Here is a 288,358-nt window from a genome sequence, read left to right as displayed (position 1 = left end):
ACAAGACAATAATAACAACAACAACATTCGATTTATATACCGCCCTTCAGGACAACTTAATGCCCACTCAGAGCGGTTTACAAAGTGTGTTATTATTATCCTCACAACAATAATCACCCTGCGAGGTGGGTGGGGCTGAGAGAGCTCTGAGAGAGCTGTGACTGACCCAAGGTCACCCAGCTGGCTTCAAGCGGAGGAGTGGGGAATCAAACCCGGCTCTCCAGATTAGAGTCCTGCGCTCTTAACCACTACACCAAACTGGCTCACCAAACTTCGGGAGCGATCAGCGTGGCTACATCCATGCTACGTCAAGTGTGGTGGCGCTACTAGATCACTCCACATCACATCATTTCTCGGACCATTGTGAGAGTGGAGGTGGCAAATTGAAATTCACACTCTCCAGTTAGGGCCAAGCTACACATGACGAATGACACTTGAAGGGCAAGTGGATTGAGTGGAGGGCAAGTGAACAGGGAGAAATACACTTGCTGTTCAAGTGTCATTCGTCATGTGTAGCTTGGCCCTTAGTTTCTAAAGGACTCAAACCATGGAACCCTGACATGGATCACCCAGGAGAGCCTGAGCTTGTCAAACCTCAGAAGCTAAGCAGGGTTGGCCTTGGTTAGTAATTGGATGGGAGACCTCCAACGAAGACCAGGGCTGCAGAAGCAGGCATTTTTTAAAATCGTATTTATATTCCACCCTCCCCGCAAGCAGGCTCAGGGTGGATAATGGTAAACCACCTCTGTTAGTCCCTTGCCACTAGGGGTCGCCATAAGTCAACTATGACCTGAGAGCAGTATTTAATTTTTTCACACCATGGGAAAGTTGTCTGCCTGCCAATATCATCCTTGTTGAATTTTAATTGCATTTCTTTTGGTTATTCCGTGTTTTATTCTTATAATATACCACTATTATCAATAGAGGTCATATATGCAATCTCCCCTTTTGCTTGCAAAACAGGAATAGGGTACTCACTCCCATTCTTACTCTTAAGTTCGCACAGCAGGAAAAGGTGTGTTCAAAACAACGACCATTTATTTGCAAAAAGAGATGGGAGCAACTAGTGTCAAATACTGGCAGCATCTGCCATACTCATGCCTGAGGGCTGGGCCTGGATGTCATGTTTATCTGTTGCAGTTATGCTGTGCTGTACGCTGTTTTTTCACTCTCACGGGGTATGGACCTGTTTGTTCCTGAAGTTCTCTCTCCTAGACTATGCTTGTTTCTAGCCTCTGAAAAAGGAGCCCACATAACCTTGAAACCTTGTGTGTCATCCCCTGTGTAGATGTTTTCCAGTAAAATTAGCCAGCCTCTAGGGAAGGGGGGGAGTGCTAGCCTATGAATGATATATGTTCTTGATACTTGCTTGTACTGTGATTCCTGACAAAGAATCCAGTCAGATCTTGATACTAGCAACTTTTCAATAAAGCTTTTACTAACCATAGTGGAGTCTTTTGGGAAGTCACTTGGCTGCTCCTTACAACTGGTTGGGACAAGGGAACTCATGCAGTCTACAATTCTGCCAAACTACAAGTGACAAATGACACAGGCTGGACACTTGTCAGCTTCCCTCAAGTTTTGATGGGAAATGTAGGCAGCTTGGCGGAATGTTGGACAAGTGACAGTTGAAAAGTCCATTGGACAGCAGTCAGAGAGTGAAGCTGTGAGACCAGGAGGCCTACATTTCCCATCAAAACATGAGGGAAGCTGACAAGTGTCCAACCTGTGTCATTCGTCACTTGTAGCTTGGCCCTATCAAAAAGAACCAACTGAACAGGGACTCCACCCCATGAGACTAAACCAATGCATGGAAATATCAGAGGGGGAACCAGACTGTTCCATTGTATTGTATACAATAAACGCACCCAAATACAGTCGCTTTGTTCGGAAAGCCAGGGCAGATGCACTTGCGGTACGCAATGCTTGCACATGGGCCCATCCCATAGTTTATAATGACAGTCAGTGAGGAGCAGGCAAGACATTATCATGCCAATAGCAACAGCGAGCAAGATTCTTCATGTCTCCCTCATAATATCACAGAAATGGTGTGATATATCATGTTTTACTTACTTACTTACTTACTTACTTACTTACTTACTTACTTACTTACTTACTTACTTACTTACTTACTTACTTACTTACTTACTTACTTACTTACTTACTTGTACCCTAAAATACTAAAGAGTCCAGTAGCATCTTTAAGACTAACCAAGTTTACTGTAGCATAAGCTTTTGAGAAACACAGTTCTTTTCATCCAATGCATCTGACAAAGAGAACTGGGTTTCTCGAAAGCTTATGCTACAATAAAGTTGGTTAGTCTTAAAGGTGCTACTGGACTCTTTACTATTTTGCTACTACAGACTAACATGACTAATTCCTCTGGATCTTACTTATACCTGCTGTCACTCTCTTCCCCAAACCTTGCCCTCCCCAGACTCCACCCCCATATCTCCAGGAATTTCCCACCTCAGAGTTGGCAGCCCTACCATGTATTGGTATCATGGATATGTACAGTTTTCAGACAATGATGTAGAGTAAAGGTAGGAAAACTGAAGGTCTAGCAGGGCTCCTGCTATGGTTTAATCATAGAGTTCAGAGTGAATCCTAGAGCCCCGTGATGACATCACTTCTGGTTTCATGCCAGAACTGATGCTATGTGTTGGCATGGCAACATAGTACTCGTCCCCATCCTCTGTAATCTCCTGTCAGGAGTTGGCAACACTGAGTTTGTATCCCCAGAAAATGGGCTGGCGTCACAATATAGCTAAATGTAACTAACAATCCTAGCACAGGTGATGAATACAACAGCAGGCTATGTTTGGCTTCTACATCTTGCCTGAGGAAGAGCTCTGTGTAACTCAAAACTCTCACAGCTTACTGTGGATTTGGATTGGGCCGAGGGATTTTCGCTTTATTCCTGCTTGGAATTTTATTTTTCAGATGGACCGGGCTGGATGCATCTGACTGTAGAATTGTCTCAAAATATGCTATTGTACATCATGGTGAGAGTGGGGTTGCCAGAGGACTGGGGGAGGTGGGGGGCACATGCATTGGTTTTTTAAGGGCAAAATGGAAGATACGTGAATGATATGGAACACACTTCCTCAGGAGATGGTGGGCTCTCCTTCCTTGGAGATATTTAAGAAGAGGCTAGACAACCTGAAAGCAATGATGATTCTCTGTCCTAATACGAATGGACACATATCGGGAGAGAGAGGACATGAGAGGACGAGCCAGTACTCAGCTCTCGTGGCCCTCTCTTATATTTCCAGGTCCAGGATAATACCGATCGCCACTTTGGGGTCAGGAACGCATTTTCCCCTGGAGCAGATTGGCCAGGGATCCCGGAGGTTTTTTGACTTCTTCTGGAAAGGTTCACTGAGGATGGGGGGTGGGGAATAGCCATGAATTTCCTGCACTGTGCAGGAGGTTGGGAGCCAGTCTTGTGTAGTGGTTAAGAGCGCAGGACTCTAATCTGGAGAACCGGGTTTGATTCCCCGCTCCTCCACTTGAAGCCAGCTGGGTGACCTTGGGTCAGTCACAGCTCTCTCAGAGCTCTCTCAGCCCCACCCACCTCACAGGGTGTTTTGTTGTGGGGATAATAATGACATACTTTGTAAACTGCTCTGAGTGGGCATTAAGTTGTCCTGAAGGGCGGTATATAAATCGAATGTTGTTGTTGTTGTTGTTAGATGACCCAGGGTTCCTTTCCAGCACTATGTTTCTAGGTATACTCTCCCTTGGGAAAGGACAAGATTAACAAAAATTAATAGATAGGAGGAAGTTGCTGCTGTCTAAAAAAGATAGTTTCAGGTAAGTGGGAAGCGTTGACTCTTGTAGGCTCACACCCTGGACGTCTAGTTGGTTTCTAAGGTGTTACTGGACCCGAATCCTGCCTAAAGAAATGACATCCAGTTTGCTTTCTGGAGGAAAAGACACAGTCTTTACCAAATAAGGGGTGTCCCAAAATAAGAGACATCTGGTAATCTTACCTTTAGGAGACGGGGGCGGGGGGAGTGGGAGCATTCTTGCTTGTTTTCAATAGCCTTTCTTGTGGCTTCTATGCAAGCAGTAAACCATTTTGTGATTCACTGTTTGGCTTCTTCAAGTGCTTCAAAACAAACTGCAAGCTAGCAAACCAAGAGAATGCAAAAAAGAACTAGGCTGGGAGTGAATTTTCTCTAAGTTTGTTGCTTGAGATTTTAGATGGATGGAAAGGAACTGCCGAGCATCCCAGTGCAGCATCCTTCCACATTAGAGCTTCTTCTCCTGCCATTATTTGCAGGTTTTAAATATTCCCTGCCACCCAATAACCATTCACATTGTCAGATACACCCCTGCATATCTGCCACGATTATCTGTATGTCTAATGTTCTGAACCTCTGAAAATGTGTAAGGGGAACATAGAGCCAAACCACACAATACGGATTACACACAAATGAATCGAAAACTTACTTACACGTGTTCCAACATTGTTTTCAACTACACACACCAGGACTGCAGGACCTCCATCGAACCCGTGTTCGCGGTGGCACGGGTTTTCTCCGCGTACCTCCAAGATCCGTGTACCTCCCATCATGCATCTCCACTTTGCACAGATAGGAAGTGGAAGATATAGGAAATAAGGATGCTCTGCATTGCCTACTTACTGATTGTGACCACGTACACGCGCCATCGCAGCTACACTGGAGCAGAAAATTTTGAATGCGTGCCTGGACCAGGACACGGGCGCATCGATAGAATGCTGGACACGGGCATTTGGGGTAAGACAGGACTCCTGACGCTTGCTCGGTCTCGTGTAATTTGTATCATGTGGTTCGACTCATAGTTACCACTTGGCTGTTAGTGGCTTAACTTGCAGGTGTTTTGCTTTCATTTTCCCGGCCAGCTTGAGAACGTGGCCTTGGCGTACCAGCCCGGAGCCTGTCCTCCCTGTGATGAGCTCATCCTCCTCTTCTCCCAACTCTCCTGGGCTCTGGACACTTCGCGCCAAAACCCTAATGGTCTCCCTTTCCCAGGGGTGGGAACGTCCCCCCTATAACTAACATTGCTCGCCCCCCTTGATCACTTCTGCCAATGCTCCTGTCTAAGTATCTTGATACTGATATGTCTCTTCAATCAAGTTACTTTAACTCATACATCTGAGTGTCTGCAGTGAAGTGCCTGGGGATTTATCTGGCAAGCCCTGACACACATGCTCACAGAGTGCACAGTAGCTAGGGATGAGTGTCATCTACGTTGAAAACAAAAATAAAAATCCTGCTCTGCAGTAATCCAAAGAATTCTACATTCAAAAAGAATGCAAATGACACAAGCTCTGTATCATCATCAATTTTCTTTCTCCGATATAAGGAAGAATCAGGAGCTTGAGTTTGCTTTAGTGCAGACTTAAAAGGTAAATCCAATGATGTTGGTCTGTTTTTCCATCTCTTACCTAGTCCACGAAGAGCTATGGGCATCCTATGTGCTGTTAAAAAAAAAAAAACCAACCCAAACTGGTTTTGGATTTGCAAACATATATTGATATTTGATGCCAGGCAAGCAGCCAAATAGAACTGTCATGCATAAGGCTACAGAAACGGCGTAAGGTGACGAATGCAAGGAGAGAGACCAACATTTAAGATGAATGCTGATGGGTGAAAAAGAGATGCTTATGGGTCACGGAGTCAGTGTATGGGGCCACCTCATGTTCTGGCATGGTTAAAGACAGCTAGGAATAATGAGGAGTTTCTGGTAAGTGGTGAGGAGAGACGTGCGTGAGAAAGAACAGCCCTGACTCAGGGGTGGCGCATCTGCTTTGCATACAGAAGAACCTATGTTCAATATCTGGCATCTCTGAGTAAAAGGCTCAGGTGATGCAAAAACCCTGTGCATGGCAATAGTGACCTTGATAGACTAACAGTGAAATCCTAAGCAGAGTTACTGCAATCTGAGTCCATTGATTTCAATGGGCTTAGACTGGGGTAACTCTGTTTAGGATAGATCGAGATGGGTAGCTGTGTTAGTTTGTCTGTAGTGGTAGGAAAGAGCAAGAGTCCAGTAGCACCGATAAGACTAACAAAATTTGTGGTAAGGTATGAGCATTCATGAGTCACACCACAGATATCTGACGAAGTGAGCTGTGACTCACGAAATCTCATACCCTACCACAAATTTTGTTAGTCGTATAGGTGCTACTGGACTCTCGCTCTTTTCTGTTTAGGATTTCACTATGATAGTCGCACTCAGTAACCCTGGGCAGACACCTGTCCGCACGTTAGATCACTATCTCTCGCCACCCACACCATCACTAAGTCATCTGCATAGTACAAACACATGAAGGGAAGGGAGCTCTGACTCTCAAAAGTTCATACCCTGGAAATCTGGTTGGTCTTTAAGGTGCTACTGGACCTAAATCTTGCCCCTCACCATATCCATCATCCTGCATTCTGAATGTTGATTGTGGGAAGTGGGTGTGCGGGTAGGCAGGCACTTCCTACACACATTTGCTTTGTGAAGACAATTTGGTGAATCCACGGAAGCAGGGAATGTGGCCAACACATGTATGTCTGCTCTACCTCCCCACACAGTGAGTCAACATGTGGACAGATGTTTGCACAGGGCTAATATAAGTTAGCGGGGCTGTTTTTCTGGGAAAAGAGGTGGTGGAACTCAGTGGGTTGCCCTCAGAGAAAATGGTCACATGGCTGGTGGCCCCGCCCCCTGATCTCAGTGGCACGGAGGACAATCTAAACTCCCCTCTGTCTGGAGATCAGGGGGCGGGGCCACCAGACGTGTGACCATTCTCAAGAGGTTCCGGAACTCCGTTCCACTGCATTCCTGCTGAAAAAAAGCCCTGTAATTTAGTGTCACGTGTTCCTAGGAGATGAGGTTGGTAAAGCATGCAGAGGGGGGAAGAAGGGAAGGATCAGTCCCTGGAGTCCCCAGTTAAATGGCTCAGGTAGGAGGTGATGTGAAAGACCTTGACCCTAGAGATGCTGTCAGACTATGGAATCCCAGTTATCTAGAGTTCGTCTCCCCCCTTCTGCAAGAAGCGCAAAGTTTCTTGATTCCAAAAGGTTTATTGAAAGACAATGCTCAGGATACAGCGTCCATATTCCAAGGACTTGAAAGGCCTTGACTGAACGAAAGCTTTGTTGAGAATGATACACAAAATGAAAGTAACAACACTTCAAACACCCATTCCCAGCCTCCCCCCTTAGTCCTGTCTAGAGAGCCTGGGAAGGCGAGGACGTCAAGGTTGGCCGGAACGGTTTGATAAGAATTCTTCACTCCCATGGCTTGGGCAGCACCTGGGCCTAGAGGGAGAGAACTAAACAACTACAGATTATAACACAAGAACATGGCGTAGCCCTGGCTTGAGAACGGACTGGCAAACTGACATTCTGACAGATGCATTGCCAGTTAAAGTAGCCGAACAAGAGAAAATCCCACTGTAACTAACTGCAATAATTCAAGACAATGTAATCTACAAAATGATAATTATATATAATCCAAGATTCTAGGGGGGGGGGGATCACCATTGAACAACACAACCAACATCAGCAGAAATTTACAAAATAATGTTACAAAGGACCTCCAATGAATCCCGTAAAATGACAAAGTGCAAATATGAATCGATGTACAGTCAAAGAATAATTAATACACATCGCATTGACCTAAGCAATATAGGTCCAGTAATTCTCAGGTAAACAAGGCTTTGAAAGACCAGAGGTCTGGGTCAGTAGAAGTAGGATTGCCAACCTCAAGGTGGGGCCTGGAGATCTCCCAGAATGACAACTGATTTCCAGCCTACAGAGATCAGTTCCCTTGAAGAACATGGCACATTTGGAGGGCAGTCTGTATAATATATCATAGATTCTATGGTGAAATCCTTCCCCAATCTCCCCTTCCACAGGTGCCATCACCAAATCTCCAGGAATCTCCTGGGCCAGAGTTGGCAACCTTAAATAGAAGGCAGCTTCATGTTTGCTGTGTAGTTGGCCAAGGCTTTCCAGAGAAGGAAACCTCCAGGAATGGGATTATGCAGGGTTTGGGGGTATAAAAGTTAAGCCCACAATCACTTCCCTCCACACAAAAAATCCACTCTAATTTCCTTCCCACTTCATTCCAGCACCAAAGATATCTTTGTTAAGAGAGAGAGACAGAGAGAGAGAAAAACTTACCAGCAAAAGGAAGAAGGCAGTTTTCATTATAATGATTTATCAATAAATTAACTTTGGCTGACTCTTCTGGCCCTGGAGAAGGAACTAGCCTGTAGTAAAAGCATCTAATTTGCATTTAACATTGATGCTTTAGAATGACAAAGTTGGGGGGGGGGTCAGCAAATTACTTTAGATGGATACATTTTATTCCACCCTTTTTGCATGTCTCCGTAAGAAAGTATACAGATGACCGATGAACAAGTCTACTTGGCTGACATCACTGTAACCCACAAGGCATCAAAATCCAGACGCTTGTGCATACAAACAAGCACAAACCACTTTAGGAGACAGCGTCTCTGTGATGTCTTTTTGTTGGCTTCACCTTTTGCCAGTTTAGGAACAGGTAGCCCAAAGGATGCCCCCCAAGTCACATGAATTTGTATGATGATTCTATGGTTGCCAAGCCGCACTGACATAGCAATGTTGTTTCTGGCTGAAAAACCAGGACTGGCATCAGCATCTCACATGATACTCTACAAATCTCTCCCCTATCATTTTTACCATAGAGATCGCGGGGGGCTGTTCCTAGAGTGTCGTGCAATGTTTAGGAGGGTAGCCATGTTGCTCTGCAGTAGGACATCAGGATTTGAGTCCAGCGGCACCGTAGAGACCCACAAGGTTTTCAGAGTGTAAGCTTTTGTTTGTTTGTTTGTTTGTTTGTTTGTTTGTTTGTTTGTTTGTTTGTTTTCTTCAATTGGGCTCAGGGCGGATCACAACAGACTTAAAATACAACACACAACTAATCAACATTACCATTAAAAGCATAAATAATACATATCATTCAGTTTAAAATATACACTACAGCTATATAAATACAAATGTAAAAACAGAAAAACATGGCAGCACGTGAGCATTTTACAGCAACTATGTGAAGGACAGGAGGTGACATTGGGCGGGAGGGCATAAAATTTACCCCCCCCCGAGGGGGGGTACCGCCTAGCATCAACCATATGCCTGGCAGAACAGCTCCGTCTTGCAGGCCCGGCAAAATGCCAACAACTCCTGCTGGGCCCTGGTCTTGCAAGACAGAGCATTCCACCAGGCTGGGGCCAGGGCCGAAAAAGCTTTTAAGAGTCAGAGCTCCCTTCTTCAGATACAAGTAGAAACGGAGATTCCATTCCTACTGTGTCTGAAGAAGGGAGCTCTGAGTCTTGAAAACTTACACTCTGAAAATCTTGTGGGTCTCTAAGGTGCCACTGGACTCAAATCCTACTGTGCAACGTGGTGTCATCACTTCCATGGGGGGGGGGCTGCAAAAGACATTGCAGCATCATGCAATGCTGTTTCCCCCTTCCTGTTTGTGGGGGGGTCAGGGGATGAAGGACAGGAGCCCTAGACGACTGTTAGGTGATTACTGCTAATTTGACCCTTACAATAGAACTCAGAACATACCCATGTCTAGTTTGGCCCTTTATCATAGAGATTGGGGAAATTCCTAGAATGTCACCATAAATGCTATCCCCACCCATTTTTCTCTTGAGCCTATAATCATGCCATCTTACCACCTGAAAACATCAAGAAAAGTTAAGAATATAGTTTAGCAATAATAAACGGAGGAAATAGTCTCCCCCCCCACACACACACACATTTCACAGCCCTCCTTCAGCCCTCCCATTGGATATGTAGCTTCCAAGTAGATATGTACATGTACATTTATGGGTGTGTGTGTGTGTAAAGTGCCATCAAGTCACAACTGACTTATGGCAATCCTTGCTGGGGCTTTCAAGGCCAGTGAGAAGCAGAGGTGGTTTGCCAGTGCCTTCCTCTGCAGTCTTCCTTGGTGGTCTCCCATCCAAGTACTGACCCAGCTTAGCTTCCAAGATCTAACGAGATCAAGCTATACCGTGCCACCTTTCATCCATTTTTACGGTACCTTCCAGTAAATATGTAGCTTCCAAGACAGAATCCTGTAATGTGGTCTACCACAATTTCTACCAGCTTTCGAGTCCAATTTTCTAGACATATACAGAGACAGCCTTGTGTAGTGGTTAAAGTGTTATACTAGAGCTTGAGAGACCCAGGTTTGAATCCATGCTCTGCCACGGAAGCTCACTCGGTGACCTTGGGCCAGTCACATAATCTTAGCCTAACCTACCTCACAGGGTTCTTGGGAGGATAAAATGGGGGAGAAGATAATAACGCAGGCTGTTGTCATTCCCAAGATCTCCTACTGAAATCTTCAACCAGATATGCCGGGGATCGAACCTAGGACTTTCCGCATGCAAAGCAGATGCTCTTCCACTGAGCCACAGCCCTTCCTCCACTTTTTCTCCTTTGTCTGCCTACATCCCAGGGGAGAGTGAACCCGTGCTGGGACCCCTGCCGGGAGCTTGAGCAAGCAGAAGCGGGGCACGGCTTGTTCCAGATTAGCTTCTCTTCTGATTCTGAGTAGGTGTCGGTAATTTAATCAGATCTTGTGGAGAGAAGGAATGTAGTGCCTTTCATGCAGAAATCCCTCCCCGGCAGCCGACGGCTCCTCTTGGGCCCCACTCTTGGACTCGAAAATGCTTCGTTGGTGCACCTGTTTGTAGCAGCCACGGCTGAGGTCAGGCCTGCCAGAAAACCTGAACCAAAGCGGAGGAGAAGGTAGAGTCTTTGCTATCTGACTCTTTCTGCCTTTGGCCCCTTCCGCACTCTTGGCACTTACACAATGTTTAGTGGAAAAAGTCTTCTTGTGGCTTTAATTAAAGTGATTCCAGAATGCCAGGAATGTAGCGATGTATTTCTACTGACTCCGAGACATGCTCGCCGGAACCTCCCCTCCGGCTGGGAAGAATCAGGATCATAGAATCTGGAATTGGAAGGATCTCTGGGACCCATAAGGTCTGACCTCTGATTTAAAGGAGATTAGGATCCACTAGTTGATTAGGAGGAGGGCCTTATAAAGAGCCATTGTGCTAGCAGTTGGAGCGTTAGGCTAAATGTGGACATTCAAAATGCCTCTCTGCTGTGGCTTCATTAGCTTGGGTCCATCGCTGTCTCTTGGCCTAACCTAACTCACAAGATCGTGAGGATTAATTGGATAGACCTATCATTTGCCTATTACCAAGTAATTTCCTCTGTTGCTCACCACAGGAAAAAATAAATAAAAATATGACTCTAGCCTAGTTGCTGGTAAGTCACTTCTGTGGTGCAACCCAGAGGTGATAATAGTAGCTCTAGGAATTGCCAGAAATCCTACGGTCAAAAAAACAAACACAAATACACTTTTACCATAGAGTTCTGCAATTTCTAGAGCTACCCGTTGTCACTTCCGGGTTGTACCCTTGAAGTGATGTGTCAGTGACTAGGTTTGAGCCTTATTTTAATTTATTCTCCAGCCTACTCCCCACGCCCATCCCTCACACTGGTTGCCAGGTTTGGTTTGGCAGCATTATCGATGGAGGAAGGGGGAGCCGTGGAAGTCAATCTGAGCTATCGCTGCCGACTGCCTGGTGGGGGCAGGAAATGCCCCATCCCCAGCTTCCATTTCCCAGTGGGAGAAAAATAAACAAAAAATGGGCAACAGCATGATGCCACCTACAGGGAAAACACAGATGTGACATTAGTAGTCTCTAGGAAAAGCCAGAAACTCTATGGTTTTATCATGGAGTTTCTGGCAATTCCAAAAGAGGACTGATGTCAATTCTGGGTTTTCCCAGAAGTGACGTCACAACATCACCAATGGTTCCCCCCACTCCATGTCTCTGACCCCCTGTCTCCCAATGAACCCCTTGGAGGAAGGGCAGGGACAAATGCAATAGATAAAAGCTTCAAATGCCCAATGACTTAGTCAGTCATGGTTTGCATTGAGTTGGTGAGAATGAATGTGGCTTGCTATGTTTGGGGTAATCCCTGGTGGCACCGCTCAGAGGAGGGAGAGAGCACTCAGCTGGCTTCTGCCCTTGAAACATCCAAAGGAGGGGAGCCAGCTAGTTGGTGGTGACGCATCTTTGCTGCACACTACTCCCGTGCATGATCGCAGGGCTCCAATCAGCATGCAAGCTGGCAGAGAGGTCTTGTCCATCACATACAACTTGTTCCTTTTAGCTGAAGATGCCGTGGATCGAACCGGGGAACTCCTGCATACTAAACAGTTGCTCTACCACTGAGCCACGGCCCCTCCCCTACAAAGGCCAGAGTTCTTCAAGGACCCGTTTGTCTCTTTGGTTTCTATTATTAGTCATTTGCGCTCAGCTACATTGACTTGGGAAACAGAATGTCACTCTTTCCTGGAAGAGAAAAACAATGCTGAGTTTCCCCCCCCCCCAAAAAAAAATTCTGCACCAGTAGGTTGCTTGATATTTGAAACGGAAATGGGAAGGAGGCCAACCTTCCCATTGTAAAACCTGCACAGGTGTGATACACCTTCGCGAGGGTGGAATGTTCACAATGCTGAGCACAAGCAACATGGGCAGTGGGATTGATGAATAGCACAAGAGAACAGCTTCCCTGTACCTTATAGCTGTGCAAAAATAGAAATCTCTGCAGCCATACCTTCTCTCAGATGTTCCAAGGTGCACATGCCAAAGTCTCCTCTTTCATAATACTATTCGAGGCACTGGAGCTCTGACCTCCTTTACATCTGATTACCCTAAAGGGAGCTTGTTTTACATGAATAAGAGTTACGGTATGTGACCAAGAATTTCCACAAACTGCTGTAGCATAGTGGTTAAGTGGTTGGGTTGCAAATCAGCACTCTGCTGGTTCGAATCCTGCTACTGCTATGAGCTCAAGCAGGTGGCCTTGGATAAGCCACTCCTCTCAGCCCCAGGTAAGCCCCAGATAAGCCCCACTCCTCTCAGCTGTATTGTGGGAATAGTGACAACGCTGACCTTGTTTCAGCCCTGAGTGGGGCACTAATCTGTCTAGAACAGCTGCCGTAGCACAGTGGTAAAGTGGTTGGGATGCGAAACAGCATTCTGCTAGTTCGACTCCCTTATCTGCCATATGCTCAGCAGGTGACCTTGGGCAAGCCACTTCTCTCAGCCCCAGCTTCCCAATTGTATAGTGGGGATAACAACGACATTGACTTTGTTCACCACTGTGAGTGAGCACTAATCTGTCCAGAAGGGCAGTATATAAGCACACTGTTGCTATCATTATCGTTGTCGTTTCCGTTGTCATTTTCGTCATTGTTGTCATCGTTGTTGTTATACATGAGAACTAGCAGCTTGGGTTTTCAAACGGGAAAAAAATTCTGGATTATCAAGATTTTTAAAACTGGTCATGTGCTGCACAAACAAGCTGAGGCCAAGGATGGGACACAGTAACACAGGATTCCAGTATCTCTGCCACCACCATAAAGGAGCAAATACCAGTATGGGCACTTGTAATAGCACCATCTAGTGGAACACCCAAATGCCACCTCACTCTTTCCAATGTCCCTGAACTTGCAACAGCCTTCTGAAAAGAGGAGGGAGGCAGGAAACATAATCAGGTTTGCTCACTGTTGGCCCTGGCTGGAAATTTGCTCAGATCAAACATTTCAGAACATTACTATTTAAATTTCAGCCACGTTATTCAAATATTAACTGAATCACAAATATTTATAGACTGCATCTTGAAAGCTGTTTTACAACCAGAGCAGTACTGCGTGTGGAGTAATTGCTTGTGACTCCTGACTTTTGTTTCATTCCAGCAATGGGTTGTGTGGCCAGAGGTACTGCAAAGTCTCCCTAATGAACTCGGTGGCAATCTGTTTCCTGGGTCCATCCCTGGATTCATTTTCATGCCTTCGGGGCTACCCCAAGCAGGTAAAAATTAATTCTCCTGCCTCTGACATGCAGCATGTGGCAAGGTTCTTATGTGTACATATTGCCTTCTTTAGTGATCGCCTCCCAATTTCTACCCCTTCAAGCACTGGGCATGTTCGCCCAGGGGTATGTTCTTGACTTGGATTTGAGAAGGCCTCAGTTCAATTCACAAGCAGCCTCATGCTGGAGGGGAAGCAGGGACTGCACTGTAATATTTCCAGGCCCCGAATGGGAAATGGCTTAAAACAACATTGATAAGAAGAGCAACTAACACATCTTTTATTGTGGTCCCTAAGCCTTGTTCTAGAAAAAGGCCATGTGAACGTAGGGCAAGTTCTCAAACTACCAGTTCACTGTTAAATATAAGGGGATGTCTCTAAACGTTAAGTTCTGTCACTACGTGCTCCTTTAGAAACACAGGGAAGAACTGTGGCTCAATGTAGAGCAGAAAATCCCAAGTTCAATTCCCAACAACTCTCTAGTTAAAAGGATCAGGGTCGATCATGTGGAAGACCTCCATCTGAGGGCCTAGAGGGATGCTGCTGGTCAGATTAGACACCAGTTGTCTCTCAGCGGAAGATGGCTTTATGTTTCTGTTCTCCTGCTCCAAGAGCGAATGGAGGGAAAGAGGCTGCATTTGGGTAAACTGTGGGACATGCCATTCCCTTGCCTCATATCTTGCTGTTCTTGGGTGGACAGACTTCTGCCCTCTTCTTGATCGAGTGGTCTATCACTCCTTGGACGTGGACTCCTTGGATACCACTCCTTTGGCGCTTGTTGGGATGGATTGACCACGATCAGGTAAAGTTGATTGAACACAACGTCAGAAAAGAAGCAGCAAAAGAAAACGGCCCCCTGGCTTCTCAAGAAAGAGAAACAGTCACCCTTTTCAGGCATCAACTTCCACATGCTTACATCTAGAAACCTGGTTATTTTTTTTTAATGTTCATGCAATGAATTGGTATTTTTAACACATCCTCGAATGATTCTAAATGACTCTATTGAGATGACTACAGTTTGCTGAAATGTTGGCGGAAGCCCTGCAGACGGTTAAGGACGGTGGAAATGTTTGTACTACAATTGCCATGGAACTTTACCCAAGGCGAAATTTGGAGGTGGATTTTAAAGATTCCACCTTAAACAAAACATCCAAGAAATTCAGAGGGAAGCAGAAAGTTTTGATAATACTCAGGAAATTTCTCAGGGAAATGGTTTCACACAATATATGCCACAAGTCTTATTAGTTAAGCTGCGCAGTGAGGCTACATAGAAGTGAGAAAATGGTTGCCATTGCATTCTTTATATGTTTGTTTAGATTTTTTTGTTAATTCCAATTCTGGTTATTTTTTTTCCTGTGGGTTTTATAGATTTATCATACAGGTTTTATACAGTGTGTCTAGTGTGCCATTTATAATTTCTGTCATGTATAATGCTGATTCATTGATGCAGAGATAAAGTTGGAAAATATATACAGTTTATGGGGAAAATTCAGGGGGAGGAAACAGAAAATGGGGAGAAATGTGCATGAATTCACAGGAAGGAAATGGGCTCACAATTGGGAATTTGATGTCAAAATAGCCAGGATGAGAAATTCAAATCTGCTCTATTTCACACATCAAGACTTGGAACATATGGAAAATTTGAATAGCAAGTTGTGTTAATCAAGCATTGGCATCTTCGCCACCTCTTTCTCGTGCTTAAACTTCTGTTGGAGATTCTGGGGCTGATAAACTCCTTACATAGAGAGTCAAGTCAATAAGACTCAAGGCCAGAAGTGGCTGCGGAATTTTGCCTTCAGCGAAATTTCGAGCAGTGGAGGCATTGCTAAGGAAATCCCAAAATTTTTCAATAGGTTTAGTGAAATTTCTTTGGGAAGTTCAACAGAGTGTAACTTTGCACCAAGATCGATCCTCTGAGAACATCAGCATTCTCTCCAGCTCACATGGTCATTTCCATGGGGGTGAACATTAGAACACAAGAAGAGCTGTACTGGATCAGCCAGTGGTCCATTGAATCCAACACATGTTTTCACACTGCTACCAACTAACTGCCCTTGAGGGCAAGTGAACATAGCACAGAAATCAAGGTTGCCTCCTAGCTGTGGTGTTCAGAAGTTACTTGCCACTGAATATTTATTTATTTATTTATTTATTTATTTATTTGATGTCATTTATAGTCCACCTTTCTCACTGAGACTCAAGGTGGATTACACAGTATGAGATTAGTACGATCAGTATCAAGTACATTTCAATATAGTATCAAGAACATTTCATAAACAATGTCATAGGGTAAAGAGATACAAGTTTATGAGACATAGTATTAGCAAGAATCCAATACAGAGTAGGAAAAATACTGAAGCAGAACATAATCAATTCTAGGACCAACATTAGACAACATTGAGCTCAGGTGGTACATAGGAGTACATATTTAAAGCAGCAGATAACATGTACAGCAATATGGAGATTTTCTTTAGTTAGCATGGCTAGGAGCCGTTGGCGGATCTCTCCTCCATGCATCTGTCTCTAAGGATGAATCTTCTGCATGTTCTTATTTCATGCTTACCATCATACTAGTTAGCTATTCTTAGAAACAGAATAAACACTAGACTCAGTTAACCCTTAGTCTGATCCGGCAGGGCTCTTCTTAAATTCTTAAGCCATGGCGACTCAAATGCATTACACCACCTGAGGATACGTGATAGAAGCTGCCTTTGAGAATGGGGATACATTCGCATTAAGATTGAATTTATATATTTAGTAAATATAACATTAATACAAAAGAATTATCAACTAGAGATGGTCACGAATTGGAAAAAAACTGAACCATGTGGTTCGTGGTTTGTCAAATTTCACGAACCACAAACTTTCACGAACCTGCCCCTGGTTCGCAAACCGGCTCATTTGGTTCATGAAAACATCACATCCGGGTCAGAAAATCATCACTTCCGGGTCAGAAGAAGGTCACTTCCGGGCCAGAAGAAGGTCACTTCCAGGTCAGCAGAAGGTCTGCAGGAAGTCTATCCCCCGTTGCCTAGGAAACTGATTGATTGGCACCAGGCTGTCTACAGTCACGAACCAAAAAATGAACCAAATGAACCAGCCTAAAATTCGTGGCAGTTTGTCAGAAACGGGATCTGACAAACCGTGGTTCGCAAACCATGAACTGGCCTGGTTCGTGCTTAATTTTGTTTCATATTTCGGTTCGTGCCCATTTCTATTATCAAGTAAATAATGAGTCTGACAAGTTTGTAAAAAGTGTATTAATTGGTACGTCTTCCTCCTCGTTCCTCCCCTTTCCTTTTTATATTTGTATTTTATGTTCGTGTTGTGCTGTTGTAACAAAACAATTTAAAAAATTGACAGGAGGGAGCTCCTGTCTACTGAAGAACAGAAGTGATGATGGAACCTTCAGGTTCAGAAGCAGTGTATCTCAGAGGGTGAGGGACCAAGAGTGTGGATGTCTATCTCCACCATGCCCTGCTTGTGAGTTTCCAAGAGGCATTTGGTTTGCCGAGCTCAGAAATAAGCTGCCCTTTGTTCCTATATTCTGCTCCAAAGCTATACTCAATTGACTTTTTCAAGCACCCCGAGGAAAGGACTGCTGCATCTTCCTGCAAGAATTCAAAAGCAACTAGATATTTGTTAAGAGGCAACCCCTGAAGATTCAAGGGCACATTTTTATAAGATTTTTCCAGCAGCAGATAAATGAGAGATCATATCCCATGGGATCCTTTTCAATCGTACTGGGGCATTCTTCTGGAGAAAGGAGCCTTCCCATGACAGAAGAATGCCTTACATCAGAATGCCTCTGCTAGTGAAATAGATCCATAAGATCCAAATCCAAATTTTCCATCTTGCCATTTTCTCACTACGGATGGGCTTCCACCGCCCACCACATTCAGTTGGACAGCAGGAAGAAATAACCAGTGAAATGAGGGCTTGTGATTGGTGTCCCCAGGACAATGACATCACTAGAGATGGGCACAAACCAGGAAAATTCTGAACCGTGCGGTTCATGGTTCATCGCATTTCACGAACCATGAACGTTCATGATCTTGCCCTGGTTAGTGAACCGGTTCATTTGGTTCATGAAAACATTACTTCCAGGGCAGCAGAAGGTCTGCAGAAAGCCCATCCCCCCCATTGCCTAGGAAACTGATCGATCAGTGCCAGGCTGTCTGCAGGCCGTCTGCAGTGACAAACCAAGTTCTGCATGTTCTTATTTCATGCTTACCATCATACAGCTATTCTTAGAAACAGAATAAACACTAGACTCAGTTAACCATTAGTCTGATCCTGCAGGGCTCTTCTTAAGTTCTTAAGCCATGGCAACTCAAATGCATTACACCACATGAGGATACGTGAGAGAAGCTGCCTTATTTAGTAAAGATAAGGGTAATACGAAAGAACTATCAACTAAAGTTGGGCACGAACTGGGGAAAAAATTTCACAAACCACGAACTTTCATGAACCTGCCCCTGATTCGCAAACCGGCTTGTTTGGTTTGTGAAAACATCATATCCGGGTCAGAAAATCATCACTTCCGGGTCAGCAGAAGGTCACTTCCGGGCCAGAAGAAGGTCACTTCTGGGTCAGTAGAAGGTGTGCAGGAAGTCCATTCCCTGTTGCCTAGGAAACGGATTGATTGGCACCAGGCTGTCTGCAGTCACGAACCAAAAATTGAACCAAATGAACCAGCCTAAAGTTCGTGGCAGTTCGTCAGAAATAGGCTCTGACGAACTGCCAGTTCGTGAACCACAAACTGACCCAGCTCGTGACAAACTTTGGGTTGTATTTCGGTTCGTGTCCATCTCTAGACATCTCTTCTGTTGGGACCCAGAAGTGATATCGTACTGGGTGGCATTCTACTAGAGCATTACTCCCATGCTGAAGACCTTAATTCCAGATCGCAGCAGAAGTGACATCATTGTGCCAGAGATCTCAGCCCCTCAGTAATCTCTGTCCCCCATCCCCTGCCAATTACCAGGCCATACCTGGCAACCCTAGATGGCAGAGCAGACCAGCCATCAAATGAGAGTTAAGATTACAAAACCGCAGGGGAGGATCACTGACAATCGTTTTGATTGTGAGGCCACATATTATTTATCAGGGAAAGAGGCGAAACAAGGAGAATGCATTTATTCATTTTGATTGTTTGTTTAATACAAATTATATCCTGCAGCTCCAAGCCTTGGTTTTAAACCCAGCTTCCATAGTAACAGCAGAACAATCTAAAATTGAAAAAAAAATATCAAAGAACAGTATCAATCAATTTTAAATCTGTTATCAAAAATGTTACAAAATGCTGGCACAGTGATTCTTAAAGGGGACCATGCAGCGCCCCCCCACCCCCAAACCATACAGCTCCCTTTCCAGAGATTATTTACATGTCTTGGAGAACATTCAGAACTTTGGAGACAAATAGTGGACATTTGGGATTTCCAGTGGGATTTCTTCCCATTTGCAGTGACTTCTGACAGCCAGCCAAGGTGTGTTGTTTTAGAATGCCTGCCCTGATCAGAGAACCTAATCGCAGACCCCAAATTTATCCCCCAGGCACTTAAAAAAAGCAGAACACAGCCAAAATGAATCAATGTCTTCTTCTCAAAGGCTGTTCCACAGACATGGGGCAGTGTCTGAAAAAGCCTGAGCCCAGACTGTTGCAGAACATAGGTTAAGTAAAAGGGGCATCCCAGGTGTACCTTGCTGTGAAGCAGGATGCAGTCATATGAGAACATGCAAGAAGAGGTCATCCTTCAGATATTTGGGTCATCTAGGGGTGCCAATTATGGCTGGAACATTCCTGGAGCTGGAGAGGGGAGTATAAGACTGCAGAGGACAGGGTTTTAGGATGAGAGGGACCTCAGCAGGGTATAATACCCCTGAGTCCACCGTCCGGAGAAGTCATTTTCTCCAAGAGAAATCACCTCTGTAGTCTGAAAATCAGTTGGAATTTCAGGAGACCTCCAGGCCCCACCTGAAAGTTGGCAAGCCTAACTGGCCATCTGTCATGAAGGTCTTGATAGGTAAAGACCTTCAACTGGACCTGGAAACTAATAGACAGATAGTGGGAGAACCTCAGAATGGAAGCAATATGATCCGGCTAGCTAGTCCCTTGCTAACTAGGGTTGCCAGGTGACCGGTTTTCCCCAGGACACTCCGTTTTTTTGTTGGACTTTCCAGAGGAAACAGAGTTAAAATATTGGACACCTTTATGTCAGGCCAGCCAGCCTGCTCACCCACCTGGCCTCCTGTGCATCAGTGATGATATCACTTCCGGAAGTGACATCATCATGCAAAGACCAGGACAGAGCACTAAAGAAAGATAAGCATCAGGCCCCCATCCTGCTTTTTTGGGGAAGCCATCGAGCAACCCTACTGTAACCAATGGGCTGCTGCGTTAAGAAGAGCTGCTTAAGAAGGCGGAAGGTTCTTTAAGTTGGAGGAAGGCTTCAGACTTCGCTGAGCCAGAGTGGGAGGATACAGGCCATTGCCATAGGGAGTGACCCTCCACAGGCACCCGGGATTCAACAGGCCAGAGGAGTTCGTCCTGGTCATCGTCTGACTCCAAACTCTCTCTCTGCTGCGGTTGCCGGAAACCTCCTGGTCTGATTCCACTTCTGCCGGAATCCGGCCAACATCATTTAATCTGTTTTCATTCCTATTTCATGAGAAGTGAATAATTAATGAGAAACAGAGAAAGAGGAAGATCTGTTGGCTTTTTTAAAAAAAAAAAAGCGAGAGTGTAGAAACGAATTCACGGAGAAGGAGAAAAGAAACTTTAGTTCGACAGAGGGTCATCAGACATAGATTGGCGGAGGGGGGGGGCGGGGAGAAGCGTTGCCATAGCTGTGAAACCATAGCGAAAGCAGAGGTGTCGCTGGGGAGAGCCAGACGCCCAATTAGCAAACTGCCAAGCCATCGTTTTCCCGGATCGCCTGCCTCCTGGAGACACAGGACTGAACTCCGGAGATGAAAACTACTACAGTTTAGAAGGCGGTCTCCTTCTTTTTCATGATTCTTTGCATTAAATTCACCGCCATTCTTCTTTCACTTTCCCAAATGCTAACCTTAACTCCTGCACGTCCACACCTGGTTAGCTTTCCCCTCCTGCTTAAGCAAATCTACTCCAACGGGGTGCTGGCATGTGAGTTGCAGGCAGTCTTCCTACAGCAGTTGTTCTAAGGGCAGGATCATTTCCCTGAGCACCTCTGGAGCAATTGTGCAATCAGGTTGCCAACTCCAGCCCAGGAAATTCTTGGCAATTTGGAGGCAGTGCCTGGGGAGGGGGGAGTTTGGGGAGGGGAGAGAGCTGAGAGAGGCTGTGATGCCTCAGAGTCTGTCCTCTGAGGCATTTTTGGGGCTACAGTACCCACCAAATGAAGTGAGGAAACAAATCAACAGGGCCAGACTAGTTTGCAGAAACAGCCTGCTCCAGGACAAACCTAAAGGAACTAACAACAGAACACCACTGGTTGTCACCTATAGCTCCCAGCTCAAACCCATCCAACGTATCATCAGTGAGCTACAACCCATCCTGGAAAATGATACCTCTCTCTCAGAAGTCCTGGGTGGAAGACCTTTCCTTGCCTACAGACAGCCCCCCAACCTTAAACGACTTCTCACTCACAATCATGAATCGGCCAGCAGAGTCACCAGCACAGGTACCAGGCCCTGCAACAGACCCAGATGCCAGCTCTGCCCCTATATCTACCCAGGGAATACAATTACAGGACCCAATGGCATCAACTACACTGTCTCTGGCTCTTACAGCTGCTCATCCTCCAATCTGATATATGCCCTCATGTGCCAACAATGTCCTTCTGCATAAGCAAAACTTCAACAGGAAAGAAGAAACCTTAAGAATGAACAGAGCATGGTTTCCAGTTCTGAAAAACACCAGGCTAACAAAACATTCTATTCCCGACAATAGCCCTGCAGAGAAGATTAGCACATCAAGTACCAATCCATATGCAAAAGAACCTCCTCAGGATACAGTGAAGCCTCCCGCCATTAGCATTCCACACCCTGGGAAACTCTTACAGGATGACTCAGCTCAACCCCACCCCTCCTGAGTAGATACAAATGACCTACATCTTTTCCACACTGTGACACTGAGAGATCTCTGTCTTTTGGTGCTACACCTCTGAAGATGCCAGCCACAGCTGCTGGCGAAACGTCAGGAACTACAATGCCAAGACCACGGCAATACAGCCCGGAAAACCCACAACAGCCAAAGTTCTTCTGCTCTGTACATTGGACAAACCAGCCAACCTCTACGCAAAAGAATAAATGGACACAAATCTGACATTAGAAATGGCAACGTCCAGAAACCAGTGGGAGAACACTTGAATCTACCAGGACATTCCATCAAAGACTTAAAGGTCACTATAGTTCAACAGAAACCTTTCAAAAACAAAATCCAACGGGAAGCTGCTGAATTGGAATTCATATGTAAATTTGACTCTGTCAAGCTGGGACTGAATAGGGACTATGAATGGTTATCTCATTATCAGAGGTATCTGATTTCCTTAACAGAAGCAAGCTGATCTCCATATCAGAAGGAGCTGTTTGCATCTCCATATCAGAAGGAGCTGTTTGCATCTACTCCGCCCTCCCCTCTCCTGCTCTATATCTGACCAGTTTCTTTTTGCCCTCCATGCATCTGATGAAGAGAACTGTGATTCTCGAAATCTTATGCTACAATAAAATTGGTTAGTCTTAAAGGTGCTACTGGACTCTTTTTGATTTTGTCGTCTGAAGCTGCATTTCCACCAGGGGAACTGATCTCTGTAGTCTGAAGATTGATTGTAATTCTGGGAATTGTAATTCTGGGGAAAATCCAGTTCTTGACTAGAGGCTATTTGCCTATTGTGCAAAAAATATACCCAGTGTTGTTCTGGAGGTGCTTTTCTGATGCCACCACTGGTGTGGGGTCTGCATGGCATTAGGGTTGCCGTTCCCCCGGTGGGGATCCTCTGCTCTCACCTTCGATCCCCCACTCATGTGGCCACTCACGTGGGGGAACAGACCTCCCAGGCGCACTCCCAGGGTGGCACAACAATATCATTCCTGGGAGTAAAATAGAAAAGAGTCCAGAAGCACCTTTAAGACTAACCAACTTTACCAACAGTAAAGTTGGTTAGTCTTAAAGGTGCTACTGGACTCTTTTCTATTTTGCTACTACAGACTAACACGGCTAACTCTTCTGGATCTATTCCTGGGAGTGACATCATCACGCCACCCCAAGAGAACTCCTGCGCTTTGCAGAGGTCCAATTTGGGCCCCAAATAGGCTGAATCGGGCCTGTTTGGGGCCCAAATTGGCCCGATGCGAAGTGTGCGTGAAGAAGAATGGAAAGGTGAGTGCCAGATCCCCTCTCCCGCCAGGAAGGTAAGGGGGCCTGGCAACCCTACTTGGTATACAGAAGGTCCCAGGTCCAATCCCTGGCATCTGCCGGAGACCCTGGAAAGCCATTGCCAGTCTGAGTAGATAATGCTGACCTTGAGGGACAGATGACCTGATTCAGTATAAGGCAGTTTCATGTGTGTTCATGTTTGATGTTTGTGATGAGTTCAGAAAGGCATCTTATGTCAATCTGTCCCTATGAACGGATGGCAGCAATTGGGCATGGGGTCGAGGCCACAGTTCTCTTTGCTCCTTCGGTAGGCCCCATGTTCTCCAAGCTCCCCAAGCAATTGCCAGTTGGGTTGACGGAGTGCAATATGAGGGCAACTTTGGTCCTCTGGGTGCAGAACTAGCGAGCTGGCTGGAGACTTCTTACTCTCCTGGAATCCTATTGTTCGGACATGCCCATTTAAAACAAAAGCCTTTAGCATCCTGCTAAAGGGACTCCTCTGACTTCACAGGAAGCAGCAATCTGAGGCCTCCAGTGGAAGATTTTCTCCACCCAACTACTTGAGCTCTCTTAATTTAATTGGCAGTGCTGGGAATTGAACCGTCGACCTTGTACTTCCAAGGCGTGTGCTCAACCGCTAAGTCATGAACCCTCCACAGAACCAGCAGAGAAATCGCACCGAAAAAGCAATCCTCATAGCCTGGGAGAGGGGAAGGCCCATCAAGCAATCGGCTGCCCACCCAAGGAGGTAAGCACTAGTTGATCTTGTAACATCAGTTCCCCCCAGAGGTCCTTCTGCCCCTTACGTCCCTGCTTGTTGTCCTTGATGGATGAGCCCCCCCCTACAGCTTGCTAATCCCCCTCCCCATTTTATCATGCTCCCACACACCTGGAACTGACACAACCAGCTCACATCGGGATGAGCGGGGGAGGTAGGAGCTTGTCAGCTACAATGTCAGCTGTCGCTTGCGCAGCTGCAGCCAGAGACCCTTGGGATGTGGGATGCATCCAGGCAAGGGCAACCTCTGTCCCAGAACAGAAGAGCCTCCGTCTCCATTGTGCTCTGGGAGGAGGTTTCTCTCCAGTTTGGCTCCAGTTCTGGCTCTGTCCGGAGTGATTTAAGAGGAGGAACACAGAGGAATCTATTGTTCAGGAAAACGGAGAAGAGGCAGGAGGAGAGGAAGAAAAGAGAAGGAGGAGGATTGAATTAGCCAAGGCTCCCTGCCCTGGGAATTCAATGTGCAGGTCGAACGTGGAGAATCAGAGAACCATAAAGCACTGGAAAAGAGAAGGATCTATCTAGAGGTCATCTTGTCCAACCCCTTCGTCGCCAATGTTTCATACAAACGTTTCTAACAGATGAGTCCATACAGTAAAAGATTAATCAAATCTATGGCCAGGATCCATATAGTTTCTTTAGGATTGTCTTGGGGCGGGGGGCGCGGAGCTGCCACTTTTCTTCCAGATCATTGCAAGACACCCTACATTTCTGATCCCACTATGGGAGTCTCATGAAAAGACAAAAGCAGGTCTATTGGTGTCTGATGAAAGGAGCTTTGACTCTCGAAAGCTTATACCCTGGAAATCTTGTTAATCTTTAAGATGCTTCTGATCTCAAATATTGCTTTCCTACTACAGACTAAGACGGCTACCCACCTGAAACAAAAGTAGGTCATTATTAGGGCTGCTGGGGTGCACGCCGTCTCTATTATGCCCTGTTTGCCAGTTGCGAATAGGGAGCAGATTTTTCAACTGACAGTTTGTCAATTTGTTGACCTATCTGTGGCTTTTGCTTCCCCATATACCTTCCTAATAGTACGGTACAAAGCAATTGGCTTTTCTCATACAGTCAGATGGAGTCATTTTTGCAACACTGCTCCACTCTGCAGGGTATTGTTTTATTAGGCAGCTAAATCAATCACAAATAGTATAAATCAGTCATCAATGCTAATTTCGAAGCCCCTGGATTACAGACTGCCAAATTCTTTCCCGTGAGCAGGCAGTGGTTACATATCGCAAGACATAAATTTGTCCTTACAATCTGCCCCCCTCCTATGATTTGCTCCGCAGGACCCAGCCATGGAGGCACATGCATTTCATCCACTCATGCTCCCTTTCAGACAGTAATTCACAGAAGCTAGAGAGAGCCACTAAGGACCAGTTGGGCCCCTTATATGTGCCCCTTCATCTAGATAAGCCCTGACCTGAGTTACCTTTCTTGGTCATCTTAACTTTCTTATACATCCACATGGGTTATTTTCAAACATAGGCTCCTGCACACAGGATTACAGCCTCAAAGAGAGCTATCCGATCAGGTAACCCAACTTTGTTATGTACACCACCGTAGGCTAATCTTATTAGATAAGCAAGTACTAATAGTTAATAATGAATAAGAAAGTCGTAAGTCAAATGTACCAACTGAGATGGAAACAAAGATAATAAAGCTTTAAATAATCTCTTGTCTGCCATTTAACTGTGCTGGCAGAAGAGTGGGCTGGTTGCATTTCAGCATGGCTCTCTGGACTCTGCAGCTGTTGCGTGGTTACCAATCCCCAGAGGCTACTAGATTGCTCCCCACCAAGTAAGATGGCCCGAGAAAATATGAGAATGTCTGAAGCGTTGTATAGTACTTAGAATGTCAGACTAGAATGTGAGGAATCAGGTTCAAATCCCGATTTGGCTACAAAACTTGCTGAGTGACCTTTGACCGGTCACTCATTTTTAGCCTAACCTACCTCTCAGGGTGGTTTTGAGGGGGAAAATGGGAAAGGGATAATCATGTATTGTCGAAGGCTTTCACGGCTGGAGAATGATGGTTGTTGTGGATTTTCCGGGCTGTATAGCCGTGGTCTTGGCATTGTAGTTCCTGACGTTTCACCAGCAGCTGTGACTGGCATCTTCAGAGGTGTAGCACCAAAAGACAGAGATCTCACAGTGTGGAAAAGAAGTTGGCAGGTCATTTATATCTACTCAGGAAGGTGGGGTTGGACTGAGTCATCCTGTAAGAGTTTCCCAGGGTGTGGAATGCTAATGGAGGGAGGCTTCACTGTATCCTGAAGAGGTTCTTTGGCATATGGATTGGTGCTTGATATGCTAATCTTCTCTGCAGGGCTATTGTCGGGTATAGAGTATTTTGTTAGCCTGGTATTTTTCAGGACTGGAAACCATGCTCTATTCATTCATAATCATGTAATCTGAGCTCCCTAGAAGTGCGGGATAAAACTAAGATAGATAGATGTCTACCTGGTAGAGAAAATACACATCATACATTATATATTATATGATGATCTTTTACAGAGACTATGGCTGCCTTCACACATAGTGGATAATGTACTTTCAATGTCCCTTAGCAATCATTTGCAAGTAAACTTTCCTGTTTCACATAGGAAAATCCAGTTGTAAACTTTCCCTTCCCAATGGAGCCCTTCACGCTCTTGTAAAGCTACTCCAGAGAGCCGAAGGCTTTTCAACATGGTGCAAGCAGTGATTATAAGTGCCTTCTGCCTGTGCAAAATGCTAATAATGTCAATAGCCCCTTTCAGACATTAGATTTTGTTGCTCCAACTGTACATAATGGGAGTATGTGCTGCATGCACTTCCCCCCATATATACAGGTGCCATTTTGTGTGAATGTGTGTATTTTCCGTGACTGCACATGTTGGGAGAATCTTGTGTAGTGCATGCTGTCATAATGTGTGCTTGGAGTGCATCTGAAAAGGTCTAACACAGCCAGTGTTGCATATTCTCTATAGTTCTATTGTCACAATGCTGTAGGATTTTACTCATCTGTAGAGACTTGTACATGACCCCAAATTCAGCATCTTGAGAATCTCATCCCTTCATCTTCATTTAATGAAATCTTGAGGACATAAGAGCCTGTTGGATCAGACCGGGGTCCATCAACTCCAGCATCTAGTTTTGCATAGAGACCAAGGTCCTCCCTTGCTGCTACCTCCCAGCTCTGGTATTCAGCTCTGCCTCTATAAATGGAGGCTTCCATCAGTCACCATGGCTAGTAGTCACTGATGGACCCCCCTCCTCTATGAATCTGTCTAGAGATGGGCACAAATCAAAATACAAACAAAAATTAAGCACGAACCAGGCCAGTTCGTGGTTCGTGAACCACGGTTCATCAGATCCTATTTCTGATGAACCGCCATGAACTTTTAGGCTGGTTCATTTGGTTCGTTTTTTGGTTCGTCACTGCAGACAGTCTAGTGCCAATCAATCAGTTTCCTAGGCAACAGGGAATGGACCCTGCACACCTTCTGCTGACCCGGAAGTGACCTTCTGCTGGCTCAGAAGTGACCTTCTGCTGACCCGGAAGTGATTATTTTCTGACCTGGGTGTGGTGTTTTCACGAATCAAACGAACCGGTTCACAAACCAGGGGCAAGTTCATGAAAGTTTGTGGTTCGTGGTTCATGAAATTTGACGAACCATGAACCACATGGTTCAGTTTTTTTCTGGTTCGTGCCCATCTCTAGTCTAATCCCCTTTAAAAGCTATCTATGTGTCGTGGGCTAGTCTGGGTTCAGTGAGAGTGGGGACTCCTCCGGAGGACAGGACCCTCGTGTAGACAGCCATGACTCCTCAGGAGAAGAAGACCTCCATGTAGCCAACCCTAGCCATGACTCAGCAGAAGGCAGGGATCAGGTTTGTGGTTCCCTTATGACATTGTTCTGTGAATAGCTTGATGGAGTCATGAGTGTTTAAACAAATTATGGTGACCATCCAGATAGACATTATTGCCTGATGAAGTAACACTTTACAAAACGGGTACTGAAAATTGCTGGCTAAAACCCGTAAATCTATTGGGCTCCAGCACACACGTTGTCTTCTGGATTTGGAGGCCACCTTTGGGCCATTGTGCAATATACTTGAATATTAATTCTCATGGACTCATCTATCTTTGTGCTTGAGGACTTGGCTACAGTTGTTCATTAAATGTTATAGAAATTATTTGTATAGCACTGAGCACTATTGCACCTTGAATTAATATAAATACCAAAAAATTTATTCAAAATCATTTATTGAAAATTGTGACCGTGTATAATAACATTAATAACATTCGATTCATATACCGCCCTTCAGGACAACTTAATGCCCACTCAGAGCAGTTTACAAAGTATTATTATTACCCCACAACAATCACCCTGTGAGGTGGGTGGGGCTGAGAGAGCTCCAGAGAACTTTGACTCGCCCAAGGTCACCCAGCTGGCTTCAAGTGGAGGAGTGGGGAATCAAAGCCGGCTCTCCAGATTAGAGTCCCGTGCTCTTACCCACTGGCTCTCTGTACAGCCAAACTGTAGTTCCTATACACCGACGTTTTTGGTTGTGTCTACAGTCTTGTTACCGGTGTGCCCTGTATTGCAGTTTGGCTAATCAGAGTTAATAGCCAGCAGCTGAGACAGGGCCACCGGCACTCTCCAGCCCCAATACCACAGGGGAAGCCCAGCCAGGGGATTCCACCTCCCCAGGTTTGCCCACACCTAAAGAGCACCACAGACATAAGCAGAGCTGCACGAGAGATGGTGCAGTGCTCACCTTCTGAGCTGACACCAGCTGCTGGAGAGCGATGATGAGTAGCATCAGGATGGAGCCCCAGCAGCTGGCTGCAAACCACGCCTGGCTATAAAAGCCAGTCTGGAGGAATTGCCAGGCATGGAAGCAATGTGTTGAATGCCTGCAACCACAGCCGTGAACCTTGTACCCTACCCTTGCCTGCACCTAGACCTGACACTGTTGGAAACTGACCTTGGACTGGACTGGACTTGGCTTTTTGGACTCTGCAGATGCACCTGGTATTGCATTCACACTCTGATTTCAGACTGGACTGGGCTTTTGGATTCTGAACTCTCCCCTGTCTTTGAACTAGTGTTTTTATTGTGGACTGGACTTGGGCTACTCTGCTTGGGCTAGCCTAGCCCACGGCACCATGCTTGTGGCCAGCACTACCTCTGCTGGCAGTGAATGCCACTGTGTAATTACTCATTGAGTAAAGAAGTAGTTCTTTTTGTCCATTCTGAATGTGTGTGTGTGTGTGTGTTATTTGCCATCAAGTCACCTCCGATGTATGGTGACCCTATGAATGAAGGACCTCCAAAACGTCCTATCATTAACAGACTTGCTCAGATCCTTCAAACTGGAAGATGTGACTTCTTTTATTGAGTCCAGTCATCTCGTTTTAGGTCTTCCTCTTTTCCAGCTGCCTTCAACTTTTCCTAGAATTATTGACTTTTCCAGAGAATCTTGTCTTTTCATGATGTGACTAAAGTATAATAGCCTCAGGGTTTTTTTATTTTCATTTTAGCTTCCAGGGAGAATTCAGGCCTGATCCAATCTAGAACCCACTTATTTATCTTTTTGGCTGTCTATGGCATCCGCAAAACTCTCCTCCAGCACCACATTTCAATTCAATTTTCTTCCTATCGGCTTTCTTCAGTGTCCAACTTTTGCATCCATACATAGTGGTGAGGAATACCATAGTTTGGATTATCTTGATCTTGGTCCCAAAACAGACATCATTATCTTTAGGATCTTTTCTAGTTCCCTCACTGCTGCTCTTCCGAGTCTCAGTCTTCTTCTGATTTCTTCATTGCAGTCTCCTTTATGGTCGATGACTGAGCCAGGCAATAGAAAATCTTGAACAATTTCAATTTCCTCATTGTCAGCTTTAAGATTGTGTGATTCCTCAATAGTCATTACTTTTGTCTTCTTGATGTTCAGCTGTAATCCTGCTTTGGCATTTTCTCCTTTAATCTTCATCAGTAGTCATTTCAGGACTTATTTCCCAACAATTTCATCAACGCCCGTGACTTCTAGTATCATGGGAAAGGAAGAAATAACTCCCTCTCTCCAGTTTCTTCACTCCATGCATAATTTTATAAGCCTTGAACCTGTTTCCTCTTAGCCATTGTTTTCTAAATTGAAAAGCCCCAAACTCTTCAGCCTTTCCTTATCCCCCTAATCATCTTAGTTGCCCTCTTTTGCACTTTTTCTGGCTCTGCAACATCCTTTTTGAGATACCAGAGCATAGAACTGTACCCAGTTTTCCAAATAAGGCCACACCATAGTGATATACAAGGACATTACAATATTGCATGTTCTTCTAGTCCATACAGTAGGAAGGATAGAAATGAAAGTGTGGGTCAAATGCTTTGTGAAATCTCCAGAACCAAAGAGGGGCTGAACAACGTTCCCAGAGGCCTCAGGTGTCCGGCGCAGTCCCTGGCTCTTCTACACAGCTGGCAGCAGCCAAATCAGTTTATTCAAATGAGTGAATGGATGCAATTTTCCATAACTGATTTCCTTAAGTGGCAGAATTTCGTTTTGCTTAATGCAAATTGGGCGGTAATTTGGTGCAGGGTTTTGATGCCAGCCTTCTGCAAATGACCGAACTCTAGATATGGAGCATGGGTGTGCTGGCAGGCCCCTCCCTATATTCCATCAAAGACTTAAAGGTCACTGTAGTTCAACAGAAACCTTTCAAAAACAAAATCCAACGGGAAGCTGCTGAATTGGAATTCATATGTAAATTTAACTCAGGCTGGGATTGAATAGAGACTATGAATGGTTATCTCATTATCAGAAGTAACTGACTTCCTTAACAGAAGCAAACTGATCTCCATTTCAGAAGCTACTGTTTGCATCTACTCCTCCCTCCCCTCTCCTCCTCTATATCTGACCAGTTTCTTCTTGTCCTCCATGCATCTGACGAAGAGAACTGTGATTCTCGAAAGCTTATGCTACAATAAAGTTGGTTAGTCTTAAAGATGCTACTGGACTCTTTTTGATTTTGCTACTACAGACTAACACGGCTAACCCCTCTGCATCTATGTCCCTATATCAGAGTGATGCTTTCCCAATTTTCCTTGTCTGAGTCCCTCTCCAGATTTTGGAGTTCCAAATGGCCTGGTCTCACTTCTAAAGCAGAACTGGCTTATTAAGAATCCTCCTTGGGTCTGTTTTCTGTTCCCCAATTTTGTATAGATAAGAGAGTGCAAAAAAAAACACCTGATAATCAAGATTTATGGTTGTTGGGGGTTTTCCGGGCTGTCTTGCCGTGGTCTTGGCATTGTAGTTCCTGACGTTTCGCCAGCAGCTGTGGCTGGCATCTTCAGAGGTGTAGCACCAAAAGACAGAGATCTCTCAGTGTCACAGTGTGGAAAAGATGTAGGTCATTTGTATCTACTCAGGAGGGGTGGGGTTGAGCTGAGTCATTCTGTAAGAGTTTCCCAGGGTGTGGAATGCTAATGGCGGGAGGCTTCACTGTATCCTGAGGCGGTTCTTTTGCATATGGATTGGTGCTTGATGTGCTAATCTTCTCTGCAGGGCTATTGTCGGGTGTGGAGTGTTTTGTTGGCCTGGTGTTTTTCAGAACTGGAGCCCATGCTCTGTTCATTCTTAAGGTTTCTTCTTTCCTGTTGAAGTTTTGCTTATGCTTGTGAATTTCAATGGCTTCCCTGTGCAGTCTGACAAAGTAGTTGGAAGTGTTGTCCAGTATTTTGGTGTCCTGGAATAAGATACTGTGCCCTGTTTGAGTTAGGCTATGTTCAGCCACTGCTGATTTTTCAGGCTGTCCAAGTCTGCAGTGTCTTTCATGTTCTTTTATTCTTGTCTGGATGCTACGCTTTGTGGTCCCGATGTAAACTTGTCCACAGCTGCAGGGTATACGGTATACTCCTGCAGAGGTGAGGGGATCTCTGCTGTCTTTGCTGATCGTAGCATCTGTTGTATTTTTCGGGTGGGTCTGAATACTGCTTGAAGGTTATGCTTTTTCATAAGCTTTCCCATCTGATCAGTAATTCCTTTGATATATGGCAAAAACACTTTTCCTGTGGGAGACTGTTTTTCTTTGGTTGTTTGATTCATCCTGGGTTTGATTGCTCTTCGGATTTCATTTCTGGAGTAGCCATTTGCCTGAAGTGCGTGGTTTAGATGATTAATTTCCTCATTGAGAAAGCGCGGCTCACATATCCGTCTTGCACGATCCACTAATGTTTTCATTATGCCTCTTTTCTGTCGGGGGTGGTGATTGGAGTTTTTGTGTAAGTACCGATCAGTGTGAGTTGGTTTCCTGTAGACCTTGTGACCTAACTGAAAGTTTGCTTTGCGGATGACCAAGGTATCCAGGAATGAGAGTTTTCCCTCACTTTCTTTCTCCATTGTGAATTGTATGTTCAGGTGGATGTTGTTGAGATGATTCAAAAACTCCATCAATTCTTCCTCCCCATGGCTCCAAATGATGAATGTATCATCCACAAACCGGAACCATACACTGGGTTTGTGGGGTGCTGATTCTAGAGCTGTTTTTTCAAAATGTTCCATGTAGAAGTTTGCTATAACTGGGCTGAGTGGGCTCCCCATGGCCACCCCATCCATCTGTTCATAGAATTCGTTGTCCCATTGGAAGTAACTGGTTGTCAGACAATGATGGAATAAGGCTGTTACATCCTCTGGGAAAATCTGATTAATCAGTGCAATAGTGTCTTTTACTGGAACCTTGGTAAACAGGGATACAACATCAAAACTGACAAGTATGTCTTGTGGATTGAGTTTCAGAGAACTGATTTTGTTGATGAAATCTGCTGAATCTTTGATGTAAGACGAGGTTTTCCCGATGTGGTCCTGCAGGAGATCTGCCAGATGTCTAGCTAATTCATATGTCGGTGAACCAATGGCACTCACAATGGGTCGGAGTGGGACTGAATCTTTATGTATTTTGGGGAGTCCATATAGTCTAGGTGGCTGTGCTTCTGTCTTGCATAGTTTGCTGTGCGTGTCGGGATAGTTATAGCAAACTTCTACATGGAACATTTTGAAAAAACAGCTCTAGAATCAGCACCCCACAAACCCAGTGTATGGTTCCGGTTTGTGGATGATACATTCATCATTTGGAGCCATGGGGAGGAAGAATTGATGGAGTTTTTGAATCATCTCAACAACATCCACCTGAACATACAATTCACAATGGAGAAAGAAAGTGAGGGAAAACTCTCATTCCTGGATACCTTGGTCATCCGCAAAGCAAACTTTCAGTTAGGTCACAAGGTCTACAGGAAACCAACTCACACTGATCGGTACTTACACAAAAACTCCAATCACCACCCCCGACAGAAAAGAGGCATAATGAAAACATTAGTGGATCGTGCAAGACGGATATGTGAGCCGCGCTTTCTCAATGAGGAAATTAATCATCTAAACCACGCACTTCAGGCAAATGGCTACTCCAGAAATGAAATCCGAAGAGCAATCAAACCCAGGATGAATCAAACAACCAAAGAAAAACAGTCTCCCACAGGAAAAGTGTTTTTGCCATATATCAAAGGAATTACTGATCAGATGGGAAAGCTTATGAAAAAGCATAACCTTCAAGCAGTATTCAGACCCACCCGAAAAATACAACAGATGCTACGATCAGCAAAAGACAGCAGAGATCCCCTCACCTCTGCAGGAGTATACCGTATACCCTGCAGCTGTGGACAAGTTTACATCGGGACCACAAAGCGTAGCATCCAGACAAGAATAAAAGAACATGAAAGACACTGCAGACTTGGACAGCCTGAAAAATCAGCAGTGGCTGAACATAGCCTAACTCAAACAGGGCACAGTATCTTATTCCAGGACACCAAAATACTGGACAACACTTCCAACTACTTTGTCAGACTGCACAGGGAAGCCATTGAAATTCACAAGCATAAGCAAAACTTCAACAGGAAAGAAGAAACCTTAAGAATGAACAGAGCATGGGCTCCAGTTCTGAAAAACACCAGGCCAACAAAACACTCCACACCCGACAATAGCCCTGCAGAGAAGATTAGCACATCAAGCACCAATCCATATGCAAAAGAACCGCCTCAGGATACAGTGAAGCCTCCCGCCATTAGCATTCCACACCCTGGGAAACTCTTACAGAATGACTCAGCTCAACCCCACCCCTCCTGAGTAGATACAAATGACCTACATCTTTTCCACACTGTGACACTGAGAGATCTCTGTCTTTTGGTGCTACACCTCTGAAGATGCCAGCCACAGCTGCTGGCGAAACGTCAGGAACTACAATGCCAAGACCACGGCAAGACAGCCCGGAAAACCCCCAACAACCATCGTTCTCCGGCCGTGAAAGCCTTCGACAATACAATCAAGATTTAGTTACCAAGCTTCTTTTCCCATGGAGGGACTGTGGCTCAGTGGAAGAACCTCTACTTTGCATGCAGAAGGTCGTAGGTCCAATCATCTCCATTTTAAAAGGACCAGGTAGTAGGTAGGGTAAAGGTAGTCCCCTGTGCAAGCACCGACCCATGGCAGGACGTTGCATCACGATGCTTTCTTGGCAGATTTTTTGTCATAGGATGGTTCACCATTGCCTTCCCCAGTCATTTACACTTTACCCCCTGGAAACTGGGTACTCATTTTTCCGACCTCAGAAGGATGGAAGGCTGAGAGAACTTTGAGCCAGATACCTGAACCTGGCTTCCACCAGGATCGAACTCAGGTTGTGAACAGAGCTTGGGCTGCAGTACTGCAGCTTACCACTCTGCGCCACGGGGCTCTTTCACATCAGCTACCAGGCAGTAGCTGATGCGAAAGACCTCTGCTTGAGACCCTGGAGAGCTGCTGCCAGTCTGTGTAGACAATACTGACCTTGATGGGCAGATGGCCTCATTCAGTATAAGGCAGTTTCATTGTTTTCATGTTCAGTTGGGTGCATTGAGAAAATATTGCAAATAGGCAACGTTCCTGAGAATATGTCTGGGATGCATGATCCAGATTTTCCATTCAGGATTCATGCAGAGTTTTGCCAGAGTGCTCCCCCTCAAGTTACTGATGTACTCCTCTGCATTGATACAGCATTGTTAAAAAATCATCTTGATGAGATAGGAGTTTGCATCGGGGTCCTTTTCCTGACGTGGTATGTACTCTTCTGCACACTGGCAGTACAACAGACATAAAGAACCTTGACATAACCTTGATACTATTGCTATCTAGGTGACAGCTAGGGGGAGAGCCTTTTCGGTGGTGGCCTCCCATCTTTGGAACAGCTTCCCTGCTGCAGACCACCTGACACTTAACCTGCCATCTTTTCAGCACCAAGTTAACACATTTGTCTTTATGTTTGTGTTATGTGCCGTCAAGTCATCTCCGACCTATGGCGACCCTATGAATGAAAGACCTCCAAAAAGTTCTATCTTTAACAGACCTGCTCAGATGGTCCTGCAAACTGGAGGACGTGGCTTCTATTATTGAGTCAAGACATCTCGTTTTAGGTCTTCCTCTTTTCCTGCTGCCTTCCACTTTTCCTAGCATTATTGACTTCTCCAGATAATCTTGTCTTCTCATGATGTGACCAAAGTACGATAGCTTTAGCCTTGTCATTTTAGCTTCTAAGGAGAATTCTGGCTTGATTTGATCTAGTACCCCCTTATTTGTCTTTTTGGCTGTCCATGGTATCTGCAAAACTCTCCTCCAGCACCACATTTCAAATGAATCGAAGTTCTTCCTGTCAGCTTTCTTTACCGTCCAACTTTCACATGCATACATGGCGATTGTCTTTATAGAGGCCTTTAAAAACCTTCTTGGTTGTTCAAGGGTCTGTTGATTAGCCTGGTGCCTTTATCAATTGTTCTTTACTGTTTTAATGTTCTTATATTATCTTGTATTCATTTCTATGTCTATTTACTGTATTTATTGCATTTTATTGTTTTGTATTTGTTATAAACCGCCCAGAGAGCTTTGGCTATGGGTGGTATAGAAATGGAATAAATAGAGATTTGGGGGGATGGAGCTTGAAAAGGACAGGGTTTGGGGAGAGGAGAGATTTTAGCAAGATATAATGCCAGAGTGTCCACCTTCCAAAGCAGCCATTTTCTCCAGAATTGATCTCTGTGACTTGGAGATCAGTTGTAATTCCAGGAGATCTCCAGCCACCACCTGGAGGCTGGCAACCTTGGGCCTAAGGAGACCTGGGTTCAAATCTCTGCTTGCCGTGAAATTTGCTGCATGACCCTAATCCTAATCTACCTCACGGGGTTGTTGGGAGCATAAAATAGAAGAAGAGAAAGAACCTTGAGTTTTGTTGTGGGAGGAAAATGAGCTAAGTCAAAAAAAGACATAACAGGAATGGGACGGTGGGAGCAAATGTTCTCCTGCTTGCTTCATGCTTTGACTGTGTCCTGTAGGCTGTGTGCGCATGATGGGATCGTGCGCAGTTTGGGGCATTACAATCCTACCCCCTGCCCCCATGCATTGATTGCTCCTAAATTTTATTCATCTGCAGAAGCCTAACGTTTTTGGTATTGCATTAGCCCCAAATGGTTTGCATGATATGCCACTAATTGAATGTAGTAATGAGGACAAAGATGTATAATGCTACGAGGGATATTGAGTTGCATCTGCCCGCAACTCTGCAATCAAGGCCAGCTTCCCTCAGAACTGCTGTAATGTGACTTAAACGGTTTCTAATGTATTCTTGAAAAATGCCAGAGTACGCTCTGCCTGCCTTCTTGAGAATCAGTGTCTGAATGAGCTGCCATCTTCTGATTTTGACCTTTCGAAAGCCTGAAGGGCAGAAGTAACATTATTGTTTGAAAACATCGTGCCCGTAATCCCTCCACTGTTCACTTGAAGATTAAATAAGTTGTGACAACATTTTGGTGGTGATCGGCACTCCGTTTCGGAAAAGGGAGATGCCAGAACTCAAGCTTGCCTGGCAGAGGATGCGGTTACCGGATGGTGAAGGGAAGGCACTCGGCATATGCTCAAAAGCTCTGTTTTTTATTATCACCACACATATTTGGCTCCAGAACCAATAAGAGATGTCTGGCCACATTGCTGGCAGAGAGCTACAGTCTAAGAGGGGCTGTCAGTGCCCACAATATCTGGAGTGTTTTCCCTTGGCAGTGCCAAGGTAGAGAGCTCTCCTCCCACCTCTATACTTATTTATTTAAGACATTTATAAACACACCTTTTCTCCTGACAACTCAGAATCCAAAGTGGGTATCAACAGGAACTATAAAATGCATTAAACTATGTCCATTAAAAGAGAAAATGCTTTAAAAACAATAACGTTGGATACATTTTAAAAGGCATTAAGAAAAAAAGGATGCCGGCACCCTGCAAAACATGTTCTTTGTCGCCAACAGTCAGATGACCCCAAAGTTCTCTGCAATAATTCCACTTTACATTCTTGTAGGAAAGCCAGGAGAGTAGGATCTACTCTAACCTCTTACGGGAGGCTGCCTCAGAACGGGGCAACCTCTGATAAGCCTCGAGCTCAGGCCATTATAGAACATGCCCTAGAAAAAGGAGTCCCAGACCGTATATCTTAGTGGAGGGAGGGGGGAAGCAAAGTTGCTACATGGGAACAAGCAGGAAGAGTAAGGTTGCCAGCTCTGGGTTAGGGAATTCCTGGAGATTTGGGGGATGGAGCCTGGGGAGGACGGAGTTGGATGAGGGGAGGGACCTCAGTGAGGTACAATGTCATAGAGTCCACCCTCCACAGCAGCAATTTTCTCCAGGGGAACTGATCTCAGTGGCCTGGAGGTCAGTTATGATTCCAGGAGATCTCCAGCTACCACCTGGAGGTGCTGGCAGCCCTAAGAGAGGCAGCTCTTAAGGTCTGTGGGCCCAGATCATGAAGAGCTTTCAAGGTGAGCATCAGCACCTCAGACTGGACTCACAAATGAATATGCAGCCAGTGAAGAGACCTCAAAATAAGCGTAACTTATGCACTGCTTACATTTGTATGTCATCCTTCATCCCAGGAGGTCAGGATGGCCTTGGGGAGGGAGTTATCCCATGTAGGTTTGTCAACCTCTAGGTGGGACCAAGTGATCTCCCAGAATTACAACTGATCTCCAGACTACAGAGATCATTTCTCCTGGAGAAAATGGCTGCTTTGAAGGGTGGACTATGTGACACAATACTGGGTAAGTTGGTGGAAACCGTTATTAAAAAAAGAATCAGTAGGCACATTGATGAACAAAAGCTACTGAGGAAGACTTAGCATGGGTTCTATAAGGTAAGATCTTGTCTCACAAACCTGTTAGAGTTCTTTGAGGGAATGAACAAACGTGGACAAGGGGGAACCAATAGATGTTGTCTACCTGGACTTCTAGAAAGCTTTTGATAAGTTCCTCATCAAAGACTGCTAAGTAAGCTCAATAGTCATGGGGTAAAAGGACAAGTCCTCTCGTGGATCAAAAACTGGCTAATGAATAGGAAACAGAGAGTGAGTCTAAATGGGCAATATTCACAGTGGAGGGTGGGTAAGCAGTGGGGTACTGCAGGGCTCAGTATTGGGTCTGGTGCTTTTTAACTCGTTCATTAATGATTTGGAGTTGGGAGTACAGATGGGCATAAACAGAAAAAAACCCCGAACATGATGTTCATTGTTCATTGCCATCAACAAACAGGGACTCATGAACAACCACGAACATGGCCCTGTTCATGAACATGTTCATGGTTGGCTGTTCGTGGGGGCCAGCAGGCTCTCCTCCAGCCATCATCCAAGTCAAGATCCCTACTGCACCACTCCCAGAAACCTGACCTGAACAGGCAGCAGGAAAGGTACCAATAATAAATAATAGCTTGGCCCCAGAGCCTGACAGCAGCCCTGGAACTTGAAGGGGTAGATCCCTATCCCACCACACACAAAGAAAATTCAAGCTCCAATGCACTCTCTCTATCAAAATGCCAACAGCAACTCTCTCCCTCTCCACTGTCTGCAAACTAAGCCAGAGCTGGGAGGCCCCCTCTCCTTTTCTCTTTGCTCCCATCTAACAAATTTGGAGCTCCACACTTGAAAGGAAGACCTGCCTATCAAGCTAAATTGGGCTTAGATTGGGGTTTCCAGGGCAACAGCAGGAGTTCAGACAATCCCTGCCTAAGTTGCCAAGGGAATTGATTGCAGGTGCCAGACTGTCTGGGAACAGCAACGAACAAGGCTTGCAACAACCACCTGTTCATTTAGAATGGGGCCTCATGAACAGCTCGTTCACGAACAGCAGATTGGGCTGTTTGTGGGGTTTTTTTGTTCATATTGCTGTTCATGCCCATCTCTAGTTGGGAGTAAGCTGTGAAGTGGCTAAGTTTGCTGATGACACTAAATTGTTCAGGGTGGTGAGAACCAGGGAGGATTGCGAGGCACTCCAAAGGGATCTGTCGAGGCTGGGCGAGTGGGCGTCAACATAGCAAATGAGGTTCAACATGGCCAAGTGCAAAGTAATGCACATTGGGCCCAAAAATCCCAAATATAAATACACAATGATGGGGTCCAAACTGGCGGAGACTGACCAAGAGAGAGCTCTTGGAGTCGTGGGTAGATCGCTACCGCACCACACCCAGAAACCTTACTGAAAACTCACTGGAAATGTCAATACAGTGTGCGACGGCAATATAAAAGGCCAACGCTATGCTGGGGATTATTAGGAAAGGAATTGAAAATAAATCAGTTAGTATCATAATGCCTCTGTATGAATCAATGGTACGGCCTCATTTGGAATACTTTGCGTCAGGAGGTGGTGGCAGCTTCAAGCATAGACTGCTTCAAGAGGGGATTGGTTAAACATATGGAGCAGAGGTCCATCAGTGGCTATTAGCCAAAAGGTATAGCTGGAACTCTCTGTCTAGGGCAGTGATGCTCTGTATTCTTGGTGTTTGGGGGGGGCAATCAGTGGGAGAGCTTCTAGTGTCCCTTCCCCACTGGCAGACCTCCTGAGGACACCTGGTTTTTTGGCCACTGTGTGACACAAGAGTGTTGGACTGGATGGGCCATTGGCCTGATCCAACATGGCTACTCTTATGTTCTTATGTACTCACACTACACTGAGGTCCCTCCCCTCCACAAACCCTGTCCTCCCCAGGCTCCACCCCCAAACCTCTAGGGATGTCCCAACTAAGAACTGGTGACCGTAATCCCGTGTCATTCTCCCAACATTCGTAGGCCACAAGCCTCTGGGGTTGAAAGACAGCAGCTTACTGGGGAAAGTAGCCACTATTTCACCACAGCTGTGCTCCTGTGCTTTCAAGAGCAACTTAATCTGCAGACATTAGCAGGTGGTATTGCCAGTCTCTCCAAGCTGCAAAATGCCATACCAGCTTGTTCCTACTTGACCTTTAACGTTTTAGAAAACAAAGGATGGTTTGGGGACCCCCTTAACTGTTTCCCCAAATGTCCAGCCCTTTCTCTATCTGCCTCAGCTGCCACCGAAGAGTTTCTTTAGCACCACTGTTCAATATTGTTTCTTCTTGCTAGTGGCATGGTCCACCCAGTCAGGGATCACATTGCTGGTATGATGAAATCACAAAGCCATTTAACCAATCAGGTTTGGTTGACATCATGACATCAGGAAGCACTGGCCTCAATTTTGGTGTGACAATGAAAGAGGACACGCATCACTGTGTTGCCGAGGCAACCAGGCGATGCTCTTGTCTTCCCACGCAGTTCCCTGAGGGGGGTTGCATGGACTGCCCTTGAAGCACAACGCAGTGCAGCAAGCAAGGGAGCATAGCTCTGGTTGCCTCAGCAATGGAGAGAGAAATTTTTTCCCCATCCCTCCACAAAGGAGGGAAGGATAATTACACCACTATTTAATCACTCTCCAAAATTTGCCAAATTTACTTTACACAGGGGGCAAATATTTTGCAGCGACCACTACCCCACCCAATTTTGCTCAGTTGGGTTGACTTCTGCCCATTCAGGAGCTGTTAAGAACACAAAAGCAGGTCAAGACAGGACGTTTCTGGTCAGTTTGCAATCGCCACCACTGCTTGGAATTCACCCATCAGCATCTAAGCACCTCTGCACCATGTGGCAACGGGTTCCATCCTACAACTCCCTTGGCCACAGCCTATTAACACAAACTCTGCCTGCTTTTGTTGTTCCCCTCCGCTGCTCCTTGTGTCCATATCTGCAGGCCAACTCTGCCTCTTCTGTTCTCCCAGCAAATGATGTTTCAAATTAATCCGCCCTCCCTTCCCCACATACTCCCTCCCATTCGCCCCCCTACCAGATCTACTGGCTGTCCTGTTTGCCAAGCTGAATCCAATTTCTCTATTTCCTGTCCCTGTTCCCATTTTGCCGGGACCCCTCCCTTTGTATCATCTCTTTGTCCTCCCCAGTAGTCGCCGGTTCCTCTCCATTTATTATCCTACAGCAGGCACTCTTCTCCCCCCTCTCCCCGATCCATAATGAAGATGTTAAATAGAAACATACACTAACTATTCCCAGGAGGTTTTCACAAGACCCCCGGTGCTCCCCCCTGCCCCTCCTCTGCCGTTCCTTATTACAATCTTTGATTCTGTTCTTTGAGCCAATTGTCTACCCATATGTCAGTGTGTATAATCTCCGGCTAATTTTTGTTTTTTCCTTATTCCCTTACAAGGTTCTGTGAAAGACAAGAACCAAACGTCATTGAAAATCTATCTACACTGGGGTGACATCTTCTGTTGAGCTGCTCTGTCAAGATCCCACTTTGATAACTCAGCTTCTGGCTGCTGCTAGCCTGGGAAATATACACCCTCTGAGCACTGTGACATGAAGGTTTTGTCCATGTAGGTAACTCCAGCTGCCCAAGAAAGCCCAGAGTTCTTCTTTTTCCTCTCCCAAGCAATCATTTCAGGAGGGTTAAAGTTTTTGACCCAATTTTTCTTTGAATCTGAGCAAACATTGATGGGCAATTTGCTAAGGTTAGGCCAAAGGCTCTCTCATTTCCAGGGGTCATTTCGTAGAAAAAGAGCTGGAGGAACTCATTAGCATAACTCATTAGCGTAACTCATTAGCATATGCCACGCCTCTTGCCATCACCAGAAGTATGTCATTGGTATAACTGATTTGCATATGCCACACACCCCTGACATCACCTATTCTGGCTATTTTGGACCCAATCCTGGCCATTCAGGGCCGAAATTGGGCACAAAATAGCAAAAAGGGGATGAAAATGGCTGAAAAAGGGCCCAAAATGGTCAGGATCAGGCCACTGATGAGCAGGAGAGTGATTCACCACCCGTCAGAGGCCCGATCCAGGCCGTTTCGCCCCAATCCAGGCCAAAATGGGCCCAAAATGGCCGTCAGGTGGGCAGGGCCACCTGACATGTGACCTCTTTGGGGAACTGCCGAAACTGCGTTCCTGTGCATTCCCCCTCGAAATGAGCCCTGCTTATTTCTATATATTTTTTAAAAGAGTTGTGCTTTTAGAGGTGAAAGCAGAAATATCCTCAAAGTCCCTAACTGTGTGGGTGCTTTCCCCCAATTTTGTTCCCTGTCATTGATGCTTTCCCCATTCTTCTGAGGAGATTAGAGTGGTTAAAATGGCCTCTTCCTAACAATCCAGTGAGGTAGGCAAGGGTGAAAGACGATGACTGGATCAAAGTCATTCAGGGAATGTCATAGCTGAATGTGGATGTGGACCCTGATCTCTACCGGCTCTCCTCCAGCCGCCTCCACACCATCTTGAATTCTTCTCGTGAGTGTGCTTTCTTCTTCTTGGATTCATCACGAGTCATCCGAGCCAAAGAGGGTGACATCACAATTCTATACTGGCAATCACATTTGGCCATAAGATGACATCACTGAGCACAAACAAATGTGAGAGAAAGACTTTGAAGGTTGCTTCCACATGGTGAGAATTCTCCATGTTGCTTTCATCACCGATGTGAATTGAGTGGCATGTGGATTGCTGCCATGTGTGGGAATTTTCTGTGCACTTTTCACTATCTTTTCCCCAATTTTTCTCTTCCACATCGGCTTTGCAAGGATTCCACATTGACTCTTGGGAACGTGGTTATCATGGCTGCTGTGGTGACCTGCTGTCCCTTTTTTGGGTTCTTTTCTTACACCATGCATTATAGTGCTATACCAAATCTATTACTGTTAGAAATAGATTAATTGCAATGGATTGTTATAGCACTATGACACTCTACTGCCACTTACCCATCTCAAATTTTAATAAACTCATTTTAGCGTAATAGAATCACATCATTATAGCACTATAACAGTATAGCAGTTGGCAATTTAAAAAAATAACCAAAATCCAGTGACACAGCAGAAAAAAATATACTGGGAAGATGGAGTCCACAAGAGGATGGCCATCGGAAAACGGTACCAATGTGGACAGGACCTTTTAAGGTCAGGAACATGTACACCATTCCTTTGGGCAGCGCACTAATGCATTGGGACTGTGTTCTTTCCAAAAAGATTAGACTAAAGCAGGTTTGGGAAAGAGTATATTGAGTATGGGGGGTGGGGGACGTGGAAACAGGACAATTGCAGTATTATGTTGTACGGATGCTCCAAAAAGAAAGGCTTCAGTATGGAAGCTCAGGAAGAAAAAAAATCTCCTTGTGGAGGTAGAGCAAGACCACACACATGAATGTCTGATAGAGAGCTGCTGTAGCATAGTGGTTAAGTGGTTGGTCTGCGAATCAGAAGTTTGCTGGTTTGAATCCCACTAGAGCTGCCGTAGCATAGTGGTTTGGCTTTGAATCAGCAGTCTGCTAGTTTGAATCCCACTGCTGACATGAGCTCAGCAGGTGGCCTTGGGTAAGCTGCTTCTCTCAGCCCCAGCTGTATTGCGAGGATAATAATAACACTTTGTTCACCACTCTGAACGGGGCACTGATCTTTCTAGAAGAGTGGAATATAAGCACAGTTGTGGTTATTATTGTTGTTGTTATTGTTATATGACCTCATCGAACTAGGGATCATATCATGAATGGAATGACAATTGTCTAGTCAATCAGGTTTGACCATGTGCAGATGTTTCTGGGCACAAATGCTTGCTCACGCGCAACAGCCTGTTTCACATTCAAAGCCAGAGAGTATTATGCTTGATTCTATCTCTCGCTATACATTTTTTATCCTGTCTTTTCTCCCTGGAGTTCAGGGCTGTGATTCATGATGTATCCAATTCCAAGCATTATTGAGCTGGACAAATTTGTGTTCTGAACCAGGGAATGACAAACTTTGGCAACACCTCAAGTAGAAAGCGAGCCTCTCCATCTCAACTGCAGTCTCTTTGAGCCCTATCGCTATCTCTGCTAAGGACAGAACTATATGTTATACCAGCAAACATGACTTTCTCAAATATTCATTTCTCAAACATTCATACGGGCAGAGGAATATTTCAAAGGGTGTTTCTGCAATGGGAAGGAGGTGTGATGCTAGTTCCAGTTTTGGACTCAGGTTAGGTTGAAACCAATTCTTAAAATGGCCAGGAGCACATGTATAGGGAACATTTGGCAGGTGGGGAAAAGTGTAACCTTGTCCTCAACAGGTTCCTTTGGAACTCTTGGACAATGGTGAACACACGAAGCTGCCCTGTACTGTCAGACCATTGGTCTATCAAGGTCCATCTTGTCTACTCTGACTGGCAACAACTCTTCAGATAGAAATCTTTCACATCAGCTACTGCCTCAGGTTGCCAGGTAATGACCCTTCTGCAAAGCAGTTTGTTATAGTGGTGAAGAGCAGCAGGACTCTAATCCGGAGAGCCAGGTCTGATTCCCCACTCCCCCACTCCTCCACTCCTCCACTTGGGTCAGTCACAGCTTCTCAGAGCTCTCTCAGCCCCACCCACTTCATAAGGAGATTGTTGTGGGGATAATAATAACACACTTTGTAAACCACTCTAAGAGGGCGTTAAGTTGTCTTGAAGGGTGGTATATAAATCAAATGTTGTTGTCAGTCTATGGAAGACAGGATACGTTGAAGGTGACTCCCAACCCTTGCAGCAAGAAATCCAAGCTCTCTTGAGTAAATGGGTCTTTATTGAGATATCATAGGCTTCTCCATACATATGTCCATAGGTTACACAGAAGCAATTAAAGGCGTCTGGCTGTACACAGGTCTCTTGTTAAGAATGATGCATTGAGGACATGATACATTATATCAACCCTTCCACATGTCCCCCCACCCCTCCAGTTCTCTCAGCCGACTATAATCAGTGGTGGGACGGGAAGGAGCTGTCCCAAGGCCGCTGCGGCGAACCATTCGAGATAAGGGCTCGACCGTCCTGGAATCTGGAAAGCAACAAGGGAACAGGTGCACGAGGCTATTGCAACAGATCTTAAGCTGGGTAACAATATGGAGGGACAGTGGGCAACAGACCTGGCCATTGTTGTTGTTGTTGTTGTTGTTGTTGTTGTTGTTGTTGTTGTTGTTGTTGTTGTTGTTGTTGTTGTTGTTGTTGTTGTTGTTGTTGTTGTTGTTGTTACTCTTCCATAGTCCCTCGTGGTTTGACAGGATTTGATAGCTTGTGTTCCTCCTCTTTCTCCTCAGGACGTTATTGGGCTGCTCTATCCATGGAAACAGTCCAGTAAGGGGAAGGAAACCACTCGCACCTTAAGATGGCGTCCAATCTGGCCATGGTACTGATTGAAGATGGCTGCCCTTCCTGGAATCCATAGATGTCAGTCTCAGTGGTCACCAGAGGCTCCAGGTACTGGAGAAGTAGGGAGGAAAAAAGAATTAGAAGGAAGGTCTAGCTGACCAAGTCCATCAGTTTTAAATACCAAAGAAGTGCTAACTCAAACGTCATTAAATATTATGTTTTGTAGACTGGTGTTGTTTTTCATCTCCTTGTAACTCACCTTGGGAACCTGACTATCTGGAAACAAAAGTTTCCAGTAATAAGTAAGGAGAGAGAAGGAAGTCCACGGAGCCTGTCTAAGTACTCGGTGTACCCCAGGAGAGGCAGTTGGTGAATGAAGGTTAGCAGCAGAGAGAGTCTGTTTGCTGGAGATAAGATCTCTTTGGCTCTTCTCACCTTGTATTAGGTAACTGAAAATTATGTATGTGAGTTAATTGCTGGGGGTGATGGTAAATTTAGCATGACTGGTATAGTTATTATAGGAACCACATTGTGAATGAGGGCTGCATTTCTCAAGCTAGAGACCGTAGCCTGGTTTCCGTGACGTCCAGTTTGCTTTCTTTGGCACGAGGACTTCATTGGAGGAATGTGACACTTGGTGGACTGGAAAAGTGGCCCTGACTAACCACCAAACTGTGGCGAGCAAGATCCAGTTGCTTAACTGAAGCAACACACATAATGCGTCGCAGGTTTCCGGTCTGTGTGTTTTGTGGCAGAACAGCCCCGATGACCGGCAGACACTGCAGGTCTTGCCGTCCGAGGACTCTGGGTGCTAGTGGCAGCCCAAGTCTCTACCCGGCACGTTCCACCCACCAGGCTCTCCCAGCCCTTGGAAGTGGCCCTTAGCTCCTGTATTGGCTGCCCCCACTTAGCCTTTGTAGGAATTACCCATGGAGAGCGCCAAGGCACCACGTTCCCCTGTGTAGGCGTGCCACTCTCAGGCCCTGCCTCACGCATGAGTCTTCTGCTATCCAGCACTTGGTTACAATAGGGATTGCTTGCCACACTTGCACATCACTGTGGGGGGGGGTCAACAGTTGGCCAGCAGACCACCCCCTTCCCAGGGCCCCCATTTTAAAATAGTGTGTTCAAGCAGTGAAAGTCTATCTTCCACCAGGCATATGGTTGAGGCCGTTCTGTGCTATCTGGTGAGCCTCCATACCAATCTCCTGTTGGGAGGGGGCTGTGTTATCCTCCTATACGAATCAACCTAACTCAAAGGTTGCCCTCTCCTTCCCCTCCCCTCCCCTTCCTCCCACCATGTACTATCACCCGGGGTGGATTTGAAGAATGAGGACTGCCATCTGGGGAACTACAAACTGCAAAATGTAAATTTTATGTGTATTATGACTGCATGATTTTACTGTGACTTTTAATTGTGTTTATGTCTGATGTAACCCGCCTTGTGTCCGTTTGTGTGGGAGGGCGGGCTAAAAATTGAATATAACAATTTATTTATTTATTTTATTTATTTTATTTCAAATTTGTATTCCGCCCTCCCCGCAAGCGGGCTCAGGGCAGATACCAACATATTAAAAATACAATTAAAATACAATAAAATTGCATATTAAAAACAACACATTTAAAACAAGATGGTGGACAGCCTTCACAGGGAGGGTTTTATACACCCCTTTTTTCCAGGCTGGCGGAGGCCCAGCCTCAGCCATATGCCTGGCGGAACAACTCTGTCTTGCAGGCCCGGCGAAAAGATAGTAAGTCCTGCCGGGCCCTGATTTCAGCAGACAGAGCGTTCCACCAGGTGGGAGCCAGGACCGAAAAGGCCCTGGCTCTAGTCGAGGCTAGGCAGGCCTCCTTGGGGCCAGGGACCACCAACAGCTGTTTGTCCCCTGATCGGAGTGTCCTCTGGGGAATATATGGGGAGAGATGGTCCCGTAGATACCCTGGTCCCAGTCCACACAGGGCCTTATAGGTCAATACCAGAACCTTGAATCTGATCCAGTACTCCACTGGCAACCAATGCAGCTCACGTAAGAATGGTAACAACAACAACAACAACAACAACAATAACAACAACAACAACAACAACAACAACAACATGTGGTACAGATGACAGCTATCAGCATTTAAGAATGAAAAGCATTTATGATAAAAAGGGCGGGGGGAAATCTTCCCAGTCATTCTTTCATGCTCAGCAACCGACTAAGCAAGGCCCCCCAAGGAAACATGTAGAAACACAATTCCTCTTTCCCTCACTCTACACATGCCCTAGCTAGCTCTGATCCTAAAGCAGGCTGTTTAACTTAGAAGATTACAGCGTGCTGAGAAGTTCCCATACTTTACAGTCCTGGTTCAGGCCTCCGGGTTCAGGCCATGACCGCCATGTGCAAGGAGGCCCAGCTTGCTCCCTCTGCCTCCAGAGGAAATCAGCAAAAGAGGGTTTCCTTTCTGTGCCAGGGGATTTTATCACCTCCTTTTGCCAACCCCCTGGGCAGGTCAAAGAGGTTTTTCCTGGAGCCTACAGGAAGAATCCTTTCTGGCATTTTAGACCTTCAAATCTCTGCCCTGCCCCATCAGGAGATGTCAGCAGAAAGTTTTAGCCGGCTGCTCCTTTGTCTGCAGCCAGGCGGGGTATCTGCATAGAATCATAGGATTGGAAGGGGCCTCCAGGGTCATCTATTCCAACCCCCTACGCAATGCAGGAAATTCACAACTAACTCCACCCCAGTGACCCTTGCTCCATGCCCAGAAAATGGCAACACTGTCAGGATCCCTAGCCAAACTGGCCTGGGGGAAATTGCTCCCTGACCCCAAGTTGGTGATTGGCATTACCATGGCATGTAAGAAGGGGCCATGAGAACTAAGCACTGATGTAACCCTTCCTACCCTCCCTCTCATGATCTGCCTAGATTCACCGAATCAGCATTACTCTCAGATGGCCATCTAGCCTCTGCTTACCTGTCTAAAGCCTTGGGGTGGGTGCAGCTTGGAAAGCATTTGGCTTTCCCTCCTGTCAGCTAAGGAGGGAACACTTTAAAATGACAGGTTTGAAGATTTTGGAGCAGTCAAAACCTCCATAATAAAGCTCACTTCTCCACATGTTTAGTTATATGTAGGGCTGCCACGCTCCTGTTGTCCACCACCTATTCAAGTGGCAGTGTGGTGGGGGTTAAAAAAGGGGACTCACAAGGATGATGACATCACTTCCAGGAAAAAACCCAGATATGATGGTGGTTAGCTCTAGGAATTGCCAGAAACTATGGTTTTACCATAGTGTTTCTGGCAATTCCTAGAGCTACCTTTTGTCACTTACAGGTTTCCCCTGGAAATGACATTGTCATACTCACAATGACGTCCCCCTCCCAAATGTCCCTGCCTCCAACCCTCCCACCGACTGCTAAGATCGACATAGCAAGTGTAGTTATATCAGTCGTGTTGTTCTGTATTTTGGAGGCTTATGGACTTTGACGTAAAGACTTTCCTTGCATTGTCTTGCAAGTTCTGTCCCTGATTTAGCTCCATAGAACTCACACCAGAAGAGATGATACCTGCCCAAAGAGCTAAAAGGAGCATTGGGGGCCTGGCTCGCCCTTTGCCAATCTCCCTGATGTAAGGGAGACCCAAACAGGGTGAAAAGGACTACGGTTGTGCTGAGCAGCCACTTCAAGGGCTGATTTGAACAAATTTTGATAGATCCAGCCGAATGACAGCGGTGGCATCAACTCACAATCATACCATCTCCTTTGCCAGTGGAAGAACTGATTCCCCCAGAGATGGGCAAAGACTTGAAACTTTGCAGAGTGGAGTAACAGGATACAAGCCACTGTTTTAAGTCGGGCTCCACACGAGTCAGCCAAGACATCTGACGAGTCCCATAACTAGTGCCATAATATATGCGTAATATATAAAGTTATGAAGAGTGAAAGGAAACAATCTTCATCTTCATTTTCTGTTTCTTTTTATCTTTTTTCCTTCATCTGTTTCTTTTTAAGACATCCCACATGCCCAGCTGCACAAAAACTGATTTAACAGCACAAAAAATGGGATTTGACGCTGCACAAAAAATGCGTCTGGCCACATGCTGGAATAAACCATGTTTACAAGGAGATGCTTTTGATGATGAACAAGAGACCTCAGTTTCTTCTGAATTATTCTGAATGTCAGGCTAGGATCTGGGAGGTACAGGCTTGAATCCTCTCTGCGCCATGAAAGCTTTGCCGAGTAACTTTGGGCCAGTCACATACTCTCAGCCTAACCTACCTTACAAGGTTGTTGTGAGGATAAACTGGTGGAGAGGAGAATGATGTATGCCACTGGAGGAAAGGCGAAGGAAGGCAGGAAGCAGGGATATTTTTCTGGGAAAAGAGGTGGTGGAACTCAGTGGGTTGCCCGAGGAGAAAATGGTCACATGGCTGGTGGCCCTGCTCCCTGATCTCCAGACAGAGAGGAGTTTAGATTGCCCTCCATGCAGCGTGGAGGGCAATCTGAACTCCCCTCTGTCTGGAGATCAGGGGGCGGGGCCACCAGCCATGTGACCATTTTCAAGACGTTCCGGAATTCCGTTCCTCCACGTTCCAGCTGAAAAAAAGCCCTGGAAGGAAGGAAGGAAGGAAGAAAGAAAGAATTTGCAGCCCACCTTTTATCTTGGGGATGCATCTAAACGCTGTTGGATATGGCACTATCTTTATGCTATGTGTGTGTGTTATGTGCTGTCAAGTTGCCTCTGACTTATGGCAAGCCTAGCCAGGGAATAACTGGCCATTTAACTTACCAGGATAGGCTCCAGTGGGCCGCTGCTCTAAGGAGCAAAGCTTCTGGTTAGGTCTGAGCTGAGTGGCCCCTGCAGAGCTGGCTTGCCAGGAGTTCTGGGACAGCCAGCCAAGCCCTGCTGTTTAAATGGCCATTTCCCCTCCGTGCTCAGAGAGGTGGGGAAATGGCCATTTAAACTGTGGGTGGGGTGGGGCTTGGCTGGCCAACTAAGCCCCACCCACAGTTTAAATGGCCATTTCCTTGCTGCTTGGAGCACCCATTTAAACAGCCCCGCTATTTAAATGATCAGCTGCTTGTTGGGGATCTCCCCGACAAGCAGCTGATCAGGGGGTTTAAATGCCTCTTTCCTTGCCGCTGCTAAGTGGCTGGAAAGGGGCATTTAAACCCCATGAACCACGAACCATGAACCAGTTCATGAACTTGCCCGAGTTCATGGAAGTTCCTGGTTCGTGAAAATGCCACGAACCACATGGTTCGGTTTTTCGTGGTTCGTGCCCACCTCTAGTCAAGAGCATGGAAGGAATCCAGTTTTCTCTGTTTCCCAAGTTATGGATTTGTCTTTTAAAGAAGAACTTTCTAGCCCGCATGAAGGCATGCTTGAAAATCCATGAGTAGTGACTAATAAAGCAGGATATGAATCCCATGATGAATGAAATGGGACAGAAAAAAACTGAAAGGTTAATAAAATAACGATTTGTCTACCAGAATCCCCAAAGCCAGAGAGGTGTGTGAATTAGATTTCCAGAAGCCAGGAGGTGTGGCTTTGGCATCCTTGCCGTTCCCATGACTAGCAAGTCCAAATTATGCAAACATAAAGAATATGTTATGCAAAATCGGAGCAATTATGCAAATATCTTCAGTTTTCATAATGTACACGGGTCAGTTGTCTATGGGTGCAGAATTTTAATTGTAATTTTAGTGCAGAGCACACACTGCTTTAGGCATAGCAGTCGCTACCTGGGAAAGTCATGTAAATTCAGCCCAATCCTGGAAGATTCCCACAGGCTGTTTAGCCTAGCTGTCTCATTTCCTTTAGCATATCCCAGTGATTTCTTTAAATTTGCCTTGCGTAGGGAGATACAGCTGTGGAGGAGAGCTTCATCCATCCAGACATACCCACCATCTTTGTTATCTTTCTCTCCATTTCTGGAGCCCCATTCATTACAGCAGACTAGAGACATTGGGGGAAGGGGGAGACGACCGTAGAAGGAGAAGCTCAGGGGTGATTTTTAAAAATCCAGCAGGAATCTCCAGGCGGCAACATGGCAACCCAGCTTGTTACTATGCTCTTTGATGTAAGAGGAAAGAGGACAAAAGGCCCAATTTGCAATTAGATGGAATCTTTTGACAGGCGCTGTGGAATTAGAGAACAGCTTTGGTTTCCAAAATGCAGAAAGGCCGTCATTGAGCCACACAGAGAAATCCACATGGAGGCTCTCTGGGGCAGATGAAACAGAGGAGCAGAAGAAGTATCTTTTTAAAGGCTCGTGTCCGTCTGCTTTTTTCTGTCTTCTTTTACGGACTGCATGCCTTAACAGGCGGTAGTCAGCAGGCAGGTTTCCCCTTCTGCCCTCCCTAACCCCAACAAGGAGAAAGGACAACAGTTAGCTGTGGGTTTCTGCCTCCTTTGAAGCAGTAAAAGATCACAAAAAGACAGGAATGCTTTTATTGACATGGGCTGGAGGATGCACATCAAAGGAATTTCCAAACAGCGAGGCTGCATCTGTGCTTGCTGCTCCTGCACCTAAGAAGGAGAAGGACTTCAAGGTTACAAAGAAATGGGTGACCAGAAGCACTACGGACTGCGACCAATTTGGGGGAAACCTATTTTAGGCTCCACCCCTCGGTTTCCAACACTCCGCCTCCTGTCTCCCTCACTTGACTCAAAGCGAAAATAAAGCCAAGAAGACAAGGAAATTCTTGCACTGGTAGCCATTCACATCAAATCCTTAAAGGTTTCTAATGAGAGACAATTCTTTCCAGGGGCAGTCTTAGCCACAGGGCACCTGGAGCAGCTGCCCTGGGCCCCATGCTGGCAGGGGCGGGGGGGTATGTTATGGAGCCCTGATCAACATACTGTTATGTTTGGGAGCTGCTACTGCACCTGTAGGGGAATTATACTGTACAATGCAATGCGCTACAGTTGAGTGCCTGATGCATATGACTCAAAACTTAGGTATAGTCCCCACCTCCAGTCCACATTGGTGTCAATGGCCTACGTTGCATAGGACTGCGCTGCAATTTGCAAAAGAGTTTTTTAAAAAAAGACAAGCTCCAAGTGTCCTTGGTATTATACCCCGCTGAGGTCTACCCCGCTGAGGTCCCTCCACTCCCAAATCTCCAAGAATTTCCTAGCCTGGACTTGGCAACTGAAGGCCCCATCCTTGAATTTTGTCCAGGGCTCTCCTTGATTTTTTTCCAGCTGATTCCCGCCCCCCCCCCTCAGGGAATTCCCAGGATATCTGCCAGGCTAATTGAGAAAAAGGTGTTAAAATGGCAACTGTGAGGGTATGGAGCAGTCTACTGTCTTAGAAGAGCACCATCTACTGGCTGGAGGTGCTACTGACATCCTGGGTCCTTTATTGTCAGGCTCCAGATTCAAAACAGGCTTTCATGTTTTCCTTTTGTCTTGTTTTTTTGACTTGTGGCTTTTTATATCTCCTGCTGAATTTTATTGCTGCTAAATTTAATCCCTTTCATGCCTATTGTTGGTTTCATCTGCTGCTAGTTTGAATTTTTTTTTTAAATGCTGCTACTTTATTGTCAGAATGTTGTTTATGACCTGTCTGTTTTGTGGACTGTGATGTAACTGTTTTTAGTTTAGGGATTGGTGGGGTTTATTTTTTGGTATATTGCCTCAAGAACCTTATAGTTGGAAAACAATATAAAACTGAATCAAATCAGTAAATAGCCAATAATTGCAACTAGTACCAAGACTAGATCCAACTAGTCTTGGGACTGGGTTACAACAGGAAATGCAAAGATATAAATACCAGAGCTTCATTAGTATATAAGCGTCTTCTGCAATGGGTAAAGAGGGGACAACAGCCTTATTCAGGGAAGTGCCAGGGATACCAGCCACTTCCAAGAGAGCCTAGCAACCCTAACTAAAGCTAAATTTAAGTTTTGCTGGTTTTATTATCAGCAACCATTATCTATGGTTTTATTATCAGCAACTGGCAGGAGTCTAGGTGGGTGGGGACATGAGGACGTGACGCATTTGATGGCAGCATGATGCCATTTCTGAGAAAACCCCAGAAATTGTCAGTCCTGTCTAGGAATTGCCAGAAACTCTATGGTTTTACCAACGAGTTTGTGGCAATTCCTAGACAGGCACGACAACATTTGCTGGTTTTCCCCAGAAGCGAAGCCATTCCATTATTGATAGTGCCCCCATGCCCTTGGTCCCACCAACTCCTGTTGGTTGCTAGGTTATCAGAACAAGAGGGATTCTCCCCATGGTAAACAGTCAACAACAATATACAAGTTATAAACCTTATTGCTTAAAGGGCAGATGTGCAAAAGTGCTATAAATATAATCAATAAATATCAGTATCCAAAGTACAGAAGTGACACAAGTAATGACGACCAGAATACAAAATATCACAGTAAATAAATTCCAGCTACAATTTCTGCTGGTTAGAACAACATTAATGTAGCTGCTTTCTCTTACTGCAGGTAACAATTTTTTCAACAGAAGCCACTTACTGAATCTGAGGTAAGTAATAATAATACAGTCTTCATATTATAGTCCTATTAATAAATATGTCATATTTCTTATGTTGCAGATGATTCCAGGTCCAGAGGAAGCTGTAACAATCACTCTGGCCCCAACAAGCTGCTAGCGGGTGGCCCATTTCGCAGAGCTTCCTCAGGGGTTCCTCTAGCTGCAGTCTACCTGACAATAAAGATGCAACATACACTTTGGATACCAGTATTTAAATTTCACACAGACTGAAAATGTGGCTATTTTTTAAGCTTCAACTTCAAAGATTTTAGATATTTTCAGTTTTGCTTTTGGAATTTGTCTAAACCTGCAATCCTATACAAAATCTTTTTAGAATAAATTCCCCTGAAACAAGTACAACCCAATGATCCCCTTGCCAAATGGTTCCCCTAAACCTTACGGTATTCCTTACTGGAAAAGGTTGGTCAAAGTTAGAAATTCGGAAATGCAGCTAATCCTAACTCTACGTCCCAATTGCAGACTCACACTGGCAGCAGGCAAGGGATAACTCCCAAGTTGTTTGAGCAGGGCCGCACCCAGTTCCAAAGTTCAGGCACTAATTGGGCACACTCACAGCTTCAGGTCCAAAGGGGGATTCCAGAAACACATCCACAGGAACAGGCCAAAGTCAGGGACAAGAGGATCAGTTCCAAACACAGCAGCAAGGTCAGTAGTAAGCAGACTCGTTGCTTCCACACAGCCACTCCCTTTTCTGATGCTTTTAACCCTCACAGTGCTCAGCTGCTTGTGCTATAGCATGCACCTGCCGGCTGTCTCAGTCCTGCTCCTGCGAGCACTCATCATCACTAACGATGCTGGGCCGGTGCTGTGCTGCTAGCCTGGCACTGCGCCTTCTGGCTTGGAGGGCTCTTCTAGCCCTCCTCTGGCAGCGCTCCCGAGGCTCTGGTGAGGAAGGGGGAGAGCTGGCCTGCCCCTGGCTTTCTGTCGCCAGCCCAGGGCTGGGAAGCTGAGGAACCGATGTGCTGGGACCTGGCTGTGGATCAGTATCTGAGCCTTCAGAGCCTGCCTCCTCCTGCAGTGCCTCTGCCACTGGCTGTGGATCTGGGTCAGGTTCGCCAGCTGCCTCTCCCTCAGAAGAGTCCTCTGAGTCTCTCTGCTCCGCTGGGCCAGGTTGGTCCATGACACTCTGTGTCACTATCCCAGAACCCTAAACTTCTCTAGAGGACGGGTCTTGTTGAACTGTGTGGGCAAGTTGTGTACCAGGTTGCTTTGCCACCTGCACAGTTAGAGAAGGAGGACTTATTTAGTAGTACATACTTAGAAAAGAGCAAGAGTCCAGTAGCACCTAGAAGACTAACAAAATTTGTGGTAGGAGTATGAGCTTTCATCAGTCATAGCTCACTTCTTCAGATATCCAGTACCAGATATTAAAGAAGTAAGCTGTGACTCCTGAAAGCTCATACCTCTACCACAAATTTTATTAGTCCTCTAGGTGTTACTGGACTCTTGCTCTTTTCTACTGCTACAGACAGACTAACACAGCTACCCATCTTGATCTAGTACATTTTTAGACTGTCCTTGAAATGTATTCAGTTAAAACTCCTTTTTTGCAATTATGGAACATTTGACACAACCCTTGAATCAGAGGTGGACTGGCCATTAAAATCCCCAAGGCCAAAGGCTACCACATTTCGGCTGGTCAAACCTTGAGCAGAAGAGCTGTGCTGGGCCAGACATCTTGAATCTCACCCAGCTGGGGAAGGCAGTTCTTGGCCGGGACAAGTAGGCACAGGGTCCACCAGAGCGACAGAGCAAGGAGAACTTCTCCCTCCCACTTTCCCTCCCTCCTTTGGGGGCGGCAAGCCACAGGGTGGGGCTTTTCTCCAGATTATTTTTCCTCCCAGCCTGCCCTTGTCTATAATAAGGATGCCTCGCTGACTGCAAGCCGCAACTGGATCCAAATCTTGCTCTTCTATTGCAGACCAACATGGCCACCCACCCCAAACTGCTAATATATGGTAACAAAGAAGGAGAGAAGAATCCCCCAATCAGCTACAAGGCTGAGTGGGGGAATGACTGGATAGCGGCTAGGCTAGAATTTACAAGGCCAGAGAATGGGAGCATGGTTGGCCTGTCCTATGCAAAGTGAGAATGGGGAAACCGTTGGAGTGGTGGCTCAGTTGCTGTCGCCTCAAGAGATACCGGACAGCATTGCCTTCTGCATTTGGTCCTGGGGGCGCCACTTTTTCTTTTCTCCACTGTAGGGTTGCCAGAGGCCCTTGGGGCCAAACTGGGGTGCCGCAAGCTGGGGGGTAGGAGCCAACAGGGTACCCCTTTTACACATGACTGCAAAGAAATGGCATCATTCTTAAGTGTGACAGAATAACCCCTGGGAACCCCGAAGCCAAGCTTAGTAGAAATTGTATTGTCGAAGGCTTTCACGGCCGGAGAACGATGGTTGTTGGGGGTTTTCCGGGCTGTATTGCCGTGGTCTTGGCATTGTAGTTCCTGACGTTTCGCCAGCAGCTGTGGCTGGCATCTTCAGAGGTGTAGCACCAAAAGACAGAGATCTCTCAGTGTCACAGTGTGGAAAAGATGTAGGTCATTTGTATCTACTCAGGAGGGGTGGGGTTGAGCTGAGTCATTCTGTAAGAGTTTCCCAGGGTGTGGAATGCTAATGGCGGGAGGCTTCACTGTATCCTGAGGAGGTTCTTTTGCATATGGATTGGTGCTTGATGTGCTAATCTTCTCTGCAGGGCTATTGTCGGGTGTGGAGTGTTTTGTTGGCCTGATGTTTTTCAAAGGAATTATATCAAAGGAATTACTGATCAGATGGGAAAGCTTATGAAAAAGCATAACCTTCAAGCAGTATTCAGACCCACCCGAAAAATACAACAGATGCTACGATCAGCAAAAGACAGCAGAGACCCCCTCACCTCTGCAGGAGTATACCGTATACCCTGCAGCTGTGGACAAGTTTACATCGGGACCACAAAGCGTAGCATCCAGACAAGAATAAAAGAACATGAAAGACACTGCAGACTTGGACAGCCTGAAAAATCAGCAGTGGCTGAACATAGCCTAACTCAAACAGGGCACAGTATCTTATTCCAGGACACCAAAATACTGGACAACACTTCCAACTACTTTGTCAGACTGCACAGGGAAGCCATTGAAATTCACAAGCATAAGCAAAACTTCAACAGGAAAGAAGAAACCTTAAGAATGAACAGAGCATGGGCTCCAGTTCTGAAAAACATCAGGCCAACAAAACACTCCACACCCGACAATAGCCCTGCAGAGAAGATTAGCACATCAAGCACCAATCCATATGCAAAAGAACCTCCTCAGGATACAGTGAAGCCTCCCGCCATTAGCATTCCACACCCTGGGAAACTCTTACAGAATGACTCAGCTCAACCCCACCCCTCCTGAGTAGATACAAATGACCTACATCTTTTCCACACTGTGACACTGAGAGATCTCTGTCTTTTGGTGCTACACCTCTGAAGATGCCAGCCACAGCTGCTGGCGAAACGTCAGGAACTACAATGCCAAGACCACGGCAATACAGCCCGGAAAACCCCCAACAACCATTAGTAGAAATTGCCTCAGCTGGGCTGCAGTGCGCCCTATTGGTGCCTCTTTTGTGCCAGAAAATGCGCATGACCAAGAAGCTGCAGGGCACACTGAAGCCAAGCTCAGTAGAAATCACCTCAGCTCAACTTTGCCACACTCCGTAGCTCCTCTGTCATGGTGGAAAAGGCGCATGATGGAGGAGCCATGAGGTACACTGAAGCTGAACTTAGTAGAAATTGCCTCCGCTTGGCTCAGGCGCACCCCAAATCTCCTCCATTGCTGTTGGAACGAGGAGCGTGGGAGCTTGTGCACATGCTTCTTCTCCCATGCCTCCCCCACCCCTTCAGCCAGGTGAGCAGGGCTGAGAATGGCAGGTGGGGGGAAGGATTCCCCCACCCTGGGCGGGGGGGGGGGGGGAGAATATTCCAGTGGTTTCCAAACTGGGAAAATGCAGAGCTTCTCAAAATCTTGTTAGGGCTTCCTTAGCAATGACAGATATATCTATATCTATATCTATATCTATATCTATATCTATATCTATATCTATATCTATATCTATATCTATATCTATATCTATATCTATATCTATATCTATCTGTTATGTGCCATCAAGTTGCCTCTGACCTATGGCGGCCCTTTGAATGGAAGACCTCCAAAACATCCTATTGTTAACAGACTTGCTCAGATCTTGCAAACTGGAGGATGTGGCTTCCTTTATTGAGTCAAGCCATCTCGTTTTAGGTCTTCCTCTTTTCCTACTGCCTTCCACTTTTCCTAGCATGACTGACTGTTCTAGAGAACCTTGTCCTCATGATATGACCAAATCTATCTCCGTCTCTGTCTCCGTCTCCGTCTCCGTCTCCGTCTCCGACTCCGTCTCCGTCTCCGTCTCCGTCTCCGTCTCCGTCTCCGTCTCCGTCTCCGTCTCTGTCTCTCTACCTCTACCTCTACCTCTAGCTCTACCTCTACCTCTACCTCTACCTCTACCTGTCTGTGTCTGTCTGTCTTTTACCCCACCTTTCCTCCCAGCTCGAGATGCATGGCTCTCCCTTCCCCATTTTATCCTCACAATAACCCTGTGAAATAGATTAGGCTGGAAGAGACGGACTTAGATGAGATGTGCACATTTTTAATGATTGAAGTGAGAGAGGCCGGAGGTCAGGACTGCCAAGTCATATCTCCTGATTGTGAGAAATGTCTCTCGGTGTCCACAGAGACTGCAGGTAGTGGTAATTACCCAGTCTTGAGATGGTAGCCCTTTGCATGTGCTCAGAGACTTTATCATAGTGTGGAGAACTGGAAACAGAAGAACACCCCTTGAAAAGAAGCACAGCCGAGGCTCTTGTGCAGCGGCGAGCCTTGCCACTTGAACATGTCTTTCTTGAGCTGTTTGTAAAAATTGGGAAAGAAACTGAGGTGTCGGGGGAGGGGGGGACATAAGGGGATCGCCAAGCTGTAGTGGCATTTTTATGAGCCACCACCCACCAGTGTTCCTGCTTACTGCTCAGATCTCGGCGAAAGCATTTGAACGCCACTCGCAGCAAAGAGCTGGTGTCACCCGAGCCTCTCTCTGCGGCCATGAGCTGGAGTCTGGGCAGAGACAGGATCCCACCTCCAGCCCACCAGTTCACATCTGGTCCTGAAATCCAATCTGTCCTCGGAAACTCTGAAGCTTTGCACGTGGCTGAACGAAACCCTTTAACCCCTTCTTCCTAGCTCAGTCAAATGGGCTTTTTGCAAGCTGGCCAGCGGAGAGACGCTTGCCAGCTCCTTCCTGTCCTTCCTTCCCTTCCTTGCCCCCAGGGCACTGAGCCCCTTCCTGCTGCCCCTTGCCCTTGCTCTCCCGGAGCCTCCCCCGGCTAACAAAACTCTTCCCTTTCTTTCTTCCACCTGATTTGGCTCGGAGACTCGTTTGTTCCTTATTTCCATTTGAGGTAATGGCCCTATTGTATCAGGAAGCACCGAGGCACAGCTTTGGCCTTGATTCCGATGTTGCCATTGCAGACTGGAGGTTGTTTTGTCATGAACGATTTCCACATGTTAATCAACAAAAATGATGTGAATTGGAAGAGTCGGGTCCAGTAGCACCTTAAAGACCAACTAGATTTCCAGGGAGATAGATCAAGATGAGTAGCCATGTTAGTTTGTCTGCCAGTAACAGTAGAAAAGAGCAAGAGTTCAGTAGGACCTATAAGACTAACAAAATTTGTGATAGGGTATGAGCTTTCATGAGTCACAGCTCACTTCTTCGGTATCTGAAGAGCATCTGAAGGGTATGAGCTTTTGTGAGTCACCGGTCACTTCTTCAGGTATCTAGAGAGTATCTGAAGAGTATGAGCTTTCATGAGTCACAGTTCAGTTCTTCAGATACCTGAGGAAGTGTTGTCATATTGTCCCGTGGTTTTTTTTTTTTAGACAGTAAACAAGGAAGTAAGGGGAGAGTGTGGCTCAGCAGATATGTGCCTGATAGTGAAGATGTCCACCCAGAACAGTTAGCCCACCTTCCCACCAAACAGGATGGTCCTGACTAGAGATGAGCATGAAACGGAAAAAAAACCCAAACCATGTGGTTCGTGGTTTGTCAAATTTCACGAACCATGAACTTTCATGAACCTGCCCCTGGTTTGCGAACCAGTTCATTTGGCTTGTGAAAACGTCACATCCAGGTCAGAAAATCACCACCTCTGGGTCAGCAGAAGGTCTGCAGGAAGTCCATCCCCTGTTGCTTAGGAAACCGATTGATTGGCACCAGGCTGTCTGCAGTGATGAACCAAAAAATGAACCAAACGAACCAGCCTAAAGTTCATGGCGGTTCATCAGAAATGGGATCTGATGAACCATGATTCGCGAACCATGAACTGGCCTGGTTCATGCTTAATTTTGGTTAATATTTTGGTTCGTTCTCATCTCTAGTCCCAACTGGCTATTCCAACTTTTTTGAAGAATTGCACCATTCAGTGGCTTTGGGAGGACTTTCTAGTCTCATTTCCATGATCTATTTAGACCTAATTCCATTTAAAACAAAAACTTACCTTCAGCAAATTCAGTTAAACTGGTCACTATAGAATTTTCTTCGTATCGGCAATTACAGCTTTCAAGAGATTAACAAGGCAGTCCTATGTGGAGCTCCTCCAGTCTAAGTCCATTGAAATCACTGAAGTAACTCTGCATAGGATTGCATTCAGGAGCTCAGCTGAGCTGAGCAAAAAGCTACTCCTTCCTCTCTGCTAGGGTTGCCAACTCCAGGTTAGAAAATTTATGGAGATTCAGGGGTAGAGCCTGGGGAGGCAGAGTTTAGGGGGGGGGGAGTTACTCAACCGTATAATTTCATACAGTCCATTTTCCAAAGAAGCCATTTCCTCCCGGTCTCTGTATTCTGGAGATCAGAGGCAATTCAGAGAGATCGCCAGCCCCCTCCTGGAGATTGTCAACCCTACTGACTGTCTGCCATGGGACTGTGTGGAGGCCCTGCAGTCCTGGAAACAGCTCAGTATGTATTGGAGGCAACGAAAGCCTTGCCACCTTAACTCGTGTAAGCCATTGTGTAGGGTTACCAGGTCCCTATAACCTCCCCGTGGGGGAAGAGACCTGGCATTTACCTCGTGCCTTGTGCCTGGTTTTTTCATGCGCACTTTGGGCATGTGCATTCCTGGTGCTTGTGGCGACATCATCACACTGGCTACGGGCGTGTTCCCGTGCTTTGTGTGGGGCCAATTCTGACCCGTTTGTGGCCAAAATTGGCCCCAACAAAACACGGGAGCACACCTGCAGCCGGCGCAATGATGTCACTTCAGGAAGTAATGTCATCGCGCCCCGCTGGGAGCACGTCTTGTGTGCGCTTTCCTGGGTTGCCTGCCAGTGGTGGACAATCTCCGGGATGCTTGCCACGGGTGATTTAAAGGCCACAGGGCAAACTCCCAGAGGATTGCTCACCAACTGCGGGCAACTGAGAAGCCTACCACCATTGAAGTCCTTCTGGAAGAAAATGGAGCGTAAAGGGTAAAGATCTAAAAAGCAAACAAACAAATAAAATTACTGTGAGTTCACTAAAAACATAGATCAGTTTTGTACTAGTTTAACTAGCCTTGCTTTCTCCAAAGGATCTTGGGAGCTGTAGTTTCGTGAGGTTGCCAAGAATCCTGTAAGGGTGAAAACAGTCACAACATTTTAAGTGCGATGGAAGTGGTTGGGATACCGATTGGCGGCTGCTCCCCAAACAAGCGCAGTGAAATCATGTTGAAAAGTTTCAAACCACTTCCACCACTCTTAAGACTGAAATCACAAACGCCTTGTAAAAGGCAGGAAGGCTGGAACGCTACTGTAAATCTACCTCCCTGCAAGGCCATCCGTCTATCCAGAAGCCCGGACTAAGCACATCGAGGATTACATTTCTGTTTTTTCAGAGCTGCGCCCCGACAGCAGGAGAGGAAATGTTTTAAGTGGCACATGCAAATTTGGCCTTAAAACATTTTCTCTGTCTTCGCCCTCTTGCCTCCTCCCAGATATCCCATTCCCTAGGCAGAGAGAATGATGGTTTACATCTGCAGTGCATATACACCCTGTGAGTCACGGTGTGACAAAAGTGATATGAGTATTATTATTCATACAACACCATCAAGTTACTGGGAACAGCGTCAACAGACTGGTTCCTGCCCTGAGGAGTTCACAGTCCCAATTTCTATGCTGTGGGAAGTCAACAAAGGAAGCAAAGGGCCAGCATTACAAGGGAAGGATGTGAGCAAGCCCAGTTACCTGTGCAGAGGCTTTAATTTAAATATCAAAGACAGAAGGAAAACAATTCCCTGCCCCGAAGGAGCCTACAAAACAAAAAGAAGGAGCAAGGGAGCAAGAATAAGAATCTGAAAGGCAATGATATCACAGAATGTATGGATTTCAGCAGAGGCAGAGAACTTGGGGATTCAAGGACTCTCTCTCCACAGTTACAGAAATCAAAGAACATGAAGGAGCCCTGCTGGATCAGACCAGTTGTCGGTCTAGAGTCTCTCTACAAGAGACATCTTACACAGGGATGCTCACATGTAGGGAGATGCAATGTTAGCCAGGAAGTGTAGTTTAAAAAGACAGAGCCAACTGAGATCACTCCTCAGAAAGTTTGTTAGTTTCCTCTTCGCCTCCCTGAAGGCTCTGTCAATTTCACCTCCCCTTTGGGGAGGCAAAGATGAAATTAACAAACTCTCTGAGGAGTGATCTGTGCTCGCTCAGTCTTTTTAAACTATGCTTCCCGGCTGACATTGCTCTCTCTGCACTTGAGTGTCCCCATATAAGATGTCTCATGCAGGGAGACTCCTAGTCTAATGTTCTGTTTCACACACCTGGAGGTGGGCCACCCTATCCACCATTTGTAACCCATTTTGAAGTGCCCATGGAAATGCTACTGCCAAATGGGTTTGGGATGAAATCTTCTTGCCATAAAGAAAAATCTGATCTATTTTTACAATGCTTCATAGCACAAACCCTCTGCAGAAATCACACACACACCAAAAAGCATAATAGTAAAGAGTCCAGTAGCACCTTTAAGACTAACCAACTTTATTGTAGCATAAGCTTTCGAGAACCACAGCTCTCTTCATCAGATGCATTGATGAAGAGAGCTGTGGTTCTCGAAAGCTTACGCTACAATAAAGTTGGTTAGTCTTAAAGGTGCTACTGGTGCAACTACAGACTAACACGGCTAACTCCTCTGGATCTATGACCACAAAATAATCTTTTTAAAATTAACTATCAAGCAATAAAACAAAACTAAAAACAATAAAAGCATCAGCAGTAAAAATAATAAAATATAAAACTTTAGCACTAGATAAACATATAAACTCAAACCAGTTTTTTTAAAAAAAACAGAATTAAGCCTCATACATTTCAACAAAAGCATCACAACAAATACAAACAATATCAGTTCATCATAGGAAATACTGGTTAGACCATTCAGCCATTACTGAAGCGTAAAATTAAGAACCTAATAAAAATGTTTTAGACTGGCACCTGAAGTGTTCAGAGGAGGGTGCTAGGTGGATAGGAGTAGAGAAGTAGAGTTGCCAACCCCGATTTGGGAAACTCCTGGAGATTTTAGGGCAGATCCCGGGGGAAGGCAGAGGGAGCGGAGATCTGCAGGACATGATGCCGTAGCGTCTACCCTCCAAAGCTGCCATCAGTTCCAACGGTCTCATCAGTTATGACCAATCTCTGAGTTCAGTCATAACTCTGGGAGAACTCCAGCCACCGCCTGGAGGTTGCCAAAAAAAGCCGTGATAAACTAACTAGAAAGAAATTTGTAGTACAATTAAGGTTTACTAAATACTATTCAACAATACTTGAGTTGTAAGAAAGTGAATACATACATATGAATTGGTCACATATACATAAGGCAAAGCATATTCCAGTAGCAGCAATAACATCACAAATTTCCTATGTAAGTATAAAGTGCTTGTGCCTGTAATTGACAACAAAGACAGTGCAGGTCAAGAATATGATTCTGGATTTAACTTTGGTTACTCCTTAGACAATTTGTTGTCAATTACAGGCACAAGCACTTTATACTTACACAGGAAATTTGTGATGTTATTGCTGCTACTGGAATATGCTTTGCCTTATGTATATGTGACCAATTCATATGTATGTATTCACTTTCTTACAACTAAAGTATTGTTGAATAGTATTTAGTAAACCTTAACTGTATTACACATTTCTTTCTAGTTAATCACTGCTTTTTTGGCAGATTCCTTGGTATTTACCGTGATACTCTCCTGTCTTTGGGATCACCTGGAGGTTAGCAACCCTACCAAGGGAAGGCATTTAAGGGTTCTGGTGCCACCACAGCCAAGGCCCTGTTCTTCACCGCCACTGCTTCATCTCATGTTATGGCAAGCACAGCCAGGCCTCCAGGCAGCTCTTAACCTTCTTTGATGAAGACTTGCTTGAACTGTTCTGGAAGTTCGTGCCGGATTGTTTCTAGAGTGGATGAATTCCAAGAGGGGGCGGCGGCTGCACCTTTCCTCATCCTCAGCTGCCCTCCTTGTTTGCTTCTGTTATATTTGCTACTCTTTCCTCTCTTTGGCTGTTTTGCTTTGGAACTTTCCAGTGCAATCCCTGCGTTACTTTATTGCTTGCTGAACTGTCCCCCTTCCCTTCCTCGTTTTTCTCTCTCTCCCTCTGTCCCACCCCTCTTTCTGTTTTCCTCTTTAGTCTTGTTATGCCAAAGGAAAACAGTTTCCAAGTCAAATCTCCGAGTTGCAGCATGCAGGCTGAGGTTCATTTGACTTTCAAATCTCTGAGCACCGGAGAGGTCTCTTTTCTTTGGCTGCACACAAACATCCTAGATAGAGGCAAAGGAGGGAAGGACACAGGTTGTTTTACGGCTGGGATGGGCAGGGCTGTTCTAGCGTTTCCAACTGGAAGTTCAGGCTTGCGGAGTGGTCTGTGCCTGCCGCACAGGTCGGGTGGCTGCCGCTTAGTTTTTTGGCAGAGCTCTTGTGCTTTTTGAGAGCCATCCGGCTGTGTGCTGAAAGACGTGGGAGGCGTAAAAGAAAGGTGGCAATGCCTCTTCCAAGGTGACTTATTGCCTTCACTGCAGAGATATCCTAGAAGAAAACTACCTTTCGCCAGGATCTTTCTGCACTTTTGGAAATCACCAGTTGGATAAATCTTCATAGATTCGTCATGGAGTTTCACAGAGTCTTCATAAAGCTCTGAGCAGTTTGCTAGGAGATGACTGAACATGAGCAACCTGGTTGAGCAACTGGTTGAACAGTGGGCTACTAGTAGGGACCACTGGGAACTGTTCCTGTCCTGTCCACAAGAAAGAGAGGAGTAATTTCTTTTCCCAGTTCAAGGACAGCCTCAGTTGGATCGTGAAGCTCTGTGCGGAGGAGTTAAGGTTGCCAATCTCCAGCTGAGGCCTGGAGCCTGGACATCTTCCAGAATTACAACCGATCTCCAGATTGTAGAAATCAGTTCCCCAGGAGAAAATTTATTTATTTTTATTTATTTCTGTCATTTATAGTCTGCCTTTCTCACTGAGACTCAAGGCGGATTGCATAGTGTGAGATTAGTACAATCGATATCAAGGCCATTTCCATAAACAATGCCATAGGGTAAATAAATACAAGTTTACAAAGACAGAGCATTAGCAAGGATCCAATACAGAGCTGAAGAAATGCTGAAACAGAACATAAGCAATTCTAGGGCTGACATTAGACAACATGAAGACCAGGTAGTATATAGGACGTCTATGGTCCCTTATTCATTAGCTTTGGATGGTGGGTTCTATGGCATTTTAACCCTGCTGAGGCTCCTCCCTTCTGCAAACTTTGCCCTCCCGAAGCTCCACCCACAAATCTCCAGGTATTTCCAAGCCAAAGTTGGCAACCTGGGGAAGAGTTGTAGCTGACTTGGCCCCTAAGAAAGACCTGATAGGCCAACCTAGCCATCCTTCTTTGCGATGGATTGCACTCCTGCATTTTGTTCTCCTATGTCATGTTCACCACTAGTGCAGGTGGCTTTAACAGGGATTAGACAAATCCTTGGAGGAGAGGTCTATCATCGGCTTGATAGTTAAATGGAACCTCCATGTTCAGAGGCAAAAGTTGATAGGGGAAAGGCCGGGCCTCTTTGTGCTGCTTATGAGCCTTCTGGGAAGTCTGTTCAGGGACAGATGGAGCATTCCTTGGCCTGATCCCGCAGGGCCTTTCTTGGGCTCTGACAGGCCTCATTTTGAGGGGGAATGCACTGGAACGCGCAGTTCCCCAAAGAGGTCACATGACAGGTGGCCCTGCCCACCTGACTCTCAGCCATTTTGGGCCCGTTTTGGCCTGGATTGGGGGTGAAACAGCCCGGATCGAGCCTCTGATGGGTGGTGGATCACTCTCCTGCTCAGCAGCAGCCTGATCCTGACCATTTTGGGCCTCTTTTTGGCCATTTTCAGCCCCCTTTTGCCTTTTCAGGCCCAATTTTGGCCCTGAATGGCCAGGATTGAGTCCAAAACAGCCAGGATAGGTGATGTCAGGGGGTGTGGCATATGCAAATCAGTTATGTTAATGACACGCTTCCAGTGTCATTAACAAGGGGCATGACATATGCTAATTAGTTATGCTAATGAGTTCCTCTGGCTCTTTTTCTACGACATGACCCCTGGGCTCTGATATGCTGATACACAAAGTGGAAGAAGACACTTGGCCACCCCAGGGCTACTGTACAAAATGTTACTCCCTTTCCTTGATAACATTCAGGAATGCTCACCATGTGCTTTGAGTTCCCCTACGGCCACTCATGCCAATGAAGAAAGTGGACTGGGGAAGCTCCAAAACTCAACAATGCCAGGATCAAGCGGTAAATGTTCTCAAGCGTTAAAGGAAGCGTGGGAGAAATTGTCACAGGGATGCCATTGTCAATAGAATCCTACCAAAAATTGCCGAGGTGGACCTTCTCTCCATCTACCTCACCTGTCCCCACATTTAGGGTTGCCAACCTCCAAGTGAGCAAATGCAGAGAATCACAAGAGATAGCAATAGAGAGCATAGTTCTATTTGCCATTTATATATTGAATGGCAAATTGATATATTGATATATATCGCATGGCAAATTGAACTATGCAATAACAATAAGAATATTTTTGCAATTGCTATAAGTGTTTATTTCGTTAGGTTGTCATGATTATTGCTTTCTATTGCAACCTCTAAGTGAGGCCTGGAGATCTCCTGGAATTAGAACAGATCTCTAGACTCCAAAAGTCCCCTGGAGAAACGACTGCTCTGGAGGGTGGGCTTTACGGCATTATATCCAAAAAAGTTTCCTCCTCTCCCCAAAAGCCACCGTCCCCTGGATCCGCCTCCAAATCTCAGGAATTTCCCAACCCAGAGCTGGCAGCCTTAGCACATTTGGCACCCTTAGGTGTTAGGAACAGGAGGGTAGATGACAAGTGCTGGTTCTTACCTTTAAAGCTTCTTACCTTTAAAGCCCTGAGTGTGTTGGGACCGGCATATCTTCGGGACCGCCTCTCCCTGTACGTTCCCCGGAGATCGCTCCGATCAGCGAATAAATATTTACTTGTGGTCCCCGGCCCTAAGGAAGCCCGCCTCGCTTCAACCAGGGCCAGGGCCTTTTCAGTCCTGGCCCCAGCCTGGTGGAACGCTCTGTCAATGGAAACCCGGGCCCAGCGGGACATATTATAGTTCCACCGTGCCTGTAAGACAGAGCTGTTCCGCCAGGCGTTTGGTGATTGAAGGGGGAGGTGCCATGTTGGCCTCCCACCTTTGGGGTGGGGAAGGTTCTCCCCACCACTGCACCTTGTTAATTTGTTTTATTATTTGTATATTGATTTTAGTTTTTGTTTTTATTGATTTTAACTGTTCACCGCCCAGAGCCCCGGGGGATGGGCGGTATATAAATTGAATAAATAAATAAATAAATAAATAAGTATCTAAAATGAAGAATGTTTCAAGTGGGTAGCTGTGTTGGTCTTTAGTAGAAGAGCAAGATTCAGGTCCAGTAGCACCTTAAAGACCAACCAGGTTTCCAGGGTATGAGCTTTCGAGAGTCGAAGCTCCCTTCGTCAGAAGGCGTTTACTTTGTCATTCTGCAAAGGAAGAAAAGGCCTTTTGTTCCAGATCTGAGCACCGTCATTTCCAGCCAGTATTTGCACATAGAAGGTTAGTGGGGTTACTCTCCCCCCTGCTTGCTGTTCTTGGGGCAGTTTAACATCTTCGTGACATTTTTTTCCCATCCAGTTAATCTGAAGGGATCTGGTTACAGGCATTTTGTGCGTGTAGAGAAATATATCACTGGCCTTGTTGTGGTGCGGCCCGGCGTATTGCGTTTTGTGGTGCACGAGAGGATTAGAGGAGGCACTTTGCTGACTGCCTGAGCTTGAAATCTGTTCCTTTCAGGAATTATGAGCAGTGATTTTATCGCTGCTGCAGGCGGGTTGCGAGCAGTACATTTTGACAATTGGAGAATACGCTGTTCTCTTCACACACACACACACACACACCCTCGCACACACACCCTCGGCCTTTTCCGCCCGTCTTCTGATGTTTCACCAAACATGCTTGGCCCGAAATTTCTCTCTCTGAATTATCCCCAGTTGTGTCTTTTGCCTTGTGCGGGTGTGTTTTTCTCCGGGCTGAACTACCTGCTGCTGTTGCTGCCAAACACCAAGTAATGGGAGTTGTAGCAGGTGAAAAGGCTGTCGGGTTTTTTTTTTATGGAAAGGGGCGGAGGCCAACTTTTCACATATTGATTTTTACAGACAAGGTTTGAAAGAAACTTTTCAGAATCTTCCCATTCATGGAAGAGAGCTTCTTTCCATTTCAGAACAGATGGGTGTTGTTTGAATAACATGGTTCCTGGACTTGTTTAACACATAGACCACGCAAGGCTTTCATGTTAGGCCTCTACGGTTGCCATCCTCGAGAATGGTGGCTGGAGATCTCCTGTACTTACAACTGATCTCCAGGCCACAGAGATCTGTTCCTTGCTAGTCCCCTGAGGGGGCCGGGGGATCACCTGTTCCCACCTTCCACCCCCCTCCCCAGCTTACTTGGCTGGCAGAGGAGGCACGGGCCTCACCGGTGTGCTCACGGGTGGTGCGGCGCACTCCTGGGTGGCACTGCATACTCCTGTGGGCTGAAAGAGGCCCCAAACAGCCAATATTGAGCTCAAATTGACCTAGATTGGGCCACTGTGGTGCGAGTGACTGTTGCCCCATGTGGCAGCGGCCTGTTTCAGGCTGATTTGGGCCCGATCCTCACCAATTCGGGCCTGATCCTGGCTGACAGTCGTGGCCTGCATGATGCACTGTGCGGGTGTGCACATGCTTGCACGTGCACAAACAACCCATCAAAAAGGTAGGTGCCAGGGCCTCCATCTCCTGCCAGGAGTACAGGGGGACCTGGCAACGCTATATGTTCCCCTGGAGAAAATGGCTGCTTTGGAGGGTGGACTGTATAACATTATACCCTGCAGAGATCTCTCCTCTTCCCAACACCACCCGTTCCAGGCTTCACCCCGCCCCCTACGCACCCACACCATCTCTAGGAATGTCCCGATCTAAAGCTGGCAGCCCTACAGGCTAGGAAGCTTATGCCATGATCTCCTGAAGAGGCCACTAATTAGAGCTGCCAATTCCAAATTAGAACATTCCTGGAGATTTGGTGATGTAGTCTAGGGAGGGGAGGGCTATGGGAGGGACCTCACTGCGTAGTTGGGCCTCAGATGCATTGTTTAAATGTATTGTTGGCTACCTATTAGCCATGCTCAGTTCAAGGTATTGGTTATCACATATAAAGTTCTTCATGAACTTGGTCTGGCGTACCTATGGGACTGCCTCCCTCCCTATGCCCCTCCATGGCAGCTTTACTCATCTGAACAGGGTCTCCTGCAGGTGCCACCCTGCACGTGGACGAAATCAACAGCAGCCCGTACATGGGCTTTCTCTGTGGTGGCCCCTACTCTGTGGAACAGCCTGCCTGAGGAGGTCAGGAGAGCCCCCACTCTCTTAGCTTTCTGCAAATTATGCAAAACCAAATGATTCAAAAAGGCTTTTGTATTGTAGGGAGGGGCTTTCAGATGCTTCGCTAATGGGTTAGGGACCGTAGACTTCACCACTGTGTTGCCTTACGTGCTATCTTTTGCTTTGAATATGTACTCCTATATACTACCTGTGCTTCATGTTGTCTTAGGGTTGCCAGGTCCCTTGAATCCCCCAGTGGGAGACTGGGACCCTGGACTTACCCTTCCGGTGAGTCCATTCTGGTTTTTTGTGTGCGCGCACAGCACATGTGCTCCCGGCACATGTGATGATATCACGTCCGGGAAGTGACATCATCACATGGGTCAAAGGGTGGCTTGCTAAAGGGCTGAATCCCCCCCCCCCGTGGGTCTGATTCGGCCTGATTCGGCCGCACGGCCTGGGGGTGCACCACGCCCCCCCTTGCCAGGTAAGTGGGGGTGGGGGGAGGAGGTGAGAGCAGAGGATCCCCCGCCCAGGCCAAGAGAATGGCATCCCTATGTTGTCTCATGTCAGTCCTAGAATTGATTATGTTCCGTTTCAGCATTTCTTCAACTCTGTATTGGATTCTTGCTAATGCTATGTCTTTGTAAACTTGTGTTTACCCTGTGGCATTGTTTACGGAGATGTCTTTGAAATTGACTGTACTAATCTCACACTGTGTAATCTTCCTTATAATAATAACAACAACATTCAGTTTATATACCGCCCTTCAGGACAACTTGACACTCACTCAGAGTCGTTTACAAAGTATGTTATCATTATCCTGTGAGGTGGGTGGGGCTGAGAGAGCTCCGATAAGCTGTGACTGACCCAAGGTCACCCAGCTGGCTTCAAGTGGAGGAGTGGGGAATCAAACCCAGTTCTCCAGATTAATTAAACCTCTCCAGATTAGAGTCCTGCGCTCTTAACCACTATGCCAAACTGGCTCTCAGTGAGAAAGGCAGACTATAAACGATATAAATAAATAATTAAATGATCGACAAAAGAAACATTGCCTGAAGAATGCACAGGCACAGTTTTTTCCTGATCAAGACAGTCCTTTCATTTTAGTTTTGAATGCAGACATTGTATACCAACATTACCACAGCAATGCAGCAAAAAAACACCCCAAGGCACATCTTTTTTATTAGTCTAAATATCTGAAAAACAGGATTTTGCAGACATGTATAGGAGGAAGGAAAGACAATTCCCATGAGGGAAACATGTGCATGTGTGAATTTATCCAGGCCGGAACAGCTTGGTAGCCATTAACAAACTCTGTCTGTGAGTGCTATAAGTAGGTTAGTGGACTGTGTGTTGGAAAATTCCTGGACATTTGGGGGTGGAGCCTGGGGAAGGTGGGATTTGAGGAGGGGAGTAGTGGTGTAGTGCGGGGAGCAGGGGGGCGGCCACCCTGGGTGCAAAATTTTGAGGGGGCGCCACATCCATCGCTCCCCCGGGAGCGCTCCTGGCCCGCCTCCCCACCCACTTCTCACCTCCCCGCCCCTTCGCTGCAGCTGCCAGCTTGGTGCCCAGCGAGCCAGGCGCCCTGGAGGTGTGGCAGGTGGTCCGCCTCCCCACTGGCCTGCTCCATCAGCTCGGTGCCCAGCGGCAGCATGGTTAGCTGCAACAAAGTGGTAAGGGGTGGTGAGGTGAGCAGCCCGAACCACAGGAGTGCCCTCGGGGGGGGCACGCCCCTGCACATGACATCATTTCCTGGAAGTGACATCATCTCGCAGTGCCCCGACGCGTGTGTGCACAAAGCGTGCACACATGGGGGAGGGGCGCTACCTCCTGCCCCGAGCGCCCCTAACCCACACTACGCTGCTGGAGGGGAGGGACCAAAGTCGGGTATAATGCCATAGATTCCACCACCCAAAGCAGCCATTTTTTCCAAGGAACTGATCTCTGTAGTCTGGAGATCAGTTGTCATTGCAGGAGATCTCCAGGCCCCACATGGACTTTGGCAACCCTATCTACAAGGAACAGAGAGACCATTGAACTAGGGCAGCTTTGGAGTTGCCATCCCTTGGCTGATCACCTTAGGAGCTTGGGGGGGAGGGCTATGGAAAGCGGTGTTTCTCGACATTCTAGAAATTCCACAAACTCTATGGCTTTTACAATGGAAATTTGTGGGATTTTTGGAGCGTAGTTTGATGCTATCATCTTCCCCCCTCTCATTTGGCTCCCACGGCAACACTAGGCCACTTCCACCACAGTAATAATTCTCTGCATTGCTTTCACTGCTGGTGAGAACGCAGAGACATGTATCTTGTTGGCAGAGCTTTCACGTGCGGGAGTTCCCTGCATACTTCATATATCTTTCCCCCCTGACTTTTCACTTCTACACAAGCTCTGTTGTGTTGCCGCTTTCACAGTCGAGGTATTGTTAAGCCTGCTGTGGCATCTTATCCCCTTTTTTGTGCTGTTTCTTCCCTTACACGTGCTATAATGATTCTATAAAAAGTTGAAATAGATAAGTGAAAAAAGATCATTATAGTGCTATAGCAATTACCAGTTCTTTAAAAAAAAAACCTCAAAAAGCCCTCCAGTGGCCTGACAAGAAAAAAAATGGCAAAGGAAATGTAGCCTGCATGGGGTTGACCATGGGAAAAAATGTCACCAGTGCAGGAAGGATTTTTGCAAGGCAGGAAAATATACAAACAGACAGCTTACTAATGGCTGCATTCTTTCCTAAAAGCCTGGAGTAAAGCAGATTGGTTTTTTAAGAGGGGTAGCCAACAGAGAATGCTTACAATGTAGGGATGCCAGACCACCGGTGAGGGCAGGGGATCCCCCACCCCTACCCCCGCCCCCCACTTACCTGGCCAGCTGGGGGGTGCACACTTTCCATGTATGCTCCCCTGTGGCGCTACGCGCTCCCGTGTGCAGGAGCCACCTGGATCAGGCCCATTTTGGCCCAGATTGGGGCGGCCGCAGAACATGGGAGGGCTCCTGCCCTCCACAGCAGCCCCAAATGCGCCCATTTTGGCCCAAATCAGGCTCATTTAGGGCCTGTTTTGGCATGGATCAGGCCCATTTTGGGCTGCTGCAGAGCACAGGAGCGCTCCCACACTCCACAGTGGCTCAAAACGGGCCTGATCCACACCAAAATGGGCCTGAATCGAGCCCAATTTTGGGTGAAATGGGCACGTTTGGGGCCGCTGTGGAGGACAGGAGCGCTCCCATGCTACACGACAGCCCCAATCCGAGCCCCTGAAGAGCATGAGCACGCTCCCATGGGCCGCATGATGATGTCACTTCCCGGAAGTGACGTCATCACACACACACCCCACCAGAGTTAAGTGCCAGGAGCCAGTCCCCAGCCGGGAGGTTGAGAGGGCCTGGCAACCCTATTACAACATGATGTTGTGTGGGAGCTGTCATGCATCTTTGGGCCAAACTACAAGTGACAAATGACACTTGAACAGCAAGTGGATCGAGTGGAGAGCAAGTGGAGGGCAAGTGAACAGGGAGGAATACACTTGCCATTCAAGTGTCATTCGTCACTTGTAGTTTGGCCCTTTGCTTCCTATACACAAGATCACTATGTTGTTTGATGCTCCCCCTCCCCTTGCCTCACCCCCAAATCCTCCCAGGATCTCCAGGTGCAGGCCTGGCAACCGTATTTACATACACCGACATTGGGGTTGCCAACTTCCATGTAGGGTGTTACAACTCAACTCCAGACTACAGAGATCAGTTCCCCTGGAGAAAATAGCAGCTTTATAGGGTGGACTCTATGGAATTATATCCCTCCTCAAATGTCACCCAGCGTTGCCAGGTCCCCTGCGGGCCAATGGGTGATGGAGGGCAGTAGAGTATGTGGGGGCTATTCATACCCCATATCCACCCCTTGCACTGAAAAATGATGTCATTTCAGGTGCAATGGAGAAGCTCCAGGTCACGTAGGAGGCTAATTCTCTACAAATCAGCCCCAAACTTAATGCTTAGGACCTATTTTTAGAGAATCGCCCCATTGCACTACCTGTTGCCCCCATATCTTGCCAGAAAGAGTGTCATTTCCTGGCACAACGGATGGCCATGTGCGCACTTCATGTACGTGCCTCAGACCCACCTCTGGCCTTTCCATTTGCCTCTTCCCCCCACCAACCAGGTGAGCGGTGGCAGATGGCAGAAGCTGCTGGAGGTTAGATGCGGCAATTCCCCATTATGGTGCAGGATCTGGCAAGCTTTACTTCACCCTCCCCAGATTCACCTCCATATCCCCAGGAATTCCCCCCCCCCACCCCGAGTTGGCGACCAGCGGCCATCCTTTTTCATAACTGAACATGTGTGATGTGTTTGGACACAGACCAACAGTGCATCAAATTTGGACTCTAGTGACTTAAGAACAGGCCATACACAAAACTGGTGCTGATTAAGCAACCTGACTCCCAAGGCAGGCAGCTCCAAAGCTCAGGGGCAATGACCGAGAAGGCCCCGCTGCTGGTAGATGCTGTCTTTGTCTGAAGTAGGACCTCTCCAACTGATCTCAAATTTGGGAAGAGGTTCCTACGGGAGCAAACACTCCCTGAGAAAAACTTTTTACCAGTGGCTGCTCCCTGTCTCTTTAACAGCAAGTTGCTCTATAAGGGTGCGACTAACTCTTTTCCATAACAGAGCGTGCTGCCGCATGAAGTTACTCCCATCAAGGGATAACCATGTTGTGGGAAGTTTGAGGTCAGGGGAGCCGTGAGATATATTTCCTACAGGGAGGAAGGCCTCATCCTGTCTTTTTGCTGCGCCCCAAGGGGCTGGAATTTCCCAGGTCAAGGAAGTTTATGGCTTTGCTGTTCTAAATGGGCCATTTCGCTTCCCATTCCCAACAGAGAGTTGCAGAAAGGCCTCTGGCACGGAGATGCAAACCCCTTTCAACTTTACGGCAGAGTTCATCAAAGGCCCCAGACACCATTTCCCCAAACAGTAAAAGTGTCAGGCAGATGGGCGTGTTGGGAAACATTAGTGACAGCAAAGTCCTTAATTAGCGTTAATGCAGAGTTTACGGCACCAGGCTGTTTCCTCCTCTCCCCTCTTTCTGGGAATGGTGTGAAAATGGGGGCGGCATGGCCGTTCTGCTGGGTGACCCCCAATGCCCTCTGGCTGTGGCTAAGCTATGGGGTAGAGCTGCGAGGGAAGTGTTTCCAAATGGTTACCTGAAGCTAGAGGCACACCATAGCTCAAGGAAACTGAACGTGGTCCAGAGGTTGTGTTTGCCTTGTTTCCCGTTGTGGCCTCAAGTCAAAGGGAGTTTTTCAGGTTTTTGAAATAGTGCCAAAAAATTGTGGATAATTTAGGCGGGTAGCTGTGTTGGTCTGCAGTAGAACAGCAGGGTTTGAGTCCAGTGGCACCTTAGAGACCAACAAGATTTTCAGAGTGTAAGCTTTCAAGAGTCACTCCCTTCTTCTGTTTCTCGAAAGCTTACACTCTGAAAATTTCGTAATAAAAAAGAGTCCGGTAGCACCTTTAAGACTAACCAATTTCACTGAAGCGTAAGCTTTCGAGAATCACAGTTCTCTTCATCAGATGAAAATTTCGTTGGTCTCTAAGGTGCCACTGGACACACAACTCCAAAAAATTGTGACAAGTCGTAAGTAGTGATCCTGGGTTCACACTGTATTCAACTCTTTGGGCAATGAATGACTCTCTCCAGCCAGACAAAAGTTTAAAGGAAATGAAAACAGTTCGAGAGGTACTATTTTTCAGAGTAAATATTCACATTTGCTCTGTTTATGGGAATGTGTACACAAAAATATGTATAATTAAGGATAGCACTAAGCTGTTTGATGGTTAGAAGGTGAAACTGTGAACTGTTTTTCTTTTGTTAGAGGTAGACATTTTGTCCTTTGAGTGTGTTTGTTTGGGAATGGAATTTTGTGCATCTACATATTTGTGGTTGAAAATGAATCTTTGTTGTTAAGTGTCTGATGCTGGAGTAGATATAATATTCAAGGGTGTGTTTATTCGCATGCACATATGTGCCTGTGTTTTAACAAAAGCAGAACTATGTGATCATACATTGTGTGTGTGTGTGTCTGTGTGTCTGAGAGAGATTATTAGCGATATTTGGGTGCTGTGTTTATGCTGGTGAGCATAAGAGCAGGTATGTGCTTGTAAGCATTCTCAGTTTTTTCTAACTGATAGTAAAATTTCAGGTTCGGTTTGAACCTTCGCATTCAGAATGTGCACTGTTCGCAACAAACATCCAGCCTGAGCAGTTAGACTGTGTGTAAACATTCCAAACTCAGCCACAATCCAGCCAGTGGGCTTGCGAGGATTGGGTGACAGTCAGGCTTCACCTTCAGTACACATGGGATTGGACTAAGGCTTCCATTCAACTAATGTGATGAATAGTTTTTGTCTAACTCTTACAGATTCGGTTAAGAGCCTAGGTATTATACTGGATCCAGCGCTGCTACTAGTGAACAAGTTAAGGCAGCCGCAAAAAACGCTTTCTACCATCTCACTCTAGCCTGGAAAATGGCTTCTCATCTCGACACGACCGACCTGGTCACCTGGATCTATGCTATGGTAACATCAAAACTTGACTATTGTAATGCATTATACGTTGGTCTCCCAGCTAAGTTAACTAGGAGGCTGCAATTGGTGCAAAATGCTGCATCCTGACTGTTAGCAGGAGTAAGCAGGAGCTTGAACATCACCCCCATCCTACAGTCACTCCATTGGCTACCTATCAGTTACCGTGCTCAATTCAAGGTATTGGTTATTACATACAAAGCTCTTCACGGCCTTGGCCCAGTATGCCTATGGGACCGCCTACCTCCCTATGCCCCTCCACGGTAGTTTCGTTGATCTGAACACGATCCCTTGCAGGTGCCAGCCTGCACATGGGTGAAATCAACAGCAGCCCATACACGGGCTTTCTCTGTGGTGACCTCTACCCTGTGGAATGACCTGCCTGAGGAGGTCAGGGGAGCCCCCAAACTCATGGCTTTCTACAAACAATGCAAAACCGAATGATTCAAAAAGGCTTTTTACTCAGATAGGAGGGCGGTATTGTAGGAGGGGGTCTCAGATGTTTTGCTAATGAGTTAGGAACCATAGACTTCACCACTATGTTGCCTTACATATGATCTGTTGTTTTAAATATGTACTCCTATGTATCACCTGTGCTCCATGTTGTCTAATGTCAGTCTTAGAATTGATTATGTTCTGTTTCAGCAATTCTTCAACTCTTTATTGGATCCTTGCCAATGCTATGTCTTTGTAAACTTGTATTCATTTACCCTATGACATTGTTTATGGAAATGTCCTTGACCCTGTATGGAAATGCCTGCCCTTGTCCTTGCCACTGATTGTGCTAATCTCACATTATGAAATCCACTTTGAGTTTCAGTGAGAAAAGCGGACTATAAATGACATAAACAAACAAACAAACAAATGTGGATGAAACAAGTTCTGATTGATATAGTCCTCTTTTTAGACCTGCAAGAAAATGAACTGGCTAGAAAGTGTGACTTTCATTGTAGCCTGGGCTGATCCTGGTTTATTGTGGCCAGGGAATACCCCGGCAATTCCTGTTTGGACTGCAGAAATTGCTCTCCCTCTGGTTCCAGGGGACACGGTGCCTGCTGAACCAGCGGTTCTCCCCACCTGGTTGCCTTTCTGTGCTATGCTTGGGCCGGTCTCGGGTTTCCTACTTGATCGCGCTCCTCCTTTGGTCCCTGCTCCCCCCTCCCCCCTCAGCTCTGCCGGGCTAGAACCAGGAAGCTATAAAAGTTTACAGAGTGAGGCTGGAGAGAAACAGAAATCGCTGGTGCAGATGCCAGAGGGGCCAAGACTCAATTCACAAGATTTTCCAGGGTTGGGGCTCGCCAGGAAGGGATTTATCCATCTAGGAGGAGTCATAAAAACTAAAATTAAATTCTTCATCTCGGAATAATAATAATAATTTTTTTTTTAAAAAAATGCCTTCTTCAAGCCAGGTCCCTAAGCAGTATGGGAGGGATCCAAGATGAGTGCACCTGCTTAGGAACGTTCGTTGGGGGAAACACCGTGGGGAATCAGTCTGCTACCGAAAGCGGCTCTTGCTGGTTGGCCAAACGAAGGGTGCTTCCAGACACCCTTAGATACTTTGATTAGGCAATGATGTGCCACTGAGTTGTCTTGTTCACACAGGACTATCCAGTTGCAAATAACAGCTTTGTTCAGCTATAGCACTATAGCTAGGTTGCCCAGTCTGGAATCCTCCCAACATTACACTTGATCGCTAGGCTACGGAGATCAGTTTCCCTGGAGAAACGACAGGTTGGGAAGACAGACTCCATGGCAGGGGCTCCCGACCTTTTCGAACTTTCAAGCACCTTTGGAATTTTTAGAGGGTGAGGTGAGTCCCACCCCAAAATGGATTCTGCAGGAGGTGAAGCCAAATACAATCGCTCCCTCCACATTTTGCAAAAGAAAAGAAGGGGAATTTTTAAAAAATGAAGGAAGCCCTCGGGAGGGGAGGGGAGAAGAAAGAGACTGGGGAATCGAAAGAAGGAAGGCCTGAAGAGGGAATCAAACTTCCGGCCTGGGTGCTTACTTCTCCTCCAGATCTTCCAGTGGCAGGGGCTGTTATCTCCGCCATGGAAAACCGTTTCATTTAAAGGACAGCAGCCAATAACAATCCCTCCCTTATAAAAGCCCTGCATACGTTCTGAAAAGCTTGGTGGGCACTGAGAGAATTACTGGTGGGCACCATGGTACCCACAGGAACCACGTTAGGGAACTCTGCCCGATGGCATCACACCCCCTTTGAGTTCCCTCCCCAAACTCTACTGTCTCTCATGTAGACCATCAGTCAATGGCAGCAGAAGCAGGGCTGAATCCAGGTTTCCATTTGCCATCACTTGCTGCTAGGGTTGCCAGGTCCCTCTAGTCTCCCAGTGGGTGACTGGGACGCTGGCTCTTACCCCCTCGGCGTGGCTGCTGTTGTGACCGCGCACGGTCCCGGTATGCGTGATGATGTTACTTCCAGGAGTGACGTCATCACGCAGGGTCAAAGGTGCCCGGCGTGACAACGTCACGCATGCCAGGGAGGGCAGAGAGAGTGGGGCAGCTCTCTCTCGCCGCTGCTGCTGCTGCCACTGCCGCACCCCTTGTCCCTGTCAGCGCAGGCAGCACAGGGACAGCGGGGGCTGTGGTGAGAGAGTGAGCTGCGGTGGCCACGGCCTGCTCTCTCTCTCGCCGCAGCCACCCCTGTGCAGCTGGCGCCGGCAGGGATAAAGGGTGTGGCAGCGGCTGCGCCCCTTGCCCCTGCCAGCACCGGCTCCACGGCGAGAGAGCGGTCCGCGGTGGCTGCAGCGGTGGTGGTGAAAGTGGCATGCTCTTGCAACCACCACCTGCTTTCTCTCTGCTGCTGCCACTGCTGGCCACTCTCGCAGCGCGGGAGTGCGCCCTGCACCCAGGAGCATGCTGCACCACCCAGGGAGGGGGTGCTCCAGGGACTGCACCCTCCGCCAGCCAGGTAAGTGGGTGTGGGGGGAGGGGGGGATCGGGGGATCCCCCGCCCCGAGCAGGGGGTTGGTAACCCTACTTGCTGCTGTCAACCATAGAAGAAGGTTGTCGGAACATCAGGCAGGAGAAAAACCTTTCGAGGGGCCCGGCAGAAGGCTGATAGTTGGGCAGCACAGCAGGGTAATCTGCTCGATTAAATCAGTGACAATTTGCTGCAGTTGATAGACTGGATCTGGGATCTTTATCTTCAGCAGTGGCTCAGGGTGTCAGCTGGTACCTCAGGCCAGGAGGATTCTGGGCTATTGTGCGAGCCGCCATCAGGGGCAGGGAGCAGAGCAGCGTATGAGCCACAGAAATCCTGGACCTGAGCCCGCAACTGCCTGTCCAACATCTATTAACCGCTGCAAACAAAGGAGCCACTTCCAGCCCTCCTGTTTTCCATGCAGAGTCATTTTCGTATGATTACGTTTGGTGCATTTTTTTCATTGCTAGCGTTTCCTTTTGCAATTGCTTTGTGCAGGGCAATCATGCTGACGGAAAGACCAGGATAGATATATAAAGAAGCAGTGATCCTCAACTCATCGCCTGTCGGTTCCACGGTACCCCACCGATGTGCTCCCAGGTTTTCACTTCACTTTTCCTGGAAAACCAAGTGCCAGAGTCCCAGCCCATGTTGGAATGCCGCTGTCTGTTCTCTTCAGAGTTCCTGCTCCACAGTTCCGTCCCTCAGTGGTGAACTTTTCTGTGTGTGAGAGAGAAACAGAGAGAGACTTAGCGACGCCAGGTGCCCACCCGTGGCAGGCACTGTCCCAGCGGTTGAAGCCTCTTCCCATCAATCACCAGCTGATTGCTGAGTCTCCCTAGTGGAAAAGTCATTTCCTCAAATAGTCACATCCTTAAACCATGACTTCTGCCAATGATGTCACTTCTGGCGCAACCCAGAAATGACACCCTTATGCCAGGGCCACGCCCCCTCCACTCCACCACCCCACCTCCCACTGGTTGACAGGGGGGGTCCTGGCAACCCCAGTTTGGACTGTGAGTGAATTAGATTCTTACCGTTATTTTTGGCCTGTGAATCCTACTAGAAGAAGAAGAAGAACTTTCTCCCACTCATGGTTGCCAGGTCCCCTGGACAAGCACTCCCGCGCTTTGCAGCAGGCCAATTTGGGCCCCAATTGGGGAGCATGCCTGCTTTGCTCACATGTGAGGAGCATGACGGGAGCAGCAAAAAGGTAAGCGCCGGGCCCCCTCCTCCTGCCAAGAGCGTAAGGGGATCGGGTAACTGTAGGCCCTGCACAGGAGGAACATGTTTGTCCCGTTGCTGGGGCCACGTGTCTGCAATCACATGATCTCAGGACATGTGGCCATAAGAGTTGCTAACCTCCAGGAGTGGCCTGGGGACTTCCTAGAATTGCAACTGATCTCCATACTACAGAGATCAGTTCCCTTAGAGAAAATGGCTCCTTTGGATGGGGGCATTATACTACGCTGAGGTCCCTCCTCTTGCCAAACCACACCCTCCCCAAGCTCCACCTTCAAGTCTCCAAGCGTTTCCTAACCTAGAGTGGACCAAGCAGCAGGACAATCAGCGTCTCCTGCTATGTGGCTGAATGAGGATTTGAACTGGGGTCTTCCAGGTCCTAGTCTAACCACTTCATCTCGCTGGCTCTTGAGCTGCTGTAGCAGAGTGGTTAAGGGGTCAGGATGCAAATCAGCATTCTGCCAGTTCTAATCCCTCTACTGCCATAAGCTCTGAAGTTAGCCTTGGGTAAGCCACACTTCTCAGCCCCAGCTCCCCAGCTGTACTGTGAGGATAATAATAACACTGACTTTGTTCACACACAGCTCTGAGTGGGGTACTAATCTATCTAGAAGAGCAGTCTATAAGCACAGTTCTTATTATGAGCTTCTCTAGCATAGAGGTTAAATGGTTGGGCTGTGAAACATGACTCTGCTGGTTTGACTCCCACTACTACCCTGAGCTCTGCGGGCGACCTTGGGTCAGGCACTCCTCTCAGCCCCAGCTCCCCAGCTGTATCGTGGGGAAAATAACAACACTGACTTTGTTCACAGCTCTGAGTGAGCACTAATCTGTCCAGAAGGGTGGTATATGAGCACACATCTTCATCACCGTCATCATCATTATTATTATTGCTGTGATAACCCCTTGTTTAAATTACTTTTAATTACTTTTCAAAGTAATTTAAACAAGAGGCCATCACCACTATAATCACAGCTTTTAGCTTATCAACAGCTATTAGTCATGAAAAATAAGTGGATCCTCCATGTATAGAGGCAGAATATCTTTGGTACTTAGCAAGGCATTGGAAAGTGTTGTCAGTTCTGAAATCAGTTGACGATGCTGAGGCTATGAAGACTGTCAGGTTGATTTAAAAAACCAAGCTGCTCTGCCAGCTTTGCTGCTCTTCTGGTCTGCTTTCTTAAATAATATTTCCTTAAGGCGAGCTTTCCGATATCAGAGCTGGTGAGATCAAAACAAACCGTTTGCAAAGCAGGTCCTTAGCTGCTTGCTTAAAATAAGCCCAGAGCAAGAACTTGGTTCCTCTGCAAAGTTAAGTTGAACTTTGTTCACCTTGAGATACTAGAAAGCTCCGATGAAAGTTCTTCGTTCCTCTCCTAACAAACTATGTGGTTTGCCTAGACATTAATAATAGCCCCAGTGCTCAGCTTTCGAGCATAAGAAGCCACTTTTTGGCTTTTAAATGAAATTTAGAAATATAATTGGAGTTCAAGCTATCATTGTACTTTCCTTGTGGATCCAGCAATGGAGGCAGACAGCAAGTTCTTCCGAGTAAGAATAAAGATGAGAAACCTGAGATCTCATCTCATCACTGTTTTGGCTCATGGTGGTGGCCGTAGCAAACCAGTGCTGAATGCCAGTCCTGTTCACTATGGGGCCTATGGCAAAGTGTTGGCAAGTGTGCTGTTGCCTCACACCGAATCCCAGAGATGGGCCACCACTGCCAATCCGGCATGGGATTAATCTGAGAAAGCCAGAGGAATTATCCCAAGGTCCGTGAAAGGCGATCCAGAGTGTGAACTGGTTCCACACCAACCTGGTGATGCATTAGGTATCTACTGCTCTCTATGAGTCTGCTGCGCCCCTCCTGGCACATATTCGTGCCCTCCTACTCTTGCTTCTTCCTCTCCTCCATTGCTTCCCCTTAAGGATATAAGAAGAGCCTCGCTGAATCGGATCGATCTAGTCGAGCATGCCATCTCACACACAGGCCAAGTAGTTACTATGGAGTAGGGTTGCCAGCCTCCAGGAGGGGCCTGGAGATCTCCTGGAATTACAACTGATCTCCAGGCAGCAGAGATCAGTTCCCCTGGAGAAAATGGCGGCTTTGGAGGGTGGGCACTATGGCATTATACCATTCTGAGGCCCTTCTTGTCCCCAAACCCTACCCTCTCCAAGCCCTTCCCCCACCCCAAAAAATCTCCAGGAATTCCCCAGCCTGGACCTGGCAACCCTACTATGGAGTGCCAAGAATAGGGCGTAGAAGCTAAGGCCTTCCCCTGATGTTGCCTCTTCGCTCTGGTATTCAGAGGTTTATTGCTTCTGAATATGGAGGTTCCTTTTAGTTATCATGGCTAGTAGCCGCCACTAGTCCTCCGTGAAAACCCTTCAGTGTTAAAAGATTGATTGTCAGTTCTTTGGGACAAGGGCTTGCCTTTTTTTGGTTCATGTACTCTGTAAAGCACCAGATGCCCTGATATAGATAGCTCAGGTGAGCCTGATCTTGTCAGATCTCAGAAGCTAAGCAGGGGCGGCTTTGGTTACTAATTGGATGGGAGACCTCCAAGGAAGACCAAGGCTGTAGTGGCAGGCAATGGCAAACAACCTCTGATAGTCTCTTGCCACAAAAACCCTGCCAAGGGTCACCGTAAGTCAACTATGAGTTGAGGGCACTCTCCCCCACTGCAAAGCACCAGGTACATCGGTCCTATCATCTTAGTGAGAACGGTGCTCACCTTGTTCCATTGCGCACACAAAAATACCAGCCACGGTCAAAAACAGGGATGCTCATGTACTCTTTGCCCATCGTCGTCATGCAGCCAATTTTTCAATGGACTGTTCATCTGTTCATTGACCCCGTCATGTCTGTTTGAACAGGTTGCTTCAATGTAAACAGTACACTACAGCTCAATCCGCTTTTTGTGCATGTGCATTCTCACACATTCTGACGGATCCTTGTGGTGCGGCTGCTCTGCTCAGTTCTTTATTCAGACACTCAAATCAATAAATATCAGTCAAAGATCAATGCTGGTGGGTTTTTTAAAAAAAAGAATCCAATTGTTCAGTGTTTGTCTAAGTAGTCTGTAGCGACATTAACGGTAGCTGCGCATGCGCGGTTTGGCAAAAACTCCAAGCAGATCTGAATGGCAGGTGTTCGAGTTGCTCGTCTGCAAACTCAGCAGACCCAGGGAGCAGCTCAGGTCTGGCCACTGTGAACACAGAAAGTCACAATCCTCAACATCTCATGAACTGAATTTCTCTTCCACAAAGAACGGTGGAAGTGAATTGCCCTTTGGCATCTCGCCCTCTGCATGGTGTAGAAAGTGTTTACTGTGAGGTTCCCTGCTGCTCAAGGTCATGCTCTGAATTAGCAAGGACTCGTCTGAGAATTAACCCATCCCATGACACTTCCTAGTCTGGTCTCTTCTTCCAGCATCTAATTTGTTGGTTTTTTAAAAAAAAAAATCCAGCTGGCTCATCTCCTGATTCCTTATTGATTTTGGTTCTGTGTGTGTGTGTGTGCGCGCATGAGTGTTGTGTTGCCTGTGGTTATTCTGGAAGTGGGGTGAGGTATGGGGAATAACAATCACAGCATGCCGGCAGAAACGGAGCAGGGTGGTTTGGAAATAGCAGCATTTCACTTGCAAGCACTTGAGGCTGTTTGTAAAGTTGCCTCCGGCGCTCTGGGCATCCTTCTCGTTGGGCCGGGAGCTGCTGATACAAGTGCCACTCACAAGTCGGGCAAAACCAAGGTTGCCCAAAGGAAAATGGTACGTGGAGAAGTCTCACTGAAGTGCTTTGAGTGTAGCAGATTCGATAATTGGCACCTCATTAAGGCGGAAACCACCATGTTCCTAAAGAACAGTTTGATGTCCGAGTGGTCGTACTGGCGGTTGTGTGACACCATATGGAAGATCATGAGTTTAAATTCTTACATCGACCAATGGTCGCTTGTTTTATTATTATTTTATTTTATTTTATCATATTTATATTCCGTATTTGTGAAAGGAAGTTCTTACTAAACTGATTTTTAAGACTGGCTAATCTCAGGAGTGTGTGATTTATTGAAATCCTTTCTTTTTATGATTGGTTATGCATGAGATCTTTTTTTCTTACTGAATATGTCAGGTTTCTTACTGAATATGCCATTTTTAACCATGGGGTTCTTAGGAATTATTATTATTGTATTTGCTTATTAGACTGAACTTATTTAAAATTTTAAATACATTTAAAAAAAAGATAATTGGCACCTCATTAGTATAGAAACCACCACGATCCTAAAGAACAGTTTGTTGTCCGTGCGGTCGTACTGGTGGTTGTGTTGCAGAGCTGAGCTAGCTTCAAGGGAAAAGGAGGGAGGAGACCCTTCCCTGTCTCCACGCTTTCTCCCATCACTTCTGCTCGTCGTCATTTTGTACTGAAAAGAAATGCTTCTAGAAAAACCACTTCTTCTAAGCCGTGCGGAAGACTTCACTTGTGTTTTAGAGCTGCCAACTTCAGATTCCTTTTAATGACCTCTCCCCCTCTCGTGGGCAGCGCTCAGAGGGTAGAGCCACAACCAGAAATAGGAAGGTGCAAATAAGCCTGTTTTGGGTCTAAAATGCAGAATGGCTTCCACTTGGCCAATACTGGCACCGGCGTGGTGGAACTCTGTCTGATGAAACCAGGGACTGGCAGGATTTATTATCCTTCCACTGGGCCTGTAAGACAGAGATGTTCCACCAGGCATATGGCGGATGCTAGGCTGGACCCCCGCCGGCCATACTTGACTTGACTTGAAAAGATCTGTCCACCACCCTAGATATATCTATAGATATGGATATATAGGCCATGTCTGAAATGAAGTAACTCTTCCATCGCCATCTGAGAAGTTTTTATTGTATGTAATGTTTTAAATTTTATTGTAATGTTTTATCTGCTTTTATGTGTTTTTATGTAAATTAAAATGTTGTGCTCCGCCCTGGGCCCGCTCAGCGGGGAGGGCGGACTTAAAAATCTAATATAATATATATAAATAAATACATGCATAAATACTAGGGGTGGGGTTACCACTCTCCAAAGATCCTACTGGCAAGCCTCCCCATGGTATGTAGAGTCTGGGCAGAAACTGATGGGTAGATGGGGGACTGGAGGAGGCAGGGCATAGGGGTAGTGGACACTTGCTCTGGCATCTCCAGTTTAAAGGATAGCAAGCACTGAGAAAAACTCTTCCCTGACTGAGACTGCATAGAGCAACTGTCAGGCAGAATAGAAAACACTAAGCTCGATGGACCAGCATGAGGGATCCCACCCCCCTGGTATTGGTTGGGGGCCCCTGCTCCCATCCTCCGACCCTGTCACCACTTACCTGGCCAATGAGGGGGGGGGAGGGAAGGCAGGAGAACCGCCCAGAATGCAAGAAACCTTCTGGGCAAGCATGTAGTGGGCAGGCTTCCGGCGAGCTAGATGATGTCACTTCCAGAAGTGACATCATCGCACCTGGTGGTCGGCATGCTCCCATGCTTCACAGGGGCCAGTTTTGGCCCCCACCGGGCTGAACTGGCCTCGTGTGAAGTGCAGGAGCATGCCCACTGCTGGTGCAATGACATGATTTCCTGGACGTGACGTCATCGCACCAGCACCAGGGTCACACAAAAGGTGCACACACGGGAAGGAGACTACCAGTAAGTGCCAGGTCCCCCACTCCTGCTGGGAAGGTATAGGGACCTGGCAACCCTAACCAGCACTCTGACTAGGTATCAGGGAGCTGCTGTTGGAAGCGCACATAATCCAATGCTCCTTTATTAAAAAACTAGTAACAAAGCCCGTTGTAGGGGGGGAAATACAACGAGGTCTAGAAAGGGCAGGTTAGATGGGCCAGGCATTGCTGCCTCTGCCACCCCAATCTGGTGGGGCGGAAGGGCAAGGTGGCCGGGCCTGGCATTGCCCCCTCCCGAGTGCCGTGATGGGGGGCAGGTACCCTGGCGTGCTCCTACACCTGGCAGCAGCCTGGTTTGGCACCATTCGGACCAGACTGGGCAGCTGGCGCTGTGGGGAGTGCTGCCAAAGATGAGGGAACAGGCAGCCTGGCACGTTCCTGCTCCTGCCAGCCACGAGGACTCACCTCTTATCCCCGTTAGGGGCACAAGTGCATCTGTGCACTAGGATAGAGGTGAGTCGTCGGGAACACGTTTTCCCTTTTATACGTACAGATATTCCCCACATATAGAAAATCAGGATGTCATGGATAAAGTTTCCCATCTAGCAATCTCCTTATTAGACATACTAGTTTTTTACTTGCAAGGCCTTCTTACGGATAAGCCTCCACTGCCAGGTTGCACGGGTTCAGCTAAGGCATGGGTTTACCAAAGCATTGCCAGCTTTAGGTTGGGAAATTCCTGGATATTTGGGAGGGTGGAGCCTCAAGAGGGTGCATTTTAAGGAGGGGAGGGGCCTCAGCAGGGTATAATTCCATATATTCCACCCTCCGAAGCAGACTTTTTCTCCAGAGGAACTGATTTTTATAGCTAGGAGATCAGTTATAATTCGGGGACATCTCCAGCTGTCACCTGGAGACTGGCAACACTAGTTTACCCTCTCCGTGCGAACACAGCCTGATTCATATATGTGGAGAAGGAATGGCTCACAGAGGCCACATTTCTGTTGCAAGCACACAACTTGCAGATATCATGGTTTGACATGTGGATTCCTTAGGCTCTAGTTGTAAAGGGGGCGGCGAATTCGTAGCGGCCGTAGAAAATGCTTGAAAAATTGCTTTCCCCCAAGAGTTCTCAATAGGGATGCTACCAAATTTTGCATCCGCTGTTTCAAGTTCCGTTCTTGCTTTCCGCTTGCACCAATCAAACCCAGGACCTTTATTTTCATGCTGGTTGATATTCCTTGGCAGCAATTTTTTCTCAATATATTTCTGCATCTTTTAAAAATGTCCTTTTTTATGTCTACTTCGTAGATGTTCCATAAAAGAAACAAACTCTTCCCGAACAACTGTGAAAATGGGTGGAACAAGAAAAGCAAGGGCAAGGTCAAAAAGAAATGGAAAGACATCTTTGTATATTCCTATTTCTAACTTTGCTGGGCCCTCCTGTGAACTCGCAACCATCCTCTTGCCGCGCCACTTACTACAGAAGTGGCAGCAGGGACAGTTGGCAGAAGAGATCCAACTTCCTACAGTTGCCAACACTGGTTTGGAAAATTCCTGGAGATTCCATGTCCACCCACCAAAGCTGCCATTTCCTCCCAAAAAACTGATCTCAGTAGTCTGGAAATCCATTATAATTCTGAAATAGTATATTTCTGAAATAATATAATTCTGAAATAAAGAGTCCAGTAGCACCTCTAAGACTAACCAACTTTATTGTAGAATAAGCTTTCGAGAACCACAGCTCTCTTTGTCAGAGGTATCATGCATCTGATGAAGAGAGCTGTGGTTCTTGAAAGCTTATGCTACAATAAAGTTGGTTAGTCTTGAAGGTGCTACTGGACTCTACTATTTTGCAACTACAGACTAACATGGCTAACTTATCAGGATCTAGTATATTTATCATAGAATCATAGAATCATAGAGTTGGAAGGGGCCATACAGACCATCTAGTTCAACCCCCTACTATATAAAAGGCAAGGCGTGTTCCAGACAACTCACTTCCTACCCTAGTGTACCACCAGAGGGCACTGCTGTGGAGAGAAGACCAGGCAAGGCAGCCCATCCCTCCAGAGAATGCACTGCGGTGGGAAGCCCAGGCTAGGATCAGGCGCAGAGGAGGTGGCAGTGCCTGCCCCTCCCCCCCCATCTTCACGCAGCTGGAATCAGGAGCGAAGCAGGTGGCAATGCCTGCCCCCCCCCATCTTCACCCAGCTGGAAACAGGAGCGAAGCAGGTGGCAATGACTGCCCCCCTTCACCCAGCTGGAATTAGGAGCGGAGAAGGTAGCAATGCCCACCCCCGCCCTCACCCAGCTGGGATCAGGCGTGGAGCAGCTGGTAATGACCGCCACCCCTTCACCTAGCTGGGATCAAGAGCGGAGCAGGTGGTATTGCCCGCCCCCCACTTTCACCCAGCTGGGATCAGGCATAGAGCAGGTAGCAATGCCTGACCCCCTTCACCAAGCTGGGATCAAGAGCGAAGCAGGAGGCAATGCCTGCTGCCTACTTCACCCAGCCTGGATCAGGAGCAGAGCAAGGGGTAATGCCTTCCCCCTCCTTCACCCAGCTGGAATCAGGAGCAGAGAAGGTAGCAACGCCCACCCCCACCCTCACCCGGCTGGGATCATGCGTGGAGCAACCAGTAATGACTGCCACCCCTTCACCCAGCCTGGATCAGGAGCAGAGCAGGGGGCAATGCCTGCTCCCTCTTCAACCCACTGGAATCAGGAACAGAGCAGGCAGCAATGCCCGCTCCCCTTCACCCAGATAGAATCGGGCACAGAACAGGAAGCAATCCTCGCCCCCTATTTACCCGGCTGGGATCAGGCACAGAGCAGGATGCAATGTCCAACCCCTCTTCACCCAGCTGGAATCAGGAGCAGAGCACGCGGCAGTGCCCCTCCCCCGCCTTCACCCTGCTGGAATCAGGCACGGAGCAGGAGGCAATGCCCGCCATCCCTTCACTGGCTGGGATTAGGAGCAGAACATGAGGCAATGCCCACTCCCCCTTCACCCGGCCAGGATCAGGCATGGAGGAGGAGGCAATGCCCGCTTGCCCACCCACCCCCCTTTCTAGAGCCTGTTGTATTTTCCCCCACAATAGGCTTTGTTACTAGTATACTATAAATGACACAAATAAATAATTCTGGGAGAACTCCAGGCCTCACCTAAAGGTTCCAACAACAAAAGGGTATCGCGGAGTATAGCAATCACAGAGAGGAGGACCTACCGCGAATAGGTAACAGTCTAAAGCTTTAAAGTGCTACCCTAAAGGTTGGCAACTGTACCTCTATCCCTGACTCGCCAACCCTCTCCTCCACCACCACCCCAGCCGATCTTCTTGCTCATCTGCTGTTTTAAAAAGTCACATGTGGGGAAGCCTCTTCAGTTCCGTATGAACATCCTTTTATGTTCATGATTAAAGGAAGAGTTGGAAAGGGATCCTTCTGTGTCCTGCTACCGTCCTTTCTTTTCCTCCACAGCAGTTTCAATTTTGCAGCTACATTTGGATGGCAGACTGCAAATCTTGCTCCAACAGGCATTTTTTTTCCTTTTTATTATTTTAATAGCGCTAAACAAAAACAAAAAGTTAAAAAGCGACTAGAAAAAAAAAGAAAACACTGCCGGCTACAAAAACACTACTGGTAAATCACTATATAAGTATCTATAAAGGTTTCCAAATATCTCATAAGTCCGTACACAATTGCCATCTATAATGCGATACGTTCAAACGTTGCTGAGTTTATAAGGTCTTCAATCCAGTGAATTACAGGAACTGGGTTTTTGTCTTTCCTGTGTCTTTCCCGACCTAACTCGGGAGCTGGATCTGTAAATGTAAACCTGAATGTGAACTGGAATGCTTTTTGAGTTTGGATACGAAATACTTTGATTAACTGACACTGGTGGCCTGATGAAGAACTGGGTTTGAAACGAGCCGAAAGGAATAGACCGGTATAGCTCGTCGCCACCTTGGAGCTCATAAATCTTGGACGCCACCGATTAACTTCAATTGGCACCGTTTGCAGCCTGTGATAAACAGGTTCCGTTAATATATGGGACTTGACTCTCTCATTCTATTGGAACAAGTTTGCAGCCACATTGTATTGAATGGAATCGAAACTGTTGTGTTTATATTGATTATATTGATTGTATAATTTACTTGTGCTGCAATAATAATAATAGCTGTGTTGGCACACTTCCTTGTATTGGTGTGTACTTTTCCTGTGTTGTAGTATAAATCTTTTAGCAACTGCAAGGGCACAGAGGGCCCATTTCCGTTTTGCTCAAACTGACATGGAAATCTTTCCCGTAATATGTATCGTAATTTGATGGATGGGATTCCAGAAATTGGAATAGTCCGTCAAATCAAGAGCAGTGGGCGACCTGACAGCCGTATTCCCCTCCTCCCAGCCCTCGGAAAGGGGCTGTGGTTCTGTAGCACATGGGGTTGCCAGCCTCCAGGTGGTGACTGGAGATGACCCAGAATTAGAACTGATCTCCAGGCCATAGAAATCAGTTCCCCTGGAGAAAATGGAAGCTTTGGAGAGTGGAATCTATGGCATATCCAGTTGAGGTCCCTCCTCTCTCCAAATCCCGCCCTCTCCAGGCTCCCCCCACAAAATCTCCAAGAATTTCCCAGTTCAATTCCTGGTATCTCCAGTTTAACTGAAAAAAGAATTGAGCACTAAAGGATTTGCAAGTCCTTGACCTAAAACTCTGGAGAACTTTAAATAACCCTTTGAACAAAAATGAATACTGACCTTGATAGGCCAACAGTCTGATTAAGTTAAAGGCAGCTTCACGTCTTTAAAGAAATGTGTTCTTGTAACCTATGTAGCAGGGATAATGTGAGCCTACCTTACAGGAAGAGTGGAAGGTCTCTTAAATGAATGCAGTGAGTCTCTAACTATGAGCCTGTGCCCTCATGAGCATCAAGCAAAGTTAGTGTTTTTATGAAATTGTTAAGGAAGACTCAGATTTCTGAAATCTGGGTTCAAAGACTCACTTTGAGTCTCTCTACACGAGACATCTGACACGTGAAGAACACATGTCGGGAGATGCAATGTTAGTTGGGAAGGGTAGTTTAAAAAGATAAGAGACAGCAGCAGGACAAAGGCTTTGCTATACACTGGAGCTGTGTGAAGGGGCTGTGAAATGTCCGAAGGGAAACTTAGCGCATTAAAACCTCTCCAGGTCCAAGCCCGGCTCTGGAAGGCAGCTCCAGCCCATTTCTATTCTTCGTTGCCCTCTGGTTGGAATCTCACACAGTTTTAGACTGGAGAGGTGAAATTGACAGAGCTTTCGTGGAGGCAAAGATGAAATTAACAAACCCTCTGAGGAGCGATCTCCACCGGCTCTGTCTTTTTAAACTATGCTTCCCAGCTAACACTGCATCTCCCTACACTTGATGAACACATGCCAAGACATCTTGTGTAGAGAGGCTCTTTGTTGCAAAAAGGTCACTGGATAATCTTCCAGTAGTCATTCTCCCTTAGCCTCACCTATTGTTGTAGTGGTGTTGCAATGGGAAGGGAACCAAGTACATGAATCTGAGCTTATTGCCAGGAAGGCAGAATAAAAGGTACCAGACAGATTTATCCCAGACCAGATTGCCCACTCACAGAAGAGGTTGTCTACTACATATTTGTATGCAGGTCAGTAGCACCTAACAAACCGATTAGATTACCAGGGAAGGAGCTTTTAGGAGTCAAAAGGGAAGGAGCTTTGACTCTCAAAACCTCATTCCCTGGAAATCTAGTTGGTCTTTAAGGTGCTACTGGGTCCAGATCTTCCTCTTCTACTATAGACCAATATGGCTACCCACTGTGTATCTGTATGATTCGCTGTTCAGATTTTGCATCCTTCCAATTAACCCCTGCTGGGAATGATTGATTTTGCTACTCCTATTCAGACTCAGAGTAGAAGAATCTGTTCTGAGCTTGCTCAGTAGACTTGCTCAGATCAGTGACTCATGCAAATTACAGAAAGTGAGCACTCTCTAAAAGTGAACTTTTTAGGGGTGGTGTGCGCCTCTAATCTGAATGCCAGTTCAAAGCATACTTCCACGAGCAGGACTTTGGGAAGCAGAGAGAGAGAGTTAATGGAAGCAAAGTACATAGGAAACACACAGCGCATAATGTATATTTTTACTAAGCTGCACTGGAAAACAGTCATATTAACCCTTTCTGTAACTTAAACAAATTGGTATTAGCTGATGTTTTTATCCTGAGGAATCATGACGGCAGTCTCCCCATTCCCTCTCAGGACAGGAAAAGAAAGTTATCTTGAAACAACCACAACTTAAAAGATGAAAAAGGCATGACGGGAAATTGTATTTGAAAGTCCTGTTTGTCAGGCAGAAGTGACAGGCGAGTAGCGCGTCGGTGGCATTTCCCAGGCGGTCCTGCGGGCAGTGTCTGTGGTGCCTGTCGTGTTTCTCTGTCGGGCTGGCTTCATTTCAAGACGTGAGGAGACGTCTCCCGCTCTTTCCTCACGCGGTGTGCGGCCTGGAGTTCCTCTGTCCCCTCGGCCAGCGTGCCCAAGTCAGTCGCCGCCGTTATCTCCGCAGAGTGGTGTGGAATATTGAAGATGACAGGCGCTAACAGTGACAGGCTGGGGGGCGGGGGGACAATCGCATCTGACAGAGAGGGAACTTGGCTTCCCGGCCTAGAAATGTGTGTGTTGCTTCCCAGATATTCACGTTGCCTTTAAACAGCACAAAAAAGGATGCAAGGTCATAGTGCAGCGTGGCATAGAGAAAGCATTCACTTCAGTCCCTGCTATCTTTAATTAACAGATATCCGGGGAGGCCTTGGAGACGCCACCATTCAGAAAAGGTGGCGACGGTGCTGGGGAAGTGGCAGCAAGGGTTGCCAACTCTGCGTTGGCAAATTCCTGGATATTTGGGGGTGGAGCTTGGAGACAGGGGGGTTGGGGAGGGGATTAGTGCCATAGAGTATAATGCCATAGAGTCCAACTTCCAAAGCAGCCATTTTCTCCAGGGGAACTGATCTCTATCACCGAGGGATCAGTTGCCATTTGGGGAGTTCTCAAGCCCTTATGGGAGGCTGGCAACTGTAGGGGCAGCTGTTCCCCCTTTAGATCACTTCCCCAGGTGAAGCGCCTCCCCAAAAGCCAGGCACAACACAAGAACCTTTCATTTTTTTCCCTTCTGGGACTCAAACTAGTCTGGAAAGGAGGGCATTTCAATCTGGAAAGTGAACCAGAAAGGAAAGAGTGCTAAATTTCCCTTTCCAGCATCACAGCCACAGTTGCTAAGGGCCAAACTACACAGGGAGTATTCCAATCTGCAGCATCTCATCGAGTCTGGCTTTGAACGCCGCTCGAAAACTAGTGGGCATCATTGCCATATAGGGTTGCCATCTCTGGGTTGGGAAATTCCTGGAGCTTTTTTTTGGGGGGGGGGAGTCCAAGCCTGGGGAGGGCAGTGTTTGGGGAAGGGAGGGAGCTCAGCAGGGCTGAGATGCCGTAGAATTTGACCTCCAAAGGAGGCTTTTTCTCCAGGGCAACTGATCTTTGTAGCCTGGAGATCATTTCAGGTGGGTAGCCGTGTTGGTCTGTCGCAGAAGAACAAGATCTGGATCCAGCAGCACCTTAAAGACCAACTGGATTTCCAGAGTAGGAGCTTCCAGAGTCAAAGCTCTGCTTTTGTAATCCTGGGTGATTCCCAGGTCCCACGTGGAAGTTGGTAACCATATGCAAATGCCAATCACATGAAAAAGGACTCATCTTGCAGCCTCTTTGGAAGTAGTGCAGTGAAACCCAATATGGGACCCACTTCCTTTGTGGTAGTGTATTTTCTCATGCTGTGAAACGGCAGTGTCATCTAGCAGTTAGAGTGTGTTGCAACTACTATCTGGGAGACCCAGGTTCGAATCCTCACTCTGCCATGGAAGCTTGCTAGGTGACCTTGGGCCAGTCACACACTCTCAGCCTAACGTACCTCACAAGTACAGTTGCCAGGTCCCATTACCCACCTAGTGGGAGGGGGGGACCTGGCACTAGGGTTGCCAGGTCCCTCAAGTCTCCCAGTGGGAGACTGGGACGCTGGCTCCCACCCTGTTCGTTCTCTTGTTGTTGTGACTGCGCATGCCTGGCATGTGTGATGATGTCACTCCTGGGAGTGACGTCATCACACAGGGTCAAAGGGCGCCCCACGAGACAATGTCGTACGCGCCAGGGAGGGGCAGAGAGAGCGGGCAGCTTTCTCTCTCTCTCTCTCTCTCGCTGCCACCTCCGCACCCCTTGTCCCTGCTGGCACGGGCAGCACAGGGGCAGTGAAAGCTGAGAGAGAGAGAGCTGCAGTGGCCACGGCCTGTTCTCTCACCACGACTGCTCATGTACAGCCGGAGCCAGCTGGGATAAGGGGTGCGGCGGCAGCGAGAGAGAGAGCAGGCCGTTGCCACCGCAGCTGGCTTTTTCGCTGCTGCCACTGCCACTGCCGCACCCCTTGTCTCTGCCAGCGCTGGCTGCACAGGGATGGCTGCGGCTGCAGTGAGAGAGCGGGCTGCGGCGGCCGCAGTGGTGGCAGTGAGAGTGGCATGTTCTTGCAACTGCTGCTTGCTCTCTCTCTGCCGCCACCACGGCCCGCTCTCGCAGCGCAGGAGCACGCCCCGCACCCAGGGGCGTGCCGTGCCACCAGAAGAGGGGGTGCCCCAGGGAGCATGCCCCCCCACTGGCCAGGTAAGTAGGCACAGGGGGGAGGATGGGATTGGGGGATCCCCTGCCCCGAGTGGGGGGATGGCAACCCTACCTGGCACTCACTCTTTATGATGCCTTTGCATACACATGCTCCCAGACTGGTGTGATGACATCACTCCAGGAAGTGATGTCATCACACAGGGCTGGGAACATGAGTGTTCTTCATAACTAGCCAATTTGGGCCCTAAATGGGCCAAGGCCTTTTCCCCCACCTTTCCCCCTGCCAGCCAGGTGAATGGTAGGGGGGCATAGGGTTGGAGCAGGGGATCCCCAGCCCCCACTGGGGGACCCGGGAGCCCTACTCACAAGGTTGTTGGGAAGGTACAATGGAAGAAAGAACACATCACAAACAAAGCTCTTCACAGCCTTGGCCCTGCATACCTATGGGACTGCCTCCCTCCCTATGTTCCTCCATGGCAGCTTTACTCATCTGAACAGGGTCTCCTGCAGGTGCCACCCTGCACATGGGTGAAATCAACAGCAGCCCGTACACAGGCTTTCTCTGTGGTGGCCCCTACCCTGTGGAACGGCCTGCCTGAGGAGGTCAGGAGAGCCCCCCTCTCCTAGCTTTCCACAGATGATGCAAAACTGAATTATTCACAAAGGCTTTTGTATTGTAGGAAGAGGATCTCGGATGCTCTGCTAATGAGTTAAGGACTGTAGACTTCACTACTATGTTTCCTCATGTACTATCTGTTGTCTTAAATACGTGCTCCTATGAGCTACCTGTGCTTCATGTGATCTCTCATGTCAGCCCGAGAATTGCTTATGTTCTGTTTCAGCATTTCTTTAACTCTGTATTGGATTCTTGTTAATGCTCTGTCTTTGTAAAATTGGGTTTGTTTACCCACAAGACCCATGGCGCAGAATGCTGCAGCCCAAGCTCTGCTCACGACCTGAGTTCGATCCTGGCGGAAGCCGGGTTCAGGTAGCCGGCTCAAGGATGACTCAGCCTTCCATCCTTCCAAGGTAGGTAAAATGAGTACCCAGCTTCCTGGGGGTAAAGTGTAGATGACTGAGGAAGGCAATGGCAAACCACCCCATACCAAAAGTCTGCCAAGAAAACATTGTTATACGATGTCCCCCCATGGGTCAGTAATGACTCAGTGTTTGTACAGGGGACCTTTACCTTTTTTACCCTGTGCCATTGTTTATGCAAACGTCCTTGAAACTGATTACTCATCTCACACTGTGTAATCTTCCTTGAGTCTCAGTGAGAAAGTTGGACTATAAATGACATAAATAAATAAATAAATAAATAAATAAATAAATAAATAAATCTGGGTCCCTGTTGGGAAGAAAGGAGGGGTAAAAATGAAGTAGATAAATAAATCAGTTCACCTCAACTCTGTAAGGCAGAGGGCCCAGGTATACCTGGTGCTACGCAGTTTAGGATTAGTGGTAAATGGGCCCAGAGTGAAATCCCAGAGTATTAGCAGGGCATACCTCGCCATGTTCTTTCCCTTTCCTGTCTGCTCAGATAAAACCTGTGCAGTATGTCAAACCGATGACGAATCACTGGATTGAGCTGAATTTGCTGCCTTGACAGCAACCCCTAAGCCCTCATCCTGCCCCCTTAAGGGATTTTGTTTTGCTCTTTGAAAACTGACACAGCAGGGGGGAAAATAATGTCACAACAATGGGGCTGGCTACAAGGTTGGCAAGGTTATGACATGAGGAAAAAACACACAGAGAAAATTGGTTGCCGTTTGATCCACGTGTATTGACATATTGCAAATCCAAAACAGCGTTGCCTCAGGTATCAAATACATCTTTAGAGGCACTGGAGATTCAAAGCTTCTGAAAAACAGAGTTCATCTGGTGGGAAAAGGCTGAAAAAATCGGTTTTACAAATATGCTTTAAAAAATCTATTTATCTAATGCACTTTTTATCCTATCCTTCCTCTGAGAAGCTTATAGCGAGATGCAATGTGTTCCTTTCTTCTTCATGGACTAAGGTGGACTAAGACTGAGAAGGTGATTGGGCCCTTAGCAGTCTGTGAGGTTCAGAAAAGAGTGGAAATTTGAACCCAGTTCTCTTCAATCCTAGCCCAACACCGAGTTTACATTGAATGCCCTAACTGTTGATCATATTGCATTTTGCTCAGTGAACATCCCAGCTGTAGGGCCAGCACACCGGGCCCTACACCGTTTTGCTCTTGTGGGTTTCCAGTTGCAACCTCGCAATGCTAGGGCAGATTCTGGGGCGTCGCATCTCCGCTGAGCTCCCTCCTCTCCTCAAACGCTGCCCTCCCTAAGCGCTGCCCCAAAATCTCCAGGAGTTTCCCAAGCCAGAATTAGCAACCCTGTATAGCCTGGAGGGGAAAAAAAGTCCTGCCCCTTTAAGAGAGGCTAGCAGCAGTTTGCCTCCCTGCCATGGAAAGTTCCACCTGTCCATTTCTGAACAGTAAACCTCCGTTAAAGGGACAGGACCCTTTTTTCCTCCAGGCTGTTGGACAGAATTCTGTTGCCCAAAGTGGCCAACCAATTACCCTGTAGGACCAACAAGCAGGGCACAGACCCTAAGGCCATCCCCTGGTGTTGCCTCCAGGCACTGCCGGCTCCAGGGTTTCTGGGCGGCTCTGGCAACCCTCCAGACGCGCATGTGCAGCGTGCGTGTGCCATGAACTGCGTGATGACATCATCAAGCGATGACGTCATCACACAGTGCAAGCCGGGGGCATTGGCTGCTGCGCCCGGCTGGGGGCGTGTGGCGGTGGCGGCAGCAGCACGGGGATGGGTGGCTGCAGCAGCTGCGGGTGAGCCACGCCAGCTCTGCAGCGCGCGCCTCCGCCCCCGATCCCCCCTCCGGGGCCTCTCCGGGGCCCTCGCGCCCTGAGGCCATCGCCTACCTGGCCTCAATGGGCACGCCGGCCCTGCCTCCAGGTTTGCTGCATCTCAGTATGGGAGTTCCTTTTAGCCACTGATGGTCCATTGACCACTGGTCTGATTAGGGGAGAGGCAAGAAAGTTGATTTGGCCCATTTGGGGTCCAAATTGGCCCACTGCAAAGTGCAGAACCACTTCCAGGTTGGGTTGCCAGTCTCCAGGTGGTGGCTGGAGATCTCCCAGAATTACAACTCATCTCCAGGTGACAGAGATCAGTTCCCCTGGAGAAAATGGCTGCCTTGGAAGGAGGACTCTATGGCATTATAGCTAGCTGAAGTCCCTCCCCTTCCCAAATCCCGCTCTGTCCAGGCTCCACCCCACCAAATCTCCAGGAATTTCCCAACCAGGAGCTGGCAATCCTACTTCCAGGGCGGCACAATGATGTTACTCCCAGGAGTGAGGTCATCGAGCCGCCCTGTGAGCATGCCCAGGAGGCCTATTCTTCTGCCTCCCACCCCCCGCCAGGTGAGTGGTGGTGGGGGACAGAGGGTGGGACCTGGGGATCCCCCACTCCCACCGGAGAACCAGAGATCCCTAGGTCTTATCCAGCAGGGCTCTTCTTAAATATGAATTTTCCTCTAACATAGTTTGGGGGTATGGTTGCCAGCTCCAAGTAAGGAAAGACCTGGAGATTTGGGGGGTGGAGCTTGGGGAGGGTGGGGTTTGGTGAGGGGCTGAAGCTCAGTAGGCTATAATCCTATACAGTCCACTGCCAAGAGTAGCCATTTCCTCCAGGGGAACTGATTTCTGTCCCCTGGAGATCAGTCATAATTCTGGGAGATTGCCAGCCACCACCTGGAGGTTGGCAAGCCTATTTAGGGGGAGGGAAGGCGGGGATAGAGACATGACTGGTGGAAGGTGACTGGGGAAAGGAACTTTGACAAAAGGGCCTGTGCATAACTCTGACAGAGCCCCAGTGCAGAAGAGCCCATACAAAGCTGCTGCCAGCCCTATTTCCCACCCCAAGGGGGAGCGAGGAATGTGGAGCCCTGACAGAGGGTAGAAGAAAGAACAAAAGAGGGTTTACTCTCTCCTTTCTAAAGATGGATCACCAGTTAGGGTTACCAGCTCCGGGTCGGGAAATTCCTGGAGATTTGGGGGGTGGAGCCTGGAAAGGACAAGGTTGGGGGAGGGGTGAGATATCAGAAGGGTATAATGCCATAGAGTCCCCCTCCAAAGCAGCCATTTTCTCCAGGGGAACTGATCGCTGTCATCTGGAGATCAGTTGTGATTCCAGGAGATCTCCAGACCCCACCTGCAGGCAGAAATATTGGCAGGCAAAGAATGGCTGCCTGCACTACCACTGGGTACATTTACGTATGTACACCACCATGCACACACTGGACAAGATCGGCTCACCAGCGTGCAGCAGGAGACTGTTGGGGTCTGTTTCCTTACATGACTGCCTCCGAATACAGAGACGCATGCTATCTATGACAGCACGTCCGCTACACACAAGAACAACCTCCCCCCCCCCCAAATCTCCCAACTTCCAGTTTTGGCAACTGGTCAACAGAATAAAATTCCGCGCAGGCCGGGAAAGCTTCTGGCTGGGTGGTACAACCCTAACTCAGGCTTCTACGCCAGGCAAGCAATTACAGAAATTGGCAGCGAGCATACACTGTTTGCAAATGAGTTTCAACAAGAGGGGGACTGAGCTATAGAGCAGGAAGCCGCAGATTCAGACCCGATCTATTAACTCATTAAAGGGCCTTCAATAAGCCACACAGCCTCCCCTCCCCCTTCCACAATATGGGCATGATTATACTGGTCGGCTCTACAGGAAACAAGATAATCTAGGAGAAAAGCTTTGAAATCAGTAAACACAAAATATTACGATAGGTCCATAACTGAAAATTTGGCTGTTCAAGAGTAGAGAGGGTAAAAAGTCCCTCCCTTCTGCAGCTCTGAAAACTTTTTTTGGGGGGGGGTACTTCTAAGAACATTTCTTTTTCCCATTGGGCTTGTAAGCAGATACTGAACCTACTCTTTGCTGTTGCTTTGACATATTTGTATTTTTTGTTGGAGCTAGGGTTGTCAATTGGCCAAAAAAAATATGTCCTGTCCCTTTAACAGATGCTTAATGGGATGCTATTTTCCAGTTGATGTTATTTACTTCCATGCCATGAAAAGCTTTAGCTGCCCTTTTCCTCACAGTAAGCCTCTGTTAAAGGACAGAGCTTTTTTTTCCCCCTAGGCCAGTTAGCGATCCTAGTTAGGACTTCTTTCTCCTTTTCTAATGTGGTCCCAACCAGTCAGGGACCACAGCAATAAAATGATGATATGATACTATGTGGCAATCAGATTAGACAGAGAAACACACAACGTCCCTGGAAGCAAACAAAAAAACATTTAAGCAGGAGGATTTTTTAGTCCAGAGGAGAGGTGAACACTTTCATCTTTTTTTATTGCTGCCCATGAAAATTCACTATAAAGAAGGGCCCTTTCCGCTATTGCCAAGACACAATGATTCTATGCCTTTCCCTTCCAGCTCATTGCTGTTATTATTAAAATATTTCCCAGCGACAACACTGGTACTGGTAAGTTGCAAAGGGTTATAACATACCACTTTCGTGTTTATTCTCCAAGCTCATTGGGGAAAATTTGTGGGGGAGCTTAGTTACAAGCACGCTGCTGCTGAAAGGTGACCACAGGGTGAAATTTTCCAAACTCCTGATAGCTGAAGAGTGAAGGATTTATCCACCTTCTGTAGTGGAAATACCGGAAGATCATTGTAAATACGAGGAGATAGGTGGTGAGCCACACAGCCCTTCTCCATGTAAATAGCAGCCTCAGGGTAGCAAGGAGTTAGTCTCCACACAGCATACAGCACTGTAAATAGCAAGCACCTGGTGGTGATAAGGTGTGGTTACATAAAAGGGGGGAAACTTCAGAGATGTAGGGGAGGGGGAGGGGGAGAACTGGCATCGTCAGAAGAGAGCTGCCCGCCTGCCCGCCTGCCCGCCTGCCCGCCTGCCCGCCTGCCCGCCTGCCCGCCTGCCCGCCTGCCCGCCTGCCCGCCTGCCCGCCTGCCCGCCTGCCCGCCCGCCCGCCCGCGGTTATTGGGTGGGTGGAGGATTGCTGTTATTGCTGTGAATAAAGCTGCTTTCTTTCGTTAAAGAATATTGCTTGTTGGAATCTATCTGAACCATGGGCAATACACCTTCCACGACGCTCACCCTCTCTGTTTCTGTCTAGATCACTGATCAGATCAGATCACTGATCACTGGCAGATCAGAACCCAAAGAACTTTATTGCCTTTAAAATCTACAAGGTGGCTGGTCTGATAGGACAAGAAGGTGTGGTAAGGGGACATTCAGAGGCAGTCAACCTCTGAATCCTGAATTCCAGGAGGCAACATCAGGGGAAGACCTCGGCCTCTATGCCCTACTATTGACTCTCCAAAGTAACTGGTTGGCCACTCTGTGAGACAGGAAGCTAAACTAGGTAGACCAAAGGTCTGAACCAGCCAGGCTCTCTTATGCCTCTGTGTATTAGAAATTCATTAGAATTCTAATCGCGCTGTGACTCATTCAGAGATTCAACAGGCAGCCTCCTCCCGGGGTAGATAATCGTGCTCCTGCACTTCATCGAGAGGCTTTTGGGAATGAGACAAGAACAGAACAGTAAATCGTGCAGAGATACAGTGGGCACCCTCATTGATTTATTTTTCATAGTGGACCACAGTTCCCACATGACATGCATGCCGTGGTGCACAGCTTCAGAATTATTATCCTACTTCACATGTTCAAATTGTATCTGAAGAAGGGAGCTTTGACTCTCGGTAGCTTATACCCTAAAAATCATATTGGCCTCTAAGGTGCCACTGGACTCAAATCCTGCTGTTCTACTGCAAACCAAGATGGCTACCTATCTGAAACTACATTCCAGGTAGGGTTGGCAGGCCCCCTCAACCTCCCGGCAGGGGGATAGGGGCCTGGCACTTACCATGGGGGAGGGGGTGCATACGCGTGAAGTGCACGTGCGTGCCCCCACAAGCACGATGATGTCACTTCAGGAGTGACGTCATTGCGTGGCCCCTGGGAGCACGCCCACGCTCTGCAGGGACTCAAAATGGGCCCGATCTGAGCCCAAACAGGCCCTCTTTGAGGTGCTGTGGAGCACAGGCGCGCTCCTGTGCTCTGCAGCACCCAAAAATGGGCCCATTTTGCTGCGGATTGGGCCTGTTATGAGGCGCTGCAGAGCGCAGGAGCGCTCCTGCACTCCACAGCGCCTCATAACGGGCCCGATCTATGGCAAAATGGGCCTGAAATGAGCCTGATTTCAGCCAAAATGGGTCCATTTTGAAGCACTGCGGAGCGCAGGAGCACTCCTGTACTCCATAGCGGCCTCGATCCGGGCCAAAACGGGCCCAATCCCAGCGGCTGCTGCATACGGGAGCATGCACAGAAGGTGCGCCCCCCCCCGCTGATTAGGTAAGTGGGGGTGGGGGTGGGGAGCAGAGGAGGGGATCTCCCGCCACCACCGGGGGTCTGGCATCCCTAGTTCCAGGGAAGAGCTCTGGTAGGCCTCGGAACAAGTATAATTCTCTCTTCAATTACCTGCCAGTTTTTCAATGAACACCCAGCACATTTGGACCTGTGCCAGCCATTTCTATGCATTCACAGTATGCACAGGAATCCCTGTGAATGGTGAAAACGTTGTTTCCCTGTATGCACAATGCAGATCAGCCTGACCCAACCGTCCCTGGGACAGATTTTCTCCAATCTGCCTTTTCTCTCCCATGACTTGACCATTTCCCGTTTACTCTCCATAGCCTCGCTGCCGGCATGGCCCTAACAAGCAGATAACATTCGGCGGCACTTTCTCCATTAGAGAGTAAGCAAGTCCTTGAGAAAGAGAGGCAGAGGAAGGGGGCTCTTACAAAGGCACTCCATCCGCGCGGTACCGGCTAAACCTGCTCAGAAGCATATGAGAACGCAACCCGGCTTTCAGAAAAGTCCTTGGTACATTACGGCTGCAAATGTACAGAATAAAAGAGGACATGGAGGAGGAGGGAGAGGATATTTCGCCTGCAGAGTGAGTCCAACTTCCTCCCGCCTTCACAATGTAAATGACAGATATATTTAGTATCGTGGCGGGTGAACATCCCCGTGCTCGAGAAGGAATTGCTCGTGTTTTCGCAAGCATCCCTGCCAAACCTCCCAAAATTGTCGGAGTTAATTAGCAGAGTTGAGTGTTGCGCATTGGATCACAACAAGTACAGGCTCCCACGTTTAGCTCTAGAAAAATACTTTACTACCTATTAGGGTAGAAAAGTGACATTGGTAAGAAAATACCAGGGGTCACTTGTAGCTTAGCTCTTAGAGCCAAGCTATGAGTGATGCCTGACACAGGTTGGACACTTGTCAGCTTCCCTCAAGTTTTGATGGGAAATGTAAGCACTGCAGCTTGGTGGAATGTTGAACAAGTTACAGATGAAAAGTCCATTGGACAGCAGTCGGAGAGCCAAGCTGCAAGACCAGGACGCTTCATTTCCCATCAAAACTTGAGGGAAGCTGACAAGTGTCCAACCTGTGTCATTCGTCACTTTGTAGCTTGGCTCTTAGAGAGTGAACACAGACTGCAGAGTGGCAGAGCTGGTGGAGAACAAAGAGCAATAAATCTTTAGTAGATGTTTCTAACTGCCCCCCAGTAAACTGGTGGCCCAATAGTGAATCCCAGATCTTCTTCATTAAGCATAAAGACTCCCCTTTCTATGGCTGGAAACTTAACTCAGCAGCTAAATGGTCCTATGCAAAGAAGTTGACTAACTAGATAACACAACAACAGTTTAACACTTTCATGACTGAGGGAAGATCACTTGCTAAATCCCAGCAACAACAATGCCTGGTATTTGTTGGAATATCCCTGCATTTGTTGGACTGGGTGTCTTAGCCTGAGTGGGTTTTCAAAAGAACTAATTTCTGGACGCAGATCCGTTCCTTTGGAACTGATAGGCTGAGACGAAAGGAAAACAAAACCAGGAAGGACGAATTCACCCGCCTATGTTGGCTCAGGAAGAAAAAAACCCACCATGTTCAACAGGACTAATTCATGAATGCATGAAACTGCTTTTTACTAATTCAGACTTCTGGTCCATCAAGGTTGAGTCTTGTCTGCTGTGAATGACCAGAGCTCTCCAGGGTCTCAGGCACCTTTTACATCACCTACTGCCTGATTCTTTAAACTGGAGATGTGGGGGATTGAACCCGGGACCTTCTGTGTGCCAAGCAGGCACTGTACTATTGAGCCACAGCTGCTCCCCAAGGAAGTATACATAGGATTGCTGCCTGGTATTCCTGTGCATCAGTTTTCATCTCTGGAGGAGGGCTGTGGAGAAATCTGCCAAGCTCCTCCTCGTGGGTGCAAGAATGCAAGAAGGCCTCTGCTGGTCTAAGTTTAGGATTGATTGATGTTTTGGAGGTGGAGCCTGGAGGTTTGGGGGTGGAGCTTGGAGAGGGAGGAGTTTGGGAAGGGGAGAATCCTCAGTAGGGTATGATGCACCCTCTAAAACAGCCATTTTCTCCATGGGACCTGATCTTTGTAGCCTGGAGATCCGTTGTAATTCCGGGAGATCTCCAGCCACCACCTGGAAGCTGGCAACCCTAGCTAAGCCTCCTGTTTCCCATGTGGCCAGGCAAACACATGAAGGAAAGTTTAGAGCATAAAGGCAGCTTTTCTGTGTTTGTCCTCATTCACAGGTATACTTCCTCTGAATACGGAGTTCCACTTGACTTACAAGACTGATAGCCGTACTCACCATGGGTTTTTTCCCTGTTAAATTGCAGCTCCCTGCTCTCCATTAGCTAGAGATTTCAGGATTCGAATCCACAGATGAAATCAGGTCTAAAGCATTGACCCATAACCCCACCACCAGGTGGAGTTAGGAATTCAGGGCCTGACAATAAAAATGTCAACCAGGGCCAAAACACCTGAAAATCCCAACTCCAGGAGTTCCAAAGTTCCTCTGTAGAAAGGCGCACGTGTTCACCTTTTCCCGTCCAGGTTCCTTTTGACAGTGCTCATTCCGCATACCGTGTTGGAGGCTGCTTCTAGTCAAGAACAGGTTCGTGCCTTTTGCCTGCACAGTATTTGGGCTGAATCAGCTTTTACAGCTTTGATAACATTCCAGACAGCTTTGCCATTCCGTTTTTTCCTCCAGCAAGTTTTTTTTTTTAATTAAGGCGAGAATTGTATGAACCACCAGAATTTATTTTAGCTAGAAGGCTTCCTAGATTATTTTGCCACTTCTTCAATTGTATTGGATTTCTCCCGCAGTTACAAGATTTTGCATTTGAATGGCTTGGGAGGGGCTCCTTTATCTCTGGTAATTGCAGATTGCAAGCAAAGCTTTGGGTGTTCAGCATCCCCCCCTCCTCCTAATGATACCCAGTTTTGTCAGTTTTACATTCTTGCTGCCATGAGAAGAGTTTGCATTGCATCAAAATTACCTTCCTTTCATGTGCTTTATTTTATTTACACTGCGAGATGGGGAATGGCAGTCAGACGGGCAAAATGGCCCTTTAACTAAATTCCTGGTAGGCAGCTGTGAGCTGTACACCCATCGGCATCATAGCTATGCCCTATGCCCAAGCCAAGAGGCCCCCTACAGCGATGCCAGTCCCTCCTTGAACCCACTTGCGCCAGGGCTCTTTTAACATCCCAACCCACCCCTGCTGGCAGAGGAGACGTAGATATGGCTGCCCACAATCTGGAGAAAAAATATATATCTTGTCCTTTTAATAGAGGTTTAATGGGCAGAAATGGGAAGGAGATGCTTCATACAGCTTGTAGATAAGTAACAGAACTTGGTGAATAACAGTCCATTAAACCTCTCTTAAAGGGACAATAACCCTAAAGGGTAGGCTGGTTTGTTTCTTTATGTCATTTATAGTCAGCCTTTCTGACGAGACTCAAGGTGGATTATGTAATATGAGATTAGTACAGTTGATATCAAAGACATTTCAATAAACAATGCCACAGGGTAAATAAATGCAAGTTGACAAAGACATGGCATTAGCAAAAATCCAATACGGAGTTGAAGAAATGTTATTATTATTGTAGAAGGGGGCAACTGAGAGAGTGGTCGCCTATACTAGTAACAGGTTTACCATGCTCCCATTGGTGGCAAAGGATTCCCTGCCACCCGCGGACCCTTCCTGCCACCACTCAGCTGGCTGGTGGGAGAAAAATGGGGATGGGGTATTAGAAATGGGTGTATTTTGTTACCTAGAGTTACCCAGTCACGTTTTCCCAAACACACAGTAATTAATCCTCAGGCAATTGTAGAAAAAATAGAACTTACAGTATGTTGAGGTAGGTTCCATTCACAGTAATATCTTGTAGAAGGAAGGAAGGAAGGAAGGAAGGAAGAGAAAGAAAGAAAGAAAGAAAGGAAGGAAGGAAGGAAGGAAGGAAGGAAGGAAGGAAGGAAGTCCAAGCCTAAAGAATTACTTTCCATATACCATGGCCAACTATTTCAGCATCAAGGCTAGATGAATGTGAGTGAGAAATTCTCCATTGCATGGGAGAGAGACGTGGATGGGCACCACCTTGTTCCCTGACATTTTGTTTGGCTCCTTCTCTTGTGGCTGCCATTTTGTTGCTGCACCCACCACCCTTTATCAGAATTTCAAAGGTGCCTGCAGAGTCCAAAAGTTTGCTGATCCCTATCCTTTGGGAATAAACCTTACCTTGTAAGATCGGACTGCCCCCATCAGGCACTGCATTCTTTTTCAAACAGAGCTCCGGAGGAGTCAGCCATGTTAGTCCATAGTTGCAAAACAGTAAAAGAGTCCAGTAGCACCTTTAAGACTAGCCAACTTTATTGTAGCATAAGCTTTCGGGAACCACAGCTCTCTTCGTCAGATGCATTTGATGAAGAGAGCTGTGGTTCTCGAAAGCTTATGCTACAATAATGTTGGTTAGTTTTAAAGGTGCTACTGGACTCTTTTACTGTTTTTCAAACAGGTAGCTCTAAAATAAAGGATGCAATGAGAGTTGCCAAGAGACTTGGGGCAGGGGGACGGCCCAGCCTGCTCCTCTGGCTTAAGCTGCAATTTGATCAGCAGAGATCGGCAGGTGATGCTCCCGGCAGGTTGGAGAGAAGCATCCGCGCCTGCTGAGGTCTACAGTTCAAGCCGTTGTTAGAAGGGACAAGAGCAGAACCCAACGAAAAAGCTGGCAATCTAGTAGAAGTCCCAAAGCAGGCTATTAGAGTGATGAGTTGTGCTTGTTGAGTCTTTTCAGTGACTGGCATTTAGGGGTAACCTGCCTCAGAACATGGAGGCTCCATTAGCGGATAAGAGACCCATCAGGCTTGAGTTTGTCTAAGTCTATCTGAAAGTGCGTCATTTTCAGACACACTCTTTAAATCATTTTGGAATCTGATGGGGAACGATGGCACGTGTGGGGCCGGGTTGCATTTCAGACAGGCAGCCTCTTTAAACCGCTGCCACTTCTGATGGCCGACCGTTTATGTTTTTCATTTCAGACCTCATAAAGTGCAAGCAACGTTGTCCCTTTTTTTTTACAAAAGTCTGAGCCGTTTTTGCAAAGCCACTTTTATTTAGGTTTTGTTGTGGGGTTGCGTATCTGAGCCGTGGGTGATGCTCTCGGAACTGTTTGGAGTGCTTTACGATCAGCTGCTTTATTTTCCCCGTCTATTTCTATGCTTTAAATGAAGCAATTTATATATATAGTATGTATAAACTGCTTCAGTTTTTTTAAAAAAAAATCAGCCAAAGATATAGCACAAAACTGGGAGCGGAGAACAAACAAAATAGTAGGCAAGAAAATGCGGCATCGTCAGAAATCCAATCCAAATGAGCTGTGGGCGCCTATAGTTTAAAAAGTCCGTCTGCAAGCGCCCCTTTTGAAATGACCGCCTCTCCTTGCTTTTACAACATTCCAGAACCAACCTGACTCAAAACTGGAGAATATTTTTGAGCAAAGCTGCCCAAGTAAGGCACCAAATTATAGCAGTGAACTTGTGAATTAATTATATTCTGCTTTTGTCTTTCCTGAATCTTAACGCCAGCTAAATTCATTGGCTAACTTTTCATCCAAGGAGAAAAGGCCATTTGTAATAGCATAATCCTCTACAATGGTTCCTTTCAGTTGCCTTTTTCTTTCTAAACTAAAACACACACACACACACAACACTTTAGCCTTTTCTCACAGCAACAGAGCTCCTACCACTTGCTGAGTAAAAAAAAAATGTATTAGACAAATTCATGGAAGGCAGGTTATCTGTGCTAGTTAAAATGGAGCCTCTAAAGCCAAAGGCAGGATACATGATACTATCAGATGTGACTGGCAAATGGAAGATGGCTTCAGGCTCCAGTGGTGTGCCTCACAGGAGCGTCTGAGATACAAACTGCTGGACCTTTGTTGTGATCTGGCCAATGACTGGTAAAGGGAATTTGTACAGAATGACAAGTGGTTAAACCACGGTTAGAAATGAGGAGGCGGGATTTCGTGAAGGCAGGGTTGGCCCAGATTATGTAGCCCCACCCTTTCCCCTTTAGCCACAGCCACTTAGCCTCTCTCCTCCCTTCCGTCACAGTGTCTCTTTGTTTAAAGAAGGGGGGGGTATGAGTAATCTGCCCCGCTCACGTCTTCACCCCTCTCTTCCCCTTATGGTTGCCAGGGAAGGGTGGAGTGAATCCCGTCCTGGGATATTAGGAACATGGTGCAGAGTTTGTTTTTATGCTGCTAAATCTGGCTTTTACTATTATTTGATGTACTGTTTTATTAATGTGTTTTTATCTATGTGCTGTAATCTGGCCTGAGCCTGTTCGCGGGGAGGGCGGACTATAAATTTAATAAATAGTAATAAAAAATGTAAAATAAATATTATACAGGAAAAGACTCTCTGCATGGATAGTTTCTTATTCTCCCCACATAGCATCAATAACATATCTCCATGTGCTGTTAAGCCTTATTTTGTACCTATCAAGAACACTTTTATTCCCCCTTTCTTCGTTTTATCCTCACAACAACCCTGCAAGGTAAGTGAGGGTGAATGCTCAAAGTCACCTAGTCAGCTTCACAGTAAAAGGGAAGTTTGAATGTGAGTTTCTCGGAGCCCAGTCTGATATTTTAACCACTACATGGCATTGCTTGTGAGCCTTAGCTATTCTTACCATGCAACAGGTTGGTAAGCAAACAAAGCCATGGGAGAGGTGTGATTGGACGTCCCCTGGGTTTACACACAAAATTGAGGCACATGTGGGGTTACCAACTTATAAACTCATCCTGCTAGTTGTCCAGTAGCATTGCCAGCGCTGGGTTGGGAAATTCCCGGAGATTTGTGGGTGGAGCGTAAGGAGGGCGGAGTTTGGGGAGGGACCTCATTAGCATATAATGCCATAAAGTCCACCCTTTAAAACAGCCACTTTCTCCAGGAACTGATCTCTGTTGCTTGGAGGTCAGTTGTAATTCCGGGAGATCTCCAGGTCCTCCCTGGAGGTTGGCCACCCCCTTGTCCATTAAGGTCTGCCTGAGCTGTAAGCTGGGCTTTTTTTGAGCAGGAACGTGGTGGAACGGAGTTCCGGCACCGCTTAAAAATGGTCACATGACCAGTGGCCCCACCCCTTGATCTCCAGACAGAGGGGAGTTTACATTGCCCTCCGCGCCGGTGCAGAGGGCAATCTAAACTCCCTTCTGTCTGGAGATCAGGGGGCGGGGCCACCGGTCATGTGACCATTTTTACTGAGGGCGATTTAAACTTTAAAAAACTTCCCTCTTGTCCCAGCTGACCCAAAGTGACGTCATTGTGCAGTGCCGGGAACGTGCATGCACTTTGCGCATGTGCATGTGGTACCAGGGGTACCACCTCCCGCCAGGAGTTGCTCCCTGTGCTGGCAACCCTCTGAGTTCCACCACCTCTTTTCCCAGAAAAAAAGCCCTGGCTGTATGCAATCATCAGGTAATGATATTATTTAACCTGTTGCTATGATTAGCTTCAACTGCCCTGTACCGCTCTTTACAGGGACAGAGAACTTTCCTCCAAGTTATTGACAATCCTAATTACAACCCACATTTAGTTTGTAGCTTCAGGCTGAAGGGGGAAAGGATCCAATCCTTCTGCCCTTACAGTGGCCTCCTCTAGAAACTGCCCCCCATTGCTGCTAGCCTCGGAAGAAAAAAGGACAGGTGCTCACCCCAGGGCATTTGGGCTCAATGCCAAAGGTAAGGTTACCCACCTCCAGGTGGCTTCAGGTGGGTAGTTATGTTGGTCTGTAGTAGAAGAGCAAGATTTGGGTCCAGTAGGAGCCACTAGACATGAATCTGGCTCAGCCTCCAGGTGGTGGGTGGAGATCTCCCAAAATTACAACAGGTCTCCAGGCCACCGAGATCAGTTCCCCTGGAGAAAGTGGCTGCCTTAGACGGTGGAATCTGTCCCACTGTATCCAGCTCAGGTCCCTCCCCTTCCCAAACCCCGCCTCCTCACGGGCTGCCCCCCCCCAAATCTCCAGGAATTTTCCAGCCTGGAGCTGGCAACCCGAGATGCCTTCGAAGAACAGTGTCCTGCGCCCCAAAGCTCAATGCCCCCCCCCACACCTCTTTCTCCTTCATGGCAGCAGCAGAAGCTAGTCGAGGAACATAATTAAAACCTTAAGAAGGGCCTCTCCTTTGGAAAGCGCTTGACACCTGTAAGCTGCAGGGGAAGGAAGTGTCAATAGCTTCCTTCGAAGCCCCCTGGGCGCCGGCCTGCAAGCCTCATCTTGGGCACTTGGCAGATGGATGAGGACGCCGAAGCAGGTCGGGTTTCCTTTGCCCTTGACAAAGGAAAGCTTCCAGCTGTTTTCCAGGTTTGCTGGCAGAATTGCGCAAAGGGCGAGCCCTCCAAGAAGGGCTGCTCGGGATCCCCTTTCCCTTGCGTCATGCTCCATGCACAATGCCACTTCAGTCTCAGGGCCTCCGCCAGAGCCGACGAGGAAGTGGCTTGCCGCTTTATCGCTCCGTGTGCTTCATCTGTAGAGACTGCAGAGGAGGAATGTACGCTGTGCTGTTTGTTGGATAAAACTAGGGAGGTTTGCCTTTCGTTCAGTACGAATTAAGGGTTCGTTCGCACTTGCAGGGATTTCACTGGATGTGTGGGGGGTGGGTAGTTCTGAATTCCCTGCATTGTGCAGGGGGTTAGACTAGATGACCCTGCTGGTCCCTTCCAACTCTATGATTCTATGATTCCATTTGATTTGATATCAATGTCACTTGTTGATGGAGCTTGGGCTTCAGATATTTTTTAAGCTCTGGTTCTGTTTTGTTTGATTTTATTGGTTTTATATTATGGTTTTAGTAGCAGGATTTGAGTCCAGTGGCACCTTAGAGACCAACCAGATTTTCAGGTTATAAGCTTTCAAGAGTCAGCGCTCCCTTCTTCAGATACCTTTTGAGAGCTTTGACTCTCAGTATCTTATACCCTGAAAATCTGGTTGGTCTGTAAGGTGCCACTGGACCCAAATCTTGCTGTTCTACTGCAGATCAACACAGCTAACTACCTGAAACTATCTTTGTGGTTTTAGTATGTATGCTTTAATTTGCTAACTGCCTTGGTGACCCTTGTGAGGGCAGAAATATAAATTTTGTTAAATAAAGATAAATTTGGACAGATGCTGTTATGAAAAAAGGTACAGTATCTGTCCGAGGTAAAAAAAAATCCCTAGCTAATATCCTGGAGAAAATTCTTATTCATTCCAAGGGAGAAACTTTTTATACATAGGTTGCCAACAGCCTGGAGAAAAAAGGTACTGCCCCTTTAATAGAGATTTAATGCATGGGAATGGGCAGGTAAAGCTTTTCATTGAATGGAGGTAAAATACCATCACCTGGTAAACATCCCATTACGCTTCTATTAAAGCATCAGGTCATTTTTTCACTAGGCAGTCTTGCAAGGGAACGTAGAAGAATTACTCTACTCAGCTTGAGGCAATATTTATTTAGGTATTTAAGATAATTTAAGCATGAGAGTCCTGCAGCTCCCAACCAAATTGGATATCTGGGTGGTTAGGGGGTAAAAAACATAATAAACAATGAAAACTGTTTAAATATAGTTGTGTGTGTGTGTGTGTGTGTAATTCCCCATCCTGCTGCATAACCCTAATAGCTAAAAACGTAGAAATCTTAAAACAAATAAAAAACATCAACAGAAAAAGAATCAAATCAGAAAAACATCAACAGAAAAAGATCAGAAAGCATAAAATGTCTTATAGCAATAACATCCCAAAATATCACAATTTCTTAAAACCAATGGATCCAGAATCCTCAGTTACAAGAAAATAGGTTAATATTGAAAACAGCAGAGAAACAGACACACAAGAGACACGAAAGCACCAGTCACCAGAATGCATGAAAATATAAGCCATGCTATATCTGTATCAGCCCATTGATACAAGCCAGTTGGAAACAGCTGCTCACCTGGGGTGACTATGATTTTTTTTCCAGACAACCAGGGCCGTTTCCAGACGGCTTACCTGCACCCGGGACGTCGCGCCACGTTTCGGATCGTGCTGGGGAAAACGCGAAATATCGCATTTTCTCGCGCGAGTTTTGCGCGACATCGTGCAAAACTCGCACGAGAAAACGTGATATTTCGCGTTTTCCCCGGCATGATCCGAAACGTGGCGCGACGTCCCGGGTGCAGGTAAGCCATCTGGAAACGGCCCTAGTGTAGATGGGGAACATGCATGTATGAATAGACCCCAGCTCACACAGTCACTTTGGCCCAAAAGAGCCACAGGCGACGTTCTCTTGTGTTTGCATCCAAGGATAGCTTTTCAGGACAGAGTCTGTGTCAGGCACAAGAAGAGATTCAGCACAAGCAGAATCCAGCAGATCCATTTGCAACCAAAGAGCATCAAAAGGCAGGGTGTTATAATTGCTGATCAAGGCAAGGACTGACAGTGGGGAATAGAGGAGGAAAAACTGAGCAGATGGATAAACAGACACGGAGAGCAGGCAGGCATGAGTTAGGAATGCATGTGGGTCAGATGGAACCCTGGTATGGACCCAAACCGAGAACTAACCACAAATCTCGTGTGTGTGTGTGGGGGGGGGGGAAGGCTCCTCCAAAAAGAAGTGAGTTGTCTCCAGTAATGGAATGGAGACTATTGTTATGAAAGCAAAATTCACCCCGTAAGGCTCCCTGCAAAATTGGCATGGGACGGCTGCTTCCGGGTCGTAGGAGGGACCTGCACGGGGTGGTATCAGTGATCAGTGGTTGCTCAGCCTTTAATTGACCGGGCAAAGCTTCCAGTGGGCTGCTGCCTTATAGAGAGCCAATGTAGTGGTTAGAAAGTTGGACTAGGATCTGGGAGACAAGGGTTGCCAGGCCAGGCTGGCGGGAGGATTGGGGGTGGGGACATGAGGGTGTGTATGTGACATCATGCATGTTGTTACATCACTTCTATGGAAAACCTGGAAGTGATGGAGGGTAGCTCTAGGAATCACTGCAAAAATCTACAGTAAAACCATAGAGTTTCCAGCGATTTCTAGAGCTACCCTTCATCACTTCTGGGTTTCCCCTGAAAGTGATGTAATAGCACACATGCAACAAAGATGGACAATGGGATTCCCCACCCAAAGGCAGGCGCAGCGGCTGCGACATTTGCTGCTGGCTGCGGTCCACTGTGCTTCCTGACCAAGCACCAGCGATGACTGCAAAGACCACCAGCAGCCGTCCCTTGGAGAGAAGAGGCCGTGGCTGTCTGCTCCCCTCATCCCAAGCGGCTGCTCATCTCCCCGGGCAGGTGAGTGTGAAGCAATGGCAGCTTAGAGCAGCAGGTGCCTTTGCTTGCTTGCCTTTTCTGTCTGCATCATGTTGGGAGGGGCCTGTTGGAGAGCATCTTGCCGAGGGCTTCCCAAACCTGGAACCAGCCCAGATGAGTCACTGCCAGCCTGTCAACAATCGTTCTTGATGTGTCGGGCTGGTGTCCCTTGGAAATGGGCCAGCCTAGTTTAACTTAATGTTTACATCTCGCTTTCTTTCCAAATCAGAAACTCAAAATGGGTTGCAGCAAATAACAAACAGAATGCAAATGCTAAGTCAACAGCCATGAGCTGCATCCAAGGAAGACAGCCGTTGTTTTGGCTCTCCCTGAGTGTTAGGCGAAGCTTCAAGAGGGAGGGTTCAAAATGGTTGACACCAGAGATGCAGTTTTTTTGCTCAGGGCTTTTTTTCAGGGGGAACGAGGGGGAACGGAGTTCCGGAACCTCTTGAAAATGGTCACATGGCTGGTGGCCCCGCCCCCTGATCTCCAGACAGAGGGGAGTTTAGATTGCCCTCGGAGGGCAATCTAAACTCCCCTCTGTCTGGAGATCAGGGGGCGGGGCCACCAACCATGTGACCATTTTCTCTGAGGGCAACCCACTGAGTTCAACCACCTCTTTTCCCAGAAAAAAAGCCCTGGTAAATATTAAGGGGACAATTTACTCTTACATCGAAACAAGAGAAATGCCTTTTGCATTGAAAAGTATGCTCCAAGCTTGCAGAGGAGCCCATTCCCTGAGACTCTGAGCTGAACCACACAATACGAATTACATGAGACCGAGCGAGTGTCAGGAGTCCTGTCTTACCCCAAATGCCCGTATCCAGCATTCTCTCGATGAGCACGTGTTCTGGTCCAGGCATGGATTTTTAATGTTATGCTCCGGTGTGGCCACAATGGCGAGTGTTTACGGTCGCAACCAGTAAGTCGACAATGTAGAGTGTCCTTTTTCTCTGGATCTTCCACTTCCTATCTGCAGCTCACCTGCTCTCAGAACTGTGGATAGATGGCGCTCATGTCTATGTGCAGAGTTCAGATGCATGATGGGATATCCTTCCCACGTCTTGGAGGAACATGGAGAAAACTCGTGCCACCGCGAACACGGGTTCGATGGAGATCCTGCATTCCTGGCGCGTGTAGTTGAAAACAACATTGGAACACGTGTAAGTGCGTTTTCGTGTCATTCACGTGTAATTTGTATCGTGTGGTTTGGCTCTCTGTATGAGTCACTGTTCTGAACTTGACATGAAAAGGGGTTCCTAGTCTAGAGCAGCGACTCTAGCAGAGATATAACAGGCACAGCCTTCTGCAGCCTGATACTTTTGCTGGAACAGAAGTTACTGGATCAGTCAATCACAACCAACACAGAGACACAACAGAATTACCCCTCCCCTGGCAGGGATTGATAGAAAGAGGCAAGACCAGCGCAGTGACGCGTGCTGAAGAGGGTGTGCTTTGGCATGCACAGGGAATGTTAATAGTTTAATTCTTTTCTTTCTCAGAGCACACAAGATGGGGATTATAGGCCTAGAGATTTCTAAGCCTCGCCAAGACTGGAGATGTTGTCCCTCTGCAGGGTGGGACACTTTTTACGGGCAGCAAAAACCTGCACTTTTTTCTTTTCTTTTGCAAAGCCTCACCCGGCTTTGCTCTTTATTTTCCCAAGCCAAGGGTGGAGCTCCTCTAAAGTGTCTGTAAACAGAAGAAAACCCCAAAAAGCCAGGAAGTTTTGGAGGTTGCTTCATCAGCAGTGATTCACACAGCAATGCAGACACTTTCGAGAGCCTAGGATGGAGGGGGAGGGGCTAGGTAGGCGGGCGGGAAGAGATTGAAACCACCTGACACTCAGATACTGGGGAGCCTGACTGAACCAGAGAGACGCTGTTGTTTATCTTGCTGAGACACAAAAACCCAGCCTCCAAACCCAGCGTACTAACACCGGCAGGACGAGTTCCACAGGTATTGCCAAAGATGGCAGAGAGGAGCGGACCCTTGCAGTATCTGTCAAACTAGCAGGTGGAGCTCAGCCAAAATGGAGCCAGATTACATCTGGGAAAGGAGTTTCATTTCCTCTGCGCGCCACAGCATAATCCTGCCCCAATGGCATTTTGCAGTAAGCCGTTGAGCCGATCCCAGGGTTTCACTCGCACCTGGCTCCCTTGAGGGCTCTAATCATTTACTATAATAAATCTCAGTTTTGAAATGTGGGGAATAATAAAACTGGGTGCCTCTGACCATGTGCAGAGTACCTTCTCTTCACCGTTGCACAACCACAGTCTTGTTTCACTTATGTAAGATTAAACAAAGGGCGAAGGGAAACACAGGTTGTGGAGACTGGTCATAGGAAGCTATTTTTTTTTCTCCTTCAAAAACATAAATCTAGGGATTATCCAGTTAGGTTGATGGGTGGTAGATTCAGAGCCAAACAAAAGAAAATCCTTCATCTCACATGGTTAATTGGTAAAATAGTAAAAAGTCTAGTAGCACCTTTAAGGCTAACTAATTTTATTGAGGCATAAGCTTTTGAGAACCACAGCTCTCTTCGTCACATGTATCTGATGAAGAGAGCTGTGGTTCCTGAAAGCTTATGCCTCAATGAAGTTGGTTAGTCTTAAAGGTGCTATTGGACTTTTTACTGTTTTGCAATTACAGACTAACTCCTCTGGCTCTATGGTTAATTTGTGGAACTCACTGCCACAGGATTTTGAGGTGGCCACTAGCTTGATGGTGGAAAGTACCGTTAAGTCATAGTTGATTTATGGCCGTCCTCGCTGAGGTTTTCAAGGCAAGAGGTTTGCCTTTTCCTACTTCTACAACCCTGGTCTTTGTTGGTCTCCCATCCAATTACGAACCAAGGCTGAACCTGCTTAGCTTCCGAAATCTGATGAGATCAGGTCTGCTTGGGCTACCCAGGGCATTCGCTTAAATGCCTTTAAAGCAGACGGATTCAGGTGAGAGGCCACAGACCTCTGAATGGCGGTTTACTTATTTAGAAAGCATGTTTAGGGGCACCAATGGGGGAGGGTTTGGCCACCATACTCCTGTGGGTGCACCTTTCGGGTGCATCTGGTGGGCTTTAGTGAGAAACAAGTTCTTCCTTGCAACTTCTTTCTTTTTCTCTACTGATGTTAGACTGCAAGCTTCTTGGGGCAGAGAGTTTTCTTTGGCTCCTGTTACTCTGTCAAGTGATGGCCGCATGCAGTAAGTACTAAGGGCTTTCAGAAGGGACCATATGACTTTGCAGGCAAAGCACAATCCAAGAGCTTATATCGAACTGGGGCTCAGCTTCAGGAGAGCCCCCACCCTCCTGGCTTTCCGCAAACAATGCAACACTGAATTATTCCAAAAGGCCTTTTTTCTCAGCTAAGAGGGTGGTATTGTAAGAAAGGGATCCCAGACGTTTCGCTAATGAGTTAGAAACCATCGATTTCACCATTATGTTGCCTTACATATTATCTGTTGCTTTAAATACGTACTCCTATATCCTACCTGTGCTTTACGTTGTTCAATGTAAGTCCTAGAATTGATTATGTTCTGTTTCAGCAATTCCTCAAACCCATACTGGATCCTTGCTATTACTATATCTTTGTAAATTTATATTCTTTTGACATTGCTTATGGAAATGACATTGCTATGACATTGCTTATGGAAATATTCTTGACACTGTATGGAAATGCTTGCCCTTGTCCTTGCCACTAATTGTACTAATCTCACACTATGTAGTCCACCTTGAGTCTCAGTGAGAAAGGCGAAATATAAATAACATAAATATTTTTAGCCCTGACGCTTCTGTTGTGAACAATAATGACGGTGCCTCTGAGCAAGTGCAGAGTGCAGCTCCTTCTTCAATGAGGGCTGCCTCAAAGGTTCAGGCGACATCAACCGGCCTCTCATCTCAGTGTTCCCTGTTGATATCCAGTTGCAGCAGAATATGACCGTGATGATGGCCAGTGTCCCCTGATCCCTGGACCACTTCACTGGCTGTCGTAGGTGGGCCAGAGAAAAGCCAGATGTAATGTGTTACATAATACATCTGCTTCAGCTAGACACTAGCAGGAAAACATCGTGCGCTTTGGGGTCTAACTTGACCCTGAGTAATCACCACGAAACACTACACTGTTGGGACCAGAGGGTTTTGTTCTTTGGGGTTAAATCTGGAGAGATTTGAATAGTCTTTTCTGCAAAGTGTGTGATCCCAGCAAATCACTTTGTGGTCAGTTTTTAACCAAGGTGGACTCTTGCCTGTTTGAGGAAAGGATGCACTTCACTAGAAGTACATTTCATGCACTTCCTCATGCTCGAGATGTTGCACCCCCCACACACACCTCAAATCTATTTCTATCTCTCATTTGTCACGCTGATTGCTCAACGACTTCTTTGGGGTTTTGAGATGTGCTGGAGAGCTTGGAGCTGTGGTCAGTCACCCCCTTGGAATCCAGGTAGGTGGAGTGTGCTTTTTGACATTACCTTTGGTAATGTGCACATTCCACTGGGATGTGGTCAGAACTGTAGCCTGGGATAAGTCAGGGTTTCATGCGGAATGTATGGTTTCTCCACCCTGGTTGTGAAAACCGGGGAGGTTTGCCTTCTTCAGGTTAGCTAGAAAAAAAACAGAAGACGAAGAAGGAGGAAGCATTGTGATGTGCACACGCCCCATTTCAACCCAATTGTTTGTTTTATTTTTACTGTATTTTTCTGAGATTCATCACCTTCCTTTCAACATGAATTCTCAGGGGAACAAACAATGATTAAAACTGTAGACCATGCCATCCTGCTGAGGTGTTTGGAAGTAGAAGTGGGCATCAAAGGATGTGCCCTGGCGCTGGACTGGTTTAAATCGTTTCTCATGGAATGCACTCAAAGGGTGGCCGTTGGAGATCAACTATCTCCAGAATGGAAGCTGTCTTGCGGCGTTCCACAGGGTGCAATTTTATCTCCCATGTTATTCAACCTCTACGTAAAGCCTCATTCACAGCTATGGAGTTGGATGTCATCAATATGCAGATGACACCCAACTCTATATCTCACTATCTTAGATCTTAGAAATCTTAGATTGCTGCCTGACATCCGTAGTGAAATGGTTGAAAAACAACAAATTGAAATTGAACCCAGACAAGACCGAAGTGATGCTTGTTGGGAAAGCAGAGATTTTGAAGGACATGGTACTCCCCACTTTCGATGGAGTTCATCTGACCCTTGCAGACCAGTCAAGAGCCTAGGGGTTATACTGGATCCAGCATTATTACTAGAAAAACAAGTTAAGGCAGCCGCAAAAAATGCTTTCTACAATCTCACTCTAACCTGGCTCTTACCTCAACACGGCTGACCTGGCCACCTGGATCCATGCTATGGTAACATCAACATTTGACTATTGTAATGCATTATACGTTGGTCTCCCAGCTAAGTTAACTAGGAGGCTCCAATTGGTGCAAAATGCTGCATCCCGACTGTTATCAGGAGCGAGCAGGAGCTTGAACGTCACTCCCATCCTACAGTCACTCCACTGGCTACCCATCAGTTACCGTGCTCAGTTCAGGGTATTAGTTATTACATACAAAGCTCTTCATGGCTTTGGTCCAGCATACCTACAGGACCGCCTCCCTCCCTATGTTCCTCCACGGCAGCTTCGCTCATCTGAACAGGGTCTCCTGCAGGTGCCAGGCTGCACATGGGTGAAGTCAGCAGCAGCCCGTACACGGGCTCTCTCTGTGGTGGCCCTTATCCTGTGGAATTACCTGCCTGAGGAAGCCAGAAGAGCCCCCCCTCTCCTGGCTTTCCATAAACAATGCAAAACCGAACTATTCAAAAAGGCATTTTACTCAAATGGGAGGGTTGTATTGTAGGAAGAGGGTCTCAGATGCTTCACTAATGAGTTAGGGACCATAGACTTCATCACTATATTGCCTTACATATTATCTGCTGCTTTAAATATGTACTCCTATGTACCACCAGTGCTCCATGTTGTCTAATGTTAGGCCTAGAACTGATTATGTTCTGCTTCAGTATTTTTTCTACTCTGTATTGGATTCTTGCCAATACTATGTCTCTTAAACTTGTACCTGTTTACCCTACGTATTGTTTATGAAATGTCCTTGATACTGTATTGAGATGTATTGGTACTGATTGTGCTAATCTCATACTGTGTAATCCGCCTTGAGTCTCAGTGAGAAAAGCGGACTATAAATGACATAAACAAACAAACAAATTTGTGATAGTGTTTAGTATGTTGGACTAGGCTAGGACCAAGAAGACTGGCTTCAAATCCACACTCGGTCACAAAGCACCTAAGATGACCCAAGGCCAGTTATTTACTCTCAGGCTATCCCACCTCGCAGGATTGTTGTGAGAATTAAAATGGAGGTAAGACCCATATAATCCACCCCTCCTACCCCAGCTCTTAGAAGGAAAAAGGAATAAAAATGTGGCATGTAAATACCTTCAGCAAAAAAAAAATGATGGCCTATCATCATAATACATTTACTGTTCCTGAATTCGGAGTGACCCTTACTTATCTGATATGGCAAGAACCATCTGGAGCCAACATTCCTGGAAAGAGTCCACTGTCCAGTGCCAATTTGAATGCTGTTTACTGCAGAACAAAAGTAGGATAAAAAGTAGAGCTGTGAGTGGTTCTCTCTTGGTGGGCCAGAATGTAAAAGTGCCCTGGGACTTCCTTGCAGGCAGGTTGTTTATTATTTACTTCATTTATATCCCACCTTTCTTCCAAGCGGGAACCAAAGCGGCTACATCATTCTTCTCTATTTCATTTAACAACAACAACCCTGTGTGGGAGGTTAGGTTGAAAGTTTATGACTGACCCAGGGCCACCCAGTGAGCTCCCATGGCAGAGCGGAGAATGGAACTTGGGTCTTCCAGATCATGGGCAACCACTTTAACTATCATACCACACAGGCTCCCGATGGTTGTGAGGCCTGGAGGGAAGAGAAGGAGGAAGTTGGTGAGCTAGGAGACGAAGTTCTGGGAGGCTGGGTGCCTAAACCAAGATTCTCCCTAATCAATAAATATCATAAATACAAGTTGTAATAAATATATTCAAACAGCGTGAAAGTGCAACAGTGCATACAATATTATAAATACATCAACTATTCAGATATCTATACAAAAATAATCATCCAATAAATAGGGTATCTGTCAAAAATGTATACAATCCACAGTAATGAATATTAGAAGTCCAATCCATGCGAATAGTGCTGTTGACTCAAAATTGGGCCCGTCCAATAGCTGGAACAGCTCTTAAAGGTGCAGTCCATGCATGCAATGTAATTCGTTATAAACTTTTCTTGTTCCCTGTATTTTCAACCAACTCTGCCAGAGGCTCCCGTTCAGGACAGAGGTAAGAAATATTTACATCTCTTTCTAACACTTTTCTTTCTATTCAGTTTGAGCTCTGCCTGCTGGAAGCTGCCAGCTGCCGCCTGCTGGGTGGCAAATTTTGGGTTTCCCTTGTACATAATGTGTCAAATGGGGGTGAAAATACATTTATTTAGTTTGCTTATACCTCACCTTGGGCCCAATGGGGACCCAACATGATTTCCAATGGTCTCATCTCCTGCATTTCATCCCCACAACAGCCCTGTGAGGCGGGTCAGGCTAAGAAGGTGAGACCAGCTCAGGGTTGCCCAGCAAGTTTCCACACTGGTCGGGATTCGAACCTTTCAGATCCTAGTCTGACACTTTATTATTGTTTTATTATTATTATTTATTAATAATAATATTATTATTTATTATTATTTATCTCTCCCCACAAGCGGGCTCAGGGCGGATTACAGCATACAAATAAATACAATAAATAAAACAGTAAAATCACAAGATCTAAAATCCAGTTCAGTTAAAGACTGCGCCACATACAGCAAGTTGCTCGGCGTATATTTATAACTACTAAACCTGAAATATAAAATGTAAACTCACTCATTGCTGAACGGTGTGAGATCCCTATGCATTATGTCGGGGAGGGAGTAAGCAGAGAGGAATAACGTTGCAAGCATGTCCCCAAAGAAAGTTTGGGGGGGGGTCCTCAGTTCCAAAAGGCTGCACCAGAGAAGCTGTTGAAATCCTAGAAGGGGGTTGGGGGCAACTCCCCCCCCACTTGCCACTAAGTCTTCTAGACAGGTCAAGAAGCTCAAGTTGAAAGTATCCAGAAGTTGGGGTGACGTCTGTGGGGTGTGATCACACAGCAGTAGCGTCAGCTCATAACTTGGGTGTAATTTATGACACGAATGCGGCTGACCCTCCTTGGAGGCTGGGGGAGAGGCCAGCCGCCACAGATGTGGTTGACCCTAGAGGAGAGTTCAATCCACTCTTGTTGGCCCAGGAACCACCTTTTCCTCTGTCTTCTATTCCTCTGTTCCTTCTCAAGCAGAGGACCCGTCAGGCAGTCTGAATTCAGTTCATCCAAGAAAGCGTTGAATTGTGTGTGCCGAATTGCCTGAAAAAGCGTGGGGCACAGTTGCCAATCTCCAGGTGGGGCCTGGAAACCTCCCGGAATGATGGCTGATCTCCAGACTGGGGAGATCAGGTTCCCTGGAGCAAATGGCTGCTTTGGACGTTGGACTCTGCGGCATTGTGCCCTGCTGAGGTCCCTTCCCAAACCCTGCGCTCTCCAGGCTCCCACCCAAATCTCTTAAGAATTTCCCGTCCTGGAGTTGTCAACCTTGCGGGGTGCGAGGTGGACTCTAACAAAGGCCAATGAAACCATGAAACTGAAGAAGAGAGCTTTGACTCTCGAAAGTTTATATCCTGGGAAACCTCATAGGTCTTTAAGGTGCTACTGGACCCGAACCTTGCTCTTGTACTGCAGACCAAGGGGGCTACCCACCTGAAACTACTTGATCATCTTAACTGGACATTCCAGAGATTTCACCTGGGATCTTTTGCAAGCAGAGCAGGTGCTCTATCGCTGAGCCACTGCACCTCCCCTTGGCTTAGGTCCTTCGCCTGTCCGTAGGTGAATGCACGCCGCCTTCGTCCTTTAAGGTGGCCCTTTGGCCGTCCAGGGTACTGGATGAAATGCCTGTATTTCGATGCACGCAGCTCACGTGTTTGCGGGCAAGCATTCCCATGGGCATACACGAATCTGCACGGGATAGCCTCGACCCGCTTTTCCCTTCCGAACCTCGGTCTTGGGGATGAACCGCGACCCGCCCCCTCCCCTCCTCCTTATGAATGAAGGTGGGCGGGTTACGCGCCCCCATCCCCCTAAAGCAGACGATCCCACTTGCGGCCACTAGGTGGAGCGCTCTCCTTTCCTTGCTGCTGCTCAGCCAATGGGGGCGGGTGAGAATAGAGGGGGCGGTGACTGGTCCCGAGCTCCGCCCCTTTTAATTCATCTTTCCCTCAAGCCCCGCCCGCGTCGTGAGGGCCACTCCCCCAGAGGCGGCTCCCCGGGGGAAGGGCCGCCGCCCAATGAGCGGGAGGCTCGGCGTCGCGAGGGGCGTGCCGTCCGCCGAGTGGGAGCTGGGTTGCTAGGGGCGGGGCCGTGGGGGTGATTGACAGGCGGGCCACGCCCCCCGGGTCTGAGCCGCGGCGCCCGAGCCGGAGCCCCCAGAGCGAGCGCCTGAGCGGCCGCGGGAGGGTTTCGGGCGCGGGATCGTTGCCGGGAGCTGCTAGAGCAGGGAGGGACCGCGGTCGGAGCCACAGCCCAGCCGCCTGACAGGCTCGGGCTCCCCGCCAGGATCCCCAGGGCGGACCCCGGAGGACCGTGTCGCCCGGAGCGGTTCTGACCCGCGGGAGTCGAGCCCGAGCAGCCGGTGCCGATCAGCGCTCCAGTCAAGCCCCGGGCCGGATCGGGGCCCAGCGCTGCATCCACGCGCGCTGCCTCCGTGCCGAGCGCGCCGTCCGGGACTGGGCTCGCTTGGGACGCGGCAGGACTTCCGAGCAGCCGGAGCCGGTGCCGTCGGAGCATCTGCGGACCTGGGAGCGGCGCTGGGGGCGGCGGGCGCCTCTCTCCCTCTCCTCGCCTTGGCCGGACAGCTCCGCTCGACCCCTCCGCAAAGATCCCCCGACCCTGGAGGAGTTTAATCGCGGGAGTTTCGAGCCGTGCGGGGCGCGCAGTCCCGGCCCTGCGGAGCCGCCCCGTCGGGCTCCGGCCCCCGCCATGGCCGCAGCCCGCCCGGGGTCGCCCCAGCTGCTGCTGCTGCTGCTTCTCCTGCCGGGCGGCTGCCGCGCTTTGGAAGGTGAGAGCTGCCGGCGACGGGGAGCGGGACCCGCGAGGGCGCCGCGGCCGGCGGGGAGGGAAGCCGGGGCGGTGGGGAAGCGCGCTCCGGACGGGGGCGGCCTCAGCTCCCGATCCTGCCCGGTGCACGCCCGGGAGCAAGTCCGATGGCACTCGGCGGGGCTGACTTCCGAGTAGAGGGGCGCAGCTCGGGTCAAGGACCGGTGCAGATTGACCCGGGAGTAAGACCTATGGGACTCTGTTGGGCTTACTTCCGAGTAGAGGGACGCAGCTCGGACTGTCGCCCAAAGGCTCCCAGCCAATCCTCCGCTTTGATTTGCTACCAGGCTCTCACTTCTCTCTCCCTACATCGCCCCCTCCCTTTTCCTTCCTCCACCTATATACGCCACCTCGGATGTAAAGAGACCCCCAAAGCGTTTTCAGCTCTGGGTCCCACACGCATGCCGAAGAATACCCTGCCTCCATTGTCTGGGAGCAACTATTGTCCTGGTCTGGCAGGGGTGGGTGGGCTCTGTCTCCCGCCCCACATTTAAGCATTTCTCCCCTCTTCCTTTTTCCTGTCTCTTGAACTTGGGGGGTCCTATAACTATCTTGACCTTCCCGCTTCTGGCTTGATAAAACCCTGCATACTGTCCAAAGAAGGGACCTTCCACTCGCAAAAGCTCATGTCCTGGAAATCTAGTTGGTCTTTAAGGTGCCACTGGACTCAACCCCTGCTCTTCTGTCTTGATTTCCACTCTCTTCCTAAAACTAGGAAGGTCCCAAATGAAATGCCCTCAGGTTGGCCTTTGGGCGAATTTCCACTGATTTTTTTCTTTGTTGCTGGTGGGGAATATTCTGAGCTCCCCATACGACTACATCTGCCTTCCTCTTCCTTACAAATAAAGATTTTCCGTAGGGCCATCAGCCCCAGATAACATCACGGTGGCACAGGGTTACCCGGTCAGGTTCGAAGGTGCTCCGGGGAATAGTTTGGTTGAGTTTGGCAGGGGGACGGTGTTGTAACTGGCAGGTGAATAGAGGCCTTGCGCAGTCACTGGCATCTATAAGTCAACTCCAGTTAAAGCAAGGCTAACTTTAGATCTTTGTAGTGAAAGGTCGAATAGATTTTTTTTTTTTTGTCAAGCAGCTAGGGATTTTTTTGCCAGTTTGTTCAAATTAGAGTGGAGCTCGGCAACTCTTGCCTGCATTAACTAGATGAGGTGCTGGTGAAATTAGGTAGTTTAAATGGGCCTCAAAATAAACTTGGTTAGAATTCCGAGTTGATACCCTCTTTAATTGTATCGTTGGCACTGATGCTTCTCTGGTAACACGGGAGATTGGAGAAATTGCTTTATTTGTGAAGGATGCTCTTCCTAGCATAGGGGAAGCCAACCCCTTGTGCTCAATGGAAGTTCAGGTTTTGTGGAAACGGCGATGCACGGATATTTGCATCCCCGCACCGTCCGTGTCTGCTCTGGATCCAAAGGACGCTTGCAGTTTAACTCAAGCACAAAACATGGTGCCCCAGTTGAAGTTTCTTTTTATCACCCCTAGTTGCAGCAGACTTTGATGGTATAGCCAAACCTCCCTTCGTGGATATCTCTTGGCACAGGCAAGCCTGGCCAGCTTTTCCCTCTCTTTAATTCTGAAGGCCAGAATTTTTTTTTCTCTTGGTTTTGCTGGAAATGCAGCTACTAAAGACAGGAATCCATTGTTAAGATTTGGGTGGACAGCTCTGGGAATCCCTCCGATTTACAGACCAAAAGATCAGTGCTTGTAGGTAGCGGTGTTGCTCCACTGAACCATTCCAGAAACAACAGTAGTAGTGTAATACTTTTCTATCAGGGCCAACCAAAATATCACAAAATAACATACAAGCTGAAAGGAGAGAGTGGTGGGGATGGTTGGAGAGCGGGGTGGGGGTGGGGGGCTGCTTTCGGAAATGTTGGTAGAAGTTTTAACTCCATGCATGCTCTTCCTCCACTTGTAGGAACTCTGAAAGTAGGATTCATCTTCAGAAAAGATGTCTCCTGTCCATTCTGGCTTCTAGCACGTTGGCCTGTCTTGCATTCCGGACCTTAAAGATCGGAACGGGAGAACAGAAGTCAAAGGCATGTTTTCAGCCTGTCCTAGCGGGCTAGAAGCTGGAATGTTTTAGAATATTTTCAAGGAAGTACATATTGATGTATTCCAGGGGATTCTCTTCTATTGGAGCATATTGGATATATTCTCGGGCTGGGGGCAGGGATAGCAAAATAGAAGACTAGGGAGGCTGTATCTTTTTTAAAAAAATGATCAGAGAATTCCCTAAAATGTGTCACTGAAAATATTGTGATGCCAGCCAGCATCCACGTTATTGCCCCAGGGTTTGATGAAAGACGTGCCTTTGACTTCTGTTTGAGGTTGAGTTTTCTTTGCCAGGCTCATTTTTTGTTGAGGTGTGTGTGAAGGTGCTGTGATTGCCAGAGAATGGGAAAAGGAGAGAGCGGAACTCGGCTGCCTTCTACCAAGTTGTCTTGTAATTCATGTTTCCAAGGAAAGGCCCTTGTGAAGAGAGCCATATGGAAGTTTTCCTCCCGTCATAAGGAAGTGATCTCTATGTGCTGCATTGAGCTCCAGGGCTGACACCCCCTTTATTGACCATCTAGCCGGGATTACCGTGGAGGCCTGGAGAACATTTCCACTTGAGGGCTTTCAAATTGTCTGTGTTGCCGATTTCTGGAGAGGGACAATTTTTGTTCTCGTTCAGTATCATCCAGGGGTCCTATCGTAACAACATAGGGGATGCAAAATAACTGGGAAATAGAGAGTAGGATGCGGAACTTTCCAATCCCACGAAGGTTTATTGGTTCTGTCTCCATGCAGATTTCACGGAGATAAAATTACGCAAGGATGTGTTTCTACAAGTTCCTTCTACTTCTGCGCTCTCGTCCTCTGACTTTTGATTGCTTCATTGATGTGTTTTGCAGATCTGACTCGCCTGTTTTCTATAGCTTGGAGTGTCCCCTCCTACCCAGCACCATGTCCTAAGCTTTCAAGAGATTGTGGTTGTAAAGACTGGATTCCTCCATCTTGCTGTTCCGCTTGGCATAGCAGTGATGGCAGATTCGCCATTTGAGGTTCAGGGTCTTGTGGGGCACGCTTCGTAGCGTAGAGGAACAAGCCGAAAAAGCATGTGGGACAATATGGGCAAGGTTATTTAAGGATTGGTAACATTTGCTGCTGTTCTTGTGTGTATGAGTGTGTGCGTACGAGGAAGACGACAGGGTCAGAGAGCACAAAGACGCTGTTGGAAGGGGTCATATCTCAGCTGTAGATCAGATCTCGGCCTAGGCTTCATGTTTGGGGTCTGAGCCTGTGCGTGGAGTAGAGGAGCTCTGATGCCTGGTTCTGTAGCCTGCCTGTTTGTTTCAGCTGGGATCCAGAGATGTGGCCAGAAAAGGCCAGGGAAGCTGATTGATAGTATGTCTTGCGTGCGCTGTGGCTTGGTGCTGTGAGTCTGGGTCCTTCTTTTCTCGGTCAGCAGGAATGTATGTGCTCCTTGGTGAAATTTTGCCTTTTTTTTCATTTTAAAAAAAGGAGATACAGACTTCTTTTTTTTTCAAAGTGGCTCATAGATCTGCTTTCTGATGCAGACCGGAGCATTCGATGCAGACTGGAGCATTCGAGGAGTTACAGTAAATCTAGTTGTAGTGCTAATAATAAATCCGTAACAGCAATAAATCTGTGCGTGCACGCTCTCTATAAACCACAGCTGCTCATAACCAGAGCTCCTGCCACCTCTCTGTGCCCCGCCAGGTCAGGTTGCCAGAACTCTGTTAACTTCCAGGGAGTTTTGCTACCTTCGTACTCCGGCCCTGTTTGCAGTTGAGCATGCATGAGTGTTAAGCTTTGTCTGGCATCTTTCCTTTCTCTTTTTAAAAATTGCAACAAGGCTCTCGTTGCATTGTGCACCTTTTTCTTGGCCTGACCTAAGAGGGAGCATGGAGATTCCAGTTTCTTTTAGGGAACACAGGAGGGGGACAGTGAGGGGTGGAGAGGAGAGCCCCATTCAGCAGCAACTTCAGTGAGGGCTTTGTACGTCTGGGAAGAAAATGGTTCCCCCCCCTCCCCTCCAGAATCTGTGTAAGCGTGCTGGGTCTGTTTGAAGTTACAATGTGTTTTTCTTCTCCGGTTTAGCAGCGCCTCAGCCTGCTGGAAAAGGAATTCTCTGGCCCAGAAGCAACAGCGGCAGCTTTCTCTGGCAAAGGATTTTGAGTAGGACGTGGAGGCAAGCGTGGCTGGGGAGCGGAGGCCCCTGGGAGAACAGGCTTCCCAGCTTGGCCCAAGAGCTCTGATGGAACGGTCTCTCCGGCGCTCCGTTTCCATCGTCCCAAAACGCAAGCAAGTTTGTTTGTTTTGCCCAGTTGTTGCTGGCATGTTCTTTATAGGTTCTGACCCGACCCTACCTCCCAGAATGCTGAGCCTTGGGCATGAGCGAGGAAAAATGATATGATATTAACTTAAAGTGTGTGCAATCCCATTTTCTATCGCTCTTAGGGCTTCTGATGCAATTTCCAGTCGATCGGCTGAGCCCCTTGCCCCTTTCTTTGGGGCTGGGGCGAGAGAAAGAATTAATTTTTGGCAGCAAGGGTTGGAGCTAGGCCAGTGTTTGTTGTGCACAAGTGAAAGGGGGCACATGTCGGAAGATACACAAGCTCTGGGAAGGAACAGACCAGGGGATCCCCTTTTCCCGCATAATCCCAGGGGTAAACTCTGTCTGAGTTTGCCTGCTGGGACGGACCTCAGAGCTCATGGACCATGCGGGAAAACTTCAGATAGCAGAGCAGAGACATGTTCTCTGTTCCCATGGGCAAGTTAATGAATAACTTCCTTTGCTGGATATTGGTTAAGAGGCGTTTTGGTCTGTGGCGGTTACCGGGACCCACCTGAGAGGGGCCATTACTTGAAACGGCCACACGGAGATTGAAACCTCTGTGACTGAATTAAAGCAACGCATTAACCACTGAATCACAGTGGTGCTTGTTGACTGAATGTTCCTTTGCAACCGTCAATCTTTGAAGGGCAGAGCCCGCAATCTTGGAGGACGAAAATGAAGGTTGTTTGTTTGTTCCAGGTGCTAAGCGAAATCCTGTCTCTCACAGCCAATAAGCGGGCAATTTTATTTATTAAACTTTTACTTAAACATAATCTGATCACTCTCTGTGCTTTGGAGCACACAAGAAGAAAAGTTACCCTATACCCACAACCGCTGTCGGTAATCCTTGGTTAAACAGGTGAGACCCCCCCCCCTTCTAGATACATACTTGATCCGTGAAGTTCCTTGCCGCTAGAGAATGACGGTGAAAAGCAGGATTATTCTAGATTAGTTTAATGTATAGTACAAGGGTTTGTGGGGGACGTTAAGTGGTTCGGAGAGTCGTTTTTCCATTCTCAAGTTTTGCTCGGGCTTGAAAGGGGAGTGGTATGTAAAGAAAGCTAGTCGCTGGTTTTAAGGCTGCGTTTTAGCTCTTGGAAAGTCAGTTTGAATTGTACGGCAGGTTAATTTCTGTAATATTAAACTCCCAAAGTGTCACGTGCATGCGTGTTGTGTGGATATTTATAGCACATTTGATACTGTGTAATATACATGATGTGCTCATCGGATGTAGTCCTCCCTACACGCCGCCCCCCCCCCCCCATTTCATCTCTGCTGTCAGGTATTTTCTTGACAGAGAGATTTGCTTTCTTTTTAATTACAGTGCAGTGAACTGTCTCCTCTCTCCACGGGGATGTTTGCCCTGCTGTTATGTTGATGCTTTAGGATAAGGCCGAGAGAAATCTGGTCACAGAACTCTGGAAGCCCTAGCTGGGCTCATTAAATCTCCCATTCCTTGCAAGCTGGCTGATCTGTGCAAGGCAGGGAAAGCTGTTCCTTTGTGCCCAGAAAAGCAGCCAGCTAATTGGCGATGAGGGCAAACTTGGAAGCCAGCGTTGCATGAGCTTCATTTTTTCTTCCAGCAGTGTTCTCTGTATTTTCTTTGCTCTCATCATTCCTGCCCCCCTCCCTCCGTGCCTAACGGAGCTTCACCTTAGGTTAACATGCGCAAACTCTGAGCTTCCTGGCCTAGAAACATGGGCTAGATTCTGCATTTGTCCTTTGGTACCTTGGAAGAGCAACTTTGGTTTGTTGCTCCTCAGTGGTTCATGCCCATTCTCTTTCCCCCCACCCTCCATTTTTGTTATGAACTTGGGAATGTATGACATATTTCGTGAACTATTTGGGGCAACCCGTCGGTTGCGGTTTTCCTTTCCACAGTCTGCTTTGGTTGTGGCCATTGCTAGCTGTTGGGTACTCAAAGAGTTTTTAATTAAACCTTCTCAGGAATCTGAATCATAGACTCTCATGTTGTTTGGTGTGTGTTTTCATTCCTTACCCCCCCCCTTCTGAATTGCGGCTGTGCCTGTTGTGCTGACTCAAACTGGTTTGTCCAGATTAAGCGTCTCCTCCTTCGGTGCCAAGCATGTGTGGGGACGGGGAGGCAGGTATTTAGACACATGTGCAGGGAACTGGACTCTCCACAGTTGGGAACGTGTGGGTAGAATGTTCTAGAACCAATCCAGGTCTCCTTCTTTGTTGTCCCCAGCTTGGGGGCTCTTTCTTCAACCACCCACATTCCCCCTTCAGGCTGTGAGCCAAGCTGTTCTTTAAAGGGTTCAAAATGGAGGCTGTGGTTTTCCTGAGAGCGTTGCCAGAACACCCGTTTGTTTCCTCACGTGAGGTTCAGGTACCCAGACTGGCCTAAAGTAGGAACAAGGCTTCTGCCCTGTGTGCTTGATCAATTTTGTTTTTCAACAGCCTGGCTGCCCCTCATCATTGTGTTTAATGGTGTGAGGAGAAAGCGTCCTTCGTGAGGCATCTCCCTCCACCACAAAGCTTCGGTCAGCCACGCTCTCTCTGCCTAACCTACTCCGGAGGATTGTTGTGAGGATCCAAAGAGAAAGAGAGAACTCTGTTTGACGAAGGGAGCTTTGACTCAAAAGCTCACACCCTGGAAATCTAGTTGGTCTCTGAGGTGCTACTGGACCCGAATCTTACACTTCTACTACAGACCGACATGGCTACCCCCCCGAAACTGTGTAATCCTTTGGAGGAAGGGTGAGGTAAAAAATGTACCAGATAGATGGATATAATCTGTGTCCCCATTTAAGCTGCATCTAAGGAACAACCACTGAGGCCAGTTGGTGTCCTTAGAGATTATAGATGAAAGGAGGAGTTCCTGAGCATGCACAGATTGGCCGCTGTGTCTAAAACTTATTTAAACTTGCCTAAATCAACATCTGTGGGCTGTGTGTCTTGAAGACCTCCTCCTTCATCTTTTTTGGGCCAACAGGGCAAGTGCAGCAGAAACACCTTTCAGAATTGGGGCTTGGGAGTTCTGGAGTTCGGCCATGTTGAAGGAACAGACTAAATCCTCTCCTGTTTGGCAGCCTTCCCAGCTGTGGGTCTGAGAAAGGTTGCAGGTCACAGTTGGGGTGGGGAGCACCAAGTGACTGACATCTCAGGGGACTTTGGCTCCATTCTTTTGTGGGCAGCAGTTGCCACGTTGAGACAATGGAAAAGCAAGTGCGAGAGCCCTCCCGATGCCTGCGGGGACCGTGGCACCCTTTCTGAAATCTGTCTCCTCCAGTGGTAACCGTGCTGCTGGCACTAAACAGCGCCCGCTCAAAGCTCATCATTTGGTTCTGCTGGGGGGAAAAAAAATTATTTGGGAGCATGATAGTGTGCCCGTATCTGTCCGTCTGTAAAAGATGAAGGGATCTTTGTTTTGCGCTGAGCTTACGCGACGAGCCAAATGTAAATCTGCTCGGCCTGTTTGAAAAGACCTCTTTGAATAATGTTTTTGGAATGAGTCAAATTCCTCAGGCAGACGTACACTCACAACTTCCTTACAGTTCTTACCGCTGCTGGCACTTCAGACCGTGGCCTACTCGTTTGTTAACATATAAATGCGCTACCTGCCCCCCCGTGCCCCGCAGTGGAAGTACGAAGAAATGCAATTGGGCTATCGACGGGGCAGAGTCCGGTGTTTAAATCTGAAATATTGTTGTTTTCCTGCATTTGAGTTGTTTGTCTTCGGGTAACGAAAGGGGAGGAAAAGACGTCGCGATTTGGAACATAATTTCCATGTAGGGCTAATGGTTGTGGCAGTTCTTTTCTTGGTTGTACCAAGTTCCACTACCTCTAAACATAGCTTAGACGCCATCTTGTGTGTAGGGCCATTACAAGGCCTCTTTCTTTATGCAGCAGCTCTCTGTTTCGCTGCTATTTTTTCCATTCTGTATTTCTAGGAACTCACATGTTCCTAAACACCTGTTTCCCAAGCCCCCAACTTGGAATGTGAAACATCGGAAATGCGTAGGAAGTAAGACCTGGTTGGTAATCGACGGACATGGCACTGCAGTTTCTTTTTCTTCCTGAAAGAAATATGATTGACACAAAAGTTGCACGGAGGCCTCAAAGAGGTGTTTACACCTCCGAGCAGTCTTTTCCGCCTCTCGCTGTTCTCAAAGATAGCTGGCCGGTGGCAAACCCCGTCAGCCCTGAGATGTTCTCCTCTCGAAACCTCCTTGTTCCTTGTGGTATTGGAGGCAGCAGCTGCTTCGACATTTCCTGGTTTCGCTAGTGAAATCTGTGTTAGTTTGAGGTGGTTGGGAGAAGCTTACTCATGCCGCACTCCTTTTCTGTCCTCGTCTTCCTTTGCTTGTCCAACTGCCCAGCGCGAGCCGCTGCCAGGGAGAGAACCCACATCAGTCAACCCTTGGCAGAAGAGAACAGAGCGGCAGAGGTGGTGGTTGGTATCAGTTTGTTCTGCACACACCGACGGCATGGAATTTGAGTCCCCCCCTCCCCCCCCATTAATGAGAAAAATGTGTAGGGTTTGACCAGTTGCCAGAGATAGATTTATTCTAGTTCCCCAGAAATTAAACTGAAAATGAAGAGTGGGGCGGGGTGGGGGGATAGACACGCGGCCAGACCTGGCACTCTTCTCCCCCACCCCCAGCTCTGGGCTTGCTTTAACTTCGGAAGAAGCTGAGTTTGGGCTGGGGGGTGGGGTGGGGAAAGATATTTAGGTTTAAACAGTTCCAGATGGGTTTAGCGTTCGCACATTGGGAGGAAGTGAGCGGAGAGCCGCGCAGAGATTCGGGTAACTGCCCCAGGCACAAGACGGGAGGGAAGTCTTGGCAAAAGGGTTTTCAATTGGTGTACTCGACAGCTGGTTGCCAGCTCCCAGAGTCAGTCTGTCTGTGGGATGAGCATAAACAGTGCAAGTCTAAAAAGACTTTCTTGGGAGTAAGCTTTAATAGACCTGAGCAGACCTGCTTAGAATTGTTCTCAAAGTCTCCTGGCATGGTTTTCTTCTCTCCTTCAGATGCTTATTTCCTTATTTTTTTGCAGCCCCATCTTCTTCCTTGGAATTCTTCCAGGAGAATAATCTACAAAGCGGATAGGATAAGGAGGCCTTTCTCCTTGCAGCACAGATCCGGAACATGTCTCCGGCTTGCGTTTTCTTTATTTTAGCTGTTTTGCACAGACACAACTTAATTTGAGTTTGGGAGATAACCAATACCATATTTGATGTTCTCCAGTGTCCTGTTCACAGCTTTTGCCGGCAGGCGCCGGCATACATAGTTAGCCACTCATATGAAGTGGAATTCATGTGTCTCTTGCCACTTGTTTCATGGAAGTTCCATCGGTACCCGTTAGAGATGGCCACAAACCGGGAAAACAGTGGTTCATTGCAGTTCGTGGTTCGTTGTGTTTTACGAACCATGAACTGGCATGAAATTGCCCAGTTTGTGAACCGGTTTGTTTGGTTCATGAATACGTCACTTCTGGGCCAGCAGAAGGTCTGCAGAAAGCCCATCGCCCCTCCGTTGCCTAGGAAACTGATTGATTGGCGCAAGGCTGTCTGCAGTGATGAACCGAAAAACAAACCAGACGAACTGGCCTGAAAATTGTTGTGGTTTGTCACAGTTCGTCAGAAATGCCCTCCAATGAACCACCGGTTCACGAACTAAAAAACAGCCCGATTTGTGATGAACTTTGATTCGTATTTCACTTCGTGCCCACCTCTAGTACCCGTACTCTCTCCTCAACAGCAGCCGTGTTGCCATTGGAAAATGTGACTCTGATCTTAGAGAAAAGTTAAAACAAGAAGGGACTACGTGACCTTTATGTTTAAACTGATGAATGTCGCCAGAACGCCGACTTCCTGTGGTGCATGCTTGTTCACAATGAGTGGACTTCCATCCTCCTTAGAAAGCAGAGCAAGGGAGAATAACTATTCGTGTGCGTGTGCTCCCGTGAATGAATGTGGCCAATACAGATAGATCACTCCCTTAGAAGAATGTAATGGTCTGATACGTCCAGACGTAGGTTCACTTAGAGCAGCTTCTTGTTTCCATTAGTGGTGAGCTAAATGCCTTCAGGAAGCTTAAAAACTAGGCTTGAAGACAAAGGCCATTTCCTTGTTATTTGTCTCCAGCATCTGGTATTCTGTGGTAGACTGCCTCTGAATTTGGGGGTTCAATTTATCAAGCTAGTCTGTCGATAGCCTTTGGCGGAGCTTTTTTTCTGGGAAAAGAGGTGGTGGAACTCAGTGGTGGAACTCAGGACCGCACAATGACATCATTTTGGGTCATCTGGAACAAGGGGGGAGTTTTTTAAAGTTTAAATTGCCTGCTGTGAAAATGGTCACATGGCCGGTGGCCCCACCCCCTGATCTTCAGACAGAGGGGAGTGTAGATTGCCCTCCGCGCCGCTCGGCGGCACGGAGGGCAATCTAAACTCCCCTCTGTCTGGAGATCAGGGGGTGGGGCCACTGGCCATGTGACCATTTTCAAGAGGTGCCAGAACGCCATTCCACCACGTTCCCGCTGAAAGAAAGCCCTGGCCTTTGGTAAACCTATTCTCTGCACAAGTGTCTAATCGTTTTGGAAAAAGCCATCTAGGCTATAGGCTGTAAGTTAGTTTGAGTGGAAAAGGTCTTCCTTTTGACCATTCTAAATTTACTGACAGTCACGTTCCCTGGGTGGCCCCAAGTTTAGTGTTTCAAAGGAGTGAGTGGACAAATTGTATTGCTTTTTCTTTGCACGGTTCAAAATTCTATAAACTTTTTATTGGGTCCTTTCCTCTCTCCCATCCTTGTCTGTTTTCCCCCAACGTGAAAAGCTCCACACAGTTTTGTTTGCCTTATCGTGAAGGGGTGCCAAATCTTTGATTCATTGCTGCTTTCGGCACCTTTTCCAAGAATTTGGACTTGGCTGTTCCTCTTCCAACCCCTGTTCTTCACTCTTCACACTTTCCATTGGGAAAGCACGCAATATCCCTTAGGGGGTTCATGCTGTAGGAAGCCAGTAGTGGTGTGTGTGTGTGTGTGTGTTTGTGTGTGTGTGTGCGCAGTTCTACTCAGTGTACATCTGTGTTGCACGTGTTTTGAACCTTGTGTTTTGGAACACAGACAGTATGTTTTTAGCATGTAGAATATGATTGTCCTATGAAGCAGCCCTCTATTGGCAACATTCAACCTAACTAGGACTGCCAGGTCCCTTGACTCCCCAGTGGGAGATTGGGAGCCTGGCACCTACCTTGCTGCCCCCCTGGGTCCTGTTCTCATGTACATGCGCTCCCGGCTTATGCGATGGCATCACTTCCAGGAAGTGACATCATCGGGCAGGTGAAAGGGCGGCCTGGGAGCGTTCCCATGCTCACCAAGGGGCTGGATTAGCCCACTGTGGAGCACAATCAGCCTGAAACAGGCCCACTGTGGGCGGAGAAATGACATCCCTAAACTTAACGTAGTTAGTGGGGTGGGGCTTGGCTCTGAGATAAAGCCTCTGTCTTCCATGCCAGAGATCCCAGGTTCAATACCCAGCATATGAACGTTCTCTGCCCAGGACTGTAGAGAACTACGGCCGATCAGACCTTGAATGGTCTCTCAGCTGCATGTGACAGCTCCTCACTGCTGGTATGAAGTTGCCTGGATGGCCTTGGGCCTGTTATTTTCTCTCAATCAAACCACAGGGTTGTAGCAAGGATAAAAATGGTGGAGCAGAGAATGATGTAAGCTGCTCTGAGCTCTTCGGAAGAACAGCAAGATAAAAATGTACTTAACTCTAAATGTCACCATGTAGTTCGGTTGACATGTTCAAATTTTTCATTTTAAATTGGACAAGTTGGAGGGCGGGGGTACGTTTGCACGGCACACAGGAGTCTGGGTGTGCCACAAAACATTCCGGCTCATCCAGCTCTATCTCTCTGTATGATATGTACGTTTCCAAATGCTTGTTTGTTGCAGGCACACTTTAAAAAACGTATGCTTTAGAAAAATTAAGATGGGTAGCCGTGTCCGTCTGTCTGTAGCAGTAGAAAAGAGCAGTAGCACCTACAAGACTAACATAATTTGTGGTAAGGTATGAGCTTTCGTGAGTCACCGCTCTCTTCTTCAGATCTGTATCTGAAGAAGTGAGCTGTGACTCATGAAAGCTCACACCCCACTACAAATGTTGTTAGTCTTATAGGTGCTACTGGAATCTTGCTCTTTAAAAAAATTAGACTATGCGTCAGAAGACCCCAACGCAGCTTTCTTTTTTTTAAAAGAAAATTTTATTTAAAAGAAGAGATAGGATATGATAATAGAAAGTGCATAATAAAGCTTATATGTCAGTTGTTGAAATTAATTTGAGACCTATACTAACTTACACAAATAGTACCTTTGAAATTAAATTATAACTTATACAAGCACTGCATTTAAAATTGAGTTAAACTGATAAAATTTAGTTGTGTAATAAATCTTCCCTCTCCTTGGTTACTTACACTTATACAAAATTTAATATCAACTATGTTACTAATCATTCCCCATTTTTTTATCTTTCTACTAAGTTACCTTAATTAATATTAGTTCTGGCCTAAGTAATCAAAGAAATCCCTTCATTTCCTCTAAAATTTGACTATTGATCTATTATGTATATAAGCAGGGCTTTTTTTCAGCTGGAACGCGGTGGAATGGAGTTCTGGAACCTCTTGAAAATGGTCACATGACTGGTGGCGCCGCCCCCTGATCTCCAGACAGAGGGGAGTTTAGATTGCCCTCCGCGCCGCATGGTGTGGAGGGCAATCTAAACTCCCCTCTGTCTGGAGATCAGGGGGCGGGGCCACCAGCCATGTGACCATTTTCTCCAAGGGCAACCCACTGAGTTCCACCACCTCTCTTCCCAGAAAAAAAGCCCTGTATATAAGTCATTAATTTGGCCGTTTAGGCATATTCATGAACCTTATCCACTTTGACACTTCAGGAGAGGCCCCAGCGCAGCTTTCCTAAAGAAAGTTCTTTTCTGTAGAAATGTTGAAGGATTGTTGAGAACTCAGTCCTGCCTCTTTGTACCAGAACGGCAATGTCTGTCCTGCCCTTGCTCTCCCCAAAATATATTCCCCTGGATGGAGATCTGTCCATTGGCTGGCACTACCGAGTTGTGCTGTGTCCAACCCTAGACCTGCCTAATGGTCGCACCTCATCCGTTCCAGCTGAGCTCCCCAATTAGTGACCACAAACTAGAAGTTAAAGCTCTTAGGCTTACAAACTTCATTCCAAGAAGAAAAGTGGAATGTGTTTGTGGTGCAAAGCAGGACTCGGAGAGGAGAGGGTTTCGCTTTTGGAACACTGGACACAGGGAAATACTGGGAGGGCAGCACTTCGCGTTTAGCACAAGCTGTGTTGGGTTTTCTGTAAAGACATGATAAGGAAAACTTTTTCGCTTGATACCCGAAAGAGAACAAGTGTGGCAGGATCGGTGGCATGTATTCCTGCTTATTGCCGGGAACACAGAAAGATTGAGATCTTTGAATCTAGATGCCATGTAGATGAGTTTGTTAATTTCATTTTGCTTGCTTATTAAAAATACAGCCCACCTTTTAGTTCCCAAGGTGGCTGACAATAATTTTGACTTTTTTTTTTTAAGAAAAAGGCTGTTTAAAAGAGATTTTGGAAATAAGTCTAATATAAATATGATTAGCTGCCTTGATTTTAAGGAAGTAAAGTGGCATATGCGTGTTTAACATAAATAATGTACACGTTATCTGTTTCGATGACTAACGATGATAGTCTCGTTTTGTACTATCAGCAAAGATTGAAATCGCTTTAAAAAAATGCTGACATAAATATTTATTGAAATTTTTCTGAGGTCCTGGAAAAAGAAGGCCTTGTGGGTCTCTTGAAGAAATTTCACAGGAAGTGAGCCCTGTGAAATTTTGCATTTAAATAAGTTTGTGTGTATAAATGTGGGGGGTTTGAATATTGGTTACTGTGGGTTTAAATGCCGCTAGCTGAGGCTAGCTGAAGCTGTTCCTATATTTTCAGAGCAATCCTAAACAGAGTTACTCCAGTCTAAACCCATTGATTTCAATGGACTTAGACTGAAGTAACTCTGCCTAGGATTGCACTGCTAGTTGGTTATTGTGCTTTTCTTGCAACTGGATTTTCTTGTGTGGACAAGACCTTCCCGTTGCAAATTATTGCTATAGCACAACGATAGTGCAGTATTGAGTGACGTGTAAATGCAGCCACAGTCTCTGGAAACTTGGAGTGCTTAGAATGTCTAGAAGCCTTTTCTGTATTCTCTCATATTAAGGGTTGGTCACCCCCCCCACCCTCCACTTCGTATTGTATTTTGCTTCTACCATTGAATTAGGATGCATAAGAGAAGAAATAATTTCTAGTACGTGTGAATAGGGACGCTTCCTAATTACCCGTTCACCATATATATATAGGAATATTGGCAAAACTGACTGCTCATTGCATGAACCTTCTGTGCCTCATCAAGCCATTGGCTAAGCTATGGCGGTGTTCTGGAATATTCATAGTCATTCTGACTGGTTAGGGAGGAGCTGCGATGGTGACAAATGAAACAGCTTCTGTGAGGCAAGTAATAGGTTAGATTGGCTGGAATATACCTCACCAGGAAGCCTAGAGACGGAGGCTTGCATTCAGACATCACAAAGGGGATAAGAATGAGCCAGGAGGTCTTTTGGCTTGCACAGTCCATCCCGTCCTCCTCGCCTTTGTGCGCTATGCTGAGAACAAATACTTCCCGACTTAGATTTAACCTCACCTTGTTGTAATGTCTGAATTAAGGCACTTTAACAATTTGCCATTTGGTTTCTCGCCTGCAAACAAGAGTTCTAACCCTGGATTTCGAATCCTGGTTTGTAGAAACAAACCAGAGTATATTAGAGCATCCAATCTGGACGTCACAACAAACTGCGGTAGCTTTGTTCTGATCCTCAAAGTCTTTTATCTCTTGCACAGTGCAGCATACAGAGGCCTACCCAGGTTTGTTTGGTCCGCACCAGACACCTTAAAAGCCAAAGGGAGCTGCATATTGTTGGCACAAAGGGGGAACCAAGAAGAGATTCTTGGCCGTTTTTGGTGCCATGGATCCGTCCGGAAGCCAGGCTGCAGCCATGTTGGGGTGGAGTCGAATTCCACACGTTAATTCAATGAATAAGCTTCAGTTCCAGGTTTCTAAATAGTTTGTTTGTTTTGCAATAATGTGACGGAAGCAAAAAAAACGTGTGCTTTTTATTCTGCTGAACTTTTGCAGCCTACCGAGTTGGCAGATGATGCCGCCGAACGGATGAGTTATTTCAGAGACTGTGGGGGGGTGGGGCAGGGTGGAGGTTTCTAGCATGGTGACAACTGTCAATCGCTCTCTCTCCCTGGACTCTAAGCTGCTGCTGTTTGGGAAAAGGGAGGGGAATGTATTGGGCAAAGGGAAAAAAAAGGGAAGAATATCCAGCTTTGCCTCCCTCCTTCCCTACAGAGCAAGGGAATCGTCTGTGATTGATGAGTTGGAGGCGGTGGGGAGGTCAAGCCGCGGGTCAATAAAAAAGAGTAGCCGTGGAGAGCGTCAGCTGGAACCTGACTCTTCAGGCATACAAACCAAAGACAAGTGAATGAGATTAGGCTTCGAGAGAGGTTCCTTCAGCGAGCAGCACAGGCCTGTTTCTTGCTGTGGGGGAACCTGTGAGGAAATGGGCAGCCATGAAGAGGCTGCAGTTTTTTAAGTGGTCGATATTCACGGAAACGGTTCCGAGGCACTTCTCGATATGTGTGGGCGTTCCACGCTCGGCTCATTTGTATTTGCGGTGCTGTTGTGGCATCGAGTAGAGTGGTGGACCCCTCCGCTCCTTGGTTATCCTTGTCAACGTTGCCCCTCTGGGGAGGGACTCAAAATGGCGGCCGCAGCGCTTCTCTAGAGAAGCGGCTAATGGCGGCTGGAGATCGCAATACCGTGGATGAGCCTGTGTGGCACAGTGCTGTCTGCATACTTCGAGTCTGCATGCTGGGGTCTTGGAAGCAGAAAACCAATGTCTTGTTAATCTGCGGTTTCCGAGGTATCGGTCAGGCCCTTCAGTCGCCGATCTTCTTTTCCCAAGAGCCTGCTGTGCTGGAATCTTTCCGACTCCTTTTTGCCAGCGTTATTGACACACAAATTGGCTGGCAGAAATATTTAAAATTGGATCACAGTAGCGAGTTTGGCCCCTTTCTTCCATGCTAGTTTGTGTGGAACAAGGCCAGGTAGTGCTGGGAGTCCACCTCTACATTGTAAGGGTTCTTTCCTGGCCTACCTAGTTTTTAATTTCTCTGTATTCTCTAAAGGATCATTCCCCTGTTGGTGGCAGAGCTGCCAAAGCTTGTCTGCTTCTTAGAAGTGTCACAAGAAGATATCTGCATAAATTTTATTATTTTTTTAAAGCATTGCGAAGCTTGCTCTTCACAGCTGGAGGTGTGCCAGTTGGCGATTTTTTTTTTAAGGTCTGCATCTTTGAAGTTTCAGGAGATGCCTAGTATGAAAGGCCTGTGCCCAGAGACTTGGCATGATTTTTCAGATTAATATATAAAATCCTACTTCTCTGGCCCGTGATCTCTTTGACTCCACCAAAGAAATAGCCTTTGTTCCTATGTGAAAGTTTCTTGGTTAGTGTTTTCCTTGCTCTGCTCACCCTTTATCACATCTGCTGCCTACATCTACCCCTCGCTCCGGTTCCCGTTTTTTAAGCTTGCCTGCTCTATATCCTCTACCTCTTCGCTGCCCTGAGTCTTTCTCCTGCATCATTTGCTTCTTGGGCTGCTTTCCTGCCAAGCTTTTCAGCTCTCAGCCTCCTCATTCCCTCCTCTCTTCCGTATAACAGTGTGACCCTGTCCTTTTTCCACAAGTGCTTTTTTCTTCCAGCCAGACTGACTCCCCTCTGAGCAATAGTGCTGTTTGTCAATGTTATGTGGCTGGCCTTTCCCTCTCAGAAGTTGGAATGTTTACAAACGTCCCATGACAGCGTCACATCTCATATATAATCTGCAGGGGAAACGAGTCGGCCAGTTTTTGGCATATATAAAATACATGATCGGCATTCTGTCTCTTTTAAGATGATGTGAACTAGTCATTCAAGTTTGGCCATCGTCACACGGGCCCTTATCGCGACAGTTTTGTGCTAGAAATTGTATCTTTTGTATCGGATACTCCCATCTTTTGTCGACTGCTTGCGCTTCCAGTCAATCTCATTAAAAGAGAAAAGCGTATGTCAGTCAAAGTGCCTTCGTAAACAGGGCCCTAAAATCCCGCCTCTTTTAAAAAGTACTTTTTCCGCATATTTGCATTACATCGCACTTTCATCATAACAATGTTGTGCTGGGCGAACCTGAAATTCAACCGTGATTGGTAGCAGAGGTTTCCTGCCCATAGCAGAATAGTGCTATCACGCTATAGCGCTATAAGGATGACTTTTTTAAAAAAAATTACTTTGAGGCTTAATTGCTGGCTGCGCTGGGGCTTGTGGGAGTGTAGGGCAGGAAAATCAGTGTTAGGTGGGACAGATGATCGGGGAGAGTGAGCGTTTTGGCATTGCTGAGGGTTCGTAGTCAATCCAGGGCATTCACATGGAAGCGGATAAAGATGACATAAAGAGTCAGAAAGCGTAAATTGGGGAGAATGACGAAATCGCAAGAGAGCTGGAATAAGGTGAAACATGGTGCTAGTTTGGCGCTAAATTTATGGCCGTGTGACGACGGCCTTTGTCTGACCAAGAAGGGGTACATGTACTGGCCCCTCCTTTTGTAAGTTGCATTTCTTAGTAGCATATACTCAGACTAGACATGCTGTAGAGATTTCCCTTTGCTGCAGTGGTTTTATTAACCATGTATTCATAGAATAATGTTTGGGAAGTGATCCTCTTCTTCTCCCTTGACGTGGGCCGATTCCGCATGGCTTACCTGAAGCCGGAACATTGCGGGACGTTGCGGAACATGCCGGCAAAAACACGAAAATCGCGTTTTCTCGCGCGAGTTTTGTGCGACATCGCGCAAAACTCGCGCGAGAAAACACGATCTTGCGTGTTTTTGCCGGCATGTTCCGCAGCGTCCGAGCTTCAGGTAAGCCGTGCGGAATGTACTGCTCATGTGTGTGAGATTCCCTCCTCCAAACGTCACTTCTCCCTCGGCCTCCTTCCTGTGCACCGAGAGTTCTGGACAGCATTCACATAATGCTTTTCTTTAGCAAGTGGCCTTGGAAGGTAGGCCACTTTCTATCTCTTTATTGTAGTTAAAGGGGCTGAGGGAGAGTGGCTTTCCTAAGTCTAGGTCATGAATCACTAGCTGGCATGAGTTTTGAGCCAAAAGGGAATATTTTGGAGTCTTGGCTTATTCTTTTAACTATGCTCATCTGAGTGTAAGAGTTCAAGTCCTGCCTCTGAGAATTTGACTATGAGCAGTTACAGTAGCCCTGTTCACAAGTGACAAGGAATACATGTATTGTCTAGGCCTGTTCACATGTTACAGTGAATGCGCACACTACCTGCCTACAAATGCATACACCTGTTTCTGAGAAAGTACCATCGTGCATTCACTTTACAAATTCAACCAGGAACCAGTACGTGGGTGAATGCCAACCTTAAAGCATGCGTTCAGTTGTACATGCATTGACTGTAACATGATAATTACTCAGTGTGTGTATGAAGAGAAATCAAGCCTACGCTGTACATGGATTGTACGTGCATTCATTGTCACTTGTGAGTAGAGCATCTGTGTACAGTATACACTTGATTTTTCTTTATATGTGCATCAAGTGATTCTCATGTTCTATTCAATGCATGTACAGTTAATGTATGATTCATGCCCCACATAAGTGAATGTGTGTTGACTCTTTCATACAAACAGATGTACGCACGTACATACAGGATATACCAGATGTGTTCACTGTCTCTAGCCCTACTGTTGGTGTTATTTTTAGGTGCTCCACACAGAAGGTCTTAGATTTATGTCCCAGCACCTCCAGTTAAAAGGTTGGAAAATATGTTGGAGAGCTGCTTTTGTTCAGAGTTCATTATATGACGTGGGATGAACCAATTGTCTGACTTTAGATAAGGCTGCTTCGTATCTAGATGTAGGAAAAGTACCGGGTGTGGGTTGCCTTAGAAAAATAAAGTTTCTGGGACCAATGCAGAAGTTTCTAAAGAACATTATCTTTTTACTTCTAACTCCTCACCCAGCCTTGAACAAATAACTTCTATCTTTTTTTTTTGTTCCTCGAACAAAGAAGCTTCTAATCCACCTTCCCTTTCTTCCCTGTGCCCTTTATCCTGTAATTAAAAGAGTTGGACGCAGGGACCAGCTCTTATTGTCTACCTATAATGGAACTCTGCCGTGGGCCAGGGCCCTTTGGGCGCTGCTGTAATATGAGAGCCGGCTTTTAAAACCTTCTGCCTCGCTTGCAAACCTAAATGGGGCAGCATCTTCCCATGGTGCAGGTGGAGAATTGGACTGGATGCCGTAGGAACCGGGATCAGTGAAAGTCTGTGCTGAGAAAACATGCCAGGATGACCTTGGCCGGATAGAAGCCCTGCCTGCTTTGCTTAGCAGAGACTTGCTTGCAGGAATGGTGTTGCAGTAGTAGGAAGGGGCCTGAACCAGGGTTAATTTAATCCAGAACTTGCTGGTGCTGAGGCCTAGATCCCTATTCCCAGTGGCCTGGCCCAGAACAGCCAACCCTAAACATTTGCAGTTGGAATGAACTCATATTATTTCCATTTTTATCCCAATCCCTGCATCAATCTTTTGCCAAGTTTGAAAATGCAAGCTCCTTGGGGCAGAGACTTGTCTGCTGCCAAGGGCCGTGCATGCTCATGGTGTGTTATATACCAAAATCAGACAAGTCTGGTACCCAGTAACTATTTGCTTAGAGATTAACCATTGCCCATATAAAGGGTAGTGAAGAGGACATTTGTGGATACCGTCAACCCTGCCCTTTTCGTGCCTTAGGGGACAGATGGGATTTTGCCATCCCTAATATCGGCCTACTCTAGGGAGGAGCTTGGGATCAGGTAGACTGAGTCCTGCTTCCCTGAGCCCTTGGAGCCTAGCATTAGATCAGGCACAAGCCCTCTTCTGCTTCTCACTTTGGGCTGGGGTAGACCTCCCAGAATTCATTCATCAGATTGACAGCTCTGCGAATCTACGGCTGTTGGCATTTTCCCACCCAGTACAGGTGGACATTTCCTTCTCCCGCTTAGATGCCGCCATCTGGGTGATGGATCGTGCCATTTGCTGAATTGGATGGCTAGGAATTTGAAATTCATGTCAGGTCCTAAAAATGTAACGGTGCTGTTGGGGACGTTGAATCTCCCCCTTCCTCCTGTGTGGGGTCTTTGCTCTCTGGCTCCTCCACTTGCAGGAGTCCTTCAGGGATGCTGGTATCACATTGCTATGGTACGGTTGCTGTGTTGGATATCAACTACAGGTGTTAGAGTTCAGGTCCCCTCTCAGCTGTGAAACTCACTGGGTGACCTTAGGAAACTAACTTCTTCAGTCTAACCGACCTTCTTGTTCGGATGATAGATAATCTCAGAGTCCATCTACACGAGACACCTGACACATGAAGAACACGTGTTGGCAGTAGAAGGGTAGTTTAAAAGGACACAGCCGGTGGCAGGGCAAAAGCTTTGCTATACACTGGAGCTGTGTGAAGGGGCTGTGAAATGCCAGAAAGGAAACTTCAGCCCATTATAACCTCTCCAGGTCCAAGCCTGGCTCCTGAAGGCTGCCCCATTTCCATTCCTAGCTGCCCTCTGCTTGCGATCCCATACAGTTTTAGACTGAAGAGGTGAAATTGACAGAGCCTTTGGGGAGTTGATGAAATTAACAAACCCTCTGAGGAGTGATCTCCATGTGCTCTGTTTTTTTAAACTACACTTCCCGGCTAACGTTGCATCTCCCTACACTTGACGAACATGCGCCGAGGCATCTCGTGTAGAGAGACTCTCAGAAAAGGCACCATGGATTCCCTAGAGGGCAGGCTATACGCACTTGGAAGCCGACGTGTATTCTGTGTTCCAAGCAGATTTGATTCAGATAAACGGAAATGGCATGTAGAGTTTTGTTTCGCACAAACATTTGCTTGATGCAGATGCTGTCTTCTGGTTTCAATATCTGAGTGTTTACCAACAATGGAACGGAGAAAGAAAGGGAACAGGAGGCAAGGAGGTGTCTTTAAAGATCCTTGGACAGACTGGGGGCCTGCAGTGGTATTTGGTAGTTTCAAAACCAGGAAGGGGAAGCAACCTTTTCCAAATGCATCTTATTTAGACAGCTTATATCTTCAGAGTTAATTAAAGTGGAAGGGCCGTTTCTCCCTCCAACTCCGGCATTTCAAATAATGAGGCAGAGGTATATTGCTGTTTGGGGTGTGCAGTATCTTTCTCACTAAATACTGGAGGCTTTCATCGATGTCAAGGAGCACTCTTGATTGTGTAGGAAACCCACAGAATTGCAGCAGACAAGCTGTGGTGGGCTTTGTGGTTAGATTGCTTATATTTTGGGGAGGTGTGCCATCGGTGGTGCTCCAATGAAATGTTTCTGTAAGGTTTTAATTTGGGTTTTTTAGTCTTTTCTTGTTAGCAGCCCTGAGCCAGTCTCTGGAGAGGCTGCTCACAAAGATCCTGAATAAATAAGCCGCCTGATGCATGGACTTAGGAGAATGTCGCTGTTTTTACTGCAGCTGCACCCGAGGCAGGGATATGCAGGATATGGAAGAAGGGTTGGGAGCCGTTGGGGGCTCGTGTGGCTGAGCTTCTGTCAGTTGGGGCAAGCCCCAAGAAAGGCAGGAGAGACACTTTATATTGTGTTAGGTGTGTGCAAAGCCAAAGCTTAGATCAAGATGGGTAGCTGTGTTTGTCTATGGCAGTAGAAAAGAGCAGTAGCATCTATAAGACTAACAAAATTTGTGGTAGAGTATGAGCTTTCGTGAGCCACAGCTCACTTCTTCAGATAACACTGCTTGCTTATTCAGGTACCTGAAGAAGTGACTTGTGTGTGGCTCACGAAAGCTCATACTCAAAGCCAAAGTTTGTACATGCCTATGCTACACGTTGAACGCAAGTGCCATGCCATGAACATGTTACATGTTGAACATCGCTGTACTCCTTTCCTGTACGGGACTTGTACATGAACATGTTACATGTTGAACATCGCTGTACTCCTTTCCTGTACGGGACTTGTACATGAACATGTTACATGTTGAACATCGCTGTACTCCTTTCCTGTACGGGACTTGTACATGAACATGTTACATGTTGAACATCGCTGTACTCCTTTCCACCATCTTTAGGGAGTAGCATGGGAATCTCAGTTTTTTTTGTGTTTTTTTGCACAGTAGCACCAGAGAATAACAAGTTCCCGACTGACGGTATGTATTGTTGGGAAGGGAGACGGCCGCCACGCCCTCCATACTGAGTGATGCCGCTCTCCGTCTGGGTAAACACTGCCTGCCCTTGCGATGTGACTGTGAGTGGGAACAGAGGCAGGTTGGGGCTGATTTGCAAGTGCTTAAGTTGGACGGTGAGGCGGATGGGTGTCGGGGATGTGACCTGGTGGCCCTTCCCCTGTCCCCTCCAAGACAAGGAGGGAATGCCGGAGAACGGGTGAGGCTTAGCAGATGGGACTTGTTGCAAGCCCGGTCTGGAAGCAACTTTATGAGGAGGTGTGGCAACACCTAATCAGAATGGGAGAATTGGGAGGGGGTTGCAGTTGCCGGCAGGAACCCGTCTGTTCCAGAGAGGGGAAAACAGAGCCCTGTACATTTTTTCGGGATGCTTTAAGAATTTCAGTGTAATTTTCCCCTGTCGGGAGTTTTTCACATTTCTCATCTGCGATTTCGACCTGCTCCTCATATGTAGTGGAACCTGCGATTCTCTATTTTCACTGTATTTTTTGATTCTTCAAGCAGCATTTCCCCCTTTCAGATTGTATGTTTTTTTCAGTGTTACTAGGCATCTACACATCAACATTACACAAGTCTGTTATACCTGGTTTGCATAAATAACAAGCAAATTGTATAGAACATCTGTGCAGCCGGTAAACACAATGCAAAGAAATCTATAAAAACCGACCGTAAAAATCAAAGAATTCAAACCACTGACGAATACATACACAAATACAAAAAGAAAAGAAAACTGAATATTTGCCTGTCTACTCTCTTTGTGGGTCTAGCCCCTCTAAAATTATTGAATCGGCTTGGATATTTGATTTTGCCACCTAAGAATTTTAAATACTTCTGAAACTCTGGTCTTCACTATTTCTGCCGTCTCTGTCCCATCCAAGGAATCTGGGCAGAAGTTCTTCCATTTCTACATTTTGTGCAGGTATCTGAAGAAGTGAGCTGTGACTCATGAAAGCTCGTACCCTACCACAAATTTTGTTAGTTTTATAGGTGCTACTGGACTCTTGCTCTTTTCTACTGCTAGAGACTAACACAGCTTGATCTGTACAGCTCCTGGTGCATTTATATGGCAGGAGGGTAGATTTTAGCTAAAGAAAGCTACCGTTTAAATAATGTCCTGATCTTGTTCCTATGCCTTTGAGAACATTCTGACACCCCTAGAGCAAACCTTAGCAGGTCTACTTGGTATGCTACTAGGTAGGGTCTTACTCTCAGGACAGCAGTTATTTGGATTGCACTGCCAGACATTAACCTTTCCTTACCATTTACTGTCATGGCAGGAGAAAGTTGGCTTACTTGATTTTCATTGTTTCCTTGCCTTTAAAAACACAGGATCAAGGCCGGTTGAAACAATTGGGCTTCTCGAACTTCGGCAGGCAAAAGTTGTTCTTAAAATATTTGAAGAGTGACTGTGGTTTATCAAAGCATAGATGTGAGCATCTCACGGCCATATTAAGCAATAATTATATTGTTGTATGTTAGTGGTATGATTTCCTATGTTAACGCAATCATCGCTTAGACGAGCTGTCAATCTCGGCATCATATAGGTCAACTGTGGCCTGCAGCATTGTTGCCTCTCGCTGGGAGATGCTAGACAGATTAGGACACTCTGCTTCCTATCCAGTGTTTTGGAAAAGGGGAAAGAGAGCATGCCTCTTGTTGGGAGATGTGTTTTAGACCAGAGAGCGAGAGAGAGAAACCCTGAGAATGAACAATTAGCTCGCCGAATATTTTCTCGAACGAAAGCCAAGCCACGATTCTTATTTCGTTGCGGCTGCGGCTTTGAGTTCTTTTGTGCCTCGGCCTTTCCATTAGAAACTGGTGGGTTTTACTTATTTATTTAAAGCATTTCTAATCCACTTTTTAAAAAGGTGTGTGTTTGTGTGTGTGTATGTGTGTGTGTCAATAGGACGTGGGTAGGTGGGACGGCAGTGTGAAAGGTTTCGCTTATGGGTTGGCTGCAGCAGCCCCACGTCACCTGCAGGGGGAGCTGGCACACAGCCGCTGCCCACACATCAAAGGCGGCCAGCCGGCAGTTTTTTCCAGGCCCCTTTGCAATGCTGTTCAGGGGTCATGGCCTTTCGTGGGCCTGGAATAGCTTTGCCCTGACAGCTCCGATTCTCTAGGGAATGCCCGGCAGGAGCATAAAGCATCCATGCCCTGCACTCTTTCAGCTGCACTCAGCTCTGTTTTTTTGGCCGGCCCCAGGAGCTCATGCCCTGTCGTGGGTCTGGGGGCTGAGACCGCTGGCCGTCACTCTGCCACCCCTTCTTTCCCTCTCTCCCTTGGCCATGTCAGGGCTACTTTTCACCATGTGTGTTCCTGCTGAACTTTTTATGCAGAATGCATTGTGAGGAATCAGGGCCCTCTTCCCATCATTTGCTTATCGGCTGGAGAATCGCTTGCTACAGCAGTCAGGGAGCCTAGAGGAGAGCACCGCTTTTCTGCTGCGTGTTGCAGCTAAGGTTGCCAACTTTCTGGTGGAGCTGGGATTGCTCCCAGAATTTTGGTCTTAACCTCTAAAGCCCTTAGCAGACTGGGACCAGCATATCTGTGGGACCGTCTCTCTCAGCATATGTTCCCCGGAGGGAGCACCATTCAGCCAGTAAACAGCTTCTGGTGGTCCCTGGCCCCAAGGATGCTTGCCTGGCCTTGACCAGGGTCAGGGCCTTTCCAGTCCTGGCACCAACCTGGTGGAACTCTGTCCGCTGAAACAAGGGCCTGGCAAGATTTACTATCTTTCTGCAGGGCCTGCAAGACAGAGATGTTCCTCCAGGCATATGGTTGGGGCGAAGGTACGGGCAGGCTTCCTTGCTGGTTTCCTGTTGGGGGGGGGTTGAAGAAACTCCTCACCCCGTTTTTCCACTGAATATTAACGTTGGCTGATTCCACACACGTTGGATAATGCACTTCAATCCTCTTTCTAGATCATTTGGAATTGATTTTTTCGTGTGCGGAACAAAAAATCCACCTCAAACGATTGATAAAGTGCATTGAAAGTGCATTATCCAACGTGTGCGGAATCAGCCACTGTCTACCTGTCCCCACCTCATGGAATGTTTTTGGTTGTGAAGTTGAACAATCTGAGTTGCCGCCCGAATGTATTGTGATTTTGTGTTTTATGATTTTAATACTCTTTTATTGTGATTTATTTATTTATGCTGTAATCTGCTCTGAGCCCGTTACGGGGAGAGCGGATAATAAATCCAATAAATAATAATAAAATAATAAATTACAACTGACCATAGAGGTCAGTTCCCCTAGAAAAAAGGGCTGCCTTGCAAGGTGGACTCAGTGGCTTATATCCCACGGAGTTCCCCCCCCTCTCCAAATTCTGCCCTCCCCAGGCTCTGCCCCCAAATCTCCAGGACTTTCCCAACCCAAAGCAGGCAACCCTAGTTGCGGGAGCATGGCTTGTTTTCAAAGAGTGCTACTAAGTGAGCGTGGGCTTGGAAGAGCAGGAAGGTGGAGTTGACCTAGCTGGCTGGCTCTTTGCTCGGTTACGGCTGGCAAATGTTATACAAGCTCCAGCCCTTCCTTCCTTTTAATTAACGATACCAGGGAGGATTTATGGAGGCCTTCTGGCTTGGAGGTAGCATCTCTTATGATGTTCATCTTTAACTTCAGGTCGATTGCAAAGGGCTTGCATGGGCACCTTTTATATTTTGTCTTTGCGGCAGGATGAAGAAAGCTGATTGCCAATTTCAGTGGCAACGAAACATCCATCTTCATGCAATCGGTGGGCAGGGGCAGCTTGTAGCTTGCTTCCGTTTAATGATGAAATGGGTGTGATTGCACCCTTTGGCCTGGAGAAGGGAAGCACATAGCATTCAACTTTAAAAAAAAAAAGCTGAAGAGGTTCACAAAATGGAAAGCTTACTGTTTGTATATCAGGAATAACTGTAGTGGGGTAGTTTAGTCCTTCTTGGAAAGGTGGTTGAATATACTATGAAAGGAACCCTTAGCCTCGAAGTAAGATTATATATAGGCCGTCAGGAGATGGAATTGTATTGCTAGACATGGGTGATGACACGGACACTGTCCAGTGGGTGCCTGTGATAACTTGCACAGCCGCATTCCACCCAGTGCTCACGATAGCAGGGAGGAGAATCATTTTTTCATGGTGGCAAAATACATTGCTAGTGCAGGGAGCACATAGATTGTGTGTTCTGCAACAAAGTTACCTTGAAGATAATTGTCTAGATTCTTTTTGAGAGAGAGTGAGTGAGAGAGAGAGAGAGAGAGAGCATTTATTGTCTGCAAAACGTCCCAACATTGAGTGGCTGTGTCTTTAATTGCAAACGTTTATAGTTAGGAAAACGGCAGGCGTCTTTGTCCCAGGACTGGGGAAAGGAAAGATCCTTCGGAAAGACAAAGCAGCAGAGGACCTTGCAGGATAAATGTGGGCATTTGTCTCTTGGGGGACGGGGGGGACGGGGGGGGTGTGATCTCGCGTAAAAAGCTTTCCCTCCGGGACTGACCCTGCTACACCATCTCTCTGTGTGGCTGTGCTTTTGTGTTCACAAAACACATGTCAGCGGGAAAAGTGCAACCTCAGGTTCTCTTCCGCGGGCGGCTTTTTTGTCTCAGACAAAGAGCCTCACTCCAAAGGCCTTTGTGCGTCTGTTTGGAACGTTGCTGGGATTAATTGTGCCAATAGGTGCCTGAACGCCGGGCATGCAAGGCTGCCTTCCTCCAGCCATAACGCTCTCCCAAGCTGGGTAGGGAATCAAAACTTGGATTCAGAAGGGTCCCTCCGTGGTGTAGCACTTCCACTGGTTCGGTGTTGTCCTTGTGGTTTTCTTACGGCTTGCGTGACTCCTCTTGCAATTCTGAAATTTTTTCCATGCCCTCCCGCTTATCCGGGTCAGAAGCAACATGGTGGCAGAAATCAGAAATGCTGAGCTGGTTTTTACGAGGATGCTTAGTGTGGCAATTCACAGGGCGATCCTCCTTGGATTTGTAGGTGGGGTAGGTTGTTCATTGAAGACCGAGAGTTCAGTCCACTGGCATTTGCTGGGACATACACAGAACATAAAAGGCAGATGGAGATAAGTGGTAGACAAACTTTGGGGAGCTGCAGTCGACAGTGGCTGCTTGGCACATATCATTGTGGGGCTGAGCATCTTAGGGACATACATATGAGGTGTCCTTATAGCAGGGGTGGCCAAATTACTTATTGTAAGAGCCACATAGAATAAAACGTCAGATGTTTGAGAGCCGCAAGACATGATGCATTGAAGTGACTTCAGAGGAAGAGGCAAGTTTGGGGGAGTGTCTTGAAAGTGGCATCACAGGACGGGGTGGGGTTTCGGTGCAGTATGCTGGAAGTGACATAATTAAAAGGGGTGAAGCTTGGGAAGAGCCATCGCCTGACCTTGGACAAAAGTAATATCACATCCTTGATCGGCTTCACCCGCAAAGGGGTGTCCCCAGGTATCTTCTGAGTCAGACCTGGCAACACCAACATTTTTATTGAAAATATGAAAGACATGGAAGATAAGAAGGAAGGGGAGGGAGGGAAAGACATGGAAAGAAGCAGGGAAAGGAGGAAAGGAAATAAACTAAATTAAAATAAGCTGTACGGCCACAGTGATACTCAGAGACCTCTGGGAGCCGCACGATATGTCTAGAAGAGCCGCATGTGGCTCCCAGGCCGCAGTTTGGCCACCCTTGCCTTATAGTATTAGTCCTTCTGTTCATCCCGGTGACTGGAAGAGGCTGTTAGGCAGAATATTTCCCCAGTCCTGAGCTTGACATCTTTTTAAAATTGGAGATGCTGGGGATTGAACCAAGGTTGTCCGCATGGAGCCTGTGTTCTTCCATGCAGTTGTGCCCGTGCTTTCTTCCACGTCCCATCACTGTGCACTAAGCACGCCATGCGCCAATGGAGGACCTGCATATCCTGGCAACAGCACAAGAGTGAAGTACTTTTAACTTGGTCTAAAGTTTTAAATATTTTGTGAACCCAGATTGGGGTGAATCAGTGAGTGCATAGGGGCCCCTCGTTTCCAGTGTTGCGCCATTCCATATGGGTGGCACCCCTGGAAGCTAGTGCTGGCTGTACATGTGTGCACCAGTGCTCTGCCGGACATTTCTCTCTCCATGACAAGAAGAGACAAACTGTTCTTCCTTGACCTGGAAGATGGTGCTGCTCTGTCCATGTTGCAAGCCACAAATGGTAAAAGAGAAAAAGAAAATCTGATCTTTCCTTTCTTGGGGAGAGGGGAGTAAATAAGGTTTGATTGTATTCTGTATGTTCTTAATGTTTGGAATGGCAAGCCACCTCGATCCACAAGGGAAAGGGGGTGCATAAATCGTCCAATTAATAAATGAATACGTTTTCCCTCTCAGGGTAGTTTGCAGGTAGGAACTCCAATTTGCTGCTTGAACTAGCAGGCTTGGAGCATCTGTCTATCAGCATCTAACCGCTTGCGAAGAAGCACCCCAGCCTACTCGATTTGCTGCCAAGAACATGAGAGAGGTCTGTGTTCCTTCTGATGTCTGTCCAAACCATTACGAGCAACATTATGAGGAAGTCAGGGCCTCTTTAATGAAGTTCTGACTTGTCCATAGCAGAAACTTTGCATCCCGGCTCTGATCAGAGGCACCACCCGAAAGGAGGCGCACGCTATGTTCCTGGTATGTCTTGGGACATATCCCAGGAGAAAGGGTTGGCACAATGGCTGCATGCTCTCGACTGAGATTTGATCTGTGTTTCAACTCCCCCTTGCCTGTTCTTCCTCTCCTTGGCTTTCACTCGGCTTGCTGTTATCGGCCTCTCTTTTTCCATGGCTTCCTTTTTCTGCTTGTGTATTCCACCCATCTCCAGGGGTGCGTCCCAGCAGCCCCACACTGAGCAGTTGGGGACGTTGTTTCAGGGCTCCTGAGCCCCACAGTTCCGATAAAGGAAATATTTTTAGTCTGTGTCGGTCTGCATATCTGATGGACATGCACTTCCATAGGGAGTGCTGACAGCACAGCTTTAGTCACTGGGGCAATGCCCTTGTTATAAGATCCCAGAAAAAACCTTCTGGTCAGACAAGTGGACGAGGCACTCCAGCAGCACTCTAGTTGCCCTAGAGGGCCAACAAACTGGGCATAGAGGCCAGGACTTTCCCTGCTGTTTCTTCCGTGTGTTTACTGTCTGCGGGCCTGGAAGTTCCCTTTGGTCAACATGGCCATTGATCAGCCTCTTGGTGAAAGATTGTTTCTTTCTCCAAGGCATGCCCCCTTTGAGTGCTCCTGCTCGCATTTCAGAGTGTAGCAAGTTCCGGGGCCCAAAACACCATTGATGAGATCCACCCATCCTGTTTATGGGCAGCTCCCTTCATTACGCTCCTGGTCCGCCAACGTTAATCTTCAGCAAGAGCCATATTGTGAATTATTTCGAGAGTTGAACCCTATTTTTTTCCCAAATAGGGACCCAAAGCGGCTTACGCCATTCTCCCTTCCTCCATTTTATCCTTACAACCAGGGCTTTTTTTCAGCAGGAACGCAGTGGAACGGAGTTCCGGAACCTCTTGAAAATGGTCACATGTCTGGTGGCCCCGCCCCCTGATCTCCAGACAGAGGGAAGTTGAGATAGCCTTCCACACTTGGTGGCACGGAGGGCAATCTAAACTCCCCTCTGTCTAGAGATCAGGGGGCGGGGCCACCAGCCATGTGACTGTTTTCTCCAAGGGCAACCCACTGAGTTCCACCACCTCTTTCCCAGAAAAAAGCCCTGCTCCCAACAACTACTCTGTGAGGTAGGTTAAGCAGAGAGAAAGTGACTGGCCCACATTCCCCCAGCGAGCTTCCATGGCAGAGGGTGAATCTGAATCTGGCTCTCCCAGATCGTACTCTAACCATTGCACAGTACTGTCTCCTATCCATGGACTGAACTGTTTTAGTGGTTATCACAGTTATCTCCCCTACTGGGTTCACCTCCTGTCCCTTCTCTTTTTGCTGTATTAAAGTGTTAGCGCTAGTCAAATCGGTCTGCAGGATCCAAACCTGGGGACGTAACCAAGAGGAGGCATAAAAATGTAGCCCAGCGGAGCATAGGATGCGTTCAAAAAGGAGTCGATGCAGTCAAAAAGGAAACACTTCACTTTCATGTCAACCCAAAACATAGAATCCTGTTGCCATTCTCTGTACGGAGCCCGGATATGAGATTAGGGGTCTTGCAAATGCATTCTGGGAAATGCTGAGAATCCTTGGAATTTTGTCAGATGTTCCTCAACCGGAATGTAAGACAAGCCTCCCCAATTCTTTAGGGAGATGTCGGATGCATATCAGTGGAACTTATTTGAATGACCGAAGCCCCTTGACTGCCAGTGATGACCTCTTCAAGGACCAAATTACAAAAACTGCCCTTTTACCAACCGAGCTACAGTTTACTGTTGACTTTTGGTCTGTCTCAGTCTGGCTTATGATTGCTGATGATGCGCACACAACATAGAGCCAACTCCGTTTAACCAAGGGTTTGACGAGTCTCTTGGTGGCTGATGACCATGCTGTGGCCTCTGAAAAACTTGCCATTTATTTATTTATGTATTGCATTTCTAGACCGCCCTCCCTGTCAGACGGCAACTGCAGTGACAAGGGATGGGATTGGAGGGTTATAATCACCAACAGTCTTTTTAGTGACCTACTCCAGACTATTGTGATTCAGACTTCCCATGTCTGAAGAAGGGAGTTTTGACTCCTGAAAGCTTACACCCTGTTAGATCTTTGGCCCTCTTCTGCTGTCTCTGAACTGCTGTCTCTAAATCTCATCTCCTTATTGGTAGCTGCTGCCAGATTCACTATAGCTGCTAGATGGAAATCATCTTTCTCCTCCTCCATCTCGCTGTGACAAGAGAAACCTTGGTACAACTACATCTGGTGGGGAGGACTGTGGTTATCGAAGGCTTGTGCTGCCGTGGAATTGGATAGTCTAGGTGCTGCTGCTGAACTCTTTTTGATTTTACTACTACAGACTAACACAGCAAACTCCTTTGAACCTTTACACAAGCAAACTGATCCCCACACCAAAAGGAGCTGTCTGCATCTCCATATCAAAGGAGTTGTTTACATCCCCCCTCTCCTCCCCCCTCCCCCTCTCCTCTATATTTGACCAGTTTCCTTCTGCCCTCCATGATGAAGATAACGTGATTCTCGAAAGCTTATGCTACAATAAAATTGGTTAGTCTTAAAGGTGCTACTGGACTCTTTTTGATCTTGGCACAACTATGTTATGGGTAGAATTACAAATAGAGATGGGCACAAAGCGAAATACGAACCAAAGTTCGGCACAAATAGGACTGGTTTATGCTTTGCGAACCGGCAGTTCGTCAGAGCCCATTTCTGACAAACCACCATGAACTTTAGGCCAGTTCGTTTGATTAGTTTTTCGATTTGCCATTGCAGACAGGCTCATGCTGATCAGTCAGTTTCCTAGGTAACGGGGGATGGGCTTTCTGCAGACCTCCTGTTGATCCGGAAGTGACCTTCTGCTGACCTGGAAATGACATTTTTATGAACTAAACGAACTGGTCCGCAAACCAGAGAAGATTCGTTAAAGTCCGTGGTTCGTGAAACACAACAAACCACACAATTCGTTTTTTCCCTGGTTCATGCCCATCTCTTATTACAAATAATTCTTTTTTTTTAGACTAAGATAAATTTCTCCCCTCAAGGGTATGAAGATTATATGGGCTTTGGTGGTACGCTATGACCAAGAAGTTACATCTTCAAGTTGCGAACGACTTCTGATAACATAAGGGGGAATTTGGTTATTAGAATGTGAAGATGTTACTTATTAGGATGTTATATACGAAATTTTAAAACTTTTATCTCATGTGCCTATTTTTGTGCTTGTTATATTGTGTGTGATAAATTTCTTTAATAAGAAAGAGAAAGCTTACACCTAGAAAGTCTTGGTAGTCTCTGAGATCCACTGGACTCAAATCCTAGATAGGCTCCTTTGGAAAAAATTCCTTCCGTTCTCCCAGCAATCAAACCCCCATCCCTCTTGACATGCCCGAACCAGTTTTACAATTTTGCCAGTTTTACAACGGGAGCAATAGAGCTGCAATTTGATTGAGCTGCACGGCTTTATTACCTTCTGCCTCATTGGTGGTCTCTGCCTTTAAGGGGCTGCAGGATGGCTAGCCCCTGACTTCTTTTTAAAAGCCCAGCTATCCATTTCCCTTTCACGTGTTTCTGCTTCGTAGGCTGGTCGGTCAGTCCTTCTCCTTTGCATTTATTGTTGTTTATAAAATTTATTAAGCTTCCCTTTCAATTAAAAAACCGCCTAAGGTGCTATATAAAAGGTATATAATGGTTTACAATCTAATGACATAAACATCTCACAACTGACGTTCTGCCTAAGGCCTCTCCAAAGTTCCCATTGGATTATGTACCAGGCGAAGTCTGTTTCTTACATGGGCTGCCCTGACCTGGATGTCCCAGGCTAGCTCGATCTTGGCAGATCTCAGAAGTTTAGTAGGGTTGGCCCTGGTTAATACTTGGATGGGAGACCACCAAGGAACTCCAGGGTTGCTACACAAAGGCAGGCAATGGCTTACCACCTCTATTCATCTCTTGCCTTGAAAGTTGTATGAGCTTGCCATATGTTGAATGGCACTTTACACACACTTATGTGGGCTTCATGGGATGGGCCTGTGTCTGTTTCTCATAGGCTGGTCAGTAACAAAGCTGCTCTAGGATGGCGGAGCTAGCTCGTATATATATTACATATATTATATATAATATACCAGACAGCCTCTGAGCAAAAGAATAAATGGACAGAAATCTGACATCAAAAATGGCAATATCCAGAAACCAGAAGGAGAACACTTCAATCTACCAGGATACTCCATCAAGGATGTAAAGGTCGCTATAGTTCAACAGAAACATTTTAAAAACAAAATCTAACAGGAAGCCGCCTAATTGGAATTCATATGTAAATTTGACTCAGTCAGACTTGGGTTGTATAGACTCTGAATGGTTATCTCATTATCAAAAGTAACTGCCTTCAGGCATTCTATTCAGATTCTGCCGTGGAGGGGAGGGGGTCACACTCAGCCTGGATTGTACACTCCACCTCTTTCATGACTTTTGCAACTGATTTGCATTTACATGGCCCTCACTCCCTGCACCCTCCCCCCCCTCACCACCTATATATCTCTGGCCAGTTTCTTCATACCCTCCATGCATCTGATGAAGAGAGCAGTGGTTCTCGAAAGCTTATGCCTCAATAATGTTGGTTAGTATTAAAGGTGCTATTGGACTCTTTATTATTTTGCAACTACAGACTAACACGGGTAACCCCTCTGGATCTTGTCCTGAAGGGGATTGCACCCCCCAAAGGAACAGGTTTGTAGCTTAGGGCTACTTCCCACCCCTCGGGCCTCCTTTGTGGCACAGAGCAACTTTTGCCAGCTTTAGTGGCTCCACCAGCTGCCCCTTCCCTGAAAAGTGTGATCCAGCCACAGTAATCCATGAACATCCCGTTAGATTACTGTGATGCTGTCTGTTTTTGGATTCCTTTGAAAACTCTCCAGAAACTTCAGTGGGTCCCAAATTCAGCAGCCAGGGTACTGTGCTGAAAAATCCTCACTGGCTGCCCATCTGTTTGCAGACACAAGGCCCTAAACAGTTTGGGGCTGGAGTACTGAAGTACCCCATCCTCCTGTGCTGTCCAGCCTGCCAGTTGGAATCCAGTTCACAAGCTCTGATCTCTGTAGCTGCACTTGCAGAGGCAAGGCGGGTGGCAACCAGAGACAGGACTTTCTCAGTGGTGGCACCTTGCTTGTACAATGCCCTCTCCCATTGCCTGGCATCTGCCACACTCTCTTTTAACTATCAGGGCAAAACATTTCCTTTCACTCTGGCTTTTAACTAGTGTTTGATCTTTTTAATTGTACAGTCTGCTTCAACCTTTATGGCTCTTGCAGGGAATTTTGGGTTGCTAGGTATGTTATGTTCTTTGATACTCAGAGGTTTTATTGGCTGGGCTTTTAATGGTTTGATTTTTTTTTCTTCTTGCTTTATTTTGTGAGCTGCCATGAGCAGGTGTCTCTCTACATGAGACACCTCGGTGTGTGTTCGTCAAATGTAGGCAGAAGCAATGGTAGCCGGGAAGCGTAGTTTTAAAAGACAGAACTGGTGGCACTTGCATCTCAGGCAGTTTGACAGCTGTTCCAGGCCGACTCGGACATGATCCGGGCCATTTTGGGCCCATTTTGGCCATTTTGCTTCCATTTTGGGCCTGAAACGGCCCAGTTCAGGCCCCAAATGGCCAGGATCGGCCATAAAGTGGCCAGGATTGGGCCTCTGCCAGGCAGGGGAGTAATCTTGGCTGTTTTGGGCTGCTTTGGGCCATTTTGGGTCCAATTTGGGTCCCAAATGGCCAGGATTGGGCCCAAAACGGCCAGGATCAGGCCTGAAACAGCCAGGATTGGGCTGCTATCCAGCAGGGGAGTGCTTTCCCATGTGGCAGCAGCACATTTCAGGCCCATTTTGGCTCAATTTGGGCCTGAAATGGCCCGGATCAGGCTCCTGCAGGGCGGGGGAGTGCTCTCCCATGCCACAGTGGCCTGTTCCAGGGTGATTCAGGCCTGATATGGGCCGGATTTGGCCTGTTCCGGGCCGAATTGGGCCCCCTGTTGAGCACGGGAGAGCTCCCGGGGCAGCCACAGCCTGCGTGATAACATCACTTCCCGGAAGTGATGGCATCACACATGTAGCGAGAGGCACATCACCTCTTCCCAGGAGCTGCCCTGGGTGAGAGTTCCTCCACCTCTTTCTCCAGAAAAAAAGCTCTGCCAGCAAGTATTATATACCCAAAAGGTAACATAAAATTACACCATCAGGGAATACATATAGCAATGTAGGATAACAGATGTAACAGAAAATCATGGTTGTCAATGACAACGAGAAAAAAAACCCTTGTTATGGGTTCAGGCAGTAAGAACTAGAAACTCAGAGGGTGCCTGGCATATTACTGGGATGTGGTGCTGTTCTGCAGATGCACCGAAAGTCTGAAGGGCCCATCTGGTGCATGCCTGGCTGCAGAAATCCTGAAATTATTTGGTGAGGGGCAACCCACTTGAGACTAAATTGGTTGAAGCCCATTTGATGTAGTGCTTAAGAACAGCAGTACTGTAATCTGGAGAGCCAGGTTTGATTCTCCGCTCATCCTCTTGAAGCCAGCTGGATGACCTTGGGTCAGTCACAGCTTCTCAGAGCTCTCTCAGCCCCACCCACTTCACAAGGTGGTTGTCATGAGGATAATAAAACACTTTGTAAATTGCTTTGTGTGGGTGTTAAGTTGTCCTGAAGGGCAACTATTGTTGTTATTGTATCCTGTGGATGGGTTCGCTTCACCGTGGTGCTTTCCTTTGGATCAACGAGCTTTTCCTCAGGCGCAAGGGGAACATAGTTTCAGGTGGGTAGTAGCAGAACAACATTCGAGTTCAGTAGCATAGGCCATAAAAAGTGGACAGTAGGGAGAGCTATTCAGTTGCTGCTGAATTATGTCATTTTTAATGTCAGTACTCTGCAAGAATATAGACACAATAGGACTAAATATAACCTTAATAACTGTGATATTTTGAGGGCTATTTGGTATTTTTCATGATATTTCAGAATACGCATATATATTTATTCAACGATTTCTCACAGAACCCCAGACGATGTCCTGAGGAAACCCTAGCTGGAAAACACTAGTCTAGGGAGTGGCTGAAAGAATCTTTTTCTGGCCCTTCTCTTGTTTTCAAGCTTTTTATGTGGCTGACCGGTTGCCACGATTTCTAATTATTTTTCCATCAGGAAGGGTTTTTTAAAAAATCTTATTATTTTTAGCCTGTGTGGTAGGCTTTGTGCCTTCTGCTCAACGTCCGTCTTTCAGATGAAGCGCACGAACTCTGACAAAATCAGGATTCAGAAAGCGCATCTCCTGTCAGAATGCGGCATCTGTCACGGATCGACACGTTCTCTGGCTGAACATACCTGCAAGAAGGACATTTCCTGAGGAGACTGCTGCTCTGTGAGCGTATGTCGCCTTCGCCCTCTGGACGGCCACTGAACGGAAAGGCAAGGTTGACAGGAAGTCTAGAAGTTTGTGCTCCTTGCTTCTGGTTGGCTTTGTTATAACTCTCCCAGGACAGAGCTCTGTCTGCCCCCTTCCCTACAGGGTGGATGAAGCAGAACAAATAGACAGCAATTTAGGTAGCAGCTTCTACCTGCCATGAGATGGGTGGAGAGGGAGATAGACAAATGCCTCAAAATGCTAAGAATGAGCACTTTCTCTTGGCATGTATTCGCCATACTGAAGGCATGTCCTTAATTCTGCTGGCATTAAATAGCTCACAAAAGCTGTCTGCCCACATATACCTTTGTTAGCAATTTATGTCACAACGAGGAGCTGGATGGGGGAATGCTTTTCCAGTTGACAGGGGCTTCTCTTTCTTGGTTGCCTGGAGACAGTTCTTACTTGCCCTAGGTGACCAAGGGAATGGCTGTCAAAGCCTCCGCATTTCCGGCTGTGGGGTAAATTGGTTCCCTGGGGCTGCTCCTTGTTGTTCTCTCTGTTTGGCAATTCTGTTTCAGTGGCAAAGACTTAAACTGGTAACAAGAAATTTGAGAAAAGGGGGGCAGTAGGTTAAAGGACCAAGCAGTACCTTTTTAGGGGTGCAGGCTCCTTAAACGTAGCAGCTGATAAGAGGCACGCTCGAATAATGTGCCTGGAGGACCGTTCACGTCATCATGCGAAACAGGGTCTAGCAAGTGGTCAAGTTTAAATGGCAAAGTACATGATGCGTCTTGCAGGGAACGGCCGATGCATTTAAACAGCTGGGTTTCTTTGCCGTGAAGGCAGAATAATGGGAGCTGACCCTTCCCTGATTGCCTCTCCAGTGCTTAATGCACGGGGAGCCAGGCATTGAAACACGCAGGCTGTTGACCGCGGAGATTGCTGCCTGCTCATTTTGTCCTCTGTACTTAAGGATCGTTGTGTTCCTGAATTCAAAATTTAAAGTACAAATTGGCTCTATTGAAATGCCAGATCTCATAGTGTCTCAGGAGTGTGCCTCTTCAGCGAGGAGATCTGGGTGGCATGTGTGAATATGTCCCTGCAAAAATAATACCCGCACAGAGAAGATTAGCACAATGGGGAGAAAGCGGAATTGCATCTCCCTGATATCTCTGTGTGTTGGGAAATCTTTTTTAAAAAAAAAATACAAGGGAACATTCAGTCATGCATTCCCCTGACTCCCACTGTCTGAAGTGGTACTTTCCAGGAATAGTTTTACCCAAGTGCTGGGCTGTCTTGTGTAGAACAGGCCTGAGTGTGGTTGGCAGAAGTTGTGACGCTTTCCTCCTGGAGCGTGCCTCTTGAGCTTTCATCAGGTCCTGCCTTGATCTTTCTCCTCCCACAGCAGCTGCTCCTTCCTTATCCCCTGGAATGGAGAGGGAACTACTTTTGGATTCTTAAATCCTGGGGCACGATGAGATGTGAAGAAAGGATTGCAAATGGCTTCCCTCCCATCTTATCATATGGGAAATGTATTTAGCCAAGGCAATCCGCAACATGGTTGCCTGCGTGATTGGAAGGCTTCAAGCGCCCAGGGGAAGAGTTTGTTTGCATTTTGTGCGGCGCTCCAGAATTCTGCTTGGTCATATCCGGGTGTTCCCAGGCTACTCGGACTTCTCCAGAGGTAGTCTGGGACACTCCGAAGTTGGTGCTGCTGTTTCATACACACCTCCCTATCCATGTATGTGGCATTTGGCAAACTATCAGTCACCTCAACGAATAACAGTCCCCACCCCCGGGAGCTTACGGCCTAAATTTTAACAGCTGGGAGAGTTAATACCCTGGATCCTGCCCAAAATGTCTGTGGAGAGAAGGATCTCCATCAGCAGAGCTCAACTTTGTATCTCCCTCCACTTGCTGAAGCCCAAAATGCCCCCCCCCAAGCTCATCTTGAGAGACCCCCCCCCCGCTAGGGTCAGCATGAAAAGATATCTGGGGATCTGTTATGGGAGGGATGAATCTCCTGAAAATAATCTCCCTTATCTGTCGTTGGAAAACTTGTGCAGGATCCAACCTAACTGAGGGAAAGGTCAAAGGTCACTGACATATCTTCAGGGTTTAGTAGCACCTTAAAGACCAAGACTAGTTTGTCTCAGATCTTGCTCTTCTACTACAAATCGACACGGCGACTCACCTGAAACTATCCTCAGGATTTGTGTCAGCTGAGTTGAGGAAGGAGAGATGGGTTTTGAGAAAGGATTTGAAGGAAGAAAGAGAGCAGGCGCTGTGTAGGTGACCTGGGAGGGGGCTTGGATAGAATCATGTAGGTGAGAAGACCTTCAGGTAGCCCATATGGGTGAGCAAAGGTCCAGTGAACGGTGTGAGCTTGATTTGTCGGATGGATTTTCTTGCAGTACACACACAAGCTACGAAACCTTGCCCCTTGATGGGTTGACAGCCCAGAAATCCTTCACTTTTTCTCTTAGTCGGGCCCCACCTGGCGTATTGTGGGCAGTTCTGGAGGCCTCACTTCAAAAAAGATGTGGATAAATTGGAACAGGTGCAGAGGAGAGCAACCAGGAATGATCAGGGGTCTGGAGACTGAGCCCTACGAGGAAAGGCTGAGGGCCCTGGGAATGTTTAGTTTGGAGGAGGTTGAAGGGAGACAGGATTGTTCTCTTTAAGTATTTAAAAGGTTGTCACTTAGAGGAGGGAAGGGAGCTGTTCCAGTTGGCTGCAGAGGATAGGACTTGAAGCAATTGGTTTTAACTACAGGAGGGAAGGCACCATCTGGACAACTTCATGGTTAGAGTAATCCAGCACTGGAATTCACTGCCTAGGGATGTGGTGGGCTCCCCTTCATTGTCAGTCTTCAAGGCGTGGCTGGATGAATACTTGTCGAGGATGCTTTAGGCTGTTCCTGCATTGGGGAGGGGGTTAGACTTCATGGTCTATAAAGCCCCTTCCAACCGTAGAATTCTATGATGTGCTTTAGGGGGTTTATTCCAGGGAGTCCTTGTTGGGTCAGAAGAGGGAAGGTTCCTGTACGTTGGAATCCCATGAGGTTTAACTTTTGGAATCTGGATCCAGAGGAGTTAACCGTGTTAGTCTGTAGTAGCAAAATCGAAAAGAGTCCAGTAACACTTTTAAGACTAACCAACTTTACTGTAGCATAAGCTTTTGAGAATCACAGTTCTCTTCGTCAGATGCATGGAGGGTAAGAAGAAACTGGTGCTACTGGACTCTCCGCTTTTGGAATCTGGAGGCTAATGTGGTGGTTATGTAAAAAGGGGCGAAGCGCTGGCTGTTCTTCTAAGTGTACAGGGCTGGTACGAGCGTGTGACACTGTAGGACATGTCCAAGTGCTTGCTTGTCCCTTCTGAAGGACTGTTGTGCCAATCCGCTGTGTGTACATGGTCTTGCTGCGTCTTCTCTGACGCTCCTGAAATACTGAGCAGTGCTGTCTACCAGCATGAAATGTCACAGGGAAGGCTGGTGAGTGAGAGACTGCCTTTGGCTTGGCCTTTTCGTTTTTGGGGTGGTGGGGAGGGCATTTCTTTGTACAATCTGTTCTGTTCGGCGAGGCCTGTCAAGAAAATGTTTCTTCAGACCCGTAACGGTGGTACACCCAGACTAGCAGGTGAGATTCTTCTACGAGCCTCCCCTTGAGAAGGGGAAAAAAGAAAATTAATCTCACCCTGTCACTGATGCTCAGCTATCAAGATACCAGGGACAGCCGTACACCATAACCGTACGGCAGTACATGGCCGCAACCATGTTTTTTCCTAGCTCTTTATGCTATTAATATAGGAACTAAGAGGGTTACTTGTGAGGCAAGAAGTCCCTGGTTAAAATTTTGTCTGCAGCATGGGTACTAACTAGGGATCCCATTCCTCTGGTGGGGGTAAGGGATCCCCCACTTTCACCCTTCACCCCCCACCACCATTCACTTGGCCTGCAAGGGGGTGTGTGATGTCATTGCACAGACGGAGGGGGGGCGGTAGTTTTGCTGCACATGCGAGGAAGATCACGGGAAGTAAGAAAAGTAAGCACCAGGCCCCCACCTCCTACCAGGAGGCTAGAGGGACCTGGTATCCCTAGGACTTATACTGGCCTGCCTGATACGGAGGCAGTCCATGTAAGGGGTTCCCCCATTATTAGAAGACTTGGTTTGCTCCATTATGACTCACGATCCAGATGTGTCTGAAGAAGTGAGCTGTGGCTCACAAAAGCTCAGACCCTACCACAAATTTTGTTAGTCTTAGAGGTGCTACTGGACTCTTGCTCTTTTCATAGAATCACAGGGTTGGGAGGCACCTCTATGGTCATCTAGTCCAGCCCCCTGCAAAATGCAGGAAATTCCCAAATACCACCCCCACCCCAAACACACACTGTGACCCTTACTCAATGCCCAGAAGATGACAAAACTCCATCAGGATCCCTAGCCAAACTGACCTGGGGAAAATTATTTCCTGACTCCAAGGTGGCGATTGGCATTACCCTGGGCATGTAAGAAGGGGCCACGAGAACTAAGCACTGATGTAATCCTTCCTGCCCTTCCTCTTGTGATCTGCCTAAGTTCATAGAACCAGCATTGCTGTCAGATGGCCATCTAACCTCTGCTTAAAAACCTCCAAAGGAGGAGAGCCTACCGCTACTGCTACAGGCAGACTAACATGGCTACCCATCTTGATCCAGGCATGGCTTGTCCTTCCCAACCCATCCCTTTCCCAAGCTTCCCTTGCTCTTATTTCATGTTTCTCCATCCTTGGCTTGGCCCAATTGATTTTCTGAGATGCATTTTTGCAGGGTGGGACAACCAGGGTGGACTGCTGTGGCATTCCCTTATATCCAGTCAGCAAGAGGTTTTGTGGGAGTTAATCATAACCTCAAGAAACCACTTTGCTCCCTCCCATTTTCTGCACATACACCTGACTCCATCTTTCCACCAATTTCTGACCAGTCTGGCTGCTCAGCATTGGATAACAATCCCTGCAAGAACCTTTCCCGCATTACCTGGCATTGATCTCATTCAACTGGCGTTGTTGCTGTGCAGCTCCAACTACACTCACTTCCAGTTCTCAGTCACTAGTGTTGGCCTCTTTCATCCACTAGTTCTGATTGCACCCTGTTAAAATAGCCAGTAGTTCCACAATGTGAAAAGCCACTTTGGGTCACCAATCAAAGAAAAATAAATAAAATAAAATTAGCTTGCGGCTGGCAGTGGTTGAGGCATGGCACAAGGAGATTCTGGATATTACGGGCATCTTCTGTGAGGAGCAGAATGTTCAAGACCAACTACAGATGGATGTGAAAGTTTATAGGTGTCCACGTGTTACCCAGATTTGCTCCACTCCAACACATGTGATCTCACTTCCATATAGGGTTCCCAGGTACCCGCCATTGGCAGGCAGACTCTCGGGGTTTGCCCCCTTGCTTGCCAATCTGGCAGTGATCAGCGGGAGGTAGAAAGTCCCCCAGAGTCTGCCCACCACTAGCAGGCACCCCGGGAACACACGTGGAATGCACGCTCTCAGAGTGTGTGACGAATGTCCCCTCCGGAAAGTGATGTCCTAGCACCAGCTGCAGGAGTGCTTGCCTGCTTCGTTTGGGCTGATTATGGCCCCAAGTGGGCCAGATCGGCCCTGCGCAGAGCACAGTGCTCTCGTGATGGGTGTTTCAACATCACTTCCAGAAGTGACATCATCATGCAGGCACCAGAGCCTGTGTGAAGGGAGAGCACACGACCGGTAAACCCCTCCTGCTGGGAGGTTATAGGGACCTGGCAGCCCTGCTTACATATGACATGGGTTAGGGTTGACATACCCTTGGAGGAATGCAAAGCAAAACCCACAGTAAGGAACAATTCTTCTTGCGCCAATACAACATTAGACTCACTCCTTCTGCAAGGGGTTCTTTTGATTGGTGCGGTAGCTTGTAAAGGCCAAATCAGGAGACACGGTTGGGATTAACTAATACAAAATTCAAGGGATCCTTCTGGCGTTACGTAGCTTTGGTGTGAATAGAACATGAGCTGTAAAGGTTAAATTCAGATAGCTGCTTTGTGTCAACACGGTCCCTCTCCATCATCAAATTGAGTAGAAGCCGTTTTAGCCAAAGGATTTGTTCTCCTCCGCTAGCAGGCTGCTGGATCCAGGGCTGGATTAACCACCAGGCTAAGTAAGCTGCAAAATGGAAGTTGTGCCAAATGTCGGCCAGTCCTCCGCAATGTAATTATCCAGCGGCACTTCCGTGAAGAGAGTGGGTCTATTCTGCTGACTATGCTAGACTCCTTCAGAAGTTGCCACTACGTGGCGGTTTCCTGATCACGTGGCATGAAGCAGGTGCCAAGGTGTTTTCTTTTTGGTTAGGGCAGAGATTTAATAATGCGAGTAACTTGGATGGTGTAAAGATGGGAATGAATCGGGCCTCTTTAAACTACAGCAGATCTCAGCCGAGGCTGTAGCATCTACACCTTTTGCATGTGGTTTTTATGTGATCCATAGCTAACTGGTCTTCAGAGGCACAGGTTATCAAGCTACAAATTTCGTGGGAAATCTAATCAAAGATTACTTAATTTCTGTTAATATTAAAAAGTAGCTGAACACCGTCCTCCCTAGTTTGGATTGGAGGAATTTGTCATTTAGGGTCTTTTGACTTCCAGTATTTTCATGATAGAGATGTCCGTCCCCCTGGCAATTAGTCCATATTTTGGGTGAGGGGTAAAGAATAATGTGGTGCCCTCCACCGTTTCCCCGTTGCTGCTAATTTTATGTTGGGTCATCTGGCTTCATATAGGGACCTATAGGGAATTTTTCTGGGGTGGATCTCAGCACCCCTAGTCTGGGTAGCTGTACTGTGCCTACCGTTTTTCTCAACTCAGTCTCCCGTTATATCTCTGTATTTGCGGTATTGTGGAACATAGTGCTGTGAAAAGCATGTTTACTGCTGAATCGGGGCCTCTTTGGGACGCTCTCCTGACAAAGCTGGTGGTGAACTTTTTCGACCCTGCAGCTGTTTTCCTGCAAGTCGAGACCTGCCCGGCGTGCCCTCCAGCTGTGTTCTCATCCCTCCAGTGTTTAGTTGTGTGTGAACTGGCCTTCAGTCCCCTATTGGTGGCGGACTCCGGGCTGGCGTTCAGTGACCTGGCACTGTTTGGGGCTTATCCCGATCTGGTTAGCTGGTCCTCTCTCACTCTACCCCTCGAGGCTGGGGCTGGGACTTCGGGGGAATGCTGACGGGGAGGTTTGTCTGCTAATCCTCTGCTGCTGGAATGTCGGCCAGACGGTCGAATTCTTCTCCCCTCTCTGTTAAAGAGGAAAAAAAACCCTGAGCAATGCAGCAGGGAGGGCAGAAAGAAACAGCTTCTTGTTCTTCTCTGGCTGGATAAACCTGCTTCAGGCAGCACCGCCTCACTCATGGGGGAAGGAGCCTTTTCAGCCTGAGCTGAGGTAAATACGTGCCGGCTCTGATAAATCGAGAGAGGCAGACGAGGAGGGTGACTTTCCTTTCTCTGGGCCTGAACAGAATAGTAGAAAGGGAGAGCGCAAAGTTTGTGGTTGTGGGCAGGAGGTGAGTAGCCTGGATTGGGTTTATCCCTCCTGGGAATGGCACAATTGAAAGGGAAAGGACCGTATCTTCCTCCAGGCCAAAGTGGAGGCCTTTATTGTCTTGCAGTCGTCCCTGCTGCCCTTCTTGCTCATTTCTGGCCTTAGCCAATTTTTCTTAGAGAGGGCCCTTACCTTTTAGGAAATGTTCTCCCAGCATTTGTTTTGTGCCAAGTTTTGATACTTTTTTTAGTGCCGGGATCTGCCCTGGGAGGTAGTAATAGAGCACTCCTGAGCAAGCGCGGAAGGGCCTTTCCCTGACCGTTGAGTGGCCACAGGAAGTTTTTCCTTCCTGGTATTGGGAGGAAGCCGTACCCAACTTCCCTTCGTACAGAGGTTCTGTTTATGCTCTTCTTTTTCCTGAGGCTAGATGAGGCAATGTCCTTGGAGACGGTTGCCAGCCCAAGCCTGGTAACTGGCAGGAGGATTAGGGTGTATGAAAATGGGAGGGGGGGAGCATGCAGTGTCACTGATGTTGCTGCATCACTTCCACGGGGAACTTGTAAGTGGTGTTGGGTGACTCTAGGAATCAATGGAAACTTTGTGGTAAAACCATAGACTCTGTGGTGATTCCTAGAGCAACCCTGTGTCACTTCTGGGTTTCCCCAGAAGTGATGTAGTGATGTTGGTGATGCCACTGGGGTTTTTGTTTGTTCCTCTCCTGTTGCCAGTTTGAGTGCTGATGGGCAAAGACAACCACCAGTCGGAGACCTCCTGCCATAGCAAGAGGCCAACCCCATCCTTAGCATGGGGTTGGTTGCCTCCATCATCCACCTCTGCTGCCATCACCACCTCCTTACTCTCAGCAACTGACACTGCTTCCCTTCTCGCTCCCTCAGACATCTTTAGGTGCAGTGCAGCAAGCTGCACATGCCCAGTCGATCTTCCCTGAGATGCAGGAATTTGGGAAGTATGCAGAGTTCGTCACACTGTGTAAGATGCTCAGGGAAGGAACGTTAGCTGTTCTGGTAGGAGGCAATGGGACAAGGCAGAAAGTGTTGGGGAGTGGCCTCCTTTAGCGCCCCTTGTTAAGGGGCTTTAGTGCCACCCCTGTTCCTTTCTAAGGTTTTCTTTCTCCTATGGGTTCCAGGGTGAGTTTGACCTTGTGTTCCGCAAGCCCCAGCCCCCTAACAAACCAGTGGGGTTTCCAGCATATGTTATGTAGAAATGACCTTGTCTTAAACTGTACTTTTTTTTAATTCTCTCTCTAGAAACGTTGATGGATACGAAGTGGGTCACATCTGAATTGGCGTGGACGGCTCATCCAGAGACTGGGGTACGTTTTTAACATATGGGGTTGGGGAAGAGTTTGGATCTTGAGTTCTAGCCTCCTCCACAGAGCTCTCTCTGTCAGATATGTCCGAGGCATCTAATGAAGGAAGTTCTGATTCTTGAAAGCTCATACCCCAGAAACCTAATTGGTCTTTAAAGGGCTAACATAGAATCATAGTATTGTAAGGATCCTCCAGGGTCATCTAGTCCAACCCCTTTCATAGTGCAGGAAATTCACAACTACCTCCCCCTCCACACATCCCCAGTGACCCCTACTCCATGCCCAGAAGATGGCAAAACACCATCAAGATCCTTGGCCAAACTGGCCTGGGGGAAATTGCTTCCTGACCCCAAAGTGGCGATTAACATTAACCTGTGCATGTAAGAAGGGGCCACGAGAGCTAAGCACTCATGTAACCATTCCTGCCCTCCCTCTCATGATCTGCCTAGGTTCACAGAATTAGCGTTAACGTTGAGTTTGTGACATTGCACAATTTTCTTTCTCCTACCTTCCATGCTTTGGTCCAAAACACGTCCAGGTTTTTCTCTGCAACCCCTAATGGCTTGAAACGATCCTTTTCTCCACTCCCCAAACAGAATAACCTCTGCACACTGGCAGAATTGTGGCCATGCAGGCTTTTAGAAAATCTCCCTCTTCCCTCGTCACCCCAAATTGTGTCATCACCACAGTTGTCTGTGCCGAGCTCCTTTAAATCCACAAAGTGAAACCTTAGAATAATTTCCCCGTCTCCCTTTGTTTACATAACGCTCCTTTGGGGCTTTGTTTTTATTGTCTTGAGATTGAGCTAAGCTGGCTCATTTAGACCTATGCAGATTTCATTTCTAATTTTGCCTGCTTGATTTGTTTGGTTTGTACGCTCTTGTCTTCGGAACTAACCTTGCCTCTTGCATGGTTTATTAACATCACTTGAGTAGGAGTCTCCGAATTTGGCAGAGTAAAAGAAGGGCAAGCAAAACAGTTATGGAGTTGGGACGTCTTTCTTACATGGAAAGGCAAAAGAGCCTGAAGCTTTTTTTGGTTTAGAAAAAAGATAGCCAAGGGCGGGGGGACACAATTGAAGTTGGTAGAATTAACTCGAAATGCAAATTTCGATGCAAATCGAAATAATAATAATAACAATTTCATCTGCTACAAAATTTGGATTGCCTGCTGGCAGTATTTTTAGAGCTGTACCTTGGATCCCTGCCTCCTATATTTCCAGCAGAAAACCACTTTTGTTTGGGAGGATTCCAGTAGGTCTGTGGAGGAGCCTTTCTCCGTTCTCCCCCCCCCCACACACCATCTCCATTTCCCCCATTTTGTTAAAAAGAAAACACATTAATGGATTTAATTTTGTGCAGTGGGAAGAAGTCAGTGGCTACGACGAGGCCATGAATCCCATACGGACCTACCAGGTGTGCAATGTGCGGGAGACCAACCAGAACAACTGGCTGCGCACCCAGTTCATCCAGCGCCATGACGTCCAACGCGTTTACGTGGAGCTCAAGTTCACTGTGCGGGACTGCAACAGCATTCCTAACATCCCCGGTTCCTGCAAAGAGACTTTCAACCTCTTCTATTACGAGTCGGATACGGACTCTGCCTCTGCCTCCAGTCCTTTCTGGATGGAAAACCCGTACATCAAAGTGGATACAATTGCTCCCGATGAGAGTTTCTCCAAGCTGGAATCTGGCCGGATGAACACCAAGGTGCGCAGCTTTGGACCCCTTTCCAAGAATGGCTTCTACCTGGCCTTCCAGGACTTGGGCGCTTGCATGTCCCTCATCTCTGTCCGCGCCTTCTACAAGAAGTGCTCCAGCACCATCGCTGGCTTTGCTGTTTTTCCTGAGACCCTGACTGGGGCGGAGCCAACCTCCCTCGTGATTGCTCCAGGGACCTGCATCCCCAACGCGGTGGAAGTATCGGTACCCCTAAAACTCTACTGTAATGGCGATGGAGAATGGATGGTACCAGTGGGAGCTTGCACGTGTGCTGCGGGTTACGAACCGACCATGAAGGAAACTCAGTGCCAAGGTAAGCAGCCATCTCCATTCGGGTGTTCCTGAGTTGCGGTGTGAAGAGGGCCATGCCGAACTCTGTCCTGTGGCCTGGTGGCTTCGCGTGGTATAGGGATGGCTGTACACTGGCTTGCCTTTCAGGCAGGAAATTCAGATACTGCTCTCTTCCCAATCCACCTCATCCTTGGTAATTTTTTTTACAAGTTATTTAAATAAATAAATGTCAGTCTGAGAGCCAGAGGGCATTTGCATCACCTTCTTCATAGACAGTAGTAGCTTATTCCAGCCACCATATTCCATTCGACAGTATGCCTGTTGCTGGCACGCTGGCAGCCACCCCCAGTGGCAGAGAGAGATGCACGCACCGTGGTGAGGTCAGGCGAGGGCGAGGGACAGAGGCCTGTAGGGACAGCTCAGAGAACTTCATGTGGACCACTGAATGCCCCCCCAAGGAACAGAGTTAAGCTAATAGGTAATTTTTCAGCCTTGATCCTAAATATCCTAAAGAGCCCACCTCTCCTACCCAGTGGTATCTGATGGAGAGACCCTACTTAGAACCTGATCTTTATGAAAAACTAGTTTTGGCATAGCGACGGAGTGTGCCGTCTTGAGAAATGGGTAGAACATAGGAAAGCTTAGGAAAACCTCTCTCTTCCCGTGCGACCAATACTGAGGTAGAAAGTCCGATTCAGTATAAGAGTGCTTCATACACTGGCCCTAGTAGTATGGGATTCCTTTAAAAAAATAACATCAAAGATTTTTTTTAAGGTCGCCCTTTAAAAGTAGTGTATCTTTTCCAAAAACATTTTATGGACTTGTTTTTTTAATAGAAACAATATCGCTTTGTTTTTAGTTGATAATGATCCATATTAATTTTTAGGAAGTCTGATGTTTATGAGAAGGTAGGGGCACTTATATCACTCCCATGTGCTCAGAAGTGATATCAACTCATTGTCAGGGAATACTGGGGACTCTCGGGTATTTGGGGAAAACTCTATGGTTTAACCACAGAGTTTTCTCCAAATACTGGAGTGTACCCGGTGATGCAGTGATGTCACTTCCGGGCCCACAGGGAGTGATGTCAGCGTGTCGGAATACTTTCCTATTTTCGGCAATTTTTTCCCCACTGGCCAGCTGGGCAGTGGTGGGAACTGCCCACTGGTGGTGGGGGATCTTCCACCAGGGGGATGTTAAGCCTGAGTGGAATACATACTTTTTGATTAAATATATGAAAGATAATCTTATAAAAGGAGGGCTGCCGAGACTCACCTCTGCAAAGGAGTCAAGCTGCCTTAAGGTACATAGAAGTGACTCAACTGTGAAAGGAAAGTTACTCTGCGCATGTTCTCCAGCCGGCCTTCTGTCAGTCTTAAACATCCTGGTGGAATGTAATGGAGGTGGCAGCCTCTTTAAGGTATCTGCGGCCAAAGCCGCTGAGGGCTTTGTATGATTAAAAGCAGCCCCTTGAATTGTACTTTGGAAGGATGCCCCAGTTTCAGCTCGAGGCGGCTTCTTTTCCTTTATTTTTTTTTTCCTGTAAGGAAATGATATGCGCTCTCTCCAACCTCCCTTCGAGGCTGACCTCCTGACACCCAAGTTTTAAAATTAAAAATCAAAACCTGTGTTTTCTGGTTCTGTGCTTGAGTGCCTGAAAGCATTAAAGCCTCCCAAAGGCTGCCCAGACCTTGTCTAGCTCTAATATCTTCTGTGATTGAATGTGTGATGGGTGGTTGGGTGTCCAGCAGGCGAGCAAAGGCCCCTTTCGAAGTGATTTCTGTCGTCCTCCCCCCTTTCCTTCTCTCTGGTCATGGAACAGTTGTTCCTGCACCTGGAGGTTAGTGGAAGTCCAGTTGATTCTGAATCAAAATAGGCCTCTGGCATTGTCCTGGCAGAGGCTCCACTGAGGCGTAGTGATCCGTGGAAGGGAAATGGCTTTGAGGGGGCAGTCGGAGCGGCAGGTCCCTATGACTACAGCAGGCTTCAGTCCTGGGAACCTGTTATTTTTATATATGTGTTTGATATAAACGTGGCACCTACACCACTGTATCGTCTCGGCTCTGGTCGGCAGACTATTTAAAACGGCCTGCAGGAGTGCTAAGCAGAACCTCAAATCCTGAGATTGCTCAGTCCCTCCCCCCCCCCTTAAGAAGAAGCCTTTAAAGATGCATTCTCGGGCTCATTTGCATCCTGTCTGGGATCCCCCCTCCCCCATTTTCAGCGAACGATTTCTCATCTCGGTCACCTTTGCCAACTCCAGGTTGGGAATTTCCTTGGAATTTGGAAGCGGAACCTTCGGAGGGCAGCGTTTGGGGAAGGGAGGGACTTGCAGCGCGGTGCAATGTCATAGAGCCCACTCTCCTAAGCAGTCTTTTTCTCCAAGGGAACTGATCTCTTATCATCTGGCAATCAGTTGTAATTCTGGGCGATCTTCAGGCCCCACCTGGAGGTTGGCAACGATGCCTTCAAGACAATGCTGTGTAACAGGTTATCAATATTCCACATTCCTGGGTGGGAAAATAAGGCTGGGTCTGTCCTGCCAAGCGAACCCGTTGCTTTTTGGAGACGTGAACCTAGGCTATCCGTGCCAACGTCTCCTAGCTGCAGCCCTCTTGATCTTCCTCCAAACAGAGGTCAGCAATAGAGGCTTGTCTCCAAATAACTAGGTACTTTATATCTGTTCATAACTTGTTGTGACTCTTTTCTCCAAACCTTTGGGAGCAAACAAGCGAGGAATCCAAAATAAATCCATCTCAGAGGCCTGCATTGGCAAAGGGGGAGATGTAAGGATGCCTGTAGGGTAGAGAGCAGTGACAGGAATTGGAGAGTGCTCGATCCGGGCGACTGCCAAGGGTTTACCTTCTGAGCCTGCAGGGTTTGTACGTTTAGACACTGAACTTCTAAGAAGCTGAGCTTCACAGCCTGCATTCCCCAGTGGGTCGTGCTGCGTCCTCAAGATGCAGAACCAGGAGGCGTCGTTTGCCATCTCTCGACAGATGTTGCCATTTTGATCTCGGAATTCGAGATGCAAAATTATTCAGCTGAGATAAGAACAACCCGCTGGATCAGTACAAAAGCCTATCGGGTCCAGTGGTCTTTCTCTCACCAGGCCGATGCTTCTGTAAACTCAAAGGCAGGGGAAAGAGCAGACCTTCCTCTCTTCCTCCGAATCTGGTTAACTGCCTCTGTACATGGAAGTTCTATCTTCCATTCATTTGTCTTGTCATTTTAATACCATCAGTGTTTGTGGTTGTTATTTACCACATCTTGTGGCATTGAATTCTGTACATTTGGATACATGAAGCTTCCTGTGCAATCTTTCTTCAAGACCTGATTCTCTGCACCAAGATGGTGTAGAATTTAATGTTACTAGTCTGTGTGTGTAAAGTGCCTTCAGGTTGCAGCTGACTTACTAATAATAACAACAAGAACAAGAACAACAACATTTGATTTATATAATGCCCTTATGGCCAACTTAACACCTAATAAGAGCGGTTTACACAGTATGTTATTGTGGCAATCCCATCGGGTTTTCAAGGCTAGAGACTAACAGAGGTGGTTTGCCATTGCCTGCCTCTGCAACCCTGGTCTTCACTGGAGGTCTCCCATCCAAGTGCTAAGTTTGGCCAACCCTGCTTAGCTTCTGAGATTTGACAAGCTTGGGCTAGCTTTGGCCACTCAGGCCACTACAAGTCTGTAGGCACACAATCGTTGAGAAGATACCATGATAGAGTATGATAATTAATTAATTAATTAATTAATTGGATTTTTAGCCCGCCCTCCCCACAAGCAGGCTCAGGGCGGGTCACAATCATAAATAAGATACAAGAAGAAAACCAATAAAAGAACATCTCATGGATATCCACATTCCAAATGGGACACCCTTCCCCCTGTCCCTGCCCACCATACACAAGGGAAGAAAAGGGTGGAGGTGTGGGTTGGTGAACCTCTAACTCTTCAAGTATGGGGGGGCAGATGGACCATATGCTCCCCCCCACTGACAGGAGACCAGCAGGGAGGCTAATTAGATGGAACCAGTGCTGGCCTCAACCATATACCTGTCTTACAGGCCCGCCGAAAAGATACAAGATCTTGGCAGGCCCGAGTGTCTTCCGACAGAGAGTTCCACCAGGTTGGGGCCAGGACAGAAAATACCCTAGCCTTGGTCGAGGCCAGCCGAGCCTCCGTGGGGCCAGGGACCACCAGTAGGTGTTTACTTGCAGATCTAAGAGCTCTCCGAGGTACATGTGGGGATAGGCAGTCCCTCAGATATGCTGAGGGACCATTTTACCCTATGACAAACAAAATAAAAGCTGGTTGGAACAGCTGTCCATGCTACCGTTTTGATCATAATGGTTTGTGAATGAACTTCGTGTTTCATGCACTTTTCTGCAGTCCTATGTATGGCTTATCGGTCTCTGTTTCTTGCCTTAACAGTGCACAATGTCACATGACCTGTTCTGGAACATAAATCAACCAATCAGAATCCATAGATTCATAGAACTTGTAGCAGTCTGCCATCTTGCCTAGCTGTGTGCAGCCATTTTGTTGGGCAGAGCGAGAGAGGATTTTGTAACTGCTCTCAGCTGGTTTGAGCACTTGCTAAAAATTTAGGAGATGAAACACTTGGGCAGGGAGCTTTGGTTCTTCATCCAGACAGGTTCTTGGCTGCGAGCCGATAGAAATCTTCATTTGCTGTTTTATGCGTTGAGTAAAATATATATACATATAGGTGAATGTCCATGTGTGTCTCTTTGTGCTTTTAGAGTTGGATATCTTCCATGGGAAGGCTTCATGTCTGTAAATGGAAACAGATTTTAAGGATTTACAGGGCCTTGAAGTTAGCCAGATTTCCTGTAAGTTGTGAGGGGACTTTGAAAATGTTCGTATACTCATTTGGTAAATCCGAAACGGAGCAGGCTCTTGCCTCACCCTTCCGTTCCACTCTCCGAAGAGGCATGCAGTGTCAAAAATCTCCCATAAAAGGTTTGCCTGTAAAACTGGTGTTCTGCAAATCTAACCTTCATTCAAGGGAGCGGGGTTGCGCTGGTCTTGTTACCCATCCGTTGTAAAATAGCACTGACTTTAATACAACCTTACAGATAAGTCCACAAAATGTTCTAGCCTTGCAAAAGAAAAAAATCTTACTAGCCCCACTGCCCACAGATATCTGCATTAGTTATATGTGACTCTTTGACAACTAAAAAAAAAAAGTGGTTGGGAAGAACAGACTCTACAATGCCAAGACCACGGCTATACAGCCCGGAAAATCCACAACAGCCATCGTTCTCTGGCCGTGAAAGCCTTCGACAATATATTAGACTCTCTTCCAGTTTACATAACCTGTATTGCCTGATACTTACTAGCCAAGCAAGAGACAGCTTGTAAGTTGCTCGAATCTTGTCCTGAAGTAAGGGGTATGATGGATACACGACTGTTGTTAGGAATAAAATACTCCAGGCTATGATACTGTGTAGTAGCACATTGCTGGTTTCAGTTGCCACATCTGAGCAAGCAGTGAATTAGGTATGCCTCCAGAAGTCAGCAGCTTTAGACTTTTGCCCACATAAAAGCTGCCAGCAATAGAATGCTAATAAACACCGCAACTTCTGTGAGCTTGGTTCCCTATTAAGCGTATCTGATTGCTTTGTTTTTACAGATTATACAGACAGTATTGTAGTCAACCCTTTGCATTAGAGTATTTTCTCTTCTTCTCCCCCCAGAAATAACTTCTGACATTTTTTTTTTAAAACATCTTAAATGCGAGTTCAGGCGGTACCATTTGGACAGTCAAAGCACAACTGAGGCTTCACACAGCTACTGTCTCTTTAAATGTTCAGGCCGCTTTCCTCTTTCCAGCATAATTAATAACTTCCTGTTCTTTGGTGGTCTGCCTGGTTCCTGTCTGCATTCATGAATCAATTGTAAATTATTTGTTGTTGTTTCCTTGGGGTGGGGGGAAATACCATTTTGTACTTTGTAATTTGCCAGCGCTCTGTTAAAATAAATTGCATGGCTACTGTGCAATTATGATAATAAACAATAACATTTAAAAATATATATATAATCAGTGTCTGTGGCTGGCTACAAAGTAAAAACACGGTGCTTAAGCTCCCCACCTCCCCGAGGAATTAAAAAACGATAATTAACAATTGATTCATAAGTGCCAGGAGAGAGCCAGACAGTCCCAGAAAACAGGAAGTAGTTAATTAGCTTGAAACCAAGGAGCAAAGGAGACATTGCAGTTAGAAAGAGGACTTCTTCTTTAGAGCACTGGCTTTTCCATAAATATCTGGGAGGATATTGCCCAAGGGGTATATTAATGGGGGATTCCATTCTTTGCGGCACCTCCATTTCAATTCACTTTGTAGCCGAATGCAAAAAAAGTACCACTGAGCAGGGCAAAACATTTGTGGTAAAATGTGGTTTGGATCCTATTACTATTAGGTGGCTCTGTCACTGGTTGAAAGATTGCACCCAAAGAGTGCTAGTTAATGGTTCCTCGTCCTCTTGGAGAAGAGTGACAAGTGGAATTCCTCAGGGATCAGTCCTGGGACCTGTTCTGTTTAACATTTTGTATATGATTTGGATGAAGGAATACAGGGAATGCTTATTGAATTTGCAGATGATACTAAATTGGGAGGGGTAGCAAATACAGTCGAAGACAGAATAAGGATACAGGATGATCTTGACAGGCTGGAAAACTGGGCAAAAACAAATAAAATGAATTTCAACAGAGATAAATGCAAAGTTCTGCATTGAGGAAGGAAAAATCAGATGCATAATTATAGGATGGGGGAGACTTGTCTTGGCAGTAGTATGTGCGAAAAGGAGCTAGGGGTCTTAGTAGACCATACACCGAACATGAGTCAGCAGTGTGAGGTGGTAGCTAAAAAGCCAAATGCAATTTTGGGCTGTATCAGCAGAAGTATAGTGTCCGGATCATGAGAAGTGATGGTATCGCTCTACTCTGCTCTGGTTAGACCTCACCTAGAGTATTGTGTTCATTTTGGAGCTCCACAATTTAAGAAGGATATAGACAAGCTGGAACGTGACCAGAGGAGGGCAACGAAGATGGTGAGGGTTTTGCAGACCAAGTCCTATGAGGAAAGGTTGAAGGAGCTCGGAATGTTTAGGCTGGAGAGGAGACGACTGAGAGGTGATATGATAACCATCTTCAAGTACTTGAAAGGCTGCAATATAGAGGATGGTGCGGAGTTGTTTTCCACTGCCCCAGAAGGTCGGACCAGAACCAACGGGTTGAAATCAAAAGTGTTTTAGGCTAAGCATTAGGAAGAACTTCCTGACAGTTAAAACAGTCCCTCAGTGGAACAGGCTTCCTCGGGAGGTGGTGGGCTCTCCTTCTTTGGAGGTTTTTAAGCAGAGGCTAGCTGGCCACCTGACAGCAATGCTGATTCTGTGAATCTGGGCAGATCATGAGGGAGAGGCCAGAATGGGTTACATCAGTGTTTAGTTCTCAAGGCCAGTTTGGCCAGGGATCCTGGAGGTGTTTTGCCATCTTCTGGGCATGGAGCAGGGGTCACGGGGGCAGTTGGGGGGGGGTATTTGTCAATTTCCTGCATTATGCAGGGGGTTGGACTAGATGACCCTAGAGGTCCCTTCCAAGTCTATGATTCTATGATTTATAGCACAGAGTGTCTCTACGTAAGCCATCTGACACGTGTTCTTCACATGTCGGAAGATGCAATGGTAGCTGGGAAACATAGTTTTGAAAGACAGAGTTGATGGCTATCATTCTGGACGGGACTGATTCTCCCACAGCCCTCCACCGACTCTGGTGTCTCCCCTTCCAGAGCCTTTTGCCCTGCCAAGGCTTGGTTTATTCAAAGTTTTAAGCAGTGAGGGCGACAGGGTAAAAGCTCCGGAGGGGGAGACCGTCCGGCACGCCAGAGGCATCAGAGCGCTGTGAGAGAATCCATCCCCTCTGGAGCGATCTCCACCGGCTCTGTCTTTCAAGGCGTCTCGTGTAGAAAGACTCGCAGAACCACGCTAGGCAAGAAAGAAAAAAGTTGGTTTAACTTTGGAAACTTTCACTCAGGGTCTGGGGAAAAGGGGATGAATAGGAGTACAACTACACATTAAGGCTTCTTCCACGTTTACTTTAAGTGGTCCCCTCCACTTGTGAGCAGGGTGGTGAAAAGTGGTAGAGGAATGCTCTGAGCTAATGTGATCCATTCAGTAGCATGTGTCTGTATTTGCGCTGAGAAGTCCCGAGTTCCAGGGCCTGCTCCGCCGCTGAGCTGTTGCTCGGCTCCTTTGTAGCATGGGAACCCATTCTTTGTGGACCCGGTAGGCTTGCCAACTCACCCACTTTGGTGGGCAGTCTCCCACTGCCATCTCCTTCTGATTGAATGAGCAGCAGAAGGAAAGGGAGGAAAGATGATGTATACACGTCAACATCACTTCTAGCTAAAACCCAGACGTGGCACCTCCTACGCTCTAGGATGTCACCAACATTGGAAATCGGAGATGTTACTTCCGGGTTCTAGGTGGAAGTGATGTCAGCACCTACATGACGTCTTTTCCCCTCAGCTGTACCCCAATTCTTCTGGGGGTTGCAGGCATGCCTAGGGTGCAAGCACAATGCTTTCTCCCCAAGAGAGAAAGGGGAGTGCCTCATGGCTTAATGACCCAAGTCAAAAAAGCCATTACAAGTTTTTTTTCAATGTAGAAGATCTGCCCCAATGAAGTAGACAGAAAGGACCAAAGGGACTGGCAAAAGAAGTGTAAACTAATAATTAGGCGTGCAAAAAGAGAATTTGGGGAGCAGAGAGCTAAAATCATAGAGACAAATAATAAACATCTCTTTAAGTGTATCCAGGGCAGGGATATCCAGGGATTATAAAATTATGCACAGGGTAGAGAGAGTAAACCAGAGAGAACTTTTCCTCCCTCTCCCAAAATACTAGAACTTAAGGGCATCCAGTAAGACTGACAGGCAGTAGATTTGGGATGGAGAAAAGGAAATACTTCTTTGCAAGACAAGTGATTAAAATGTGGAATTCGCTGCCAGAGGATGGAGTGATGACCACAGGCATAGATAGGGTTGCCAGGTCTAAGCTGGGAAATTCCTGGAGATTTGGGGGGTGGAGCCTGGAGAGGGCAGGGTTTGGGGAGGGGAAGGGTCTCACAATGGTATAACGCTTTAGAGTCCACCCTCCAAAGCAGCCATTTTCTCCAGGGGGACTGATCTCTGTCACCTGGAGATTAGTTGTAATTTCAGGAGATCTCCAGCCACCGCCTGGAGGCTGTCAGCCCTAGGCATGGACAACTTTTAAAAGGGGATTAGACAGATTGACGGAGGTGGCTATCAGCCAAGGTGAGTAAGGGAAACCTCCACATTCAGAGGCAGTCAACCTCTGAATCCTAAAGCAAGTCAGCATCTTCAAGGAAAGGCCTCGGCCTCGATGCCCCATTGTTAGCCCTCCATAGCAACTGGTTGGCCACTGTGTGACAAGCACTAAAGAGGCTAAAGGAAAGACTGCAATGCTATACAGAAACAGGCCCTCCTTAAATGGCAATCAATACAGTAAATTCATACACAACGCTATGTAGACCAACAACTTCTAATTTCATTCACTGAAAAGTGCAACGTGCAAATATTCATGATATTCAATCCAAGAACATTAACAACAGTAATATAAATATTCAAACTTCCATATATAAAGCACACTCCAATCAATATAAATATTCCTACATAGTAGATTTCATATCATCCAAGTCGTTCCTAGGTACTGTCCGTCAAATTCCTATAGTCCAGTTTATACTTGGAGAAATTTCCATGCAAGTAGAAGTGTCTTATCCTGAGAGGAATACTTTCCTTGGTGTGGGACTGGTGCAAACGATGAACGGCTGGAATCTCTCCCAGTCAATGCGAGGAAGCCGCCTCTCACGGTGAGCCCGACAAAATGGCTGGCCGATTTTGTTTCGCAGTCTTCGCTTTCTCAGGGGCTATATTTATTTTCGACTTAACGCCTATTCATCGGACGCACTTGGAGAAGACATGATGGAGACAATCAGGGCTTTTTTTCTGGGAAAAGAGGTGGTGGAACTCAGTGGGTTGGCCTCAGAGAAAATGGTCACATGGCTGGTGGCCCCGCCCCCTGATCTCCAGACAGAGGGGAGTTTAGATTGCCCTCCGTGCCGCAGCTGCGTGGAGGGCAATCTAAACTCCCCTCTGTCTGGAGATCAGGGGGCGGGGCCACCAGCCATGTGACCATTTTCAAGAGGTTCCGGAACTCCGTTCCCCCATGTTCCCCCTGAAAAAAAGCCCTGGAGACAATGAAGTCTACTTCATTGTATTTTAACTGTGTGAATGAGATGTTTTTCGAATCGTTAATTATAATAATTGTTTTATATATTTTAACCTTTATGTATCTTGTCATCCTCCCTGAGCCTGCTGGCAACGTGGGGAGGGCGGAATAAAAATCGAAAATTAAATAAATAAATAAATACTATGTAGGAATATTTATATTGATTGGAGTGTGCTTTATATATGGAAGTTTGAATATTTATATTACTGTTGTTAATGTTCTTGATTGAATATATTTATATTTGCGCGTTGCGCTTTTCAGCGAATGAAATTAGAAGTTGTTGGTCTGCATCGCGTCGTGTATGAATTTATTGTATCGACTGCCATTCAAGGAGGGCCTGTTTCTGCAGGGCCGCTGTGTGAGACAGGATGCTGGACTAGATGGGCCGCGGGTCTGATCCAGCAGGGCTCTTCTTACATGCTTAGTCGTTTCTGTGCAGGGAAAAGAACAAGATCGGATGTGGCTCCTGGGCTGTTGACGCGTTAGCCCGGCCCCGGGTTTGCCACAGAAAGCTGCAGCTTGATCCACGAATGGTGAGTGCAGTTTGCCCCCTCCAGACTGAGAAATTCCTGAAGATTTGGGGGCAGAGCCTGAGGAGGGAGCTAAGGAAGGATGTGGTGCCACGGAGCCCACTCTCTGAAGCTGCCATTTGCTCCCGGGGAACTGATCTCCGTACTCTGGAGAGCAGCCGTAATTCCAGGAGATGGCCATGCCCCACCTGGAGGCTGGCAACCCTAGGAGAGCTGTCTCTTTCCGGGCAGAGAAAGGAATGGACATTGGCCTTTCCAACTGGTAGGTTGCACAGAGCCCTTCTTATCAGTCAGGATTGATGTAAATATTAGGAGCCAGGCCTAGGGGTTGCCAACCTCCAGGTGGCAGCTGGAGATCTCCTGGAATCACAATTCATCACCAAACTACAGAGATCAGTTCCCTTGGAGGAAATGGGAGCTTTAGAGGATGGGGTCTATGGCGTTATGAGGTCCCACCTCTTCCTAAACACTGCCCAACGTTCCACCCCCAAATCTCCAGGAATTTCCCAACCTGGCGTTGGCAACCATAGCCAGGCCTTCTGCTGCATTTGCCTGGTCACCAGGGCACTGCCTTCCTCTTCCAGTCCTTTTCCTCAGGCCACTGTCCAGGATGCCAAGAATTGAATCTGAGAGTGTCAGTAACAACAACAACAACTGCACTTATATACCGCTCTTCTAGGCAGAATAGTGCCCCACCCAGAGCGGTGAACAAGTTAATATTATTATCCCAACAATACAGCGAGGAGCTGGGAGGAGTGGTTATTCGCCAACTACTGAGCTCATGGCAGTAGTTGGATTCAAACCAGTAGAGTGCTGATTCGCAGCTGAACCACTTAACCACTGTGCTACAGCAGCTCTGTACACAAGACGCCTCAGTGTGTGTTCATCAAGTGTAGGGAGACACAATGTTAGCCAGGAACTGTAGTTTAAAAAGACAGAGCCGGTGGATATCGCTCCTCAGAGTGTTTGTTAATTTCATCTTTACCCCCTGGAAGGCTCTGTCAATTTCACCCCTCCAGTCTAAAACTGTGTGGGATCCCAACCAGAGGGCAGTGAGGAATGGAAATGGGCTGGAGCTACCTTCCAGAGCTGAACTTGTACCTGGAGAGGTTCTAATGGGCTGAAGTTCCCCCTTCTGGCATTTCACAGCCCCTTCACACAGCTCCCATGTATGGCAAATCCTTTGCCCTGCTGCCGGCTCTGCCTTTTAAAGCTACCCTTCCCGGCTACCATTGCATCTCCCAACACGTGTTCTTCACGTGTCGGATGTCTCATGTAGAGAGACTCTGAGTGTGGCTACACGTAACCCTGGCCCAAGCCCCACAGATTGCAAGTTTACAAACACACGTTTGTCTCACTTACGCCTTACGGTTTTGATTGTACGCTCCAAACCACCTTTAAAAAAAAGCCGTAATGTCTGAATTGGCCCTTCTCCAAGCCTTGACAAGGGGAACTGTGGTCAAGCCTTCGACTTCCTTCCAGCCTCGAGGCGTTTGCCTTTTTAATGACACTTGCCGCTCCATCCCCTTCTCCCTCCTCCTCCATTCCTCCTGAGCAATTCTGGGAGCTCTCGGTGCCTTGGCAGTAAATAGCAATAAAACTGAATTGCAGTTCAGATGAATTTACAGCAGAGTCTTTCCCCCTCCTATCTAAACTTCCTGGCCTTTTGAAGATCTCCTGCTTCTCTTTCATCTCCCGAAGGCGAGATCAGAGTTGGCTTGGGAAGCCCTAGTGGCGGGATGCTGGGAATCCTGCACCCCGGGAGACTTGGGAGGGAGGGGTTGGCTCTCTCTGGCAGTGGAAAGATCAGGGCACCATAGCATCAGTTGTTATCATCCTGCCCTATGAGCCTTATTAAAAGGTAAAGGTAGTCCCCTGTGCAAGCACCGAGTCATTACTGACCCATGGGGGGACGTCGCATCACGCCTTTTTTTGGCAGACTTTGTTATGGGGTGGTTTGCCATTGCCTTCCCCAGTCATCTACACTTTACCCCCAGGAAACTGGGTACTCATTTTACCGACCTCGCAAGGATGGAAGGCTGAGTCAACCTTGAGCCGGCTACCTGAACCCGGCTTCCACCAGGATCGAACTCAGGTCCTGTGAGCAGTGCTTGGACTGCAGTACTGCCGCTTACCACTCTGCGCCACAGGGCTCTTATGAGCCTTATTAGGGCTCATTAAATTGGCAGGCATTCCTTCTATGGAGGTTGGTGTTGTTTGTTCCTGTCTCAAAAGGGCACTCCCTAGAGGCAGTCTGTCACCTAGGAGGAAGAAGGTGATGTAGAGAAAGAACTCTACATTAGTCATGGGGATCTCTTTTCTTTAAAAAATGGGAAACTGGGATTTTTAATGGTCATAGATCCAGAGGAGTCGCCGTGTTAGTCTGTAGTTGCAAAATAGTAAGGAGTCCAATAGCACCAATTTTATAGTAGCTTAAGCTTTCGAGAACCATAGCTCTCTTCATCATATGCATTGTCAGCTTTCGAGAACCGCACCTCTCTTCATCAGATGCATGGATGGTATGAAGCAACTGGCCAGAGATATATGGATAGTGAGAGGAGGGGGTGTGCAGGGAGTGAGGGCCATGTAGATGCAAATCAGTTGCAAAAGTCATGAAAGAGGTGGAGTGCCCAATCCAGGCTGGGTGTGATCCCTATCCTCCAGATACATGGCCCTCACTCCCTGCACACACACCCTCACCACCTATACATCTCTGGTCAGTTTCTTCATACCCTCCATGCATCTGACGGAAGAGAGCTGTGGTTCTCGAAAGCTTATGCTTCAATAAAGTTGGTTAGTCTTAAAGGTGCTCTTGGACTCTTTACTATTTGAGGATTTTTAAGAAGCTGAATTCTGTGTCTAGTTCTTCTGTACTCCCCACCTCCACCCCCATGGAATTCTGATGTGTACATCACTCCAGCAGAAGGGGAGAAAGAAAACGTAATCTGTAAGGAAGGCTGAATAAGAAAGCTTCATGTGTTCATGTGCCTGTATCTCGCTTCCAAGATCTTGCAATATACACAGGAGCACGCTACGCAACTTGGAGTCCTCTGGCATGAATCTGAGCATGACTCACACTTAGATTCCTGGTAACTGTTCACCTCTATGATTTCTCTCTTTGTGAAGTATCTCTAAAGTCCTTTATTCCTATAAGAGTCATTGCCTGGCATTCCCTTCACATACTGGTTATGCCAGCATCCCAGCTTCCTGTTCGACATACCTTGATTTAAAGATATCATTTTATTTCTGAAAAGGCCATATTTGGTTCCATATAGAACTCTATTTGTAGTGCCAACAACCCCTGTGCTACAAGAATCTCATTTGTGTAGTGGTCTCAAGCGAGGACGTTGTTTTTTGCTCATGGGACTTTTCAACACGGCATTTCCCAAACGTTTGGTAGCGGAAACAGATTCGTTTTCCAAATGAAAATTGGAAATATATTTTGCTGTTATCCCAGAATAACTTTCGTGTAGAGAGCCAAATAACTGACTGGCCTCAGGGCAGCCCTCTCCCCAAGTTTCTGCCTGAGTGATTGGAGGATGAGTCCAGAGTGCTGGCACATGCAGAGAAGCAACGGGCAGACTCATGCGAGAGCAAGTGATTCAGCTACATCTGTGATTGAGTGGTCTGAGTGGGAGTGATTGAGTTGGTCTGAACATATCCAAGGAAAAGAGAGAGCAGAATGACTCCCTCTCGGTAGTGGCTGGAAAGAAGCAAGGTCAAAGCAATGAATCATGCAGAGACATCACAGGCGGCTGGCTTATCTATGGGTGAGCGCACAGGTCTGGCAGAAAGCTTCTGGGAAAGAACCACAATTCAGTGGTACAGCAAATGCTGTGCAGGCACAAGGTCTCATGGTCAGTCCCTGCCCTCTCTGGCCAAAGGCCTTCATGCAGCAGGGTTTGGAGAAAGACCTTTTTCTACCCGTGGCCCTGGAGAGACACCAACAGTCTGAAGACGGGAGAGCTAGAGGGACGAATGGATGTGAGACTCAGTAGAAGGCAGATTCAAAAATTCATACGTGTGCTCATACGTCTTTAATTATGTGATTAATTTATTTCTCACATTAGCACTTCTAATTCTCTCCTGGCATGTTTTTTGGACGGCTGCCTTCACTCTGGTAATGTTCTTTTCCGAGGGCTGGTGGACACGTTATGGCTGCCATATGGATCCCATTTTAAGTTGTGTCATGTGGAGGCTGTTAACATGGGATGCATTTCCTTTGTGCCCAGAAGCTCATCCCAGAGATTGGGCAACTTTCTCCACATCGTACAAAAATCTCTTTTAGCTGTTTGTATGTTTGTATTTACATGAGGCGGGGGTGGGAACCTTGATCTTTCCGAACGGGAAAGCCATCATACAAAGTAATCTGAAATAAGCATTGCAAAGGATGGCGCTAACACGCGCTCTGGCTGTGCGATAGCAATCAAAGTGGAGAGGAGAACTTGCCACGCTTTCAAGAGGTAGGACGAGGTCCTCTCCTCCATCCCTTCCCAGAATGCCTCTTTTATTATCTACTTTATTTGTAGCCCTCCTCCTTGCTGAGACTCAAGAAGGATTACAGAATACAAAATAATGCAGTCATGCAGCATAAGATAGCCCGTGAGTAATGCAATCGGACTGGGGTTTCAGAATTAGAACACAGTGCAGATTGCAGAATAAAAGGAGGGGAGGGAGCCAAGGCAATTATGTAGTATAGGACCTCCATTGCTATAGGACTAGGATTACAAAACCAGAAGACAATGCAAAGGGTGTATTACAAACAATGCAGAGAGTGGAGATACGGAGACAAGAAGAGCAAGATGATTCCTAGGATAATCATCGTGGTAGACTACAATCCTAGTCCATGATGAAGGCGCCTTCCTGGGCTGTTTCACACTCCTACAGTTCCAGTCCCTTGGCAGTAACACCCTCTTAAATGTTCCTGTTTGGCACATTTTGCAGTGCGACAGAAGTGTGGGAGCCTTCCTGACCTCCTCGGGCAGGCCCATCCGGTCCATGGACTTCGCAAAACATGACCTTGTTAGTGGAATGGAGATGGCTAATTCTTGTGGCTCGTGTTCCGATGGTCAGATCCAGAGCTGACGGTGGCGCTTGTGCACTGCCATGACGTGCTTTAGTATGGCTTTGCCTCCAGTTTACTGCACTGGGGACTGTTCAGATAGCGCAGAACTAGAGAGACAAGCTGGTGGGCAGCCACGATCCATCAAGTTAGCCAAGGTCCTCCTCTCCAGATGTGCCACCAGCGCTTTCTCTCTGAGCCACTTGTCACATGTGTATTGCAGATGGGGTGCTTTGGGAAAAGTGGGGTTTACAACAGTAGCGAACTGTACAGAAGTACACTGCCTCCGTCTAACCCGGTTCACCTTTGAACCACATGGACTTTGTGCATTGCAGAGCTGTTTAATGTGATGTGTACTTCAGAGAGGTTTCTTTGCTTCCGTTCCACTAAAATCATTGCTGCTGCAATAAGACTTTAATGTTGAAACGTTGGTGTTTTGCTCTCTCTCTCTCTCTCTCTTTTTTGTGCAAGGTGTGGAGGAGAACCTTGATGCCATGTAAATGTTAAATAAATCATATCAGTGCCAAAGAAGATAACACATCAGGTGCCGGGTTCGTGTTTGTACTTCCTGGCTTTGGCCGCCAATGGGGCCGCCAATGGGGCTTTCATCACAATCGAAAGCAGAAGTGTGTGGTTTTTTTTTTTATGGAATGCATTTGCTCCCTGTACGCTGGCTCGCTGGATTCATTTGTGCAAATCTTTCTAACCACAGGGTAGAGACAGCAATCCGTGTGATGCTCAGAGGTAGATAATTTGCCCAAATTGTGAAGCCTGTAAAGAATCATGTTTTCAGTCAGGAAATACGGTAACTGATATAGCTAGATCGGTATTTTCCAGAAGTCTGATAGTGAAGGCACAATGTGTTTTTCCCTTGTACTAAAATAGGAGGCACGTTTCATTCTTTCTCTGAAAAGATTTATTTTGCGAGTATGGATGAAAGGGAACTGTGATTATCGCTGGAGCCCCATCCTGTGTGTTTTTGCCTGAGTCAGTGTTTCTACTTTTTGGAAAGAAGCAAGCATAGAGCAGTAAAGCATACAGAGATGCAGCAGCTGCCCTCTTTTGAGGGCATGTGATTCTGCTGGATATTGGTATATGGAACAACTGGATGCTGCAAGCACACTTGAGACATAGATGGGAAATAATTTCCCTCTTCTGATGGGTAATTTTAGAAGTCGGTAAGGCTACAGCAGTGAATAATTCTGGGGTGTGGCAGTCGCCGTCTGTAGGTGGGATGTTTGGGTTCATAGGAACCTATAATTATTTATATTAGATTCCTCATGGCACACTAGCATGGTATGCAAGTGTGTCCCAGAACAGTGTGGGAATTATCCTGTGAAATGGTTCCAAAGCTGTGCTAACTTGATGAATATTGATAACTAGAGTAGGATAAAACCTGAAGTCCTGAATAATAGATGTGTGCCATCAAGTCACCTCCGACCTATGGTGACCCTATGAAGGAAAGACCTCCAAAACATCCTATCATTAACAGACTTGCTCAGATCCTGCAAACTGGAGGACGTGGCTTCTTTTATTGAGTCATGGCAGAGTGAGGATTTGAACTCCGGTCTCCCTGCTCTTAGTCCAATACTCTAGCCACTACACCACACTCAAAAGGATCAGAGGGAGAGAGAAGAAGGCATTAAGGGGAGCAGCAACCCAAGTCCCTTACTCATCACCCCGGCTCTCGGTTGATTTCATGAGTCAAAGGCAAAGCCTCCGACTCTAACTTTATTTGTGCTGTGGTGTGAAGAGTGAGATTGATTATCTATTGGAACGCTCCGTGTTCCCTCATCCATCCGAATCCAGTGTTATTGACTTTTTAGAAACCCTGCCAAACCTTTTAAAGCCGGTTTCGGCTAAGGTTGAAAGGATTTGATCTTTGCAGCTTCCCCCTTTCCACCCGTTTTAATCTCTGTGCTTTTGTGAGTTAATTATTCATTACACATTGTTTTACCAGGTATACCACACCCGCAGGCCATTGGGGATTGGTGGCAAATTCTTAGAAGAGAATGAGCCCTTGGAAAATCTTGGCGTCTCGTCTTGACCCTCACGTAGACAATCTAATGAGTGTTCCAATGAATGGATAAAATCGCCGTCAAGCCGATGGTCCGTGGTTTCTGCCTGAGGGTTGATGCTACTGATGACGGAGCAATGGAGTAATTTATTTCCCGTTGTTCACTCTTCAGTTTTTGTCTGTGAAGTTTTGGGGCACTTTTTGCAAAGAGAAAAAGTGTACCTTTTGGCTACTGGTCTTCTGTACCTGTTGCATCCAATGCTTCATGAATTCTTGGCTGCTTCCCGTCACTTAAACGAGTTTGTTAATCTTTAACCAGTGTTAGCATTGTAGGTGCTGTTATGAATAGCGCCTGTGTCCAGAGGGCTTATGGTCTTTATTGGGTCTACAAGATTGGTGTGGAGGAAAAAGGTCGCTTACTGATAGAGAGCAATGAGTAGGCTAGGATGTAACCTTGTACGGCCATTGCCAGAATCTAATGTAACCAAGGTCGCTTCCACATGTTGTTAATGAGACGGCCTGCCAACGGAAGTTTGGCGGGTCATCTCATTCATTACACACGTCATCGTTTCCCATGCGCGGGCACGTCATGACGATCCCGCCTTTGAAGCGTTTTCTGTGAAACTTGTTTTAGTCCGTTTTCATTTTTTATGCTGGTTTTTCCATGTGATTATCTAGCGTATCAATGCACGTGGACGCTTTGTTGCGCTTTTGAAATGTCCTCCCACAAATCTCCCACACCTTCTCTCGCCATTACCCCTCCCACACATGTGTCTGGCTCGCATGCACGATTGCATAATTCCCCCCCACACACACACACACTTTTTTACTTTTTTTCAATGGTCCTTGCACTATTACAATATGTGTACAAAGGGAATCATACTTCAGTGCTTGTTACACTGGGTCACTCAGCGATCAGACTGTCAGTCTAGGAACAACATTGGGAATGGAATGCTATTCCTGATTTTATTTCAAACTAGCAATAAGGCCCGTTGTTTGGGAAAATACAACGGGCCCTAGCAGCGCTCCCCCTCCCCGCGCCTCTCCCCACGACATCAGTCAAGGGGAGGGGATTGAGGAAGAGCGCGGGGGCTCCCTCCTCCTCCAACCCCTCAGCCGCAGGTTGGCTTCTGTGTGGCCCTCCCAAGGCCCCACAGAGGCAGTGGGGGCCCCACCCCTGCTGCTGTGGGACTTTGGGAGGGCCTCGCCACCACGCTGAGCTTTCCTGCAGCCACGCTGGGCCCTTCCGGGCCTCTGGAGGCCCCAAGAAGGCAGCGGGGAGGCAAACTGTTTTGCCCGCCACTCTCTTCTTATCCCTGCGTACTGTGCTTCTGCGGGGATAAGGAGTGAATGGTGAGGAAAAATGGTTTGCTTTTTATACCGTAGGATATGAAATTGTGCAAACGTGCTACTCTATTTTTTCCATATTTATCAAACACTTCTGCATTTAAAGCGTTGAGCAGGAAATCAACAGTAAAGAATGGAGTACTGCACATGCTCATTTTCTACAGAAGCTGAAAGACAGGACAGCGGTATAGCGCAATCCCACATGTGCTCAAAAAAAAAAGGAAAGTTGGGCGGGAATGCACCAACGTCATTTGTGACAAGGTGCAGATAAAGAACCCGTTTTCTGTTTTGGGACCTTTTCCCCCCATGACAAACACTCACAAAACATGCATGAGGGTGATGCATGTGGAAGGTGAGTTCTCGAAGCGGACCGGGAAGACGCGGCTTTGGGACAGGGAAAACCCGAAAAAATTGGAGCGTGTGGAAGTGACCTAAAACAATCCCTCCCCCAGCCCCGATTGATTTACTATGCACGGAGCATGACCCAAGAAATAAAATAATGCACTGTTAAATCAAGAGCAGATACAAAAACACACAGAAGATGGGCAGTGGAGAAATGGGCAAATTTCTGATGCGTTTCAGGCAAAGCAGTTATCAGTACAAAAAAACGGGACATCGTGTGGACAGTCATAAAGAAGAAAATGTTTCATAGCCTAAACTCCCAATCTCCTCCAGCTAAGCTGAGGGCCAAACTAGACATGACAGCATCCTTGTGGTACAGTTGCCAGCTTCCAGGTGGCGACTGGAGATCTCCTAAAATTACAGCTGATCTCCAGCCAACAGAGATCAGTTCTCCTGCCAAAAATGGCTGGGCAGATTATATGGAATTATACTGCACAGAGGCCCCTCCCTTCCCTAAACTCCTCCCTCTCCAGGCTCCACCCCCCAAAATCTCAAGGAATTTTGCACCTTAGAGCTGGCAACCCTATCTAGCAGCCATAACAAGGATGTCACCATCATTTTAAAGTCATTTAAAAATGCTGTGAAGGATGAAAGAGATGGAGGTGTGTAGGCATTTGGGGGCGGGGGTGGACAAGAGCCCCTCAGACAGCTGTACTGCAGGCTTCCTGGCTTTCTGAAATGCCTTTAAAATGGCAGTAGCATCCTTGTGGCGCCCTCCTGTCTAGTTTGCCCTGAGCTCTCTCCGTTCCTCTAGATCTTTACCTTATTCGAGAGCAGTTTGCATAGCTGCCTTCTTCATCTTCTGGGAGTTCCCAGATGAAATTGTTAAGGAGAGAAGAAGCAAAGCAATAGAGCAATAATAAAATCAGAGAGAAGCAAAGCTGTGGGGCAATAGGAGAGGCTGGACGGCACAGACAGAAATAAGCAAAGCATTAAGGAGCAACAAGCAGCAAGGAAAGTGTTGAGGGAAGCAGGGCTAGGTATGGGTTAATGTCCAGGTGTGTCTTCTCATTTAGACATTTATATACTTTTTCATTGATTAGAGGCAGCCCCCTCCCATCCTTGTTTTCCCTGCATCTACAGAGATCCATACATTTTCTTTGGGGGAGATTCGCCATGCCCGGCACCAGTCAAGACAGCACCTGTTTTCAGCAACCCTGTTAGATCGCCCATCCCATGCCTTTGTCCCCATGCATGGATATGCTCAGGTGTATTGATTCAGATGCAGCTCCTTCAGTTTTATGCACAGCCAAGATATACCACCTCTACCTCCGCTTCAGATGATGGTAGGGTTAGCAGCCCCATGGTGGGGGCTAGGCATTCCTTGCTCCCAGCCTCCGCTCCCCGCCACCTCTCACCTGGCCAGTGGGGGGTGGGGGCGGAACAGGCCTAGGAACCCGGCTGCGCATTCTGGAGCACTTCCATGTTGCACTGGGAATGAGGTCATTCCCTGCGCAATGTGGAAGCGACGGGTCGTGTACAAGGCTGATTTGGTAAAAATCAGCCCCAAACTCTAGATTGCAGGCCGATTTTTATCAAATCAGCCTCACACACAGCCCATTGCTTCTGCATTATTCTGGGGAATAATGTCCCGTTGTGCCCCCCCCCCACTCCCCTGTGGACCTCCACTTTCGGGACCAGGAGATATGACAACCACATGCATTGACTGAATATGGCAGGAGGGAGAGCTGTTATGAGCATGCTCGCCCCATCCTCTGCCTCTGTGCAATTGCTTGGTCGCCTGCAAGAATGTGACCGCATGGAGGAAGTGGCCGTGTGTACACCCGTTCCCTGTGATCGGTGATGCGCTGGTCATGGGAGAGAGAGAAATGGTATCGGCACTTCTTCTGCATGGAGGCAGAGGCAGGGCCATATTAGGGAGCCCATTCCCCTAGCAAAGGTGGGGGATCCCCCACTCCCAGCTTCTGCCCCCCGCACCGCTCACCAGACTGGTGGGGAAAAGATGTGGAGAATGGGCTCAGAAGCCCCTCACTGCTCTCCCATGTGCTGTGGAACACTTCCTTGTTGCATACAGTCCACCCTGTAAAGCAGGCATTTTCTCCAGGGGAACTGATCTCTGTTGGCTGGAGATCAGCTGTAATTAGGAGCAATCTCCAGCCACCACCTGGAGGATGGCAACCCTAACTGGAATTGCAACTGATCTCCAGCAAACAGACATCAGTTCCCCTGGAGAAAATGGCTGCTTTGAAGGGTGGACTCTATCATATTATACCCTGCTGAGCTCCCTCCCCTCCCTAAACCCCACCCTCCCTAGGCTCCACCCCCAAAATCTCCAGGAATTTCCCAACCTGGAGCTGGCAACCCTACTGCCTCCCCACACATTCAGTGAACTAGCAGGGTTGTTGAGCATACTGGATTTCTGTCTTGTTTTTTAAGCAGTCATTCTCATCTCAACTTACCCTTCACCACATCTCCAGCTCCTGAGATCACATGGTTTATGGTGAGACCGCTTCCGCTTACAAAAGAGCAGAGCTTTTTTTCAGCTGGAACGCGGTGGAACGGAGTTCCGGAACCTCTTGAAAATGGTCACATGGCTGGCGGCCCCGCCCCCTGATCTCCAGACAGAGGGGAGTTTTGATTGCCCTCTGGGCCACCGAGTTGCACCACCTCTTTTCCCAGGAAAAAAGCCCTGCAAAAGAGTCTTTTTTTTACTCTCGTAGCTAGGCCTTAAGAGGCCAAGCTCAGGTTCCTTCTGGACTGGACTCCTTCAGGGTTCAAGGATCAAGTTTAGGAGGATCTGGATTAACGTGCGGCCCATACGTGTGGGCTGCCAATGTGAGTGTTTTATTTAGCTGAGATTTATATCTGGCCATGAAACGCGCTTGGGGGTGGCTTGACACACATCACCGAAAGCAGAAAAGCAGTCATAAAGGGCAATAAAACTTTACCCTGAAGGGAAACTCATTAAAACAGGATCCTCAAATGGTGTAAAAAAAAGCTTTTAAAAGACAATTTATGCATACAGATGTGCCAAGATGGTTAGGGAGTGATTTTTTTTCTGTGGGGGGGGGGGGCAATCCCAAGAATGGCCTGGGGCCCTTTGTGTGTGCAGAATGAAGGTTTGTCTTCTCCAGGTTGGGAAATTCATCAAGATTTGGGGGTCAAGCTTGGGGAGGGGGGGTTTGAGGAGAGGAGGGACCTCAGCAGGGTATAATGCCATAGAGTCCGCCCTCCAAAGGAGCCATTTTCTCCAGGGGAACTGATCTTTGCATTCTGGAGATCAGTTGTAATCCCAGGAGATCTCCAGGCTCCACCTGGAGGCTGGCAGCCCTGGCAGAATGCCTTCCCACCCGTAGAGGCATTCCCCAGAATTAAGGTTGCCAGCTCCAAGTTGGGAAATTCCTGGAGATCCAGGGGGTGAACCCTCAAGAAACCTGGAGAAAGTGGGGTTTGGGGAGGGAAAGGACCTTGGCATGGCATAATTCCATAGAGCCCACCCCCCAAAGTAGCCATTTTCTCCAGGTGAACTGATCTCTGTGGCCTGGAGACCAGTTGTGATTCCGGGAGATCTCCAGCCACTACCTGGAGGCTGGCAACCCTACCCAGAATCCGGTATTTTGCCCTTTACCCTCAGCCTCCCGCACTGAGGCAGCAGCAGTCCCACAGGGGAGCTGTACAGACTCTGAGGCAGTCGAGACCCTGGCCACAGGCCGTCACTTGACTGAGGAAGGAAGAAGGGTCTTGAACCATGTCATCTTGGGACATGAGCACAGCCTGAACAATTAGCATCCCTCCCTTCCAAGCACCTCTTACCAAAGGGTGCATTTACTGGAGAAGCCGGATGCCTTATTTTAATATTGCCTCAGTTACGGTGGTTATCGTGGCAGCCTTAACACCAGGTTTTCCTCCCCTCCCCAATCATTTAGTTTAGATTTTTTAAAATTTAAAAATATCTTAATGATATACAGGACAAAGAGAAAACAAAGTCTAAGGTCATGCATTATTGTGAAGGTTTTTTGGGGGGCGGGGGCGGGAATAATACTTTAAACCTCTTATTTCATGCTTTCATTCTGCCGCGTGTTTTCAACTTTCATGCATAACCGTGTAGCTCCTTGTTCTGTTTTTCTTCATGGGTTACAGTTCAAAATGTTTCTTTTATTTAAATGGCTACACGCTCTTGCCCCGGGCTGCCTCTCGCCTCTGTTCTTCATCTTTTGATTTCCTCATGGTTAAACCCTGTTTAAACCTAAAAATCCTAAAGATCTTTATCCTTTCTCTTTCCTATTCTTTCGGAATACATTTTAATTTTCCCTCATCCGAGGCAGAGCTCCCTGGCATGGAACCCAGCCCCTGCGGCCTGGATCAAATTATGAGTTTCTGAGTAATATACAGGCAAAGGATGCTTTTTTGAGGGAAACAGGCTTAAGCGGGTCTGTCCAAATCCTCGTCAGGGCAATTCAATGGAGCTTATTCCCTGGAAAATGGTTTTAGGATTGTATTTTTAGGCAGGCCCATAGAAAGAGTGAGGGTTGCCAACCTCCAGCTGGGGCCTTGTGATCTCCCAGAATTGCAACTGTTCACCAGACTACTGAGATCAGTTCCCGTGGAGAAAATGGCTGCTTTGGAGGGTGGACTCTGTGCTATTAGACCCTGCTGACGTCCCTCCCCTCCTCAAATTCTGCCCTCCTCAGACTCCATCTGCAAATTCTCCAGGAATTTCCCAACCTGAACTCTCGAAAGAGCAGACATCCAGGTACAGTCAGTAGTGGAAATGTCGTGTGAGGTAAATTCAAGGCCGTCTTTAATTTAGGCTTGACGTGGCGATAAGTGAATTTCAAGCAAAGTTTCTTGGATTGGATTTTAGTCAAATAATAGGCACCAGCCAGGTAATGTGGCAATTGAGCACTTTCTCAACCTTAATTCAGTTTTCTGGTTTCCGTCACCATGCTGCTTCTTGAGTTTTTCCTGTCTTTCTTTCTTCCCTCACCAGCCACCTCAAACAAAAAAAAGCTATGAGGTGGAATTAGACCGGTCAGCCTAAGGGATAATGCCTCCATAAATCAAAATCACCTTGGAAAAATAGCTTAAAATGCGAGGTGCCACCTCATCTGAAGTTCAGGCGCTTGTAGCTCCACTCCATCTGTAAGCACTTATAGAAGAAGGATGGGAGAGGTTCAAAAAGCCCAGCACTTGCCTGGCGAACCTGATTGCTGCCTTGAACGAAATTGCAGGGTTGCCGGACAATAGGATGTGATGGTTTTAATTTATCTCCAGGGTCAGTTGTGTCTGCCACTCTTTTCTCGCTCTCACTCTCGCTCTCTCCTAGGGCAGGGGGAAAAAACAACCCGGAGAATTTGGAAAAGGTTTAAAATGCTGACATGCTGGTTGGAAAGTTGGCAGGGACCTTGAACAGGAAGAATACCCAGATATTATTGGTGTCTAATTGGGAATCCTAACCTAAAGAAAAGATATTATCTTGGAACGGATGGGAGACCGGAGCCCTGGTTTTGCAAACAGTGTTGCTAAGAAACTACCCCAAATCCTGGCTCCTCTAGGGATGCTGTTCATAGAGGAGACTCCAGCTTTTTGGCCGGGCAGGAATTGTTCAGGGTTTTTTGCCTAACTATGAATGTGCCCCTGCCAAGAATTCTGTGCGGTAACAGCCAGCGACGTGTGTGACTCACTTGTGTGCAGTTTTCGAGGCTGAATTATTTCAGTTTCATTTTGTTTTTCGAAGCTCCCACCCTTGGCCCTTGTTCACATAGGCGAGGCCTTGATTTTGCAAGAGAAACCCTCCGCGCTCCAGACCACCATGTACTGTGGGTGCAGACTTGGTCGCCTTCTTTTTTAGCAAGTCTGGGTTGGATCAACCCTTGGCAGGGAGAAGAGACTCAAGGAAAGCCCAGCTCACTGCAACATATCCCGTTTTGTTTTGTTTTGGTGTTGTTTTTCCTTCTCGGGTGACACAGTTCAAAGATTGACAATTTCTTCTTTGATGCAATAGGTGATTCAGAGGTATGAAGGTGAGGCCCCTTGGCCTGATGTGAACCCATGAAATATTTCTTTATTTATATATATATATATTTCATTTATAGTCTGCCTTTCTCACTGAGACTCAAGGCGGATTATATAGTGTGAGATTAGTACAATCAATATCAAGGACATTTCCATACAGTGGCCGTCGTCACATGGCCATAAATTTAGCACCAAACTAGCGCCATCTCCCACTGAATGCTCACCTTATTCCGGCTCTCTTGCGATTTCTCCATTCTCCCCAATTCATGCTTTGTGACTCTTTATGTCATCTTTATCCACTTCCATGTGAATGCCCTGGATCGACTATGAACGCTTTGCAACACCAAAATGCTCACTCTCCCCGATCATCTGTCTCACCTAACGCTGATTCTCCTGCCCTACACTCCCACAAGGCCCAGCGCAAACCGCAATTAAGCCTCAAAGTAATTTTTTTTTTTTTACAAAACATCAGCCTTATAGCGCTATAGCGCTATTCTGCCATGGGCAGGAAACCTCTGCTACCTATCATGGTTGGCCCAGCACAACATTGGTATAATAGAAAAATGATATAGCACAAATATGCGGAAAATTTTTTTTAGAAACGGGGCGGGATTTTTAGTGCCCCGTTTTTTGAGGCACTTTGACAGACTGTTGAATTGCGCCTTTCCCTTTTAATGTGACTGACTGGAAGCGTTTCCATTTCAGTCATGAAAGAGTTAAACTATTTGTGTTACTAAGTTAGTGAACTTATTTGCATGTAACCACTTAGGCCTCGAATTTGGATTCCCGCTGTAGAAAGGGGAGCCTCTAAGCATAATGAAGTAGAATTAGGATTTTCTGTTGGGCAACCAGTTTATTGGTGGGGGGCAGCAAGTTTGGTGTAGTGGTTAAGAGCATGGGACTCTAATCTGAAGAACTGGGTTTGATTCCTCACTTCTCCACTTTTAGCCAACTGGGTGACCTTGGATCAGTTGCAGCTTCTAGGAGCTCTCTCAGCCCCACCCACCTGGCAGGGTGACTGTTGTGGAGATAATAATAACATACTTTGTAAACTGCTCTGAGTGGGCGTTAAGTTGTCCTGAAGGGCAGTATATAAATCAAATGATGTTGTTGTTATAATGGTCATGTGGTTGGGCTGTGAATCAGCACTCTGATAGTTCGAATCCTGTGACTGCCATGAGCTCAGCAGGTGGCCTCGGGTAAGCCACTCCTCTCAACCCCAGCTGTATTGTAGGGATAATAATAACTCTGACTTGGTTCATCTCTCTGAGTAAGGCACTAATCTGGCTAGAAGAGCAGTATATAAATTTGTTGTCGTTGTTAGATCAGAGCAACCTTATCCACCCCCAGACAGCCACCGCTCCAGTTGGAAGGAGACACTCACAGAGGGAATCATGCAGAGGGGCAGCATGCAGACTCCTCGGTTGCTAGGTACATTGGACTCAGAGGAGCCTTTAATTGTTGAAAGCTGTTTCTCTACCCAAAATGTACAGAAGTTGTTTTTTAAATCTTGGGTCCTGGATGAAGTTTCTTGCTGTGGAAATGTCTCTGTGGATGCTTGGACTGTTTCACAGAACCGTTATTTGAAGCAGCGAATCTATAGGGGGAGAACACCTTTAGACTGGACTTGAGGCAGGTTCTGTAAATCACAAGAATTGCAGCTGGAGATGGTGAAACACCTTGTTCTCTAGCTATTACCTTCATTTTCTGCATTCACTCTAACACATATCTGCTGTGATGTGAAGGAATCTAAACCCTCCCTCCCATGCGTGCGCGCCAGCTGCACTCAAATTCATGGAGGCCGCTTCCACATAGAAGTTTTTCTCTGCCTTGGCATCCAAACTGGAGCGCCGTTTTGAAGCTCCCACACCAAGTCATGCTGTAATTATCCTTTTCCCAAGTTTTCCCTGTACACCATACACTTTTCCCAAACCTGCCTTCCTCTGATCTTTTTGGAAAGGATGCGGTCCAAGCACGTTAGCGCATCCTCTGGAAGGAACAATGTATATTTTCCTTCCCTGCAAAGATCCCACACACCTTGGTACCATTTTCCTACAGCCTTACTGATGCTGTTTTCCCAACATTTTTTCCTGCCACACCACCAGATGTCATTTTAGGGATTTTTTTTTAAAAGTATCAGTAATTGCTGTAGTAATTTTAATCAGTAATTGCACTATAGAGTTATGACAATCTGTTGCCACTCATCTATTTCAAATTTGAATAGAATCTTTCTAGCACTCAGGGCTCATTTAGAGGGGGAATGCGCAGGAACGCAGTTCCAGCAGTTCCCCAAAGAGGTCACATGTCAGGTGGCCCCACCCACCTGACTCTCGGCCATTTTGGGCCTGTTTCAGCCTGGATTGGGGCCAAAACGGCCTGGATTGGGCCTCTTACGGATGGTGGATCACTCTCCCACTCAGCAGCGGCCCAAGCCTGACCATTTTGGGTTCCTTTTCAGCCATTTTCAGCCCCTTTTTGCCATTTCGGGCCCGATTTCGGCCCTGAATGGCCAGGATTGGGTCCAAAACAGACAGGATAGGTGATGTCAGGGGTGTGGCACATGCAAATCAGTTATAATAATGACACACTTCCGGTGATGGCAAGGGGTGTGGCATATGCTAATGAGTTATGCTAATAAGTTCCTCCAGCTCTTTTTCTATGAAATGACCCCTGCTTAGCACTATAGCACATGAGTGAGGAAAAGACCTCCCCTCCCCAAAGGAGAGGCAAGTCACAATAGCAGCCAAAATGTCTATGCCTCCAAAGGCCAAGGTGAAGTCACTAAAGAGCATATATGGAAGGAAAAGATTCGAAAAAGACAGCAAGGTGTGCAGAAAGCTGCCGTGTGTGTAAGCTCCATCACCTGTGTGCATGCTTCTGCATTCACAGTGGCAACAAAAGCTGAGACTCCTTGCTGTGTGGAAGCAGCCAAAGTCACCGTCTTCTAACTCCTTTGGTTTCCGGCTGCATCGCTTCCCTTGTCCCTTGTCTTGAGATGCTGGAGGAAGAATCTGAAGGCACTTTAAAAGTAGCACCCTCACAGCGCTTGTACGGATGTCAGGAGGCACATCTCTTAACCATGCTTAGGAAAATGAACATTGGCTGCAGATGAGGGATGCCAGGCAGGGCCAGGCACCCAGCGGAAGACCGGGGGGCAGGGACATGGGGGCAGCCCATTGGTAACAGAGTGACATCACTTCTGGGAAAATCTGAAAGTGGTGTCACACCTCTCTGGGAATTGGCGGAAACTTTATGGTAAACCCATAGAGTTTGCAGTGATTCCTAGGGAGGAATGACTGCACACCAAGGCCCTTTAAAAAAAAAATTCTCCCACCACTACTCCAAGTGGCCATAGGAAACAAGAGCCAGGGTAGGGCATCCCCTGCCCTGGTAGGTAGTTTCAAGGGTAGCTGTGTTGGTCTGTAGTAGAAGAGCATAAGACGAAGGGAGCTCTGACTCTCAAAATCTCATACCCTGGAAATCGAGTTGGTCTTTAAAGGTGCTACTGGACCCAAATCTTGCTCACCCCTGGAAGGGTATAGTAAGTCTAGTGCTAATTCACCTGCTCCCCCTTATCTGCAAATTCTCTCCTCCCTCCTTAACCTTGGTTAAGGGATCTCTTAGCAGCAATATTGGCACCGATTAAGGTTAGGGCTGTTTAATTTTTTAGCTTTGTTTTCATTATTGTTCTTGGTGGTGTACTTTCCCTACCCCCTCAAAATGCTCTCTCTCATAAGCCTTGGGCATAAAAGAGAAGTGTGCAAAATTCTAGAGGTTGGTTTTTAAGTTTCTGGGGAACTGTGCAGTTCTCAAGCTAGTACACAGCTTAGAAGCCAAAGAATTGTGCGATCCTTGCACTTGTGTGACTTAAGCTTAAGGAAGGTGATTAGCGTCCCAGTCTTGGTCGAATAAACTAAATACAAGCAGTCAGTGTGATGCGGTTGGGGAAAAAGGCAAACTCAGTCTTGGGTTGTATCAAAAGGGCCATAGCGTCGAAATCGCAGGAGGTCATAGTCCCTCTCTATACTGCCTTGGTCAGGCCACACCTGGAGTATTGTGTGCAGTTCTGGAGGCCTCACTTCAAAAAGGATGTGGACAAAATGAAGAAGGTGCAGAGGAGAGTGATGAGGATGATGAAGGGTCTGGAGACTGAGCCCTATGAGGAAAGGCTGAGGGCCTTGGGAATGTTTAGTTTGGAGAAGAGGAGGTTGAGGGGGGACATGATTTTTCTCTAAATATTTGAAAGGCTGTCATTTGGAGGAGGGCAAGGAGCTGTTCCAGTTGGCAGCAGAGGGCAGGACCCAAAGCAATGGGCTTAAATTACATGCACAAAGGTACCGGCTGGATATTAGGAAAAACTTTTTCACGGTCAGAGTAGTTCAAAGGTGGACTCAGCTGCCTAGGGAGGTGGTGAGCTCCCCTTCATTGGCAGTTTTCAAGAAGAGGCTGGATGAATCTTTGTCAGAGATGCTTTAGGCTGATCCTGCACTGGGCAGTGGTTGGACTAGAAGGTCTTATGGCCCCTTCCAACTCTGTGATTCTATGATTCTATGAATAGCTAGGGAACACTCTTATTTTTCATGTAGCTTACTTAGCTGTCTGACCAAAGATTGTTTCTCATCAAAGATGCAATTTTTAACTTGCAAACAACACAAAAGTTTCGCTCAGCTCTCACGAAGGCTAACCCCAGGGTCCGTGCCTAGCTGGAATCTGAAACCTATTTTGGAAATTCTGGCTTCCGATCCTTCTTAAGTAGTAACTTCGATTAACCTCAATTGCAAGTAATATTGCTGCTGACCTGTACCTTAAACTGGAGTTTAAGGTGTGGGAGGGAATACCCTGCAGAGAGAGAAAGCCTGGGGACATGGCCAATGTCAAGTCTCTTGAATAATGGCAGAGAGAGTGCCCCTCATATGTCTTTGCCCTCCTGGGCTGTGGGCTGAGCCCTTGCTGGTGGTAGTCTGTCATTTATTTAGACTCCGGTCAGCCTCTTTAGCCCCGGGACTGCTCACTGCACAGGTTGGGCGTGCAGGTGCCTTGGGCCAGGGCCAGTGAACGAGCATCTCCCGGATGCAGAAATATCCAAAGAGCAACAGACACAGCCAGGTTGCTCTCAGCCTGGAGATACGGCAGTGTCTTCCTGTGTGTGCATGCATGTGTGTGTGTGTTTATGTTCTGAACGTCTCCGCCTGGAGGTACGGAGGTGGGGCTAGCTGCCAGAAGTTGCCGGGGCGGAATCCGTCCTACAGAGCCCTGTCTTGCTATCAGACCTGCCCGTTCTCTGTGGGTGGTGGTTACAGGGTTGCATCACATCCCTAACAGGTCATGCTCACAGGAAGGGGTGCAACTCAGCCACACAGCTGGGAGAGCCTTGCTCCCCCACGCATTGTGTCACACAAAAATGCAGGCTGCGGAGTTAGCGGAATCGCAGGCAATCTGGCACTGAAAATGCTGGCAAAGGCTTTCTTTTCTTTTTAATCGTTACAATCTAGAGATGAGAAATCAGGACAGGCAAAACTGGCCACTGGCACTGAGGGTTTGGGGTGCTTATCTTGATTTATTTTACTTCATTTATACCTCTCCTTTCAGCTCATTGGGGACCCAAAGGGGCTTACATCATTCTCCCCTCTTCCATTTTATCCTTACGACAACCCTATGAGGTAGGTTAGGCTAAGAGGTGAAACTGGCCGAAAAACACCCAGCAAGATTCCATGGCAGAGTGAGGATTCGAACTTGAGTCTTCCAGACACTGTTAATTGCTGTAGCCAATGATTTAGCCCACGGCTTCTGCCCTGACTTGTGGCAACTGAAAAAGAAGTTCTACCAAAATATTTTTTTTAGCCCTACTTGCCTTTTTTTTAAAGTGGGGATCCCAAGAATTGAAACCACAACATTGGCCGTTTTCACACATCTCAGGATAGTGCTAAACTCACAGAGTGAGCGCGTCTTCATGGTGCGATTTCTGACGGAATCGTGGCGCGATGACATCAGAAATCGCGCCATGAAGACGCCATTATTCTGTGAGTTTATGCCTTGACGTGCGAAAATGGCCATTATCTCTGCAAAGAGCATCTTTTGCCACTGAGCTGAGCCCCTCACACACACACAGCCTGAAGAGAATGTGCCAACCTGGAGATGGTTGCCTTAGCCAGTGTGGCACAATAGCTAGAGTTTGGGATGTGAGAAACCCGAGTTCAAATGCTCCACTCCTCCAGCAATTGCTGGACAAAGCCGTTCTCTCAGCCTAACCTACTACAGAGTTGTGAAGCTAAAACAGGATTGTCTGATGTGTGCCACCTTGACCTACCTGGGAGGAAAAGTGGGATAGAAATGAGACATAAATATATCAATGTAAACAAGTGCAAGCCCATGAAAAAAAGTGTTTGGAGCTTGCATATTGCTCTGTCCTTAGTGGGAGTTAACATTCTTCTCCCAGTGAAGATGGCAAAAGGCACCGCAAAGGGGAAGAAATAATTGCAGACAGCATGAGGTTGACAGACCTGCTCAGCCCTCAGTTTCACCAGTTTTGAGTTTGGGTAGGGGCATAGTACAATTTGTTTTTTCCTGCATAATTTAAATAGTTCTCCCCTCTGGTGACTCGTCCTTTCCCCCTTTTAGCACCCACACGTGGGATGTCCACTTTATAAATGGGAAGATCTGCACCACTGTCTTTTGTATATGAGCTTGGAATTTCTGTAACTCTCACTGTTATACTTATCAAAGAAGGAAGGAAAGGGCTTGCGGCATTTACTTTTGTATGACAATTCCCCCATCAAATAGCTTTAATGCTGCTTAAAATCTGCACCAACTTTAACCCTGCCATATAGCGCATTTTCAGTGGAATGCCTTCCCCTGTGAGGCCCACCGGGTACCTACTCTGGTTAACATTTGGTTTCACGGCTTCACCGTTTCTGTTTACCCAGAACTTAATAGAAGTTTCCTCCCATCTTGTGATTTATTATTTTTATGGCCTTCTATTTGCATCCCTGCCTGACTGATGTTTTTATGACCCGCCTTTTTGCTTCTATGATGTTTTTTCTGCTGTTGACACATTGTTGATTTTATTAGTCATTCACTTTATGACGGTGTACACTGGGATCGCTTTATTGCCAGTGGGGTTAGCTTTATTGAACTGTTTTATGACTTATTGTTTCGATTTGCGTTTTTAATTGTTTCTTCTTTTTCAGTTGTTCGTTGCCATGAATAGGTTTCTGAAGAGAGGCATACAGAGGTTCTAAATACATAAATGGCTTTTATGCTGTAGCCAGGTTTCCTCTTAACCCGGGGTTTGCAAACCACCGTGAAACCCTGTTTTCAGCTCCTTGCTAAGGATAACCTAGATTAACCACAGTCAAGGCTATATAAAGGGAACGGCAGAGGAAGTTCAAATAGGAGAGAAGAGGTCTGGTGTCTAGGGTTGCTATCTCCAGCTTGGGAAATTCCTTGATATATAGTACCTTAAAGACCAACTGGATTTCCAGGGTCCCCCTCCTGTCTGGCGTAGTGGTTAAGACCAGTGGAACTCTAATCTGGAGAACCTGGTTTGATTCCCCACTCCTCCTCTTGAAGCGAGCTGGGTGACCTTGGGTCAGTTACAGCTCTTTCAGAGCTCTCTCAGCTCCACTCACCTCACAGGGTGATTGTTGTGGGGATAATAATAACAACAAACTTTGTAAACCTCTCTGAGTGGGTGTTAAGTTGTCTTGAAGGGTGGTATATAAATCGAATCGATTTCCAGGGGACGAGCTTTCAAGAGTCAAAGCTCCCCTTGTCAGATACGAAAATTCGTTTGATGAAGAGAGCTCTGATTTCGAAAGTGTATACCCGAAATCTAGTTGGTCTTTCAGGTGCTCCGTGTGTGCATATTATATGTTGTCAAGTTGCCTCCGAGCTGTGGCGACCCTATGAATGAAAGACCTCCAAATCATTAACAGACTTGCTCAGATCTTGCAAACATTAGGGTGCTACTGGACCCGAATCTTGATCTTCTACTGCAGACCAACACGGCTACCCACCTGGAACTATCTTACTGGATATTGGGGGGTGAAGCCTGGAGATGGTGGAGTTTGGGGGCGGGGCGGTCAGCAGGGATGTGATGTCATAGAATCTGCCCTCCAAAACTGCCATTTTCTCCAGGGGAACAGATCTCTGCAGTCTGGAAATCATTTGTAATTCTGGGAGAACTGCAGGCCCTACCTAGAGGTTGGCAACTCTACCGCTGTCCCATGTCCAGCCCTCTAACCCTGCTTGGAGCTTAGGAGGATTACGTCTGTGCTACACCTTTAAAATCCAGTTTAGAAGCTTCCTGAGAGGCCCCCCAAAATTGCATAGGCTGACAGATAGAAATAAAAGCTCAGCCATGGCAAAGGTGCAGCTACCGGTGGGCACATCGGGCTGTTCAGTTTACTTTTGTGTGCGTTTTAAAACAGTCTGCTCGTGCAGGCCAAAACTCAGGCTGTGCTGCCTGAATGTTTGTGACTAAAAGGGCGTCTGCTGCTTGGATGGGGCTCAACCCATAAATATGCATGAGGCTGTTTGTGGGTTTCGAGGGGAGGCCCCAGAGGTCAAGCTATTTTGGTTTAAAGCTAAGCGGGGCAGGTGTCATACCCCAGCGGGGGACTCTGGGCTGCCAAAAAAGACTTGGAGTCCATTCTCTCCACCAGATGGACCGAGGCTCCAGCCCTGCCTTGCCGTGCCGAGAGTGTTAACACAACTGTTTGGGATAAGATGTGCCGAGCGCGAGACATTCCTTTCTCCTCCCCAGCCGATCCTTGTCTTGCTCTGCTTGGAAAGTCCCATTCAGTGGTGCAGGGCTAACCTTCTCCTTTCTGACCTCTGATTGGAAGGGGAGAAGAGGAGGAGGCGGCAGCTGGAGAAAATAAGAATCTTCCTCGTCAGCATCCAGGTCCATAGAAGATAGCAATCTTCTCCACCTCCAGAAGCATTGATACATGTTTCTGCAAGGCCGAGACATTTGGCACTTGACCCAAATGGCATCTCCCTTCTTGTCTCATGCACTTGAGGCAGAACGTTCTCCTCCCCGTGACTTGTCGTTTTGAGGAGAGGTACTGGCTATCACGGTCGCTTCGCTGGGACTTGTGCAGGAGATCTTCCTCGCTGACGGATCAGAGTTGACTGGCTCCTTTTCTGCTACCCTTCGCAACAGTGTCCCATATTCATCCCCCACTTCCTGTTGGTCCACGAAAGGCCACCTCTGCTGCAGGGATAAAGCACCCTTGCATGCAAGTCCGGAAAGGTTATTAAACTGTCGTGTCCAGATATGTGATAAAAAACAGGCGAGCAACTTTTGTAAAGCTTCCCTGCCCGGTCCAATGGAGACAAGTCTGGATTTACATGGTTGACCAGGCTAGTGGCTATTTACATCCCTGCACGTACAAGGTGTCTACTTGATTTTTTCCTAATTTGGCCTGGCCCAGCTCCACAGTGTGTTATGAGTCTTTCCAAGGTTCATTTGGGCAGCTTAACTGGAAGGAGAAACTTAGCAGGATGAGGAAGAACTAGAGCCCTGCAGGAGCAAATAGCGCAGATCTTCAAGGTTTGGCAGCCAAGGAAAGGGTGCATGGTGGGAACATCAGCTGGGCCAGGAGAACATGAGGCGCCAGCAGTTCCTGCCTTCCTCACAGGCTGCCTTTATGCTACTGCGTCTCAGTTCATGTCCTCTGGATCCACCCACTGGCAAGTGATAGTCCTGATCCTGCTCTTGTGCGTGTCAATGAATGTGGTTGGGCAACTCTGCCTGGCAACCAAGCGAGCCCTTCCTCTCCTCTTGGCAGCTTCCTCTTGGTTTTTGTTCTGAAGCTGCCTCCCCAAGAGGAGTTGGCATGCTAGTGGGTTACGGGCCCAAGAGTGCGCAGAATTTCTGAAGTTTTTTTGCATCTTAAGAAGTGGCCGCTAGCCCACGAAAAGCTTACACTGGGGTTAAAATGTTGTTAGTCTTTAGGGAGCTGCAAAACACCCATCGATCTTTTTTAGTTATGTTTGGGTCCCATCTGGGACTGCTGCAAGATCTGTGGATGAATCCTTGACTGCAGAGAACCTGTGCTTTCCTGCCTCTGGGCCTCGCTCTGGTGATTCAGGATTTCCTCATGGGGGCTCTTTGGTGAACTTCTTGATCTCTGACCCTGGCTAGGAGTTTCTGTCTAACTGGGGTGTCACACATATTCCTGCATAACAAACAAACAAAAAAGTCCATGCATGTAGAAAAGTAGTGCTTAGAGAAAAGGTGGCAGCCTCACCTTGTCCCTGACATGCTAACTTTTTGACATGCAGGGATTTTCTCTTTTTAACATTGGTCCTGTCAGCCCAGTGACAGTCAGGCTTTAGCCTCTGAGTAGAAACGTTCAAGGGCCTTGCCTCCAGATCAGGCCATCTCATCCCAGCATCCTTTGATCAAGGAAGCTGAAGGCTGAAGCAATCTCAGGAGGTTTTTTTTTCAGGCAAACTGGTTGGACAAGCCATCCTTAGGAGAACTGCCTCTGCTTTGAGACAGCTGCAAGAGAATTGCGACAGCGAGTGAAATAACCTGAGATATGGGTTTGTTTTCTGAGAGCTTGCTTGTTGTGCTCTTGGCTGAACCTCCTGGTTGTCAAAGGCCGGGTCCCACTGGCCTGGAACTGAGCACAGGGTTTGAAAGCCTCATTATTCAAACTTGTCCTGAGTTCCAGATTTCTTACTCAGCTAGGGCCTCTGAGACGGGAGGCGGAGTTTGGTATCGGTTAGGAACATGGCTAATAAAACCCTTCGGGTCGTCCAGGGAGATTGTTGCAGAGCAAGTGGTCCGAGAATGCAACTTTGCTGAAATATCTTTATGGATTAGCTCAGTTTTTCTTGGCAACTGTTGGGCTGGCTTGGCCAAGACACTCCATGAGTCTCTTTTGCGTGTTCACTTGGGTGTTGTTTTTGTCTCTTTGCAATGTTTCTGAGGCACTGTTGAAGTCATGTTTCACCATCACGCTTCCATTTCAGAGGGTCCACAAGGCTTGATGTGGATGAATCTTGGATCAGAACCTTGTCTGTGTTTCAGAGATCAGGAGCAAGCCCGGAGATCATGTGGCTTCCATTTCTCAGCTCTTATCCTTGCCTGAAAGCAAACTCCTTTCCTTAACTGAGGTTTAAGTGTTCCATAAGCAACTTTCGGAGTTGGGAGGGAAGGCGGCATGGTGATGGCCAGTCTCATCCGATCTCAGAAGCTAAGCAGGGTCAGTACTTGGATGGGAGACCACCAAGGAACCCTCTGAAGAGGAAGGCAGTGGCAAACCCCCTCTGCTTCTCGCTTGCCTCAAAAGTCCCAGCAGGGGTCACCACATTGCAACATTGCGACTCCCTTTGCGTGCTCCTCCTCGTTTAATTTGTCTCTTGTAGCTTGGCTCTCAGTATAGGAACTGGGAGACCCAGGATCAAGTCCCCATTATGGAATCTTGCTGGGTGACCTTGGGACACTCACACACTCTCTGCGAAATCTACCTCACAGGGTTGTTTTTGTGAGGATGAAATGGAGAAGTTTTGCCATCTTCTGGGCATGGAGTAAGGGCCACTGTGTGGGGGGGGGGGAGGTATCTGGGAATGTCCTGCTTTTTGATGGGGGTCAGACTAGATGACCCTAGAGGTCCCTTCCAACTCTGAGATTCTAAGAGGAGAATGATGTCAGTCCTTGTGGTTCCCCATAGGAGAAAGAGACAAGGTATTGATGAAACAAATCAATTCCGTGCTCCTATTCTCTTTGGGGGCTGAAGGAGGTTGAAGCTGCCTTATACAGTCAGACCATTGATCCATCACGGTCAGGAGTCTACTTGGTCGTGCTGCAGATTTCCAGGGTCTCAGGCAAAGGTCTTTCACCGGCCCCTTCAGCATGCTAAGCAGATGTTCTGTCACTGAGTCACAGCTGCCCGGCTTTATCAATGTTCTCGCATAGGGAATTGGAGCTACTCGCCCAATGCTGTGGCCTCTGGCGCTTGCTTTACCCCCGGGAGGAGTTTGCAGATTGCCTTCTTTCAGAAACCGAGGAGGTAATGGTTTTGAAGAGCTGGTACCAGCGTGATGCTCACAGGGGTATGCTACTGCTGTGCATTTTACACTGTGCCAAGCGCCTAGGAGAAAGCAAACGCATACTTGTAGTGATCAAGGGAGGCGGCGGCAACTAGAGAACGACCTCAAAACTTGGTTTCCACCTACACTACTCCATCAGTGTTGAGTGCCAGAACTAATCACTAGTTCCCACTACCTTTAAGCTCCTGTGAGAAGGATGCAGAGACAAAAGCCAAGCCCACCAGGGAGGGAACGGTGGTGGAGGACTGGCACATGGCCTGGCGGCGCAATTCTATGCAGAATTATGCCAGTCTGAACATACTGATTTCAGTGGGCTTAGACTGGTGTAACTCTGCATAGGATTGCACTGTGAAATCTTATATACCGTCTGCGCCCTTCCTTGGCTTCTGTCAAGACAGCTCTTTCTGTGTGTATCTGTGATAATGTAGATTTTCTTGTCTTGCGACAAAGGCTTCAGGGAAGTTACAAACTCTCCTCTTTTTTTGGTACCAGTCAGGAAATAACCGCATTTCACCTGCTAACTCAACTCGTCTTCAACAAGCTACTGTTCTCTGCAATGAGAACTGGTGTGCTGTGGTGGGATGAGCCGACTTCCCCCCGGCTTGTTGAACCTGTGTGCATTTTTTGAATTTTGGAAACAGGTAGTGGGCCCCACAACAAAATGGCTGCCAGGCGGCAGGATTCAGCTCTTCTCACCCATTCTTCTCTTCTCTTAAGCTTATATACATCTGTAAGACAATAACGTGAATAGGCAACTATCCCACCCCCAGTTGTGTCTGCTGTTGCCCTCAAACAGGGAAAATGTTATTTTAAAAGGGGAGCTGAGAGAAAAGTATTGGCCTCATTTCACATGGCAGCATCTGTGGGAATGGAATGGGAGTACGGTTGCCAGCTCCAGCTAAGGAGATTTCTGGAGATTTTGGGGTAGAGCCTGAGGAGGGCAAAGAGAGGGACCTCAACTGAGAGCGGAACTACAAGTGACAAAAGGCACAGGTTGGACACTTGTCAGCTTCCCTCAAGTTTTGATGGGAAATGTAGGCAGCTTGATGCCTACCTGTGGTCTGGAGATCAGTTGTAATTCTGTGAACTCTCCAGGCCCTACCTGGAGGTTGGCAAGCCTAAATGAGAGACAGTGTCCAGGTCAGGAGCTCAAAGTGAGATCTTGGATTTGTCTGTAGGTCCTCCAATGCCGTGTCCTTCAGACACCATCAGTTTCTGTGGCTTCATACCATTTCCCTTCTTTTTAGTGCTCAGTCATACCGGCAAGTAGATGATTTAAGAGTACAAACAGGGCTGAAGTCTTCTTAGTCTGACTAGCTTTCTTCAAAGAAGGCCCACCAGATGATCCCAGGAAGGTCATGGAGAGAGAGAGAGAGAGAGAGAGCCATGCCCTTGCTTGTCTCTTTGAAAATCTAAAGTATGGTAACTACAGCCATACAAGTTCCATTCTCAGCTTTTGTAACTCAGCGGCCATTGTCCTTCGGGAATCTGTCTAATCCATTTGAAAAGCCATCTAAGCCAAGGGCAGTAATCATGTCTTATGGCACTGAATTCCAGGAGTTAATGATTGTCAAGATGCTGGGCCATAAGCATGGGTAGGGCCATAAGCATGGGTAGGACCAGGAAAGCCGTACATCCCAGGCTTGAGGGCAAGTATTGTTGCCAATCTCCGGGTGGTGGCTGGAGATCTTCTGGAATTACCACTGATCTCCAGGCTACAGAGATCAGTTCTCCTGGAGAAAATGGCTGCTTTTGAGGGTGGATTTATGACAGTATATCCTGCTGAAGTCCCTCCCCTCCTCAAACTCGACCTCCCTAGGTTCCACCCTCCAAATCTCTAGGATTTTCCCAACCTGGAGCTGGTAACCCTAAGGGCAAGGCATTGCAGGCACAGTCAAAATGGATAATTGCCCAGACAGCTTCCAACACCGACCCAGATTTTTTGTATCCCTACCTAGCTAGATAGCCCAAGTGGGCCTGATCTCATCAGTTCTCAGAAGCTAAGCAGGGTCGGTCTTGGTTAGTAATTGGATGGGAGACCTCCAGTGAAGACCAGGGTTGCAGAGGCAGGCAAGGGCAAACCACCTCTGTTAGTTTCTTGCCTTGAAAACCCCGGCAGGGATTGCCATAAGTCAGCTATGACTTGAGAGCACTCTCCACAACCACTAGCTAGAAGAAGACAGCTGCTTGAATGAGTGGGGACATCCCGGAGCCTGGAAGGACATCACAGCTCTAAGGGGCTGCCATGCACAGATCCGGAGTCTCGATCTTGGTAGACCTCTGACTGCCTTGCCTCCTGGGCAAACAGCCTTCCTTGCTTCACTGCATCTCTCAAATTGCAGCTTCTCCTCCATTTATTGTGCTGCCCCTTAGCCTATTTTTGGAGGTATAGTCACAGTGAAGATAACATATAGCGAGCCAAAATCTACACAGCCATACAAATGCTTTCCCTCTGATTCAGTGCTGTTTTCTCCTTTTGTCACTTTTTAAACATTGTTTATGACATATCGTATAAGATACGTTGGATTTTGGGGGGTTTTGCCTTGTTTCTAAATTTTTATACAATCCCAGTCCTATTTGCATTGTTTGTTGGATGTCTCATGCCATTTGACTGAACTGTCTTACGCTGTGTAATCTGCCTTGAGTCTCAGCGAGAAAGGCAAGCTGTCAATAACGTAAATAAATAAATTATCTGGCCCTGGTAGATAAAGTGCAGTTCTGAAAGAAAGATCACTGCGAACACTCGGGCTTGCCAGGGCCGTTTCCACACGTCTTACCTGCCAGTGAAACATCTCACAAAAGACCCGGAAGACAGTGTCTTCTTGCGCGAAATCGCACCAGGAAGACGCTGGTAAGACATGTGGAAACGGCCCGGGTCTCCGGCAATGGTGGGAGACCTCGTGCTAGCAAGCTCCTTTGCCCATTGCTGCTTGAAGCACCAGTGTGATAATCTTTTGTTTTTTAAACGTTGCCCGCATCTCTGTGTCACTACTGGGTACATCTGAGAAGTGACGTTGTGACATTGGTCTCACCTTCCGTATGTCACCTCACTCCCTCTTATTGGTTGCCAGCTTGACCTAGCGACCCTGCAGAGCTACCATGGCAGCAGAAAACCACGGCAGCGAAAAATCAAATGCCTCATAATGGGCCACCTGCTCTCCGAAATATGGCTTTATTCTCATGAATTTCTAAGCACATGACAAAGGGGTATTTCCAGGCAACCTTGGGATTCCTTAACGAGGAAATAATTAGTACAGGGCAGTTTTGTCCTAGAGATAGTTGCCGTGTTTCCTCCACACAGTGTATAGTTGCAGGAGAGCATTTTGTGCATGCCAGTGTGCACTCCAGAGAATTTATGGCCTGCACCTTCTCGAGCCCTCTGGAAGATGGAAGCGTTTCTTGGCGCACGAGTCGGTGTAGCAATGTTTTGCTGGAAAGTGTGCGTGAGAGGAGGGCAGTCTGCAAATGGAACTCGTCTGTCTTTTCAAAGGACTGAATCTCCCAGTGTTCTTCCCCCTTCTTTGAGAAATGTGCTAGCCCAGGAAAAGAAAATGGAGAACTACTCTTAACCAGCCATCCCTTCCTATCTGCGAATTGGGAAGTAGAGGTCTGAGGAGTTGATTCAACCTGGGAGCTTGATACCTGGGGAGGCTGAAAGGGCTTTGGGGCTAGACTAGGGAGGAAATCTTCCAGAAGTATTTCAAACAGCTTCCCCCTCCCACCAAATTACTGATAAGGGAATGGGGAAACACGTTTGACTCTTTCCCCATTCATATATATGTGACAGTAGGGTTGGCAGCCTTCAGGTGGCGGCTGGAGATCTCACGGAATTACAACTCATGGCTCATGGCTGAGGTTGGCTTCCGCTGGATGGAGGGTGCAACATCTACTCCCCTCCCTGTGAAAGTTGCCCACCACGGTTTGTTTTTCAGCTGCTGTTACTGTGCTGCTATATCCAGTTGTACTGCCGTATCGTTACTTATTAGCTGTACTGCTGCCGCCGGGCAGAAGAGTGCTGTTATTTTTATATGATGTTTTAATGTTTTAATATGGAATGTTTTTAAATGATTTTAAGGTTGTTAGCCCCCCTGAGCCTGCTTACAGGGAGGGTGGAATACAAATATGATATAAATAAATAAACTGGGCCGTTTCTTACCTTCTACCGGAACATCGCGGAAGACAGCGTCTTTGCGCGTGAAATCGCACCAGGAAGACGCTGTCATCTGGGATTTTTGCACGAAATCAAGTCTTCCTGGCGCGATTTCGCATGAGAAGACGCTGTCTTCCACGATGTTTCGGCAGAAGGTAAGATGTGTGGAAACAGCCCCGATCTCCATGCCATAAAGATCAGTTCCCTGGAGAAAATGGCTGCTTTTGAGGGTGGACTCTAGGGCGTTCTGCACTGCTGATGTCCCTTGTCTCCCCGAACCCTACCCTCTCCAGGCTCCACTCCCAAAATCTCCAGGAAATTCCCAACCTGGCAGTTGGCAACTCTATGTGAGAAGGGGGCAAAAGGGGAAGTTTGCAGGATTTGTGTTCATCTGATCTGAGCTAGGCAAGAGCAGCGTTGTTGACTTTGTGTCTTCCTCTGCTGGTTTCGGTACAGTCTTGGCAACTTCCTGCCGGACTCCAAATTCCTGTGGCACTAGCTGTGGTTAGCCCTAATGATAAGAGTGTTGCCTTGGCCCAGGCGGCTGTGATTGGTGGGGTTAGCGGATTCAGGCCCAGCCCTCGTGTAGACAGGCAGCACGTGGCGAGGAGTCTTTATACGCCTCCTGTTTATTTCTGTGTAGTCTCATCTGGCATTGGGTGAGTTGGATGTGTGTTTTTGCCAGAGGATGGAAGTCCGGAAATCTGCGTGGCTGGAGCAGCACTTCAGGTTTTGAAATTGGAACTTGCAGCACAGGGTGTGCTGCATCTTTCCAGAAACCTAAATGTTTATCAAAAGGGGAGCAAGTTTCTAATCCTCAGGGCAACCGAGAAATATACTGGCAGAGAGAGGCCTGCTTGAAAGAAATCTTGGGCCAGCAGGCGGCTCACTCCTTGCAGCTCTTTGAGTTTCTCTACACGAGACATCTGACACGTGAAGAACACGTGTCGGGAGATGCAATGGTAGCCGGGAAGGGTCATTTAAAAAGGCAGAGCCGGCAGCAGGACAGAGGCTTTACTATGCACTGGAGCTGTGTGAAGGAGCTGTGAAATACCAGAAGGGAAACTTCAGCCCATTAGAACCTCTCCAAGGCCAAGCCTGGCTCTGGAAGGCAGCTCCAGCCCATTTCCATTCCTCGCTGCCCTCTGGTTGCGATCCCACACAGTTTTAGACTGGAGAGGTGAAATTGACAGAACCTTTGGGGAGCTGAAGATGAAATTAACAAACCCGTTTCTGCCAGCTCTGTCTTTTTAAACTATGCTTCCCAGCTAACATTATGTTTCCCTACACTTGACAAACACGTGCCAAGGTGTCTCGTGTAGAGAGACTCTCAGTTTCTCTCTCTGGGACTGAGTCCCCCACCACAGTGCCCCCCATTTTAGCAGCTGATGTCTGCGTTCTTCTTTCTTCAACCTCGTCCTATTTACTGGCCCTATTGCTAAAAAATCAGTAAAGTGCTATAAAATAAATTACTGGATCGTGCAACCAATTAAAATACGCAGATGAAGCCTATTTCTGCTGACTGGCTCTACTTCTTGCAGTTTCGGGATTCGCCTACCTGGTTTTGTTTGCTCCTTGGGAACACAAAACTGGTAGCTTGACTGCTATGGTCCCAAATCCGTACTGGGAGGAGACACTCCATACTGTCAGGGCCACATGCCTGGAAAATGTAATTGACCCTGCAGCATTATTCAAAACCTGTTTAGTAGCAAGGAACATCACCGGGTACACAAAGCATGATGAATCTTCTCTTTTCCTGGTCTTGCGATAGTTCGGAGGTTATCCTGAATGTTGCCAACCCTGAGCTGTCAGTGGATAAATAAAGATAACTTTGGTCATCTGACTTTTATCAGTTGATGGATTAAATTTAAATAGATATGGATACTGCTTCCTGCCCTTTCCCTAATCCTTCATAATGGATGTGTCTTTGGGGCACCGTCAAACTACATGGAAATCCGTGCTCAGGTCTCCCGATGTGTTCGCTTGCAGGATTGCAAAGGAAAGAAGGATTCCTTTTATTACAAGGAAAAGATCGTTTTAATGTTTTCTTTTTTAAAAAAAAAATTGCATCTGAAATTTGGTGTATAAAATATTCCCTATTGCTATATCAAATTAGCTTCGAAAATGAGCAAGTTTAAACTCTCATAAATACTGGAAAGAAGGCATCCTCTAGAAACGCTGTTTGCTAGGTTTAAGTACAAACAGGAGAAAGGATTTAGCATAGCCAGTGTACAAAGCGTGCTGAATAAAGCCGTGGGATTTGGTATGGGACCATTTCAGACTGCAGGTTGAGAAGCCGTCTTTTTGAATAGCCTCTCTCAGTTTTTCAACCTTCCTCCTCCATGTGGTAAACGAATACGTTAGAAAGATTGCTGTGATGATATTTTCTTCTGAGTATACATAAAGTAAGATTTTTTTATGTAGGAGCATTCAAAAATATGAACACCCCCACGCAACTAGCATGCAGTGTGAAGCCATACATTACAGAATTCTGCTGCATCATTTTGAATAATGGGTAGATTCTCTCTCAGGAATGCTAGTTGGGCACAAATCAAGCGTTCGAGCCAAGCTACACGTGACGAATTACACTTGCCTGGCAAGTGAACAGACTCACGTGTATTCCTCCCTGTTCACTTGCCATTCACTTGCTCTCCACCTGATCAAGTGGAGAGCAAGTGAATGGCAAGTGAACAGAGAGGAATACACCTGAGTCTGTTCACTTGCCAGGCAAGTGTAATTCGTCACGTGTAGCTTGGCTCTACAACTGATCTCTAGATCAGTTCCCCTGGAGAAAAATGGCTGCTTTGGAAGGTGGACTCGATGGAATTATACCCTGCTGAGCTCTCTGTCCTCCACAAACTCCACTCTCCCAAGTCTCCACTCCTCCAATCGCCTGGAATTTTCCAACCTAGAGTTGGTAACCCTACACCTAGCGAAGCTTGTTTCATTTGGGTAGCCGTGTTAGTCTGTAGTAGGAAAGCAAGAAGTGGGTACAGTCGCCCCTTGAAGACCAGCTAGACTTCCAGGGGATTCACTTTCAAGAGTCAAAGAGCTTTTGTATTTGTGAGGTCTGCACAGCAGTTGGCTCTTTTCACTCTCAGTCTTGCCGATGCACTAGGGCCAAATTTTAATATGTAGTGACAGCTTTTGTTGATACATCAACCAATATGGACCCATCAAAGCTGACAGCAACCAAGATATTACATGTATCCTAATGGCTTTCTGTTGGTTTCCCTTCCTTTTCCTCTGTGTCTTGTATTTATTTGAAAACGATATCAATTAATATGAAATCAGCAGGGGGAGGGGACAGAAGGGGGCCATAGAATCCCTCCAAGCAGGCACGGCTGTGAATTTGGCCAGTTGCACCAGGCCCCCGGGGGTCGGAGGGTGAACAGGAAAGCCACTCGGTTTCCCCGGCCCAGCTGTTCGGCAACTGTCAATCGGGCCCACGGAGGCCAGCAGGAATCCCAGAGCAAGCTGCGTCTCTCTCCTGCCGGGATTCCTGTGGTCGATAAAACAGACGTAGCAAAAACTCCCGCAGGCAGGAGGCTGGCACCGCAGCTTCTGGAGTTCTGGAAATAAAAATGTTCCCACGTGACCCAGAGGAAGATTTAAAGCCCTCAAATGTAGCAACCAGCAGATTCCTCAGTCAGGCTCACAGCAAGCAGGAGCTGAGCAAAAAATAAATCATTTGGATCTGGTGTGTGTGTGTGGGGTGGTGGGTGGGGGTGCAGCATGCATTCTAAAATCATAATGCGTGAAGTTGTAAGGGTTGGCCTGTCCCCTACGCCAGCACCTTTCTCCACATCTATAGCACTTTTAATGTGCAATCTTCTCTCTTTGCTCTCACACGAAGCCTGTGAGAGAGGCCCTATCTAATTCTGATTTTTCAGATGAGGAACTGGAGTCGAAAAGAGACTGATTTATTTGCTTGCAGCTGTGAGCGCAGAGAAGCCCAAATAGAACAAACTGCTTGGCATTTGGCAGCTTGCTGCTGGAGTTACCTTTGGGAGGCATCGCTTCAAATGACAAGCAGGGGGTACCACTTTTGAAAGGTCCCTTTTGCAAGAAACCCTGCTTGCAGATAGAAAGCAAGCATATCAAGCCATAGTTCAGCCCTTTGTGCTGGCATTCTGTCTGTGGGGTTTTTTTTTAACAGAAGGGAGCATTTCATCCCCCTTGCTAATTTGGAGAGCCGGGTTTGATTCCCCACTCCTCCACTTGAAGCCAGCTGGGTGACCTTGGGTCAGTCACAGCTCTCTCAGAGCTCTCTCAGCCCCACCCACCTCACCGGGTGATTGTTGTGGGGATAATAATAACAAACTCTAAACTGCTCTGAGTGCACATTATGTTGTCCTGAAGGGCAGTATATAAATCAAATGTTGTTGTTGTTATTCTGAAGTGGGACAATCCATTCTGTCACATCATTCCACAGCCTGAGTAAACTAGGCCCAAATGTGTGGACGGACTCCTTAGAAAATGCTCTGTGTATCAGGCATGAGGGTCCTCTCATAGAAGTCCCCGGTCTATGTTCACACAGGCAGGTGGTTGGCAGTGGCTGACAAACAAGGATTTGTGGCCCAATTTGAGATTGTTTTCCTGACCTTCGGGCCTCTCCAGAACTCTTGTCATGTGCCAGTAACTAAACTCCCTCCTCTTTTTCTTTTCCAGCCTGTGGTCCAGGTACCTTCAAGTCCAAGCAAGGAGAAAGTCTGTGTTCTCCCTGCCCTCCCAACAGCCGGACGACTTCTGGGGCAGCCACCCTCTGCACGTGCCGGAACAACTATTTCCGGGCAGACACAGACCCCCCTGACAGCTCCTGCACCAGTAAGTCTGCCTCTTATCTCTCTGTTGAAACCAGCATTTATATGGGGTGCCATAGGGTACACACAGATGTGACACATATCTCCGTCCATCTGTAAAATGCAGATTGCAGATATGTGCGGACTTAATTTGGCTGTTTCCACACGTCTTACCTGCCTGTGGAACATCGCGCAAAAGACCCGGAAGACAGCTTCTTCTCGTGTGAAATCACGCCAGGAAGACGCTGTTATCCGGGAATTTTGCACAAAATTGCGTCTTCCTGGCGCGGTTTCGTGCGAGAAGACGCTCTCTTCTGGGTTTTTCATGCAATGGTCCGCAGGCAGGTAAGACGTGTGGAAATGGCCTTTGTCTCGGGCCGTGCAGGGAAGAGAGAATGGGGTTAACCCTTCATTTCCCAATGTTTCACTGCTCCAAAACCAGATTCCTCCACTCTGCTTTCAGCTTTTTAAAGGAAATACATCATGCTCTTTAAAAGTGCTCCTTTTTTTGTCTTTAAAATGATAGTAAATGGGCTCCCCAATTTGTTTCCAGTAGAGAAACTAAGAGGAGGTTGAAGGGTTAAACCTCAACTCCTTTTCCCTGCACTGCCCCAAGGCACACTGAGGCTGCATAAGCTTGCAATTGGCATTTTATAGATGTGTGATCCCTGTCATAGCTGTGTCTTTTCCTTCTTTGTTTGGTGTATTCTGTATTACATGATGAATCTAAGGTCGGCCCAAGCATTTGAAAAACCAGTCAACATTCCTCAAACAATAATTGCCTTTTCTAGACTATACATATAACACAAAATAGTCAACTACTCTCAATCCATTAATATACAGTTTTATAGCACCGTCATTATATGCTATGTTAAAGATTGTTAAGTATTCTTATGTTATTATTGAATGTTGTTTTCCATGCCAAGACCAATTTCTGTATAGTAAGCTGTTAAACAAAGTTGTTACAAGTTTGAGTTTGGAAAAACGTCATAAATAGAAAAGTTTAAAAAGAGAAAGAGAAACCAAATCCCTACAGGAAATCCAAAACTCAGCCAACCTAGGAAACATGCAGAAACTCTGACACAAACAGGAGCTGCCATTTCTCACGTTACAGAGAGGCAAACCCAAGTTTGCCACCAAGCATCCACTCACAACTTTAGATTGTTAGATGGGTAGCCATGTTGGTCTGCAGTAGAACCGCAGGATTTTCATCCAGTGGCACCTTAGAGACCAGCAAGATTTTCAGAATGTAAGCTTTGAACGCTTACACTCTGAAAATCTTGTTGGTAACGTGTCCCCGGATGAAAATCCTACTTACAACTTTAGAAACATGCTGCATGCTATATTCATTTGTCCTATGTGTGTGCGCGGGCACTTACCGTGCCAGCCTAAGCAGAGTTACTCCAGTCTATGCCCATTGAAATCAGATTGAGCGACTTAGATCCTGGAGAGCCACTGGCCACCTAAGTAGACAATAAGCGATTCCGCACACGTTGGATAATGCACTTCCAATCCTCTATATAGATCATTTGGAACGGATTTTTTTGTGTGCAGAACAAAAAATCCACCTTAAACGATTGATAAAGTGCATTGAAAGTGCATTATCCAACATGTGCGGAATCAGCCAATGCTGGCCTTGATGGACCAATGTTCCGATTCAGTATAAAGCATTTTTGTGCATGTCGTCTCAGGTTCCATCTTAGATTTGGAAATCTGGCTCGGTTAAGCTCTTCTGGAAGCGGAAATCCCCAGTGTGTGGGAGGGAAATTTTGAGAGCAATTAGCAAAGACGTCTTTATGCATTCCGTTGTTGTGCAGATCGAGACGCATGTGGTGCCAGTTGCTGAAGTCAATGGTGGGTGGTGGTTCGTTTTTAGAGACTGCAGCAGGATATAGGAGAAAATGAGGTTTCTTGGGTCTCTCGGGCTGGCGTCCCCAGATATCCTCAATCTTCTGCACAGCCGGCTCTAGAAGGCAAACGGCTGAGCTTGGACTGTTGGCCCAGAGAGACGGAAAGGTCCTTCTTGGAAAAACGGGCAAACCAGAGACAGAGTCAGGTGCTCGGGTTCAAGGCAGATAATCAGCCTGGTGGCCACTTCATCAAATTAAGGACTTGGAGCTGAGCTGCGAGCCTTAAAACAACCAGTGACACAGGATTGGTGCTTTAAGGTCTCCGGATTCCCAGGAAAGGAAGCATTCTGAACCGCAATGCCAGTTGTCTCACTCCGAAAAGCCTCTCCCGTTTCCGCCTCCTGTCAGGTGCAGGAAGCAGAGAACTGCTGGCCCACAGTGCCAGACAGGGGGAGTCTAACACCCTTTTCTGCTTACTGCTTCAGAACATGCCTCCTGGTTTATAAGGTGTTAATGGCAAACAAGACAGGAGGCAGAAACTGGCTCCTGCAAAAAGCTAGAGCCAACCCTGCGTGATTGTGCACTGAAACACAAATCCGGGCTAAATTAGCCTCTAGTCCTTATAAAATGTAATCTGATTGGGAGACATGAATTAATATAGTACGCAGGCGAAGAGGTTGAGCTGGGAACCAGCAAACATTTTTAAATATATCTGCAAAACAGCTTCAGGGATTAATGTCAGCATGTGTCGTTGACGTCATAGGTGCTAGCCAATTCATATTTTGCACATCCAACTTTTCCCTCATTGAAACTTATATCGTGAACTCGAAGAACCAGTTTTTCCAAGCTCACAACAGGACAAACAAAAGGTACATTTTGTACTGAAAGCGTGCTTGCAAATCAATCCAGTTATATATATATTGCCCCTTTCTTGACCCTTACAAATAATAATTGTCATGACAAACATATGTGAAGTGCTGTGAATGTACTTTTGAACATTGAGATATGGCAGGGAGGCTTAAGGGGGAGAAATGTAAGTGAAACACGGGTAAAGATGTCCCTCCTGGGGTGCTGTAAGCTATTTTGATGAGCCTGTCTCATTGCAGGTGTCCCAACAGCCCCTCGCAGCGTCATTTCCAATGTGAACGAGACGTCTCTGGTGCTAGAATGGAGTGAGCCACGAGACTCAGGTGGCCGGGATGACCTACTTTATAATGTCATCTGTAAGAAGTGCAGTGTGGAACGCCGGCTGTGCATGCGCTGCGACGACAATGTGGAATTTGTCCCCCGCCAGCTCGGCTTGACCGAGAGGCAGATTTACATCAGTAACCTCATGGCCCACACGCAGTACACCTTCGAGATCCAAGCAGTGAACGGCGTCTCCAGCAAGAACCCCCAAAACCCCCACTTTGCCTCGGTCAACATCACCACCAACCAGGCAGGTGAGTACATCCCGGAGAAGGGATGCAGCTCATTTCTAAGCTAAGGGGCCAGAGCGGGATCGTCTCCAGACAGCTTCCTTTGGATCAGTAAGAACAAGAAGGTATCACAGCAAACAATGAGAATAAATGCCAACAAACCGTGATAAACTAACTGGTAAATATTTATAGAAAGTAAATCAATCAATATACTTGAACAATAATTATGAGAGTCGCTGTGTATCAGTAGTACATCTATCAAGGCTTAATTACATATAAGGCAAAGCAACTTGCAAAGAGACATTTTCCTTTCTACCAACTGTAGTCAAAGTGTCAAGCGCAATGTAAGCATGTGCAGTATTCCTATGTCCATACAAAGTGCCAGTGCCTATCATCAGTATAATAAATATAATAATTATCCCAAAATTTTCAGTACTACCTCCATACTAAACCGACCATTAATGACGGTGCAGAAAATTCATATCACAAAATTCAAAAAGCATATACAATAAAGATAATATTTAATGGTTGCAGACTGACTGTTTAAAAAACGGAGGCTCCGTGAGGCCATATCAGCCCTAAACAGCAAAAAACAAGGACAGGCATCCCACCCACCCACGGATAGCATCCCCTGCCCCCAGTTTGAAGGGGTGACAGCCCCAACGGCAGGCCAAGGATCTTGAAAACCCACCTTGCAGAATGGAGCCTTTATGATGTGGCCTTAATCATTTATTCGATGCAAAGTTTCTAGTCCTCCTCCTTGCCGAGAAAATGTTATTCTTGCTTAAAGTATTCAGAGATAAGAAGGAATCTTGCCTGCACCCCTGTCTTTTGAATAAAACCTTGGCCTAGCAATCAAGTCCAGGATTGATTCGTGTAAGTTCAGATAAATTTCCTTGCTTTGAAATGGTGACGGCACAGAGTGCCCTCAAGTCATAGCTTTCAACGCCCCCCCTTGGAGGGTTTTCATAGCAAGAGACTCACAGAGGTGGTTTGCAGTTGCCTGTCTTCGCAACCCTGGTTTTCGTTGGAAGTCTCCAGTCACTAACCAAGGCCCACCCTGCTTAGCTTCTGAGACCTAACAAGATCAGACTCTCCTGGGCGATCCAGGTTAAGGCGCTTTGAAATGAATAGTAGCTAAAAATGCAGTTGGCTAGAAAGAGAAAAAATGTAGAAAAACATCTTGCCACGTGGAGTTAGTCCAAGAAAGCAAGCAAACAAATGCACCGTGAAAACCTTACTAACAAAGTGAAATAAACTCTGTTGATATATGTACAGTGTATCAAGAAATAAATACAAAGAATCGGTCAATATTACAAATTAATTCAAGTTTTGATGTACAGTCATTTCTGGCTGCGCAACAACACTCTAAGGCAGGGGTCCCCAACCTGCGGCCTGTGGGCCACATGCGGCCCCCAAGCTCTTTCTGTGCGGCCCTCCAACCTGCTTATTTGCTGCTATCACTCTGCAATTTTGTTGCATTTTGAATTAAGCTGTGGCCCTCTTTAGGCACTGGGCACTCTAATGCGGCCCCCAGGTGCCAAAAGGTTGGGGATCCCTGCAAGGCATCTTATTATAATGCATCTGCAAGGTCACGTGTCCTTTTGAAGACAAGCTTAACAGCAGACCGTATGAATAAACGTGGACTTAAAGTGACCTATGCTTACAATGCTAAAGTGCTAGTGCCTTGAGTATATAAATTTATGCAAGACCAAAGTCTTAATGAGACAGAGTCCAATTCATTTCCAGGAGGAGATGTTCCAATGGTGGAGGTGCAGTAGAGGTGTAGCTGCAACGGGGGTACCAGTATTTCCTTCCCGTTTCTGTATTCCTTCCTCTGACAGTTATCACGAAAGCCACTACTCCACGAAGAAGAAGAACATGTCCATAATGATTCCTATGTCTACCGCAAGGTTTTCACGGTGCATTTGTTTGCTTGCTTGCTTGCTGTTTATCTTCGTGATTCTCTGATGTGGAGTTAGTGGACAGTGAGCCTTGTGGGTGGTAGACCAGCAGGGCCTTGGTGCTAGATTGTCCACCTTAAAGGTCAGTGGTATTCCACAGTGGTGGCTCCTCCTCTCAGCTTGGTGGCTCCTTTACACTGACTTTGTTAATTTTTCCCCCCTGAAACGTTTTTTCACACGTTTGAGTGAGCACAGGGCGGATTTCAGCTCTTCAGAGTAGTCATATAAGTGCTTCTGCAGGTGTCCCAAGTTGAACGGTCAATAGGTATGTGGCTTTTATTCTAGCTGAAATGTGTCAAAAAGCTAAAGTATCTCTCTCTTCTTTCCCCTCCCCCTCTTTGTCAGCTCCCTCAGCAGTTCCCACAATGCACTTGCACGGCAGCACAGGAAGTAGCATGACTCTGTCCTGGGAGCCGCCAAAGCAACCCAACGGCATCATCCTGGACTATGAGATAAAGTACTTTGAGAAGGTAACAGCTACTGGGGTAGTGGTTAGAGAGTCACTGTAGGCCCCCAGAGGATCTTGGTTCAAATCCACACTCTGCTATGAAGCTTGCTGGGTGGTTATGAGGCTATCATTTTCACCCTAACCTACCTCAAAGGGCTGTTGTGAGAATAAAATGGGAGGAGAACCATGTGCAGTGTCCTCAATTCTCTTCGAAAGAAGGGCAGGGTACAGGCATAGAGTTTAGGCTGTGTTTTCAAAAAACGAGATTTCATTTTAGCAGCAATACACTTTGGTTCTGTTCTTGATGACAGAGGATCTAGTATATATGGGGATGATGATGATGATGATGATGATGATGGACCCATGAGTCTCTTGTTACCCCCCCCACCCCATTTGCTCCAGTTCCTGCTTCTCCCCCCGTATCTCACTAGGGTTAGATCAAACCGCGATTTATAGACCACAACATATTGCAATGTCTGAATGCAGTCTATGCATGTTAAGCGCATTGAACACTTGAAATGTGCCATGAAAGTGTTAAGCTTGATGCACTGTGTGGCAGGAGCAGCAGAACCAACTCCTGTTTTAAAAGTTCTCTTTCTGGAATTTGTTTGTCTGTATTTGGCCAGAATCCACCTTTCCCTGAGTGCATCAGAGGTAGTTAGAAAAGGAAAGAGCAAAGAATTGGTGTCTTCCCTAGCAAGAATTTCCTTGCAGGAAATCTTGCTCCAGTGGTGGTGGTGGTGGTAATAATAATAATAATAATAATAATAATAATAATAATACCAATACCAATACCAATACCAATACCAACAACACAACATTTGATTTATATACCGCCCTTCAGGATGACTTAACACCCACTCAGAGCAGTTTACCAAGTATGTTGTTATTATCCCCACAACAACAAACACCCTGTGAGGTGGGTGGGGCTGAGAGAGCTCTGAGAGAGCTGTGATTGAGCCAAGGTCACCCAGCTGGCTTCAAGTGGAGGAGTGGGGAATCAAACCCAGTTCTCCAGATTAGAGTCCTGCACTCTTAACCACTACACCAAACTGGCTCTCAAGCCATTCGCCTGTGTTAGGGTGAGCCCCATATCCTAAAAATGGGGATGTGGCTGGATGCTCCCCTGAGAACCTCCTTTTCCTTTCTTCCCACAGCAGGGCCAGAGTGACGGCATCGCCAACACTGTCACGAGCCAGAAGAACAATGTGCGGCTGGAAGGCCTGAAGCCAAACGCTGCCTACATGGTGCAGGTCCGAGCACGAACCGTCGCTGGCTACGGCCAGTACAGCCACCCAATGGAGTTGAGGACGCCAGAGGAGAATGGTATGAATTTGCCACCCTCTTCTTGCCGCTGTATCTGCCCCTTCCTTCCAACCCTCCCTCCATCTACTTTCCATACTTTCCAACGCTCCCTATTTCATCTCCCTCTCCCAACAGGTTCCAGCAGCAAGAGCTTCCAGGAATTGCCTCTTATTGTGGGGTCAGCCACTGCCGGTCTTGTCTTTGTGATAGCTGTGGTGGTGATCGCCATTGTCTGTTTCAGGTACTAGCTCAGGGGCAGGGAGGAGGTCCTGTCGGGGACTAGTTGCTGGGGGGTGCACCAAACTTAGGAACTCCCCCCCTCAAACTCTGCAACATGGTATTGTCTGGGTTAATCTAATAACCTCTACGATCAGAGCCTCCCTAATGGTCGTGAATGGATAACAGCATCCCTGAGCCTGCTTGCGGGGAGGGAGGAATATAAATACAATAAAACAACAACAACAACAACAACAACAACAATGGGAAGGGTTTCTGAATGTGTGGGTACACGTGGGGCAGGATAGGGTGGGAGAAACACCAAATGTGTGTGCATAAAGTGCCATCAAGTCACAGCCAACTTATGATGACCCCCATAAGATTTTCAAGGCAAGAGACAAACCAAGGTGGTTTGCAATTGCCTATCTCTGCATAGCAACCTTGGCCTTCCTTGGTGGTCTCCAATCTAAATACTAACCATGGGTGACCTCGCTTAGCTTCTCATGACATTGGGCTGGCTTGGGCCATCCTAGAAGAAATACAGCTTTTAACATTTGAATGATGACTTTTAGAATAAACATTTGGCTTGAGGGGGAGGTGTCAGAAGAGAAATAATTTAGAGTGTTTCAGTGCTCAGATCTTGGGGACAAGATGACTGGGGGGGGGAGAATAATAGGCTTGGTATGAATTTTTCCTTTGTTTTTGAACAGGAAACAGCAAGGCAGTGCGGACTCGGAGTATACGGAGAAGCTGCAGCAGTACAGTGAGTATCTCTCTGGGTGCCCGATGTATTTATTTATCTATCTATCTATCTTTTTTTTTTTAATTTGAAAGATTTTCATGTTGCCTTTCTACCCAACTTAGGGTTCCCAAGGCAGCAAACCATGAAAACCGTTGAAACAAGCATTTAAAAATGCATATCATAAAAACGATAAAAACAATAAAACAAAACATATACACAGGAAGGAGAGATGGTGGGGGAATGCAGAAGGAAACAGAAAAGTCTTCACCCACTGGTGGAAGACAATGATCGAGGGGAACAGATGAATCTCCCTAGGTAGGGAATGCCTTTATTTTGGTGCTATGACTAGGAAGGCCACCCATCAAGCCTCAGACTGCATGGGCACCCGGAAAAGGTCACCTCGGCTTGCAAGAGTTTGCTCATAGGTTCTGCAGAGGTTTACAGACGTCCGCACTCACATGAATGCGGCATTCATGATAGCTGTCTGGCGTGCACCGATTCTCCTACTCTGCAGCAGCAAAGGGAACTTTATTCTTGCAGTATGATCTAGCCAGTCTAGAAGTCTGCACAGTCTTCAGAAGTCAGCTTCCTTCAGGCAATGGCTGGTGGCAATTTGCTAATCCCAAGAGTCTCAGCACTCAGTTTTAGCGGGGGTGTGTGTGTGTGCGTTTCGAGCCCTTGTTGTATTAAAGAGAAGGTCTCTAAGGTAATCAGAACAGGTCTTTCTTTCGGGCAGTTCCGTAAACGAACTGATTTTGTACCAGCGTAGCTGACAATTTCTTGCAATAAAAGACTTTTCGCTGATAATGAGTTACATTCAAGTCAATTTGCATACATTTTGTCACCAAGCTTCTCGCTTCGTTCAGTAAGAACACTGGAAAGCCATACACAAATAAGCCGTAAATACTCTTTCCTGTACTCTACGCTAATCTTCCCTCTCCTTGCAGTCACCCCTGGGACAAAGGTTTACATTGACCCTTTCACCTATGAGGATCCCAACGAAGCAGTCCGAGAGTTCGCCAAGGAAATTGACATTTCTTGTGTGAAGATCGAGGAGGTGATTGGAGCAGGCAAGTCACATGATTGCAGCCCATCGCATGTCTCTAGACAGAAACACAGAAGGTGGCAGGCAGGTACATTGGGTAGATGTGTAACATCTTGCCATTCTTTCCCCCCAACTCGATCCCTTGTAGGAGAATTTGGAGAAGTCTGCCGGGGTCGTCTCAAGCTGCCAGGCCGCCGGGAGATTTTCGTGGCCATCAAAACACTGAAAGTGGGTTATACCGATCGGCAGAGGCGAGACTTCCTGAGCGAGGCCAGCATCATGGGGCAGTTTGACCACCCCAACATCATACACCTGGAGGGTGTGGTCACCAAGAGTCGGCCGGTCATGATAGTCACCGAGTTCATGGAGAACTGTGCGCTTGACTCATTCTTACGGGTGAGTTCACAGTCCTGCCAAAGACTTATTTAAGCTCTTTTCCAGTGCACAAAGGGAGCACATGTTGCATTTTCTACAACAGGCTGCTGACTTCTCATTCAGCATTTATATTTCCCGTGAAACTGGCTGTAGGTTAAATACCCAGGCGCAGAGCTGTGTATATTCTGCATTTTTTTAAAAAAAAATGAAAATTCTGTGCCAGAAAGAAAGCTGTATACTTCAGCCTGGATAAATTATGCAAGCCAAGAAAACCTTTTCTTATTTTGCATAAATGATGGTGTGTTGGACTAATCAAAGGGGCGTTGGGGGCCATGCTTTCCCTGAAAATTCTGTTCATCATGCGATTTCTAAAGTTTCACCAGGCATTAACGCCTTCACTTTCACCTTGCTACCCTCAGGGACTAGAAACTTGCATTTTTAAAAATAAAATTAAAACCAAGTTTTTCAGTGTGCCATGTTCCGTACCCAGTATCCATCTCGGCCCTTGTGCGATGTGATCACAAAATCAACACATCACTCTCTATACCAAACCTTTCTGAAAGTTATGGAACACTAGAAATCTGCCTTTGGTCTTTCACACTCAGCATTGTCTACTCTGACTGGGAACAGCTCTCCAAGGTCTTAAGCTGAAGTCTTTCATATCACCTCCTACCTGACCCTTTAACAGGAGATGCCGGGGATCAAACCTGGGACATTCTGTATGCAAAACAGGGTCCATTATGAGTTCCATGCAAAACATGTTCCATTATTAGTTGAGTTCCATCTTGGACCATTTGTGGTTCCCTCAAATCTCCTCTCAAGCAAACGTGGTCCATCTTTCCAGCACTAGTAGACACTACAGGTTGTCTGTAACCAGATTTAGCTTTAAAAAAATTAGGCCAGCGAGCAACTGTTTTTCATGCTTCCTCCAATTCTTTTCCAAGTAAGCATTTTGATCAAAAAGTACCTTTGGGAGTGGGAGACCATCTAGGGCCTCTTGCTACTGATAGAGCCAAATGTGGTGGTGCAGTTTTGGGCCGTCAGTATCAGGCTTGACTCCAGGCAGCACATTCCACAGCAAGAAACTGTGTTATAGTGGTTAGAATGTCCATCTAGGGCCTGGGGGAACTGAGTTCCAGTCCTGTTTGTCATTAAGCTTTTCAGATGACTGTCAACCAGTTTCTGTGAGCCTCAACTACCTCACAGGGCTGTAGTGAAGATTAAAAGAGGGAAGGTGTATTTGCTAATCTCAACTCCTTGGAAAAAGGGTGAGATAAAAATGTACTGGATAGGTGGACAGAAAATCCCTACACGTGAGATGCTGACGTCTACAAATTGAGATACTTGTTCTCCCAGCCATGTATAAGCGGTCAAATGTAACAGTGGTGCATTGACACTTCAAATGTTTTTCTGACCCCCTTCACACTTCAAACAAGTGGCAGGGAGGTGGTTATGAGCTTGCCAAGAGTGAGAAAATGAGCAGAAGGGTGGAAAAGGCTAATGGTCCTTTAAGCTCCTTCTGTGGGTTGAGAGGGACATCCTTTCCACCAAGTCTCGTTTGACCTTCTTTCCTTCTTTGACGGGCAGCTCAACGACGGGCAGTTCACTGTGATCCAGCTGGTGGGGATGCTGCGGGGCATCGCAGCCGGCATGAAATACCTCTCAGAGATGAACTACGTACACCGGGACTTGGCTGCGCGCAACATCTTGGTCAATAGCAATCTGGTGTGCAAAGTGTCTGACTTCGGGCTCTCGCGCTTCTTGGAGGATGATCCATCAGACCCCACCTATACCAGCTCACTGGTATGTAACGGTCTTGCCGATACACAGACCCTTCCCTCTCAGAGGCCTGGGAGTGGATCCGGACTAACTTTTCCATCAGCTAGTGGAAGGAGGAATTTCTACCAACTCCCTCTTCCTGCTGCAGCTCCCCGATTTGCTTTGATGCTGTTGCTGAGGGTCCCCTGTTCCCAGGAGCAGCATTTTGGGGGAAATGGTGGACTGCATTGGGAGCGGGAAGACAGGAACTTTCTGTTCTACCGAGAGAAAGGTCTTGCCCGAGCGGATAATTTAGTCCGAATTAAACTCTGGATGTGTAAATCTGCAGAAACCCCATGCCAGGGCCCAGCCTTGGTGTTATCTGTAGTGGGAATGTACTGTTTCAGTTTACAGGTCAAGGGGGAAGTGTGAATGTTGCAGTGCTTCCCTGCATTCTTTCTTTTTTAAACAAATTTGATTGCTGGGGAAAGGTTTCTCCTTCGGCGTTTTCTTTGACATGCTACTTCAGAAGTTCCCTTTGAACTCTGAGGCAGTGTTTAAATTTCTTATCCCTCCCCTGCAGTCTTAAGTGGTCTAGCGGCAAACCCATTGGACGTTTTCTCAGGGTTGATAAAGTAATCAGTCCCTCAAGATCTGTAAATAGCTTTGTTAGCTCCGAGAGGAATATTGATGGGTGTCAAGAGAAATCGCGGAATTAAGGAATGGGGATGGGGTTTGGCAGTATTGCTTATTCTTCAGGGAATGTATCAATGGCTCCCCACCCTCCGGACGGGTCGATCTTCAGGCTGTTCTAGAGCAGTCACCATTTCCGTAGAGTCTGTTGTCCAATCCAGGCACAGGAGCTGTTTGGAGTCTTTTCTAAAGACTCCATGCAGCTTGCAGACCCGTTCCACCTTCACGCCTGGTCACTCTCGGAGCACCTGCGGTGCAGAGCAGTAAGTGCTAATTAATTAGGCCAAGCGTCTCTCCCCACAGGGTGGTAAGATCCCAATCCGGTGGACAGCCCCGGAAGCCATCGCCTACCGCAAGTTCACTTCTGCCAGCGACGTGTGGAGCTACGGAATTGTCATGTGGGAGGTGATGTCCTACGGCGAGAGGCCGTACTGGGACATGTCTAACCAAGATGTAAGTAGCCCTCTCAGAGCCAAGAGGCATTGGTGGGGTGGGGAGAAGACAAGCGGGAGCAGTAGTGCGGGTGACCGAGACACGCCGCTTTCCTATTGCTTCTGTTAGGTGATCAATGCTGTGGAACAGGATTACCGCCTTCCACCCCCGATGGACTGCCCCACAGCACTGCACCAGCTCATGTTGGACTGTTGGGTGCGCGACCGCAACCTTCGGCCCAAGTTTGCACAGATTGTGAACACGCTGGACAAGCTTATCCGTAACGCCGCTAGCCTGAAGGTCATCGCCAGCGTGCAGTCTGGGTCAGTGGCATCTGCCCCCTCGCCCTCCCCAAGCACAGGCAACCTGCTGTGTTTGGAGTAGTCAGTGCCAAGTTTCTAGTTCTCATGGTTTATGGTGGAAAAAAACTCCCGGATATAGCCCTGGGGATGGAGGCAGACAGCAGACAGAGCCAGGGAAGCAACGGGCCTTAGCCTTTGGTATGCCACAGGACTGCTAGGCCTTGGCCACCCTCAGCCCACCCTCTTCCCTGAGCCTTGCCTGACCTCTGGGCTCTCTCCTCCTTCGCAGCGTGTCTCAGCCACTCCTGGACCGCACTGTGCCGGATTACACAACTTTTACCACTGTGGGTGACTGGCTTGATGCTATCAAAATGGGACGGTACAAGGAGAATTTCGTCAACGCTGGCTTTGCCTCCTTCGACCTGGTGGCCCAAATGACAGCCGAGTAAGTAGGAAGGGATATCGGTGTATGTTGGGGGGCTCACAATTACTTGACAATGAGAGATGCAAAATCCGGGGGGAAACGGGGAAAATCTAATCAGCAGTTACAGGCACTGCTCAAACTGAAATGCCTCCAAGTGTGGTCGCATAGAAGTTTTCATATTGGTCCAGATTTAGGTTCATTGTCCCCCAGGGTGATTTTCAGCATGGACTTCAGGTTTGCATCTTGCTGGACTAAGAGAGCAATCTTAAGCAGGTCTACTCAGAATCTGTTCAACGGGACTTATTCCCAGAAAAGCGTTCTTAGTTTTACATTGTCAGGGAACTCTTGGTCTGATTTAGCAGGGCTCGGTCTATGTTCTTAAACCATCATTCAAAATAAAACTGGAGGTCCTCTGCTTGCTGAATTCTGCATCCAATGTGAATTTTGATGCTCGTACATTTGGATCGCGGAACGTGCTCAGCCCCGCTGAATCAGCCCTCTTCTGTGACCATCAGGGTCATGGCTTGCTACACGCTGACATCCCCAACCATTCAAAGACCTTTTTCAGTATGTGGTGAGCGGTGACTTGGACCGTGCGTTGGAAACGTTCGTAAGACTCGCATTCCATTGGAAAAGTCAACTTATGCTGACTTCAGCACTGGGAGAAAAAAAAGAAAAAGATTTTCAATTGGGTCTTTGTCGAGCTGAGCATTGAGAATTACACTCATGTCTCGAGTCAAGAATTGTCCCTTTCAGGATAGGGCAGTACCCTCAGTGCGTGGAGCAGACACACAAAGCAAAGGAAAACAAGCTCCCCCAAAATGGATTCTGTATTCGCCAGGATCAGTATGTAATCAAATTTCCTGCCAATTAGTAATTGGGGGGAGGAAAGCGGACATCTTTTAAGCAGGCCATCAGACTGGATAAAAATACATGAAGAAATGTGTAAGATTTTCAAGCTCAGGTTCTAGTTGAATCTGAAAAATACGCTATTAAATATTCTACCGAGCAATGTTACAAAAAGACGGGGAGAACTCGTCCCATATATGGTGACAGCTGCGAGAGTACTGTATGCAGTAAAGTGGAAGACAGACTCTTGCCCTGATATGCCTGAGTCGATAGACAAAGTGTTACGAATATGCATCAGTGGCTAAATTAACTTCCAATGTGCATAATAGACCAATATCGGAATGCCAGAAAAAGTGGAAGGATTTCTTTGATTACCTAGCTAAGAAAAACTAAGAGTACTTAATATGGAAATAAGGTAGAGACCTTAATAAATGTCGAGTATAAATTATGGAAGAGATAATTGATCAAAAACTATTGATATTAAAGTTTGGGTATAAGGAATCAAGGAGAGGGAAAAGAGAACTTTGACATAAGCGAGTTGTGTTGTCATATATTTCGAATATATTTTTCTGTTGTAGCTTTAGCTCAAATGTAGCGCTTTGCATTCTGTATAAGTTTCAATGCACTTTCTATTGTTATTTCTATTTCTTTTTCAAGTAGAACTTTATTTAAAAAAAGTAAGCAGGTCAGCAGCGGAGGAACTCAGGGTACTAAAATCAGCACTCTTAGCATTTGCAGGGTGTTTTTAAATTGCCAAAACCACGTCATATCCTTTGCCTCTGTTGCTCAGACCATGTTTCTGCAGTTCAGGCCGCTGTCTTTTCCCCACGTTCCAGATGACTGCAGGGATGGGGGGACAAGGCTAAATGAATTGTGTCTCCTTAACTCAGCCTTCTACTGAATTCATGGCTGTATTGAACTTCAAACCAAGGCGATGTGCTGTGCCACCATTTCTCACTGGTGTGTCTGGTGGCAGAGAGTTCCACGGGTCTGCAAACGCACCCATACTAACCGCCTTCCTCCTCTTATGTTTCCCCCCCCCCCCAGGGACTTGCTCAGGATAGGCGTGACGCTAGCAGGGCACCAGAAGAAGATACTGAGCAGCATACAGGACATGAGGTTACAAATGAACCAGACGCTGCCTGTTCAGGTTTGACCGCCAAGGACTCTGGGTTTGGAACGGACCCACCAGGGGAATCTCTCCCTAGGATTCTAGTTTGCGGTGCCGCCCAGCTGTTGGAGTTTGTGGGAAGGGGAGGCTTTCCCTCCTCCCTTCCCGACACTCCCTTATCTTCATGTGGAGCTCCTTGGCTTGACAAGAGACCTGTGGTGGAATGGACTAGGAGGAGCCTAGCTAGATTAAACGCACTCAGGTCAGGGTTGGGGCAAGAAAGAAGGATCCCTGCCCTCCTTTTTGCGTGGCATCCTTGGAACGGTGCACCGGTGATGCGGAATCTTCATATTGAAGATGGATTAATGGGGGGGAGGCGCCAGCTCCCTCCTGGCCTCCTCCCCCTTTCTTCGAGTCCTGCCGTTCACCTTCTGCATTGCCCTCCGGCCGTGCCACTTCTTCAAGCTTCCTTTACTCGGCACTGATGCACAGTCTTGGGTTGCCTCCCCCCTTTGTGGAGGCTCTTTGGTGCAGTGAATTCTTCGACTTCCTTCTCAGCAGAGAGGAAAGAATCCCCCTCAGCAAACAAATGAAGGAGCCAGCCTGCCTGCTCGAGCTGCATTTGTTGGGGGGGAAGGGGGGGTCTGGCTAGATGTTGTTTCCGACGCACCCGTAGACAATCATAGGGTCCACTCCGCCCTGTTCCTGGAACTGCACAAGAAACGTCTGCAGGGAGATGGGGATCGGTTCATTTGGGCCCAGCGAGCCAGAACTACAAAGCCAGCGATGGTTTCCGTGCAGGGAGTCAGGTGCAGTCAGCTCTGCTTCTTGCATTCGCGACCCTAAAGGCCCGTTGGCACAAGTTTGCACAGAGATCACACAGACGGATGTTGAAGGTGTCCTGCCTGCCCGGCAGCGTTCAAGCAAGGAGAGGCCGAGCGAAGCAGAGAAGCCCTGCGTCTCTGCCCTTTCCTCTCCACCTCGTCTTTCATGCAGGAAGGAGCAGGCTTTGCCAGCCACACGCCCATCTCTGCGGATCCTTTTCGCTGTGATTGCTGCCAAAAAAAGAAAGAACTGGAACACCTTCTCTTTCTCTCCTTTTTTTTTTTTTTTGTTTGGGGGGTTTCGGTTTGGTTTTTTTTTTGCTTTCTTCTGAAAGCTTCTGCAACCCTGAGCCGAGAGGCAAGAGGGTCCCTCGCGGAGCTGGCAAGCTTGCATGTGTACGAGTGCGTGTACTGGCCGTCTGGACCGTGCGAGAGAAGTGCGGGCAGAATAAAGGCAATAACGATTTTACGTGAGTTTCCTTCCATTGATCGCGCCCTCTTTATCTCTCGCTCTCCTCTGCTGTGCGGTGCCTGCAACACACAAAACGTCCAAGCCCTGCCTTTGTACAGGTCCCCCCACCACCACCTTTGGGAGTTACGATGTGTGATCTTCCAGCCCAAGGCTCTAAGGAAGGAAATACTGGGAGGATCTCTCTCTCTCTCTCTCTTTTAAACAGGGAAGGGGAGGGCATTGCAGGAGTGTAACCCCCCCCCCCTTCTGGAGAATTACCTTCCTCTTCTCGCCACAGGATGCCTTGTTGGTAAAACAGGGTTGTGTTTTGTTTTTTGTTTTTTTAAATCCCAGCCTGGGCAGTGTTTCTTACCCAGAGTTGCCCTCTACTAACTTAGGTCGCTTTTCCAAGCTGTCACATAAGGCGATTCCTTTTTAAACCTGGAAGGGTGGGGACGGTGAACTCTATCGCTCTGGATTACAAGAATCAAAAGTTGAGAAAGAGAGTAGGGTACAAACGGCAGCTGGTTTGTTCAGGGTTAGACCCCAAACAGCTCAGTGACCGTTCTGTTCTACCAAGCTCAGGCGAAAACAAACCCAGATCTCCAAGAATGCTAAACCGACTTGGAGAGTCGAGTGTTCAGAGTTGGATTTCCCCATGCAGCACTCGCCCCAGGCCTGCCTTATTGCTGTCTCCTTGCTACAAGGCCTGAGTGCCCAGCCATTTAACTCCTCAACTTGGCTGTCTGCTCATTTCCACCATCCACCCCCCACCCCATATCTCATGTTTTGTGTGCGGACTTCATTGTAGCTGAGTTGCAGTCTCTTGATTTGAAAAATTCAGGTGCCAGGTTTGCTACCCTCTGCAATTGCTACCCCCTGCAATTTCTCATGTATTGTCTGTGAAGAGGGGGCCTTGGAGTAAGGGAGCAGAGGAGACACGGCTTCTGGACATTTTCCTCCCCATTTTCCACCACCTACAAGTGCGGGAGTGAGGGTGCAACATTCCAAGTGTTCGTTCCCCTGGGATATTGCCGGTGATTCAGTCAACAGCTCAGGAAAAACTACTTCGATGAAGTTCACGCATACGTCTCCTGGCATTTTCTGCCCTGGCTGTACTGCAGTCCCTCTGCCAAAGCTTAATCCTCAGGGAGACCAATGGGGAAGGGCGGGGGATTGGCTTGCAAAAGGAGTTACTGTCTTTCCCAGCCCTTGAATGGCTCCCTCATATCAGGCCTGAGGTGTCCCCCCCCACCCCGCCCCCGTTTGCTGCTTCAGGCAAAACTTGGCCTCACTGCTTTCCTTGAGACGCAAAACTCTTAAACCACTTCACTTTGCCAAGCAGCTTCATTTCTTAGTATTTTGGGAGCCAGCCTCCTTGGGGGAAATCAAGCACAACCTAGGAGTAACCTGGGCCGTTTCCACACAGCTTACCTTCCCTCGGAATGACCCAGATCTTCCGCATTTTTTGCGCGATGTTCCGGGTCGTTCCGAGGGAAGGTAAGCCGTGTGGAAACGGCCCTGCTTTTCTCTCCCTCCCCTTTCCACCTGGCTACCCAAACAGGGAGTAAAGCTTCACATTGGGCTCCTTAAAATAGGGTACAGAAAAAGTTTGAAAAGATTATAACTTTTTCCCTGAGGGGCGCATACTTTTCATGTTTTAGGTCCCCAACTCAGCGTCTTCCAATAACCTCAGATGGGGCTGGGGAAGCCCTTCTTCTGTCCAAAGCCTTTGAGAGTCAGAGGAGGCAGTAGTAAGCTAGATACTCAGACAGACGAGATTTATGGTGCGTGTCTATGGTACCCAGGACCATTTTGTGTTTCTTTTCGGAAACCTCCCCATAAAGGAGGCAGTGGGTTTCGCTGGCTCAAGGTTCTACTTCCTACAATGGTCTTTTTCTCCCTTTGCTTTAATTTCATCCTTATTTTGGCTAGACTTATGCTCTTGACCACAAAAGCCCCAAATGTATCCTTCATCCATGCTACAAATCTGAGAGTCTTACAAAAACTCTATTTGGGCAGAGGGCGGATTCAGGAGTGCTTAATCTAGTCCAGTGCACGTTGTTTATATCATCTTTTGTAATCAGATACACTGGGCAAAATGAAAACCTTGCAGAGTTCCGTGAGTTCTATTCTTATAAAGTGGGCAATGAAATATTTTGCATGTTATTCACCTTTTCAAGCATTTGATATTCCAGCATTCTTGCAATTCTCTTGACCATTATAAATTCCTTCCTAGAGATAAATCTGGTATAAATCCTTTCCTACGGAGAAGTTAAACAAAAGAGCCCCTCGTCTATAAGGGGAACCCAGGAAACTCTACATAGGAATAGTGATCTGACTTAGAGATTATTGAGTACTTTGGTGAATTTATTTAAAACCTTCACCCATCTGAATGCCCAGTTTGAGATCACAGTGGCTTGAGCCTGTGGCTTAGACTGTTACAATTTCCATCTTGGCACTATTTAACCCCGTTTTGAATGAGAGGGGAAACAGGGGAGGGAGGTGTTGACTGACTTGCTTCGGGCTTTCAATTGAGTGTCCAGGTATGAGCCCCTGAACACTTTTTCTTGGCTCTTGCTGGCAAACGGAGACAGCTGTACAAAGGAGTTGGGAGGGAATCTCTTTCCCCATCCAAACCGGAATGCAAAGTTTGCAGGTAGGCATTTGTCTGCTAGCGCTTTGGGGTGCCCTCTCTCAGAACAAATGAATGATTAAAAAAAAACAGAGTTGTAGGGCGAGGAGTGGTATTGTGGGAAGCCTGCACGGAAGATTTGTGGGATGGGGGAGAGAGAGAGGACATCAGCAATTCTCAGTCTTTATGCAATCTGTCTCCGCTCTCTCTAGTTTCTGAGCCATTCACTGTTGTGACCGCCGTACTTTTATCTGCAGCTATGAGGACTAGTGACCTGTTTAAATGCAGCAGCTGATCTGCCTCTGGCTCAGTGATGAGGCATGTTTGCAGGCCTCCAATATGCTTCAGCAGAGAGCCTGACTTCCAGAGGCAAGGCCTGGTTTTAATTTTCCACTAATTAACCAACGAAGCCTGTTCATCATCTTGTCGCCTACCTGGAGCCTGCAGGACTCCCTCCATCCCTGCGCTGTTTTCCGAGCTGCAGCCCAGCTTTGAAACGCGATCCGTCCCCACCCTTGCTCCTTTGCAACCTTCATTCTGGGCACGGAGGACGGCTAAGTGTCTGGTTTGGGGAACAGGGTAGCTCATCACATGGGAGCCTATGGAAGCTTAGAAACAAGTTTGTGTGTTTGCAGCCAGCTGTCAGGCCTGGATACAGAAGACCTTTCTTTCCCCCTTCATCTTGGTGGGAGCAAATCATCTTGCCTCACTTCCGATAGAAAGACAAACCTGAGCCTCTTCTGTGTTGCCATTCTTTCCTGAAATTCTGGTTTCCCCTGGATTTCTCATAGAAGGCCGTTAGAAACTCTTCCAGTTGCCCAAGCCACCCGGCCAACGTTGTCTTCTCCACCACCCACTTCTCCATATCAATGAATCCAACCATCTGTCTTGCAGAAGGAAGGAGTGTGGTTCAGCGGCAGAGCATCTGCTCTTCAGGTAAAAAGCCCCAGGTTCAATCGCTGGCAACTCCAGTTGGAAAAAAGGATCCGGTGGTTGGTGATATGAAAGATCTTGACCTGAAATACTGTAGGGCCACTGCCAATCAGAGTAGAGAAGGCTGGCCTGGGTAGACCAATAGTTTGACCAATGGCTTCGTGTATTCATAGTCTTGGGAGAAAAGAGACCGGTGCAGTATCTGAAGAAGTGAGCTGTGACTCACGAAAGCGCATTCCCTACTACGAATGGTGTTAGTCTTATAGGTGCTACTGGGCTCTTGCTCGTTTCTACTACTGCAGACAGACTGACATGGCTACCCACCTTGATCTATGCAGTTAGCAAAAGCTTGTAGTGCAATTCAAAGCAGAGTCCATGGAAGTCAGTGGCTTTAGAAGGGTATGGTTCCGTTTAGGGTTGCGCTGGCAGTCTATTAGCTGTGTAAATCTGGATATCCCCTGTTAGCCTTGCAGTTAGTGATTGCGTTCAGTTTAGTAGGTCTACTCTTCAGGTGCGGAGACCTAAGGGGAAGAAAACACGTTAGGATTGCTTGTCAACCTCAAGGCCTTCCCTTTCTCCGGGTCAGCCTAAGGTGGCTCTGAACGGTTTCCTGCCACTGCCTGGCACCTGTGATGAGATTGTTCCCATCTCTTCCCCACTTCCTGCAAAGCGCCTTTTGGATGAGGCCTGCTGCTGCCTGGAACCTGAATTTGGCTTCAGTAATGCATTTGGTGACCTCGCTGGTGTGAAATCCAGGGTAGTATATTTTGAGTATGGGACTAAGAGCTAGAAGGTACGGAAACAAATCCCCCCTCTCTCATTATTTGACCTTGGGCCAGCAGCTGTCACTCAGGCTAGCCAACCTCACAGGATTGTTAGGAGGACAAAATGAAGACGGGAGAGCCACGTACGTCACTCCTGAGCTTCTTGATGCCTGACACAGGTTGGACACTTGTCAGCTTCCCTCAAGTTTTGATGGGAAATGTAGGCATCCTGGTCTTACAGCTTGGCTCTCCATTTAATTGAAGTTTACAGAAACCCCCCCACACACACACCCAGCGGAGGGGAAGGGGGGGCTGGTGAGAGCCCAATGCCTGCACTCCCCTCCTGACCGCATGTTCTCCCTCTCATAGACTGCCACTCTGTAAGCTTCAATTAAATGGAGAGCCAAGCTGCAAGACCTGGACGCCTACATTTCCCATCAAACTTTGAGGAAAGCTGACGTGTGCAACCTGTGTCAGGCGTCACTTGTAGCTTGGCTCTTAGAAAAAGGGTGTTCTAACAATGTACTAAATAGAAAGACGGTGCTGAGAACACTTATCGCTCCAAGTGTGATATTTTCTATAAACCAGGGAGTTTCAAAACAGAAGCAAGTTCTTATGATAGAAGCACAAAAGGGCATCCGGGAAGGTGTAACGTCCACACACACTGCTAGCAACACAGTTTCATACTGAACGCATTCTCTTTTAAAAAAAAAAATAAGAGCTGTAATCATACACACTCCAAGAATGCAGTTAGAGGCTGAGTTGTATATATTTTCAAGTGTATGCGTATGTGTGCAATTCGGGTGATGTGCCGAATTCAGCAGGTTAAAACTATCTGGATTTCAGTCTTTCCTGCTTCCAGAACTGTAGTGGGCCAGTCTTCCGTTGTTCAGGGATTGGGGCAAATCAGTGTCTCCGTGTGGTAGCAAAAAGTTTGTCCCATTGGCAAACGGCAAACCATGGCCGATTCCAGACAGCCCTCCCCATGGCGAAACGTCGCGCGTTGTCGCGCGGAAAACGCGAAATATTGTGTTTTCTCGTGCGAGTTTTGTGCGACGTCGCATGACGTCGCGCAAAACTCGCGTGAGAAAACGCGATATTTCGTGTTTTCCGCGCGACGTTTCGCCATGGGGAGGGCCGTCTGGAATCGGCCCATGTATGCTAAATGTACACAGTTTATCAGGTCATGAAATGGTGTGGTACATAAAGCTAAGAACTGACTCAACCTCTTCTACCGGAGCTCTTCTACCAGAGCTCCTCTTCTGCTTGTCTGAATCCTCAGTCCCTTAAACTGAGCAAAAGTCCTCAGCCCCAAGTCGGACTCTTGTGTACATGTCTTCTCTATCTGTTCTGCAAAATGTAATTATTTTTTAGGTTACAGTACTCATTTCTTAAGTGTAGAAGAGATACCTGGTGGAAAGGACCTGTGAACTACTGGTTTGGTCAGAGCTTTGATTACTCTTTGTATACCTCGTATTTGGGGAAGGCAGGTGTGTACAACTTGTAGGCATCAGAAGGGACTTCCGGGCATCATAATTTCCTGCGTCGATGCTGGGAAGGAATTAGCCAGGATCTTGGGTGCTTGACCAATGGAGGCAATCAGCTTTCCAATGAGGTGAGCCAGAAGCGGACCTCTGTGCATGCTTCATCTCTCCCATCCTACCCACCTTGGGAACAACAAATTCCAAGTGCCCATTAAAACCATGGTTCCCTCTCCACCTATCCTACCTTACCGTGTTGTTGTGACAAAAAGGAGGAGAGGTGAGCCACATATGCCACTCTGGGCTCCTTGGAGAAAGGGGGGGGGGTTAAGATGGAAAAGACTTCAACAGTGGCAAGAGAGCACTGTTCATCTCTTGCCTACCTTAGAGTAACCATTTGTAATCCATTCCAGAAGGATCACCATGGTAGTCTGTGGTAGCATACTCACAGTGGCTTAAACTATTGCAGGCATCGTCAAATGCAAGAAAACAATAGGGCCTGAATCTGCAAAGTGAGGCAGATGCCACATTCCCGTGCAGAGCTGAAATGCATGCTAGATAACCGTTGGCAATAGCAGTCTCGGCTGATAATTTTGTCCTCACCCTGCTAAGGCAACAGAGATGATGACTTTTGATATTAGTAAAAGAGTCCAGTAGCCCCTTTAAGACTAACCAGCTTTATTGAAGCATAAGCTTTCAAGAACCACAGCTCTCTACTGCAGAGGAGTTAGCCGTGTTAGTCTGTGGTAGCAAAATCAAAAAGAGTCCAGTAGCACCTTTAAGACTAACCAATTTTATTGTAGCATAAGCTTTCGAGAATCAAGTTCTCTTCGTCAGATGCATCTGACGAAGAGAACTGTGATTCTCGAAAGCTTATGCTACAATAAAATTGGTTAGTCTTAAAGGTGCTACTGGACTCTTTTTGATTTAGCTCTCTACTGGACTCTTTTACTATTTTGCAACTACAGACCAACACAGCTAACTCCTTTTGACGATAGGGCCATTTCCACACGGCTTACCTTCTTCCAAAAACTTCCAAAAAACAGCATCTTCGCACGAAATTGTGCGAAAAGACACTATCTTCCGCGATAACCGTCTTCTCGTGCAATTTCACGTGATAACAGTGTCTTTCTGGCGCGATTACACACACAAAGACGCTGTTTTTCGGAAGTTTTCAGAAGAAGGTAAGCCGTGTGGAAACGGCCTAGGAAAGCCTCTGTCTAGATGGAATCCAAGTCTAACAGCCCCACAAGTCCAGTAAAGGGGAAAGACCAGCAGGTGGATCGCAGATTGGCTTGTTTGTCGTCATTTGCCATTTGTAAAACACTGAATCAGAAGAAACAAATAATTTAAAAAATATATCCTGATGGTAACAAGGAGTGCTGACACTCTTAACAACGTGGATGCTTTTGCAGGATTGGAGAGGAGAGGTTGCTCAAGACATCATTTCCGGGGCAGAAGGCAGTGACTTTATTCATGCAGTTCCCTTGGGCTCTTCTGGTTGCAAAGACTGATTTTTCTTTTACTCCAACCATTTTCAATGCTGCCGTCCCCGGAAGGGAATTCAGCAACCTCCAGGTTTACACCAATAAGATGGCCGGTCCGCAACGGCTATTCCATCAAACTTCCTCACCTCTGTAGCTTCTCCAAGCATTCGATCTCTTGTTTGCTCCACCACGTGCCTTTGGGGTTCTTGGTGCTTCACCACTTGTGTGCTCTGGGTTTTGGGGATACCTCAGTTCCTAGAGCAGAGCCTTATTTGAGTGTCAGGAGAAGAGCAAAAGTGAACTGGCAGCTCATCTATCTTTCTGAAGGAAGCAGCATCGCCTGCACTTGCCTGTCGCTTTCGACACCAAATCATTCCTTCTTCTGGCCCGGTTTATGGTCCAATCTAGGTGCTGGTGTGTAAATCTCTAAATCATCATCAGTCCCATTCCCTGTCCCCTGTTAGTTAAATAAACCTTAGTCTTACCCCTTTGCCACAAAACACTTGTCCTTCACCTGAGCATTTACAGCACTCTCTCCAATCACTAAACCACCTCTTTTCTGTCATATATTTCAGTAACATCCTGGACACCGGACATTCCTGCCCTGAATCTATGCTGGCAGGGTGGTAGTTCCACTTATAGCTCCTCCTTTTACCGTCGAGGGAGTCTCCATTTTGTTTGGCTCCCCAAGTTTCGCTCTCGGATCAGTCACAGCTCTGGCAGAGCTCTCTCAGCCCCACTCCACCTCACAGGGTGATTGTTGTGGGGATAACATACTTTGTGAACCGCTTGTCCTGAAGGGTGGTCTATAAATCGAATGTTATTATTGCTATCAAGCTTCGCAAAGGGCTCGTGGCACAGTTTCCAAAGGGAGTCGGCCTTCAGAGACCACGATCTCGATGGCTGTCCTTCCATAATAGAAGCCAAGCCGCATGCTTCTTGCTTCATGGTGGACATCAACATTAGATGGTCTCTTGGTGCATCAATAGCCTGGGCCAAGGAGGGGAGAAACTGACAGTCCACATGTCTGTGGCTCATGCCATGCTCCCATCCACCCAACAGAAAGACTGACAACTTCACTTGCACTTTGAGGACACGTGTTCTGCTTAGTGCTGGAGAGACGTTTGTGGCTGTTTCTTACATTTACAGTTGGATGCTTCCACTTGGCCTCCTCCTTTCCCGAATGCCAGAGGTGCAACCTGATACCAGCTTCACCCAGTGCTACTTTACCTATTCAAACCTGCCTGACATTCTGTAGCAGGAGCAGACAGGAAAGCCTGGATCAGGGCCAGAAATATTTTCCCCCTCCCCCTGCCATTTTTTGGGGTAGGCCGTTGAGGAGTTCTGCAGGACTCAAAAGCTTGCACGCTGTTTTGTGTGGTTTTGGTTCGTCATAAAAAGGATTGCATGTGTTGGAAGACTCCAGGGGTTCTTCGCTGGAGACCGCTCACTCCCACAAGTGGGCTGTAGACAAAAACTTCAAAGGCACCCTACTATTTTATGCTAAAGGGCTCTGAAATGGGGGAGGAGGTGAAGGCAGGTATTTAGAAACCAGGGGCCAGATTTCCTTGACGCAACACAGTTTTGCACCCCTCTGGCCTTATGGAACTATTGTTACCCTGCCTCTTCCCCTGTGTTTCCCTAAACCCCAATTTCTTTCAGCATCAGGGTTTTGGTTCTGTTAGAAGAATTGTGCAAGAAAAAGTCTCCGCCCTTGCTGCAGCGGGGGTGTCGAATTGGGTTTGTACATTAGCCAAGGAGATGGACCCCCCCACCCCCCGGTTGGGCCATTTCAAGGCTCTTCCATCCTCTGTTCACTTGCTTGTTGGCACCTCCTCTAAATTGCTGTGCTTTGCCCAGGACAGAGTTAGATTTGGGTCCAGTAGCTCCTTAAAGACCCACTAGCTTTCCAAGGTTGCAAGTCATATGGAGTATGGGCTAACAGCTGGGGTTCTCCTACTGATCCAAATGAGGACGTTTGTGAAGCTGAAGGTGTTCCTCATAGATCATAACACTGCCAGGTGCCCTGGGGCACGGAAGGGGCAGAGCAAATTTTCCGCCTGCTTGTGCCAGTTCCTACTGCCAGAACTGTTCAATGTGGGGGGCTTCACACGTCCTTTGCACGTCACTCTTTTCTGCCCTCTCTTCCCATCCCCAGCTGGCTCTGTTCCCCTCCCCCTACCTATTGGTTTGCATGGAATTTGGCTTCAGTGGCTCTTTTAGAAGGTGGGCCATGTAGAGGCATTGCACCCTTGGTGGTTCTTGTGTACTGTATCTGCAACTTTTATATATATATATACATAAAAATATATATATTGAGATGTATTTAATGGTGAAGAAAAAGATGCAAGTGTGCATTTGTAGAAATATTTTTTAAAGAAATACTTTTTTCAATTAAATTATTTAAGAAATTTATGTTCCAGAGACCCTGTGTGGTTATTGAAGTGGGGGTGGGTGGGTATGTAGCTGATGTAAATAGGGAAGTCACACCCAAGGATTTTCATCTGGAATTGTATTCTGAAAGGCAGCTCTGTGACCCATCAAACTAGCTGTAGAACTTGTTGTGACAAAAGAAACGGGTGGACACACCAAGGCAAAACACAGATGAAGAGTCAATTGGTGCAGAGGAAAGAATCTTTCCTTCTTTGTACAATTATTAAAGACTAGCAACAACACCCATTGTGGGAAAAAATACAACGGGCTCTAGTAAAGTGATTTGGTGAGCCACCTCCCGAAAGCAAGCGGGCACTTCTCAGTGGCCTTGAGGCCAGAGTTGGAGGGTGTTGATGGGAGACGTGGGGAGAAGTGCTCAGGCTGTCGAATCGGCAGGCCCCCTCCCGGCAATGTGCCTGTGCCGTCCCTCAGATCTCCCCTCAGTGCCTCCCCATTGTGTCCTCCAGGCTGCTGCAAAGTGCCTGCTTGCTGCTGGGAGGAGTGTTCAGGCTATCGGTTTGCTGGCCTGCCTTGCAGTGGTAAATGGGCACTTCACGGCAGCCCCCAGAACAGAGTAGGAGGGCACTGAGGGGAGGCACGGGAAGAAGTGCTAAGGCCGTCAATTTGGTGTGCCCCCTCCTGGCAGCAAGCAGGCACTTTGCAGTGGCCTCAAGGCCAGACTGTGCCTGCCTGCACCAGGATAAAAAGCGAGTTGTCGCCAATACGACTTGCCTTTTATATATAACAGATTCATTTCCTTTAACTGTCTCTTCACACATGTTGTGATGTCATGGAATGTTCCCCAACATTCTAATCTCTGATTAGGGCAGATCAGGTGAAAAGCATTGGTGTGGCTGGAGGAAAATGGAAGACTGGATTTGCTTGGGGAGGGGGGTGTTGACTTGCATGTGCGAGTGGGCCACTACAACCTACACTATGTTTTTTGGAGGATTCCTTTTATACATGGAGTGCTAGTCATGGAGTAGAGAATGAGGCTGCAACCATGCATCCTTGGACAGTGTGCTGTCGTTGGACCCAATGCCATCACAACTGGATTGTCTTGTTCACACAGGAAAATCCAGTTGCATTGCACTTCAGCGCAACAGCAGCACAATATCCAGCAATGTGTGGATGTAGCGTAGGACAAATCAAGTGCATGCATATGTAAATTAACAACACAGACATGCCAAGACTCAATCAAAGGTGTTGCAAATGTCATTGTTTACTTGTATACTTCCCACATGCCCCTGAAACAGCATATGCCATATTCTCTATCTCCTGGTGTGCAGGCTCCTAGAAATTATCAGCCAGCACATGTTCCTGGGAGCTTAACTGCCATCCTCTAGCTTTGCAAACTGAAAGGGAAAGGGAATTCTAAAAGAGCCCGGTGCAAGCAGCTTTCCGATCATTTCACCGGAGCAGACTTCAGTTTGGAACCGATGCTGTGCAGCGCACTGGCTAACCTGGCATAGTGCAGTGATTAAGGTCCAAAGTCATATGTGCGTTATCATACACAAGAAGGAAAGCCATTTTAGATCGAGCTTCCTGCAGGGTTGCCAATCGATTGGGAAACCTGATGCAGGCTGATTTAAAACTGCCTTTCTCTTTTCACACACATACTCCCAACAGCGGGAGATGGGCTGGAAAGCTCTCAGGTGACACATGCGAATTCTGTCTAAGAGGCTGAGCCATAAATCAGGAATGCCCTGTCTGAGTCTCCCCTCTGCTATGAGCTCATAGTCCAAAAGGCACATAAATGAGCAGCCTTGCAGTAGTTGTCCACATCTGATCTGTTCTTGGGCAGAAGATCGTCTGGCAACTCTATGTGCACTGCTCATCATGTTTTTATCTCACCGCAGAGCTCAGAAGGGGACTTGTTTCTTTCCTCCATTTTGTCTTCACAACAACTTTGTGAGGTAGGTTAGGATAACAGCTTCTACAAGAGACAGAGCCAAGCACAAAATGGCTGCCGGGAAGGATGGAGCCAAGCACAAAATGGCTGCCATGAAGGATGGAGCCAACCACAAAATGGCTGCCATGAGGGATGGAGCCAACCAACTATAAAACGTTAGGGAGTGAGACCATGCATAATCCTATGAAGTACTATTAGGTACTTCTTCAGCATTTCAGGCAGAAGCTGTATCTAACAGGATACCTTTTTAAAATGAACATATTGTTTACAAATGTTTCCTTACATACACACCGCTTACCTTCAGTCATGCATTGTTGATCCTTTGCTGTGATGGCAGCTGCTCAAAGCAACTTTTAAAAAATCTGCACAGCCAATCAAACCTTTAATGGGCAATCTGAGGCCCTGCCTGCTGGGCCAAAGCCACTCCTAGCCCCGCCTACTTTCTAAAAACACTTGGTGAGCACCAGGAAGGGGTTCGGCAGGTGCCATGGCACCCATGGGTGCCACATTGAGGACCTCTGCTTTAGAGAGATGCCAGGAAAGAAAAATGGAAAATAAACAAAGTAAACGAATAAATAAAATTTTGTTTTTGCTAGTGCACATGCATAGAAAGCGAAGGGGCCGTCCCTCTTGCCTTTCTTTGCCTGGAAGGTACGAGAAAAAGCCATACGGACAGGGAAGGAAACTCCAAGGCAAAGGGAAGTCATTTCTTTATATATTTACTTATGGATCTGACCCCTTGCCTTGCTCTTCATTATCAGGGCTTTTTTTCAGCGGGAACGTGGTCGAATGGAGTTCCAGAACCTCTTGAAAATGGTCACATGGCTGGTGGCCACGCCCCCTGATCTCCAGACAGAGGGGAGATTGCGGCGCAGAAGGCAATCTCAGCTCCCCTCTGTCTGGAGATCAGGGGGCGGGGCCACCAGCCATGTGACCATTTTCTTCAAGGGCAACCCACTGAGTTCCACCACCTCTTTTCCCAGAAAAAAAGCCCTGTTCATTATGATACACCACCTTGCGCTTGGCTTGTTTCCTGCTCCCGCCTTCTGTTATCGCTTCCAATCCCAGTTTCTGCACCACCACAGTTATAACTCTGGCTCCTCCTCTTCCTGTCACATGACTCTGGTGTCACATGACTTGGCGACATACCTTCTTGTAATTATTTTATCGCCATTCAGTCCTGGGTTGAGAACCACTGCTGTGAAATACGCAGGATCTGTGCAGGGCTTTCCTTAAGGGGAACAGCTGCTAAGAAAATCAGATGTGTCTTCTTTGGGAATGTCTCTCTTGTTCCCTCTTACCGTCTTCATCTCCTGGCTCACTTCTTGCTTCCACTTACAGAAAGAATTCCTGACCTCCACAGCCCACTCAACAGAAATGCAGAAGTGGAAGAGAGGAAATCTCCCACTCCAGCACTGGAAATATTGGGTCCCCCAATAAAGTTGGTAGCAGGCACCCAGCCCAATTAATGTAGGCAATTCTCTACCCCAAGTTATTATAAACTGATCCAGCTCTGCTGTAGTGGTTATGTGGCTGCACTAGGATTGTCGGTCCCCTGGTGGGGGCAGGGGATCCCCTGCTCCCAACCTCCTTCCCAAGCCCCCACTCCCCAAGTTTCCAGCAGGGTGTGATGTCACTCCCAGGAGTGATGATGTCACCACACAGGCTCCAGTAATGCTCCCAGGCTTTGCACTGGGCCGATTCGGCCCGTAAATCTGCCCAGTGCAAAACTTGGGAGCTTCCCAGGACTTGCATGATGTTGTCACTCCAGGAAGTGACAACATGGCACCATGCCAGTAGCACGCTCATGCAAGGGCATCCTACCGATAAGTGCCAGGTTGCCATGCTCCTACCAGGAGGGTAAGGGGACCTGGAAAGCCTAGCTTAGATTGTGAGTCAGCTCTCTACTGGTTCGACTCTTGCTACTGCCATGAGCTCATCAAGTGGCCTTGGGTAAGCTGCTCTTCTCCGCCCTAGCTCCCCAGTCGTATCATGCAGATAATAATAATACTGACTGTGTTCACCGCTCTGAGTACGGCACTAATCTGTCTAGAAGAACTGCAGTAGCAGAGTGGTTAAGTGGCTGGTTTGCGAGTCAGCACTCTGCTGGTTCGACTCCCACTCCTGCCGCGAGCTCTGCAGGTGGCCTTGGGCAAGCCACTCTTCTCAGCCCCAGCTCCCCGGCTGTATTGTGGGAATAATAATAACACTGACTTGGTTCACGGCACTAAGTGAGGCACTAATCTGTCTAGAAGAGCGGTATATAAGCATCGACATTAGTTATTAGTATTTGTTGACAACGCAGACTCCAAGATTTATGAATCAATAAGCTTCTAAGAGGATAAAAGGAAAGGACTCCACGGTACAGGGGTTGCTCTGAGCTGCAGAATATCCATTGTCCCTCTGTGCCTTCCACCCACATTTTTTTTTCCATTTTAGATTCCTAACGAACTGGATTTTGGACATTATGGTGCACTAGAAAAGCTAGCAGGTTGAATGTCTGTGTATCTGGGGGTGGGGGTCCTTTCCTGCCTCCTGCCCCCATTTGCAAGGGATACATGGGTCCTGAAGTTGTGGGACGTGTGCTTATCTAGGGAAGAGCCGTGTGTTTTTCCCTTCCCCATTTGCTTTCCCCTCCCCACCCCACGCTCTGCAAAGGATTTCTTAGCGCTGCTGTTTTCCCTCTTAATCTCCTGTTTAGGATTGAAGGAGGGGAAACAAAGAAAGGAATTGTTTGAGTTTCTGGAAAGCTCTTGGGAGCTGCTGGGTATTTCTTGGGAAGGGGGAGAGAGATCCTCCAAAGAGACCCCAGAGGTGGGGGGATCTGAATTCTCCCCTCTCCCTTCTAAATTATGTGGCTTTCCAAAAAAAGCACAGCAAAGCCAGTGGGTGGGCGCTCTTTGCCGGCCAGGGGAGAGAATGCAGGATTCAAATTGCATCTCAGCCATGAGCGTTACTGGGTGGGCTTGGTGGGAACAGAGGCAGGGTCAGACCGGCTCCATAAGCAACCTAAGCCGCCCATTCCTTGGGGAAAGGAGCAATATTTGATGGGTGCCAATCAAACAGGATGCTACTCGAAAGGCAAAAGCAGATTGTAAATGATCTCCGAATTATATCTCAGCAAGGGACCCAGCAGGGATGCAGCCCTCACGGTGGATAATAAATAGCTCAATAAAGCCTTACTGGGTAGGGCCAGGGTCCGTTTAGTCCAACTTCTTAACTCTCGAAAGCCCATGTGAAAGCAATAAGCTCTTCCCAATTTTTCACCCTGAGCAAACTGTATTCAAAGGTACACTGCCTCTGAGCATGGAGGTTTCACTTGGCGGTGATGTTCAGCCTGTCCGTGAATCTGTCCGATTTTATTCCGGCATAGGTTTTTGGGGACTAGAGCTCACTTCATCTGAGATGTAGTGGCTTTAATCTGCTAATTTTATTGGGCTGCAATAAAATCATAATGTGTAATGTGCTGTTAGAGTCCGGGGTAGGGTTGCCAGCCTCCAGGTGGTAGCTGGAGATCTCCCAACTAATCTCCAGGTGTCAGAGATCAGTTCTCCTGGAGAACATGGCTGCTATGAAGGGTGAACTCTATGGCAGTGTACCCAGCTGAGACCCCTCCCATCCCCATCCCCAACCCCCACCCCCTCTCCAGGCTCCACCCCCCCCCCAAATCTCCAGGAATTTCCCAACCTGGACCTGGCAACCCTAGTCCTGGGCCGTTTCCCACATGGGTTCTTTGCCAGGTTTGATACTACTGGGAGAAGCAGGTTTTTCTCGCTAAAATTGCAGCGGATTTGTGTATCTCCCAGGGTTTTCCTAGGTTTTCTCCGTTTGCTGCAATGTTGTGGATGGCTGCCACATGGTTGGGAAAGTCTGGGTTTTTCCTGTCCCGATCCTGTTGCAGCCTCCACCACCATGCCACCATGGGGCTTTTTAAAATCGCCAACTGAATATTGTTATGTAGCATAATACCATAACAATGTGTCTATCAAACTCTCTGAATGCCCAGCTTTCATTTCATTGAAGTATCTCGCCCCTTTCATGGTGTTTCTTTCCCCTTATATCTCCACAACAAAAAGTACTTCAAAAGAAATGAAAGCTGGAATTCAGATAGCTCAATACATGTATTGTTATAACATTATAATGATGTAACGATAGGGGGAGATAGCAACTGCTAGGGGACAGGGAAAGGGAAAACTGACATGTGGAAGTTCCATTGCCAATGCATTTTAATGACAGCTGCAGCAGCACTGCCGAAACCATTCAAGGCTGTCCCCATGTGGGAAACACCCTGCTTATTTTTGTTCCAACAAACTAATTTAATTGTAATATTTTTACTCTGCTTCTCTCCCACCCTCCCAAGGTCTCAACCCAGTTTACAAAAAAAGAAGTGAAATATAATTTTTAAAAAGATATACAACTCAATGGGCCCCATCCAGGAAGCAGATAACGGGCCTAGGGTTGCCAACTCCTGGTTGGGAAATTCCTAAAGATTTGGGGGTGGAGCCTTGGGAGGGCAGGGTATGGGGAGGGGAGGGTCATCAGTAGGGTATAATGCCTAGGGTTGCTAACTCCAAGTTGGGAAATTCCTGGAGACCTTGGGGGTGAAACCTGGAGAAACCTGGAGAAAGTGGGGTGTGGGGAGGGAAAGGACCTCAGCATGGCATAATTCCATAGAGTCCACCCTGCAAAGTAGCCATTTTCTCCAGGTGAACTGATCTCTGTGGCCTGGAGACCAGTTGTTATTCTGGGAGATCTCCAGCCACTACCTGGAGGCTGGCAACCCTAATAATGCCATAGAGTCCACCCTTCAAAGCAGCCATTTTCTCCAAGAGAACAGACCTCTGATCCGTTGTCATTCCAGAAGATCTTCAGGCCCCACCTGGAGGTCGGAAACCATAGATCCATCCCAAATACATCTCAGGTTGTTGTTAGTTCTGCCACTGTGGCTCAAGTAGAGGCCACCAACTCAGAGCGCCACGTCTCTAGACGCACCCAACCTTTAAATTAACCGCAAAAAGAGGTGAGGCAAATGTTCAACCTGGCCTTTTTATTCTGGCTTCAATAGTCCCAATTCCCTCCCCCTTTTGCACCTCTCCGGCTGTTCCCAGGAAACACACAGAGCTGCCCCTCTAGCGCTGTTACCAAGGTAGAGAATTGAAATGGGACTGAATTTCACGATTTGCCCAAGGCCACAGCTCGAGGGTGTGGCAGAGGCAGGAATTCAGCTTCCCCTTCAAAGACAGCTATTTCCCTCATAAAGGAGCCAATTAATACGTTATTGGAACATTTCCAATCACTGTAGCTGCCTAGCCTGGAAGACCAATTTTCGGCAGGTGAGGGAGGGGTTAATAGTATTATTAACGTACCCAAAGCCAGTAATTAGCCTGCTATTTCACCATCCCCTGTATTATGTCATATTATTAAATCCAATAGCCTGTAATTGGGAACATTGCAGGGGGGAAAAATTGAATTAGGGCACTATAAATTTGTATCAATACAGGTTTGAGTCAAAAGAAATTACTGCAGAACGCCTCCCTACAGCAGCCCTGTACAGTTGGTTCGGCTCTGCTTGGAGTTTGAGCAAATGTTCCTCACGTTACCAGATACTTTCCCCATCTCATTGAGGACTAGGAATTTGCTCTGCTTACAACAACCCTCCGTAAAACTACTACTCTGCCAATCTTTGCTATCCAGACAGTGAGCGAAAGGAAGATCTTTGAATCTCAAACAAAGCCAGACATCCTATATGCCTCCCAACGGCTGATTTTTGCCTCTGGGCATCCGAACGTTGCATGGTTAAACAGGCCTTGGAAAGCAGAGGCACTCGAAGGGGTTGTTGGAACATGTTTCGGGAAGTCTCCAAGCAACTATGGTGAAGTCTGTTTAATCTTTTTGGTTTTTTAAAATTTGTTTTGCACTTCTTAAGTTCAAGTTGTCCTTTAAAGAGAACATTTTGCTCGGAGATAACTTCCATCTTCCGATAAGAAGTATGGGAGCTGCCTGAGGGCACCTGACCCCTGCTCCTTACGGGTCACATCTTTTCTACTGCCTCAAACCAGACCTGGAGTCTTTTCCAGCTGCCTACGCCATCCGTCCTGGTGCACGTTGTTCAGAACCGGTGAGCACTAGCCACACACCAACACATCTGCTGGTGAGCAGTTCAGCACCAGCTCTTCCACAACCTGGTTTCCTTTGCCATACACGAAGCCAACCCCTAACTGGGTCACCGCGAACCGGTTTGTCCAGTCTCTCCTTCCTACCCAACCGCACAAGATAAAGACTTCAGCAGCCTTTGCATGTTGCAAATGCTGCATATAATTAAGGAATAAGCAAGCACCAGTGGAATAGTGCTGGCCACAGCAATTCTCCCGCAGCTGTTCAGCATGCGTTGAGCTGTGTCAGCAACATCCAAGGCCCTGTACAAAAGACATCAGCCACCGAAAGTCTGTATGCCGTTTATAGTCTAGGGCCTGTTTGCAAAGGACTTGATGGCCCACCCACTTACCTCTGCCCCAGTTGGTCCACCTCCCCTCAATCCACTAAAAGAAGTCTGGCCCCACTGCACAAGATGCCACTTTCCCTCCAAACAATGCCAGAGTGTCTCCTAAGCTGGCCAACATTTTGAAAAATCAGCCATGCTTCTGTGCTATTTAGGGGTGCCATTCCCCCACCCTGGGTGAGGGATCCACTGCTCCCACCCTCCATCTTCCACCTCCGGTTACCTGGCCGGTGGGGGGGGAGGTGCTTCCCAGGGCATGCCCCCGGGTAACACAGTGCACTCCTGCTCCCGCAGTGGTCCAATTCGGGCTGAATTGCACCTGATTCAGCCCCCTGGTGAGCGTGGGAGTGCTCCCAGGCTGCCCTTTGACCTGTGTGATGACATCACATCCCTGGAAGTCATCGTGCAAGCTGGGAGCACAGCAAGGTAAATGCCGGGCCCCTGATCTCCCGCCAGGGGAGTCAGGGGACCTGGCAACCCTAGTGCTATTCATAGCAGCCTCGTATGCAGTCATGTAGTTGATGAAAACATCACATCCAGGTCAGAAAATTGTCACTTCCGGGTCAGGCTGCAAAGAGAAAATGGCTGCTTTGGAAGGTGGACTGTATGCATGGGGTTGACAGGTCCCCTTACCTTCCCTGTAGGAGAGAAGGGAGACTTGGCACTTACCTTGAGGATATTCTCTCTCAGCTGATCCCAGCAGGGCACAGTGATGTTACTTAAGGAAGTGATGTCACTGTGACCGGCAGGACCGTGCCTGCTGCATGCTGGCCCAGGAGGTTTTTTGCCTCCTGAGCCTGTTCTCTGGGCCTTTTCCCTGCTGGCCAGGTGAATGGTGGCAGACGGAAGAGGCTGGGAGTGGAGGATCCCATGCCCCCACTGGGGGGGAATGACAGCCCTAGAATGTAGGGTTGCCAACCTTTGGTTGGTGACTGGAGATCTACTGGAATTACAACTGATTTTCAGATCACAGAGATCAGTTCCACTGGAGAAAATGACTGGGTGGGTTCTATAATATTATAACTAGAGATGGGCACGAACTGAAATACGAACCAAAATTAAACACGAACCACAGTGGTTCGTGGTTCATGAACCACAGTTCATCAGATCCCATTTCTGACGAACCACCACAAACTTTTAGGCTGGTTCGTTTGGTTCATTTTTTTTGTTTGTCACTAGGGATGTGCGTTTCGGCATTCAGAATGCCGAAAGAATGCCGAAACAAAAGTGTTTCGGCTTCTTTCGGGGAATGCCGAAACGTTTCGGGGAATGCCGAAACGTTTCGGGTAGCCGAAAGAAAAAAGCCGAAACGTTTCGGGATTCTTTCGGCTTTCTTTCGGCTTTTCTATGGGAAAATGCCTCCGTCTTCCAGGACGCCTGGAGGAGGCATTTTCCCACCGAATAAGCCCAAAATTGGTGGGGACCTTCCTCTAACCCTTCTCTAACAACCACCCAAGTTTCAGACAGATTGGACTTTGGGGGGCCATGTTATGGCCCCCCAAAGCAGGTCCCCCCATCCTCCCATAAGAAAGCGAAGGAGCAGCATATTGTTAGCATGCTGCTGCTGATCTTTCTTCATTATTTCCTATGGGGAAAAAATGAAGAGGCAGGCTTCCTTTGCCAGGGGTGGCATTTTGCATGCAAAATGCCCCCCAGCCCTCAGGGGCCCTTCTCCCACCCCTCCTCCCACCCCCCACCAAGGCTCAGCCTGCTCCCACTTGGGGGGGCCATTTCATGGCCTCCCCAAGTAGGTGCTCTAATCTCTACCACTGACAGCTGGGGGAGGCTTGTGTTGCCAGGGGTGGCATTTTGCATGCAAAATGCCCCCCAACCCTCTGGGGCCCTTCTCCCACCCCTCCTCCCACCCCCCACCAAGGCTCAGCCTGCTCCCACTTGGGGGGGCATTTCATGGCCTCCCCAAGTAGGTGCTCTGCTCTCATCTCTACCACTGACAGCTGGGGGAGGCTTGTGTTGCCAGGGGTGGCATTTTGCATGCAAAATGCCCCCCAGCCCTCTGGGGCCCTTCTCCCACCCTTCCTCCCACCCCCCACCAAGGCTCAGACTGCTCCCACTTGGGGGGGCCATTTCATGGCTTCCCCAAGTAGGTCCTCTCAGCCCCTAAAGTCCACCCCTTACAGCCCCACACAAACCCAATTCCCCCCCAGCTGCCACACACAGACCCAAATCCCCACATTAGCCCCTCACAGACCCAAATCCACCCCCACCTGCCCCACACCCATAACCCCAGGAACAGGCTGGCAAAGGCCAGCCCTCTCCCTTTGTTCCCTATGCTGGGAACTTCTAAACTCTCTTTCCCTGGGCAATTCTGCACAGCCCAGGGGTGCCACAATGGTGGGCACACTTCTGAGTGCCAGCTGGTCCCTGTGAAAGAGCACCTGAACCACAGACACCCTCCCTCAAATTCCCCCACCACCTACAGAGATGGCTGGCCAGCCAGCCCCATTGTTCCCTATGATGGGAACCAACTGCACAACAAAGAATAAAACAAGAACAACACAAAATAAAGTTTTAAAAAAATTATATTCTCCCTTCCAAAGTACAAGTAGGCAAAGCATTATGACACATTACACCAGCAGTCCCCCACACAGAAAAATTAAAACAAAACTCACTTAACATCAGAGAATCACAAAGCATGATTCCTGTCAAAAACACTTTATTTCTTGAACAGCTTTAGGTTACACAGCAGGGGGGAACACCAAAGGGCATGGCAGCACTATCTTACACAAAAATAACACAACTCACTTCACATCAGAGAATCACAAAGCACAATTCCTGTTAAAAACACTTTATTTCTTGAACAGCTTTAGGTTACACAGCAGGGGGGAACACCAAAGGGCATGGCAGCACTATCTTACACAAAAATAACACAACTCACTTAACATCAGAGAATCACAAAAACACAATTCCTGGCAAAAACACTTTATTTCTTGAACAGCTTTAGGTTACACAGTAGGAGGGCACAACAGGGCATGATAGCAATGTACTACAAAAAATAATACAACCCACTTCACCGTTTTTGACAGCAATTGTGTTTGTGTGATTCTCTGATGTGAAGTGAGTTGTGTTATTTTTGTGTAGAACACTGCTTTCCTGCTCTGTGGTGCCTTCCTACTGTGTAACCTAAAGCAGTTACAGAAATAAAGTGCTTTTGACAGCAATTTTTTGGGGTGATTCTTTAATGTGAAGTGAGTTGTGTTATTTTTGTGTAAGATAGTGCTGCCATGCCCTTTGGTGTTCCCCCCTGCTGTGTAACCTAAAGCTGTTCAAGAAATAAAGTGTTTTTGACAGGAATCATGCTTTGTGATTCTCTGATGTTAAGTGAGTTTTGTTTTAATTTTTCTGTGTGGGGGACTGCTGGTGTAATGTGTCATAATGCTTTGCCTACTTGTACTTTGGAAGGGAGAATATATTTTTTTAAAAACTTTATTTTGTGTTGTTCTTGTTTTATTCTTTGTTGTGCAGTTGGTTCCCATCATAGGGAACAATGGGGCTGGCTGGCCAGCCATCTCTGTAGGTGGTGGGGGAATTTGAGGGAGGGTGTCTGTGGTTCAGGTGCTCTTTCACAGGGACCAGCTGGCACTCAGAAGTGTGCCCACCATTGTGGCACCCCTGGGCTGTGCAGAATTGCCCAGGGAAAGAGAGTTTAGAAGTTCCCAGCATAGGGAACAAAGGGAGAGGGCTGGCCTTTGCCAGCCTGTTCCTGGGGTTATGGGTGTAGGGCAGGTGGGGGTGGATTTGGGTCTGTGAGGGGATAATGTGGGGATTTGGGTCTGTGTGTGGCAGCTGGGGGGGAATTGGGTTTGTGTGGGGCTGTAAGGGGTGGACTTTAGGGGCTGAGAGGACCTACTTGGGGATGCCATGAAATGGCCCCCCCCCCAAGTGGGAGCAGTCTGAGCCTTGGTGGGGGGTGGGAGGAAGGGTGGGAGAAGGGCCCCAGAGGGCTGGGGGGCATTTTGCATGCAAAATGCCACCCCTGGCAACACAAGCCTCCCCCAGCTGTCAGTGGTAGAGATGAGAGCAGAGCACCTACTTGGGGAGGCCATGAAATGCCCCCCCAAGTGGGAGCAGGCTGAGCCTTGGTGGGGGGTGGGAGGAGGGGTGGGAGAAGGGCCCCAGAGGGTTGGGGGGCATTTTGCATGCAAAATGCCACCCCTGGCAACACAAGCCTCCCCCAGCTGTCAGTGGTAGAGATTAGAGCACCTACTTGGGGAGGCCATGAAATGGCCCCCCCAAGTGGGAGCAGGCTGAGCCTTGGTGGGGGGTGGGAGGAGGGGTGGGAGAAGGGCCCCTGAGGGCTGGGGGGCATTTTGCATGCAAAATGCCACCCCTGGCAAAGGAAGCCTGCCTCTTCATTTTTTCCCCATAGGAAATAATGAAGAAAGATCAGCAGCAGCATGCTAACAATATGCTGCTCCTTCGCTTTCTTATGGGAGGATGGGGGGACCTGCTTTGGGGGGCCATAACATGGCCCCCCAAAGTCCAATCTGTCTGAAACTTGGGTGGTTGTTAGAGAAGGGTTAGAGGAAGGTCCCCACCAATTTTGGGCTTATTCGGTGGGAAAATGCCTCCTCCAGGCGTCCTGGAAGACGGAGGCATTTTCCCATAGAAAAAAGCCGAAAGAATGCCGAAATAATGCCGAAAGAATCCCGAAAGCCGAAAGCCGAAAGAGATTCTTGTTTCGGCTTTCGGCTTTAACGATAGAGAATCTTCTTTCGGCTTTCTACTTTCGGCTATAGCCGAAAATTTTTGGCTTGCACACCCCTATTTGTCACTGAAGACAGCCTGTTGCCAATCAATCAGTTTCCTAGGCAACAGGGAATGGACTTCGTGAAGACCTTCTGCTGACCCGGAAGTGAACTGCTGCTGACCTGGAAGTGACAATTTTCTGACCTGGATGTGATGTTTTCATGAACCAAATGAACCGGTTCATGAACCAGGGGCAGGTTCGTGAAAGTTCGTGGTTCGTGAAATTTGACAAACCAAAAACCACATGGTTTGGTCTTTCCCTGGTTCATGCCCATCTCTAATTATAACCCCCTCCCCAAACCCTTCCCTCTCCCTCAGTGTCCCTGCTGAGCGCCCTCCCTTTCCAAAACTCCACCCCCAAATCTCCAGGAAGCTCCTTAATGTTGGCAACCGCAACTTGGCAACCCTAGACGACAACCCTAAAGGTCAACCTCGTGCTCTCCTACTTGGAAATCTTTATTAGCCTGTAAATGGGAGAAGCTGCTATGGTCACCTGGGGTGAGGGAAAGATACTCTCCACATGCTCATAGGAGCTCTGTTGTCTTTACTTGGCCAGTTCCAGGGCTGAGCCCCAGCACTGAAAACAGATTCTGAGTGCTGGAAAGCCTGGTGTGTGCCTGTTCAAATTAAGCCCTCCTTAAGCTGTCAACACACGGAGCTTGATTTTTGAGGCCTGTTTGCAGGCAAGCAGTCTTCCTTGAATTTGCACATTCCAGGTCTGCCTCGCCTGCTCCGCGTAGTTCATTTTACGGGGCTTTTTTCTTCTTTTTACAGACTGCAGGCACTGAAATGCAAATTCCAGGGAAGCCTAGCGAAAAGGGGGGGGCAGGCAGAGGGGCTTTTTCATTTTCCGCCTGTGCCATTTCTACAACACCAAGCGCTCCCTCCACCGCCGCACACACGTATGCTACCAGATTTATCTCCCCCCGTCCCCCGCCCCAACACACACTGGTCTTCCCTTGAATATGGAACTACACATAATGTGCAAGCAATGCTCAGATAACACGGCAAGGTGTAACTAGGGTTGCCAGCCTCCAGGTAGTGGCTGGAGATCTCCTGGAATTACAACTGGTCTCCAGGCCCCAGAGATCAGTTCACCTGGAGAAAATGGCTACTTTGGGGGGGTGGGCTCTATGGAATTATGCCATGCCAAGGTCCTTTCCCTCCCCAAACCCCACTTTCTCCAGGTTTCACTGCCCAGATCTCCAGGAATTTCCCAACTTGGAGCTGGTAACTCTAGGTGTAACATGTAATTGGAGAGCTGTTTTCAAGGGCTGATGGGGAAAGCGCCAGGTTTGGAGCCCCTCCCTCCTCCTGGCCTTGGACTCACAGGTGTCCATATCACTGAAGATAAACCACTGCAGCCCAGCTCTCCTTGACCCAAAGTACCTTTCCCTTCCACTCCATCTGGGAAGAGCCAGTCCATGTTCCCACCCCGTGTGCTTGGCCGAGCTGGCCTCTGGCTCCCCGGAGACAGGGCCGGAGCTGGGAACGCCACTGCAGCCCTCCCCTCCTAGCCTCTCCCTTGACAGGAGGAGAGAGATCAGGGATTAATTGGTGGCGGATTTTGCCCCCCCCCTCTTTGCTCTCGCTGCTAACTCTTGGCTGACATTCCCGAGTCTTGGCAGGGGGAGAGGCTGCAGGAACTGTGTCAGCCGCCTCGGCCCAGCACAGCTGGAAAGAATCAGGACTTGGCTTCGCAAAAGGCCCAGCCCAGGAGATGGGATTTGGGGGGGGGGTGAAAAAAAGCAAAAGGAGGGGAGAGCCAGACCCTCCCAGTACACAAGGAAGGAGAGTCGGCAGCTGCAGGACTCTGGTTTGCAACATCCGGGAGGGGGTGGCAGTGACTTCCTTCAAGAACATACGTTTGGCCTTGTTGGATCAGACGGTGGCCCACCAAAAAGGAAGGCTCCGCAGGGCTGAGATCAGTGTTGGTAAGCCTTGTCTTCCATGGCATATTCCCTTTGGGAAGGCTTTATTGCCCTGATCTAGATAGCCCACCATGACCTGGTGTGCCCAGGTGAGCCTGATCTCGTCGGATCTCAGAAGCTAAGCAGGGTCGGCCTTGGTTAGCAATTGGATGGGAGACCTCCAACGAAGACCGAGACTGCAGAGGCAGGCAATGGCAAACCATCTCTCTTAGCCTCTTGCCATGAAAACCCTACCAGAGGTCACCATAAGTCAATTCTGACTGGAGGGCACTCTCCACCACCTCCAGATCACCCAGGAAAGCCCAATCGTGCCAGATCTCAGAAGTAGGGCTGCCAGCCTCCAGGTGGTAGCTGGAGATCTTCCAGTATTACAACCAGACTCCAGTCCAAAGAGATCAGTTCATCTGGAGAAAATGGCTGTTTTGGAGGGTGGACTCCAAAGAATTATACCATGCCGAGGTCCTTTCTCTCTCCAAACCCTGCCTTCTCCAGGCTTCACACACACACACACACACCACAAATCTCCAGGAATTTCCCAACTTGGAACTGGCAACTCTACTCGGAAGCTAAGCAGGGTCAGCCTTGGTTAGTAACTGGATGGGAGACCTCCAACAAAGACCAGGGTTGCAGAGGCAGGCAATGGCAAGCCACCTCTGTTAGTCTCTTACGATGAAACCCCCTCAGCCATGACTTGACGGCACTCTCTACCTCCAAACGGGGATTATACACATTCATGGAAGTCAAGCCCATCCTCTATAGCTATTAGCCACAACAGCTAAATGGCACCTCCATGTTCAGAGGGAGCCTACCTTTGAACACCATTTTTTTCTGGCCTCTGTGTCTCTACTTCAGGACATTCCAGGGGCATCTGTACTTATTGTAGGGTTGTCAGGTCCCTTGAGTCCCCCGGTGGGAGACTAGGATCCTGGCACTTACCCTGAGGAGGCTGTAGTGTGTTTCCTTGTGTGTGCTCACAGTGTATGTGTGCCCAGTGTCTGTGATGACATCACTTCCAGGAAGTGACATCCTTATGTGGGTCAAAGGGTATCCTGGGAGTGCTCCCGCACTTGCCAAAGGGCTAAATTATGCCCCTGCGGGCACGATTCAGCCCCAAACGGGCCTGTTGCGGGGCGTAAAAGCACAGTGGGTTGTGGGGGTGTGCTGTGCTGCTTGGGGGTGCACCACACTGCTGGGGGGTACTCCAGGGATGCCCCCCACTGGCCATCTAAGTGGGGGCAGGGGGGAGGAGGTGCAAGTAAGGGATCCCCCCCCCCCCCAGCCAGGGGAATGGCAAGCCTAGCTTATCGAATGCTGAAGTAGATGGACTTTTGGTCTAATCCAACACAACTCCTCTTATATTTCTACTGCAGTTTCTTCTAGTCTACCCTTCTGGTCCCAACAGCAGCCAGCCACTGCAACCTCATAAACTTGAGACCCCCCACTGTTGTTGCAGCATTGGGTGCTCAGAGGTACACTGCCCTTGAACAGGCAGGTTCAATTCAGCTCTTATAGCTCATAGGCAGTGATTAGGGTTGCCAGCTCCAAGTTGGGAAATTCCTGGAGGTCTGGGGGCTGAGACCTGGAGAAACCTGGAGAAAGTGGAGTTGGGGAGGGAAAGGGCCTTGGCATGGCATAATTCCATAGACTCCACCCCCCCAAAGTAGCCATTTTCTCCTGGTGAACTGATCTCTGTGGCCTGGAGACCGGGCCGGTGCCAGAGGTTCTGGCGCCCAAGGCGGCGCTTGTGCGCTCTGCGCGCGTGTGCACACCATGGACTGCGTGATGACATCATCACAGATGTCATCACGCGCCACAGGGGGGCTGGGCAGCTCACGGAGCCCCAAGCAGAGAAGCTTCAAGCTGCTGCTGGGGCAGTGCACGGAGGCTGCTCCGTGCGCCGCCCCAGCAACAGCTCACGGCTTCTGCACCCGGCTGGGGCAGAGGAGCGCGCAGCGGAGCTGGCATGGCTGGCTGCAACTGCTCCTGCTGCTGCAGTCAGCCAGCCAGCCCCGTGCTGCCGCCGCCACATGCCCCAGCTGAGCGCAGAAGCTGCGAGCCACTGCTGGGACGGCGTGCGGAGGCTGCTCCGTGCGCCACCCCAGCAACAGCTCACGGCTTCTGCGACCAGCTGGGGTGGAGGAGCACGCAGCGGAGCTGGCGTGGCTGGCTGCAACTGCTCCTGCTGCTGCAGTCAGCCAGCCACCTCCGTGCCGCCACCGCCACGCACCCCAGCTGGGCGCACAAGCCGCGAGCTGCTGTTGGGGCGGCGCCCGGAGGCTGCGGCCGGCTGGGGTGTGTGGCGGCGGCAGCAGCGGCAGCAGCACAAAGCTGACTGGCTGGCTGCAGTAGTAGCTGCATCCCAGTCATGCCAGCTTCACTGCGCACGCCTCCACCCCCAACACCCCCTCCGGCGCCCCTCCAAAGTCCACGTGCCCGAGGCCACCGCCTATCTGGCCTCCATGGGCGTGCCGGCCCTGCCTGGAGACCAGTTGTAATTACAGGAGATCTCCAGCCACTCCCTGGAGGCTGGCAACCCTAGCAGTGATGGATCCATCCTCAGAAACTTGTCTAATCCTTCCAAACAAACTACAACACCCTATGGTGTAGATACAGAGGAGTTAGCTGTGTTAGTCTGTAGTTGCGAAATAGCAAAGAGTCCAGTAGCACCTTTAAGCTAACCAACTTTATTGTAGCATAAGCTTTCGAGACCCACCGCTCTCTTCGTCAGATGCATCTGATGAAAAGTGTTGTACATCTCGAAAGCTTATGCTACAATAAAATTGGTTAGTCTTAAAGGTGCTACTAGACTGTTCACTACTACGCTGTAGAGAATTTCTCGAAGTACTTTGGTGGGAAACTGACAGGACTCCACTGTAGGCTTTAAGGCCTAAGGTGAAATAACCCTGCTATATTTTCTCAGGGTTTTGCTTTCATGCCCCAGGTCTGAAGGACTGCCCCATTTAGGGTGGGAAAGTACATCTGGGCCACTGACCCAGGCACATTTTCTGCTTCCCCTGAGGCCAGAGAGCATTCTGAGCTAGATAAATCAAGAGCTTTTTAATGGCCAGGAGAATACTTTTAAAAGCTGCTTTATAGGCAGGCGAAATTTTCCTCACTACATCAAGAAAAGTTTCAGGTCCCGATTTCAGGCTGTTAAAGTTCAGGGCTTTAGGTCCGTTTGGCCAAAAAAACAGTACCACTGTGAGTGGGGTGTTCTTTTGCGTCTTCTACTGAAAATTATTCCTGTTTCTTGCAAGTCACCTCTTGCAAAGTATATCTTGTTTGCTTCTGCTTTCTGACTGTGGCTTGCTAGGGTTTTTTAAAAAAGGGTGTTTTGCAAAATCAATAATGGTTGCTAGGATTACCAACTTACAGTTGCCAGCCTCCAAGTGGTGGCTGGAAATCTCCCAGAATTACAACTGATCTCCAGGTGACAAAGACTTGTTCCCCGGGAGAAAATGGTTGTTTTGAAGGGTGGGGTCTATGACATTATACCCCACTGGGGCCCTTTCCCTCCCCAAACCCCACCCTTTCCTGGTTCCACCCCCAAAATCTCCAGGAATTTCCCATTCTGGATCTGGCAACCCCATCAAGCTGAGAAATTCGTAGATATTTGGGGCCTGATGTGGAGAAGGAGCTCAGAAAGGATCTGATAGCACGGAGTCTACTCTCTGAAGTTGCCATTTTCTCCAAAGGAACTGATCTCTGTGTTCTGGACATAAATTGTAATTCCAGGAGAACTCCAGGCTCCACCTGGAAGTTGGTAACCCTAACTGGCCAACCGTAACTTAAGAAGGCTTGTTTTAGAAAGGCTGAGATACTCAAGGACTGCTAGAGAAATGAATAAGAATTGCCTTTTAGAATCAGAACAACAGTCCGTCCAGTTTCGTGTTCATGAAGATACCACTTGGAGTTCACAAGATTCCATGATCTGACATCTCTGAATTTGGAAATCACCATCTCATCTGTTTCAGTTACTATGCGTTGATACCTTTTTGCATATATTTATTCACTCCCTTTTTCAAAAACTACGGGCTGAAAATTCATCATTCCATCCAGTGGCCATGAGTTCGTTCGTTCGTTCATTTGTTTGTTCATTTGTTTGTTTGTTCGTTCATTTGTTCGTTTATTCATTCATTCCCTGCCATTCTCCCCAATGAGGTCTCAAAACGTCTTACGTCATTCTCCTCTCTTCCATTTTATCTTTACAACAACAACCCTGAAAGGTAGGTTAGGCTGAGAATGAGTGACTGGCCCAAGTGAGCTTCCATGGTAGAGTGGAGATTCGAACCTGGGTCTCCCAGATCCTAATTGGACACTCTCACCACCATACCAAACTGGCTCTGAGTTTATAGTCTGCTTTTCCTCTGATCTCAAAAGGGCTTGTAACAAAAGCAAACGCCTTCCCCCAGAAAGAACAAAATCAGATTTCATTACAATCAAGACAATTACACTTCCTGCACCTTGAGCCTTCCCCCCACCAAAAACCCCCAAAGTGTTTGAGCTTAATCCTTCGTGAACCTCCAGAAAGAGGCAGCACCCACCACAAATGCCATGTGCCGTCTCTCCAGCAGGACCAGTTGTTTTTAGTGTCCTCCTTTCATGATGCCCATGGCACAGTCCAAAGCAGGGTGATGAGGAAGGGGCTCGTGCCCCAGACAGCAGTGCCCTCAGAGGGGGCAACGGGAGGCATCACTCACACCCACCTTCTCCTCCTTCACTGCACTGGCTTGGTGCTCATGGGGGCATTGATTATTTATTTATTTTACTTGACTTATATCCCGCCCTCCCCACGAATGGGCTCAGGGCGGCTCACATCATCATTAAAACACAATAAATTAATAGTCAACTTTAAAAACAGATTTAAAAACTTATATTAAAATACTCTGGTGCCATTATATATAGGCTACTTTGGATACTAATAAAAGACCTGCATAGGTCATATAGCTGTGGGTAAAAACGCATAGCCGAGGGCAGTCATAGAAGAGGTGGCGATCTTAGATAGGATAAGGGCAGACACCGCTGGTCCTCAACCAAAGGCCTGGCAGAACATCTCCGTTTTACAGGCCCTGTGGAACTATAATAAGTCCCGCAGGGCCCGGATCTCCGGCAGGAGAGCGTTCCACCAGGCTGGGGCCAGGGCAGAAAAAGCCCTGGCCCTGGTGGAGGCCAGCCGGATGTCCCTCAGGCCAGGGACCACCAGGAGTTGTTTATCTGCAGAGTGTAGCACCCTGCAGGGGACATAATGAGAGAGGCGGTCCCACAGGTATGCTGGTCCCAGTCTGTGGAGGGCTTTAAACACCAAAGTTAATACCTTGAACCGGATCCGGAACTCCACTGGAAGCCAGTGCAGCTGGCGCAGCACAGAATGGATATGCGCTCGAACAGGCGTTCCTGTAAGAACGCATGCTGCTGCGTTCTGGACCAGCTGCAGCTTCCGGGTCAGGCCCAAGGGCAGCCCAGCGTAGAGTGAGTTGCAGTAATCTATCCTGGAGGTGACTGTTGCATGGATTAGGGGCCGAACTGTCTCTGCTGTCTAAATTATCAGCCAGGGGGTGTAAGAAGATGTCATGGTAGGGAAATCATTTTGTCTCCTCCAAGTTCAAGGAAGGGATTCAGGAAAAAGACAACTCCTTCTAATTTAGGCAAACAGCATGCTTGGTCTTTATTTTGCAATCTAGATCACAGAGAGAATTTACCTAGATACTGAAAGTAAATGTTCTATTATTTATTGTCACAGACTTGTTTTTCATCACTAAATATGCACAGGAATATTAAAAGCAGCTTTACATTAAAGGTTTTCCATCACCCCTGCAGCATTTCTTTTCACTAGGCAATATGCTGAAGAACTCTGTTCTTGGTTGTACATGTTGATCTTTCTGTTGCACACGTCAAAACTTATTTACTGACTTTTGCTGTTACATATTTTCCTTAAAGCAAGCTTAAAACACCCCTTGTAGTTTGGGGGGTGGGGCGCTACATTTTTTAATTGCGATTACTCGAGCAAAGGTTACACATTTGCAAAAAGAAAAACAAGTTCTTTTTCCCCCTTAAGCTCCAGACGTTACAAGAGAGTTTAAAGACTAAAATGGCGTCACATGGGTTCATTTTTTCACCGTCAGCCCCATCTAGGAGAGAGTCCTTAAATCTCTTGGTTCAAGATTGCATCCCTCTTTAAGCCTTCAGCAGGTGAATGTACATGCACAGAAATCAGCATGTGTAGTGGTGGAGCAGCTATGAGTGCGCTGGCCCTGCTTCTCCACCTATAGGTGATTATCAGCTTGTGGGCATAACATCTATGCATGCTTAGAAAGCGCCTACATGTAGCTTCCCTCCTTGGGACCATTAACACTGCTTTTCCAAACATTTCTGATCACAGGAGCAGAACCTAGGATTGTACACTCCCTGCACACATAGACATGCTCTATGCTCCTAGAGCATCAATCACACATGGGCAGGAGCAGAGACCCTCCGTGCATTAATTTCAGTGTGTACCACATCATCTGTAAAGATTTCTTCATCCATTACTAATCGGGTAGTGATGAGAACTCTGCTGGTCCTATCCTCTCGAAATAAATCAGTGGTTCCTTAACGACTAGCAACATTTATTTCAATATGGAATTATTTTTCTTCCCAATCACTCCCTCCTGGCCTTCCTAGCTTGGACAAGACGAGATTTCTTCAGATTCCACCAAGCCGTTTAAAGCACTCTCATTGAGTGATTTTATCTATTTTAACTGTTCACCGCCCAGAGCCCCTGGGGATGGGCGGTATATAAATCGAATAAATAAAATAAATAAAATAAAAAATAAGCCAAATCAGCTGTCTTGGGGCCAAACCAGACGTATCCCAGAAAGATTTGTGAATGGATCTTCCCAGAAATGTTTAAAAGAATGAATTGGGGGTTAAGTTCTGATAGAGACAGACTTTAAATCTCCCCCCCACACACACACGCTCATACATGATTTTCCAGTCAAAATTGCCCCCCAAACACTGTTACTCATGCTACAAAGGGAAAAGGCCAGGCAAAGAGAGATGCACGTTCTTCTAAAGCTATTCACAGCCCACAAATTTTATTTCAATTGCCAAAATGGGGCAGGGAAAGGGAATATCCCCCCCCCACACACACACACACGCGGATACTATTTTTCTTTTAAAAATTATAGATCACCCAACATCACATTGGATTGGCTGTCAGACAGCTGGTTATGGGTGCCACCAAAGAGCAGCAGGGGTGGGGAGTGGGGTCTTGTGTGTGGGAAGGGACCATATTGACTTTCCACTTCAACTGCTCAATTCCTTAGCGGGCAGCATGGGGGGAGATGCCACTTATTTCTAAGCCAGTTTAGTGTAGTGGTTACGAGCGCGGGACTCTAATCTGGAGAACCAGGTTTGATTCCTCACTCCTCCACTTGAAGCCAGCTGGGTGACTTTGGGTCAGTCACAGCTCTCTCAGAGCTCTCTCAGCCCCACCAACCTCACAAAGTGTTGGTTGTGCAAATAATAACAACATACTTTGTAAACCGCTCTGAGTGGGCATTGTTGTCCTGAAGGGTGGTATATAAATCAAACTTGGTTGTTGTTATTTGAATTACACACAACACAATCAATAATAAATAAAGATCGCATGTTATCATTGATTGGCCTTGCTGAGCTGATACAAGTTTCCATCAGAGACGAGGAGGACGTCGCCGCCGCTGCCGCCGCCGCTGTCGTCATCGTCATCATCATCATCATCATCAAATTGGTGATCAGGGTGCCATGGCTGTAGGGAGGCAGGAATTGTCTCTTGTGCTGCCAGAAGCCTGACCCTCACAGCAGCATCCCATAAGCATTTCTAAACTCTGCCAATGCGCTCACAAAGGCCGATTCAGCCAGAGATCCAGCCAGAGACTCAGCCTGTCTTCCACGGCGGCTTTCCCTGCTGCTTATTTACCAGAACCTCACACCAGTTTTCTGTGCATGAAACAGAGCCCGAAAGAGCTCTTCCCTTCTCTCCCCCATTCTGTTATTGCTTTCACAGAACTCATCTTGGCAACAGATGGGAATGGGCCTCGCGGTGCTTTATTTATCGCTCGCTTTGTGGCTTTAAAGGTTTCAGAAAGCCTAAAATAGGAATTAACGGGACGTCGGCCTGGATGGAGATGCGCCCAATTAAATTTCCCTTTGGGAAGACTCCTGCTCCCAGTCTGACTGATCGTAATGTTTGGGGTTGGAAAGGAATCATTCCATTGCTCCGGAACGTGCAAAGATAACCCCGTGCTGGTGCTGTTTAATTGCAACCAGGGGTGCCATTTAGGGAAGACTGAAAAGGAGGGGTGTGACTGTATCCCGCCTCACCCCGTGTTTCAGTCCATTCCTCAGAAGCCTGCTCATTCTACATATGGTACAATAATTGCTATCAAGTGATAACTTCCAGCCAGAGGGCCTAAATGCCCACTACAAAGTCCTCGCCCACTCCCCAGCCGTGTCCAGTCTCATCCACCAGACATGCTCAGGGACTTTCCTAATTAGAACTTCATTTCCAGTAGGACTGCCAAACCCCCACCTGGGGTGGGGTATTCCCTGCCCCAAATCTGTGAAGCAACAACAGGAGAAATTTTTAAAAAGAAAAAACTTGATGTTGTATGTGCCATAAAGGCACTTCTGGACAAATTGGAATTGATATTGGGTAGTTGTAGGAATTGTTGGGAAACCACAGAGTTTCTGGCAATTCCTAGAGCTACCCAACATCAATTCCAGGTTTTCCCCCAGAATGGACATCATAGTGCAGACATTAATGCACCCTCCGTGTCCCTGCCCCTGAAGCTCCCACAAATTTCCAGGCGCTATCTGGCAACCCTACTCCCCACCATTGCTTTTACAACCTGAAATGGCCCTGGGGGGCTGGTTTTTGTCCCACTTGGGAAACTTGCATGTAGTAATGGGATTAGGGTTGCCAGCTCTGGGCTTTGGGAAACCCCTGGGAATTTGGGAGTGGAGCCTGGGGAGGGAAAGTATTGGGGAGGGACCTCATCAGGGATGTGATTCTATAGAAAAGAGTTCATCCTCCAAAGCTGCCATTTTCTACCGGGAAACGAATCTCTGTAGTCTGGAGACCAGTTGTAATTAGCCTAGACAGGATACCTGTGCTCTTCCCAAATGGGTCAGGAAAACAGTGCAGAGGGAGGGATGCTTAACCCCCGTCCCTTACCACATGCACTGCATTAAGTTCCAAGCATAGACCTCTCAGAAAGCCAATGTAGTATAGTGGTTAGATTGTCAGACCAGAATCTGGGAGACCCAGGTTCGATTCCCTGCTCTGCCATGGAAACTTGCTGGGTTACTTTGGGCCAATCATACATTCTCAGCCTAACCTACCTCATAGGGTTGTTGTGAGGATAAAATGGAGGAGAGGTAAGCTGCCTTGGGTCCCCATTGGGAAGAAAAAGCAAGGTGTCATTAAAGTAAACAATAATAATAATAATAATAATAACTAGAGATGGGCACGAACCAAAATATCAACTAAATTAAGCATGAACCAGGCTGGTTTGTGGTTCGTGAACCATGGTTTGTCAGATCCCATTTCTGACGAACCATCACAAACGTTTAGGCTGGTTCGTTTGGATCATTTTTTGGTTTGTCACTGCCAACTGCCTGGTGCCAATCAATCAGTTACCTAGGGAACAGGAGATGGACTTCCTGCAGACCTTCTGCTGACCCGGAAGTGACGATTTTCTGACCTGGATGTGACGTTTTCACGAACCAAACGAACTGGTTCGTGAACCAGGGGCAGGTTCATGAAAGTTCGTGGTTCGTGGTTCATGAAATTTGATGAACCACGAACCACATGGTTCGGTTTTTTTCCGGTTCATGCCCATCTCTAATAATAACATTCAATTTATATACCATCCTTCAGGACAACTTAATGCCCACTCAGAGCAGTTTACAAAGCATGTCATTATTATCCCCACAACAACCATCACCCTGTGAGTTGGGTGGGGCTGAGAGAGCTCCTAGAAGCTGTGGCAGATACACAGGATACCCACATGCTTTGGCATATGTAGTTGAGCCCTAACCCTGAACTGTGGCACATTGGCAAGGGATTCCAGGGCCTGTTCTAGAACAGGCGCTGCTCACATAAAGCACTTACTGGCCAGGCCTATCGGGTTTCATTGCTAGAACACAATGTAGACTCAGAAGACAAGGTTCTCTGGAAAAGTCAATAATGCTAGGAAAAGCAGAAGGCAGTAGGAAAATAGGAAGACCTAAAGTGAGATGGCTTGACTCAATCAAATTTGCCAAGTCCTCCAGCTTAACAAGTCTGTTAAGGATAGGACATTTTGGAGGTCTTTCATTCATAGGGTCACCGTAGGTCAGAGGCAACTTGTTGGAAGATAACACACAAACTCAGAACACCCCCTACTCTCCTCGGTGGTTACTAATTCCTGGAGAAAGTTCCAGGGAGATCCCAAGACATTTAAGCACGTGAGATGGAAAAATTCAAACAGCACTCTCCATGGAAAAATTCAAACAGCACTCTCCATATTGTAAAAACTACAGACATCAGTTCCTCCTGGAGAAAATGGCAACTTCAGAGGGAGGTTTCACATCCCTGCTGTGCTCCTTCCCTTCCCCAAACTCCACCTTTCCCAGCCTCCACTCCAAAACTCCAGGAATTTCCCAACCACCTTGACAATCCTCAATGCAGCCCAGTGGGTGGGTGATTGAAGGAAGAAGCAGAGAAAGGCAGAGTTGCAAGGCCTCCTGCTATACCAGGAGACCTCCGGGCAACGCATCATCATGGGACACTCTAGGTTTTTTGGAGGGAACTCTATGATAAAAGCATAGGATTTTTGCAAGTCCTAGAGCACCCATGCTGTCAGTCCCAGTTTTCACTGGATATGACAGCGTACCGACACAATACCAGTCGGGGCTCCATCCCCCCCACCCATATCCTCCTGTTGAGGCTTCAGGTGCCGGTGGGCTGTCACTTCTGGTTTTCACCAGAAGTGCTATCAAAGCATTGGCAGGGCACCAGTGTGCCAGTCCCTGTGCCATAATTGTTCCCAAGGATTACCAGCTGCAGCCTGGAAAACCTAGCGAGCAGTGTTAACAGAAAAGAGTGTCCTGTTGGATTGGGGGAAGTGATCTGCTAGATTTGGGGGCAGAAAAGGCAATTGTTAGAATAAAAGCAATTGGAAGAGGTTTCCTTTACCCCCAAAGTGGCAACCATGATCCAACCCCAGGGGGAAATGTATGTTGAAACGACAGCAGTTTAACGCAAGGAAGCAACTTTTTTAAAAGACTGGATTCTTGCAAGCTTGCCCGCACAAGTTGTTTAAAAAAAAAAAGAGAGAGCTAAGTAACAACACACACATACCTCCTAATCTGAATTTTTGAATGTCTCCATTTGGCAAAGAGTGCGGTCTTTGAAGAGCTCTGAGCAGTTTGGCAGTTGTGTAAAGGTTGCCATCACCGAGTTGGGAAATTCCTAGAGATCCGGGGGTCGAGCCTAGTGAGGGCAGGGTTTGTGGAGGATAGGGACCCCAGCGGGGTAAAACGCCATAACGTCCACTCTCCAAAGCAGCCCTTTTCTCCAGGGAAACTGATCTCTGTCATCTGGAGATCAGTCATAATTCTGGGAGATCTCCAGGCTCCACCTGGAAGTTGGCAACCGTAGTGGAGTCTGGGGGAGGGGTTTGGGGAGGAGAGAGACCTTAGTGGGGTTGAAAGCCATAGAGCCCACCCTCCAAAGCAGTCATTTTCTCCAGGGGAACTGATATCTCGTCCGGAGATCAGTTTTAATTCCAGGAGCTATCCAGTTCCCACCTGGAGGTTGGCAACCCTAATAAAAATAGAGAGGGTGGTACTTTATTACACCTAGTCGAATTTTTGGTTCCTGCTGCCCCGTGATGTCTACTACTCTGCCTGGCAGCTGCTCCTCAAGCTCTCCTTCAGGGTCATCCTCTGCTGTTCTGCCCAAGCTCCTTTTCCAAAGATGTGGGAAACTGAACCGGGGACTGTATGCGTGCAAAGCATGCGCTCCGGCAATGAGTGGCAGCCCCTCCTCGGTGAAGGACATGTCTCTCCTCAAAGCATGCTTCAGAGCTGAGATCTTCCTTGGCAGCCCTCGGCGAGGACAGAAAGGTTCACTGCAAACGTATCAATATTGAATCATCGTCCCAGCATCCATCTGCATCGTTAAGGAAACAATTTGCAAAGAGGTTTAGGCCAAGAGAGGCACAAACCAAGTTCTTGGGGGTTGTTAAACAAAACCTGAGTAATCCTTGACGGGAGCATTTTAATCTGCTTCTTCACCACACCGAGTGGATGAGAAACCACTTCAGAGGAGGGTGGGTTGTGTCTTTGGCACATGCTGTTGGGAGGCAGACGAGCAGAGCCCACCTCGCCTGGCGTCACTGTCTGTTCACCTGTACAAACCTGAGTGTGTGCACAGTGACATTCTTTAGCTATTACTTGAGGTCTTTCCCATCACTTCAGGGAACAGCTTTCCTTTCTGTGGCATTTTTGGGTGCTCCACGCCAGCCATTGACAATGCCCTTCTCGATATATTGTCAAAGGCTTTCATGGCTGGAGAACAATGGTTGTTGTGGATTTTCCGGGCTGTATCGCCGTGGTCTTGGCATTGTAGTTCTCGATGTTTTGCCAGCAGATGTGACTGGCATCTTCAGAGGTGTAGCACCAAAAGACAGAGATCTCTCAGTGTCAAACTTCTCGAGCTTTCTGAAGAATACCCTTTTCATCTCCAGCTTTCTTTGTCCAGCTACTCTGAAGTCCTCCCTTGGTCTTCATACTTACCGATAGGCAAAATGGGTAATTTTATGGCATTATGGCATGATTGGCATCACGAACGGCCACAGCTTTTCCACAGTGTAAAACATCTTAGTGCCAACTCGTTCCCCCAAATTTTCCTTGAAAAATCTCTTCTTCAAATCACATTTTGTTGACAACATAATGAACACATAAAACTACCTTAGACCCAATCAGACCACTGAACCACAGCCTCATGTGACGAGCGCTGTCAGGCCCCAATCCTGTGGAACGGCCTGCCTGAGGAAGTCAGAAGAGCCCCCACTCTCCTGGCTTTCCTCAAACGATGCAAAACCGAACTATTCAAAAAGGCTTTTTACTCAAATGGGAGGGCTGTATTGTAGGGATGGGGCCTCAGATGCTTCACTAACAAGTTGGGGATCATAGACTTCATCACCATTTTTGGCTCATATATTATCTGCTGCTTTAAATATGTACTCCTATGTACAACCATTGCTCCATGCTATCTAATGTTAGTCCTAGAATTGATTACATTTTGCTTCAGTATTTCCTACTATGTCTTGGATCCTTGCTAATGCTATGTCTTTAAACTTGTATATTTTACCTTATGGTATTGTATTGAAATGTACTTACTTGATACTGTATTAACCTCGTACTGTGTAATCCGCTTTGAGTCTCAGTGAGAAAGGTGGACTATAAATGATGTAAATAATAAATAAATAAATAAATAAATAAATAAATAATAACAGCAACTTTATTTTATTTATGTCATTTATAGTCTGCCTTTCTCACTGTGACTCAAGGCGGATTACACAGTACGAGATTAGTACAATCAGTATCAAGTACATTTCAACACACTATCAAGGACATTTCCACAAACAACGCCATAGGGTAAACAGACACAAATTTAAAAGATATAGTATTAGCAATTATCCAATATAGAGTAGAAAAAACACTGAAGCAAAACATCATCAATTCTAAGACTGACATTAGACAACATGGAGCACAGGTGGTACATAGGAGTACATATTTAAAGCAACAGATAATATGTAAGGCAACATAGTGGTGAAGTCTATGGTTCCTAACTCATTAGCGAAGCATCTGAGACCCCATCCCTACAATACAGCCCTCCCATTTGAGTAAAAAGCCTTTTTGAATAGTTAGGTTTTGCATCCTTTGAGGAAAGCCAAGACAAGCCCCTGCCCTCCCCCCCGACCACCACCCCCCACAACAGGAGTTTACAGTTACAGCCTGAATTTAAGCTCTAACCTAACCACAAGGCCAGTGTGCTTTTCTAAAAAAGTAAAAAGGAAAACAGTCTCAAGAAGGGAGTCTGAGTGTCCATCTGTACATTTTTAGCTAGTCCTTCCTCCAAGAATCCCTGGGTGGGGCACGTGACTTCCCCCATTTTGTCCTCCTCACAAGAACTCCATGAAGTAGGTTCAGCTGAGAGGGTGTGACAGGTCAAAGGTCACCCAGTGAACACCATGCCTCCCATTCTCTAATGTGTTTCAGGTGGGTAGCCATGTTGGTCTGCAGTAGAAGATCAAGATACGAGTCCAGAGGCACCTTAGAGACCAAGCGGATTTCCAGGGTAGGAGTTTTGAAAGCCAAAGCTGACAAAGGGATCTTTGACTCTGGAAAGCACATATCCTGGAAATCTAGATGGTTTTTAAGATGCTACTGGCACGGCATCTTGGCCTCTAATATGAGTGCCCTTAACCCTTTCTCCACTCACTGTATCTCCTCCCCAGATCCTTCTGCCAATGTTTTATTTCCTCTTCTGCAGAACCCGTTGTCAAATACTGTCTACATTTGATATTAGGACAATATGTCAACTATAGACACCTCATGCCAAGATCAAAAGAATCTTTCCATTCACAAAATCAAAAAGAGTCCAGTAGCACCTTTAAGACTAACCAATTTTATTGCAGCATAAGCTTTCGAGAATCAAGTTCTCTTCGTCATATTCCAACCCAAAGGCATCAGCCGGGTTTGTCTAGGATCTTTATTTCAGGCTTCAGTGGGGTGGGGGATAGAGATGGAGGGAGGAAAAAGAACAGACAGTCCTGCTTATTAGCTTGTTTGCATTTCCAAAACTCTTGGGGCTGGGATGTAGCTATTTATCACTCTGTTGCGAAGCTTCCTGCTTTGACACCTCAGCCAAGGACAATTCCTTCCATCTTAATTACCTGACAACAAGCCGCTTCTCCTCCTCGTCTCCTGCCGAGAAGAAAAGGGAACGGGAGCTGTTTAGATTCCTCAACGGCATTGTTTTCTTTACACTTTGATCACCTTGTAGGCTAGACAATCATCTGGAGAACTTCCTGTTTCTCACAGACTTGGAGAATCTCTGTCCATTCTCACCTAGCAGATATGTGGGAAAACATTCCTATTTTAAAATGCAGTTGTCCCCCCCCTCCCCCTCGGCACTCACCTGTTCTTGCACCTGTACTAACTGCTCAGAGCAAATGTGAAGAACTCTTCCTTGGGAGTTGTTGTGAACTTCTCCAAGCAGTGACCAGGGCCAGTAGGAGACCCCTTTTTTTGCTCTTCATGCAAGCCAGGGTGTTGGAGGCTCCCTTCCCACTAAAAACTTAAGAGTATCCATGCTGTATGAGACCAGTGACTGACCTACTCCAGCATTGTTTCCAACAGTGGTTAGTCAAACGCTATGGGGAGTCCACAAGTCCACAGGCACCAGCCCTCACTTGTTAATGCAAGTGAGGGCTAGCATTCTACTTCTCAACTGGCATTCCACTCAACTGGCATTCTACTTCTCAACTGGCATTCCACTCAACTGGCATTCTACTTCTCAACTGGCATTCCACTCAACTGGCATTCTACTTCTCAACTGGCATTCTACTTTTCAATTCTACTTCTCAACTCAGCGACCCCATTTCACCTGTTCTTGGCAAATGTTGTTAAATCACAGCCAATTTGTGGCAACCCCTTGGGTTTTCAAAGCAAAAGACAAACAGAAGTGGTTTGCCATTGCCTCCCTTGGCGTAGCATCCCTGGACTACCTTGGAAGTTTTAGGGTTGCCAACCTCCAGGTGGTGGCTGGAGATCTCCTGGAGTTACAACTGATCTCCAGGTGACTGAAATTAGTTCCCCTTGTGAAAATGGCTACCTTGGAAGGTGGACTCTGTGACATTATATCTAGCTGAAGTCCTCCCCCTCCCCAAACTCCATCCTCTCCAGGCTCCCCCCGCCCCAAATCTCCAGGAGTTTCTCAACCAGGAGTTGGCAACTCTATCAAATACTACTACTACTACTACTACTACTACTACTACTACTACTACTACTACTACTTATTATTATTATTATTATTATTATTTACATCATTTATAGTCCACCTTTCTCACTGAGACCCAAGGTGGATTACATAGTATGTGATTAGTACATTCAATATCAAGAATACATCCATAAACAATGCCATGGGGTAAATAGATACAAGTTTACAAAGATATAGCATTAACAGGAATTCAGTACAACATGGTGATGAAGTCCGTGGTCTCTAACTCAATAGTGATGCATCTAAGACCCCCCCTCCCTACAATCCAGGCCTCCTATCTGAGTAGAAAGCCTTTTTGAATAATTCGGTTTTGCTTCATTTGTGGAAAGCTAGGAGAGTGGGGGCTCTCCTGACCTCCTCAGGCAGGCAGTGCCACAGAGTGGAGGGCACTGCAGAGAAAGCCTGTGTACATACTTCGCTTCTGAGGTCTGACAAGGGTGGGCTAACCTGGGCCATCTAGGTCAGGGTCTTGACAAGTAGTGACTGATAAACCTATCCAGCCATGTCCCTGTCACCACATTTGGGGACGACGAGTTCTGTAAGTTGCGTAAAGTCGTTTTGACTTCTTGTCGTCTGTCCTGAATCTACTGCTGGTTTCCTAAGCTGATGGGAGAAGTTTTTCCCTCTCCATTTCCTCTGCCCCATGCTTAATTGAGTAGGCCTCTATCATGCCCCCATAGTGCAATCTCATGCGACCATAGCCTAGGAATGGAACCAAAATCACACTTGTGGGTTAGTTGTGTGGGTCTTTCTCTCCCAATTGTTGCCCAGCTATTATGATAATGATACTCAGCCAGAGGTGGGGAGGAGGAACCACCAATTGTTCTTTCCCACCATGGCTCTGCCATTCATGCCCCTTTTGTGGCTGCTGCCTGATGCCAGAAAGCAGCTTCTCTGGTACCAGGGGTGTCCACAAAGGTGTAGGAATGTAGCGGCTAAACAAGAAAGCTGAGAGGCTGAATGCACAAAAGCCAGGAGCCATTCACTCCCTTGGAGAGAGAACAGACCACAAACATCGAGGAGGGGCAAGGATTCTCCTTCTCTTTGGAGCCAAGGGACCAAGAGAGGCATTCCATGCTTCTATCAGCCATGTAACTGTTCATAAGTCTGCATTAGTCTGTCCTTGCCTACCTTTAAGTTACTGAGAAAGTTAAGTTACTCCTGGCTGCCCTCCTTGGGCAGCCAGGAGAAGGCCAAGCTGAGGGGCCCCTGTGGTACTGGACCCGATGTTGGGGCTGCTTGGTGGAGGCCTAGGGTGGCCAGTCTCCAAGTGGAGCCTGGTGATCTCCTGGCCAACCTCCTGATAGGTCCTGCAGATGACAGCTGATCTAATCAGCTCCATTGGAGAAAACAGTTGCTCTGGAGGGTGGAGTGTACGGCATTACACCCCACGGCATTATACCCCATTATACCTCAGCTTGAGCCTACACCCATTTCCACCATCACCAAGACCAGGGGCAGAGCCTGCAGCACTCCAGTCCAGCTTGGTTGCAAAGGGGAGCCAGTCAGTTGGCCCCTGTGATTTCAAGTCATTTCACACTCTCCAGTTTGGCATGAATGAAAATAGGGGCTCTCTTGAGTACTTTTATCCTCGTGCCGAGGATTGCTGTCCACCCTGCAACTCCCTCCATTTACATTTGGCTGTTTTTGGTCTGCTGTACATCGAACAGCTCAGGGCAGTTACTTTGGCTGGATTCTTATTATGCACTTAGAACAGATGCAACTCAAAGACGTCCAGTGACTTTTCCAGTTTGGCTAAGTGATTGTGAAGAGTCTGGGAGAAAAGTAGCATGGGCACCCCCCCTGCATTCATGCGCATGTGTTTACATCCATGTGCCAAAACGCATCTACTCCCCACTCAGAGATTTAATTAGAGACTTGTAAATGGGGCTGAAGAATTCTAATGTACTCGAGTACTCATTAAAAGCTTTATAAAATAAGATCCCGAAAAGGCAGAAAAGGGTGACAAAGGTGTTACCAGGGATAAGAACCAGAAAACAGTAAGATATAGCTTCACCTGGAGCTCACGTGCAGCTTTTCTGCCAGGTGCCACCTCACCAGTTTCCTCACTGGTCCTGGGCCAGGCTGTGCCCATCTTTCTCAGGGATTGTGGCTTTGGCTTGGCTCGGCAGCTGGCCTGTTATCTGGGCTTCATCTCGGCCACACCCTTCCAAGTATCAGTAGCCTTCCGGCCCATGGGAACCAGAATGTGCCAGCCTGCAGAACTGGGCACCTGTTAGTCATTTAACACAGCTTCCTTGTTATGGCCAGGGCTGCCCCTCCACCAGCGAGCCACTGATGGTCTTCTTTCAATTCCCCTGTGACGATAATAGGTATGAATAGAGTTATCAGCCGCCAACTGGCAACCCTCTCCATGAGAACGTTCCAGCTCTTCCTGCACCCTGAATCAACAATAGTAGGTATGCTTTGTATTTTAATTTATTTTGTCCTTGACTAGTTAAGTCCTCTGATTATCACTTTTCCTGGACCGCCTTCATTTGCTCTTTCTTGTTATCAGCCTTGCAAGGTGGATTTCCGCTGGCTGGCAAATACCGCTTGGCTCAGACATCCCTTTGTGCTGCTTTGCTTCCCGACCTCGCTCCTTTTGGGTTTTTTTTCCCCTGGCCTTCATGGGCCCTCTCTGACAGCATGTCCTTCATTTGAAAACCTCTTTTCTTTCCCTATATTGTTCCTGTACAGTTCTCTCTCTTAAGCATGTTAAAGAAATTCTGGATTGTTGTTTTCTGCCTCTCTTTTAAATAGCTTCCTCTCTTTTTTTTCCCTTTTGGAAAATCCCCTGTTTTTCTAGCTGAGTGGCACCTGTTAGTTTCTGGGATGAATCCACCCCTTGAGAGCCTTAATCTTAATTATTACTCTGTGGTCTTCTGAGATTGAGCAGCTTATCTCTAGTTCCTGCTTGAATTCATTGCTGGTTGTTTCTTAAGTCCCAGCAGCTGCCTGTAGTCTCTCCTCTTGCGCCTCTTGGAACTGGCTGTTCCAAGGAGGACATTGAGAAATTTGTTTTTCTTAAGTCACTGTCCCGATGTGACATTTCATCAGTTTACGAGAGGCAGGAAGTTGAAACTGCCCCATTATTACCTTTTTATTGGACTCCGTGCTTTCTTTGATGTCTGGTGAAGTGGAACATGGGCAGCCACATCCTCTGATTAAGAGCCGGCACTGAATGACCAGCCAAGGAAAGAGCAGGTGTGCTTATTCTAATATCTCCAAAGATGTTGACCACCCAAGTCTCGTTCAATGGATAACACCTTTCTTAGAAGTTTGGCTTGGGATATCTACAGCTACGTGTATGGGACCGGGAGCTTTCCAAACCAGCACACTTGCCAGTAGGTCAGAACCAACGGTGTGCATGGGATCATGGGTCAGAACTAGAGATGGGCACGAACAGAAATATGAACCAAAATTCAGCACGAACTGGGCCAGTTTGTGGTTCACTAACCAGTGGTTCATCAGAGCTCATTTTTGAAGAACCACCATGGACTTTAGGCCAGTTCGTTTGGTTCATTTTTCAGTTCATCACTGCAGACAGCCTGGTGCCAATCAATCAGTTTCCTAAGCGATGGGGGTTGGGCTTTCTGCTGGCCCTGAAGTGACCTTCTGCTGACCCGGAAGTGATGATTTGTTGACCTGGAAGTGACATTTTCACAAACCAAACGAACCAGTTCGTGAACTGGCGCAGGTTTGTGAAAGTTTGTGGTTCGTGAAACGCGACGAACCACGAACCTTATGGTTGATTTTTTTTCCAGTTCGTGCCCATCTCCAGTCAGAACCAACGGTGCATGGGGTAATGAACCCTGGAGCTTCAGCCTCTGGTGCCATTGGCCTTCTAATTGTCTCTATGAATCTCCTGGGCCAAGCAGGTTGTCAACTCTGGGTTGGGAAATACCTGGAGATTTTAGAGGTGGAACCTGAAGAGGGTAGGGTTTGGGGAAGAGAGGGATTTCAGCAGAACATAATGCAATAGAGTCAATTCACCCTCCAAAGCAGCCATTTTGTCTAGGAGAACTGATCTCTGTCATCTGGAGATCAGTTGTAAATCTTGAAGAACTCCAGGCCACACTTGAAGGATGGCAAACCTAGCAGCAAACCACCTGTTCCCCATCTAGATTTCTTCTTGTCCTCCCACCTTAATATCAGGGGTCCCCAATCTTGTTGATCCTATAGAAACTTCTGAAATGTTGTAAGAGAGTAACAGAAGCAAGCACAAATTGACAGCCATGGGGGAGGGGGTGTCACCAAACGGTAGCCATGGTCAGGGGGATGGAGCCACCAAATTTTGGGAAGTACCAAGCCAAGCATCTTCCGATGATGGACACAGTTACTTTCAAATGATCGCTGCCTGCAGACGCAAAGATGATAGCTCCTAGTCTCTTTTGAAGGACTTCCTGTACTACGGAGATACAAGAATGCCAGAACTGGTTCTTTCCTCTGCAGAACAGAAGTCACTTGGTTTTGATTTTCAAAGAAAAGCGAGGGCAGGCTGCCCAGGTGGCCACAGGTAAGGTTACCAAGCCAGCCACAAGGCATAGGAAACTGTGTTGTTTGTGGCCAAACTGAAGGGGCAAAACACACCTGAGCAAAATGAATTCAGCACTTTGCTTGACAGTCAGCTGGTTCGACGTGTCCCAAAGATTTGCCTTGTTCCATTCAAGATGCTTTGAATTTTATCCCCAGGTTTCAAATGAACAACAGGAAAAATGCAGGCAGCCACTATGATGTCTCTGGATGGAACAATGGGGATCGCTGTCCTGTACAAAATACCTCCTTCTTGAGGATTCCTTCCCTGTCCAACCATGCCAGGTGTATAGACCTTATATAGTTTGCTGCTGTGAACTTTATCAAGTTATGCCGCAGGTGCAATACGACCAGCTTTGCATAGCACCATGCTACAGACTGCAATTCTTGGCTGGTGTTCCACAGAACTGCTTCCCCCCATGGACCCACTCAGGGGTCATTCCATAGAAAAAGAGCTGCAGGAACTCATTAGCATAACTCATTAGCATATTCCACACACCTTGTCATCACAGGAAGTGTGCCATTAGCATAACTGATTTGCATATGCCACACCCCCTGACAACACCTATTCTGGCTGTTTTGGACCCAATCCTGGCCATTCAGGGCCAAAATTGGTCCCAAAATGGCAAAAGGGGCCCAAAGTGGTCAGGATCGGGCCACTGCTGAGCAGGATAGTGATCCACCACTTGTCAGAGGCCCAATCCAGGCCGAAACAGGCCCAAAACGGCCAAGAGTCAGGTGGGTGGGGCCACCTGACATGTGACCTCTTTGGGGAACTACTGGAACTGCATTCCTGTGCGTTCCCCCTCAAAAGGAGCCCTGGACCCACTCACAGAACACGTTGCTTCCTACGTGCACTGCAAATCCTACTCGGCTTTTTCGTCCGCTCTTGTTCATTCTGGCCCTGCCAATCATTCCTCATCCACCAGAGCTCACCAGTCTGGCAGCCTCTTTTCCTCTGCATTCATGGCTTGCCAGATCTCCCAGGGCTCTGACCCTGAGATCTGAGGGGTGGAGCTTGAGACAGCTCAAGAGCTTGTCAACACTTGGTGATTAAAACAACAGCGATGAAGCCGCTCCTAACTCCTCGTGAGTGCAGGATCATTGCCCCTCTTCAACTTGTTTTCAAAATATATTTATTATGCTACATTGATGTCGGTTTCCTCCCCTGCCCCCCCAGCCCACTTCCTCTGCACCTCAAGAAGAAGGAATATAGGAAATGGAAGGACAGGTAGGAAAGAAGAAGTGAATTTAAATTTTGAATGGAGGCAAGATTGGAGGTGGATCCTGTGAAAATCAGCCCTCCTACTTGGATTCCATATCATATCCTATGATTTAACTTTTTGCTCTGGAGACCCTGAAAAGGGTGCCAAAACTAGGGTTGCCAGGACATCTGCTATGGAAATATTGTGTCTGACGTGACATCGTTTCCAGGCGAAACCATAGAGTTTCCAGTGATTCCTAGAGTGACATGACATCACTTCCTGGACAGTTTTTCCTAGAAGGGATGTCATGTTGCACGCATCACTGTCACCTCCATGTCTCTGCCCTCCATCTCCTGCCAGCCATATCCCACCTTTCTTCCCAAATAGCTTACATTGTTTGCTCTCTTTCATTTTATCCTCACAACAAGACTGAGGGCCAAGCTACAAGTGACGAATGACACTTGAACGGCAAGTGGATTGAGTGGAGGGCAAGTGAACAGGGAGAAATACACTTGCCGTTCAAGTGTCATTTGTCACTTGTAGTTTGGCCCTGAGAGAGTGTGACTGGCCCTAGGTCATCCAAAGAAAACCTGGGTCTCCCAGATCCCAGCCCAACACCCTAACCACTATACCATGCTGTCTGTCAATGCCTTCATCTTTGATCTCACCTTCCTCTCCTCTAGCTGCCAGTGAGTCAAGTTTCACCCTCTTTTTCCTGATGCTTCACAGCTCCTCTCCCCTGGCTAGGATGCCCCTACCAAAAGGTGGCAACTTATTGACATCTCCCTTGTTCCACTGACACACACACACATATCATTATTTCAGTAATTTGCTCTTGGTGGCAAACAGGAACATTATTCTACTTTCTCCACCTCATTTAGCTCAGCAGCCAGGCTGGCATTGTGGTTGAAATGCTGGTTTCAGTGGTCAGAAGTTCAGGTTCAAATCCCTGCTTGCCATGGAATTCAGCTGGTTATCCTGGACCTGCCCCTCTCTCTCAACCGAACCTACTTGACAGGGTTGTTGTGACAGTAAAATGGAGTTAGATAGGATCACTTACATCCCTCAAGACCCATGGAGGAAGGGCAGCCTAAATGAATGTATTAAATAAACAAATAATTCTGAGGTTAGTTAGTTGAAAAGACCACGGACAGGTCCAATTACATCCAGTAAGCCTTAGAGGTTTGAAAGCCAAGTTGGCCTGATCTCAGTTGAACAACGTAGCCCATCTTTTCACAAACAGCACACGGGGGGGGGGGGGATACTGTGTCCAGAATGTACCACCATTTGCCCTTCTCCCTTTTATCCTCTCAACAACCCTGTGAGGTAGAGCAGGCTGAGAATAGTGCTTTGCCAGTCCTCTCGGAATAGGCCAGAATGGCCAGAACCCCCCCCCCCTTCCACCTCCGAATCACCCCAAGCCAGCTCTGTAAAAAAGTCATAAGACAAGAAAGTACTGGATTCGCTTGAAAATCAAATGTATTCTGCCTGCAGAGTTTGTTTTCACTTGAGTAACTGAAAATGAGCCACACATTCTGATAATTTTGCATCTGTGCAGCATTTACACCCTAGGTTGCTGACTGGGAGCTACTGTTGGCTCATGCTCAAATTTATGGGCAATCATCATCAATATATCATACACTCAAAGTGTTGCATGGTCATCTAAGCGATGCCTCCTACATCTGCCACTGTTCCCAAATGGCAACACAGAAGCACACATGTGCAAAATATTTGTGATCTAATTTAGAACATGCCAGGATCTGGAACAAGTTTAGCAACCTCCAAAAACAAGAAATGCACCCCTTTTGCAAGTATTTCCTCCCTCCCCAGGTCCTTCTGGAAGAGTTGGGTGGGCAGGGGACAGGAGGTGGAGCTGCATGGCTTCGTTCCGGACTGCTGCCTTCCTCTGCTTGCCCATCGCACACAAACCACAGTTCTCCAACTGCAGTAAAAATAAATACAGGTGCAATTAGAACAATTTAGAACATTCGATAAAGAGCATTCGAAGAGGCTGCTTGGAATGTACAGTCCGTTCCTGATCCAAGCAGAAGTTTGCCTATCGCTGCACAGACGAATTGTCTGGACTCTTCGTAACAACAACGTGAACGAAAGAGGGCAATCCAGAGAAAATGGCAGGTGTAGAAGCAGTCAACGGTATTTGATTCTCCTGCTCGGCGGACTGAGTTCAAAAGGATATGACAGCCTGCTCCTACTTTGTTTGTAAAGGCAGAGCGTCCACAGCCGCCTATTGCACTGGCCTGCAGCGACTCCACCTTGGATTTGTGGAGTGTATAAATAATAATGTGGGTTGATAAGGTGTGGGTTGCCTTCTTTTGGCTCTGTTCCACAGCTGAGACGCTTCTGGCATTCTCGCAGAATTATTGGAATAGCGATCTTGCAACCCACAGATCTATTTTGTGTTTCTTTTATTGTTTGCGAACTGAGGAGGAGAAAGCAGTTCCTTGATTCCTCCCCAGACCCAACATCAGGCTATCTGCTCTGGGGCAAAATTCCTGCATGCTGGTGGAAGCAGAGGAACCACAGACACAGAACAGGAAACGGGTTCCCGGCGGCTTCCTCCTCCTCCTCCTCTGCAGCTGTGAAAGAGACAGACAGATTCTCCGAGTTAATGTCAAATGACAAATTAGGAGCAAATTAGGATTCAAAGTGCATGTGGATGAAATGAAAGGAGAATCTTAATGGCAAATCATTACCACCATTGCACTCGAGGAGAGAGAATAACAAGATAAAGAATAGAAAACAGAGAGACGCATCCCCCGAGTCCCCCACAATATCCTCCACAGCTAAAACTTTCACCTTTTCTAACATCTGGCTCGAGGAAGAATTCTGGTGCACTTGAATTTGGGGAGAGGCCGTGGCTCAGTGGGAGAACATCTGCTTGGCATGTGATCTCAGGATCAAGCCCTAGCATTTCTGGTTAAGAATCAGGTAGCAGGAGATGTGGAAGACCTCCACCTGACACCCTGGACAGCTGCTGCCGGTCTGAGCGGACAATTCTGACCTCGATGGACCAAGCATCCGATTCGGTATAAGGCAACTTCATGTGGGCATATCAAAGCTCGTCCACTGTTATGTGTCATTAGGTTGGTCCTAATCGAAGACATGACATGGGTTGTGTTGCACGGACCCCTGAAAGACGATCTGGGCTTCCCCCTCCTGCTGTTGGCAAGCATCCCGGTGCAAATGGAGCCGTGCAAGAGACACCTGGTCAAAGTCATGCCATCCAAGAGATAAATCCAAGCTCAGAACAGGCGCCCACCCACCCGCTCCCTCCCCCAAATGTGGCATCTTTTCCAGTTTGGCACAGGAACACAACGCTGGCCCTGTGGGAAGCGGCTCCTTCTAGCTGGATTCTACGACTCCCTTTCGAACTGGCAAGGAGTCAGAGCTCCAGGCGCACTTCCCCTCCCTGTTTTGCACATTCAGAGAACAGCTCCTCCCTCGATGAGTTCATGCTGGAGTCCTGCCCCACACACACACCCTACCTGCATGACCCCTTTTAGCGTCTGCCCAGAGGCCTCCCCTCTGCCGGGTCTCCCAATGTATATGAAATCCCAAATCTGGAATGGAAACAAGTGGGCAGGGGCCATTGCAATTCCCAAAGGACACGGAGAAAAAAGGAGGGCGATGATGAAGTTAATTGCAACATCAAAGTTAGGGCCAAGAGTATTCGGCACAAATATGGAATCTGGCACCGGGTTCAGGTTCCAACCTCCTGAGAATAATTTTATTTCTTCCTCAGTACCGAGTTTATAGCGTTTAAGGCATGAGCAACAGTGTGGACGATCGCTGTTGAAAATGAAGCTCAGAAGCTGGAGGACACAATGTGTTAGAGCAAGTGTTAAACAACGCTGCGGAATTAAACGCCGAGCTGGTCAGAGAGGCAAAAGCTTTATTTGAGGAAGTTACATACTTGAGGGAAAGGGGGAGAGATAGATCCTAGCTACCTGACTACATCTTGCAGAGACAGAGAAGAAGTGTGGCAGGAGAGAGAAGAAGCAGGATATTGCCCTGTTTAGCCCAATAGGAGACAAGACAAGGAAATGACCCCCAGGAAACAAGAGAGGTGCTACTCTCACTGTCCTCACTAAGTGATCCTTGCTGCCCCCTGCGTGGTAGGCTCTTCTTACTTCTTGCTGCTGCAGAACACCAGACATTGTTATTTCTAACACAATGGAGGCCAAACAGATTTTTTAAAAAATATATCTATAAGTCAAGAATGTAAACTGCCTGCATTAAAAGCCCTGAGCCAAAGAGACTCTCCAACGAGACTATAAGAGGTTTGCTTTGGGAAAGGGTCTTGCGAATCTGTGTTTGCCAAGTAATATATAATCCTGTTCCTTGATAGGCATTTCTTTTCCGCCTGTCCCACTCAAGATTCAAGAAATCCTCCTCCTGGCAATGAACAAGAGGAAAATACACTAAAACTGTCATTCGATATCCAAGACAGAGATTTACTCACCAAATATTCTACAAAGGCATATTGTTTCACTTCGAGCTCATTCTCGCTGTGCTTGAAAGACATTTAAGCCTTCGTCCAGTTTCTAAGACTCTCCACTAAGCATTTTCCCACACCAGCGCCGTCAAAATAACCTCCCTCACAGGGTTGCTGTGAGGGTAATATGGAAGAGAAGAGAACGAGGTATGCCATTTGAGATTCCCAGTGAGAAAGATCCAGAGGAGTTAGCTGTGTTAGTCTGTAGTAGCAAAATAGTAAAGCAGTAGCACCTTTAAGACTAACCAACTTTATTGTAGCATAAGCTTTCGAGAGCCACAGCTCTCTTCGCCAGATGCATCTGACGAAGAGAGCTGTGGCTCTCGAAAGCTAATGCTACAATAAAGTTGGTTAATCTTAAAGGTGCCGCTGGACTCTTTACTACCAGTGAAAAAGGTGGGGTATAAATGAAGCAAATAAACAAATAAGAACTATCCTGGGGCAGAAAATCCATTCATTTGAATGGCACAACAGCAAGGGAACTTCCTCAGAGTTAATTGGTCCTCTACTCACTACTTCTCCAGATAAATTGGGGGGGGGGTTGCTTTTTAAAAAAAATAGCTAACCTTACCTTCTTCTCCATTGGTCAAAGAGGCAACTGCTAGAATGGATACAGAAATGGATAGATCTTGCCAAAAGAGTAATTTCCTTATAAGGTGATGGTAATTGTGCTTGCGCTATGATGCGCATCCTGGCTGCAGGGTCTCAGGGGGCCACTCCCTTGCCAGTATGACTCGTTTCCACTAAGCAAAAGGCCTCCAAAGCCCGATGCAATTTGAGGTGGTGTATTACCACATGAACGCCTGCTGTTGAATGCGGAATTGCTAGGGCTGCCAGTTCCGGCCCCTGAGTGGTTGCACAGCCGGCCACAATAGGTGGAATTAAGGCAGAAATGTGAATTTAAGAGGTAGCCAATCTCCAGGTGGGGCCTGGAGATCTCCCAGAATTACAACTCCTCTCTAGACTACAGTGGAGAAAATGTCTGCCTTGGAGTGTGGACTTAAGGCATTATACCCTGTTGAGGTCTTTCTCCTCACCAAACCCTGCCCCCCTGAGGATCCACCCCCCCCACATCTCCTGGAATATCCCTACCCAGAGCTGGCAACCCTAGGCAAAGCATAAGGGAATCTGAAAAGACAGCAGTGTAAGTAGGATAGAATCTGATAGGTGTGGATAAATCATGGTGGTTTGATGTGAATATCTGAAGTCTATTTCAGAGAAGCAGCAGAATCAAACTGCCCACGGACTCTCCTATTGCAGACAGCAGCTGGGGCCCTGAAATGCTTGAATAATTCCCCATGAAAATGGAGCCTCCACGTCCAGAGGCAGTCCACCTGTGAATATTAGTGCCAGGTGACAATCTCAGGGGGAAGCCTTGGTCTGTCTGTCCTGTTGTTGGCCCACTACAGCAACTGATTGGCCACTGTGTGAGGCAGGATGTGGGAAAAGATGGACTACTGGTCTCATCCAGCAGATATTCTCACAAAAAATTCCCTGGCATACAAAGTTAGCACATCACACAGAAGGAGGCTAAATTAGAACTCACCTCCCCCTGACATCGAGTTTTCCATATGCAGGAAGGATCGATATGGAGGAAAGCTCAGGGCCCTATATATGGCCCTGCTCATTTCCTCCTCATAATATAGGGTTGCCAGCTCTGGGTTGGGAAATTCCTGGAGATTTCAGGGTGGAGATTGGAGAAAGCAGGGTTCAAGGACGGGAAAGGCATCAATGGGGTATAATCCCAGTGATCGCACAAACCAAAGCAGCCATTTTCTCCAGGGGAACTGATCTCTGTGGCCTGGAGATCAGTTGTAATTTCAGGAGATCTCCAGGAGACCTGGAGTTTGGCAATGCTACACAACAACCTTGTGAGGTTGGATAGTGTGAAAGAATGTGACCAACACTAGACCATGGATGAGTACGGAGCTTTCCATCTTAGCTTTCCATCATACTATATTATAGATCCAGAGGAGTTAGCCGTGTTAGCCTGTAGTAGCAAAATCGAAAAAGTCCAGTAACACCTTTAAGACTAACCAACTTTACTGTAGCATAAGCTTTCGAGACTCACAGCTCTCTTCATCAGATGCATGGAGGGTAAGAAGAAACTGGTCAGATATATAGGCGGAGAGGGGAGTAGATAAAATTAGATACCAACTCATAAATGTTCCTCTCCACGGAAATCTTTAGTAAGAGGTTTCTCTTCAGATCGTATAAATCTTTCGCCTTTTACTAAAGATTTCCGTGGAGAGGAACATTTATGAGTTTGTATCTAATTTTTTGAGGCTCTACTACAAGTAACTGATTTCATTATCAGAAGCCAACTGATCCCATTATCAGAAGCTACTGATTGCATCTACTCCACCCCCCTTCACCTACATATCTGACCAGTTTCTTCTTACCCTCCATGCATCTGACGAAGAGAGCTGTGATTCTCGAAAGCTTATGCTACAGTAAAGTTGGTTAGTCTTAAACGTGCTACTGGACTCTTCTATTCTGCA

The 288,358-nt window shown here is 47.3% G+C and overlaps 1 protein-coding gene and 1 non-coding gene across 2 annotated transcripts; both read left to right on the top strand.

Annotated features, from left to right (window-relative positions):
* Nucleotides 1–123,503: 123,503 nt before the first annotated feature.
* On the top strand, nucleotides 123,504–234,704 carry EPHB3 (EPH receptor B3). The gene is made up of 16 exons (XM_054982390.1): nucleotides 123,504–124,106; nucleotides 169,717–169,781; nucleotides 171,140–171,812; nucleotides 218,349–218,504; nucleotides 221,436–221,771; nucleotides 224,057–224,181; nucleotides 225,317–225,485; nucleotides 225,600–225,705; nucleotides 226,391–226,443; nucleotides 227,370–227,492; nucleotides 227,616–227,863; nucleotides 229,430–229,645; nucleotides 230,597–230,746; nucleotides 230,855–231,048; nucleotides 231,317–231,472; nucleotides 233,348–234,704. Exons 1-16 carry the CDS (start codon nucleotides 124,028–124,030, stop codon nucleotides 233,454–233,456), a joined length of 2,958 nt encoding a protein of 985 aa, XP_054838365.1. The 5' UTR covers nucleotides 123,504–124,027; the 3' UTR covers nucleotides 233,457–234,704.
* A 53,341-nt stretch (nucleotides 234,705–288,045) lies between these two features.
* Nucleotides 288,046–288,160, top strand: LOC129332957 (U5 spliceosomal RNA). The gene has a single exon (XR_008597359.1). It is a non-coding gene; the product is annotated as a U5 spliceosomal RNA (small nuclear RNA).
* Nucleotides 288,161–288,358: the final 198 nt, after the last annotated feature.

This window comes from Eublepharis macularius, chromosome 6 (genome assembly GCF_028583425.1).
Source record: "Eublepharis macularius isolate TG4126 chromosome 6, MPM_Emac_v1.0, whole genome shotgun sequence".
Taxonomy (NCBI): Eukaryota; Metazoa; Chordata; class Lepidosauria; order Squamata; family Eublepharidae; genus Eublepharis; species Eublepharis macularius.
The sequence above is the reverse complement of the archived record's forward strand: the minus strand, read 5'-3'. Positions and strand labels throughout refer to the sequence as shown.

Excerpts from the sequence above, each read along its gene's own strand:
- EPHB3 (XM_054982390.1), top strand. The coding sequence starts at position 124,028 with ATGGCCGCAGCCCGCCCGGGGTCGCCCCAGCTGCTGCTGCTGCTGCTT. Across the intron at positions 225,706-226,390 it reads ATCGCCATTGTCTGTTTCAG|GAAACAGCAAGGCAGTGCGG; the intron begins GTACTAGCTCAG and ends GTTTTTGAACAG. Across the intron at positions 231,473-233,347 it reads GTGGCCCAAATGACAGCCGA|GGACTTGCTCAGGATAGGCG; the intron begins GTAAGTAGGAAG and ends CCCCCCCCCCAG.